This window comes from Enoplosus armatus, chromosome 15 (genome assembly GCF_043641665.1).
Source record: "Enoplosus armatus isolate fEnoArm2 chromosome 15, fEnoArm2.hap1, whole genome shotgun sequence".
Classification (NCBI taxonomy): Eukaryota; Metazoa; Chordata; class Actinopteri; order Centrarchiformes; family Enoplosidae; genus Enoplosus; species Enoplosus armatus.
In genome coordinates, this window is record NC_092194.1 from 17,482,525 (window position 1) to 17,722,662 (window position 240,138).

The window sequence follows — 240,138 nt, forward strand, 5'->3', positions numbered from 1 at the left end:
TCTGATTTGACATGATAACTCAAATCACACATGATAAACAAACAGCAGCATTATCGACGGCTTGTGTCCAGAAACTTTTGTCAAATAACAACAGTCTAATCTAGAGACAATCTGTGAAGGATGAATTAATCTTCACCCTTGGATTCAGGTTTGAGCACAAGCTGTGATGAAGCATAAATGACGCAGATTTATTTTTTTCTTCCCTCAAGGCCAGGAGAGGTTTAAGAAGGTGTCCAGAGTGTACTACAAAGGGGCGATGGGAGCAGTAGTGGTCTTTGACATTACAAACAGCTCCACCTTGGAGGCTGCCACCGAGTGGAAGCAGGACCTCGATAGCAAAGTCTGTCTGGACGGTGGACGTCTGGTCCCTGCTGTCCTGCTGGCCAACAAATGTGACATGACAGGAAGGGACAGAGACTTGGTGTCCTCTCTGGACTGCTTCTGTAAAGACAACAGCTTCATGGGTTGGTTTGAGACCTCGGCAAAGGTGTGTGTTGTATTTCAGTTATTATGGAAGAAGAAAATCTTAAGTGTGTTAAGCATGAATGGGATCGGAGGAACCACATTTTGTCATGATGACTTTCTGTATTTAAATATATACTAACTTGTGATGAATATTCCTTAATAATTTTATGTAGGGGGAGTCACTAGGAGTATAATACGTACCCTCGGTCAATTTAATACCCTCAGAAGTTTTGCCTCTCCAGTCTTACTTGGTCTGGTATGACCAGCAGCTTATGACGGCTAATGTTTGCAAACTTTAGGCAGATATTACTGTATAACTGTAAAGTTACATATTCTTGCTTTAACATGTGTAAGGAATTCATTATACAGTAGACGTGTGTCAGCTAGACTGTATTTTGTCCCTTAGTAAAAGGGCTTGGTTAAATAATATTAACTTCATACTCTCTTACTCTTTTTCTTTGGTAAAACTCAACCAGTGATTGATTGACTTATTGAGTTATTTATGTATTTATTTGCTTGTTTGGTTTTTACATTTCACAATTTTTATTTTGCATTGCTGAATCTCCATTCTGCCTGAGTAAAGCCACCAGTGGATCTTGTGGCTAACAATTAGACATGCCTGAGGTTATACTCTACTGTATGTGTGAACTTTTACTCTGCAGCTATACAGCCTGCTCATAAAACGTGTTCAAATATTAACACGCAGACACAACTTGCAGCCAAGGTTTCGAACGCTGAGCCAAACACTTAACTCAACGGACGCATGCACAATGTTCTAATTCTTATTCCCCTTGACCATTTATAGGACAATATAAATATTGATGAGGCAGGTGCCTTCCTTGTCAAACAAATGATGCTGTGCGACACCAGCCTGTTCGATGAAGAGCACCACTGGGACGGGATCAAAGTGAGCCAGGATCCCGGGGAGAGTCAGAGCCAGTCATTGTGCTGCTGGGGACCACGGGCAAAGAGCCAAACAACGGCAGCTACTGGTTAAACACTCTAACAAGACCTGTTTTTGATACAGAAATGTGAATCCACAGCTACAGCAAAGAAGCCAGTGAGCCTGTTCTACATATAGTCAGTAACTTTACATTCATATTTCTGCCTTGCCAGGTTTCTCAATAATGTGTAGAGTGTGCGGGCTGCCTCATAAACACCTCTGTGGAGACGACTGAGCTCATATCTCTGATAATCCACTGATACAGTCAAGCTAATAAAGAGATCAGCATGACACACTTCTTGCTGGGAAAAGTCTGTGACACTCCCCGTGCAACCAAGACTCGCTGGTGATTGACCTACTATGAAGAGAGGCCAGAGAGTGTGAAACGGTCACATTTTCTCAAACCACACAAACAGCAAAAAGAGAGAGGAAAATGTCTTCAAACAATTTGTATATAAAGCTGGTAAACATTGCTCATTAAATGACAACCTATTCAATCCCAGCTCTGAGTGTTACTTGTCTGTTATGCAACCCATGCATATAATTATCTGTTAATCACTTCACAGTGAGATGAGCTAAGACCCATGCATAAGCATCGCAGCCCGGCTTGATATGGCCAATAGCAGAGAAAAGCTATCAGCATGACCTGATTTTGGTGGAGGGAGGAAATATGTGAAAATGCGCCACAGTGCTTCGTACACCACCCAGAGAGGACTGTGTGTGACTGAGTGTGCTAAGCTGCAGGGAGCTTATGCTGTATCTAATCATTGATAGACAACAAAAGACACGATATTCTGACTCCTTTTTCTTTCTATAACAGGAAGTCAACCGTGACATGACTGCATTTGCAGATTGATGGATTTGCAAGTTCCAGATTTGTTGATGCAGAGAGAAACAGAGAGACATTCTCAGACTGAGCACCACACACTTGCAGCAATGACTTCTGACAGTATTATATTATTTTATATTATTGCAAAGATGTGTTAGTGGCGCATTAGTGCGCAAGCAGCATTTAAATATAGGTTTTGTGCAGTCTTAATCTGCAAAGTAACCAGGCTCTTTACAGAACTTTACTGTGGCTGCTGATAAATGCAGTGGAGTAAAAAATACAATATTTGCCTCTGAACTATGGTGAAGTAGCATCATTTAGAAATAATCAGGTATGGTGCAAGTACCTCAAGTACACTGCTTGAGTAAATGTACTAAGTCAGATATACATAATTGCCAAATCCTATTGTGGCCAGCCAAATGCTCATGTGTTTGAGGTTTATGTTTATAGGATGTCCACATATGTTTGGCAATACAGTGTGTTTTATTTTCCACAGCTCGCTGACTTGACCCTGAAGGACCCTGTGCTGTCTGTTCATTCGTCTTGTCTTTGATCATGTTGCCTTGTCAGTAAAGGCTTTTTAAGGCTTTTTAAGGCTTTTTTGTATTTTAATGAACCCTCACATTTTTAAGGGGATCAATTTCAAGGGGATTCATTTCCTTCCTTTCCGTGGAAGAGGCTTTTCATATTGAAATACATACATTACTAAAAATCCTCATTTTCTACAGTGTCAAATAAATCTTAATTCTTAAAGCAGCTGGATGCTTTTAATGCAATTCATTTACTTGTTACATTACTCAGTGGGAGAGTGAAAGCTGGTCCTTTATGTTCACTGACATGTTGTGTATTACACAGGTTATTTTTGCACACCGATCTGTCCTTTGCTGTCCTGTAGTTTTACTTTTCGGTGTCCTTGCTGTGCATCTAGGGAACTGTTCTACATCCTGCCGCCGGTTACCTATACACAGTAGCTTTTGTCCAAATTCAGGCTCTATCCAGGTATGTCATGTGCACGTTTTGTATCTAAACTTGGAATTGTCAACGTGTAAAACCACTCACTGCTTTATTATACCAGCATTTATAGACTTTGCTGATCAAGTGAGTTGCAACATAAAAGCCAGGAAAGGTAGTTTACCTCATGTGGCAATTGTGCCTGAGGGCAAGTGAGGGAAGAAGTAAAACACAACTGCTAATTATGGATACATGTCCCAGATACTAGAGACCTAAATTCAGAAGTCAAACAGGGATGCTGGCCCCGATACTTTTTCACATCGGACACAAAAGCTCAGCCTCTTAACTTGTTGTTTATAAATATGACAGTCTGAATGGGAGTCGCACTCTCTGCTACAGATCCCATTACTTGTGCATTATTGATATTGCCCTATTTTATCTGCCCTCCAGTGTGCATTTTCACTGGCAGCTTCGTTCATATATTCATGATTGCATGAAAATTTCAATTTAGTCAAACTTGTGAATATGTTGATTAAGAGTGACGCAGTGTACGTTTCCCTGCTGTGCCTCTGTCAGTCTCTTATTGTGTCTTGAGTGGCCCATTTTATGACAGCCAGTGTTAATTAAGTATTCCCTGTCTGTGGAAAGCAGACATAAATACCAGGCTCACACAGACGTTCTGCATGTTAAACTGACTCTTTGACGTGTCAGAGTCGCTCTCTCATGACAATGGCAAATTCTGAGCGTGTGCAAAAATGCCAGAATTATTAAAATCAGATCATATCCTGAATCATCAAGGCAACCAATCAAGGGCAGGGATCCATATGCTGCTGTCCATGGTGCTGAATTCTGGCCATCATAGGAGCCCTAAACCACAACAAACTGCTGTCAGATTGCAGGACGGTAGAATGTTGGTCGACTACGCCATCTAGTGGGCAAAACATGCATGTGCAAAGACTGTCAAAGTGCTTGAGGGAAGCCTTGGGGTGCAGCTGTGTGAGGAAACATGAAGCATAAGGAGTTTATAACAGGAATGACATCTTGTTTGGAAATCTGTTATATGTTATATGTTTTATCCCTGTGCACCTTAAATCCTCGATGTTGTTTGTTAGCGGGGGAAGAAGTACTCAAAAAGTAAAAGTAGCAATACCACAATGTAACTGCATTCAAAACACTTTACTTAAGCAGAAGAATTTCAACACTGGAGCTGATTGAGTTGGAACTAATTACTTTTTACACATTTGGGTGGTGTCATCTACAGCATTGTATGCTATAAATGTAAAATGTAGTGGAGGAAAAAGTACATGAGTAAGGGGCAGAAGTATAGCATAGCTGAAATGGAAACAGTGAAGTAAAGAAGTACTTAAAAGTATAGTTTTTAGTAAATGTGCATAGTACTTTCCACCACAACATAGTACTTTCCACCAAGACAATCTGAATTATTATGAAATACATATAGTCTAGATTTAGGACTTTTGGCAGCTAGGAAATGTATTCACTGGAGTTCTACTCAACTCTTACCAACATTGGTGGATTGAGCACTCAAATATTATTATATTATGATATCAAAGGGAAACCTCAACAATTCAACAACATTTGGCATTTATGATTTCTTTTTCCGAAGCATTGAAAAGAGACAAAAGAGAATTTACTTGAATCTTGATACTTATCAGGGCCACGGTCAGGATCTCCTTGCACAGGTTCCTGCGTGTAATTTCAAAGCCTTTCCCACAATGCCATGAATGTCTCTGGTCGAGAGCAGTCTGATTTAAGGATTTTGACTGATTTTGAACACCTGAACACGGCTTAAATATGACAAACTGCAGATTATAAACTCCTTCTCGTGACGTTAAAACCCTCAAATTCCCTGGAACAATACTGAGGACATGACCTTGGAGTACTACGGCCTTGGACCATAAAAGTGAATTGTTCTTTTTGTTGTGTGGATATATGAATGTTATTTGGGTTTACTTTGTCATACCTTGTACATTGTAGTTTATATTATGTGTGCTTTTGTTTGGATGGCTCAATGTAGATCTGTAGATTCAGTTTTTGCACTAGATCAGTTTATTTAGGCCTAGTATTATTAACCACATGTTAACTAAAGCAGGCTACAGTGACAATAATGTGTTAAGTTTAAAGAGTTTTGTGAGTCATTCCAAAACATTTCACAGAAATTCAGGATTTAATGAATTTAACAAAAAACAAATCCTACATTTGTTCACTTTTTTCTTAAAATCTTAAATCTATGTGGTGCACAAACTCTCACAGAGTAAATAATGTGTAATAATCTAAATGGTTTATGGTTTACTTCATTATAAAACACTATTGGGATTAGCCATGTAGCCTACTATCTCTTCCATGTGCCTGTTTCAGATGTATTATTTAAGCAGTGCCACTTCTGACAATTTTCCTTCTAAATTACAAAACAAGTAAAGACATGTCAGCCAATGAAAATATGGGCCTCCTAAATGACAGATCATGAGGGTGACCATCTAACCAGATTTTCTAGTTTTCTGATTCTCTGTGGAAGTAAAATAACCTCGTTTTTCCTCCTTGGGGAACAGGAGGAAGGAGGAAATACGGCCTATTTTCCATGCACACACAATAGATTGGATCCTGAATTGGGAACTGAACCGTTTACAAAAGGACTACCAGCCTATTGAATTTCTGTGGGAAAGATTTTAGTGAAGAGGATTATACTCAAGAAGATTTAAATGCAAAATGTTCAGAGGTTCCAAACAACATCTATGGCATGTTTGTCTCACTGCCTCTACATTATTATTTGATAGTTTTTTAAATTTTAACTTTGATAAATGTCTCAAGGGCAGCTTTTCTTTCCTTCCAAGCCCAAAGGCATTAAGACTGCACAGGACCCCTCAGCCAGCAGGGGGCCACAAAACAAACTGAAAAAGTTCCTCTTTTAAATTTCTTCCAATAATTAAAATGTTTCATAGATCGTGTTACAGTGTTCATAGATACAATACAGTATTTTGAGGGATTGTGACAAAATATTTGTGGAGTTAGGGTTGCTATAACAAAGTCAAGTGTGTGCTATACTCTACTAGTTATAATATGACATGGTTTTTATTTGCACTTTCCATAAGAATGACTAAGTTTCACTGTCACAAATGTAGTTGTTGCGAGTTATTTAGTGGTGGAATCATCCATCAAAATACACTACTGCAACTATTAAGGTGCTTAGGAATAGAGGCACTCATTTTATCAACATTTTGACAGCCACATTTGTTCCACTTGACAGAATGAACATTATCTTTGAGCATGTTTATACCAATTTGATCACTTTGCTCCCCCCAAACGAGCTGCCTCACTTGACAGAATGAGCTACTATATGCTACGCACATTTGACAGTCCATTTTGATAAATATATCCCATCTGACAGAATGAGAAACATCAATTTAAAATGCTTAATCCACTGGCAGCTCATGTTGAGAGCTCAAATTGTCAGAAGACCAGGTGACCATTTGAGGTAACAGCGATCAAAATGTGCTGCCTGTGAAGTTACACTTTTTTGTTAATACCATGGTCTAAAAATACTCCATTACATGTAAAAGTCCTGAGTTCCAAATGTTACCTAAATACAGAAGAACTTAGGGTATCAAAAGTACTCATTATCATTATTATAGAATATTATATCACTTACAAATACATGTAAGAGCATTTTAATGTTGTAGTTCGTAAATGTGGAGTTATTTGTTTGTATAATACTCGGTAGATTAGTAGAATAGTACTGCATCATATCGTAAAAACATATGCGTTTTTAATATAAAAAGTAACTCGTAACTATAAGTGTCAAATAAATGTAGTGGAGTAAAAAGTACAATACTTCTCTCTGAATTGTAGAGAAGTATATAAGTATAAAGTAGCATAGAATTGATATACTCGAGTACAAGTATGTCAAAAGAGTAAATGTACTATGTAATTACATTTCACCACTGCAAAATACAGAATACAGTTGCGGTTAAAACGTTTGTTAGCTGAAATGCGTATCGAGGTCACAGAATATGACGGGTCGCAGAAAACACTGTAACACCGGCCCAGCATCCGGGTGACCGCAGAGCGCAGACTCAATCCCCGCTGCAGTTTACTGCGTTTCCGTAGCCAGCTTGCTACCCGCTGAGCCCTGGCTGGGGAAACAGCTCACGGAAACGATTGATTCCGATCGAATAACGCCAAAGCTGGCCACATAAATGGCGGATTGACACTGAAATCGGAAAGGACTCGCTAAATCAATGTTCGTGACTCGGGTGCTTTTGGAGAGTGCGCTGGCAACACCCTCCGTAACATGTGAGATGTATACAGAAAGATATTAACTGTGCGTTATTTCGGCTAACTAGCTAGCAGCTACCCGCTCTCTATCCAATTTATGGTAGCTCGCTTGATCTGTTCTTTCAACCGTCGCGTCTGTACCGGAGGAAAATGAAGAAGTTTAACATTAGAAAGGTGTTGGACGGCTTGACAGCGGCTTCTTCTTCCTCCTCCGCAACTGCTCAGCCGGGTACTCCAAGGGAAAACGATGTTATCCAGGAGACTCTCCAGTCGGAGCATTTCCAGCTTTGCAAGGTGGGTTTCCGTTAATAGCAGCTAACATGAACGGACTGTTTTTACAGACTGACAGTCAGATGACAGCGGCGTGACCAAACACTGGCATTGTTTTCATCTCTGTCAGCTATAATGACAGGAATTAAATGAGTGTACGCATGTTGCACTTCAAGCAAAAAATGTCGTCAGGATATTCAAGTACAAGTTGTAACTGTGGAGACGTTAACAGGGAGTGAATCTTAATCATTGACTGCCTTGCTTGGCTGTGTCCCATGGCTGTATCTGGGCTGTCATAGCACCATGGCTGTTTGCATTGCACTGAATTGTCGCCTCAAGTCACTGTTTTTCACCATTGCTGTAAGTTAGCTAGCTGACCTAATCAGCTCCCTGCAGTTTGACTAAGAAGGGAAGATCATTCTGAGTTAAAAGTATAGGTTCAAGTCTATCTTAATACAGCACTCGCATGCCCCTATGTACATTGGATAACTCCTCCTGTCCCTGCTGGCCATGACAAGACCCCTACCTAACATGATTTAGAGATGGAGGACAAAATCCACAGTCCTCCTCCTGTGAATAAAATGCATTTAGTTCAGCTCAAGGTAATTTGAGTTTAGTTTTACAAGTCAAGTGGATATCTTTCAATGCTGCAGTCTTTTTAGTCTTTGTGTTTTCTTGCACAGTGGTTCCTTGCTGAGGGATGAGGGACTTTGGTACTAAAACAGTAGATACCCACTTGATTTGTCTAACTCGTTAGTTAAAGTTTTGTGTTTTTACACTGAGCAGGACTGTGGATTTGTCCCCTATCACTTACATCAAAATAGCGCATCTTTAGGGGCAGTGTAGATAGGAAAGATTACAGCGCCCAACTCCTTCAGTGAACATACGAGCAGACTTGGAAAAAATGTGAACCTATCCTTTAAATCTCAGCCTCGCTGGTCGGCACACACGATTTCCCTAAACTCCTTTTTAGTCATGCATATTAGATATAATAATCTAGCCCTTTTGGGTCTGGCTGAAAAGGTTTCGCCCGTGTGAAATATGTTGAACATCTTGGAGTGCCAGCCCACCAGCTTCTGCCCCAGCTGGGAGCAGCACAGGTCAGGTCCCCCCAGGTTACAGGGGCCATGGCTTTACCTGTTACATAATGCTGCTGTAAGCTGCACAGAGCTCATGGATGACTGGGCACGGTTTCCCACCCGAAACAATTGAGTTATAGATGCCTGGTGATGATAACATTTTGGTGGCTGGGGGACTGCAAGATCCTGGCAATGAATTGCACTCCAAGGCTGAAAACGTGAGCCTGAGGATGGATAAAATTAATTTATTACTCATGTTTTACAGGATTGAGCCTGCACACATGTCAGGCGGATATCAGAAAAATATTCCAGTCCCCCAGTTGCACTAATGTTTATGCTTTATCTAATTTATTTTGATAATAAGACTAATTTTCCACATTGATGGATTACATTTCTAGGAGATTACGATGATGTTTTTTCTCCAGTAATGCCAGCTTGACTGTGAAGCAGGTGATTGATTAGCTCACTGGAGGTCTAATATAAATTCTGCTCTCTCCTGCAGACTGTGCGTCATGGCTTCCCATATCAACCATCCTCAATGGCTTTTGACCCCGTGCAGAAAATCTTGGCCGTCGGGACTCAGACTGGAGCTTTGAGGCTGTATCCTTTTTTCTTTTCCACGGGAAAGTGAAGACAGCCACACAAGGAAAGTAAAGCTTGGATGATTCCTGTGATTTTTCAACATCCTCCACTCCCTCATGCACACACACACCCCCAAACATAACAACACACACCAGACTCATGTCTAACTTCCTGTCTGCAGACACCATGTGACCAAGTTGCCCTTCAGCATTCCACAAAGGCTAGGACTCTACAACAAAAATAAAATGTAAACTACACAGAGGGAAGAGCAGGGCTCAGAGGTAGACACCAGCTAGGATGTGTTTCTGTGCAGCCAGCAGCCTCCTTCTCCTTGAGCACCAGGCTCATTAGTGGTATCTCTGCAGTAGCATGAACAGCTCCTCTGCCATATGCCGAGGATCCAACCTCATCAACTGTGCTGCCCAGTCTGTGCCAGGATGCCACTTCATATGTGCTGTAAACATCGCTGGAGTTGCACAACACACACACACACACACACACACACACACACACACACACAACCAAGCTGCTACCGTGCTGTGTGGCCCCTCGGGAAGTTGGGAGTCAGTTTTGTATGTGTTTGTATTCAAGGTTAAAAATTTGTTTTTACAGCTAAACCAAGCAACTTCCATGAGTCACAGCAACAAAACTGCCCAGGCTATTTAACACTGCATGTGATAGTCTGGTCATACACAGGTTATGCTGTTTACAACATGTCTTCAGGTTGCATTAGTACTAATAGTGTACAAACACAGGGTTTCCCTCTGTGCTGATATTCTGCATGGGAGGCCCATCTGCTTTATGTAGATTTTCATCCTCGTCTTTATCCACTCTCCAGATTAAGAGAGCATTGTGTTTTTACAGGGCAACTCCCGGAGAACACACACTGCTTCCATGTTGTCCTAATGTGCAAGGTGGAGCTGATGGGATTACTGTCATTCAGGCAATAGGTCCATTTATCAAAAGACAGGCTGTATCGATCCACCTCATTGCCCCCGGAGTTTGGAAACGCTGCCACAGCTCAGTAGACATAAGCTCAATGAGGTGTCTACAAGCAATAAATGTCTGCTTTTACAAGATCTGTCTCTACTACAGTGTTTTAATCACTGTGTTACTGTAGACAGTCCCCTGCTAACTCCTTGTGTTTTTTTGTTGGAGCCAAAGCAAAAACAACAAATTAAAAACAGCAATTAAAAATAAATTAGAAAAAAGAAAGATATGTTTGTGGAAAATTGATTGAATATTGAATATTGAATAATAATATTGAATATTGCATTTTAGTTCAGTTTACTCTTGCTGCTGACTGGTCATGCTGGAAGTCAGGAGTTTGTTTTGCACAAATAATGTTAGCTCCTAGCCTGTAGCTTCCTCTTCTTTAGGCATTAATGACAAAATGCTGCGAAGAACATTTTCTCTCTCTTTTTTTTTCTTTTTTTTTCATTTGTCAGCTTGCATGATTAAGATAACCTCCTGTCACGATGATTATCAGTTGACTACACAAGAAGACCAGCTGATGTTGAAATGCTGTGGTGAACCACGCTGGTTTACTGAATGGGGAAGTGTTGACGTTCAAGGTTCAAGGACTTAAGTTTTGTGTCTTAAAAAAGGAACAAAGTGGCGATCTTATAAAGGTGGAGAGAGCAACATGTTAAATATCTGTTTCTGATATGATAACGTTTTTTTTTTCTTCAATATGAAGGACAGTAAATGGTGATTTAAATGGATAATTAATATTACATTTGACACATGGTAAGTAGGGCTGCAACTAACAGGAGTATTTCCCTCACAGCAAGATATTTTGTTACATGCAAAGTCACAGTAGACTGGTGTGACTCGGCTTCCTGTGCTCACGCAATCCTAGAAGCATATGTTCTACTAATGAAATGAAGTCATGATCGGAAAAAGGTTATTGTAGTCTTAGTTGACAGACTATATTGTTTGTACCTGTGGCGTACATGATCATAGTAAAGGTGTTGATCATGAAGCGTGGGAGGAAGCACCAACAGAATGCTCTGCTTGCTCACCACAGTGATAAAATCTTGTTTTGAGGTTCATCTTAGTAATTTCCTGCTAGCCTAGAAAGAAGCTTGGCTCAGCAGCGCCATTAACCTACATTGCATCAGAATCAGTTCAGACTCCAGACACCTGTACATTCAACGCACACAGGGAAACAAACAGGCAGTAACAGTACCCTGTATTAACAGTTATAAGGCTGTTGAAGTGATTCTACTTGATGTTAGCAATATGAATATACAACAGTGTTACATATTCACATTTTTGCTCTTGCTCTGTTCTTATTTATGCACCACCAGAGGCTATGAAACAGACTTAATGACTCTTCCTCCTCCATTGTGGACCTGTGGAGACATGATATCCATTAATAATTCTGACAAATGTTGTACAGAACTTGTGGGGCCAGGAGCTAAAACTGGACAGAAAGGTCACGGGTGAATGTGACTTCAGTTGCCAACAGCCTTCGACTGGCGCCGGCTGACAGTCTGAAAGTCTGTGTTTGCCTCCATCCTTCTGCAGAAGTGATGCCCACTGTTGAGCCTGTCCTGAAACAGTTTCTTGCAACCCCACCTTAGTTTGTTTAAGGCGCTGAGGGATTGTTTGGTCACAGCTTTGTTAATCCTGTTCTGACATATTATGCTGTGTCAGCTCAAAATGGACTCAGAAAGTGAACACAGCTGTCTGTCTTTGGAGCTTTAGAGTATAAGAGGCAGTGCACCTTTTTGTCTTTGTGGACAATTCTTTTGTCTCGATTCTCTCCGTGATTAGATCTCATGCTGCTTTCTTCTTCTTTTGCACTGGTGTGCATGACTGGTGCACATACTATCTGTCTGTGAAAGTGATTAAAGGCTGGTTGAAATAGACACGCTTTTCCTCATGAGGTTCCTCATTTCTGCGCTATTTGTGGAAATATTTGGAGGTTTTTGTTGGATGCGTTGCAGTCCTGGTGCCTACGTGGCGGTGCTCCATTGTGGCCACAGTCTTCGTGCCATACATGCAATCATTTTGGCTCCTCTTTTAGTTCACGCATAGTTCAAATTGAGGCCCGACATCTACTGTTGGTTGAATGGGTGGCCCGGCTGTTTTTGAATGGGCAGATTTAGCAGGTGGGAATTCTCTGACTTGAAGGTAACAGTCCAATGATGCCGTCATACCGGCTGACACGTGTAAATAAATAAGGCAGACAGGGTCCGCTGATTTTATATATAACTCACTAGTTTGATTTGTTTCTTGTTGTTGCCAGTGCCTGTTAAGGAATTCAAACTGGAAATGGCGACCTACATTCGCACTAATTCAAACACACATTGTTCAGCTGATAATCTACATGTCTCTCCTATGTTTGACAGGGTTTTCCCCCACATTTCTTAATGAACTTCATTGGCAACTGTTAAAATTTCCTTGACTGAGCCGACTTTTAGCTTTGGCCGTGCGGGTGTGGAGTGCTACTGTCAGCATGAAAGCGGTGCTGCTGTCATCCAGCTCCAGTTCCTGATCAATGAGGTTTGTACCTGTTCATTGTTTCCTTGTTTGGTTTACCTCCCCTCCTTCTCCTCACCCCTTGACTCCCAAGTCTGCCCACTGCCTCCTGCATGTGTCTATCCATTTTCTCATTAGCAGACACTGGTGCTTATTCAATGTTTATAGGCCATGAATCGGTTGTAGTTGTGTTAACTGTGCTATTAGCTAACACATTGATTAAACAGTAATGCTACTTTTGTGACCAACATGCTTCTAGTTGTACGCTCATGATACAACCATAATAAAACAGTCCCTACTAAGCCACAGTGTGTTTTCTGCGTTCTAATAACCACCCTTGTTTCTGACCCTCGCCGCAGGGGGCGCTGGTGAGTGCCTTAGCTGATGACAGCATCCACCTGTGGAACCTGAGGCAAAAAATCCCTGCAATCCTGCATTCTCTCAAGTTCAGCAGGGAGAGGTACAGTAACGTGTTCTTCTCCCTGCTTTTCTGTTTGCAGTGACGCTGCATCTGTGAATGCATCTCTGTGAAGTGTGAACAAAATTTGGAAAGCGTCCTCACAGCTGGCCACATGCTTCTCGGTGTATAATTAGCAGCGTTGTTGCCATGAGGTGTTGGGGGATGCGGGGGGGGGGGGGGGGGGAGATTAGTGTTGCTTACTTGGGTTTTCATCTTTAACCAAACAAGGAAAGTAAATTCATGAGGTCGAGGTGAAATACCACTGTCTTCTAGTCGATGAGAATATTACATTATTGGGAATTTTGTCTGTTACACTCATTTATCCACCAGCCATCATTTGTAGGCCATTTCCTTTTCTAAAATCTAATAAGTTAACATGTAAGCCCTCACACAGGCTGAATGAACAAATGACTCAATGAATCAAATGAGTGAAAGGTGTCACTTGATGAACACGCACATGATGAACCTGAGAATTATTATTAGTCTGCAGTTGCCCTCAGCTCCACAGAACTTTTTAGCTCCTTCTAGCTCATTGTTTTTGTTTTCTGTCCTGCAAATTCTGTTTTCATCAACCCTGTTTCCAGGAGCAGCAGGCAGCTGTTCTTAGCAAAGACCTGTTGATATTATAATAATAGTAATAACTTTTAAGAAAAATTTAACTCCATAAGAAAACAACGAGCAGAAAAGGCTAAATAAAACATGAGGCATAACATAGAGAAAAAATAAAGATGAAGCAAGTACATCAAACAGCATCAAAATTTGCGACTAGCTGCCCCACAAATATATATACTTTTTCAAGAGTTGGGGAGTTTGGAGCGACCAAAACAGAGCTAAAAGGACAGTGAATATTAGACTTACATTCATCAGGTGGCAGGAAAAAAATGGCTTCAAATGAATGCTTATGTTGTTCGCGTCATTCACCATAACATTAATCAGTTGATTAATGCAGCTTTAATTGCGGCATCATTTTTTTTTTTATATATATAGAAAGATGAGGCAAGAATACGTTTGTCATCCCAAGTTTGGTCCAAATGTCCATGTTCAATCAAAATCACACGAAATATCACCTGAGACCTCACATATGATGTGTGGACAGATAAACCGTCAGACACACGAAACAGTTCACATCAGCCCTGTCCATTTCACATTGTAAACGTGGTGTATGCCTGAATGATTCTTCCTACCAGTTGAGAAAAGACAGCAGTGTTTACTCTGCTATTCCTCCCTAACGCTCTATATATAGTCTGGCTTCATTAGTGTGACACAGAGCAAGGCCTTTGTAATTAAATCTTAGTCACTCGCTACTCCTTCTAGTTGGAGCAGCATGATTAGGGACAAGGGTGACTCTTTGATGGGATTGAGTCATGCGATAATGAAAAGCCTCGTTGTGATGGATCCTGATCTCCTCTTGCAGAATCACATACTGCCACCTGCCCTTCCAGAGCAAATGGCTTTACATCGGGACAGAAAGAGGAAACATCCACATTGTCAACGTGGAGTCCTTCACTCTCTCAGGCTACGTCATCATGTGGAACAAAGCCATCGAACTGTGAGTCTGTGTTTCGCAACTTTTTTTTTTTATTTCTCCTCTACTTACTGTCCATTTGCATATCTTCTTGTGCGAGTGTGTGAGTTGACACTCAACCAAGAAACTCTGAAATGCAAAGGAATGTGTTTGCAGATACTGTGTCCAGTAAGCTGAGAATACTGTAGCTCTGATCAGTGTGAGGGCGGTACGGAGGTGGTGATTGTGCCATGCCAGAACTTTCTGTTGAGACTTCTGGAGGTGTTCGCTGCCCGATTTAACGGAACATCTGTGATAGGAAGTGCCCACTTGATGACCCCGGTGACTTATCCTGTGTCACCCACTCCCCCATGTAAACACCCACTGCGAGGATCACAAAGAATTTTGCATCACATCCTGTGCATAGGTGAATGTTACACTGCGTTTCCTGGAGTCAGCAGTTAAAATTAGATTTCGGTGGATAAAATCATTGTCACCCAACACACTTACTAGTAACTTTTAAATGTCTTGGTTATAAGAGTACTGCATGGTCTGATTCTGTGCATGAAATAGCACTGAAAATGAATAGTGTGACAATTATATTCAGAAAAAACAACGTAGAAGTTGCTCTCTCCCAGGTAATTTTTCTAGTGCACCCACCAGTGAGCTAAAATATTTCTGACAGTGACTGGCAGCTAAGGTGTGTGTCTGTGTCTGTGTCTGTGTCTGTGTCTGTGTGTGAGGCTGCTGATGAAATCTGATAAATGGCTGTTTTAGATCTGGGAGTTGAAAGTGTCAGAACAACCAAAGTACGCCATCATCTCAGATAAATGTCTCAGAAACAGACAGTGGAGATGGGGAATGGTTTTGGCTGTCTGACTGTGAAAATGATTAAAGAAAAGAGCTCTTGGCTGTAGTGTGAAATTTTAAAACATAATATTCAGTTGTTTCTCAGATAGATAAGTCTTTTCACAACACAATTTCTGCTCCACAGTTTGTTGTCTCTGAAAACTCACAAAAAAAAAATCACATTCTTGGTCTCCTGCAGTGGACAGAAACAGCATATGGACTGAATGATCATATGTAGTGCTGTAGTGGAAAGTCAGCCCACTTCATGTCATTATTATTTTTGAAAATGTATGTTTACCCATCCTCTCAGTCGGTTAAAATCTATGTGGGAGAAACCGTTTTAAATTACATTAAAAAGAGTGTAAAACATGCTGTATACATACACTGATTATGATGGTTATATATTAAAACAGTCCTTTATATTCATGGTGTATCATGTGGTGATTACCGACTGGAGTTCATATTCCAGTCCATCCCTGCCTTTTATTCACCGCTACATCTCTGACTGTATCGACTCATCAGCAGCAATGAGATCATTACCCACTGGAGCCAGACCACACTCAGAGGCAGCAACACTTTCTTTAGGCCAGACCTTCACTTCCTCCATGCCCCTTGCTCTGTTGCCACGGTGATGCTGTCTCCACACACTATAATCTCTCATAGACCCTCATGTGACCCTCTCTCTCTCTCTCTCTCTCTCTCTCTCTCTCTCTCTCTCTCTCTCTCTCTCTCTCTCTCTCTCTGTGTACTTGTCTCTCTCATATGTCATGTCTCTCTCTCTGGTGCACTGATGCACATTTTCATCTTATTTTCTTTGTGCACAACCAAAGATTCTGGCTTTGATTCTTTTTTTTCCCCCCTTTTTCCCCCTAATTGCCTCCCTATCTTTCTCTCCCTCTAAACAGCTATTCTGTTTACAAAACATATAGACAGTATGTTTTAGGCAACATTTATCATCATGTCAATATGCAGAAGACAAATATTCTTGAATTTACTCTCATTCTCAGTGTGTCTTCTTGTCTCTCCACTGTCCCTAAAACTTGCACAGATCCACCAAGACACACCCAGGGCCTGTTGTGCACATCAGTGATAACCCCATGGATGAAGGAAAGGTAACTGATAGTTGACCACTACATGGCCTGTGGAACAAAGATAAATTTCTGCCCTAAAAACTGTACCATTTTATATTATCTGGGGGTATACTTTCTGTGGATAGCTGCTCCGGCGCAGGCGACACAACGTCAATACGGCTTGTGCAGCTACAATGGAGAATGATGATAGAGATCATAGTCGATGGTGAACATCAGATTTTGTCAAAATCTGAGAGAAAAGGTTTCTTTCTAGACTAACCGTTTACAGAAACCTTCTGCAATGTTACACAGAGAAAATCATGGCAAATACTGATTGTTTTTTATAGACCAGGATGCATTACACCTGTTTCTTCTAAATCAGGGATGCTGCCATGACCGTACGCATGCCCTACTGGTGTTCATAGGATACTTGGCTAATTTGACAAGTTTTTATGCCCATACACCCCTGTTTGACTGAATGCTACAGGTTAATGCTGCTTATATGAAGGTTTTTAAAAGACATTTTTCTGTTTTATTTAGTTGATGGTTTAAGAATGGGTACTGCCTCTTTACTATAGACTATTCAATAAATAATCTAAAAATAGTATGGTTTAAGAGTACTTTTAGGTTCTTGTATTGTCAATGTATTGGGTAACACTTTAATTAAACACCCATGTGTTGATGTAAATTCTTAAGAATTATGTGGAAATGATATGTAAAAATGGAAACTGTTCAATTGGTACACCACAGGCAAGCATACAATCAAAAAAAATATGGAAAATAGTGTTAATTCATGTAATTTACTTCAATGGATCTCACTTGAATCAGTTGGAGGTTTCCAGTCATTAAGATTTAAACAGTTCTTTCAAGGAAATTTCTCTGGACAACACAATTATACAACTACAATAGAATCCTCTGATATACATAGTAAGTCATTTAATCAATTAGTACTTTGTGTTATAAATCTGCCTATTTTCTCTGTAATTAGTACCAAATCACATAGTTCTTTCAAGATGAAGTCGTGGTGAGAAGTAATGAGTAAAATAAAGCGTTTGTGATGTAAAGATGGGTCATCTTTAACTCACAGACAGTCATGATACAGTTGTGTTAACTCCAGGCTGAGTTATATGTGCAGAATGTGGTTTCACAGCAATCAGCTGAGCTGTGCTTTGCTTCTCTTGTTATTGCAGCTTCTGATTGGATTTGAGTGTGGGGTAGTGGTGTTGTGGGATTTGAAGTGCAAAAAAGCTGACTACCGCTACAATTATGATGAGGTAAGGCATTATTTCCACTCCGTTCTTGTGAGGATACTAGTTAGTTTGTTCACTGTTTTATCACTGTTGTCCCTGCAACATGTTTGGTCTTGGAAGGTTTTGCATAATCTGTCACTTCCATCACACAATTGAACAATAGCTCTCAAATGTTTTCCCATGAAACCTGAAACAGCTGCCCATTGGGACCCTTCCATACTGGGCGACTTTTGTTGTCGATTGAGTATTACATAGTGAAGTTATGTTGCACTATACAGAATGGAATTAGGATGATATCCAGTGGATCAAAAAAAACTAAATTTAAAACAATTTTCTAGATTATTGTGCTAATAACGTGAAATGACACAATACAACATTTTGCTAAATTCTTCCTAAGTTCCTTTTGTGTTTCAAGAAGATGAGAAGTGCTTTCTCAAAGCATCAAAATAATAGCACCTATTAAAGGATAAGTCTGGTGATATATTTAATTGTCAACCCATGAATCAAACCCCATGAGAAGAGCCAAACCAACAGTGATCTGATCCTACAAACAAGCGTTTCCTTGGTATTCAAAGCCTGATATATCTCATTCCTCTGTGCCATAGAGCGCCATTGTTGTCCAAAAACTATTAAAAACAATGAGCCACACTGTTACGCTGGGTGTCATGTTCCCTTATTTGATTAACACACACACTGTAGTTTATTTTGAGTTGATCCCATATTTGCCGTCCTGCTGCCAAAGATACTTGTTAGTGGACCAAATGTGTATTAATGCACATCTGAAAATAGTCTCCAACAAATTTACTTTATTTACTCCTGTTTGAGTGCCCACATGTTTTAGGAGATTATTTACCCTGATTTAAAGATGAAAGTATATATTTGTGATTTTAAAGTCTTATGTCTTCTGTAGGAACGAATGGGCTTTGGGCCACAGACAGGCTGGGGAAGTCAGAAAGTTTTGAGAGACAGACTAACATACTGTTGGTTTTGGTGTCATGGGATTTGTTGACAATATTAAAAAAAAACATAGAATAATCCCGCCTTATCCTTTAAATATGTTGCAAACGGAGTTGCTGCAAATCTTCTTATCTCTTGTTGCACAGCTGTAGAATCCACATGTGCTTAATTTATCACACGCTAATGATGTGCTGCTGTGTGTCTTTCAGGCCATCCACTCAGTTGCCTGGCACCATGAGGGTAAACAGTTTGTTTGCAGCCACTCTGATGGCACTCTGACCACATGGAATGTACGCGCTCCAGCCAAGTCTGCACAGATCATCACACCACATGGTAGGAGCTGTTGTATACACACAGTTGTATTGTTTATACACACACAGGCATATTGAATAGAAGCCACCTATGTCTTTGAGCTACAATGTGTGCTTTTAAAGTCCATCCAGTCTCGGAAGTGTGACTTGTCCAAAAAATAGATGAATGGTGGCAGCGTGTCCATGTGTGTATAAGAGCATTTGTACTGTACAAATTAAAATTAAATGCATTTTTTGCCATTTGACCTCTACTAGGAAAGCAGCCTAAGGATGGAAAAAAGCCAGAACCATGCAAGCCTATCCTGAAGGTGGAGTACAAAACAACAAGGGCTGGGTAAGTGTGATGGTAGCAAGTCCCCACCCATCCTGTGTCTTAGCTGACTCTGGTTTGAATCCATATCCTGTACTGAAAGTGGCCTTTCCTGTTATTCTATCACAACAGCATATTCAGTATCTGACCGGCCAGTCCTGTTGACCGTGTCCTTCTGCAGATGGAAATTCTAATTATTTCTACGTTCTCTCTCTCAGGCTTTGTTTTGTTGTGATAATTAGATAAATGGTTTGTGATCATGACAAATGATTTGTTGTTCCATTGAGGTCACATATTATGTTGTGATCACTGTTAACACACTTATCATTATCTGAAGAGAACGAACTAGTTACGTCAAGGTCACAAAGCAAAAAGACAAAACTTTCCTATAAAAAATTAACAGTTTCACTGAAGCTGATCTAATTATCCCTCACTTTTTTTCCTCAGGTATTAGAGGACAGGGATTAATATAGTTGCCATTAAAATTAAAAACTAGGCTCCTCCCATCATACATGCTCTTGAAATGGGGGCAAAGAATCTCCAGAGAAAGCACAACAGTAAAATGTTGGTGTCCCTCTTCACCCATTTACCACTGATTGGAACTAGCAGCTTTTCACAACAAACTGAAATTTATTGAATAAGCAATTAAAATGTTTGTGTGTGTGGGTTTTTCCTGAACTCAGGGACCCATTCATGATCCTGTCTGGAGGTCTGTCTTATGACACTGTGGGGAGGAGAGCCTGTCTGACTGTAATGCATGGAAAGAGCACTGCCGTCCTGGAGATGGACTACCCCATTGTAGATTTCCTAACGCTGTGTGAAACTCCTTATCCAAATGGTGAGCTGCAACACTCCACCCTGGACAGGTTTTGTTCATGTGTCTCAGAATCTGTATTAACTCACTTAAATTACATATTATCCTTTTTAATTTTGTGCTGTTTTGTTTGTTTTTTTTGCCAGACTTTCAGGAGCCTTATGCTGTGGTGGTCCTCCTCGAGAAGGATTTAGTTGTAATAGATCTCGGACAGATTGGGTAATTATTCAGCTTTCTAAATATAGAGTGTTTTTGGTTTCAAAGAGTGTGGGTATTGTGGATCAAACACACTATATTAATACACGGTTTAGAAGAGAGAATTATTTAACTATATTGATCATTTCAGTCAGAAATGTCTGATTCCAAGTTTTCAGACTTAAATAAATGAGCAGTTGTAATAATGAATTTATAATGTATAAAGAGCTTCCACAGACACTTATGTGTGTCTACTCCTATTCTTTAAAGGTCCCATGAAAAATAAAATAACTTAAAATAATTACCAATGGGAATTGTTTTGCAGTGAAGCATTATGCTTTTTACTCTTTAATCTTAATATTTATAACTTCTTTCCCTGGGTGTATTGCACCACTGTTTACCATTTGATGCCAATTACATGGTAAACAAAAACATTTTAATTCCAAATCCCAGCCTTTTGTCTTTCTTGAAAAATATGAACATTCTTATTGTTGTTGAGTCTTGCCCTGCTGGTGGGTGTACAGTATATACGAATTCCACTTTTTAAAAATAATTTTAACCCAGCCAACATAAATGATGAAGATGCAGTACTCGATTGTATAGTGCCTCCAAATTCCTCCCAACTCACTGTGGATGTCTTGAAACTGACAGTTCGCTATCAGCTGACTATCACAATCAGCAGTAACACAGGTTGAAGTGTATATCTGGGTGCAATCCGAGTGGCTGTTGTTTGTTTGTTTTGAAGTGACGAGTCCAGACATTTTTATTAACATTCAATTTAATTTGGGAAGCATCTATATATATCAAATATATATATAATATATTAAAGCCATTTCATGGGATATTTAGACTTGTCGGTCGGTCAGTCAGAGTATTCAACAGCATTGATTGGCAGCAAGCATGTTGTCATTTGCATCAAGTTGACGGACAAGTGCAGATGTAGTTAGTTTAGTAAGTCTAACCTATGGCTCATTGTCTTGACAGGTACCCAATATTTGAGAATCCATATCCTTTGACTATCCATGAGTCACCGGTGACCTGCTGTGAGTACTTTGCTGACTGCCCTGCTGAACTTATTCCTGCACTTTACTCTGTCGGCAGCCGGCAAAAGAGACAAGGTTACAGCAAGAAGGTAAGTTACTCTTCTGTGTAATCTATTTTTAAAATGCATTGGACATTGGAATTGATTTTTGGAGACATATATATATATATATATATATATATATATATATATGCTATCAAACTGGTAACGCAACTGAAAGAAGCCTGCAAAACAAACAATTTTCCTATAAATAAATTTATAAATTTAAAATGTGTTTTATTCTTTTCACAGGAATGGCCCATTAGCGGAGGAAACTGGGGCCAAGGCACTCAGAGTTACCCAGAGATCATAATCACTGGGTTAGTGACTAATTATTAATGAATTAATGAATTTTGATTCACTGACTGTCCTTCACATGTAAACAATGCATTGTCACAGTGAACAGATTATCTCATATTCTTTTCTTTTCTTTAATAACAGACATGCTGATGGGACTATCAAATTTTGGGATGCTTCTGCATGTGAGTAGTTTTATTTGTTTTATTTAATCTATTTGCAGCAAGCTATTATAATCCTTTTTGACGCAGGTTTTTTAGAGCTAATTATTAGAAATCATATCGCAGGTTACAACACAGTAATGAAACACATATCCATATCATCAGGACAAATAAACGTGCTTATATACTTGACACACGTTTGCATAGATGAAACATTTAAAACCAGATACAGTATGCAAATCAATATGCATATATACATGATTAGATTATGTAACATTTTGGATACAAGACACAATTATAGAGAATATTGCTGTGCTGATAATTTTATCTACACTTGGAGTTAGATTTGCAGATATAATGGCCATTTATGCACCTCCATTAGTCGGTAGTTAGGAAATTAGTTCGTTGGAAAGAGGAGAGAGTTTCTATTTTGCCTTAAATTTACTAAGTTCTATTTGATATTTTTAAATAATTGTTTTTGCTTCATGAACTTTAGTCATTCTTTCCTCTTAAATATGAACGCTAGCTTTAAGTGGCACATTCACAGAGTTTTGACATTTAGGTTTAGACCTTTGTAGCAGCTCGCACTGCTGTCTAATCATGTGCATACACACCAGTGTCATCTGCATAAGTAAATCTGTCCACTCTATGACATTTAGAGAAAATAGTCCAGGTGGCACTTAATGTTACCTGGAACTACTGTATATTAAACGTACTACATCATATGTTATTCTGACCTGGTCCCCACCATGAGTGCTTAAACTGAAGGCAGTATATCACCATTTCTTTCTTACTTCTTTTTTTCTCCTTCTTCTCTAAGTAATGCTTCAAGTGCTGTACAAGCTGAAGACTGCCAAGGTGTTTGAGAGGGCTCGCGGTAAGGAGGATAAGCCAAGTACAGAAATAGTAGAGGAGGACCCGTTTGCCATCCAGACCTTGTCCTGGTGCCCTGAGAGCAGGATGCTCTGTGTGGCCGGGGTGTCTGCCCACGTTATCATCTATAGGTTCAGCAAACAAGAAATCACCACTGAAGATGTGCAGGTGGGTAAACAATCATTGTCCATGGCAGTGTATCATCAGAAAGATGCAGAATTGTAGTTTTGGACAAATTTTAATCATCAGGTTTTTTGAGAGGTGACGGTCAAACATGTGTCATATCATCTCTTGTGTTTAGCTTTTGGAGGTGCGGATGCAGAGTGAGTTTAGCGATGGGGACTCCCCAGACCCAGGGGGGGAGCAGACCCCCACCTTGCCCACTCCTGGAGCTTCCTCCAGCCCTCAGGAGAGCGAGCCTCCCACCCAGCCCTCCACAGGCAGCAACTCCACTGACGGACCCCGGGACAATATACCATGCCTGCAGTATGGACAATTACGTTTTCTTCTTTTTTTGCCTAAAGGTTGAATTTGCTCAGTTATTTAGGTCATTGTGAACAGACCAAAAACTGATGCCCAAAAGGTTGTTTAAGTAAGTGATGCAGTCATCCATTCACTCCTTCCAGTCAACTGCTCAATCACATCAGCACACCAGAGGAAAATAATCCTCTTCATAAAAAATATTAAAAATGATGAGAATGTTTTGACAGTAAAAGGGTGGAAGGGGAAATAACAATAATAAAAAATGATGATATTGTCAGTGTGGCTTACCCAAAGGATGATAAATCTTTCCAGTGTAAAGTGCAGCCAGCTGTCTCACCCTGCTGTGTGTTTGATGCAGGGTGCGGAGCTCCCCGCTGAAGCAGTCTCCGGGCTACCAGGTGGAGCTGGTGATCCAGCTGGTGTGGGTGAGCGGGGAGCCACCTCAGCCAATCACCAGCCTGGCTATCAACTCCTCCTACGGCCTGTAAGTCGATACGACCAGCACACTTGGTATTTTGACATGATAGTGGTGGCTATCTATCTAGCAGCTGTGTTTGTGCATCTTGAGATGTTAATTGCATCCTGTCACACAGAAGGCCGAAACCATTTATGTAGTGCAACTGTAAATACAGCCGGCCCACATCATAGCTTGGAGTTAAGAGCTAAAATAGCATCTGAATCCTGATTCCACTGTGTTTCAGTGTGGTGTTTGGAAACAGTAACGGTCTGGCTGTGGTGGACTACCTCCAGAAAACTCTGCTCCTCAACATGGGCACATCAGAGCTATACAGCCCATCTGACCCCTACCCGAGGCAGCCCCGCTCCCCACGCAAACCACGACAGCCCTCTGGAGGTGAGTTGCACTGCCAACATTTTTCTGTTGGTCACTCTCCATAGCTCACTGGCTGCCCTGACTTTATTGACATTATTAACCTTGAAATAAATGTTTCTTACCTCTTATTTCACTGCTAAAGCAATCTAAACAATTAGCTGACTGTAGGAGATAGGTAGAGGAAGGTTAGGGAGGCAGGGCTGACACTTGGCAGCAGCCTTGACTTCGCACCATGTGCACCGCCCCCTGCAGTAGCTCCTGTCCCTCAACAGGGGGCATCACTGACAGATTCTCCATCTGTTCAGTTGGACAGACCAAAGACAGTGGAGCATTAATGTCAGAGTGAATACTGTATCAGTGCTGCCACAGCATTTCCTTTTGATTCCTTTTTATGATAAAACAATACATCATTGATATTTATTTGCTTGCTGTTTCTGTCATGTCTTTTACTGTGTCTCCGCCTCATCCTGCCATTCATTGTTTTCAGTCTCAGTGGCCTGGTGGTAGATTCAAGACTCTTTTATTTTGGTTCTCTGCCATGGAAATTTTTAATTTATGCACGCTGCAAGAATACTATCTGATTGATGTGTTTTTACTGATTAATTTCCACTAGAAATGCAGCAGCAAGCCTCTGAGAGTCTTTCTTAGTGTCAGCTTTCTTTTCTTTTGCAATTATGATGTCCAGTCATTTTTCTGTCTCACTGTTTTTTACTGTTGGTCTCTCTCTGTGATTTGGTAAAGACATTCCAACTGTGACGTCTTGCATGTCCAGACTTTCTAACTTGTATTCTGAGTCTGTGAAAAAACTACGCTCATCTCATCTCAGTAAGTCATGTTGTGTCAGAACCCCCCCCCCCCCCCCCCCCCCACAGTATCATTTCTCTCCTCTAAGCCTTTCCTTTTTGTCATGAAGATACACTCCCTGACTTTGATATAGTGCCCCCAAATCTCCAAAGCTCACTATTGACTTTTTAAAAACATCAGCAGTGAGCTGGGAGGACATTTTGAGACTTGAGGGCACCTTAACAAAATCAAGACGTGTACCTTTAAACCCTGCCCCCTATTTTGATAAACAAGCAATACTGACACCTTGAGTCAAAAGATTTGTACTAGATTTGTGAAGTGAACTCAAGTGTGGCTTATTTACTACACTGTATGGGTAGCTGTCCCTGTCTTTGTTCAAATAGGTGACCCTGTATTATTTTCACCATATGTACCGTAGGAATTGGCAGAGCTTTAGTAAGACTTGCTGAGAGTAGTCCAAGAGTAGGACTGATTCTGCCATGTTTAATTACAACCTTTGTGGCTCCCACAGGACCCTGTGATTCTAACGATGGGTCCAATGCCTCAGAGGACCGCTGCAAGTCACCTACTTCAGGTAAACCTCACTGAAGTCTTCATGTTTCGTACAAAACAGATCCTTTTATTAGTTTGAAATACATCTTTTTCAAATGCTGCCATTTGTCACGTAGGGTCTACCTCACCGTGCAATTCTGATGATGAACGTAAACAGAGGTTCATAGAGAAGGGTACTGTATTGTTAAAAGCAGCATGTCCCCTTAAATTTAAGCATTTAAAAAAACGGCAGCAGTTATCTGATTTGTCTTTTTGAACCTTGTTTCCAGTGAAGTTCAAAAGCAGACGCTTTTCCAAGACGGTTGCCAATGACTTTGGTACTGTATCGTCCAGATGTACTCTTTCTGATTACTCACTCTTTCCCTCTGAATGACAGCGTTCTAACCACACTGTGCCTTAATCCTACGTCAGTCTGTGCATCTTGTGCCAATGAAAGAAAGAAGTGCATTCAAGAAATGTGTTTTTTACTAATCATATGGTTTGTGGGTTACATAGATGATTTATAAAATTAATTAGGACTCTTTATCAAATGCATGACAGGACATCTTTCGAATTTCAGGCCTCAGATTTTCTATGCAGATTTTTGTCAAAAAGCTGTTGGCTGTTGCTACACAACTCTGGATTCAAAATATTATGCATAATTGGCAAATGTTACTTTTTTACTAATTCAGAAGCATAGAAAATCTGCTTCAGGCCTTATTCTCTACAGTACTAATGTCTAACCGTGTCTTGTTAATGTTTAAGTGAATTATTTCTCTTTGATTGTAGACACTTGCTGTGTGTGTTTCTGATTCCAGGACTTCAGTTCAGTGTTAACTGTTTGGCTACCCACTGATTCTTCCTCCTCCTACTCTTTGCATAACTATGTTTACTGAATTGCAATTACCTTATTTCTTCTCTTGCTTTGTTTGACATTACAGGCCTTTTGGTTGTCTGTGATGTATTCTCAGGGTTTCTAAGGGTGGTTATAGACTGCAACAGGCAACTTTTGGGCTTTTATACTTAAGATTGGCAACACTCCTGGTAGCAAACAACTAAAATCATTTTTTAAATTCAGAATATTCCTCTTAAAGCAATGCAGAGTCTTGTTGTACACAGTGAAGTCCCACATATGGCATAATGTACTGTACGCATGTCCTCAACAGTTGTCCTTCAGTATGTATCACCACTCTTCAGAATGACTCAATCAAAAAAAAAATTTCAATGATTGCACACTAATTTTCACAGTAAAAACGGTGTCACAGATTACTGAAATTATAATTACGGAATCTTTGATTGTAATTTATTTAAATGATCTTTGATTTGAACATTTCCATTTTTAGCCATCATTCTTACCTCATAAAATAGGAGTATTTGTTTCTGTTACAGCCAAGATGTCACGGAAAATTAGCTCGTCTAGCGAGCAAAAGCCAGACCTGGGTAAGCCAAAACTACTGAATTTTAGCTTCTAAGAACCTTTATATCTTCCTACAGGTGTTCCTGTTGTCATTTGAATCCTCTGCTGCTTTGTGTCAAGATCACAGCTGTAAAATACTTTTTTGAGAGTCTGTGCTTATCGTCTAATGGCATGTTGGTGTAAATGTGAGACTCCTGTTGTCTTGGCATTTTATACTGTAAGTTGAGACGAACACTGTGTCTCTGTTTGCACTGTGAGCAGAGGAGAGGTTCCAACGATGGCGCTCTCTCACGTGTAAGAAGCGCTTTTGTTGTGTGAAGGAAGGCAAGGCAGCAGCCAGGATGAGCCAGAAGGGGGGCGTCTGTAGAACTCTGTCAGCCCCAAACTCCTGTGAGTGGACCAGTCATGGTCTGACTTGGGCTGAAGTGGGATAACTGGTACTAACCCCCACCACTGCTGGGGCTTTTATTCTGAATGGGTTGACATATGACACTAATCTTCTCACAATGATTGTTTCGTTCTTTTCGAGGAAGCTCGACTGACTTGACTGCACTCAGTGCCGTTTCAATCTTGCTTTTCTTGTTTACAGTTTTTCCTTGTGAAGAACACACATGGCGGTGTGTTTAGCCTTCCCCTCTGTGTCACAGATCTTTTTGTGTTTCTGTTGGGATGCCTCATTAGCTTTTTAAAGAGGGTAAAAGCTTGTGTTTCAGATGCTGTCAGCACAGTAATGAGGCATGAATAATTCTTGCTCCTTAAATACCAGTTCTTCCTTGGGAGTCCCTGTAGTGCTACAAGCATATCTTCTGCATTTTTTTCACATTGAGAATGTTGTTGTTGTCAAATTTAATTGCAAAAAAAGTACATTGTGGAATCCTTTTAAGAAAAGCCTTGGATCCTTAGATATAAACAATGCAAGAGCATCTCAATGTCAAAAAGCTTTTTGGTGTATACTAGTTGAAGGGTTTGTTGTGTTGTTTCTGTACTTCTACTCACTTCCATAAAAGACACGAGTATGATTGAGGATGTGCTCCCACTAAACAGATGTTAGCAGAACATAACTCTTAACATGTTGACTGAGTTTTGACCCAGTGGATTTTATGCCGATAACATCTCTAATTCTCCTGTTTGCATGGAGAAGCCCTGTATGAACTTCTTACCCCCTTTCATTTCACACAAATCATTTCCTCATTCTCTCGTTTTTGTGCTCACTCCTGCTGTCCAGATGCCAAGGATAACTCATTCACCCGCTCACGTAGTTCAAGTGTAACCAGCATAGACAGAGAATCTCGAGAGGCCATCTCCTCCTTTCACTTCTGTGAGAGTTTCCCCAGGAAGATGGACAACCTGGTCAGCCCCTGTCTGCTGGTGGGAACCACCCAGGGCTCTGTGATGATGGTGGCCCTCAGCCTGCCGCCCGGTGGGGACCAGAGGCTGCAGCAACCAGTTGGCATCTCCTCCTGCGGTAAGAAGCTGAACTGAACTTGAACGTGATCCACATGTGACTGGGTACACGGAAAAGTACATTAACTCATCAATGACCTCTATTGACAAGCAGTTGGCGCTGAAACAACAGTACTAGGACTCTAGAATCTCTTACTGCAGTTTACTGCAGAGTCACCACTCCATGCCTTTTAAAATCACACTTTCCTAACAGACTTGAGAAAGCTAGCTATGTGCAGCAGGGATTCAACACATATGGCGAAGATATAGAATACAGTTCTGGCCTTCACAGTTGAAATATCTTGCTGGTTTCTTGCACTGTGAGGAGTAGTTAACATTTAGGAAGTAAGTGGTGGAGGAGAGGGACAGAAGGAAATTGTGGTCACTTGAAATCTCTGCGTGTAAGGAGTTTTGTTTCCAAAAAGATCAGTTTTCAGTTTCTGAAATCTCTGTACTTTGTGAAGTTATTTTTGAGTAACTGTATATTTATTAGCAAGCCTACAGTATCAGAGTCCCACATTCAGTGTTTCAGGCTGTAGAGCAGCATATGTTACTTTTTAAGCAGAATTTAAAAGCGCAGTGCAATATTAGTGAGTGCCACATGGTCACATAGAGTCCACATGGGTCCACATTGTGGCTAATTCAGTGTAGATGTAGTGTTGATGGTATTTCAACTAAAACCATACACTCATCATTTATTCTGCCTGTTGATATTACAAAAATCATTGTTCAAAACATATTTGCAATATAACAGCACTGCATATCTACATTTATATAATAAATATTAAAGTCAGACATTTTCTAAAAACAGGGTTAAAACCAAACCAGTATTTGTATTACAAAACATTTGCAAGACCTTTTCTCTAATTGTTTTATATTAGAAAAAAGAGAGAGAGAGCACAGGACAGAAAGAAACTTTGGCGGTTGGGTGGCTATTTATTTCCCGTCACAGTTATTGTGCAGATGTTCCAGATGAAGATATACTTCATATCCAACTTGCCATGCTCTGCTGTCCTCTTGGTTGACCTTGAATTAAGGAATGTAGTGCTGAGTAATAATTTACTTGATATTCTTTGTTAATTTGAAGGCCGTCTCTCATCCAAATGAAAACAATGCCTCTGTATTACTCATTCTTCAGGCACTATGGTCAGACTCAAAGGAGGCATTTTGACTATGGCCCTGTTGGATGCCACTGGAACTCTGCTGCCCCCTTCCTACGAATTGTGGTATGACGCGAATGCCTCCGATGAGGAGAAAGAGAAGAGCCGGAAGCGCAGGCCGGCCACCCCTCCCTCATCACAAGAGGGTCAAGATTCACACTTCGCTGTGCTGTGTTCGGAGAAACAGGCCAAGGTTGTGGCCTTGCCCTCCCAGACCCGCATCTACAAACACAACATCACAGAGACCTCCTTCGTGCTGAGGGCTGATGTCGTGCAGATGACCGGAGCTAACTGCATTGCCTGTTTCTGCGCTAACGGGCATATCATGACCCTGAGGTATAATCCCTGGAAGCTTCTACTGGTATCTGGCTTCTACTTTCAAAATATCTGATGCAATCATAATAACTACATTTGTATTTGTATGTGGTCTGAAATGGTGTCTTGTCTCCATGGTATCACCACAGTTTGCCCAGTCTAAGGCCTCTGCTGGATGTGAACTACCTGCCGCTGACAGATATGCGGATAGCCAGAACATTCTGCTTCTCTAACCTTGGTCAGGCCCTGTACCTCACCTCCGCCACCGAGATCCAAAGGATCACCTATAGCCAGGAGACCTGCGATAACCTGCAGGTCAGATACTCTTAATTGGTGAATGAGTTATATTGTGGTGGTCTTAATGTTTAATATTGCACACAGTTCATTATTTTTGTCCAGCTCTTTGAACCAGCTACTGCACTTTAGACTGTAGTGTCATTTTAATACCTACAACAAGCATCCTCTGTGGGCAAGTAGAAATCTGGGATCTTATCTATTCAGATATAACATCAAATAAGCGACAGAGGAAACAGGGACACACAAGATGGAATATTGTTATGCTGTGCACTCATTTAGCCACTGAGGTCACTATTATTACAATGGTAGTTTTAAAAAAACATTTATCTACAGGGAATATAGATTGAAATAGACACATGCTGATGTTTATGCCTTCCCCAGGAGATGCTCAGTGAGTTATTTACCCCTGTGGAGACACCAGAGGCTCCTAACAGAGGTTTCTTCAAAGGCCTTTTTGGGGGAGGAGCTCAGTCTCTGGACAGGGAGGACCTCTGTGAGTACAGAATGGCCTTGTATCAACTCGTGATTTTTTTCAGCCTAATACTTTTTACGTACTTTAATTTATTAAATGCATTTCTCTTTGTCTTTGGAAGTTGGCGAAACAGCTGCTGGTAAGGCCTCCCGTAGCCTGGCCCAGCACATCCCTGGCCCAGGGAGCATGGAGGGCATGAAGGGTGCAGCATCTGGGGTTGTGGGAGACCTGGCTCGCGCCCGGATAGCTCTGGACGAGAGAGGGCAGAAACTGGGCGAGCTGGAGGAAAGAACGGCAGCCATGATGGCCAGCGCAGACTCCTTTTCCAAACATGCTCATGATGTACGCACTTGTCATTTCTTTGAGCCCCTAAAACATTGTTTATCAGGTTCGCTCCTTATTTCTGACTCTCATTTTCCCTCTTCTCTCCCTTCAGATGATGCTGAAGTACAAAGATAAGAAGTGGTACCAGCTCTGATGGCAGCGTGTGGAGCATCGGACTCTGTAATCACGAACACCAGTGTCTCTAAGGAGCTGCAGGTCCCTCTTCTTCTCTTCTCTGTTTCTCTCCATGGGGGGGGGGGATTCTGCTCGACAGACTCATGCTTTTATTCTCAGCACAATATCATACACTCTGCATTACCTCAGTCACCGGAGGACTGCCGCGGAGAAGACATTGGCTGACCCAACGTAATGAGAATGGAAAGGAATGGAAGAAGTGAAGCCCTTAGGAATCTCTCTTTCCATTTCTCCTGAGAGCGATGGTATTTATTTAACGTCAGTCTGCAGAACAGGAGAGAGAGGACCTTTCATATCCATCAGTCATGCACTCATATATATCTCATATATATATCTACACACCCTGCTGTTTTGTTCTGAAAGATGAAAGACAATTCTGCAAAACATGTACTTGTGGTGGCCTGACTGCAGTTGTTCTTTTTTTTTTTTTTTCTCTGCCCTTTACGGTGTCTGCCAAACACAGTGGACTTAAATGAGGAGAAAAGTCTGATGACCCCTTGTCCTTCAAATCTAATCAAGTCAATGTAAGTTTGTATAGGAGTAATTGAATCAATGAAGGACATGTATATTTTTGTTTTGCTGGTCTAAATTATTTTTAAGAGTATGACCTCTGTCCTTTTGTCAGTCTCTTTTTGTCATGTTTTGTCCAGAAAGGGCCTTTCAAGCACTTAGAACCGTAGAGAATAGACAGGGAGATGATGAATCTATTGCCTCTCACCGAATAAGGGCTGGTAGTACACTAGTTCATCACCGACCATTCCTTTTTACAGCATTTTCCAACCAAGTTGTTTTGGGTGAGAAAGACAAATGGCACGTTTTCTGAGAGTCACTTTGGTTTTTATTTAAAATTAGACTATTTATTGGAACCGTGTAATAGATAGGAAGTAAAAGAAGTAAATTTAAGTTTTTTTCCTTTGTCAGTTAGATGGGGAAAAAAGCGCTGAAACTGTTTACCCCCAATGAAGAGTTTACATTGATCTATCAGAAAAATGAAGAGTTGATACACTGGAAATCCCCTGAAGGTCTTATATTCTAGCTTTCAAGGGGCTGTAGCTAAATCACATATGAGAAAAGATGATGTGTTGAAGGACAAGACAAAGATTGTCCCTAGTATGATTAGCATAAATGTATATTTTGGTTACAATTTTTTTTGTGATAAAGATTCTATCTATACATGTTTATTCAGATTTCTTTTTTTGGCATTCTTTCCTAGCTGATGTTGATTTTTATCTGGTTTCTCAATGTGTAGGGAAAAAAGCATGTGTCTCTTACAGCACAATGGAAATGGTAATGCTGTCTTTGTATTCGTAGCTGCCAGTAGACATGACCAAGTGTTCCACACAGTGCCACTGGTCATCTCTCTCTCAACCATTCACTTAAAAACTGTTTCTCTTCTGCCTTTGCCTCATGACGCATATATGCTAACCTCTACCTATGTGTATGTCTGTGTGTTTGTGAACATACATATATTCAGGAATATGTGTATGGGCGCCAATATTTATAATACTACATAGATACAGTGTATTACAATAGGTCTTTTGAGGTTTTTGTTTTTGCTTGACAGTGTTTTTCAATGTGATTAACTAGAATTCTATTGTAATTAGATTTCTTTTTCATGAGGTGCAAGGATATGCTGCTATTTGTGTCAATGTAGGAGCATTACCTGTTGGTCTTTTATTTTGAAAAGAGAGACTTTGTCAGTCCAGATTGCTGCCAAATGTTGTAAATAACGGGACAGCTGGACACAAATCTGACAGTGCAGGTTCAGGCAACGTGACATACTGTACGCTTGTGGCCATGTTCTTTTTCCGACACCAAAGAGTTGCTTAATTTCACAGAGTTGTCTTGATTTTTCCCAAACGGTAAGGGTCAGTCTGGATACCTTGGACAGCACTCTTAGTCAAGAAGTCTACTGTGTGTAGGGGGGGATAGTAGATTGGCTTTAGCTTCTTCTTATGGGCATGCCACCCTCATTAGTCAAATTGCTGCACATGTGTTCAGAGGACAGGCAAAAAGAATTTGAAGGGTTTTATTCCAAAATGAGATTTCTACCAAAGAAAATCATGCAACACTGACTCATGGAAAATGGTTGCAGGCATGAAGTAAAACTGTTAGGTGTTTTGATCCATTTTCTTAGATTTTAAAGTATTTAATCCTGTATACTGAGATGGTGAGCTATCAATTACACCACAAATGGTTTATCCAAGATGGAAATACATCATTTTGGAATAAAACCCTTCACTTTTAGCTGGCTGATTTTAATCGACTCTACTGTATACTACTGAGATAAACCCATTTCAAAGAGCAGTTATGTGGGTTTTGCACTATTTTTTGTACTTAAAGTAATTTTGTTAGTATGATTTTTAGTGTGTTTATTCTTTCGTATTCCATTTTCTTCTTTTAGAAAGGACCAAAACATGACAGAACCTATGCTTATCTATGTCATTTGCCAATTATGCTGATTGCTTCACTCTCAGATTTGTTTTCAACGTCAAGTTAATGATACTATGATATATTTATATATTTGAAAACAAATATATATATACTTTTAATTTCAAGAATCTATTAAAAATGAATACCTTTAATGTAATTTTGGGATAGAATAACTCACATTAATGTCCAAACAATGGTTGTGCATAATTATCCACCATCCAGACATGAAAATAAACATTTTCTGGTTATATATTGAACATGTTCATCTCTGCTACTGCAGGAGGGTCATCTCCTCTTGGTGGGCCGCTGAGTCTTTCTACAAAGTGTGGCCTCGACTTTAAAGTGCTTCAGTTTGCAACATATATGTCCTAAATGGTCTCTTATTGCACATTGAAGGATGCATGATATTAAGTGTTTACAAACTTGAAACAACCATGTATTATCCCTCTTAGAGATTTGTCTGTTCTGGCATTTGTATTTACCACCATGTTGAACAAAACTGAAGTTCTCCTCACATATCAGATACGTGTCCCATTTTCATTTGATCATGCCAGTTGTATAAATGTGAGAGATTATATTTATTTTATTGGTACATCTGTTTATGTTACTGTTTGCTTCATGAAAACTCTTGCTTTCTTGCGCTGTAGAAATGCATAGAAAGCTAAGCTAAGCTCACAGCACCGTGCAGGAGAGCCAAGGGTTTCTCAGTCGCCATACTTCCATCCATCTGTCTGTCTTCTGGGATGAATATCTGTGGCGTTGCAGTATTTTCTCATAGTAGGCAATTTTTGTACAGTTTTACTAAAATAAATTTCACATGGATGTCTGACTTAATCTGCTGCCACAAACAATTTAGACTGTAGATACAGTATATATATATATTATTGTGCAATGGAAAATAAATGTAAAACCAATCATAACATGTTTTGTCTTGTGTTTTCTGTTCCGTGTGTTCCTGTTTGCTCATTGACTCAAAATTAATCATTTACTGATTCTTGTGTGGAAATTCTTTTTGGACATCAGTGTCCCTGATTTATACCACAAATATTTTGTGCACATTTAAACTATGCTATAATATATTAGATATCTGAACAAAGTGGCACAAATTATTTTTTGTTGTCACTTTTCACATAGTCAGACATCATCAGACAATTTTCTTGCAGACAAACTGCAAGTTGTGGAAGATATATCTTCTCTAAAAGTTACTTGAATGACTTTCTTGCATGTAGTGTCCTCATCCTGTATTATAGCTTGTAATGTGATTACAACCCTAACAACCCTAACCCTAACCCTATCTTTCTGGTGTTTTCATTTTACTTGTTTGATTTAGAGATGCACCTATATACACTGGCATACCATAAGCTGTAAAAAAAACAATGTCAGTGTCAGTCCTTTGTCATTTTAGTGTCAACATTTGGCCACTTATAGGATTTGTCTTGAAATTATTTCTCCCCGCTAATACTATGTCACTTATGTAGTTATGATGTGCAACTGCCGTTAAGGATTATTGAAACCTACAGAACTTAATGTTAAATTATAGTAGAGAGCCATCAGTTTAAAAAATCCAAATATGTCAAGCAGAATTTGGGGGAAATTATTTAAAAAATGTGCATAATATTTAGAGTATTTCCATTTCTAAGATGTGGCCTGAATAAACATCATGGCATCCTGGGTTTGAGTATCACATGTAATTTAAGCATCACGGAAGTGCCGGAAAAGCCAGATATTACATATATACACTGTTTGCTCAAATCCCCAATTATTTTCCTGTATTTTTGTAATTGGTTTTATTTTGTTTTTTTTATGTATTTATTTTTTTATTCTCGAGTCCTACATTTCCCAGAAGCCCCTGCAGGTGGCGCCGGTGCTCTCCGAACTCCCGTCATCCAGCGGGGCGAAACCTACAGCAGTGACTGGAGCAGAGGCTGAGCATCATCCTCACACCGACTGAACCGGCGGATGGAGCGGAGGGACACCAAAGTTGAATACGGTGAAAGCTAGCCACAAAGTCAGCCACAACAAGTGCACTCTGAAGAGGTATAGAGGTTTGTGTTTTTGTGTTTTTTTTTTAGTTTTTTTTTTTTACAGTAGTTAATTATATATCGCTCTGGCTTCAGCGTCAACCTTTTAATTTTGGCTCCGGATGAATGTTTGATGGACCGGAGCGTCTTGCTCTGCGACCGTTGCGATGAATGAAACAAAGAGGATGGATGCAGCCTGAGAAGACGCCAACTGTTAACCTTACGGGCTTTTCTCTCCCATCTTTGGCAGAGGGTAACTTCACAGAAATGTGGTCAACCCGGTTAAAGGCTTTTCTCACCAGCTAACGTTAACTTTACGATTCCGTCGACGACAGAAAGTAGCTAACAGTTAAATAGACTGAATTTCAAAAGTGCTTGCGTCATACGCTTCAAACTAACCGTTAACGTGAGTTTAACGGTTAAAGACGTTAAATGTGTCTGTTGGACTCTTTCGGCTTGAAAACAATCCTAGCTACTTCATGTTGAGGATTTCGCCATTCAACCAAACACGTCTCCCGGAGTTGTGGAAGGTCAGGGGCAACAAGAGAGCCTGAACCTGTCTTGCTGGCACCGACTTCGCTGTTCAAGAGAACTTCAGCAGGGCAGGTGTTTCGGCCAGGGTTGGAAAGCTTCTGACAGATAATCTTACATACAGCCACCCTGCTGTCTCCTAATATGTATTCACTGGGTTTTCTATTGCTCTGGTCACAGCTAATAGATGTGTCTAATTTGGAGAATTGAACTTGGGAGTTACATGGACCACAGTGCTGCCGGACTGCCTCTGCACAAACCCCAGCAGCAGTGTGAACAGAGATGATGATATGCCCTTAAGGTAGGCCTCCTTTTATCCTGTTTTAAGATGAGCCAAGGGCCAAACCTTGTCCTGGAGTGGCTGTCGAAGCTCCATCTGGCCCAGTATGTGGAGTCATTCATTGACAATGGGTATGATGACTTGGAAGTTTGTAAACAGATTGGGGAGCCCGACCTGGATGCCATCGGTGTCCACATTGAGTACCACAGACACAGGCTGCTCATAGCAGTGCAGAAGCTAAAAGATGAAGACAAAAGGAAAGCACCCAGCTATTATTTCACCTTAGAGCCTCTGGGTCCTTCTACTTGCAGCCACTCGCCACACTCGCACGGAGAAGATGACTTCAGGACTTTGGGGTCACGCTCGCGGACTACAGGAATACACCAGGCCTCCTGTCCTGGAAACCATAACCCCAGAGTCACAGATTGCGATGACTTTGTGACTTATCCCAAACTGAAGCTCAAGGTACTGATAAGGGATAAACTTGCAAAAGATGGAATCAACCTGGGAGAAGCACCTTACACCTATAAGGTAGGCCATTTTTACTTCCTTTTTTATAATATGTTGATACTGAATGCTGGCTCTTAAAGCATTGTCTCATGGAATTTAACACGCTTACTTTATTATGTTTGTGATGAAGAGTGTGACCAATTTATTTGATGGCGCTGACGTCCAATGATTCTTCTTTGTTGCTCCAGGGATGCTTTGGTTTCTCTGGCAAAGGCGTACTGAGATTCACTGTAGTGTTGTTAAATTTCACTTTCTCTTAATTAATCAAAACATTGTCTTGCTAGGCCCCAAGTTCATCTACTGTTTTTTTTTTTGATTTACTTAGATTAACAAGATTTATCCTCTGATCTTCACTGTACATTAAAAGGAGTTTAATTATCATAAGTTCACTGCATTTCAAGTGTTATTTACTTTACGTTTAGCAATAATGTTTTTGATTGCTAATTGCAAGATTGGTTCGATCTACATGTCGAAGTGTCCTTGACCAAGACATGAATATCAATTGCTAGACCTGTGCGTTGTGCTATATAAATGTAGTCCATTTACCGTGAAGAAATGGTAGGTAGCTCAAGTGGCAACAGTAGCCATAGTAGTGCAAAACCTAATAAGCCTTATACTTTACAGTTTACACATAACCACTAAACAAGTTAAAAATCCTCTGACCTTTGCTGGCAGATGTCAGCTGGTCAGATGGTTCACTCTGCCTTGATATTTACTCCACAGATGATAGATTTACTGACAGCATGCCATTTTATTTCTGAGGATCTTTTCTGTTCTGACAGCTGTCCAGTTTGTGTTGACTGCAGAGACTGTTAGTTAATGTAATTGCAGAGGATAGTTATTCCGCTTTGGCATCGACCAAATCTGTTACACTCAGCTTTTCATCTGGCTGGCCTCAGATCATTTGCCAATCTGACGCTATCAGTGGAAGGCGTGATTGACAGATTCTGGATTTGATTATTTCACAGAAAACAGATGTTTACTATTACACTCAACATGGTACACTTGTGATATGAATCTGTTTCAGCTGTGCTGCAACAGACGGTCAGAGTGAATCCCTGCGAAGCAGCACTGTTGCACACAGCCCCAGAATATCTTTACACTTTCTGACATAAGGCACAGTTTCTGTTCTCAGCAGTGGCACTTAGCCAGGAGAGAACTTATTCCTTAAATGTACATTTAAACTCATCTTGGTTTTGTCTTTCCTGAGCAGATACAAGCTTAAAACGCTGCCCACCAATAATGAATGAATGTGGTCTGAGAGACTGGCGAGCCAGGTGCAGCTTTCCAGTTTGATTCAGCTGATCTTTGTGTCATAACAAATCAAAGAGAATATTGAGTCTGCCTCACTAGAGTGCCTTTACACAAGCCTTCCTAGTGTGCAGTCCTATGTGCCCATATGTAAAATTGTGTAGTGTTTGGTGGATTCTCAATTATTCTACTAATAACAATCTAATTGGAAAAGTTCACCCCTCTGCGGTGCTATTAGCTTAAAATAGGTGCACTGTACCAACAGTACTGCATGTTTCTGGCCATTTTTCACAGCTACAGCATGTACTGTTCATGAAAAATTCAGAGGCTATAAACTACTAAGTGCAGAAGCACTTTGTGATTCACTTCCAACCTTTTTGTAGGTTACAGCCAATACTGGCACAGTTAGATTCACCCAGAAAAGTTTCTTTCATTCTTTAGACTTTAAAGCATCACCAGCTCTGGAGTCAGCACAGCCATACAAGGGTTTTAAGTTCATTCACAGGGCAAACCTATGAAAGATGTGACTGAAAGAGATTTTACAGTAGTGAATGGGATAGCTACGCTTATGCTTTACTAGTTAGTTGATGCAGCCTATACAAAGTACAAATGACTGCAGCTAACTAATCATTTGTGCTTAAATTTAGTTCTCCAGCCTTACACTGTGTGGTTAACATTTGGAGTATTATGTCGTCCTGCTACATTTCAGCAGGAAATAGGCCAACCTTTTTGGCTCATTAGATTTGGCCCATTTGATCCTTATCACTACCTACATTATGAGGACATGCATTATAATACTATTCATTTATGGTGTGAATATTGAGTACGAGCTTGATTTGGAGCAGCTCATCGTTTGGCAGTTCAGGTTCATCAGATTTAGCCCATTGAAGAGTTGCAGAATGCAGATATGTAGGCCAGTACGGCCCATTTTTTCACCAGGAATAGCAGACAGCAGCTTCAGGCTAAGTCTGGCTCTGCCAGCAATACGTCTTTGCTTAAATTTTGTGCGGAGCTGGGCCAAATATCAGTATGATATTAATATGATATCAATATTGTGATTTGTGATTAAATATTGTCTGGGATTTTCTTTTCAGATTTTAAAGATCTGAAACACTGTGGCACACCTTGGAAACTCTCTCTGTTACTCTATAGTGCCAGTTGTGTTTAATCTAGGTGAGATCAAACAACAGTATGGTGTGGTGTCCTTAGGCCCTGTTCTGTCCACAGTTCAGGACTTGCAGTGCTTTGGATCTATAGTCAAACAATGCCTTTGCCTCTCAGTCTGGGTTTGGTAGTGCAATCAATTCCCAAAGAGAAATGTGCTTTTCTGACAATTCTGTATGCATGACTAGTTCACACAGGCCTGCAGGACGCATTAGGGACTGTTACAGAGAGAAAAAAAGTAATGCGATAAAACCTGGTTGAGCTGTAAATGACCTAAACACTGGCACCATGACGAAAGCATATTAGAGATTTCCACAAAATAGACGTTACACAAGAGTAACATAGAAAAGCAAAATACAACCTAAAATGAAATTTCCAAGACATTGTTGAACCATGAACTTCTCTCTCCCAACGGTAGAAGCCAAAGAAAGAAACGTTTCACAGCCAGCTGAGGTTTCAGTGTAGCTGTAAAGGTCCTGTCATCACGTGTTGCAGTCTAGTGTTTTGATATAGTTTTGTGTTTTTTGTCACGCAATCCTAGACTGACTGGTCATGTTGTAGGAATAACATGAGTTTTGAATTGAAAGGTAGATTTCAAACATTACACAAAATGCATTCACATTCACATTGGCAAAGATTACTGACTTCACGAAATTGTTCTAAGCTACAGTGTGCCACTTCAAAATGTTATTGCACACATAAGTAATGTAATACTGTAAAACACTCCAGATGAGAGAGTATCTGCTCACAAAAATAACACTTCCTGTCTGTGGATAAGTGTCCATACCTGACATCAGAAGTTTCAGTTGGTGGGAATGGGATGCTCTTCTATGCTGCAGCCTCACCTCTTGGTCTCGTCTAAAACCGTCTAAAACCTAAAAATCTAAATCTTGCCTTGTGTTAATTTAAAATTTTGTTGTTAACTTCAGCAAGTTCCCATCAAGGTGATTAACAAGCTTTCTAGATGTGCATCAAATTATTAGCTTTGTCATTTGACAGCAAAACAGGCATTATATTGTCCATCACATCCAGACCCTGTTGGGAGGGATTCCTTTTAGAGCTGTCTTTACAATGACCCTCAAATCCCCAGAAGGCCTCTTTGCAGGGCCCGGCCTGAAAAACATCCTCAGAATAGGCAACAAATCTTGTTCTGAAGATTTCCCTGTGTTGCCCTGCCAGAGGATCGGAGGACAAGCAAAACCAGCAGGTCGCTTTTGACAGAAGAAAAGCCAGTCTGAATAGAGCCTGGCGAAATACAAGCTCTGCAGCAGCTGACAGCTGTCGCTGCCTTTGTCACTATAAAATGGAGACGGAATAGAACTGTTTGTTGTAGAACAAAATTGGTTTTAAAACACCAGCACCGACTTTACTATAAGAACTGGTGCAACATTATGTGGAGGAACACCTGTAAATAAATGAGAGAAGTGCTTTTGTAGTTTAATGGTTGATGATTTCTTCTGTTTACTTCAGTGCTTCACTCTTAAAACAAGGCAACTTTGAGGTCAGCTGGGACCTTTCTGTTTGGAGTTTGCATGATTTCCCTGTCCCTACATCAGTCTGTCTTTGGGTGCTCCAGTTTATTTCCACAGTATAAAGACAGGCAAGTTAGGTGAATTGGACACTATATTGCCTTTAGGTTTATTTGTGAATCGTTGTCCACCTATATGTGTCAGCTCTGAAATAGACAATATGAGCTGGGACAGGCTCCAACCGCTTATGCATAGGATAAGTGCATACAGATAATGAGATGATGGATGGATAGAATAACTTGTTACTCGCTGTGTAATCTAACTTACATGTCTGGTAAGATTCTTGTAAGGGTGGACAAGGGTGGACAAGAATAATTGACCAATTTATGTCTGACCATTAATTGACAATAAATGAAAAAAAGATGTTTTAAACTACCTCCAGTATGTCCGAATCTGTAAAACAAAAATATTGTGTTGTAAATGTGCTAAACCTTTAACTCATTATCATTATCATTATTATCATTGTTGCAGATCGGGTCTCGGCTAGATTTGACCGATCCACATTAAATATAGTTTCTTCATCAGTGTCACTATGAAATTCTGTGTTTCCACTGTCATTCATTGAGTCTGAGCAGGCCACCAACTCACTTATTATTCCTGCAGCAATCCCTGGCCTCATGTTACCCTACATAAAAAAGTCAAATGATTTCCATGCAGTGAGGTATACACATTTTAATAATGAGGGCAGATAACCTGAGTTGAGGTGCAGGAATCTTTATCAAGACAGACAGAAAAAGTCATGGTGCATCCATAATTATCACTCGTCATACTGCCTGCTTCTCTGTTTTGAATATAGCTGTTGAACAAAGGCAAGGCGAGACAGGAGAATCTACTGGATGTTTTAGCTTTGTTTTTCACATTTGGTTGTATTGTAGTGTGTGTCTATCTATTACCACAGCCTTCTTGCTTATCATGTAGTATACTGTAGGTTAGGTGTACTTAGTTGGACTTTATTCATGTTATGTCAGTATAGATTAAGTCAAACCACTGGGCCATTACAGGAATATTGCTGGATTATTGCACTGATAGTGGGGGGGGGGGGGGGGGTTGAACAGCATTGCACATGGCACTCAAAAGCTTAACATGCCATGAACATGCTTGTTGTTTATAGTTTGGAATTCAATAAAATTCCTGTTCGGCTTGTACAGATATCTGTTCCTCTACTCAACAAACAGGACTGTACAAGGACGGCTGTCCTATTCAGGCACTCCGCATTACATCACTGCAGAGTGAGATCAGAGATGCATATGTTGTTCACACAGGGAATACGATATGATATGTATAATGTAAACCCCAGTGTTAAGCAGGGCATAATCACTGACCTATATTTGTGAATTTAAGATTAGAATTGTCCAGGGTCAGTGGACATTGTTTTGTGTATGGTCTGCTATCCAGTTAATTGTCATTGCAAATGGCCCTCTATCCTCGTGTTGCCTTCAAGTAGAAATTATTCAGAAGAGCATCTGGAGGGGCTTTACCCAGAGCAACCAAGAGAAGTGCATCTTCATCACGCACTTAGTTTATGTCCAGCAACACACAATTTACATACTTACTTTGGACTTAACAATATGAAAGCTCAAGAAGGCAGGGTTTTTTCTTTTTCTTTCTTCTTTGAGTGAAAAGTATTTTGTGTAAACATTTCCCTTCAGCTCCCCTAGCTATTGAAACACTCCTCAGTCTCCAGCCTTTACGTCTCTGTTGCTTCAGCTATTGTAGAACAATGCTAAGTAGGTCTTTTAAACTGTGTGGCGCTCTCTGAATTTAAATCACTGCTCTTTTGCTTTGTGGCAGACACACGCAAGAGGCAGTTAAATTGAGAGAGGAAGTTTGATTCAAGTCTGAATCAAAGCAAGCAGTGAGCCCAGCACTGAATGCTTTGGACTGCTGTCCTTAATGACTGTTTCTGATATTTGACAATAATACATTCCGGGACACAAGAAAGTATTCAGGTGTGGTCAACTAAATATCGGATCAAATATTGTTATATATTATTAGTATTATATTGGCCTGTCATTATAATAATTACACTATATAAACTCAGTGGAATTTAAAAGTCTTTGCACCCATGATTTGTTTATTTAAGGGTTTAAGGATAGAGGGTGTCGTATGTTGTACAGATTGTAAAGCCCCTTGAGGCAAAATTGTGATGTGCGGTATTGGGCTATATAAATAAAACTGACTTAACTTAAATCAGTCCTATAGTTTTTCTTTGTTGATGCATTTGTGGAGATAATAAATAAAAATACATTCATTGCTTGACTTGATAGCTTTGCCTTTGACCTTGCATGGATGTGTTGTGTGTATAAAGATGTTGAGATGCCGAGTGTTGCATCACCACCAGGCTCTTGGAGGTCTTTGAGCCGCACTACATTGACCTTGATCACGTTCCATTACAAGGGTCTAACTATGCTCTCTGCTGGGCTATTTTTATTGCATGTGCAAGATGGGCCATTTCAGCAGGGTTAGCAAGTATTTTCAGTCAGTCAAGCAGAGGAACCTAGTTGCTAGAGGTAGAGTAGAGAGCTTCTCTTTGAAAAGAAAGGCACCGTTACTTTAACGCAGTTATGTTTCTTTTGTTATTTATTTATGCATCAGGTTTTGCATTTTGCATGATTGGATACAATTTATTGGTACATTGTAAAGGTTTTATGTAATTTATACCAGTTTAAGACCCAAGGATTTTACTTACACTACACAGTTTTATTCCACAAAAGCCAGTTAATTCATATATAGTAATTTCATCTATTCTATTTATATGTTTAATTGTAAAAAGGTTCAAATAAATAAATGTCATGATATATTTATCATGTTAGTAAATGTATATATTACCCAGAATACTTGTATCACATTAAAACCCAATATTTAGTAATTTCTTTATAGTTTAATTATTACACTATAAAGACACTGTTTACATTTGCTTCTAGTTACTAAATGTTTTGTCAAGATTCATTAAGCCAACACTGAGACCAACCAAAGCCTAAACAAAATGGTTTAGATGCCCTCAAGCTACAGTAAACCATCATGACTCATATGTCAACACATTTTTACGTGACAATAAATTGGACTTTGCTTTTTCAATCATCATTAGAGATATTGCAATCTATTAGTCCTGTATTTCTTTTGAAATATAGGTCATTTATGGATTGCAGCTTATAGTTTGTTAACATGCTCAGACTCTCTCAGTACATTAGTGCTAATTTCACATGGCACGTATTAAATAAAGTGACTCACTGTAATTCAATGCATTAAGCAAATGCATTAGAAAACAGTTGTGGTATTGGTCCATTCTGCATGATTCTTTTCATAGGAAGACAATGAATGAAATGCTTGGCAGGATTACATAGGCTAACTTGATTTTGGTCTCTGAACCTGGTTCTTTACTATTATATTGTGGTATTAAGTGTGTTTGTCTCCAGTGTAGTGCTGCCTTTTAATACAGTGTGCAGCTGTTGAGCTATTGAATTTTGAATTAACTCTACCACACCACTATACTGCCCCAGATTATCCTCAAAGAGAGCCTCACTTTTGTACAACATAGTATTGATTTGACCTAGTAATTAAGAGCTTTCCATTCAAACACTTGGCATACTTGCACAAAAAAAGGGATTTGATTAATGAGTACCATGGTGTGCTGAAATCTAGTGAATTTCTTGTCTTCATCTATATTATTATTATTATTATTATTATTATTGTTATTTTTTATAAATATTCCCTGGCACAAATGCTAGTAGTTGCCCGTTGCTCATTCAAAAGGATGAAAAGAAAGAAGAAAACCACACACAGTAGTTGACATGTCAAATCTCTGCAGATGTTTGTCAGTCAGCTTTAGAATTCACTTCAAGGTCAGTTAAGCACTTAACATCCCGTAACACCAAAATACATCTTCCCGAATGATGCTTTCAGGCAGATGTGGGCCCACTACATCTCTCAAGTTGTCTGGCACTAGTGCTTCAACTATTTCCAGGACTAAGTCACAATAGAGGTAGCTTTTAGTTTTGTTAGCTACAGTAACGTCCTGTCAGTACACTAGAGACACTAGACACTAAATGTTTTACTTGAAAAACAAAAAACATTAAAGGTTTATTTCCAAGTTAAAATTTAATCATTTCTCTGTCTAGAGGTCTCTCTGTTCTGTGTACAATCCTCTTTGAGCTTTTGTTACTTTACCATCGCCACAGTCTCTCCACAGTTTTATCTGACAAAGCTTCCAACCAGATCAAACTAAAGCCTTTTGTTTCAGGTGGGCTACAACAATAGTGAGAAGATAAACATGAAAGGAGCTCAATTTTAATGTTAAATTCTGTGGTGCAACTCTCTTAGAGGCATTCATAAATCAAACACAATGTTTTTCCCTTGTTTGGGGAAGAGTTGACCTTTTGAACTTAAAGTGTGGAAACACCCACTGAAAATGAGTCAGCCTGGCAGTTACAGTGGAGACTACACCAACCAACGAACTATGGGAAGTGGTTTATATGATGATGACAACAAGAAGCTTCATATTTTAAATTTGAGGCTCAGATCTGGTTTGTCTGATCCCTGAGTGGTTAAATGCCAACCCAATTATCAGCAAATTAATTTAGCACTGTACCCACTGACAATGCCATGTCAGGCAACAGTAGGTCTAGAAAAGATTTGGCCCTTCTTACATTTTGTTCCCTTAACCGGTTTGAATGCAGATCAAACACTACTTGGCTCTGGCATTTTTATTAACTTTATTGACTTTCATGACATTATTATCAATTATGTCCTACCTGAGTAGTCTGAGTAGTCTAAAAAGAAGAGACGACAAGCGAGAGGGTGCATGTGGGTTAGTGAGAGAGACAAACTGACATAGCTTAACTTTATATGGTGCTTTATGTAACATGCAGTAACTCAATGATAATCAGAAATTAACGTATGACAGCATTCTTGTGAATGTGGTCAAACGCTGGCTAGAATGCATATTCCGTAGACACATTAAGTTTATTTTAAAGCTTTAGTTTCTGTTGTGCAAATATTTCTGAAATGGCCAATTGGACACTTCCGTGTTTTGACTTTAGTGGCTTACAGTAAATCTCAGGCTTCCAATCCATCTGTGTGACGTTTTGGCCCATTAGTGATATGGCCCTGAAGGGCCAAGGGATTAGACTTACGCCACTGTTACAGCTTGTGCAATGTGCCATGACATGTCATCATTTATCCATCAAGTCAGGGTTGATCTTTTTCTGTTATCTGTATGTGGTTTTGTACTGTCTAAGGTATTAGATAGTATCCAGTGATAAAATAAAATAAAAAATAAAAACCAATCAAAATAAAGATAATTGGAAGTGAAGAAAAAGGCTAAAGACTGGATGTGATTAGAGCTTAGTGAGACGTTTTACAACATTTTATATTCTTGTATTTGCCTGTATTGTTTATGTAAACTTATTTTGAAATGAAGCAAAGTTTGTGTTATATATTGCGTTATTATTTTGTTCTATTTTTACATCATAAATAAACTGCTGTTGAGCAGTAGTGTATTGGCATTTTTAGAGGTGGGGGAGTGCATTGTTGCTGGCTCTCCCATTGACAACAGAGTCACAGGAGTGATATTTCAGTAAAATACTCTATTCGAACTGCATTTTGGCCTTTCTAGTGTAAATCCTACTGTGCAGAGGACAGTGGGAATACACCGTATATACAGTGTGAGTAGCAGTCACACATCAGTTCTAGTTTGCCTGTTTGTCCAGTGACAGTCTGCAGTAGCAGCTTCCCCACAGAGTCTGCTGCTGCTTCCATCCACTGGTAGTCTGCAATCTAGCGGTTGACGGCTTGGTCTTCATCCAGCTGTGTAGTATTGGTTGGATCAGGGCAAGATCTGCCCAAACAAGTGACCTTTCATACAGTAAAAACAGCATTGTACCTGACCTTTCAGGGAGGCTATAGGAAAAAGCCAAGGGTCACACTGCTGTAGTGCAGTGAATACTGCATCTTCAGATTATGACCCACTTTCCACTACTCTTCCTCTCCACAGCAGTGAAGACCCTCCTCCCTTATGAATTTCATATGACAAGTCAACTGACACTATTGCATAGATTCAACCACAACAAACTGTTAGCTGAGCTGCTTTCCTGGTGAACCATTTGCATAAAATATGGAATTTCTTGTATTCACTGCCATGTGAAATTAAGGATGCAATTCTTAAATTCATCCCCATTATCCTGCGTTTGGTTTCTTGAGAATATTTAATGTGCTTGATATCACCCTGTCAGCATACATAATGTATTCACTCCAATCCAAGTTGTATGGAGCAGCTGTAGCGCATTTCTGTTTGTTTTGCCTCAGGTTCACCCATTAGCCTCCTTTTTTCAGTCTCAGTGGATTATTATAAGCTCATGTGAACTGTTAGTTGTTTTTCCCTCCTCATGTGAAAGCTATATGGGAAATGTTGTGGCTGCTAGATAATTGTCACTCAACTCAATAAAAGGTTTTTAAAGATTAGTTTTATTGTGTTTCATTTTTTGATATAGTTTTAAATGAAAAAAAGAAAACATCTGCAACTATAATACATGTTTAAAATATTTAAATGATTCATGTTTTTGCAGCCATTATTGTATATTGATACATTTTGTCCTAAATCAGGATGCTATGTGGATTTTATTCTAAAAATGTTATAAATGTGAGTAGAGCAATTATCTTTGTACTACAAATCTTTTATCCAATCCTTCACTTTGTATAGACCAAGGTTGGAAACCTGAGCCTACAAAAACAACTGAGTTATATTCTGGAAGTAGGAAATGCAAGTGCTATCCACTGGAGTGATTGCATTAATGCATATGTAAGTCAAGTCTTACAGAAAGCATAGAAAATCATGGACTGCCTTAGTTGCACCTTTCAGGGAACATCTGATCCACTGCCTTCAGGTTGCAGGATTACGCAACTAAATCAAGCAGACCACTGAGTCCACAATTCAAACCTGTGAAACTGTATGGAGTACTTGCTGCAGGGGGGCGCCACACTTTGCATTGTTAATTGGATAAATCTAAATGTTATGGTGTATTTTTAACTTCAGCAGTGGCTGAGACCTTACCTTGGTTAAACTAAGGTAAAGAAATGTCAAATTGAAGTCAATGCTCAGATGACTGTTAAACAAAAGTGCTACTATGTGCCACACATGACAGGATCAGACTACGTTTCCAGTGTGTTTTACCTCGATTGCCCTTCATCAAAAATGCGTTCCTTTTCTGTGTTGAACATTTTAAAAAGGGTAGGAACGGGTAAAAAACAGTAGGATCCACATAAGTGCAATACACTGATGTCACGCAATTAAAAATAATTTGCTTTTTCTCAAGTTAGTACCTTCACACCAGGACTGGAAGTTAGTAAAGGTGATGACCAAGCTTTTTTGCTAGTGAGTAATAAACATTGTTAGTAGTAAATGGAAGAATATTTACTAGTCACTTGTGCATAGCACAGCTTGTCTCTGATCCAAAGACACTGTTTTATCTTTGCTGTTTGGAAGACAATTAGTAGTTTGCTGTCATATTTTTGTAGATCAGAATTTAACCAGGCAAAATAAAGGTATCAAATAATTATTGGTTGATGATTATGTTGTGCATTGAGAAAGTGATAAATATATATCTCTCATTGTTTGACCATAATGGACCTCCGTTCAAGGTTTACAGCCAGCTTTGAATTGTCTTTGTCTTGCTTCTCATCAGTCTCATCAAGTGTTTCCAAGTTGTATTTTGCAACATATTTTACATCTTGAATATATGTGGCAATTCTTTGAATAATGGATATCAATGTTTTTCTTGCCTCAGTGACAGTAAAGAAGCCTGTTCCACTAAAAAAGCTTCTGAAGAGCAGGCCGTGCCTCTTGGGAAAGTAGATGGCAGTGAGCGGAGATCTTTGGTGTAATAGTGTATGTGTACTGTACGACTACAATGTATCCCTAAGGTGAACACTGTGAAGCCGAGGGAAAGTGATAGTGCTGTAAGAGTATGTTTCTGAAACCATTAGGGTGCCTGTTGTGTTATCAACTGAAAGAATCAGAGCAAACAAAATTGTTGGCTTCGCATATCCGCATAAGAAGTAATGCCTGTTGTAAAATATTGATTGTCACTTTTTATATCTGTACAGGACACTGCTGAAGTTTGGGTCTAGAGGCTTTGGTCAGTTTTCTCTATGCTTTTGTTGAGAACCAGCAAAGTTGCTGGTGGTTACGTTTCTCCTCTGTGGTGCCTGTTTGATTGTGTAGTCGTGGTGGTGCTGGAGGGTTTCATAGTGCTACTCACTTTTGCTTACATTCTTACGTCTCACTGTTTATTGTAGAATCTTTGTTTGGAGGGCTTAGTGAAAGGGTTGTTGATGTTGGTATGCTTAGTCTTTAATCTTACAGTGGGACGCTGTACAGTGTGTTGGGGGTTACCAACTGTCAATGCTATGTAAAAGATTAAAATGTTGAAGGCTGAAAAGGTCACTTACATCGTTCAATTGACTTCATGAGATGAGCCAATTGTTAAAATGTATGATTTAAGAGTCTATATATCACACTCAGGTTCATCTGCATAATAGTTATTATATATTTTGCAACACCACTAATCTTAAATATAAATGTGAGCAGACAGCAGTGACTTTGAAATTGATTCGATTAGATTGCAATAGCAATTAGCTGTTTTATTGTTCATATAAAACTACTACAAGCACAGATCCTTGAGCCCTACAGGTATGACAGCACTGAGCTACAGATCTGCCATACACATGACCTATCAGATTGAGTATGTTTACAACTCTGAATCCTTGACATGAAACTTGAGACAGGATTGGCCCTTGAAATCTTCATACAGTTGGCATGACTGACTAAATATGAGTTTGTACATATTTGAACACATTTTTCGGGCAGTATACAGGGTTTTAGCCCAGACCACCCTAGTTGACTACCAGTTAAATGCCAGACTATGTCCAATTGTGTTGGAGTAGGTCTCAGACCAAGACAGACCAAAGCATAACACACCTCATTCTAGCCCAAGACCAAAAAAGCCAAAGCTAAACAGTATATATATCTGCATTAGCTGTATACTCCAACCTTGAACATTCAACTAATGATTGAATAACCACTCGATAATGGCAAGTCCAAGTCAAAACGCACCTAAACCGAGACCAAAATTTCACAAAAGTGGTCAAGAAAGTGAACAGAAGTGCTACAAACCTGGGAGTGTTTATCAAGCAGATAAAACTGCATAAAGCTACCATGCTTATGATAAAACAACTATGATAAAGAGCTGAATACTAAAACACAGTCTTCATTAAGTCTTTAGGCTCTAGTCATCTACATCTCTCAGTTTGGGTCATCTCCAGCTATTCACTTAGTGTGACATTGTGTGTTGATTCCCCAAATTCCACAGACGTTGTATGGAGTTGTGTTTTAATAAAGGAAGGAACAGTAGCCAGGCAGCAAGCCCAAAGACCCAGACAGGCTATAAATGTTACAAACATCCTATGGCGTTTGTGCCAACTGGCTTAGTGAAATTTTAAATGAGATGTATTATAGCAGAATTGACCCATACTGCTTAGCACTCAAGTGGACCAAACATGGTAGCTTGAGTAAATCCCTCTTCCCCCACTGCCAACGCTGTGATATTATACAGCTTATGTGTACATAACTCGTTTTTTACGCTACCAGAGGAATCAATGACTTTCAGAAGTCAAAGTTACTACTTCAGTTGATGAGGGTTGTCTTGTCTTTGGATAAATAACAATATTTACTTAAATTCTGTGAAAAATTAGGGGTCGTCACTGTAGACGGCACCTACAGAAGAGACTACAGACTCTGATTAAACTCTTCTGTCTTTATCAAGTGTTATCCATTTTGAAACTGCAGCGATGTTCAGGCAAGGGTGGAATTAATTGGCCCGATTTAATCAATTAACATTTGATTAGAGAATTCCCTCTGGCGCAGTTATATCGATCCCACTTGGTTTGTCTAATTGTAGCTCAGATTTCTGGTTATGTGCTGGATGTCTTTTTTTTTGTTGTTGCCCTTTTTAGAATCTTTTGCATAGAAAAGGCAGGACTAAAATGGGAATCTACATTTTCTCATAGAAAGTCATAGTATGTGGACCTGTTTTGTAATGACTTCCTAGATTATTATTTATTGAAATACAATTCTTTTAACAAGATGAACAGCTACTTTAATTATTCATGCTGTAATTTGTAAGGGCCAAGACATGCTCCCAGGTGTTTAGCCATCCCAGATCATTGACATTATCATTGGGAAAACAAGGGACATTTAAAACTGCATGTGACCAGCACCACAAGTCTTCTTTATATTATTGTTTTATTTTACTTTTGCACGCTCACACCCAACAAATGGACAAAACATAGGCACAGTGAACTAGCTCGGTGTCACATCAACAGTTTGATGGAGGTAAACACATTTATATAATTGTAAAGCTACATTTGGCAAGAGACCCAAATGAGACGCAGCTGTTTGATATCTGTTTTTTTTTTCTGTGACTAACCAACCAATAAAAACGCTTTGGTCAACTATGAGGGGGCAGCCCTAGAAAAAACCTTTTTGAGTATGATAACAAAACCAACACTATCAAAGCACTCCAAAATCCATCCTCACCTCTGCCTAACCCCTTATTTATGCAAAGGTACAGAGGGATTTGCAAAAATCCCTGTGAGAAGTACGTTTGAGATCATACAGCTATTTGGGTCAGTAATGCTTGATTTAGTCCATACACGTATTATGCCAAAATACACAAACATTGCAAAGAAGTCTCAATCAAGAATACTGCTTTTTTTTGTCTGAAATTCTAAACTGCATTTTATTGTTCTTCTACTACTACTACTACTACTACTACTATTACTACTACTACTACTATTCAACTAATGTATGAGCAGTGCATTTTGGGTCGTCATTAGCTCAATGACACCCTGTGGGTGAGTGTTGGTTGAGTACCTTTATGGAGTCTGATCTGGCAGACTGACAGGAGGCCCACTAGCGATTGCATTTATGTCTAACCCTGGCCTGTCTTGCTGCCCACTCTGCTGCAGACTCCCACAGCCATCCACCCAGACATGACAGCTGTGGTAGATACTGAAGCCCGGGGTCCACCTTTGCACTAGCAGGTTTCAGAAGTTGACATGTCTGCTGGCGTGAGTTTGGCTTTCACTGGGATTAGTGCAGACAAGCTAAAAAAAAATTCCATATGTCACAATGAGGCCAGCGTACCACGGCACCAGGACCTCTGGCCCCCTGGTGGGTTCTAGTCAGGATGATTCACTAGTGAGAGTGGTAATGCCTTCAGTCACGCATCTAATGAATATTAAAATAATCTATTTGGAAATGGAGAGACCTGACTCTTAATGTCTTGATTTTCGGCCTGCTGCATACCTCTTCTTGACTATTATCCAAGTAGACAGCTTATATCTTGCAGAAAGTTTCTTAAATGTCACATAGCTGTTATGTCACTGTTATGAACCATGCCAAGCTTTTGGCATTTAAATTTCAAGTTCAGAGAAAAGGTTGTGGATGGTGGCATGGTTTGGAGGTGAACATGTTGTGCTCTCCATGTTAGTAAAATGTCATTTTGATTTGGAGAACATACTGTAACATAATTCTACAATAGCTGAGTGAGGATCAAAGAGAAGAAGGGCAACATTTTATTTAACAATGTAGGTAAAAACATCAGCACAGCGCATTTGTTTTAATCTCCTTGGTGTAGCAGATGGATGGGAAGGGGTTTATCGACAGGGCAGTGAAGGGGTGGTGCCTTTGGAGGAAAGTGTCAACAGGGCTGGAGAATGTTTCATTATTTGCCTTTAGTCAAAATACATGAATGCAAATCAAACCAATTGACCAGGACAGACTTCAAATACTTTTCTGAAATGACTACCGGTGGCAGGAACTGCCAGTTATTTGACTTTGTATCTAATTTTGCATGTTGCCAACGGGTTTATTTGGAGTTAATGCTGAACGCTGTCAAGGAAGATTATTTTTTTCATCTACAATTACGTACGTTACACGTGAACAACATTCACATGCACTTCATGTAGACAAAATCTACAAAATCTAATCTTCAAAAAGACTCTAGGATGATTATTTTTGTATTCATTACACTCTCTTAAATTACACTGTTTTTAGCTGCAGCAAATGTTTATAGTCAGAATTGTGATTGTGAAACCCAGAAGAAAGACTTTACACTGAACTATTAGAGAAAAGTGTCAAGCGAAAATATTTCTGTGGTTTAAATTTTGGCATCTAAGCTTAGTATGGAGATTGATGCCTTACAGCTGTCATTGTTACATTGTTTGTGATTCCTCAAATGAGGAGTTTGAGTTTTCAGTGATTCCTAGAAGAAGTCTTGTTTGTGCCCCATGAGCCAGTGTCTGCCTGTAGGCAGGCTGCATCTATTTGTGGCTCAAATCCACTGTGTTGAATATTTATCACTCAAATGTGCTTTCATGTTTCATTCTCATGTGTCAAGTGTCTGAACATATTACTCAGCTGACTGTGGGTCTTTATCACTTGATCACATACATGTAGTTGAAGCTTGGATGACTTGAACCTTAAAATTGTAGTCTTCAAAGTCTTTCTTAATGAAATGGTGAAGAAAACAAGGGAGAGGTCAGAGCCGCTGACATTTAGCTGTCAGCTTTTTAAAGTTCCTCTCTAGAGTCATCCTTCAAGAGAAATTGATTCAGAGCGCAATACATTTTACATGGATGACATGAGGCAAAGACAGACTCAGACAGGTTCAACCATGGATGTAAATTTGTGAAGTAAAAGATAGCTTCTTGGCTTGTCTCTTTATTACTTGGCTTTTTATTGTAGCTTCCCACAGTGGGTTTTGTCATAGAAAGATTTTGTTTTTTTTAATACAAATGACAAAGAAGTTGTTGTTTTATGTGTGTTTTTATGTGTTTACTAGTAAGGGGTCTTGGGGTTTTAGAGTATTACTTTATTGGGTATTTGTGACCATGGTTTAGAGCAAATTGATATTTAAAGGCCCAGTTGTCCAAAAATAATAATTTCCTTTGAATTACACAGAAGTTCATCCCTGTTTTCCAAGTGGGAATTGATCAGTGTCTTAAGTGCGTACTGCGTACAAAATGTTCCTTACCAGCCTATTCTTAATGTCATTGTCAAGGTTATGTCCAGGTCTGAGTCATTGTATCCATTATTCACACAGTTTTCTTTGATGCCTATGAGACATTATCACATAATTGCCTCCATGGTGGCCAATAAAGACTATTTGAGAAACGTGACTGTGTTCATTTATTATCTCATTAGCACTGTAAAATGACATATTTACGGCTTGTCCCCATTTAAGTTTTACATACTGGAAACTGGATATCACGCAATGAATTTTTATTATGCTATAGTGCTTGTTTTGTTCTTTAATCTGCTTCCATTGTTCTTTGGAGAAGATAAAGTAACCTCCCTGCACTTCAAATTAAGCTCAAGTAGGATTTTCAGTATGTAGATGCTGTCTTGCAGCAGTTTACTGTAGAAAACACCATTCCATAGTGTGTCCATGGAAGGTTTAATCAAATCTGTTGTGGAAGGTGTGTGCAATGTCATACAACTATTCGGTGTTAGTGTTTTTATATTTATAGCCATCATTAACAACCATATTGAAATTATGCACATGTGAAAATCTTATGTTTGATGTAGAGTATATCCCTGAAAGACAAACATAGCTTTAGTCTTTTCTTTAGAGTTTTCTTGTCTCCTTTTTGTCCCTTTGAAAGTTGGAGCTGTCTCTTCTCTTGTTCTCTTTTCCATGTGATTACACCTGGAGGACTTTGGTAGATATGTGCTTACATCCATTTGGTAACCTGGAATGGACATGATTTGCTTTTCCTCCTAAAAATGGTCTCATGGTAAAATCTTTTGTTGAGCAGATAATACTACTGGTACCCAACGCAAATAAACTTGTTTTGAGAGCTTTTTTGGAGGGGGCGCATTATGTTGACAGAAATAACTCTTTCAAAAAAATCTACAGCTTCATGACATGTTATGGTAGATATACAGTTTATTAGGTACACCTACCAAAAAACAATGGAGTCTAATACAACAGTACTACTACGTATGAAGGTTGTAATGTTCAATTTTTCTTAAAACTGTTTTAGAGAAGATGGATATATACATTTGTTTACAGTTCTGTGTCGCTATGTTTAGGCATTTATTTTCCTTCTTACCCACTAGCATGCCTCAAAATGCCTGAGCAGAAATAATGTAGAAATATTTTCCATTTTCTGATCATCCAACCAGATCCTAATTTTGCCCCTTTTACCCAGATTTTCCCAAAGGACAGTTTTTGGACCATTGCCACTAATGAAAACTGTTCCAGTGGATGTCCTCCTACAATTTTCATACAGCTCCGTGATTGTGATTAGGTTTGACTCTTATTATGTCAATCAATATATAATTACACTCAAACTGCTGTCCTAACAATAGCAGCTTGGCCTCCATCTTAAATCAGCTCATATGCAGCACAGTGAGTCAGACTCTTGGCTCCCTTTGAGACGATCACTGTCAGTTCAACTGATAAAATCAGTTACACACTGTATAACCTTGATGTTAACATCTGAACTGCCACAAATGGTACTCACCTTCAGTGTATGAGTTAATGATGCCCAGTGGACAGCATGCTCTCTGAAACACAGAGTTATTTTCAGCTGCGCTGGCAAATCTGGCATCTGTGTCAGTGTCATACATGGTTGCCAGATTTCAAACAACGTGGAAATCCACCCTGAGCTCCATAGAAAGAAGTCGTGTTTGACTGTTTGCCATGCCTTTGATGTCTTTTTTTCAAAAAGGGAGGTGTACCGGGTTTCTCTGTTTATCCTCTCTCTCTCTATGCAGTTTATTTTAAAACAAGTGGCCGTGCTAGTTTCAAGCTCGCCTGTGTTTTCTGACTGATATATATGTTTATGTTTATGTTTGTTTCTTTTTTATATATGTAGCTATTCAAACACATCCTCTATTCCAGAAAAAAAGTTAGTCCAAGTCTAACTTTCATAACTGATTTGTGTAAAGATGAGAATACAGCCTGCCTAGAGTGACATTGTTCTGTTCAATTTAGATCTCAGAATATAATTTAAGCTTGTTTTGCTGCAGCAAAGACAATGTGCCATATAAGCAGCTGCTCACTCATACCCGTAAAAGCTCCAGTCAGTTGTGTCAGTCCTAGCTGGAGCTACTTAATTGTTTTTGCCTGTTTTCTTTTGTGGCTTCTCTCCCTGCTTTGGCTTGAGTCAAATCAATAATTAGCCAGCCTTTCCACATCAGCTGCTTAAGTTAACTGAAATAGATAAACAACTTGAAGGAAGACAAGGAAATCAGCTGGGCTCCATGTTAATAAAAAAAACAAGACTGCAGCATTGACTTTTCTAAGAGGGAAGACGTTATGGTGACATTCTGATTAGGGTGCTGGAAGTCACTTGCAACCATACGCAAATAAAGGTTTCCCCCATGTCCCTTGCTGTAGCCATAGTTAGCAGGTGACCTTCTTTTTTAGGGTTTTATTAGTTTTATGTTAACATACAGTAGTAAGACAAATAGACATGTTTCTCATTCATAAATATATTGATAATCACTCCACACTAACATTAGTTTAATATAAATATAAATATAGCCACAACAATTTTTGATGTTATTTTATGTTCTTGCTGCATTCAATCAAATTTGTTTATTAAAATGGCTATAGTATAAGACAAAATTTGAATATATGAAGAAATAAATTGCCATATGAGCTAGTTCTATGTCTGTGTGTCGAGTGTAAATAATGTCCCTTCCAGGAAGTTACCAAAAGGATGTCAGCACAGATCTACTGAAGTCCTGAAAAGAGAACAAGAGAAGATAATATGGAATATATGAGACAGCATATGCACATATGAACAGGATCATGCAGTCAGTGCAGGACAGTCAGTGCATGGCAAATTTCAGTAGTAAACAAGTGTCTGCAAGCTGATTGTAAGATTACATGCAAAATATTTCACTGGCAAAATTACGTATGACAATATTTGTACTGGCAACAAAACTTTTTTTGCCAGAAGGCTGACTGACAACTCTTCACTCTGTTATTTAGAACATTTTCATTAGTTCCAGATAATAGGTTTTAAAATTAGAGTTGCTATGTTGATAAATTACTTGTGAAGTGGTTTGAGTATATTCCTCATAGAGCTGCAACAATTAATCAATTAGTCAAGCAACAGAAAATAAATCAGAAGCTATTTTGAAAAACGATTAATCATTTCATTTTTTACATTTGCTGGTTCCAGGTTCTCAAATGTCAGGATTTTCTTTGAATATCTTTGGGTTTCTTTCATGCTACAAAATGTTGACATATTTTTAGGCAATATCAGATGAGGGAATAGCCTAATAAATGCGACAGTATTTTATTATTATAGTCTTTTGGAGAGAATTATTTTAATAACTCCAAGCACAGGTAAAAAGACCCTTAATATATTCCCTGATCTACTTCCCCTAACATCAGGTGAAGTAATGAATTCTATGAAGTTTAGAAAAAAGATAATGGTCAAGGGAGTGTGGACGAGGGCTGAGCAGCATTTTCAAGATGTATGATATAACCATGTTAAGAAATTGTAGTGTTTTTTCATTAGGATTATTATTAAGTCATATACATCTATTTTATTCTACTCCCAACTTGCCCATCTCTGCGCCACTCAGCATTTCTCCTCATTACTTTCTTGTGTCATTTCATCCTCACCTTGTCATGGCCTTTATTTCACCTCTGGAGTAGAAATGCTATTACAAAGCCACAGTATATGAATCATCTATTTTTATTATCCATGTTCAATATCCAAATGCATAGCCGTAATTCAGAAGAAGAGAGTGGGATTTATGACATACCACAGTATAATGCCTCTTTTCATGCATCATCAAGCAAATGGAGGCATCCAACTGTAGTCCATAGTAGAAGGCAGACTGAGTGAAAATACTGAAGAAATAATGGAGACATTAGGCCTAAAGGGAGAGAGATAAAGACAAATATAGGAGAGCAAAGTGGGACAAAAGAGATAAGAAAACTAAGGTTTATGAATAAGGAGAGCATAAGACAGGTAGCGAGGAGGCGGTGATTTAAGAAAGGAGTAGTGAGTAGTGAGTACTGAGAGGTAGAGATTTTCAATCAAGAAAACGATCTGTGGGCCATCAAAGCTTGACATTCCTCCAAGAGGGTGAGGGCCAGATTTGGATTAGTTTTCGACCAGAACCAGCCTGCTCCACAGTGATGTGACCTAAAAGGAAATAGATCCAACTAAATGAACAAATCCCTGCCTTTTTCATGTGTCTAAAGGTAGATTATCTGAGAAAGTTCTCATGGTGATCAGTGTTGGGTTTGTAGCACACTGTAAGGCCACCATGGAGCGTTATTTTATTAATCCTTTTAAACCTTTATTTCATTATCTCCAAGATATTGATCCTGAAATCTAAAATTGGAGTGCTTTTCATTAGTCATGGGGAAAGACTCATTCATTGTATCAATTAAACTTGAATTGCATTTGAAGCCGCAGTATGTATTGTGAATTGTGTAGCTTACTGCAGGGAGATAGTTTATAATGCATGAATGTAATTATTAAATTTTTTATTCCTGAGTGCTTATGCTTGACTGAATACGGTTTAAGCATTCTGCATTATTAAAGTTTGTATGGTATTTCTACAATATGGCCACTCAGATCTTCTAAATGCATTGCAGGAAAAAAATCTTTTACTTTTACAGAGCATTTCACAATAGTTGTATTTTATGATATGCTAATGCTTTTGTGCAGTGACAGACTAGGAGTATGCTATAAAGATTAAAAGTTGAGATACCACAATAAACATAAAGGCAGTTGTGAAAACTGAGACAGTATTTTACAAGTGAATGCTGTTTTTAATTGACATGAATCTGACAAGGCACCTTGATTGAAAAGTATGGCTGTGAGGATATTAAAACACTTTGCCAGATGTCGGCCTCAAGAAAGCGCCACATATTGAGCGAGAGATCAATTCCAATGAGCGATTATGCATATTTAATCACCATGTCAGTTTTATTGACTTTTGAAACATTGTGTCTTTAAGGAATGATCTTTTTCCCAGTGAAATTCATTTTAGAAGGAAAAATAAGTGAGAGAAATACATGAAATTGCAGCAGAATTGATTATATATCGGTATTTTAGTACTGTTAGCCAGTGTATGGAGAACAGGGAGGAATATTTGAGCCTTAAGAGAACATGGTTAAATAGCTACACTTCAATAAGCAGATCAAAACATCCGTCAAAGAAGAGATGTCAAACACTGAAATCGAGACCTCTCTTGGATGTTGAATTGAAAACAGGTTATAGATCCTCATGCAATTCTTATGATATCAGTGCACGCTTGGCAAGCTGCGGTTAGCATCCATTAATGGATGTAGTGGCTGTTAGGTGGATGTCCTTGGAATGGCAGAGGAGGAGACGGAACATCTGAGAGCATAGAGGAGGAGGAAAATTGAGTTGGACAGGTGATGTTGTCGTCAGGTCTGTTGGGATGTCTGCGGTTGTCAAAAGGACCATGTGCAGTCAGTGAGCCCGGTCTTGTGAACGTTTGAAGTACATCATCGCCGTGTTAAGATGCATTTCTCTGAGAAACGGATCTCACAGAGGCGAGTGCCAACTGGCAAGTCTGGCAGAGATGCTGGCTCTGACTAGACAACGGGGAAAAGTGTTGTCAGAAACATCTTAGTAAGATCTCAGTAATTCCCATAGCAGGATAACAGTTTTGGTGGTGCCCTCAGAAAATGTAGTTCAAATGTCTCAGAGTCTGCACTACTCTGTCTGAAGCTCAAATACTGACACCAGTAAACAGCCCACTCTGCTTGAAATCTATTCATGAGACACAATTGTTAACCGTTTTAAATTAGTCACTTCTCAGTTGTTCCTCTCTTCATCTAATTTATTGCAGTGCTCTGCGCTCTGCTGTTTTTCAAGTCAATGTCTTGTCTGCATGATTTTCCCATGGAAAGTTTCAAAAGAGAAATGTCTGGAGGGTATTTTCTTTCCTGATTGGACCAACTCACTTGTTTTTCACACCATGTAGAATGACCTCATTCTGGGGCCCCATGATCTTACACTGCATGATTGACAGCTGCCCTTGACTCCTGCGTTGTGTGTCACAGGGGGATCAGTGGATGTTGTGGTCTTGTGAGGGGTGAGCTACTGCACTGATAAAATACAGCCGGAGACGGTGCGAGCTGGCAGTCGTGTCTCAGGGGATCACCGCACAGTCACACAAGGGTAATTACCCAAGCACAGGGGTGAGGGGCAGATGAAATGATTTCAGCACCTCTGAATTAAACATGGCCGAAGGAATAAGAACAATCCACAGGCTGCTTCACTACAAACCCAGAACCATTCACAGAGCCTTTTACAACTGAGGAATACACACGGTCTTTTTAGGTGTGAATTTTAAAGTGAGGTCTCCGTGTTTGTTTTCAGCACCACTGAATTAAACATGCTCCAAGGAATGGGAACAATCTATAGGCCGCCCCTTCCACAAAAACACACTGCCATCCAGAGGGGATTTAATACACTCAGAATATCCATGCACGTAATTTAACTGAAATTTTAAGGGGATGATTCTTTATTTTATCTCTGCACTGTTGAATTAAACATGCTTCAAGAAACAGGGACAATACAGAAGCTGCTTCAAAACAAGTAGGGATCCACAGGGTGCTTTTGCAATAATAGATGGTAATAATAGATATTTCCAAATATGAATTGTGTTGCATTGTTATAGCTGAGGTTGGGGGCTTTTGGAGACTATAGTGTCCTTCATCTAAATCTGGAATATGTGTTTTCAAATAATGTTTAAAATCCCAATCAGATTTGCAAGATTTAGTGCTGTAGACAATAGGTTTGTTCTGTGCCTCCTGTCTGCCCATTTAATCTTCTTTGGAGTTTTACTCTCATTCTTTTTTAATCTGGATCCCTGGCAGGTTTCCCTTACTGTCATGAATCTTGATTTATTGCTGCATGCCAGCAGACAACAATGTAGTTTTTAATTTGCTTTTTAGAAATTCTCTGCATTTTTGTTTTGCATCTTTTACAAAAATCATGATCCACTAATCCTGGTTCAGAGTCGTGTTGATGAGTATTGTTAACCATCAGTCTACCTTCTTTCAGTGTGGAAAAACCTGTTTGCAGCCATTTCTTTTCTGTCCTCCTACCATTCAGAATGAGAGCATGAGAAATCTCCTATGCAGGGAAGCTGGTCTTTTGTCTCTGTCAGCAGTGAGAAATATTTGCTCAGTGACTGATAGGATGAAAAGTAGGAGCAGAGCTCTGTATTACAGACCTTGCTAATGCAGTTCAAACAAGACCAGGGATTCTATATGCAGTGTATGTATCTGTGATTGACAGTGTGCATGTCACAATGTGACCCTTCTCATCAAACCCTCATTTGGGACTTGTCAAAATCCACTTACCACTCAGACATGAATGGTTAAGCTCTTCCACTGATCCTCCTTTTCTCTGTAGGGGGCCCTGGGGCTGTCGATCTGGACTGGGCCCTTGGGTGCTCTGCAACTGCACTAATTCTCACACATACACATACATTAATTTCATAGATCTATTAAATATCACTGCTCATGCTGAAACTCTTGTTGATTACAGCACTTAGACTTGCATTTGTTTAGACATTTCTGTGCCACTTCAGCTTATGAAAACATTTTCGGAATCCGTTGGAGAACATCAGAAATATGTTATCAAGCTAAAAAGAAGGCTGCTTCTTTTTATTCTCTAAAACACAAGGAATACAGTGTTTTCACCCATAGTTGGCTTTCTAAATGGCATATGTGTATATTATAGACAGTTTGGTATCATTATATATTTTAAGATTTAACTTTATTGATACCCTGGAGAGAGATTTTGCAGCAGCACAGGAAACAGGCTAGAGAGGTCTGTAGGAACAGGATACAGATAAGTACAAAAAATATGTAGATTTATTTGTTATAACCGATGACAAATAAATAAAAGTTAGAGACCTATATACAGTATGTTACCCTAAACCAATATGCATACATATTTAATATCTGTGCAAAACCATTAGTACAGATAAAAGTGACATACACGTACATACCACAGTATATACAGTACATATGGAATATGTATTATATATGATAGTATTAGAATGTATAAATAATAAATATAATCAAGCATGATGTGAAAAAGAATCTAAATACAATACAATATAATATGATTAATATATGTACAGTGAATATAATATGTATGTGTTATACATGTTTAAATTACACATATATAAATTCTTACAGTGTCATCGCATTTTTCCACTTGTTCAGCAGTTTTTTTTTAATAGAGAAAATGAGTGGAGGCTGGTTTGATTCTACTATAGTTAGAAGGGCAGAGTATGTGAAAACCTTGTGATTACAGTTTCGGTGATCTAAATGTTCAAACTTCGGTTTTACCTTAGAACTGGACTTGAAGTTAAATTGTATGATACTGAGGCCATGGTGCTGATCATGTGGGCTAGTCTTCTCACAGACACACGAGTGATGTCTCTCACTCTCTTGAGCACAGAGTGATGTCCACAGGGATCAAAGCTCAGATGAGTGCTCAGGCTCTCCAGGTCGGCACAGACAAAAATCAGGAGGTTTGACGGTAATGGGAAAGGAGCTGGCTGACAGGGAGGAATGGCATCTATCTCCTGCTCCCCCTGTGCTCCGAGGTGACGAGCAGCCCGCCGCTGTGTAGCCAGGCAGAAAACTGCCCTTTCTGGCATGAGCTGCCTCGGCCCTTTGGCACCGTGCGCGGAACGAAGCCCTCCACCATCTCCACCATCCATCTGCAGCTCAGCATAATCTGCAGCCTCCTGCTGCAGATCTGATACTGCTATTGTTACCTCCTGCTGCTGCTGCTCACTGCTCTGGAGTCAGTGGGCAGTTACTAAAGATAAAGATTAGAGGTAGTAAGGTCACGATTAGACTAAGATATTGAGGGTTATCTCTCCACACTTAATCTCACGGACTAATACTACAAGTAAAAGAGGTCACCACCCTGGTAACTAATGCCATAAGGATGTGTGAAGTTGCCTTTGTTGTTATGTCGATAAATTTCAGCAGTGAGCAGAGGAGGAAAATCATAGTGCTGCTTCTTCTGGGTCTGCTTACACTTACTGCAAGGCTCAGCTGCAAGTTGACTCATTCCTTGATTTAGTAGTTTATTAGTGCACAGAGAATGTTTTGACATCACTACACTTTGTTAAGGTTGAGAGGAAATATTTAGTTTCCATCTTGTCCTATTTACTTGGCTTTTCAACTCACTACCATCACCTTTAGCTCTCTATCAATGCCACATCAGTAAGTAGCAGAAAGATGTTGATGTAGAGTTACTATTTGCTGCCACCTGCTGGTTCTGAGACTGCTAGTGTTCAAAATGTTTAGACATGTTTGGATTATGTACAATAGACGTGCTTGTTTGTTATATTATGTTCTTATGTTGATATTACCTTTATGAAAGATGGGTATGCGAACGATGGGAGTGACAACCCTGTATGTCAGTTAAAGATTTTACGTTGTTGCCAGTGTTTTAGTATTTACTTTAGCCAACTTCTACTAGGATGCTCTTTTGTATGCCCATGTTTATTTGTGTATTAAATCATGTTCGATCATCCTTTTTCTTACATTCAGTCAGTCATTCATTGATAAAGACCAAGTCATTGATAGATCAATTTGACTGACAAATGGGGAAAATCTGGGGTAAATATTTCAGAATAGTGGTGCATTGTTTTACCCCAAATTTGTTAGAAGCCTCTGAAAGTGTATTTGGGACTAAAAAAGTATATTAAAACACTAAACTAACTAATGGCTACTAAACATGATGACCCTCCATAAGTATTGGTAGGGAAACTTGTAGCATGTAGAGTTTTTAACCCGTATTAGTGCCATGGAATAGTGTTTTTACAAGTGGGTCCCTGTTTTCTTTGTGTCATGCAAGCACAAAGACACACATGCAAGGCAAGGCAATGCACATTTTTGCCACTATTTCCACTGACAGTTGTTGACAGTAACACATAAAAAAGTAGTATTGTAATGCGCCAGCTAAGGTAGTGAAGAAGACTGCAAGCTAGCAAACATGGATGTAAAAAAAAATAGAATATGTATACAATTAAATAAAATGTGCAAAGACATAAAAATCTCATTACAGATTTGCAGACTTCTATACGACTGTGGTCAGAGAGAAACCTCCATATCAGCAGAGGGAGACCTATCTGACTAATATTCAAAATGTTTTATTAAAAGCCTGACACATCACTCTTAACTCCACTGCAGACATAAACATGCAGGCACACTCTCACACACTAAGAGGTGGTGGTTTATTTGAACATGAGTCAGCCGCAGCTGGAGAGAGTAGATCGCCCCACCCAGCAGCACCAGCGTCACATGTGGTTGCAACTCCCCCAACCTCCCCTAAACCAAACTCCCTCTGATTTATGCGTGCCGGACACCCCTCCCCTTCACTTCAGGATGTATTGTCCCCCAGTCACTGAACTGAGTTAAGTTTCAAAACGGTGCCGTTCACTTAAACAGCAGTGTGGTGGAACTGAAGAGCAAGTAGTGCTGGGCAGCGACTGTTGGCAGCCAGATGCCTGTTTGTGGTGAGTGTATTTTTGTGTTTGCACTGGAATGTGGTCCTATGGTTAGCTGGTAGTTTCCTGTGGATTCATTGGGAAAAATTTCAATTTATATAGCCTTGTTTCAAAAGACACCTTAGTATGTGCATCTTCCCCTGTAGGGTTGTCGGTTGATGAAGACTTTCATTTAGTAGGAAGAGCTTAAACAAGTCAGTGCTTGTTCTCATGATCTTTTGAAACATCCCTCAATACACTATTTAAGACCTCTACAATGGTCTTTCATAGTCAGTGATGTTTCTCTGCTGAACTAAAATCTGATTTTTGAAATTAAGTTGTTGGATTGATTGACAGATGAATGACAAGGTAGTAGCAAGTACATGTGCTTGGTAACGATTTCTAGAGTTGTTTATTCAAGGTGAGATAAGGATGTTTAATGGGATATAAACATACACACTTTTCAGTGGATTTGGTTTTACTAAGCCCTGTTTGGCAAAATGCTGCTCTGCTACATCAGATAGTTGTGCTTTTTTGTGGAATATAGTCTCTGACAAACTTACTGTAGGTCAAAATGGATTTGAAGTTTGAAGTATCATAGAAGTTGACATTCATAAAAAGTATTCTTTATGATCTTATCTGAATCCCCTGGTACTCTTGTCATTGACTTCTGAAGCAAGACTGTCCTTCAACATCTCTGGCTCTATGTAGGGTATAGTGATCCAAATTATTTGCTGGTACTTTGTGACCCAGGTCTGGTTGCCTAAAAGGGTGAGACAAGACAGAGGAACTGTAAAAACACTCATTAGACACTGGGCCCTAGGGGCACGTGGATCTTTTGTCTGCCTATGAGATGCTCAGTGCCTGAGAAATGTGACACCGCACTCTTCTTTTCAAGCCTCTGTGGTTGATGTCTCATGCTGCAATTTTGGCTTAGAGACCATTAATTTGGAGACAGAGGGAAATATAAAGCACACTGGAATATTTTCCCAAAACTACCATTTTGTAAGAATTTTCAGCACGAGAATGGAACTCATTATTTATTTGATGTCTCATTCAGGTCAGTTTGTTTGTGTTTACATTTATCTGTAACAAGGATATATACATGCAACCGTGTCTAATAAGCATTCGGAGGGATGCAATATCATGTGGCTGTGTCACAATAGGCTGTTTATGTGGATCAGTGGCAGTCTGAGGCAGAAGAGTGGCTACAGCCAGGCACAGTGCAGAGCTTCTCAGTCGGCCTCAGCCTTGTTTCTTGACTGTATGAAAAGCAGCCAGATTTTCAGGCCATTTTTCACCCGAGGGCATGTCATTTACCAAATGAATGGCCCTCTTTTCTGGACAGTTGAGCCAGTCACAGTCTATCATGCCATGAGACAAGTGAGCCCACAGTATTACTTTTCACTGCAGAGGACTGTTTTTCAGTGGGAACATTTGCATACCTTCAGGGTATGACATGAGTGAAGCATAATGATAATGATAATGCGTGAAACAATTTATGGACATACTGGGTGGCTGTTACTGATGATCACACACTTTTATTCGTCTGTCTAGTCTTAACTCATGACAATAGCGTGATAAGGAAATACTCTTCTTACATGTTATATCGCCCACTATATAATCTTTTCATATTTTATTTGTCGTACTATCTTCAGTTATTTGTATAAGTCATGACTAACTCCAGCTGTCTCACTGCTCTGCACTAACTGTATGATAGAAGGTTTTATTCATTCACACAGCAGCAGAAAATGGCAATAAAATGGGCTTAATTCTAGATTGTAATTTGATATTATTTTTCAGAATTTATATAATTTTTTGCCCAATCTAATTCACCTCTAGCACACCTGGAGAAAAATGCACATATATGTTTAGATGTTAAAATTACTTGTTTATTTGAGCTTTGGACAGTTAAACATCCTCAAAAATGTTAAAATAAATACTCTACCACCTCCTTCACTGGGCCTAAAACTCAAAAGACAAATTCTAAGATCATTAAAAAGTTTGGATAAGTTACTTCTTTAAAAAGTGACTAAAACAACCACTATTTGTATGTGAAAGGGGTCGCTCATGTTGACAAACCCACAGATAACACTGGGGAACAGAATTTTTGTTGAGTTAGGTCTGACAGCTGTTTTTAACTAATTTTTGGGTGCGGAATCCAAAACTGATCTCAGTTTTTCTCTATCATGTCAAGTTTTTGAACTATAGGATCCCCGTTTTCTTAAAAAATATGAAAAATACTGTACTTAACAGATATGTGTGTAATAGTACTGACTTATTGGGAGCTGCACACACCTCTCACCGCACTGTCTCAATTGTGACTGCACAAACAAGTTGCCACGTAGCGGTAGATGAGTCCAATCGTAATCAGCTGGCAAGTCTTACTACAGCTAATCAGTGGAATTTTGCTTATCTGGAGGGTAAGCTGTGGAGAAAAAACTTGACGTGCTAGAAAAAAACTGACTGCAATTTTGGAATCAGCATGATTTAACTCAACAGAATTTTTTTTTCAAATTGTTCCCCAGTGTAATTATCACCCAACTCTGCCATTTCCCTCGACTCTAAAGAGCTTTATAGTGCCTTTCAACTCATTGTTTCGGTTGAGTCTCACTGCTCTCAGTCAGCAGACCTAAAAGGGGAGGAAATAGGCAACTGTGTACTAACATGCTAACTGTAAGAACTTTGTAAGGTGATGATATGCCAATGTGGTGTGTACAGCTTGTTTCCGCTGCCCCCAAGTTGTCAAAAAATCTGTTATTGCAGGTTAAACCTTGCTCTAATCATCATGGATATTGTAGGAATTTGATCAGCATTGAGTGGGTTGCTCCTGTCAATAAGTACTTGTATTGGTCTTTAGTGAAATAGACCAAATAATCCAATGTGTCTTTATTGACAGACAGTTGGAGTTATCTGGTTTAAGATGTCTCATTAGTCTAGAACTAGGGTTATTTCCCTAACAAGGAAACCAGCCCCATGTGCTGATTCTGGTCCCAAAGGTCTCTAGGTCATAAAACTCAGCAAAATTCTCTGAAATGATGTATGTCTTATTCGTCTTCTTCCCACACGGCAAAAGGCACATAACTTCAGGTAGCACAATTGTAGGAAACTAAAAGGGGTTACATCCAGGAGGGTTTGCTCCGTGTCAGGACAAAGACTCATCTGACTGAATGATTCTACGTCTTGTGATTTACGGTAGACTGAACCGTGGCCTCTTGAGTCGACTCCTGATGACTGTAAGAGTGCTGAGTGAGAGCCGTAGCTGCGTCACATGGTGCTTCCTCTGGCCAGGGGGTCAGGTCTGAGGAGGGCCAAGGAGGTGGAAGGGGTCACTGGGCAGGAAGACAACACACTGGTGAAGACCGAGGCAATATCACAGCTGGACGTCTCTGATTCTTTTACACTCCTGGTGCTTTATCTCAGTGTTTCCTGGCTGTTTGTTTTGCTGGTGACCATAATAAAGCTTGAAACAATGCCTTTAATCAAGACAGTGGTCAGTATTTACAGTGTTTGCCTGCTATTTGGCATCTTGCTCAACCTCTGTGGCGTGTCGTTTTCCTCTTCTGGTCTGTGGCCATATCTGTGTGTTTAAATGCCTCTTTATCTCTTTCAGGATGGCTCGGTGGGGAACCTTGATGACCTGGCTCAGGAGTACTCTCAGTATTACGGCACCTCCCCCAGTGACGTGTGTGAAAGGATGGAGGAGCTTCGGAAACGCAAAGTAGTGCAAGATGCAGAGATGGTAAACAGTCTTATCGGTCTTTTTCTTGTCAGTTAAGACCTTGGCTCATCAAAAAATCGAATATCTCAGCTTTAAATTATAGAGGTTCTTTCGGCTGCCATCTTGCTAATTTATCACACTGTTTTTTAGAGGAACAGTTAGACATTTTGGGAAATACGCTTATACACTTTCTTGCTGAGAGTAAGATGAGAAGATTGACACCAGCTAGACTGGAAACAGGAGGAAACAGCTAGCCTAGTCAAAGGTGACAAAATCCACCTATCAGCACCTCTAAAATAAAAAAAACATGTTATATCTTGGGGTTTTTTGCCAGGCTAGCTGTTTCCAGTCTCTATGCTATTCCAAGATAACCAGCTGATGGCTGTAGGTATATATTTAGCATACAGACATGGCAGTGGTGTTGATTTTCTTATCTAACTCTCAGCAAGAAAGTGAATAAGCCTAATTCCTGAAATTTTGAACTATTCCTTTAACTTGTAGGTTGTGTTTTGACTATTTGCGTTTAACCTTAGAAAACCTATAATCTGCCTCTGGAGTACCAATGAAAATATGCCCTTTTGTCATATTGCACATTTATTGCGGTTGTAAATACATGTCAAAAAAAAAAATCCTAAAACTCACATTTGAATATTTTCTCAAAATCAGTTTATGAAACATAGATATGTTCAAACACCTGTTAGTAGCACAGCAATTGCAGAGGTCATAACTGGTGATACTGGTGTTATTCCACAATGTGGGCTGGGCAATTGAGTTAGCTGAATATTATTTCTATTTCTGTGTTATGATGACACTATAATTTACTCCTCCGCTTCCCCTGCCTGTGTGTTTCAGGGAAAGGTTGACTCAGTGGCCACATCACTGCAGCTCCGCTCTCAGATCCAGGTGAGTGTCCAGCTCTGAGTATGTCATACCCCAGGAGAAGGCAACTTCCTGCCATGCACGTCAGCAGACAGGCTGATAAGAGGCTGTACAATTGGCTTATCATGATTATCTTGAGCAAAACCAAAGTAGAAGACTAAAAAGTAACTTTTGACTGACTGTGATGCAGAGAGCTGGCCTTGAGACTGTCCTCGGATGTTAGGGAATAGATCCTAAAATGTGACTAGTGGCAAATGTGGGTTTTGTTTCCACCAAATTACAAGATTTGTATTTTAAAAGTGCAACAAATTACAAATAAACAAATACCTGAAATTCCTTTTTTGTTACCCCTTAATTGCAGTTGAGTCAGTCTGCATGAACTATTTTGTTATTTTGGTATATGGCCGTAATTTTAAATGACTTGTTGCTTAAAAAAAGTATATATTGTTTTTTAAGAATGTTTGTTATCCGTGTTTGGAATAAAAGTGTAACTCAAAAATCATCTCCTTAAGGAATCGCTTGGACTCAGCAGTACTACCTCCACTCCAGAGACTGAGAGAAGGTAAAATAAAATCCCAATATCCCTTTTTTAAAGTAAGTAATTTAATGTATATTCAGGCACCAGAAAGGCCTAGCATCCTTGACTAGGGGAGGCACTGGGGTGAAGCATCAGTAAAAACAGGGACACGAATGAAGGGACATTGATAGATAATTATACAGTCAATATGGCTGTTAAATATTTTGTCCAGATGATGATGAAGTGTTGTGGCTTTACAGACTACAGTATTATCTTTTAATACAAGTCATATCACTTTTGTATGCTGAACTGCTATTACTCCTCCTGCATTATCTCTTTGTCACCCTGTGGACACGTGCCTTTCCTCTGCTTCCTGGTGCCCTGCAGTCACAATTATGAAGCATTTCTGTGTCACCTCCAAACTTCCTTCCTTCCTTCCATTGTTTCTTTTGAGGGATTTCGAAGATTAGTCATATTTGGTAAGCTGCATGTGATGAAGGGTGATGACTAATGATCAAACAACATATTGATTTTATTAAGCTTGTTAAAGAGACAGAAGACTGACAATTGGGTTTTATTATAACAACAGGCCTGTATTATTCAGACCCTGGAGAGAAATACAGGGGACAAATCTCCTTCTACAACTCCTGAATTCAAACTATCACAGGACACTTACACTGCCCCCTAGTGGGACAAGAACATAGTAATTCTGTGGGAGGCTGATGGTTACCAGTATCAGTAACAAGTTTTGCATTATTTTACACTGAAGTTTTTGAGAACTTTTATCGATATCTGATGAGTTTTAATTTGTCTTTTCTTCCTATTTTGTGTATTTTCCTCATGATCTCCCTTTAAATCACAACTTAACTTTATACACAGTGGGCACACATTTTCAATTTTTCTTTATGGGAACGTTTTCTTGTTCTTATCACAGTGCATGGGGCACTGCCCCTCGAGATTGTTACTCTGATTATGGGCTGCATAATACATTTCATTTGAAGTTATCAATTTTCCTGCCAACATATTTCAAATATTTATCGTCCCCCACATTCTTTTTACTGTAGAATTTGGAAAAGGGAAAACAGTGCTGATGTCTCACTCTATAACCCTGAATAGAGTTTGAATATCATGGTGAACTGCTTGCTTCGAGAACATTTGCTCTTTCACCTGTTTCATCGTCCTTTGTAGAAAATGAAACCAATAGTGTATTCAGTGCATCCTCTAGAAACACTGACTATGTCTTTAATTAAAATCAGACTAATGATGAATTAGGATACGATACAATTATTTAACCAAATGTGAACAAAAATGTATATTTCATTGCGAGTTGTACAGACATTTTCACAGTGGACAATATGACCACTAATATCTCACTCACAAAACAAAAAGTACAGGTCTGATCTGTTTTCAAACTCATACACTGACCCAGCACCAGCAACTATGTCAACTGAGAGAGAGAGAGAGAGAGAGAGAGAGATACACAATAAACATCCCAGAGAGATGAAGAGTGAGAGACAGACAGACAGACAGAGAGAAAGAGGGAGGGTGAAAGTGTGCAGGGAATGCAGAGGCCACGTTAGCGCTGCTGCTGCTGCAAAACCCTGACTGGACATGAAAAAGGCTCTATTGTTCCTGCGATGGCCGTAGAGCTCTGACCTCTGTTCATCAGCCAAGAGCAGCCAGTCTTTTTCATCTGTTTTGACTACTTTGATTTCCCTCATGAGGGACAGTGCACTTTTGTGATTCTTTTTTTGTTTTTTGTTTTTTATAAATCTGACACAAGTCGAGAGGATAGAAAGACATGTTAAGGGAGATGGTGGGATAGCAGGGAAAATGAAGAAAATAACTTTGGACAACAGGTATTCTTCTGTTCAGGGCTTTGGTTTCCCATTTGAGCTATTCAAATGAAGTAAATATTTTGTTTGATTTTTAGGTTTCCTGTGCACAAATCTAGCTCTGACGATGGATCAGGAGGTAAGTTGAGATCTTTTTTTTTCTTAATTACATGCATCATATAGTTAATGCTTCATACAAAGTACAATCAGATTGATGTAAGTTTTCAGTCTTTTTTCCACTAAGCTAAGCCTACAGAAAAGCTACTTCGTGTATTAGTAGTTGTAGGTGCTATTTATTCTTTGACAGTAGTAATGACTATGCAGAGTAAATATTTTTATATACTACAAATGACGTTCATGTTTGTATTGTAATTTACTACATACTTTGGTATTTGTTAATTCAGTGCAGGTGAATTATTAATTGTTTACCTAATTTTGTGATGATGCTGTTATAATGTTTTTTTCCCTGCACTAAATGAAACTTCATCGTTGTACTGTAGGAAAATGGGATGGAAAAAGAAAGAGCAAGTCTTTTTGGCAGAGTTTTCGAAAGTCACAGAAAGGAGTGGTGCGTCAGATTTCAAAAGGTATGTTAAGTCAATAGCACAAAAAAGGAAATGATATATGTGTATAAGAATTACTCATTAACATATGCACATCTTTTTGTTATTTGACAATCCGGATTTATCTTTAATAAAATGCCTATTTAAAGCAGTCGGTTGTGTTCAGTTCCGTCAGCTGACACTGTTACTTTTTACAGGTGATGACGTTGGTTTTGTGGCCAGTGAAATCACCATGAGCGACGAAGAGCGTATCCAGCTAATGATGATGGTGAAGGAGAACATGATCTCTATAGAAGAAGCCCTGGCACGGGTATGGTGTCATACATCCACTTTATTGTGAAAGTTGCAGCTGCTGTGTTTTTATCCTTTTGCTCAACTTTAAGAGTTTGTTGTGGAAAGGGGAATGTTGCCACTCATCAAATGGGTCATGTATCCAGTTGGACCAAGACTTATAGACCTGACCTTTGAACAGTAAATACAATTCTTTAAGTTGGGTTCATTAAAAAAAAACTTTTTTTTTCAGGAAATGAGGCAATTTCTCCAAAAGTCCTGTAAGCAGTTGTTTTGAATAGATGGCAAAAAGGTATCATCGAGTAGCACAATCTGTGGGCAAATCTGAATACATTAAAAAAAGTAACTATTTGTTGGCTGTCAAAGTTGTGAAAGTAATAACATTCTGGCATATGATCAAAGGTTTTATCTGCATGAAGAAAATAATGCAGTTTTAATAATTCCCTTTTTGTGTGCCAGCAGTTCAAGGATAAATAACACATCACCTGGTGGATTAATGTACTCTAGCTCTGCTTCATGCACTAACAGGGTCATCTTTTGTTGCAGCTGAAGGAGTTTGAGACACAAAACAGACAGACGTGCAGGTCCGATCCCACAGAGTGGCCCGATCCCTCCAGTCCCACCACAAATGAGTTGTTCAACTGCAACGTAAGTCTCTAAGCTCCCAGTCTGAGCGCATCTTAGCTGCTTTTTAATGCTGAATCACAACTTCAGGCAGCATGTTGTGCATGAGGGCCTCTGATCTACCAGTGCCAAGGCTGCTGAGCTGTTGACAGCGTCTCTCTCTTTCCCTCTGTCCCTGTCCCACCGATGAACCAGGGCCCCTCTAAAGCCCTGCAGCTCAGGGCCTTCTCCCAACTGCAGGGCACTGGGCGGACTTCTATTCATCGCTGTCAAAGCGCTAACCCCCTATTGTGCTGTAGTGAGCGGGTGGACTCAGCACAGGGCCCTGTTATGCAGGCCACAGCTCTTTTATGCATGGGTGGGGTGATTAGGGGGCTCAGGTTCAGGGCACATTTTTCAGATTCATCTGGATGGCCTGACCATTTCTCTTTGCTGTGTGTGTGTGTGTGTTATCCTCTCACTTTCTCTTTCTGTGTGTGATGATTGCCCCCTCCCCTGTTGTTTCTTTGTTAATTTCTATTTGCATTAAATTTCAGTTCAGCTTTCATTTTGTCTTTTGATGTGTATTCTGGGATGTACATACCGCTCATGTTTTGCTCGGCAGAGGAAACCTCAATATATGTCCGGGTTTTCAAATGTACCACTGGCTTTTTCACCATCATTTCATATAATGGTTAGGTGACTTCCAAGCAGCTAGCTTGTCATTTTCCCACGTGAAGAAAGCCTTTTCTAGTCTGTTGTGATGCAGAGCATATGGTACAGCTGTTTGCATGTGGTTTCCTACCACATATTTATATTAAGCTACAAGTAGTTTCGACAGGAGCCTCTGCAGCATGCACACAGCTTATATACCTTTTTCCTTTCACAAGTCACTAGAAGTGGGGAACAATTATTAAAACATACCTTGAAATGTATGAGCTCATGTATTACATCTGAGTATAATGACAGATAAAGTCTCAGTATCAAGAAATATCTTTTTTTCATGTCCAAAATGTTAGGCCTTACAACAGGTAACAATCTGCTGTGAACAGACCCATAGTGTTATTTTACCGTATTCCTCCTGGTCTCTTCTATCAGCCTTGCGATCTGTCAGACAATGAACAAGAGGAGTCTGTGACATTCAGGAGACTCCATAAACTGGTCAACTCAACCCGGAAAGTGAAGAAGAAGCTGATCAGAATTGACGAGTCCAAGAGGCCTGGAGCAGAGGGTACTAAACCACTATCAGACTTTATCTCAGAAAGCCCAAATGGATGTGGCAGCCATCATAGTTTTGTCAAGTCTTTGTAGAAACTGAACAAACTGAATTGTCTACATTTTCACTGTCCTATAATGTGACACTTGCTAAAAAAGTGTATTAGTTGTGTAAGTTGCAGTTTTATGCAGGTAAAATCCATGAGTATGTTGCTGCACATTCAGCCAAGATGTAAAAAAACCAGCAGGTGTTTACAGTAACATATATTGTGTATTAAGAGGAAATAGATTAGGCATTGTGCTGTCCCAGGAGGTGCACTGACGCAGAGTCCAGACAAAATATCAGTAATTATGCTGGATCTAATTACTGTTTGACTAAGCACATATACTGCAGTAACAGTATTTACCAAGTGTTTTCACTAGTTGTGTAGTCTGTGTGACTATATGTTTTGAAGAATACCTTTTCCAACTTTTTTCCAATATGTTTACGTTTGCCAAATAAACATAAAAGTAATCAGTGGTGGGCCAGTAGATTATCATTATTTGCAGGCTGAAAAAGCCTCTGAAACAGCTTGTAGACTATAAGACACTGTAACCCAACATAAAGATACAATAAAACTGGGAACAATACAATGTGCAATAAATTGGATTGGCAGCTGCATCTGTTCAATGATCTCTGAATCATTTTCACCTTTTATAGAAATAAGTCATTGCATAGAAATTGCAAACAAAGACAATTTTATTTCAGATTTTACAGAACTGATCTTCAGATACCTGGTAGTCCAACCTTATTTGTAGACACATCTAAAACTTGAGGATTTCATGACATTTTGCTTTCTTCTGTTGACATTATATTTTTACCTTCCTCCATTCCCCTCCTTTTCACCCCCCAGACAACCTAAACATAGAGGATCTTCCTTGTGGAGATGCCAGCAACTCCCTGTACTCTGGTGTGCAGAAGAAGCCTGCTGTTTGCCCCATGGACTCCCTTGCTTCAGCTCTGCGGGAACAGCTCACCTACGACAGGGACTCTGACAGCCTGACCACCTCCCCCTCCTCCAGCAGCCTGGACACCTGCAGCAGCCAGAAGATCTTCCAGGCCTTTAGCAAGTCTAGTGGGAGCCCTATTCATCAGGAGACGAGTGTAGTAGGGGAGGTGAGGGAGGCAGGGGAGGGCAGTGGCTCTTCCTTTTCTGAAACGGAGGGTTGCAATGATGAGGAACCCAAAATCGCTCGCTCAGTGACTGACGGAGAGCTCCGGCACCGGATCCTCAGCCCACTCAGCCACCATGGGGTGAGTACAGAGGAGCCTTGTTGAGAGATTATCATTTTTAAAGCTATTGTACTGAATGAATACTTTTTACCTGCAGGCAGTCGAGTGTCAGTGCCATCTTTAGACCCCCTTTGATTAGGCAACAATAACTAAGTTCAATTAGCTTTCTACTTTGAAACAGATTCTAGCTTGAGATTGACATAAACTGTAACACCATCACTCAGATACCCACAATCCATCATACTTAATATGCTCTCCTATTCTTATTTTCAAACTCATACCATCAGCATTCTGCAAGCTGCGCTACATGCACTGTTCCAGCACCTGCAATGATGCCCGTTAGATATAAACGTAGTCTAAGACTTTAAGCAAGGAAACCCCCAAATTCACCTACATCTCTGCATCTCCACTTATGAATGTCCTGTTTGTTTTGTTGTTGTTTTTCACAGAGAGCCTGTAGCTTTGGAGGATTTGACCTGACCAACCGCTCAATGCTCACAGCCATCTCTGACAGTGATAATACTGTATGTATCTGTCATTGTTCCTGAATTTCCATAGACTGAATCTAAATAAACAGTTAAACTTGTTTTTTTATTTACCTTTTTTCTGCTTCTTTGTATGTAAATAAGAATAAAGACGGAGATGGTGTGAGAGATCCCATTAAGTCCCCCACAACATCTCGTATTTCCCTGGGCAAAAAAGTCAAGTCTGTGAGAGAAACTATGAGAAAACACATATCCAAGAGATACCACTGTTCTCTCTCTGAACAGGTATGTACAGTCACTCTCGTACATTACATCTATCAGTGTTACTGCTGTAGATGTCCATATAGGTAATACTGTGACGATTGTGAAGCATACGTAATCATCTTTTAACTTCTCTGTGTCCTAGTTAAGCCCAGACCGTATATCCAGCTGCCCTCACTCGCCTCAGACAGACTCTGACTCTCTGGAGAAACTCAAACTGAAGCCAGGAGGGTCTGTGGAAAGCCTGAGGAGTTCCCTCAGCGGACAAAGTTCCATGAGTAAGTCTGTGTGTTTACAGTGTGCATGTGCCAGATCTGGGTGTACTTGCAAATAATTCTCAGTGTTTGTTTTAACTTGGCCTTGGAACACCAGATGTGTGTTGTTTTATCAGAAAAGTGTTTCAAGGACATTAAATCGCCTTTGAGATAGTCTAAACTTCCTGGTCTCACTGTATTTGTCTGGAAAACTGTGTAACATCTGGCACCAGATCAGATTAAAAGACATATTAAAAATATATTTCAAATACTAACAAACCCGTACAGTCTCGTGGTCTTGAAGTGGCTCATTTGTCTTTTTGTGGTTTGTGTAGGTGGTCAGACTGTGGGCACCACTGACTCCTCCAACAGCAACAGAGAGAGTGTGAAGTCTGAGGACGGGGAAGAAGATGAGCTTCCTTACCGCGGACCCTTCTGTGGTCGCGCTCTAGTTCACACGGACTTCACTCCCAGTCCCTACGACACTGACTCCCTCAAACTGAAGGTATGACCGCGTTATCGATCCACTAAATTACACAATACGTAGAGATGAGCTGATATCTTCTAAGAAACTCAAGCTCCACTGGTCTCGTCTTGCAGAGTGGAGACGTCATCGACATCATTAGCAAGCCTCCGATGGGTACATGGATGGGGATGCTCAACGGTAAAGTTGGCACCTTCAAGTTCATTTATGTGGATGTCCTGAATGAAGAGGAGGTGAAGCCCAAAAAGACACGCAGGAGGAGGAAGGCCCGGCAACCCAAACCTACATCTGTAGAGGAGCTCCTTGATCGCATCAACCTCAAAGTAATAAACATACTACATTACCCACACACAGGTGGAGGGATTTTCTATGGCACACACAAAGGCACAACTTTGACTTTTCTAACATGCTTATCTCTCATCTACAGGTCAAAATGCCTTTCAGCTGTTCTGACCATTTGTGCATGGTCAAAAGACTTTTACTTATCTGTTTATGCATCTTCGCCTCTCCACAGGAGCACCTTCCCACCTTCCTTTTTAATGGCTATGAGGATCTGGACACATTTAAGTTGCTAGAGGAAGAGGACCTGGATGAGCTGAACATCAGAGACTCCCAGCACAGAGCTGTGCTGCTCACCGCTGTGGAGCTGCTGCAAGAGTATGATGGTGGGTCAGGTAATCAACAGGGTGTTATATCTCACCTGAGCACTGCATAAGACTTGAAACACATAGATATTGTCAAAGACAAGTCAAACACGGAGAGACACGCTTGCCAAATTTAACCATATTTATTTTATTTGATGGATATATTCTGTACAGAGCTATCTAATAAAGGTGAAAATGGCAGGAAAATAATCTCTAAAAACTAATTTCAGTGTTAAGTGGGAAATGGATGAAGCCTCTACGTACCTCGTGTTGCTATGAAAACTGAAATTGAACTATACATGATTTTTATTTATACTTGTTAGTTATATTTTATTTTCAGTCCATATTTTTAAAGACTCTGTTAATGTGTCTACCCCTGCTATCTGCAAAAGCAATCAACACACACAACACATGCAGAGTTGCCCAGCAGTTCTCTTGAGATCATAAGATGTGACTGTCTGCCCCCTGTTGGTGGTGTTGTGTCCTGCAGGAAGCAGCGACCCAGAGCGAAGCAGTCAGTCTGGAGGCTCACAGGAGAAGTTGCTCCTGGACAGACGTGGCCTCATGGGAGACTCCCCGCGGGACTCCGGCTGCTACGAGAGTAACGAGAACCTGGAGAACGGTAATGACAGCCTGAGTCGCCTGTGAACACTGTCCTCCTCCTCTGCCCTCTTCTGCCTCATCCTTCACTAGAAAGACTCGTGTGGTCTTCAGTCCTTCTTGATGCTTGAGCATTCCAAGCCACCAAATTCAGTTTTCATGCTCTCCTGGAAAGACTCGTCACATTTACTTCTGCTGCTGTTCTTTTCCCCAAGCATCTTCTTCTTCAAGTCATACTTTCTTCTGTTTCTGCATCATTGACTCAAACTGTTTTGCAGTCACTTTTTTTTGTCTGTTCAGCGCTTTTGAGAATTGACTTGCCTTTCTTTACGAGCATTATATTCTCAATATCATATTCAAAATGGGATAACACAAGGTTCTCTGTTATTATGGGACTAGAAAGTTCACTTACATCATGTTAAACTGACCTAAAGACATTTTCACACCCTTGAGCAAACTATACGTGGAGCCGCTTGTAGGTCTACTCACAAATAGATCTGCAGTTGTGAGTTGTGTGGTGGTTTTTGCGTTTGCTGAAAATGGTGACTGTTGAACCGACGTGTGATAAGATTTAAATAGTTTTAAAAAACAACTTTCTTGGTAATTGCAGTACATATTTACTGTGAATGCTTGCTTTATTCATAGCTATATCATTCTTACTGTGGTTATTTGGTTAGGCTTAAGTCTAAAACCTGTCAAAATACAAAGAGTTGTGCTTACTATAAATGAGGGTTCATGTGAATGTCAAAAGGTCGTGTGGTTAGAGAACTATGTCAGATCAGCCACACTTGTACAGTGTATTTCTCTCAAGATTTTGCTGTTTGTGTGTATATTTTTTTAGTCCAGTAAAATATAATGTTGCACAATATTTTATCATGTGCCTGAAAACAGCGTAACGCAGAAGAATTAAAATATTTACTAAATAGTATAATTATACTTGTTAAAATATGGCATTTTTGTATAATTGTAAATGCACTAAAATGCAGACTTAGGACAACCTTTAAAATGGTTTAACAGTTAAAAGTCAAAGTTAAACTCTGACACTTCTGACAGAAGTGTGGCAGGTTGAGGGTCTGAAGTCTCAGCATTTTCTGAAGTGTGCTTCTGTCGTGGTTGAGCGTGAGGAATAAATTGCTCCATGCTTTACCAGACTTGACTGCTTGCTTCTTTTCTTTCATTCATCATTCATTTTTAGCACACATTTAGATTTTGTTTTGAACTTTCTTCTTCTCAGTCATCCTCTCACCTTCTGCTGCTGTTCTGTTTAAGTCAAATATGTGTCACAACTGACAGCACCTGCATGATCTGCACACACTTCACTTGTTTATTTCAGGAAGGGACAAAAAGACATCTTCATCCATGAGCAGGTCCTCCTCCGGTTTCGAGTCAAGCCACCTCCCGTCCCCAGAGTACCCTGTCCTCCCCCAGACCCTGACCTCCACCATCTCTAGTAAGACTTCACTCCAAAGTAATCCACCATGCCTGCCCTGTATCTATTCATCACAAAGACCCCCTAAGAACAGCTTAAGTCTCCTAAGCCCAGCAAAAGGTCATCTCCCCAGCGGAGCCATTGCTAGGAGCCGGAGCTGCATGGAGCTAAGAAGAGACCCAGCACCAGGACTGCTGAGGAGGAGCTTCTCCCTGACTGTCCTCCACAAGGGGCAGAAGAGAAAACCCGTCAACCCTAAAAACTGGAATCTGACCCCCAGCGTGAAGACCGAGGAGAGCACACAGCACTCAGTGAATCCTCCAAAACCTTGTGAGGTCCTGTCTCCGTCCTCCCTGTCTTCTACCACATCATATAATCCTGTGTGCTGCACTTTCAACATAGACACAACAAACGTGTTTTCCCCCAAACAAGCAGAAACAACACAAAGCACACACCTCCAGCTGCCCCCCACAGTCCCAGCAGAGAGGTCCAATCATCCTTTAACTATTCCTTCCTTACCAAACCCACACCCAGAGCCCATATTAACAGAGACTGCCTGCATGTATACCAACACAAACCACATCTCCTTAGAGGGTAAGAGGAGTCTCTCAGTTTCAGCCAGTTCTGAAGCTCGCCAGCTGAAAATGAAAAGAAATCAGAAGACGTCCATAAACTCAGTAAATCTGGGTTCCCTGATAGAAGAAAGACTCTAGCTGCAGGGTGTTGATCTCAATATGGAGCCACTTTCTGTACCGGCCTCAAAAGCACAGTGAACTGTCACAGATGTTAATTGCTGCTGTGGGATGATAAGCATCTTAAAACCATATTTTTTTCAGAATCATTGAAATACTTTTTTTGATATAATTTATATATTTTTTTCCAAATAACCAATTATTTCTGAATATGTAACCATGGATTTGTAGTGTGCCATGAAACTTGTTCATTTGAGGTGAAAATGCAAGCGGATTACTTAAGTTTAGATGGTGTTAGGTTAGTAATATAAATATACCTTATCTATTTACACCTTACTAAGTCTGGTTACAGTGTGGTTGATACGGAGTACCCCAGTCTCTATTTCAGATGTTTTCCATTCAGCTGGATCCAGTTGGTGGAGGAAACAGCAACAGTTATACAAGTCTTGGCAGTGAGTATCCATTTATCCCTCATCAAACAAAGCCTTTATTAATAAATTAATAATTTTGAGTGTGTTGTAATATATATTATATGCATTACCATCTTTTTGACTACAGCCGCTACAGAAGACATTTTGATATGTCACAGTAGGAAAAGCATGTGTAAATGATAAAATCAATGATGGCTGAATTCCATTTAGCTACTTCAGTTTCAGGGTCCTGGTACTGAACATGCTGGCTCACTGTCACACTGCCATGACTTACTGGGACACTTGAATAGAACAGAGCCATTGTTAATTAATCTGTGCTTTTCCTACTATGACGAGTAAAAATAAATGTGTTTATATCCGTGTAAACTGCAAGTAGTGACAGATATTAATGAAGCACTAGAAAATACAAGATACCATAATGTAGTTGTTACAGTAAACTATCAGCAGTTCTAAGGCACAGAGGCACATTTTGGAAACCCAATTATGTGTTGACAGAAAGTTAAGCAATTTAGTTGAACAACTGAATTCCACCCAGAATTGTTTATTTTTCATCGCTTCATATCAGTAAATTCTGTACATAATCTTCCAGTTCATTAATAAAGGCTTCTCTTTTATGTACACTGTACAAATGCTAACAACCCTGTTAATCACTGTTCTACCCTCTCGTCAATAAATGTTGGTGTGTTTGAATTACGTTGAATTATCTCTCTGACAACAGATCTCTGTCCTCAAAGTCAAAAACATAGTAGAAATTTTAAAAAGCAGTATTTATAATGATATTTTCACATAGCCACTCCCAGTATGTCCAAACAATTGTTCACCACCGTTAGCAGTAAAATAAATTACCATTAAATATTTTTTTAATACACCGTAAAATGTAAAACCTACCACTCTTTCTTAAAGATCTTTACTTTAAGTTTTGATTTGTTGTATATCAGTGATTTAAAGTGTTATCAAGTGTTAAGCAGGATTTAGCAGATTTAGTTCACAGCTTAGCCTGTAGTGGCATTTCATGAAGGCACTGCCTGACCAGCCCCACTGCGTCCAGGGCAGTACCCCAGGCGAGGGTGACTCCCCAGCCTCCGTGGCCATAGTTGTGGACCACAGGCACCCTGCGACCCTGCAGCTGCACCAGCTCCCTCTCCACCCTCGGGTTCCTCCTGCTGGGCCTCAGACCGACCCACTCGCTGAGAACTTTGCCTTTGTGGAGCGACGGCTCCAGCCTGCTGCAGCGCACCAGGATGTTTTTCGTGTCTTCTTCGTCCACTTGTAGTCGCCAGTCCTCCTCCTGCCTCGTGCCGCCTACTGTGACGCTGCGTATGCCAGGGTAGATGTAGGTCTTTCCATCTCCATCTCTGATGAAGTGCTGCAGCCAGGGGGCCTCCACCTTGAGGACCTGGCCTCTGACCGGGTACACCTTGTCGTCACCCACCAGAGTTTTGGAGCCCAGACCAGAGCAGTTGACAATGATATCATAGCTGTTGCTTAATTCCTGAAGACCGTTGACCTTCCTCTGCTCCACTTGGCCTCCAGCTTTTCTGAACCTTTCAGAATCAGAATCAGAAATACTTCATTGATCCCCGGGGGGGGGGGGAAACAGTGAGTTATATATTCAACAATTCACCTCCTCCTCAGTGGAACCAAAACATAAACTGAACTGTAATGACCTGTAAATGTTTTGAGTAGAGTTTAATATAGAGGACAAACCTGTTCTCGAGCCACGGCAGGTAGCTGGAACATTCACACTTAATGGTGGTGAACGCCTGGCCAAATTTGTGATCGGGAAACCTTTTCAGTTCACCGTCAGTCATGAATCGAAAGCCGATCACAGACTCTGACCAGAAGGGCTTCTTATCAGCTGGAACCTCCTTGAAAATTTGCCAGCTGGAAAAAAAGAAATCATAACAGAAATCACTGGATACAAAGAGACATCTCTTTTTAATAGTGACCTGGCTGAGTATTCCCCTGTTTTATAGCCCTATATTACAATTTCTACCCAGAGCTCAGCATTACTCCAGCCTCCGGTGAGTGTTGGGATTGAACAATGGCCAACAGGTGATCAAAGCTGTCCTTGAACCAGCGGTTTTGTCTTTCCAAAGGAATATCTGATCGACAAATACAGTAAAATCAGTCATTTTGTACGAATGTACTGCATATGAACATGTGATTACACAGTGTGATGCATTTTCTGAGAGAGGGGGGGTGAATTGTTGCATACCTGGAAACTTTGCAGCAAACAGGATCCCAGCAGCTCCATCACTGGTGGTGTCTGGACTGAACTTCTCAGCCAGCAGAGTGACGGAGCAGAAAGGGAGAGCCTCGGCAACGCAGACAGCAGTGGAGAAGCCGATCACACCTGCTCCCACCACTGCAACCCTGACACCTTTCATCCTGGACAGGCCTGCGTGGAGGTAAACAGGAGTAAAGAATTGTGTCAAATGCTGCTTGATCGCTGCAAGACAGCCTTTATCATTACTGGCTCTTAATAAGTAATCCACAACTACCTTGAACTTAACTGGCTGCACAGTCTAAGGATCAATATCACAAAGCCCTTCTTCATTGTAATAATGCATTACATAACAGACATTTTAAACTGGGCCACACAGTCATCGGAAGCAGGCTATAAGAGCTGCAAATTGTTCCAGTACTTTTCAATCTTGTGTGATTTTGATGTTTTACATATATGCAATACATATATATACATACGCAACAGAGCAATACATACATATATGTATATATATTTTCATCTTATTTTTGTACATACTCTTATTTCTAAATTTATGCTACTTTCTACTCTTGAATGGGAGCACCGGTACTGTATAATTTCCCCCGGGGATCAATAAAGTATTTAGGATCTGATCTGATCTGTTTTGAGTTGGATCATTTTTGTTAATGTTTCTATTCAGCAATTATCCACAAGCATTAAACGTTGCATTTAATTATTTTCCCTTCTTCCTTACTGTTACAATATTCACATTAATATCAGTTATCGATCAGATATGATGTAGAAGTAGCCATATTTAATTACAAGTAAAAGTCATGCATTTAAAATGTAAAAATACAAAAGTAAAAGTACTCTTTATGCAGCAGAATGGCCCTTGTGCTATTTTATATATATATACCACATACAAATACCACATTTCCCTCTGTACTTCTGCTCCATTTTAAGGTAGCAAAAAATGTAAGTTTATGTGATAAATACATAAGCTACTTGTTGATGTGCGGCTCATCTTATGGTGTGAAATTCATAATGACAATCTAAAAGATGTTCCTGTACAATGAAGCATTTCATTTCTGAACGAAGTCTCTTGACACTCGAGGTGCAGTTTCTTGCCAAGTCTGCAACCTAGACGGGTACTAGAATGCAAGTACTTGTGCATAATGTACACACGTTTCTTACAGTTAATACAGCTAAACGCAATAAAAGTAAAACTCCTACCTGTGAAGACACTGACTGTATCCTGCTCACTGCACAGAGGACTGTCGGTCTGACTTTAAAGACATGCGGGTCCTAAAGAAACTCTCCACATAAATGACGACGGTTATTTAAATGAATAAAAGCCCTCTGTCTAAAATAATGACCTGTTTGGCGGATAATTTCTTCTGACTGTTTGTTAAACGAATGTCCAAAGAAAATAGGTCGTTTACTGCTTGTTTCGTGCGGTAAACAGTACCAGCTGACCTGTATATTAGAATAGGAGGACTGTTTGCGATCTGTAGCTCAGCTGTGCGCGAGTCTCGTCAGAACCACACCTCTCGCGATAAGACGTTCGCATTCACGCCCTCCGTCCAACGATAGTAGAAGGTAAGGTCCTAAAAGCTCACTATTCTGAATTACGCCGCGGTTTGTGCGCTTAAACTGTTCGGGTCCTGCCACAAGGAGAAATGTAGTTAGTTTAACACGTTATATCAGTCGTACACTTTGCTATTTCTGCTGGTTGAGGCTTGTTTCTGGCTAGCAGCGGATGCATTGTTTGAGACGCTATAAGTTAGCTTGTTTGCTAACCTTCAAGTTGATCGCTGCACAGGGTTTATCTGTAGTTCTGAGACCTTTTAACATTAGCAGGTAAACTTTGAATGAATGTGAATGACAGTGCAAAGTACTTACACTGCTCTATGTTGGTGTGGAAGATGTAGTCATGTAAACAAAAGAAAGCACTAGTACTGAAATGATTCATTGATCGATCAATCATCGACAGTTTTGGTAATCAATTAAGCCCCTTCCCATTTATCAGGAAAAAATCCCCAAACAGTGTGTGTTTCCAGCTTTTCAGAATGTGAGGAATCCTTTTCTCTTTTCTTTCTTCCTTAATTTACATTATTTGGGCTTTGGACTGTTCAGATAACCAATTTCAAAAAAGAGATGACCTTTGGGATCATTAAGGGCATTTTTAACTATGACATTCATAGACTGCAATAGTTTAATTATCAATAACTCTGTTGATTTTTCTTTCAATTAATCAAGTAGTTATTTAGTCTATAAACTGAAAGAAAATAGTGAAAAATGTTCATCACAATTTCACAAATCACTTGTTTTGTTCAACCAACAGTCTAAAACCCAAATATATCCACTTCACAGTGATACAAAGCAGACAAGCAGATTTTGTTTTATATAAATTACTTAAAATGATAGATAGATTGTCATCATTTTCTGTTGATCGACTAACCGATAAATCGACTAATAATTGCAGCTTCAACTACATATTGATCAAATGTTCCAGCCCTAAAACAAGATGATTTGTTTCCACATCCTTTATTTTAAATGAGAATGCATTGATTAGGTAGTCGTTTAAATGTAAAAAGAATGCACTGCACCTCTGTTTCTTTCTCTGTGTTTTGATAGAGAGTTGCTTTTCATTGCATGCAGAAACAGAAGTGGTTGTTTTGAGGGGAAGATGTCTCGGAAAGCCACAACCAGGACTTCATCACTCCTGGCTCTTCATTCAGATTCACATAAGCAGAGCATCCTGAACAAATTCGACAAGCTCAGAAAAAGGGACCTCCTGTGCGACATCACTCTTGTTGTGGAAGACGTGCCCTTCAAGGCGCACAAAGCCCTGCTGGCAGCAAGCAGCGAGTACTTCTCCCTCATGTTCACGGCTGAAGATCAGATCAGTCAGTCCACCTACAGGCTGGATGGTATGGCAGCTAAGATGTTTTCAGCAGTGCTGGAGTTCATCTACAGTGCCCGGGTGTCTGTGGAGGAGAGCGCCACAGAACAGCTTCTGGCCACGGCTCGTCTTATGGAGGTCAAAGACCTTGTCACGGTGCTCACTGGACTCACACTCTCTGCTGCAGCGGTCAGTGGCGGGGAGGAAAAGCCAGATGCAGCCGAGGGGCCAGATGTGTCGAAGCGCAAAAGAGGACGGCCAAAGAAAAACGTGGCTGTGGCTGTAACAGAGCCGGGGGGCAGAAGTGCACCATGTGAGAGCTCAGAGGAGGGGCAGGCTGGAGATGTGGACTGTGACGATGTAGTAACTGAGTCACAACCCAAAGACGATGCAGATTATAACCCGGGAGCCCACCAGAGCCGGCAGAGCAAACGCAAAATCAGGCCACCGGTAAAATACAAGGGCTACAAGGTGGGCAGCGACACAGCAGGAAGCAAAGAGCCAGGGAAGAGAGGCAGGAAAAGGAAATACCCCAACACTGAGGCCCGGTGTGAGGACTGTGGCAAAGTGTTCAAAGGTCACCTCTTTTTAAAGATTCACCAAAGGACTCATACAGGTAATCTGCCTCGTGAGTTATGATCTAAGAGATGTTCTAGAGGTCAGAAGAGAAAAGGCAGTTGGTTTGAATCCCACAACCCTAAAGTATAATTACAGTTTATTACAAATCTTATTATTATTTTTCCTAAATCCTAAAAAACAACAAGACAGAGGTGCCCATAAGAAAGATGCTTCCACCTGCAAACATGTCTGTGGAGCTGCTTAGTGGCCAGCAAGAGATGGCTGCCAGCAGTGTTCAGGTGTGAAATGTGTGCAACTTGTGTGTTTTAGATTGTTGGAAAATGGCATACAGCTAAATTGGGACAGACTAGGGTTTAATTAACAAACAGGCAGCAACCATCAAAAGCAAGAAGTGTTACACTTCAGCATCTGTCTCTCAACACGGATCGAATTAACTTCATTGTTGTTACTCTGTAGGTGATGCCGTACCTACTACCTGCACATACACCTGTACACTTCACTGTATTCCATCATTCTTCCCCAGGAGAGAAGCCTTTCCGCTGCCTGGTTTGTGGAAAGGGTTTTACCCAGAAGCACACTCTGCTGGATCACCAGCGCATGCACACTGGAGAAAAGCCGTTTGTTTGTACCGTCTGCTCCAAAGCGCTCTCCACCAAACACTCCCTGCACGAGCACATGAACCTCCATGAAGGTATGAAGTATATTATTTTCTGATGATGACTTTTTCCCCCCATCTTTAATACATCTATCATAGATGTACATAAAGAAATAATTCTGGAAAGATTCTTTTGTTTTAAATTTGAATTACCGAACGTTTGTGATTTGGTCGTCTGCATTTTCAGAAGTCAAATGAGTACTGATGCGTCTATCAAATTGTCGAAATGTGTTCCCATTAATCATCAAAGTCTATAGTCTGTCAATGTCTCTACTATAAATGTTTTCTCTTTACCTGCATCTTCAGAAGAGAAATCCTTTAGCTGTGATAAATGTGGAAAGACCTTCACTCAGAAGAGACAACTTAAAAGCCATTACAGAGTCCATACAGGTAAGAATCACACCACTTCAACAGCAGCGAGTTGATTCTCATGGAGTCACTCTGAAGGCTGAATTATTATTAGTCTTCTTTGTTCTTTTTAATTAAAGGCAAATCGTTACCAGAGTGTGCTCAGTGTCATCACAAGTTTATGGACACGGCTCAGCTGAAGAAGCACCTGAGAACTCATACAGGTAAAGTCAGACAACACAGCTGTAAATCATCATTACTGTGTAACTAACATCCACAATACATGGAAGCATTTGCTGATGACGTCAATAATATCCTCACAGGTGAGAAGCCGTACACCTGTGAGATTTGCGGGAAGTGTTTTACAGCCAAGAGCACACTGCAGACTCACATCAGAATACACAGGTGAGAAATATATTTTAGACCTGAGAGTAAGGCCTAAGCTCCCAAAATTAAAAGTTTAGCATTTAACAGCTTAAATTAATTGATGAACATTCATTTGGAGTTGTGTTTCTGGCAACCTGTCCAATATTCACTCTCCTTCTTAGCTGTTTTTGGTCTCCACCAGGGGAATATCAGGCTATTTAGCTGCTAAATGCTAAGACTGCTGTTTGGTGCTGAGCAGGTAGTGTAGAGTGGACAGCTGCCTGTTCCTGTCATGACGCTGTGAGAGCCAAGAGAGTGAAACAAAACAGTAAAGCTGTGAGCTGAGAGACACTAAAGTCTCTTCAGAGCTGCAGAGTGACTCCTACAAATAGTTATGTGGTCCAATGTTAATATAAAAACATTGATTATAGCCGCTTTAAGATTCAAAACAAACTTGATTAAAATCTGAATTTCTTGTTGCAGAGGCGAGAAGCCGTATGACTGCAGCATCTGTAACAAATCCTTCTCAGACCCCAGTGCGAGACGCCGTCATGTCGCCTCCCACTCAGGGAAGAAACCCTTCACCTGCTCGTTCTGCAGCCTTTCGTTTACCCGCCTGGACAATCTGAAAACACACACCAAGTCCCACAATAAAGAAAGAGCTGCAGCAACAGAAGCCTCATCAGATGTAGCGGTAGCGGACGCCGCAGCAGCAGCAGCAGCAGCACCAGAGGAGGTGCGTAACATCCTGCAGCTGCAGCAGTACCAGCTGCCCTCCAGCTCTGAACAGGAGATCCAGCTGGTGGTGACGGGAGATGTGGACAACATAAACTTTGTGCCGGGTCAGGACCAGGAGATCAGCATCATCACCCAGTCGTCAGGGAACGTGCAGAATGTGGCTCTGGTCACTCAGGGCGGCGTGGTGGACCAGAGCCCTCAGATTCAGACTATCAGTATGCTGGAGGGCCAGATGGCGCACCAGCCCGAGCAGATGCACGTCATCACTCTGAGTAAAGAGGCGATGGAGCACCTCCAGGCCCATCACGGGCCCCCGCAGCCCCTTCAGATAGCACAGCGACCCGTCCAGCAGCTGCAGGTGATGCAGCAGCCGATCCAGCAGCTGGCCGTCACTCAGGAGGCCTCGCAGGGGCAGGGGGGCAGGGAGCAGCAGAGCCAGGCCATTCATATCGGCAGCCAGAGCAGCCAGCCCATCTCCATTAGCCAGACCAGCGAGCAGATCTCCAGCCACCACATCCAGGGTCAGACGTTTCAGATCCAGGCGGGGACCGTGTCCTACCTGTACACCACCGGGCTGCCGCAGGAGGGCTGAGCGTGGGCCGCATTACTGAAGCAGCCAAGTCCAAGCTGATAATGCTGCTACAGTACACAGTAATAATGTAATGGATCAACTAAACTCGGACATAGTTATCGAGTGAGAATATTTTTACAGTTTAACTGCAAATTCTATGTTTACATTTTCTGTCAAGCATTTTCCAAAGCAAACCATAATTAGTTAATAATTAGTCTCTCCTTCCAACCAGTACACCACTGGTTTCACTTCATGTCAGTACACAGTTTAAGTGAAAGTGCTTCTTTAAGGTAGATAATGATTAATATTTGTGAGTTGCAAAAATCAGATATGTACTGGCTAATATTCAAGTTTAACATAAACACATAACACACGCATACATTTGTCTTTGTTTAAAGAATCGTGACAAAGATACGTACTACGCAGAACATTTTACAGTTCAAAAATGAATTTCTGTACTGATAACGGTTTATCTGCAATAAGCTAATATCAGTTCTAATATGCATAATGTGAAGTTGGTCACATTTAGCATGAAAATGTTTGACAGCTCTCTTGTCTTGGATGATGGAGCAACTATATGTAGACTGGGCATGAATTGAAACCACTGGTTGAGAGAAATGCATTAATTTATTTATTGATAATTAAAGAAATTAGGCTTTAGAAAATGGTCCGCAGTAAAACAAAATATAAGTGATAATATTTCTTGGATATCAAATCATTCTTCAAATTCATGGACTGAAACAAAATACAGTGTTTTATCTGAAAGAGTGAATACAATATTTTATTTTCAGTTCATAGAAATTATTATATCATTACTCAATTGTACATGAACACAAAGTGTCTTGTGAGACTGAAATGTGCAGTATAAAGGGAAGACACACATGTACAGTATATGACTGTGGTGGATGACGTTCTAAAATATAATGGATAATAAAAAGACTTGTTGAATGAGGTTCATGTCGTAGCTTTGAAAATAACATATGATGATACCTGTTTCACACACAGCTGCAGAACACACGGTGAATATTGAGATTCAACAGTACGTAGTCAGCAGAGACATCACAGGGCGCTCTGCATGTCAAACAACAGCTAACTTGGTGTCGCTTTACTTTAACACCCCGGGCCAAGTCTCACACGTCTGGTAACAAGCTCTCAGCAGTCAGGACACGCAGGCGAGACGGATCCTGAAAGAACAACAAAGGCTTATTTGAATGTCGATTGTGTATTCGTCCAAGTGTGTGTTTATGTGCTTATTCACTTTCTGGCGGAGATTTAGATGAGAATATCAATACCACTCATGTCTGTACAGTATATATGAAGCTACAGCCAGCAGCAGGTTAGCCTAGCTTAGCATAATGACTGGAAACAGAAGGAAACAGCTAGCATGAATCCACCTAAAGCGCACTATTAAACAAATTATATCTCGTTCCTTTAATTTGTTCAAAAAACTAAATAAAAGCCGGACTATTTCTTGGCTCTGAGCAGTTGCCAGGCAACCAGTGGAGACTCCAGGAAGTGACTATGCATGCCAAGAAATAGTACAGCACATAGTCCCCCCGTAAAACTGTCAATTGTCGTTTATACACTTTTTTTTGTTTTTGCACGGATGAAACAAACGAGATATAACGTGTTAATCGAAGCGCTGAAGAGGTGCTGGTGGGCAGATTTGTTATCATTGGACAGAGCCAGGCTAGCAGTTTCCCCCTGCTTTCAGTCTTTATGCTAAGCTAAGCTAACACTAATCGGCCGCTGGCTGCAGCTTCATGTTGAACGGACAGATATGAGAGAGGTATCGACCTTCTCATCCAACGCTCCGTCAGGAAGTGAATAAGCAAATTTCCCAAAATGTAGAATTATTCCTTTAAGGAAGTAATTCAACAACAATTTAATTTGAATTAATAATTCCATGACAACTGGCCAAAATCCATCTGCTGATGACGATCTAGTAATGAGGACATGAACACCAAACACAAAGAGGCCTTCACTGGTCATTCCACTCAAGTTTAACACATTTCTGATTTCATTTGACTGTTGAAACTTGACGACCAAGAAAAACAACATTTAACATGCGTGTATCACAATATTACAATATCACAATATTACAAAATCTCAGACATTATCTCGTCTCGTCACTATAGATCTTCCAGCTCTACGTGCGAGGAGAGAATACTCTGAGCATGTGTTGCCCTCTTCAACACTACAGCACTTTGAGGAGTTTAAACTTTAGCTGAACTTGTTAAAATACACTCTGCTGTGCTTCTAGGGCTCACTCACCGCTTTAGGTCTGTCTATTCTTGTGTTTGAACGGCTCCTGGCTGTTTCTGCTCTCTGGTGTCTTGGCTCTGTAGCAAAGTCCTGAAGTGCGGCGTAGTTTGTGAGGCTGCCAAGCTGCAGGGCGGACGGCTGCTGCTGCTGACTGGCTCTGTGTCGTCCTGAGACAGAAATAGAACCGAGACTGAGCCTCGGTGCTCCAAAATACAATCTATAATGCAATTTAAAATGTCATCACACAAAGTTACGAGCGTCTGGATAACGTGATGGCTTTAGTTTTACTCCTGAACCGCATGAGCAGCCAGAAATCGACTCATAACTCACAAGATGTGATTTTTGGCAGATTATCACTTCACTGCTGTGAGATGAAGGTAAGAGGTGGGTACGGTACCTGCTGAGGGACTTCTAGTACTCAATCTGCTGACTGACAGTGTGTAATAAGTCCTGATTGGCCCTGTGGTACAACACACACACACACACACACACACACACACACACACACACACACACACACACACACACAGTGAAATGTCAAGTCGAATAATTTGAAATGGAGAAGCTCTCATGAAACACAGTTAACCGGAGAAGCTGGAGGCTCCATCGCGCTGTCTCTGTTGTTGGTGCGCACCTGTTGTTGAGGTGCATCTGGAGGCAGCTGGTTCCACGTCGTTCACCTGGTTCTGCAGTCGGTCCACCTCCTGAAAGGCTTCTTGTTTGAGGCTGCGCTCCTGCTGCAGCTGGCCCCTCACCTACATCCACACGACAGAAAGCAAGAAGGTACAAGTATCTTTTTATTATTTGACGTCTCATTAACTGTTGGATGCATTGCCTTAAGGTTTGGTACAGACACTCATGTTCTCCTCAGGATGAACTGTAATAACTTCGGTGACCCCCTGACCTTTTATCTGGCACCATCATCAGGCCAAAATTTCAAAACTTATCCTTTATTCCCATTAGTCTCAGCTGTGCTTTGGCGCCAATTAACAAATGTAGCATGCTAACACGCTAAACTAAGACGGAGAATATGGTGAACATTGTCTGCTAAACATCAGCATGTTAGCATTATCACTGTGAGCATGTTAGCATTATCCACTATAGCGTGGCTGCAGACTCTTTAAACATTAGTTCAACACAAGTTCTTTGAAAACTTTGAAATTGTTCTAATGTTCTTTTAACTATCAGTCATAAAATATTGTTGAAAGATTTTGGTCTGAGACATTTTTGTTTGGCGGTCTTGGAACACATTATCTTTTTCATGTGCTTTGATTAAAATTACTTACAAAATACATAGACCTAAACAAGAATACATGAAAGAACACACAGTTTTTCACATAAACTTTTAAGTAAACCATTAAAATGAAATTATCTGAAAGACATGTTGTCACAAAGGTCAGCTCATGAAAAGTTAAAATGCTGTAGATACAGTACATGGTTTCCACAGGACAACAATATGTAATTCTTGGTCTGACAACAGAAAGTCTGTCTAAAGACGATCGTTTCCAGACCTGTCGGATCTCTCTGCCACTGCGTTGTCTGTGTAACTGGTTCATCCTGCTGCTTCTGTCCAGGTGCTCCCTGAGCGCCCTGAGCCGCCCCTCCCGGTCCTCCACGTCGGCTCTCATTTGTTCCAGGCTCTGCACTCGATAGCTGTCCAGCTCCTGCCTGCTGCGGGCCTCCCGTGCAGACTGATGCCGGGCCACCTGGAGCTCCTCTGTCTGCGTATCAGCGGGTATTTAGTGAACACGTCCAGGCAGCTTCATAGTTTCTCAACGCGTGACATTATGAAAAGTGCTCACTTCACTGTAGAGCTTTGCATGAATGCCTGAATGAAAGTCTATAGGAGCAAAATGTGACACTTTGCCTATATTTAAGAGTTGGGAAAGATGTGAAAGGGGGCCCAAATGAAGACCCCAACCACCAGAAATCAAATAGTGTGGTAGTTGCACACAATCCTATACAAGACAGGCTGATCTGTGATCACTACACAGTACTAAAATACTAATCTATAGCACTTTCTAATGACGATTACTCGATTGACAGAATTCATAGTTTAGAGCAGCAAGCAAAAGTGGCCCTCTTCTATGACAGTAAACTGAATATCTTTGAGTTTTGGACAAGCTGGTCAGACATATGTAGACGTCACTATGGCCTTTGATTTTTTTTGATGGGCACATTTTACAGACCAAAACTTAATCGATAAATCACTAATATAATTGGTAGATTAATCAATAATGAAAAGAATCATTTGTTGCAGCCATAAGGCTGAAAACACAGCAAACTTTTCTTCATATGTGCATTTTAAAGATACCTCTTCTGATTGCTGTGGCACCCAGAAGTGCCCCCAAATGCACAAATTTCCTTTGAGCTGTTAATGTTTTAAAACATACCTGAGAAACTTTCCTCCACAATAAGCTTAAAGGATAGTGAACAAGTGATAAATGATAAATGTAAATAGTTTCAAAATGTATACTATTTTGGAAGGAACATTATATGACCAAATGTCAGATGTTTTAACCTCTAAATGTAACTGTGTGTGAGTTTTGCTCCACAGTCGATGTTGATGTTTGGGCAGCAGTGAAGTGTGGATGAGACTTCATGTTCACCTTCCTGCTGAGCAGCTTCTTGGTGCTGCTGCACTCGGCCTGACAGCCGCTCAGCACCTTCCTCACGGCCTGCAGCTCCTCCTGCAGGAAAACCACCTCGTCCTCGGACGTCATCTTCACCCTGAGAGCCTCGGAGCGACAGGCGATCTCCCTCTGGACGACATGGATCACTTAATCACTGTGATGTTACGTTTACATAAAGGTTTTTTTTTATAAATATGTGGCGGTAAAAAAAGTTCAAAAGTTCAGAAACAAATGAAGATAAAGTTTGAATATGTTTATAAATTTGTAGTGTGGAGTGACAAATATTGTAAGCTGTAAGCTATAAAGTATAATTTAATATATATATATATAATGAAATGTACTGTAAAAAAAAAACATACTTAATATATTTCCCTTCACCTCATATCAGTTAATTAAATAAATAATAAAAAGGCACACTTCTCTTATCAACATATAAGCAACATGAAATAAAAATATGTTTTGAGCATAAAATGTGAGTTACATAACTGAGTAGGACTGAGAAATAAGAAAAATGAGGAGCTGAAAATAAAAAAGATCCAGTAAAAGATAAATGAAAGAGCTAATTTAATTTACTTTCTTAACTGATAATTGTATACATGGATAAATATGCTTAGATGCTTTCAAAACTTTGACATATCAGATATTACAAAAATAAAACGGGTCAAAACTAACCAGATAAGAGCGGCACTGAAAATAAAGGACAGTGAGGAACACAGACAGCAAACACAAGCTTTTGATTCCTGGAGTTTCCTTTCACTCAACACATTGTCTGCTGTCCTGCGGGACATAAATACTGAATATTCCTGCATTTTTCTGCTGACCTGCTGAGTCTGAAGCAGCTGCCGGTGAAGCTTCTCCTGGTCGACCAGCTGCCTCCAGCGGCTCAGAGCCTTCAGTTTGCAGAGCAGAGCGGTCAGCCGGCTGTTCTCCAGGTCCAACTCATGGACGTCCTCTCTCTAACAAAACAGGCGGGACACACTGGGATGTTTAACACGGTCACGGGAGGGAATTTCAAAATAGTTTGAACATGTTTCAGGATAAAAAAAATCCTTAACAAAAGTGAAAAGCTACTGTACATTATTCATCTCTTTTCTTTTCTAAGTCCAGATTCTTGCCGTACTGTACCTTTAACTGCGTGAGTGCGAGTCCATCATTGTCTTTGGTGCAGCCGTACTTCTTCTTGAGCCTGATGATTCTGTCCACTCCTTCGCCTCTTATTCTGTTCACCATCTCACTCACATCCTGCTCCATCAGCCGGTGGTCCTCCTCCAGCTTGGCCTGAGATGAAAACACACAGGGGACAAATAAAGTCTTCAGTGGCTCAAAAAGTAAATAAGATGGGAAATCATTTGAAACTTGGAGAATTAAAGCTGCAAACGGCAATTTAATACAGAGTGCAGAGTGCATCAGTGCAGAGTGCATCGAAAATACAATGGTTTCAACATAGACCGCATTACATAGAGCTACTTTACATACACAAGATAAGATAAGATAATCCTTTATTAACCCCTCAGCAGGGATATTTGCATTGTTCCAGCAGCATACAGGATAGTGCAATGGAGACATAAGTAGACAATCAAGATATAATAAATAAAAACAATAAAGACTGTTATAAAAAAGCCACTAAAACTAAAAAAACAACTGTAGTTTACAAATGTACAAATTCACAGAAAGAAAAAAATAAAGGTAAAGGTATTATATTGATCACTTTATTTAAAAAACAGAAGATTAACTTATGAAAAAGAATTAGTTGAACTAATTTTCAGTCAGAAGTGCAAAATCTTCTAAATCTAAAGATGAAATTTGTAAAAGTGGTGAAAAAAAGTGCAAAAGATAGATATAAACTGTATGTGTTGGACCAAAGAATCAAGAAACAAATCATTTTGATACACCTGTACGCATTGTTTGGAGTCTTTTCACAAAAGAGATCAGATTTCTCACCGTTAGCTGGATGCAGGTGGAGGAGAGGTGTCGGACCAAAGGGTCGTAGCGCTCTTTGAATCTGAGGCTGAGCTGCTCTTCCAGAGAACTCTTCTCTTCCTCCAGGTGAGCGACTTGAGCCTGCAGCGCTGAGATCTCCAGCATCATCCCACCACATACAGCAGCCACCTGTCGTACAGTAAACATGGTTTATTTATTTATGTTTTGTTTGCCTTGATTTTAAAGTACAGGGGTAGGGGGGGGCTATTTCACACAGAAAAACAATATAAAAGCTACTTGTGTAAACTGGTTTTTCTAAATAAAGAAGGTAATCCATCTAAGAATTGGCGAGACACTTTGTTTTCATTTCCCTCTGAACTAACTGTCGTTCCTCGAGCTCTGCTGCTATCGAGGCTAAAATCTCTTTGAGTAAACACTTCATTTCCCAGCTGCCTCTGTTGAGGCAGAAAACCCACATGTGTGAGCGCAAAGCAGCTCAGCACAAATCCCCTGAGGGAGTACAAACCTGAGACCAGGATTTAAGTCACTTTATCTAACGTGATCTTTCCTTTTTCCTACACATGACACACAAAGGCATCTGTAATTACAGTGGTTACCTCTTTGTGAGAGTTGCTTGTCTGAGAGTCCTTAAGATTCTTTAAATCCTGAGGTTAAAAATGAAAGAAACCATCATTGAAGAACAATACAGTCGTGATTGTGTGAGCAATAAATATGCTACTAAAAGCGCTGTTGACTGGTACAGTAGATCCTTCTGAGCTAAAATCCTTAAATAAACTATACTGTATTGTGTGATGTGTACCTGTTCTCTCTGATACAGCAGCTGAGTCTCTTGCTGCAGGATTTGTTCATAAAACTGTGAGTAAAGCAGAAAGCTGCGACGCTCTCGCTCCATCAGAGAGCAGCCGAGGCGAGTGAGACACTGCTGGAGGCGATCCTGAGAGACCGTCAGCTGAAAGAGGAGACACTCGCCGGTCTTATTACTCAGCATGCAGCACAGTACAGGACAGTAATGTCCTCCTTTTACTGTCCTGGTATCTGAAGTGGTGATCGCACACGTGCATTCTGCAGTTACAATATATCAACACATTATGCCAAAGTACCAGTGAACATAAACACATTGGAAAGGGAGCAAATTTAAGTGTATAGGAATGCACAGATTGTCCTGAAAATGTGTTTTATTACAGTTTGTAGTTGCCTGTAATAAGTGATCAAAACCAAGAGATTAGCTTTCACCTGTCTCATATAATACTTTGTCTACATTCCCATATTTGAGGTGTAATTTTTATATACTTTACTGGATTTAAATGGACTTCTCACTTTCACTTATTAAGTATTTTCAGAAGTAACTTTGTTTTTTTTTTTAAAGGGTTAGTAGTAGAAAGTAACATTTACTTAAATACTGTACAATTCTGAGGTACTTTTACTTTATTTGAGTATGTCAATTTTATGCTACTTTATACTTCTTCTTCACTTCAGAGGGAAATATTGTACTTTTTACTTTTTACTTCACTACATTTATCTGACAACTGGAGTTAGTTAGTTGGATGATACTGTGGTGTAGATTAAAGTATATTAAGTGAAAATGTAAAATGAGCTCCACCAGCTGTAATAGTAAAATGCTGCTTACGTATTAAAGCATCAATAATAATACTCCAATAATATGATGTATAATAATAATAAAAAATGTGTTTCTGAAAGGGACCATTGTGCCCAATACATTTAACTTTAATACAAACATTAGTAATTACATCTTTCTGTAGTTTTACTTCAGTGAATTTTGAATGTAAGACTTTTATTTGTAACTGTTTTTACACTGTAGTATTGCTACTTTTACTTTTGTAGTACTTCTTCCACCACTGCAAATATCAGGAATCAGATTTTTTTTTCCATGTAAGAGAAAACTGTTACAGCATGTTCTTAGCAGGTATTTGCAGGAAGACATAATGTATTTATTGTATCATTTGGACTTTTCCTAGATTATGAACTAATTCATTATTATTACTAATCTAATACCTGTCCCTCAGCCTCTTCAGCTCCCTCCATCAGCTGCTGGATGAACGTCTCCACAATCTGCGGCCGCTCAGGGGACAAACTGTGCTTCAGTGGGGCTTTCTTCCACAGCTCTGAGCACACACAGAATATATTTATATATTAATGTGACTGCATAACTCTTCTGTATTAATTAATAATTAGAGGCAGATCTTGTGTTTTTTTGGGCACCTGTAGGGAGGCCCGTGTCCTGTCGAGTTCGCTCAGAAAGCACCAGGGTCAGCTCTCTGTTCGTCTTCCTCTGCACCGCTCTGATCATGTCACACTCGCTGCTCTCCAGCAGTTTGTGAAGCTAAGAGGACGACGGCGTATTTTACAAGGTACAAATACACAAGACAATATGTTATGCAGGTAATAGTTAGAAGTACTGTACCTGCCAGGCTTTCACATCGACCTCTGAAGCTCCAGGGGGGGCCAGGAGAGACTGGCTGCCAGAAATGAAGACCTCATAGTCCCGCTCCTTACCCATTTGTTGAGCCAGAGCTCTCATGCTGGGGTAAAAGATTTCAGCTCTGTGAAGCAAGAACAGCCAATTTAAAGGTGGGATTAAATAGTACTGTGTATTTATTTAACGGTTACTGTTTTAGCTCCAGGTGTCAAAAAAGAAATGCTGAACTTGAGATGCAAAAATAATTCTTGATCTTAGAAACAGCATTTAAGAAACGTTGAAAATGTTCACGTTTCCATTTTTTATTAGATCTAAATAAAATAGCTTGACAATATATTTCTACACTCACAGGCTCCTAGCTGATACTTATTTATTAACATAAGCACGCCTATATACAGTTGTCTGAATGTAATCATCCCCGCTGTCTCTGAACGTCCCACATACCTGTAGAGCTTCACAAACTGTTGATACAAACCGGGCGTCCTGAACATTTGAACGCCCAGACGTCTTCGGGTCCAGCTCTCCTTGAACACCTGAAGCTGCTTCGTCAGCAGGAGGAAACCTCTCAGCACAGACTGGACTCTGATTGGATCCTGAGGAAGAGCAGCTGAGTCTGACACGCAACTCTTCCTCTTTCCTCCTGCCTAAAACAATGACGAAACATAGCGGACATGACAGACAATAACACAACTGCTTTGTAGATGCATTAAAGGAACTTTTCACACTTTGTATTTACAGATAATCCAAGTTGTCTTGTTTGCCTTCTTAGCCATGAATTTGCCACAACAACTTATAAACAGGCTTTTACTTCATCAGGTTTTCCATCGTGCAGAAGGTCGTCATTGTTGCCGTGGAGACGGACCGGCCCTGCCTCTCTTCCACTGTTCAGGACGTCCTCCATGAGCAGCGACACGCCGAGGAGCGCTGCGTTGGCCTGCAGTCTGCCGCGATCACTCAGACCACTCAGACACAGCTGCAGACAAACACGACTTGTTTATTTATGCCTCCATGAAAAAGACATTAATGTCCTACAACTAGTACGAGGCGTTTCTCTTCTCTCTGATTCACCTTCCAATAGATGCAGCAGGAAACGCTTAGTCATTTCAAGTGAACCAAAAATATTGCAGGAAAAAAACGCCCTTTTTTATCTAATCATTATAGCATCACAAAGTACAAAAATGTGAAACACAGATCATTTTACTGTAGCCTCGGCAGCAGTGAGGTTTAAAATGTAAAGTTTGTCCTGAAGGTGACGTAAAGGAGAGAAAGGCCATTAAATAAAAAAGGGTTTAAATGTGCTCAGCAAGTTTCATCTTCATCCATCTTTCTGATAAATAATTATCTTGGCAAATGGTAAAAGTTCATCATCTAGGGAGCTTGATTGTGTTTTTATTTTGTGTGCTAGAATTTGATATTTGTTGTGTAGGAGTGATCATTTTGTCCCGATGATACTGCTTAAGGAAACATTAGATATCATCTGAGTACGAGAGTATGTCCTCATATTTCATGGCAATGTGATCTCACACCATTAACGAAGCGAAGACATATTAGATGTTGAACCTGCATGCAGTATTCGATGGGAGGGACGTCCCGAACACGCAGAGGGAACAATCCATGACAGGCCATGAAGCTCCTCCATGGAAACATCCGCTGTGCCTGCACATGAGACAAATAAAACATCATAAAATACATTTTCCCCTCATCCTGACATGTAGTTTCAACTGATATGATACGATATTTGTCCACTGACATCACGTAGCTACACACACCTGACAGCCTCGAGTCTCTAGAGGTCGAGGAACCGGCAGCGAGAGACCGAACACGTCGGTCCGGATGCTGTCACTCAGCAGGGGGAGCGCAGACGCCATGTTGTCGCTCACACTCTGGTAAGAAGCGACATCACCAGAGGAGAGGAAGGCCTCCCTGAACACAAGAGAAACACGACAGATTCAGTATCAGTATCAGTATCAACAGTATCAATTCTTATGCAATATCAACTGATCAAACACCTTACATTACTACCACTACTCAGTTACTACCAGCTCTTGTATAACAACCAATCTGGGAGTTGTAGGTTGTCTCAAGCCAGAAGACAATGAGACAATATGAAGTAACTGCTACGCCTCTTTCTTAAACCTCTTTCTCCTTTTTAGCTGACTGAAAGAAAAATGTATTTTTGTGAGAAAATCAATTAATTCTTAAAAAGGCAATCAGCAGCACAGCCAAAGGGAGACAGCAGACGTAACAGAAACAACAAAGAGAACCAGCAACAAGAAAACCACAGAAAGAAACAACAGCTGCACAAGTCAGTGTTCAATATGGCAGCAAACATTAACAGTGTTCACTCCTCAGACTCACTGACCTGATGAGGAGTCTCACTGCGGTATCAAACTGCAGGAGGAGGACCTGCCTGCGCAGCTGCAGCAGACGGCCGACTGACTCCGGGTCGCTGGGATCAGACAGACGCTCGACCTGACGCTGGATCTCATGCAGCTCTGCTCCTGTACAGCAGCCAGACATGTGATGGGATCGCTGGGATCGGCCGTCAACATACTGGTTTATATTGGTCTCTTACTAGATACTGAATATCGCCTGGTCAGTTCTGTCACGCTGAGATTCGATAGATGTAGAACACCTTTAACTCTTACACGGTTCTTACGTTTCTCTGAATTTAAACTTCTTCAGACTGTAAAATAACATCACATACAGTGTTCTCATAGTCTACGAGCCTATAACCACCATTAAGTAATATTGTTCTAGATATTTCAATCAACATTAACTCCACCTTCACCAGCTGCAACATTAATGCATCAATAATTATAATCCAATAACATAATATTAATTATTATGAGTACTTTTACTTAAATCTTGAATGCTATGGTATTACTACTTTTACTTTACATATTTACATATGGGCAGGTGTGATGCTTTGTTTTGCTCCACATACCGATGCCTTCAGTGCCCCCCCAGTCCGCTGTGAGTACGTCCTGTCCTCTCCTGCAGGACTCTGCTGTGTTTCCCAGTCTGGAGAAACTAACCAGGTAATAAACGATGTCATGAAGAGCTGAAACTATCTGCAGGGTGAGGTGCAGAGCTGTGGCACGTGCCTGTTGGAATCAGAGCAACAGAGCGGCAAATTACTGACAAATAGGCAGAGGTTTAGACCCGAAAAATGATGTGAAAAGAGAATTAAAGTCACTTCTGTAGTTTACAACTTGTCTGAATTGTTCTCTTAAATCACCAGCACACAAACACTGATCTACCAGCTCTGTGGTTCAACACTGCATTCAAAACTATTCACGGTCTTAAGAAAAGCATGAAGGTGAAAGCAGCTAAACGTATCACGCGTTGTGCTGCTGTATTAATAGTCTCAATGATGTGTTTAAGCGCCTCACCGAAACATTCAGCGTTTTGAACATGTGAAGCGCTTCAGAGAAGCTGGGGATGAACCACAAGTTGAGGAGAGTTTTTCCGTCTGCAGACAACAGCTGCTGCGGCCGACGTGGAAAGATCCTGTTAGAGAGAAGGGTTTGATTAATACGTCTGTTTTCATGTACAAGCCTTTTCTGGTGCTGCGTGTTAGTAACGCCTGCACACGGACTCTAAACCACAATGTTTGAACTCATGTCCCCTTAAATAATCTGACACCAGGAGGAGAGAATATACAAAATAAGACATTTAGATGTATTTATGGCAAAGTTTCCATATTCTTGAGTATCATACATTTATTGTTAGTGTATGTTAACAGATATATCTCATGAATATGTGTGAACATTTTCTGGTGTAGTACATTTTGGGTTATATATGTATTTTTATAGGGTGTTCATCATAGAAGCTTTCAGCCTGCTGGTATATTAATGGGTGTGGAAACCACTTTTAAACATTTTAACCAAGCAACAATCTCGCTTGTTTAAATACATTTGTGGTTTGAAGTCTGGTGTGCATGTACATGTGATGTGTCATATGACTATTCTATATTATTAATGATACATAAGATTCAAGCAGGTTGTACCTGGAGTCAGGGCGATGGTCAACTCCTGAATCCACAATGACTCTCGTGAAGTGGGACCGCCGGACGGAGGGGATGTCGTCCAAAAGGGAAGTTAGACTGCAGTAATGTGCAACAATCTGCGCTCTCACACAATACTGAGATATCTGTGTGACGAATCTGTGGAGAAATAGGCAGACGCAGTGTTCACCTCCAACATGCTGGTATCTAGAGAGAGGAACAGCTCACTGAGGTTGTTTATTGTCTCGTAACAAAAGGAATGCAGATGTTTTTCATGGACGTACTTCTTGAGAAATTCGATTATGAGCCTCCTTTTGATCTTTGCTGCTTCCTCCTGCGGTGTGAGAGAAATTCATTTTACTTCATGGGTAGCCAATCACATCTATCACCCTGCTCAGCCGCCTGAGAATCTACCACCGCGCGTAACTCACTGGGGTTTTTATGAGACCCCCCACGGCCTGTTTCTTCTTCATAAATGAATTCAGCATCTCGTCACGCAGGCCCACTTTTTCCAGCTGGATGGACACAAAGGCTTCCGTCAGCCTGGAGTAACAAACAAAGATTCTGTTTATTAAAGAGCCAGCACAGAAGGAGCCGTTAATCATCGGCACAGTAATTTGCTCTACAAGTGGGGTAAATTACCTCTCCCTGGTCGTGGAGGGAGTTCTTGCTGAGCCTTTGGAGGGTGAAGCGTTTGATTTTTCCTGCATGTTGTTGGTGTCGCTTCCAGGTTTGGAGTCAGATTTCACATCTTCGTCAGAATGAAGGGCGACTTCACTCTGAGAATAAATCGGAAAACAAACTTTAATAATAAAAGTACCAATATATTATTGTGAAAATACTACGTTTAGATTGCGGGACAGCCAGGAGCCCCAAGTCAGCCCACCTGAGGGACCTTGAGGTAGAATAAGGGGTTAGGAGATCTGCAATATAGGAGGGGGACAGCCCATCTAGGGCTTTATAGACAAACAGGAGAACCTTAAAATCAGTGCTGAACCGAACTGTCAGCCTCTGAGACCAGTATAGGGGTAATATGGTCCCTGTTCCGGGTACCTGTCAGGAGCCTGGTGTGGCGTTCTGGACGACAACTAATCCCAGAATACAGGGAGTTGCAGGATATAAAGAGGATGAGAGAAATGGCTTGATTTAGGCAAAAAAAATACAAAGCTGCATTGACCTGCTTGTCAAACAACAAGGTGGAATCAAATATCACACCAACGTGTTGGTGTGGGGGTTTAACAAGGGGGGGGGCAGGTTGCCAAGACTGTTGGTAATCACTTTGAAGGAGTCATGAGAGCCAAACAGGACACCTTCAGACTAGCTTTCATTCAGCTGTAGGAAGTTTTGTGCCATCCAACACTTTATTTCCTGGAGGTAGCTCATGAGTCTGATTAGACTGGACCGGCCGTTTGGTTTCAGGGGGAGACAAAGCTGTGTGTCATCGGCGTAACAGATGAAGGAAATGTCGTATTTTTGAATGATTGGGCCGAAGGGAAGCGTGTTCATAGAGAGCAGAATGGGACCTGGAAGTTATATGTTGAATTTTTACTCTAATCTTTGCTGTCTTTGTGAAACATTGGATCGTTTTACCTCTTTGGGCTTCGAACTGTTCTTTAAATGAAACTATGTGAGACGTTCAGAGGGGACAAGTAGACGAGAAGAGGTTACAGTTGGGAAGCATTATCTTAATCTGAAGTAACTAGTAACAGCTGTCAAATATATGTAGTGGAGTAAAAAATACATGATGACATGTAGTGACTACACACCTCAGCTGCAGACGTCCCACTCTCCGCCCAGTGACAAAGACAAACCAGTTTCACGGCACTCATCAAAGCGCTCTTCTGTGTAACCTGACAGGCCAGAGTCACCTGGAGGTTTTCTACACTCTGTTTGTTCATAAGCTGTGAAGAGATAAGTAACAGGTTGATTTACATTTTGATTTCTTCATTTCTTCACGTGCTAATAAACCCAAGCATTTGATTTCACCGCACACGAACAACGGCCTCCTCCGAGCCGAAGCTGAACCTCCCAATCTGGTTCTCGTCCAGTTCCTGGATGCTCAGAGGCAGGTGGGACGGGGTGAACCTGCGGCAGACGGCGCACTTTAATTCCCTTTCAAATGCACTTCACTGCTCTTGGAGAAAATAACAGAGCACGTGTGGAGATGGCAGAGCTGTGAGACAAATCTGTTTTATATTAGTGAAGAACGCGTTGCAGCGTCTTGATGATCAGCCTCAGTGAACCACAAATTGACTTTAATGTCTGGCTGACTTTAAGAAATGAAAGACAACATCAATTATAATGTCCGACGGAAGATTTAATCACAGAAATGGGACATGTAGTTTGGTTACTAACCTGTCCACACAGCTGTCGTCCTCCAGGATCGCTGTGATGAAAACAGGCCTCTGCTCTGCTTTGTCTTTCTGTTCAGTGACCTCGAACTGCACCGGCCGCAGGTAAAGGTGGAATTCATGGAAGCCGAGCTCTGAAGCCACGTTTCTGTACAACCTGTGAAGAATTATTGAACGTTACAGTTACAAATTACACTGGATCATTTCTGCTCGTTCAGTCACATTACCGGACCAACATGAGACGACTATTTGAAAATAATGGATTTTTTTCTGTCGTTAATTTGAGCCAGTAATTGTAATTAAATCACAGGTCGTCTGAGGTCTCTCATTTTGACCTCTGACCTCCCATAACATTCACGCTCATTTTTCAGTTTTCTGACGCAATATTGATGCTGAAAATGAAGCCTGGCCAATGAGAGCTCTTGTTACCACTCTGTTTGCTAGATCGTATTTAGTATTATTTAGTTATGTGTCTTTACATTCCTGTAAGTTGGGGACAAAATGGAAACTATACATATAAAAGAGGAGAAAAATGTGAAATGGATTCTGTTAGGAATAAATAAAATGACAAAAAGTAAAAAGTTGAAGAATCATTTAAAGATACTACTAGATAATACTAGAATAAAATTATTAACTAGCATATTTAAGGATAGTTTTAGTACTTAAGATATACATTTATTTACAGATTTCTAGTTGTTTTAAGGTGCTATTAAGGTATTTCTAGTTGAAAAGACTGTGTTAGAAATTCACGATAATACCAATAATGTAAAAACAAACGCACAGATCGCAATGCATGACCCTTTCACCCCGGTGTGAGTGTTATCTTAACTGTGCCAGATGTGCGGTCTCTGAGGCCGACTCCAGCAGACGATGGCGGATGGTGACGAGCTCCAGCAGCTTGGAGAAAGTTTCCACAGCATACGACTGTTTCTCTCTTCCCTGCATCCCGTCCTCCTCTGCAGATCTCACTAACGACAGACCCACCTTTTGGACCAAAATCGGGTCCTCAAAGAACACATCTGAGAATAGCTGCCAGTGGGGAAGTTATTAAAGTTATTTGCATCATTATTTTATCTGAATTGATTTAAACGGATTCTCTAGAGAGGAAAAACCTACGTCCTTCTGTATCTGAGAGCTGTAGGTGGCTCCGGGTGAAGCCAGGTGGCTCCAGCTCTGCAGGGCCTGCTGCAGGAGCTTCTGTCGCAGGGCGAGTTTGTCGGTGATGCTTGTGGCTCGGTGCAGCTGACAGAGCTCCGAGTGAGCCCGAACTAAACTGTGATAGACTGCAGAGGCCAGGCAAAGGGACGGGTGAACCTCCAGGAGGAATATGTCCATCAGTGCAGGGCTGCAGACACCACACAAGAAGGAAAATACAGAGATTTAAGAGCAGAAAATCATTAACTTCTGGAGGATACCAAGTCCAGGGTTAGACTTCTGATTCTATTTACTTGCCTGCTGCCTCCAAGTGACACCAGATGTTTGGGAACATAGTTTGGTGGAAGGCCATAGTCATGAACGGAGGGTTTGCGGTCGTCTCTCCAGATGCGTTGGAGGTACTGCCGCTGTTTTTCAATCTGATGAGACAAACAACACGATCCGTCACAACATGCACGTTACAGATGACTCTAAAATAACATGTAAGGCCAGACAAAACTAAATGAAGTGTGTAAGTATCCTGACGTAAACACACACATCAAGACTGGTTTAAAGAAATATACATTTTCCACAAAAAAAAACAGTTTTTATATTTCAAACTAGGGCTGCAATTAACAAAAAGGTCAAAAATGAGTGAAAAATGCCCACCACAACTTCCCAGAGCCCAAAGTGAAGTCTATAAATCACCAACAGGTGAAAACCAAAAGATATTTGATTTAATATCATATAGGACAAAGGCATTCAGCAAATCTACATATTTGAGAAGCTGGAACCAGCAAAGTGAGTGAAAGAGTGAAATGATTGATCGATTATCAAAATCTTTTGATCATCTGATCGATCAACTCACTAATTGTTGCATCTATAATTCAGCAGCATTGCAGACTTTGTGTTTTCACCTGCTTGTCCAAAATGTCTCTGATCAGCTGCTGTTGGCTTCGCAGGCAGCCTATCTCAGCTCTGTAGGCCTGAACAAAGTAATCCTGGTTCAGGTCCATGTGCGGCCTACTGTGCATGATGTCAGTAATAACTTGAGCCAACGCAAACCTCTCCTCGGCCCCTGCTGCATGCTGGTAGGCCTCGTAGTAACAGTTCAACAGCTGCAGAACAAGCAGAAACCAAAAGCTAACGGCATGAAAAGATAAACACAAACCAACACATCCATAGTCCTCATTCATATCCCTCTACCTGTACTTTGCTCTCCAAAAACTCTGTCTCGCATGTCCACAAGTCAAGAAGCAGCGCAACACGGTCGACATCTGTCCCGGCCCAGGAGTGGATGTCTGCTCTCTCTGCGTTTCCCATTTTCTTAATTCTGTTTCTGTGGATGAAGTGCGAGCCGACGAGAAGAATCTCGTTCTCCAGCTCCTCCAGGTCCTTCAGAGCAGCGTCGTACACAATGTAAAACCCCCTCTGGTCCCGAGTGTGGACAAAACGCTGCTCTGCGCTGTAGAAATCATGAAGGTTCTCCACCTCTGCAAACTCCATGAACTCTGAGCAACGGACCTGGAATAAGAAGAAGTCGTAGACTGCACTCAGATGGATATTTCTGAACATGAAGATGTTCATGTTGGTTCAGCTTTCTCTTTCTCTTCTCAGTATTTACTTACTACTCTTGTTCAAGATCAATTTTATTTGTCCACAAAAAAAACACAAATTACAGAGCTCACATCCTAATCAACCAACGCTGATTGCAAAACGTTAAAGATTAAAGATCAGAGATTTAGCGGTTGTGTCACTTCATTTGTTAAATAGTTGGGAATTGAATTTTATTTGGGACACAAAGAGCCCAAACCTTCATTCATCCTCTAAAACAGATTATTTCCATCAAAGAAAATGTTTAGAAAGTTTTGATTTACAGATCTACATCTGAAAAACACATAGTGTAATAGTACAAAATCACGGGACACATGTGCCTGGATGTACTTCAGTTGACTCCGGTTGAATCCACATCTAGAGCCCCACCAAAATATAATCACATTCTGATTTGTGTTACCTGCATTACTCCTGAAAAAGACATTTCCCAACAACACTTCCCTGTTATAAAAGCAAATACTGACTTTAAAAAAATCCTGGATCTGGATCCACACAACAACTGAACTCTTTTCACCAAATATCGTTGAAATCTCAATGAGACATTGTGCTAAATAACAAACAACAACAGAAACTAGAGTGAATGAGGTAAACAGGGCTGATTTAATGCTGCAGCCCCGCTTTAGGCCGATAAAACTGCTGTTCTTCATCATACATCACATAAAAAGTAGCATTGCTGTTCCCATAAATGCACAGCAGAGAGACATGTATACTTTGACATGTTATTACCTTATAGTCAACAGGAGTGTTGTGGCTGTACTGGAGCGAGTCGAGACCTCCCGCCTCCCCTCCTCCTCCTCTGGCTGCGTTCATCCAGCCTGTTTCCGCCGCTGTGCTGCACAGCTCTCCTTCCTCCAGCTGCAGACCGGCCAGGTCAAAGGTCAAAGTCCTCTCCACAGAGCGCAGGTAGTTCAGCATCCCAAGAGAGATGCGCTATGGACGGGTAAAGTTAAGACAAATGTTCCTAACCAGGTCCCTTTTTTTTTACTTAAAAATATCTTTATTCTGCTTCTTTTCTGCATCATTTTAGCGTCATCCAGTACACGTCTTAGCACCCTCAGGTTGTCATAAAATGCTGCCGTCTGCCTCACCTGGAGCTGTCTGAGTTTGAGATGACGCAGGTAAATCAGAGACAGGTAAGCTCCTCTGGTTATGATGGGATCTGAGGTTCCTTCCTCTGAACTATCATCCAGACTCAGGAGCTGCAGGCTGTCCTCGAAAGAGTAGCTGTGTTTTATAGCAAAGGCACAGAAAACTTCAATTTTATAGAATACGTCTGTGTTTTATGCATCCGAGGTGAGTGAAAAGTGGCTAAGTGGGTTTTCATGATTTAATCAACACACCTGGAAGACAACTAAGACAACAAAGTTGCTCATTTATCTTATCTAAATATACAATGAAATGAAACAGAAAAATGCTTAAAATCTTCACTAGACCAACAAAAACCAGCTAATATTTGGCATTTTCACTTTGTAAGTGATCAAAGCACTAAATTCATGCTCAAATTGTTTTCATTTAATTGATTTCTCTTGACCAGCCAAGTGTTTCAGTCCTTGTCGCAATATTCTCGAGTAATGCACACCTTTCATTTGCTGCACTCTTCAAACTCTTCTCGTCGTGGCCTCCTCTGACTCTAGATCTGCTGGACTCATCATGTGTTTCCTAACAAGAAAAACGTCACTTTTAACACAACGTCCTCCAACACAGGCAGCACAGGAGAGGTTGTTTTTTGTTTTTTTATCCCATGCCTGAGTGAGAGAGGCAGCGCTGTAAATACTCGTCCAGATCTCGGAGGTCTTTTGTCGTTTTGTCTTACTGCTTTGTGATTGTGAGTCGCCAACATGAGCAGCGTGTTGTTTTACAGCCGCGGCCACGTGGAGGAGATCAGGGACCTGATGAGATTCACAGAAAAGACAACGAGCTTAAACCTCATGAAAATAACGTTGATTGTATGTGTTATAAAATATACAACGGCTCCAGATGAGCAGGGGATTATTACATGTGACAGAACGCAAAAAAAACACACATCAATCTGCTGGAATTTAAAGGACTAAAAAAGACAGTTGGACCCTTTGTGATCATAATGAATGTAAACTATCTTGATAAACTGTCACCTGAAGAAACCTGCTGTGCATCTTCAGCAGCTCATCAACAGATTTCTTCTCCTTCAGCTTTGTGACGAGTTTCTGCTGCCACGGATCCCATCTGGGCTTCACCTGCAGGACAGAAACCAAACAGTCAATGTCTAACCCTCCTCCCAGTACCCCTAAAAACACACACACACACACACAAAGTAATACTTTTACAACCTGAAACACTAGAACAAGTGACTGAGAAAGTACTCAAAAATCACAGCAGTACAAGTACATCACAACAGCACCAGTGGGGGAAAGTAGCTAAGTACAAGGTACTTTCAGGTACTTGTACTTGACTTGAGTGTGTCCATTTTCTGCTACTACTCCACTACATCTCAGAGGGAAATATTCTACTTTTTACTCCACTACTTAAGTTCCTTTGCGGATTCAGATTAATAAAACAAAATGTAATCAACAAATAAATGATGATGTGTTATTACAGGTTAAGATAAAACTTTATTGATCCCTGGGGGGAAATTGACAAGCTTCCCAGCAGATAAAGTATAAAAACTAATTAAAATGAGTCCCACCTTATTTCATCCCATTATTTACACATTAATGCATCAGTAATTATAATACAACAATATAAAGAAATAGGACATTCTGCGTGATGAGTACTTTTACTTTAAATATATTTTGATAGTAATAATACTTTTGTTTTTCAACTTAAGTAAAAATGTCAATGCATGACTTTTACTTCATACTAACCGAGTATGTCTACACTGTTGTACTGCTACTTTTACTTGAGTACAAGATCTGAGTACTTCTTCCACCACTGAACAGAGCTGACTACAATATAAACTACTACTGATACTCCGTTACTCCCTGGCAAACCACAAACCAACTGAAAACCTAATATACAGTATTTGACTGTTCAGTTTATCGACTCTAACCTGGATGAAGGGGATCCAGTCGGCCTCCTTCTTCAGCGCCGTCCTCGCACTCTTCCTCCCCCACTGGCTCCGTTTGACCTCAGTGCCGTCGTACTGCGGAAACGTCTTCATCTGCTCCTGTTGTCTGAAAATCACTCTGAACTCTCTCCACACCTGGTGAGACGGATTCAGACTGACGCATTTCTGATAACCAACTTCATGTCTCGACTCAAGCCATTTAAATGCACATGTCATACATACTAAGTCCTGCATTACCACGCTGAATAACTCCATCTCGTCTGCGGCGGTCCTGAGTTTTCGAGTGTCGTAGGGCAGCTGGAAGTGACCGATCAAAGACTGCAGCTCAGGTAGAAACTCCTCCAGGTGAGCAGTGTGCAGGGGGACACCTGTAGTTGAACTGTTCAGTTATAAACTGTTGAAATCTCCTCTCAAAGCTGTGCAGTATTTACTCCTTATGTCTGAACATCCCATGTTGTCTGGCTGATCCATCAAACTACTACTAAAATCACAGTTTTGAGCTTCAAAGTTCATTGTTGACGTTGGAAAACAAACACCACCCCAAGGTCCGTTTAGTGGCTGTTCTGGGGCTTTTGATCATATCACATGATCCTCATCAGCAAATGGAGATGATATGAAATTGTAGATATTCACATTTCATAATTGTGGTGATATTATTTTAGCAATAAATCCTATTGATTTTGGTGACCCCCTGACTTTTCCTCTGGCGTCATCATCGGCCAAAAATGTCCACTTGTACATAAGAAATATCAAAATCTAATGGACAGATTTCCATAGAATTTACTGGACGCATTCAGAAGACAAACCCTGTCTATTGTAGACTCTCCATGAGCTTTTCCTCTTGTGCGCCTTTTTATTTTAATGACCTTCACCCACGAGGCAAATTTTACATTTTAAGCCCAGATACTAAAAGCAACAGCAAACTGAATAGCAAAATATTCAGTACGTTGTTAGTTTTTACTGCTGTTATAATGTTACTGTATATATCTGATGACAGCGGTGAATCTCTTATTACAGTTGCTGGTTTGACTCTCACCGTCGACATGTTGAGTCTCATGTAAAGTTTCCTCATGAACTTTTGGTTCTTTATCTTTCCTTTCACAAGCTGGTATGTAGTGCAGCACCTGTTCACTCAAACAAGGAAATCAACATTATAAAATATAACACCAGAAGCCTTAGATAACGGAAACGGATGCATTAAAAGTGTGTGTATTTGTACCCTGAGGAAGCTGTTAACGGTCTGAACAGAGTGCAGGTGGCAGATCAGCCACCGCAGGTAAACGACCACATCGTCCTGAGTGAGCAGGCTGGCAGGGTTTCCTCGGCCGGTCAGCATCTTCTCTCTGCTCGCCGACAGTCTGCGAGCTCTCTGAAGGGCGTCCTCGTACTCACTCGTCAAATACGACACCTGATCCTGAAGGAGAGCAAGAAGTCTGAGGTGAGCTGGTGAAGGTAATAAAAAGATTAGAATTTACACTGACAAGGAAGCCGTCAGCATTCCTTTCTTTTTTTGTGATTGATGTTTTTTTTCCCTCATTTTTTTGCAAGAGAAGAAAGAGGAAGAGATGAGATTATCCTGCAAACAATTCCTTTTCTTCATGTTTTTTGGTACGTTTACATATGTACGCAGAAGAGCTATGAAAGCTTTCTTTCATCTCATTGTTATTCCAGCAAAATGTCATATTCATTGAAACAAGAACACAACTGAAAAACCTCCCGTTGCTGTTTGTCAAGAGTTATAATTGGATTTTCTTCCAGTGGTCAGATTATTAAAGCCTTCCTTGAATATTCGTAGTGCCAAACATTTTCATTGCTACTGTTTTTGTATATTTGTGTGTATACTAAGTCATGCTATGCCTCTCACAGTCTCTGTGCAGAGTAAATATACTAAACAGAGTCATTTATTTCATCTATTTTGTAGAGCAGAAACAATTAATTGATTCGTATCTGTATTTTGATAATCAAATAATAATATTTCTAAGTTCCGGCTATTTGCTGCTTCTCTTTACCTACGTGGTAGTAAACTGTATATTTTGGGTCAAACAAAAAAAAGCTATTTGAAAACTGTTCTGACATTTTACAATAATAATCTGCAGGTTAATCAACAATAAAAATAATAGTTATTTGCAACTAAGAAGAATAGAAGAATCTTTTCTCCTAAATTACCACTATTGAGTAAGATTTGCTCACTTCCCTTGCCATATTTTCTCCCGTATTCCTCTGAAGTAGCAGAAAATGAACTGTAAGGAAGAAAACGAGTTATTTTTGAAGTAAGATGGCAAAATGAGACTCAGCTTGTCACCTTGTAATGAGGATAAAGCTTCTCGGTGACGCTGGTGTGGCGACAGAATCTCCTCCATCTCAGCATGAGCAGATATTTGATATGAGCCAAGTGATACGATCTGTCGGTGTAGAACTGGAGACAAAAAGGGAATTGGTTGAGATGACCTTTCTCTCGTTTTCCATTGTATTCATTCTACTGCAGATTAAGTCTTTTTTGTTGTTGTTGTTGTGATCTTTTGTTTTCTGTCCTCACCTGGTGCAGCAGCAGAGGCAGACTGTCAGGAGTGTACTCTAAACTCAAGCAGCTGTCCAGCTCTCTCTGCATGACGTCAGCCTGAGACTGAACCGGCAAAGCTTCAGACACCTGCAACCAGGAGGAGAGCGGGACCCAGGAAATGCTAATCAGTTACTAAAAAGCTCAGCTGGATTTACCCTTAAATATTGTCCAGAGGCTCTAAAGTTTTTAATAGCCTAGAAATTAATCTTCTGTAGCCTGCAGACTGTCCTTGATAAAAACTAAAAGATGAACTTTCAGTCTCACCTGAAGCCCTCTCCTCAGTGTTTGTTCCCTCTCCACACGGAAGAAGGAAATATCCTTTGGAGGTGGAACAGAACTGAAACAAAGCTAGAAATTAATTTAAAAAAAAGCTCTCTTTGTAAAGAAGAAATAATAAAATCTTCATACAAATTATCTTTGCTCAATTCAACACACTTTGATTTGGTTTTGCCACTACAGCCTTCTGTCTGGTGTGACTAGTAGCTTATGTTAGCTAATGTTAGCTAACGTTAGAAACTGACTATATGTGACATTACTGGATCAATTTCAATTATGTTTTAGCATTACCCTTATTGTATTCATTAGCAATGCTAACGGCCCGTCACAGCAGTGTTTTGAGCTAAATGCTAACAAATGTTTACCATGTTTGCCATCTTAGTTTAGCGTGTTAGCATGCTAACATTTGCTAATTAGCAGTGAACACAAAGTATAGCTGCAGGCTGATGGGAGTGGCATTCATTTTGCAGGTATTTGGTCATAAAACTAAGTGAAACGTTAAGGAATCACCAAATTACAATTCACTCTCTGGTGAATATGTGTAGCAAATTTCAAGGCAACCCATAGTTGTCCAGATATTTCAGTCAAAACTACAAATGTCAGCCTCATGGTGGTGCTAGAGGAAAAGTCAGGGATCACTAAACTTATTAGGATTCATCGTCTGGGGAACATGAATGTTGGTACTAAATGTCATGACAGATATTTCAGCCTGCACCAAAATGGTGGATCGACCGACCAACCAGCCACTAGCATGACTAAAACTGACAGTGAATGAGGATTTGCACCAATAACAACTGGCGCCTAAAACATTTAGAAAATCACGTTTTCTCTGTGAATAAATCTGCCTGACTTAAAGTTCCATCTACCTGCCAATGTAGACATTTAAGACAGACGTTAAAGGTCCCCTCCAGATATGTTCTGAGACATATTAAAATGATCTGCTTAGAATAAACATACTCGTCATACTCATCTCAAGATTTGAGGTGAGCGCAGAGAAACGTTACCCCTTCAGCAGATGAGTGTGAAAACTGTCTTTTAGTGTCAAACTCTGCACAAACATCATTCACACAGTGGACCTCAAACATCCACCTGAAGCAACAATAAGCCAAACACATTTTTGAGTGGAGGGGGACTTTAAGTCTCACCTACACCTACAAATTGTTATCCGACACAGGCTTTAATAATAATCACAACCGTCGGCCAAGCTCCCACACCTGTAACATCTGGAGGGCACTGCTCCTCTGGGAAATCCATGCTCTTCAATTTCCACCCTGAGTGCTGAGAGTTGGTGCGACAGCTCAGCCTCCATCTGCTCCACTTGAACAGAGGAGGAAACTCTGTACGGGTCACACATGGCAGACCCCCTCTTCGTTCAGGATCAACACGTTCAGAAACTGAAATGTCCAAACATTAAGATATTATATGGATGAAATATTAACAGTTTTAAAATACACCTTCTTAAGTGCTGCCAAATCTCTGCGTCCACATGCTGACTTGTTGTGGTGTATCCATGGAGACTTCCAGCTTCCTCTCCCATTTCCTGTCCTTGATCTGGACTCAGACAGTGACTGGATTTGATCTGTAGAGGGCTCCAACGTTACACTGGAGTCCTCCTTTTCCTAGAATGATATGATGCCAATACTGTTGGGCTTTTTAGATACTTACCACTTTAATTTGTAATATACAGTAAGTTGTTGACAGTTGTTGAGCAGCAATCGTGTGTTCAAAGACCCTGACTTAATCTCAGCGGGTCCATTCCTCTTGGATACAGTGTGTGATTGGTTCTCAGCTCACGATGTGATTATCCAATAGGAAATCACCTCCGCGGTGCCTGCAGAGTCAAGTCTGCAGCTGTGCAATTCCTCTAGAGACAGAAATAAAAACAGGAATATCAACCAAAAAAAACAAAAACCCTCCAGGTTTTCAGTGGTTCTTTAAGCTTTATTTACATGCACCATCTCTGATACAACCAAGATAGGAATTGGAATTACAACTGGCAATGTCAACTTGATGTCTCTTTATCTTTTTGTAGGAGCAAAAGGAAGAAATGGAGTTTGAATATTGGCAGTGACTCAAAATTAATGTAGAAAAAAAGCTTCAAGTCAGTGTTTTGTATATTTAAGATGAGATCATCCACGTGAAGCTAAAAAATATATATTTGGAAGCACACACGTGCAAGAATTTATTTTTGTAAAACCAAAGAAAAATGAAGCGAACAGGATTTAATATTTCTGTAACATTAATGTCAGTTAAATTCAACGGGGCGTAACATTTAGATTTTCTCAATAACTAATGGAGGACAATATTTCAGGCACCATTTGCCGCTCGTCGTCAGTCCTGATCAATACCCGATTGAGGTGGTCACAACGCTGAACAGACAAGTAAAACGAAAGTGCTTTTACACAGCTCTGCCACACGTCATATGAAAAAGCATCAAATATGTACAGGTGGAAAAGAAAATAAATAAAATTTCAATTTAACAACAAATTCAGTGAAAATTGACAGTTTTTCAGCTGATAAAAATGTAAAACTAAAAAAAGTTCATCCTGCTGTTCCTACAAAAACTGTGCTGATGTCGATTTCTTTTTGCCATTACAGCACTGGCTCCTAACATCTATACACTGTATATCCTCTTATTTCCACTTATTTAAATGCAGAAATATTTTGGCAATATTTAAAATACTGTGGTTGTTTCTTTCTCAAATGGCAAAAAAAAAAAAAAAAAATGGTCTAAGATACTACACGACCTCCTCTCACAGGGTTGGAAACACTATTTTACCCAGCACCTGCTATAGTGCTGATAACAAAGGGGAGGCTACTAATGCTGCTCCATCTGCAGCCACTCCCTGCTATCTCCTTATTTATAGCACCAAGAACTCCTTCAAATTAACAAACACCAAAATATTGCAGTTGAGTGCTGTGGAGTCTAAGGGTGGTTATTTTAATCCAAATAGTTGTACTAAGTGTTTGCTAATGTAAATGGTGTCAACTAGAGCTAAATCAAGTCCTTCATTCTGTCCTAAACTCTGTATACCGAGCAGTACTTCCAATATTGCAGTAAGTGGAAGAGGAGGAGGAGGAGGGGGAGGGGGGAAGATGGTGAAAAGGGATCTGCAGCAGAAACACCATATTATCAAGACTTCAGTAATGCACCTCTTCAGAAGGAACAGAATTCACAGTAATGTCACTAAAATCACAGGGTAAAATTTGCTAAATAAAAATAAAACATTACATACAAAAACCACACAATGTAGATCAGTTCACATCTTGATAACATATTAACCTCTACAGATTGATATTTGGTGCGTGACTCTGTGCATAAATGGGAACAAAAAAAAAAAAGCTTTTCATTACCATTTTTTTTTTTTATCTTTTAGTCCATTTAGGCTACTTCTCTCAAACAAACAAACAAAAAAGATAAAATAAAATGAAAAGTATGTCAAGTATCCTCCGCTGGAACGTAATAATGTAACATTCTCTGCAGCTTTTTCTGTAAACAGGCTGTCACTCACAACAGGCTGACAGCTGGTTTGGCAAAAACGTTGTTTGTTTGTTTTTTAGGTCTGAAAGGGTGTGAAGGAGGAGAGAAAAGCAGGGTGAAAACATAATTCATCTTCAGTTTCACGTATCACTTTGTGATACTGTATGAGTGATTCCCTGAGACTAACACGAGTTGATGCTTTTCATATAGTTTTAACAAAATGTCCTGTACTTCCATTCCAGTCAATACTGTTGTTCACACCACCCAGGCATTGATCTTTTTAAAGAATGTTTTTTTTTCCTCCTCTGTGAAGACACCATTGTGTGTCTCAGACACTTAGAATACAGTACCAAACTTAATGCCTCACGTTAAAAATTATGGAAAAAAATACTACATGAATACACTTTTACATACTGTCTTCCCTCTAGTTGCACAATGCAGGACAATGAACCCCAATTTACACTTTCCCCCACTTCTTTTTTTTTTTTTTTTTGAAAACCCATGCTGAGCTCTGGCAGAGCTTCTCAGCTTGGGACCCAGCTGTGAGGGGAGGTCTGTTTCGAGCTGGAGAAGCTTCCTGAATTCCTGTTGCCGTTCTGGGCGGAGGTGAGGCGAGAGTCGAAGCTGAGGTCCAGGCAATCCGCGTCCATCAGTTCATTGCGGATGATGGAGTCCATGTCGCACTCGAGACTGCCGTTGAACACATCCAGGTCCAGATCGGCGGGAAAGCGGTCCTGGCCGGGCAAACCAGAGCCGAGCTGCATAGAGACGTTCTTGCTGGGAGACTTCAGGTGCGGCTGCTTGGCGTCGGGGTGGCCGGCGTCGCTGTCAGAGGTTGACAAGCCAGCTTGCCAACCAGGCACTGAAGAGCTTTGGGCCTGACCTGCACTGGTGGGGTTCACCAACATGTGGTCTTTGCGGAGCAGCATGGCGTTTCGGCGGGAGTTCTGCAGGGCAATGGCGGTGCTGGCCTGCGACATCAGCGGGTCAGACTGGGTGAGCATGACGTTGCTGGGGCTGTGGGAGTCCAGGCTGAGGAGATCCTGCAGGGTCTGGTGATCGCTGAAGTGCGGGATGCAGGAGAATGTGGTCTGCTTGTTCTCCTGGATGGTCTGCATGGGCGACTGCCGCAGGCTTGTGATGGACGGCGGGCTAAAAAGAGGGTTAGGCCCGTAGCTGCCAGAGGGGCTACCCAGACTGCTTCCTGAGCAGCTGAAGGTAAACACTGAACTCCCCTGACCGTTGGCTCCGTCGTCTTCCTCTCCAGGAGGAGGCTGCTGGGATGCTGTCAGGCTGATATTGTCTAAAAGGTCGTCCATCAGGTTGTCAGAGAGCCCGTCGTTGAGGTTCATGGTACCTGCCAGGTCAGAGAGCCCTGTGGGCCCCGTGGACGGGGACATGCTGCTGGGGCTGGAGTACAGCATCGGGGAGAGGGGCGAGTCATCGTCAGGCACCTCATCCAGCTCCAGGTTGGCCAGGATCGGGGACAGACGACCGCTGAGTGTGCTGGCGTTGGAATTGGTCCGGGAGCGGAAGTCTGTCCAGGCGTCCAGCTCGTCGCTGCTGCGGGAGGTGGGACTTCCTGTCCATTTGGAGAGGCTGGACGAGCTCTCCGAGCTGCCGTCTTGAGCTGCCTGCAGCGAGGCTTTCTTCTTGGTGGCACGTCCTCGGGCTCCTTTGATGTACTTGCTGTTATCCATCGATACAGCCCGTCGTCGGGGAGCTTTGCCTCCTTTCCCGCCTTCTGGGTTGACCATCCACCAGGAGCTTTTCCCTGTTCCTTCATTCTGGACTTTCACAAAACGACTATGGAGGGACAGATTGTGTCGGATGGAATTCTGTAATAAAAACAAATGAAAACAATGAAATGCATGTTCAATACACGTTCATCCTGTAAAGCTAGTAAGAGCTAAGGGAGACAGGTGTCAAAGTCCTTGTATGCCTAAACATACCATTAAAGCCGACTCTGATATAATTAAAATGCACGTGTGAAAAATTAATTTGAATAGTAGTATATACCTATAAGACAGATAAAAGTCTTAACAAATAACTCTGTGAGTACGAAAGGATCAAGAAAAGTACAAAAATTAGACTTGAGGTATACTAAACCAGAATTATCCTTCAAGACATTACTGGCCTTTCTGTGGAGCTGTTATTCTTGTATGAAATGGTCAGCGTGGCGGTCGGGGGCGCCAGACATTTCTGGCACACAAACTTTTTTTTTTCTTGTGAAATACTGAATATTTAAAGTCAGAGAGGGAAAATCACTATGGCTGAACTGCAACCATCTATGCTCACAACTCATGGCCATAAGCTGTGATGAGGTGTCAGAAGTACACTCCTGTATTTTGAGGGGTCGGTAAATGAAGTCTTCTAACAGGCAACATCCAATGCTGTAGGCCTCCAACGACAGCAAATTCAAGGTTTTTGATACTAAACTATTACAACCAAGTACTGTGAACAATACTACAGTTTCTTCTGAGAGACTCGTTTTCTTTGCACCTCACACTGTGACCTATTTCTGGCTGCTCAGAAAGGTCTACAGGATTTCCCTGGAGTGCTCCCAACCACGTACAAAATTAAACAGCTGGAGCCAGCGCGACCGGTCCACACCAAGTCACTCTGCAGCAACAGGGGGAGAAAACTGGTGATCTCTGCAGCCCAGAGGCCAACTTCACTGGGAGAGGGTCCAGCATAAATCTCTTAAGCTTGAATTAACTTGAGTAAACCGAGGTCCTATTTAAATCCATCTCTTAGAAGATTAAACTAATCAAACACTAAACAAGCTCAACACATACAATCTACAGCTGCACACGGCTGTCCACGGGGTGGCCTTCACAATATGGATCCTGTAAAAAAGGCAGCTGTGGGGGAAGTCGCTCTCCAGCTTTGTGATGACTGAGAGATCGCAAACGAGCGTTTTCCTCTGAATGCGGTGAGTCAATGGAGTGACCCGCTGACATCAAACTTCCAGCAAAGCCCTCGCTTCAAGCCAATTAAAGGATTAGGCCAACTAGCAAACACTTTCATCAGTTACAACAACAAAACACATGTGACTCTCGGAGCTAAAACTTCAGGCCCCTCACTGCTCTTTTCTTTATTTCCACATTCACCATACATTAGCTGAAAAGGTTTCTAATCACTCAGAATTAAACAATGATCTCCTAATTAGTACTGACTTAAAATAATGAGTCTGGTGTGTTTCTCTGGTTTTGTTCTTGTCAACAAATCCCATGAAAAGACCAAAACAGCGTGATGCTAATCCATCTCTCCGACTTCTCTACACTGTGGCCCATTTGTTCTTACTGAAGATGTAAATCTTTAAAGAAATATGTTTGAGATTTTGTCGAGAGTTAGATGAGAAGATCGATACCACTCTCGTGTCTGTGTAGTTAATGAGAAGCTAAAGTCGGTTAGCTTATAGCACAAAGACCGGAAACAGCTAGCCTGGCTAACAAAATCCGCCTTCCAGCACCTCCAAAGCTCGCTATATAACATTATTAGATCTGGTTTCTTTAATCAGTACAAAAAACAAAGTGAAAGAATAACAAGTGGATAGAGCCAGGCTAGTTGTTTCCCCCTGTTTTTGTGCTAAGCTAACCGGCTGCTGGCGGTAGCTTCATATTTAGCATACAGACGTGGTATTGATATTCTCATCCAACCCTCTGCAAAAAAAAGTGAAGCCATTCCTAAAATGTGAAGCTATTCCTTTAAAAATGCTCAGTAATTTCCTAAAACAGCTGGGCACTGTAGTTTTTCAGCGAATGTTACTCAAACATGAGTAAACAGTGCATTTGTTGGGGGCTATTTTTAACCACGAGAGAATACACACTAGAGAGTATTTACAGCAGCAGGATGGTGTATTTGGGATAAACTTAAAGTAAACTACAATGCCCATGTTCTTCTTAACAGAGGAACATGTCACCCGGTGTAACAGTGCGGCTCATTGATGTGTTTTTAATAGTTTTTCGACAACAATGGAGCTCTATGGCGCAGAGAAATTAGATATATCAGGCTTCACAGATAATGCTTCGATCGATTCATTGTTGGTTTTGGTCTTTTCGTGAGTTTCATTTGTTGACAAAATGGGGAGAAAAAATGTACCAGACTTCAACCTGATCTTTGACTCTTTGAGCTTCACTGTGGCTTCAACCAAACCTGCCAGATCTCCTCATCAGCTGGAACGAGTCCATTTCCATTAGCTGGGTTGATAATTAAAAGTAGATAAAACTCTTGATTGTTTGATGAAGAGTGCCAAGAAGACGAAGATAAATAAAACACACGGTGGAAGCAGACTTTTAGATTTCCTACATATTTCTCTGAGACCGGACAAAACGCTGACACGATCCAGCAGACTGGACCGAACATATTGTCAGGAGGATTTGAGCAGTGACAAGTTCTAACTAATAAAAATGAAAAGGAGCACGTTTATAAGTGTTTCTCTCAAGATCTGCCCCGCATGATATCTAATATCACATTTGCCAAGTTGGCCTGAACAGCGTTGGTCTGTAAATGCTAAAACTTACAGACGTTATCTGTGAAAGCATCAGCAAAGCCTTACAACACATTACTCATCCCATGACCTACAGGGAGTGGACACAATAAAAGAAACACCTGTCCTGCTCAGTCTAATGAAATCCAACACAACAGCCCTGCAATAAATAAATAAACCTTTGTGACAGGTCTGGTTGAGGCTGTCAGACAGATTTTGATTCAACTTTGTGGTCATTTTTATGACGCTGCTGTATTGGATTGTATTATATTACAGCAGGGGGGCAAAACAGCAGTTACACTTTGCAGTATAACACAGTACAGTACAACACAACATAATCTACCACCTGAAACATGTCCAAGGAATTCAACTGACTCCTCTTTGATGCAACAAAAATATGTTATACGCCGCACAAAGGCAGTTACTTATTACAGAGCTGGTACAGGTGATGCTTTAATGCTATAATATAAACAGTAATCTTGGACTATATGCGTAAAACACAACATTTGTTTTTATATTCTGGGTGGTAAAACAGTCTGTGTGACATGTAGCAGCTAAAACCTAAAAGGCAGATCGGGGGGGGGGACATCATTGTATCTTTAAAGCTTCAGAGATGAGGTGAATCATCTGAATGCTGCACAGGTAGATACAGTAGGAGCCATATAGCGTTTAAAAGGATAAATCACAAAGAGCAACTCCTGCCTGCCCCTCCCCCACGCAGTCATAGCAGCGCTGCAGCACCCTTTGAGCAAAGCCTCGTTCTGAGCGGGGACTGGAGCAATGCCAGTTTAGCCAGAGCCAGATCCAAAGAGAAACACTGAGCTTCTCTCACACTGCTACACATTGACCTACATAATTTATAGTCAGCTGATTGATTCTTGTGCCCGGGCCACACGAAGAGACAGTGTGGCACACAGCAGGGTCGAGCCCCTGGCTGGTCATCTATTACAGGAGCTGAGGATTTTGTTTGGATTCACGGCAAAGAGGAAATGTTGACAACGTAGCCTCACGTTGGGGGCCGCACACAAAAGGTTGTCATTGAACGTGTTGAGAAGTGTGACAGGTTCAGTGCCACCCTGAACACGCCGAGGACATTTTTTTTTTGCTGGCAGCCCCTCGTGCAGATGACCAACCTCAAGCTGATTGCTGAATGTCACACAGTTACAAAGCATCTCCTAGGAAATGCTGATGTCAGCACTTCTGAAAGCCTTGCATTAACCCTTTCCTCTGCAGGCCAAAATCTGTGTGCAGCCACTCAACGCTTCCTGGTGGCAAACAAGCGTCCAAGCATGAATGAAAACTGGCCGCCACTAATCTCTAATCTTGACCGTTACTGTAATTTCTTCAAGAAGAAACTCCCTGGAATCATCCCGCATCCCACCATCCACAGTTGTGCAGGATTACTAACCTATTTCCAGAGTTTTTCTAACCCCCCCCCACCCACCCACCACCACCACCATCTAAATCCTGCAAAGCTCAAAGCTTTCATCAGACTTGATTCCATGACAGATGAATTGGTTTTCCGGGCCGAACTAATCCTTAAAATCAAACAGAAGCAGGGCCCCGCTGAAGCTTGTAAGAAACCCCTCTGCTGCAGTCTGAGCAGTTTGTCTGAAAGTGAAATCAACTTTGCATTGCCTGTCTGAGTATCGACTCTCATACCCACTGCCCTCCTTGTTTTTACTGGATTCATGTGTACTCTGATTTTCTGGTAGGCAGAACTAATTGTGTGTGTAATTTGATGCACACACTATTACAAATGTGTATTTTGACAGCAACTTATGTCATTTAACACCATGTGTTTGTCAGGCAGACAGACATTGACCAATCCCCTGCTGATTATCTACACTGACGCCCAAACATGCCTCATAATAAACCTCAAAACATAAAATCATCCTTTATATGGTGTTTCTGCACAGGACTCATCCTCCATCTGTACATATGTAACAGCTGTGTGCCTTGTGTGTCTTTACATGACCACAGTGTGGTCTTTGTTATGATGACAGCACCAGCATGTCACCGCTCACCTTCCAGCCAGCAGAGCTGTTGCTGTCGCCTTTGTCCTTGAAGTACGGCACAGACCTCACCATCCAGTCATAGATTTGGGACAAGGTCAGCCTCTTCTCGGGGGAGCTCTCGATGGCTTGGGTAATGAGGTCTGCATAGGAGTAGTTGCCCCAGGCGTTCCTGCGGGCGGAGGACTTCCTCAGCTGCTGGGAGGCAGAGCCGCCCAGAGCCGCGGCGGGGGTCTGCGCGGAGGAAGGAGAGCCGTCGGCGGCCTCCTCCTTGCAGGGGCCGCGCTGGACCTCCACAGGCTGAGAGATGGAGCTGCTGCTCGGCTCCCGGGGTTTAATAACACCACCGCTGTCTTTCTGAGCATCGCCGCTCCCCGTGCTGCCACCCTCATCATCCTCTTCCTCGGGGATTACGTCAGTGTCATTTGTCCCGGGCTTGCCCGCACCAGACTCCGGACGGGGAAGGGGCCAAGTGCAGGAGCGTGGCCGCTTCTGGGGCTCGAAATCCGGATCTATCTCAACGTTTGAGGGAGACTCGTTGCGCGGCGCCTCAGCCATGTTAATCGCAATATCTCGGTCGTTGCACAAAGGGTTATAAAATCACTCAGGTCGCATTCCATCAATGTTGTGTGCAGGCTTCAGAGACAGTTTATTTACTATGCACGTTATGCAAATGTCCAGCCTGCAGCCCAGTCCCAGCACGTGTCCGTCTTTCTATCCTCCTGCGAGGCGTCTATCCGCAGCACACGGGGCTGATCGGGCTGACCAGCATTAACAAAACATTGCCTTTTCTCGTGCACAGCCCACACCCTGGCCAACATGCATTGCAATTTCGCGAAATGTGGAGTTAAAGACAGGAAGAGTCCGCGGAGAGTCTTCGGAGGAATCCAAACGGCGTTCCTTCACAAGCGCCCGCGTCCCGCACCGCGATCCTGCGACGTGCATGCCAGAGAAAATGAAAATTACTACACCTAATGCCACCACATCAGCTTTATCACTCCGTACACAGCTGCCATCTTGACCATTTCCTTTCCCAAGTTCTTCATCATCCGTGCAGAGAGCTGCCAGCCGCCTGAGCAGTGCGCTGCTGTCCAGATACCATCAAGGCGGAGATTGCTGCCTTTCTCGAGGCCCTGCAGCTTTCTCACTAAAAAAAAAAAAAGGGGGCTACTGGAGAAATGTAGCGAGGCTCAAATCCGCCCTCTTAAGAGCTTGAAAAAAAAGATGCATTCTGGCTGTGCATCTTGAACAGGCCAGCACGGTGTCCTCCGTGTGGCCAGCAGCCTGCAAACACACTTCATTCAATCTGCTGCTGCCGCTGCTGCCGCTGCTGTGCTGGCTGGCGCAAACGCTCCGAGTCCAAGAGAAGGAAAAAAAAAACCCACGATCCTGCCCCCTGGACTGCACTGAAATTAAAGTGACAGTGTGGAGATGTCCGCAGGCCGGTGACATCACTGTGTACAGCGTTCATATGACCACAGGAGTCTCTGATGCTCCAAAACACGTCTCCAGCTGAAGGAGTCTGCAGTTATTAGACTTAAATATTCAGTTAATGAAGTAGAAGTAACAACGCCAGCAAATCCTTAAATCCTTCAATCCTTCAACAGGATTGTAGAAATACTGAGGACATTCAATCTTGATTAGACACCAAAGAATAAAATCTCTAAAACAGTATTTGTATATGACATTAGAAATAAGATTATAGTGGTGGAATATTGAATCCTATATCTATCTGCTGTCCTAACAGCAGTCACATTTAAAAATCATTTTGTCTAAATATACTTTATAGATTAGACTTCCTAATGAGGGAAAAGAGGTTTAAGGCAAATTTAAATGACAGCAAAACGAAATGCTTTGCTGCAAAAGAAAGTAGAGGACAGCGAGACTTTCTACATTCACTTATGTCCAAGTTAACAAACTGCTCATATACAAAAGGTGAAAATGGGGCTGGACTACAAGTCAATGTTATATTATACTGACTTTCAATTCAATTAAATTGATGATCATATCAGTAATTTTACAACATTATGTTGTCCAAATTAATGTTTTCAAGTAAATTGTGATTGAAAAATTAAAAACAAGATCAGGGTTTTTGTTTTACAGGAAGTTTTGTGTGATGCATTACAGGTGAATAGATTTGATTCTTTTATATATAATTTCACACACATTGTGATATAAATATCAATATTAGAAGAATATCCTTATTAATACCATATTATAATATTGTTTGAACCATATTGCCGTAAGTGAGACTATAAGCTGCTATATTGCTGTTATAATCACACCAAAGATCTGAGGACTTTTTAATGCTGTTTTTCTTTTCATGCAAGCATTAGATCTGATCAGGAATAATGCAGCTGTTCCCCCCACTGACACCGTGGACTGTTTTGTTGCTGCAAGTTAACAAACATTATTTAAATGAATGTGATTCACAGTTGAAGGCAGTTCATATCCTCCAAAACCAAAACAGCTCTAAGTTTCTGCAAAAAACAAACAAACAAAAAAGACCAACGATTCCACCGAATAAAATACCACCAACTGTCTTTTGTACCAGTCACACTATTATCTTTTATCATTTCCCTGCTTTTTTTTTTGTTTTTACAAAAATGTGTGCATTACTGAGTGTTTAAATAAAGAAAATATTAATGTAAACAGGCAAAAAGTTAAACTTCAACTGTTTGTTTCATTTATGAAGATAGATATATAAGAATATAGGTCCCAGGAAGTAATATGTAAACTGAAACTTCCTGTGATACATGTTTTGATTCCTTTTTTTTTCTTTTTATCCCCCAAATGAAATACTGATTATCATTCAGTGGACCTGTGAAAAACATTTCACAAGCACCATCCACATAAATCGTCAACACACAGCTTTAAATCCCAGAACAAATCTGCTGCCACTGTATTTAGGCGTACATTAGAATCAGGTACAACTCATTGAGATGTATTATATATTTTCATAAACATTATGTAGCTCAAAAGAGATTAAAATGTCCCTTAAATCTTCATAAAAGTCCTGTGGGAATCCATTTCCAACAGTCGCTTCTTTCTTACAGTTTCATAAAAGTACAGTTGGACCACTATGTGATTCTCAGTTAAAAGCAATATGACACCTTAAAAATGATCCGTAAAGTGCAATGTCACAATAAAGTCATAAAAGGCCTTAAGATTTCAATAAATACTCTCTGTACAACACTTGCACACATACTGTTGGGTTTGTGCTGGATTAGATGAGTAGGAGTCGTGTTCAGTCTGGGCTGTTTTTGGCAGAGAGAAGCGCACAGTTTATGGAGTACGGAGGTTGTGTAACGTGGTCGACTTTCCCAAACGTTACGCCTGTGCTTTTGTGCTTCTGTCTCCTTCCACCCAATATTCTTCTGTCTGCATCTCTGTGAGTCGAGACACTGTCCGCTGGAAGGCAAATCTTTCCTCCTCTCCGCTGAAGATGGACAGACTGCTGGCCTCATCCTGTTGAAACCACAGGGAATTAAATCAAACATTAAACCATTTAGTGAAGCTTGACAGGTCTTTATGGTGATGTCCATGTCTTTAAATTAAAAAGGCATCACTTTATATTAGTTTAAAAAAAAAACCCAGACAATTCAACAGAAAGATCACTCTGTGTCGCAGTCATTACACCAAACTTCATTCATTATCTTTACGTTTTAAAGAGATCTCATCTTAATCTTTAGTCTTTACATGTTTACACAGTTCTGTCCTTTATTGGTCTCAGGTTTTGATTCACCCATACATTTGTTTTTGTTTTGATGCCTTTTATGTTTTAGTTATATTATGTTCTGATCCTGAAGAAACAACATTTCACTTTTTAAAAAATATCTTTTGGGGCATTTTATGACTTTATTATATAGTGCTAGTAGAGAGACAACAGGAAATGAGGGTAAAGAAAGATGCAACAAAGGTCCCCAGGTGGACTTGAACTTGGATGGTCCAGGTGTTCAAAAATAAACATACATTTGGGAAACATATATCAAATGCGTAAAATAAATTTGCAATCGGGGTGAGATGACTTCACACTGCAGTCTCCCTAGATTCATAATTTGCTTCTAAAAAATAAAGTATCATGTAGTATCATAAAACAAAAGGCAATTGGTGCACTAGAATTAAGAAAATAGAGTTATATTTTTTATTCCTGTTGGTCTGTTTATTAGTTATTTATCCCCAAAAACCTATGGATCTCTAGATTTCTTAACATTGAGAGGGTATTTTCAACATTTCTCATTTTTTAAAGAAGTCTTTAAGCGCACTCACTTTAAACAATCTGAGCCATGTATCCCACGAGTGTTTATCACTATGTATCCTCTAATGCCAACCGAATCTAGATGCAGTTATTACTGATGACTTTATATTATTAAAGTAATAAATCTAAGAGGAAAGAAGTGAAGATTCAGTAATGCACTGAGACTTTTAGCCAACAGCCTCCGCCAGCTTAATGATCAACAGCTACGACTGAAAGAACACACCCAACGTGAAAAACTGGTTTAGCTGTGAAAACAGTCGGAGCTCTTTTACCCTTTTCAGGCCCAGATCGTCCATCAGAATGTGGCTCTCATCGTGACCGTGATCATCACTGTGCACGAACAAGTCCTCCAGTGAATGAGCTGCTAGAATCACCACTCGCACCTGAAATGAGATGAGATTATCATAAAACTCCCAAACAAACAGCCAAAGTTTGGTGTTTTTAAGTGTGCAGGCCAATAACAGCAGCGTACCTTGTGGTCGTAGAGGGCGTCCACGAGCGTTATGAGCCGCCTGGCTTGAGTTTTCTTGTTCAGCGTCAGCAGAGGAATGTGTCGGATAAAGATGGTGTCAAACAGCCTGGACATCTCCAGGTAGTCGCTGGCCCCTAAAGGCTGAAACGTTTACATTCAAACACTGGCCATCACATTATGTGGTTTGTATTTATTAAGCCTTGGCCGGCACACTACAAGTTTAAGTGTACCATTTCCATTTCCAGTGGTTTTAATAAAACCACACTTTGTCTGCTTGTTTATTAGAGACCTGTGGCTTTATGGCTTTGTCTCTATTTGTTCTTTTCTTTGGATAGCTTCAGGCACTCGACAACAAGCAAGAGCCCTGTTTAACTCTGCTTTAAATTCTGGTTGAGTTCCCGGCGGTTCAAAAGACACCAAAAGAGTAAGAGAGTAAACAGTATGTGACACATTTTAGACTCTGAATGATCTTATGAAAATGAATGAATCATTATCATGATTTCACTGTGAATGCACCTTATATGATTATATGTGGCAAATAAACTTTATTGACAGCCATCGCACAATAAATAAAGCATTAAAAACAAATGAAGGTCTGAGAGACTTACTCTGTCACACAGCTCCTCAAACGTACAATCTGCAATGGTCCCACATGCTTTTTCCAGACGCACTTTCCTGTTGTTAACATTCAGAACTCTTGGTCGTGTTACTGTGGAGGAAAACAGAATGGTAAACACAACACATGTTATGAAAGATTGTATTTTCTGTGGTAATACAGATGAAATTATAAGAAAGTTACATATCAGCTGTAGAATTTCAGTCCAAAAATGACTTACTGTCATTTTGCTTAAAAGCCAGCTCATCAAACATCTTGTCCAGTGTCACTTCCACATCAGGCTCACTGGTGCTGCAGTACATGAAACAGGGAAACATTAAAAACACAAAGCATGCGTACTACAGATCAAACTCTGGCTTGTAGCGACAGCTTCATTTTATAGATTTCTTACAGAAAGTAGAGTTTCCCAGCAGAGGGTCTGTTCCTTTTGCGGTAATCTATCCCAGAATCCAGGCGAAGAGTTTGGCAATATTTCTAGAAGTGAGAAACAAGCGATTAACAACAGAAGACGTTTCAATACACTTGTCTCTTCTTATATATGTCTTCTTTCTTACCTGCAACACAGCGATGAAAGGCACGAAGTTGACTCTCTGCAGCCCGTTTTTATACAAGTCTGAGGGAAAAGAGTTTTTACAATATTTATAAGTCATGTAGAGATCCTGTCTCGTCAACAATCTTTATGGAGGCACATTGTATATGTTGTACATGTACATATATCATAAAGGGTTAACTGAATCCAATCAAAGTTGTGTTGACATCCAAAGGAATCTGGATGCACACTAACTCAGTCTGAGGTACCACAGAAAAGTTCTCACAAAAGTTCTTGATTGCAGCCAGAAATCGACTTTGATTTACATGCTATAACCCACCCCATCAGTGGTGACAACGTGAAGCGGTGAGAACAGTTTCTGACCTTCAGGGGGGCGATTAGAAGTGGCCACGACAACAACACCGTTCAGAAACAGGTTCTCAAAAAGCTGCTTGAGAATCATGGCATCAGCGATATCAGTGACCTGAAACGAGAGTTAAAAATAAATTAACTTGCAGAACATTAGAACAACGTTTAGGTTAAATGATACATAAACAAAAAAAACATAGACGCTGACAGACTGCTTCAAATGTCTCTATCACAAAAAACATCCCACCACAGGTGATGTTACATGCAGAGACATTGAAAGATTATTACCTGAAACTCATCAAAGCACAGAAGACAAGCCTCCTCACTGATCTCCTCTGCAACTGGAGCGATGGGGTCATATGATTTGGCCATTTTGCCTGCTTTCCTCTTTGGCATACTCTGTTTCAGCCTATGGATTCCTAAGGCCCAGAAAAACAGCAGAAATTAGTCTTAGCCGCTCTGCAGGATAAGTACACATAAATACTAGAAACTGCTGAACTAAAGCTCAACTGGAAAACACAAAACAGCACATGTATCATCTCTTCTCTTTGGGGTGTGACTTCACAAAATACAAAGTTCGACTGAATGAGTAAACGTGGTGAAATCAATTTATAGTGAGAGCGATTTGCCATTTATTTCAGATTTTCAATTTGTAGTTATACTTAACTTTATAAAAAGACGAATCGTCAGCAGCATGCATATATAACACAACGTGTAAGCGGTGCCTTAAATATAACAAAAGTGAAATGTGGTGACTAAAACAGGAAATATAAACTCAGTTCAACAACCACGGTGCTGCGTTGTTCTACAGACTTTGAATATAGCGTCTTGTGAAGTGTTCATGTCACACCAGTATTGAAATATAAACATTATATCGAACAATAAAATGCAACACAACAAATGTCACCCCTACTGAAAACATGTTGATAAAATACTGACAGTGCATAAGACAGTATGGAGGTTTGCCTTTCTTCTTGGCAAATATAGTTTATATGTGAAGTACAAATACACAAGGCTGTTGATGAATTACAAAATCATTCTCAAAAGAGAGAAGAGAAGAGACAAGAGTGTCTCCTTTAGCAATTCTGCCTCAAAGGCAAATTGTTAAAAATTTCACCGTACAAAACTTAGACAGAAATATTACTGTGTCTCAGGCTGAGCTGCATTATTGAACCAGGATGTCAGATGGATTAAATGCTTGTTAAAGTTAAATTACGTTTTTTCAACGGTGACAAGAACAACAAAACACCATTAGAGGGCGTGAGTTGATATTTTCTCTCCTCATAAGAACAAAAGCCATCATCACTACACGCTAAGAAAGATACAAAACAAATGTTTAGATCAGATTAACTGACAATGGGAAGAAAATGTATATCCAGGAGTGATTTTCTGTTAATTTGGGGACAAGAATCTTCACATTGCAGCTGGTAGCACATCTTCTACTTTTTAGATGCAGGACACCTCATCCATCTTGAATTTTATTCATTAATTTGTGCCTTCACTCAAATATAGCTTACTTGCCCCCTAGTGGCTGTCAGGAGCAGAGAAAGTCCAAAAATGACACCAGTGAACACTATTCACACCTCCCCTCTTTTGGCTTTAGTGTGATGGTGCTTCACATCTCTGACGCCTGTGCACCCTCAGTACAAACACGAAGCGTACTCACTTTTATGCACGTCCAACATGAAGCCGTGGAAATGAACCCTCTTTTTCTTTTCAGTCTCAACATATGAATAAAACATGTCCATCACCATCGTTTTTCCAGTGCCTGAAAAACATAAAGAGCATGTCAGACACACACAAAAATGTCAGAGAAATGAAATGTATACTTGTAACTCTGTGGCAAATCTCTCTTACCAACATCACCGTAGATGTAGTAACCTCTTGGAGGCTTCGGTTTTGTGAAAAACTGAAAGACATGATCCCAAAATAAACATAAACATCGATGATCATAAATAAACGTCTACAACATAATAGAATACTTGATTATCTTAAATTAATAAAATCATACCTACAGAAGTGAGTTTAGTCAACCCACAAAGGGAACTAAGAGAACAACAGGAACCTGAGACTGAGCACAACTTCCAAAGTCCCCTTTTCCACATTCAGAGGAGGTATTTACAGTCAAAATAAAGGGAAAACCAACATAAAGCGCCTTAGTAAGGTGTCTGGAAACCATGGGCCTCCAGAACAGCTTTCTTCCAAAAGATATAATCTCATTTGGTGTTTTGTTGATGGTAAAAACAGGAAAACATGATGGTCATTAATGTTTTTTTCTCAACATTAAAGACAAGTTAATTAATAAAATGATCAGTCATTCTCTCTACCTTGGAGAAGATAGACGTCGGTGTGTTGCTGTATCCTCTGAGTGTTTTGTGGAGCTGGTCCAGAGTCTGCAGCACCGCTTTCTGATGTTCATCCTCGCGCAGTGACCCGTCTCTGATCAGCCCGCTGTAGTGATCCAGAGGGCCGCTGAACCCGGCGGCGCTTACACCGCTCTCCTCCGCCGCCTGCTGGGCTTTCACCGAGCAACCTTTTTAAATTGTAAATTAACAGATGGCAACGGCACGTTAACTCTTTTTGTACACACGTCAGACCTTCACAAAAAGGAGTTTATTGATGCGGAAAGTTACGATAATGTTGCTGCTGTGGACGGAGACCGAAGGTTAGCTAGCTTGGTGACAGCTAGTCTGACAGCTGACAGAGCGGAAATAAAACCAGTCAAAATAACAAGGTAAGTTTGCACTATTTGCAATATTTATAGTAATACCAAGTTAACTTTAAGACAGTGTAAACGACAGCAAAATGTGTTCATTTAAAGTGGAGTCAGTAGAAATTAGCTTTACACCGCCGGACAAATACTTTTAACATTATCACCATCAACACGACTCACCAAAAACCCGTCTCACCTCGACTGCAGAGCCCTGACAAAGATTTTAGCAGCATTCTGGAAGAATATTGCTCTTTGAAAAGACACCTAAAGCCCAGTGAAGCTGAGGGTGACATCTTTAAAGACAGCGGTATGCACACCGCCATCTTGGTTTCAAATTTCGTCAACGTAACTTTATTAACAAGCAAATAACAAACACTGACGCTTGTCCTGCTGTCAGCCAGCAGGGGGCGCAGTTCCCTTCAATCCTGGGTTTATTATAATATTTCTTATAATAAGAATTATCATACACATAGACAGTATTATGATAATGTTTTAATAAGCACTGGGCTGCAATTGCGTCGATAAATTCAAAGTAAGACTGTCAACAATAAAGCAATACAAAGTGCTTTACATAGAACATAAAATGCATTAAATCAAATGAGAAAAACAAGATAAACTTGAATAAAACAGATTAAACAGGAGAATAAAAATTACAGTGCAGATTGTGCATGATTGTAAACTGAATATCTTTGGGTTTTAGACTGTACTACAGTACAGTAATACTGTAGGTATTTTTTTTTACTGTTTCCTTATACTAGAAAATGAACCGAAAGAAATATAGATAATTTTATAATATATGTATGTAGATAATGTATTAATATAGATTAATAATTAATTGATAATAAAAATAATCATTAGTTGCAGTCTTAATACTAAACACACACAACACTTGATTTGGCCTAATATAGATTTATGACTGTACCCACTAGTGTAGTAACATCTACTGAAATACCCAAATGCAAGAGGAAAATTAATGTCCCATGGTGTTAATTTAGGTCTAAATTTAGAACATACACACTGGTGTCCAAGTTATGTAAAACCTAAAATGAAAACACTACAATGATCTATTGTGTTTCATGTGGCAGAGATAGGGATTGCAGAGAAACAGTACGTATGCAAATCACTGAAATGAAAATATAATCTGCTGAGCCTTCCCACTCACTAACACACGAATATTAAAAATCATGTTAAAGAGGAAATGATGAAAATAAACACATTACATTATAAACACATTAAAGGGGAAAATGTATATGTTCAGGACATATATTCATTAATAGATAATAAATGTTATTATGGTTATTATGATATATTATATATTATTATTATTATTATTGTAGTTTATAAAAATGTCAGGAAAATAGTGAAAAATGTCCATCAAAATCTTCCAAATCCCAAAGTAATGTCTTCAAATTGTCTGATTTGTTAACAGTCAAAAACTCAGAGATATTCGATGTACAATGATATGAAACAAAGAAAAGCGTCACATGTTAGAGTCTGGAACCAGAGTGTGGTTTCTGTTTACAGTTTACAGTTTTTGCCTGAAAAATGACTTAAACGTTGTTGTTGATGAATGTTTTGTCAATTAAAAATAACAAATTAATCGACTAATTGTTATCTGCTGTAAAATCGGTTAAATGCGGTTTGAATAATAACTGTCACATTTGAGAAGCTTTAAATGCAGATGTTTTGCATTTTTGCTTTAAAATTTATTGTTTTCTTATCAAAAATATTTGTCGATTATTTTTCTGTCGCTCGACTCTCTCAATACATAATTCCTTAATATAGAGCAAAAGCTACAAATTACAAACGTGAGTAAACACTACTTATAGCACACGGTTGGAAACCGAGAAAAATAGAGAAAAATAACATTCAGACTTCTCAATGAATAATTATAATTAACAGCAGAAAGTCCTCAGTCCTCAGTCTAATTATGCCTCCACAGCACCGAGTAGACCAAACATGGCAGACAACCGTCAGGGTGTTACAGGGCTTACAGGCTTGTTGCCATGACAACAGAGGAGCCTTTCTCCCCCTCTCTCTCTCTCTCTCTCTCTCTCTCTCCTCGTCTCTCTTTAATGCACACACACACACACACACACACACACACTGTCACTCTCTCTCACTGTCTGTCTCTGTTGTACACACTCACACACACACACACACACATATACAGTATTACAGTGGAATCCGCCTCGCTTTGAGATCTGTGCTCTGCTATTGGAAGCAGGAAAAATATAGGAAACACAGCGAGCAGCGTAAGGACACTCCACATCTGTTTTGGATGGTGAGTGCCTGCTTATTGTTTGTTTACATACTGTATGCTTTGACAAATCGCCTTAAAACAGGATCCATGTTGGAGGTATGAATTGCTGTTTTCTTTATTCCGGCTAGCTCTGCTGCAGTGTGGGAGATGTGCCACATGTTTCTTTTCTTGTAGCTGCTTCTTTTTTTTTTTTTTTTTTTTAAAGATTAGGGTGGAAGCTGTCATCGTAATGGTAATTCATAGCTGGGTAGCCATGGTGAAGTCAATTTCCCCCTCCCTCTGCCACTGCTGAATGCATTAGTCTAATGAGATGTCTGCAGCCTGTGTGCCGAGCAGCAGCAGCAGCAGCAGCAGCAGCAGCGGCAGCGGTAGTGTGTTAACCAAAAGGGGACGTGGAAAAAGCCACATACAGCAAGAGCAAGATGGCTTTCCCTGCATTGTTAGGGATTTAGCTTTATAGTCACCTTTAGGCTCCTGGGATTTAAGACAAAAGGGCTTGGCTCTTGGGCTTTCACAATAGAAGACAGCAGGTAATAGACACCCCCCTCCTCTCTCTCTCCCTCTCTCAGGTTTATTGGTGTGTTATCAGTGCAGGATGGAGGTGCTGTTTCCTCCACCACTCATGCATGGCTGCCTTTTGTGTTATGTGATTATTATGGTGGCTCTGCTAAATGCTGCTCCTCTCACTGCATTGCCCAGCTGAGTATTCTGCAGTCTCTCAGTGTTTGGATGTTACTGTTGTACACCTTTGCCAAGCTATTCTGCTTCTTCTGTGTCTGCTCTAAATGGATGCTAATGCTGCTCACTAATATGTAGTTGCTGAGGAGGAGGATTCATGTCAAGTAAAGTGCATGTTTCTTTGCATTTCTGTAGCTTGAGCTCAACGGTTGTTTCCTTTGTCTCCAGCTCCAAATGAGTGTACCTGCAGCAACGGCACAGAAATCAGACGGCAACAACAGTGAAATGCAATCAGCTGCAGTGGCTCCCTCCTTCATCCCCAGCCAGTCGGGGAAGATACCGGGCAGGAAGAGAGGGAGACCCCCGCTCCGCAATGTCGCCAAGATGGATTTTCCTAACCGTTACCCTGAGTCGCTCCCTCCACTCAAAGTGCCAAAGAAGAGGGGGAGAAAGCCGGGCTTCAAGGTCAGCCAGATGGGGAGAGAGGGGGAGGGGGGGGGGTTAGATGTGTTGTGTGGATGCAGCTTGTTTAAAAATGCATGTGTACACAGAAAGACACAGACACACCGGCTCCATGCCCTTCAGATTTTGTGGGACCCCAGTGTAACAGAGAGAGAGAGACTCAGCATCTGTGAGGTTTTGTTCTGCTGTAGTCAAATATTATGGCAATATTGTAATGTCAAAAGGGGGAGTCATTAATGTAAATATGACTGTTTTTTATTCATAAATACAAGCAAAATTCATCATCTGTTGCATAAAAACTTCAGCTTCATACAGATTTAGTATCCCAATTATTCCACCATCCCCCTCCCTACAGAACTTAGTAAATAAATAATATGCCTGGGATAAAAACAGGGATGCAAAAACTTCTTCTGCAGCTCAAACCCAGGATGGTGATGACGCCGTTGGCTATCTCTCCACCCAGCAGCACCCCTGAGCCCGACATGAGCTCCATTCCTCAGGATGCCGCCACCATCCCCCACTCTGCCACGCCCCAGGTGCTCACAGGTAGGACACAAAGCACTCTAAACCTCATGTAAGAAGTGGGCTTCATGGGCTTTTTCTCTTTACAATCCAGTCCAAAGTTTAGCTTTAAGACGCTTATAAATCAAGATAAAAAAGTTTTTCTCTCTTCTCCATCGCTTCTCCCCCCCTAAACTGCCTCCACCTGTATTTTCCCTTCAGTATGTATCTACATCAACAAGCAGGCCAACACAGGCCCCAACCTGGACAGGAAGAAGATCCAGCAGCTCCCTGATCACTTCGGACCCGACAGGCCCTCTGTGGTGCTGCAGCAGGCCGTCCAAGGCTGCATCGACAGCGCCTTCCAGCAGAAAACAGTGTTCACTCTCCTCACACAAGGCTACGGGGGAGAAAAAATATCAGGTGTTGTACAAAGACCATCCTCAGGTGTTGCTTCCTATTTGTTCAGTAGCTTTATTACCACTTAACCTGTCGTGGTGCAGAGTAGAAAACATGCATTAATAAAGGTTTAATGATCTTAATTTGTGAGACATTGTGTCTGAACTGTGATGTTGTTTCAAGTGTTACTGTTTTGCTCTTCCAGCCACATTTGATGGGAAGCAGCATCTTCTCAGCCTCCCCGTGGTGAACAGCATCGACTATGTGCTTCGTTTTCTGAAGAAGCTCTGCCGCAGCTTGCACTGTGAAAACCTCTTCAGTGATCAGCCCATTACGCAGCACAGTGGTGGCTCTTACCAGTCAGATGGTACTTCTAAATGTTCTAATAGAAGCTGGCATGTTGATATAATCAAATTCTTTCAGCTAACTTTGGTCTAATCTTGTCTTTAGCTGAAACATCCATGGCGGAGGACTACCAGTCAGACGGCAAACGCTACTCGGTGGACCCCGGCGATTCTGCTTTCAGCTCCATAAGCTCGTCCTACTCGCCAAAGTCCTCCTACGGGTTTCGTTCGTCGCAGCAGTTCTCCAACGGCTCGGCCTCCATGAGCATGTGCCGGCAGCCGTCCACCAGCCCAAACACGTTCCCAGAGAGCAACAGGACAGGTGGGAAGTCGTGGAAAGACAAACCCAAGATTGCTCTGATGGTTATTTCTCTCAGGTACGAAGGTAAAGCTTTCCTCTGTTCTTCCAGGAGGTTATAATGCATCTCCAGAGTCCCAGGAGTCCAAGGCTCCACCTAATAAGGACCCGTCCACCTGGTCTGTGGAAGATGTTGTGTGGTTCATCAGGGATGCAGACCCCCAGGCTCTCGGCCCCCATTCAGACGTCTTTAGGAAACATGTAAGTTTTCCATTGTGTTCTCGACAGGCAGACTTGTTTCTCTGCTGATTTAATTGGCCAGAATGAACCTTCACCTTGTCTGATTTGACAACAACAACTTCTTCTTCTTCTGCTGCTTCTCTCAGGAGATCGATGGAAACGCTTTGTTACTCCTAAAGAGCGACATGATCATGAAGTACCTCGGACTGAAGCTGGGGCCGGCCTTGAAGCTTTGCTACCACATCGACAAACTAAAGCAGACTAAGTTCTGAAAACCTTTGACGATATAAATCCCCCCTTGAATCCAACAATACATTTGAGAAGGATCACATCTGGGGACTCTGAGCCAATGGGAAGAGAGTAAGGTCCACAGGCATGAGGTGCATCACATCCTTTTCTGTTACAAAAGTATACAATAAGCTAAAGGCTAACTCCTTTTTGCTCAGAATGAGAGGCTAACAGTAACCTCTATGTAAAGCCACACAAAGAGTGAAATGTTCAAGTATTACTGGGCAGATATAACTTTATCTTCTGTCTTTTATGAAAAAATCTTTCAATAACTCATTTTTTTGGCCACTTGGGGGCAGCAGAAACAAGTTGTGAACACAGCGTTGACCTTTTAAGCTGATAAGGTGAACCTGTTAGCAAGCAGTCGTTTATTGACACATCCAGCAGTTACGAGAAATAGTAATAGTCATTTGGAGTTGTGTTTCTTTCCAACTGATGAATGTAAGTCCAATATTCACTCTCTTTGAGCTCTGTTTTTGGTCTCTACCACCTCCTGAGGGGAATATCTGGCTCTTTAGCTGCTAAATGCTTCGCTATGTTCACCAGCAAGTCGCTAACTGTCTGCTGTTTGGTGCTGAGCAGGTAGTGTGTGGTCGGTTTTTAGAGCTTTTTCAGTCAAATCTGCTTAACAGCTGCAGCCGAAAATGCACCTCATACCTGTAGCCCTCCTCTCTTCCCATTGGCTCCCAGACCTGAGGTCCCCAGACCTGAGGTCCACAGTTGAACCCTCTTGGTACATTTTGCTGAAGATTTCCAGATGTCATGTAGTGATAATCACAGATTCACCCCCCTCTTTCTCTCTCTTCTCTTACTTACTTGCTCGCTCTACGTTCGGCACAGATTTTGAACTGAAAACCGTCAGATTGTGGATTGCATCCTTCATACACAAGTCAACATAATGTAATCAGTAAAAGAAGGCCAGTGTAAGAAATTGTTTTGTCTCACAAGCCTTCATGAGCAGCACATCTGTCTGCTGCATGCAGATTTCATCATATATATATTCATCATTTGACAAGAAATGTATAACAGAAAACACTTTATACCTTAAGAAACTCTCACTTTGTCAAATCTCACTATAGGATCTTGTTTACTCGCGTTTACCAAGCTGAAAACATATCTATAACTGTACCGAAAAACGGTGCATTCAATACTACGTTGCTTTTTGATTGAGAGATTTAGAAAATCATTTTGATACTATATTTTCACATTACTGTATAACAAAAAAGTAATGTTCCCATTGGATTTGTTATTCTTTTTTATTATAATTTTAATATTGAAAAAAACAGTATAACCTAAACAAAACATAGCCTACATAGAAAGACAGTAGCTCTCTTGTTAGTATATATAAAGAAAAATGAGAGCATTGTGAACGTGATTTATTTATGTTTCGATATGCAAGATTGTTACATGCCAATTATCTCCATAGGCTCTTCATGTATACTCATACGAACATTTTTTTAAATTCATATGTTTCTATGTTTTTATCGAGCATCAGTGTTGATACAGAAGTTGTCAAAACACACTAAACACTTAAATGTTACACTGAGAAAACCTAAACGGCCATGTAAATGGGTATATAATATAGTATTGCTTTTGTATACCACTTTTGGTGTACAGTATGCATCCTTTTTTAATCAATTAACCTTTGTAAGTGAATGCTGCTGTAAAGATATTACATGTAAGCCATGCCTAGTGAGATCAAGCTACGGTGTTTTATTTTGAAAATCACTATGAATAAGAGTTTTAGAGAAAGCTGAGTGGATCAGAACTCTATGCTGGTGCTAAAGTTATCTATGTATTTAACTGTTTGCCTTTGTGTTCGTGAGATGTAAAGGAAATCTTATGTGTATACTGTACTGTATGTGAGTATTAAATTAAGAAATCAAGTAATCAGAGATTTGTGTGTGAGACTTTTTATTTCCCCATTTTAGTATCTATGTACAGTTGTGAGGGAGGGTTTCATTTAAATGTTATGTCTTGTTTCCAGATTTGGATGTGGGTCCACACATCTGATAATTACTTTGGCTGGGAGCCTCATCTGTGCTTCTACACACATGATTTAACAAAGGTGACCTATATCTGTGGCTCCCAAACTGGTGTCCTCCAGGGCTCCTTATTATCAGGGCTCTCATGGGGTCCCCCCGTAAATCAGGAACAGGTTCACTTCTTTACTGTTTTACCTGTACTGTAGATTATCACGTTTCATTCCAATCAGCTCACAATATATCATATAATTCTGGTCAAATTTACACCTAACAGCAAATGTTTGGAGGTCCATGGACCAATGCAGATCTATTGCGTATCTATTGAATATTTGCAGTTTCTGGCTTGTATCATCACCATGATTGAATCATATGAATGATGAAATATGGTCTGATTTTAGTCATGTCTGGATCAGTGCGCTTGGGAGCCACAGGGCAAAAATGAGTTGCTGGGCCCTTATTAACCCCTTGTTCCTCCCCATCTCTGTGCACTGTGCGCATTTCTCCTAGAATATTACCTGATCCCAGGTCTGCTGTGTAACATAAAACAGTTTAGGAATATGTAACATATTAAGCATAATATCAGCTGAAACAATGAAGGTGTTAAAGGAATAGTGAAATACGTTTATTTGCTTTCTTTCCGAGAGTTAGATGAGAAGATGGACAAGTGCTTCCAGCAGCAGAGTTAGCTTAGCTTAGCATAAAGAGTAGAAACAGCTAGCCTGGCCCTTTCCAAAGGCAGCATATTTACTGTACAGACATAAGAGTGGAATCGAACTTCTCATCTAACTCTGCAAAAAAAGTGTACATGAGCATATTTACCAAAATGTCTTCAAACTATTCCTTCAAAGCCCTTATCATGACGGTTGATATTGTGCTTTATCAGCCCATATTCCTACACTCCCAAACATTAATTGGTTACAATTAATCAAATGACCAGAAACCATTAGCCACACAGTCAGAGTTGTGGCAACCTCAGATCATGTCCTCAGTAATTTTCGGAGAATCACTCGTATGTGGCAAAAATAACAACAGGAACAATTGTATGACTAATACCAATATTCAATATACAAATGGGCATATCAGTATTGTTTAAAGAAAGTCCTTTAACCTACAATTACAATATTTATAGGCTGATTCCAATATTTATTTTATGCTCAATCTATTTAAATAAGAAGAAATACATAAATAAAGGATTCAGCATTTTCCCACAAGAATTGTATCTCCTGACAGCGTGAAGAAGGTCTTGAAACAGTGACCTTGAGGACACATATGAAGACAGGCGGGGGATAATTAGCCCTGGCATTTAGGATTAATCTTAAAGCTTTAGACCAGCTGGGAAACTTAAACATAACTGTACAGTTAACTGTATTGATAAACATTTGGTGAGTCCTCGAAATCTTTTAAGGGGGGGTGGGGGTGTTTCTAAAATCCTGGCTGTGGCCCTGCACACAGTGCACATTGGGCCTCTAGGGGCCCTGGTTGGTTATCCAGCCCTGAAACTCCATTATTCTCCTTAAAGGCCACGTTTAATGAGCACAGGACTGAAATATCTCACCCTAAGGTTGACTGAATCTTAATTCCTGATTAGTTACAGTGAATTATTTAATCGGGCTCGTAAGCGAATAGAGGCAGCTCACAACCTCGCGCACTGTTCACACAGACCACAGTCCAAAATGTTTTTGTTTCCCGATGATGACATTTCAGGCTGGCCATCCTCATCACGATGAAGGATCCGGTTATAACGTGACAGGATCCAGCTGAACCCAAAGCGAGCGGCGGAGCAACAGTGAACTTATGATCAGGCTGTGATGCGCACGGGTGACGCCGCGCTCCTGTAGTCGCATAACCACAGACTGGCGTGGGATCGGTCCCTGCTGCGCCTCATCTGGAATAACGTCGGGAAAACACAGAAATTTCATTAGCAGGTGTGTGTGTTTTTTTTTTTAAAGGAGGCGAGCCGTGTTGAAAATAATCCCTTTTGGGCAAACGTTTCCATCGGAAGGTGGTTTTCTGTACTTTGCAGAAGCCAGAGCAGATTTGTTCCGATAGAGAATCACCAATCATAGGCTGTAATAAGGTAAGAAGTGCCTGCAGACCTACATGTGTTATTAAATCTCCACATTACAGAAGCGGTGAATGGTTTATCTGAATGTGTCACGCATTATATTTCATGTTTTTCTTTCTGTTTGAATGAATGGGATCGAGCAGAGGGGGCTGGCACGCTGGCTCCCTTAAAATAAAGCCTCTGCGTTTTGCCTGGAAACAACCACAAAAGGCAGAAATAAGACGAGAGAGGGATCCAAAGACGAATTGGCAAAATGACATTAAGATTTGCGCAATTCATTGGCTTTTATAGGCTAATACGCCTCTGAGGTGGCTCTGAGGTGGCACCGAGGGAGCTGTCTTGTGTTTTAAAAATAGGTCTGTTTGGTTGTGACATTTTGACATGTTTTTTCGCCCCGATGCGCACGGAGAGATGTCATTAGGAGCCGGATGGTGGGATCTAATCTGAAAAAGCTCTCACTGCGTCGTTTCCATCGGAATGCAGCAGCGTCTCTCACAGGAGGCGGTTAGCTTTAATAGCATTAACTCAGATGTCATTGCCCAAAGCGTGAAATAAAACGGCATCTGCTGGCCTCTGTTTGTGCAGGACAAGTCACTCGTACCTGTGGCCTGTGTAGATACGAGGCGGATACTTCCCTCAAACGCCGCATTTACATGACATCGAGCCGTTTTCTCAAAGCTCCGTTAAAACAATTTCGTTTAGTCATCTTTCTGGAGAAAAAAAAAGTGTGTCCTCAAGGTCATTCACCGGAGCCTATTTTAGAGATTAAACCCAAGATCGCATCCTATAATTACCAATCGTCGGATGTGACAAGCAGCGGGTGCACATTAAAAGCGGCGGTTTGCACTGATTTTGGCTGCAGCGCACATTTCCGCTGTTTGTTGTGGAAGGCCCCGAGCCAATGCAGTGCTGCTGTCTGTGGTGGAGCTTGTTCAGCCTGCTGTCATGCTGCCGCTGCCGCTGCAGAGATGTGGACCATATGTTGGGCTCAAGTGGTGGAGGTTCCCACTGTGTGCCTGGTGTTGGGATATGCAAAACATCATTCTGCTGTCTCATTTTGTTAAATTATGTATTGAGAATTGTCGCATTCTTGGACACTTAATGTCAATTGCCACATCATGAGTCAATAATTAATGATTCTGGGGCTTCTGACAGGCTGCTCTGGCGTGGTCGCTCAAGTTGTCATGATTGCTGCTGAGGCCCTTCAGTGTGGATAACAAACTAATCCAAGCTGATCAGTCTGTTGGATTGCACACAACTGGCTTAAACACAATATTATATACAGACCACATGATTATGAGCTATATTCCCCACTGATCCAGATTACAGCAGGCCCACTGTGTGCATCCTGCATGCTGTCCTTACTCAGGTGTATCTGGATTTACAGCAGCGGTGCCCCTCTTACAACCGAGCACAGGCTTTGTTGTCATTGTCAGGTTGCGGGACAGTGTTTGCAGTGGAAACTTGATAGCAGCGATCGAACATTTGATGAACTGGATCTGCTCTGACAGTGATGATCCAGGTCAGTGCTACTCGGGCCACAGGCTGGCACAGGCAGGCAGAGGGGATAGAAATAGCACAAGAGCACCAGGGAAATATTTGCTACTCCCCCCCCCCACACACACATTTACTCTCCGTACTCATGTTTGAAGTGGAAATAACAAAGGCAGTTTTCTATGCTGTGCTAGAGATTTTCATACTGCCATCGCTCAAGCATATATAAATGCATTATTCACGTGTTCTTGCACCGCAGGAACCATGGGAAAGCAGAACAGCAAGCTGACTCCCGAGGTGATGGAGGATCTGGTGAAGAACACAGAGTTTAATGAACACGAGCTGAAGCAGTGGTACAAAGGCTTCCTGAAAGACTGCCCCACTGGCAGGCTGAATCTGGATGAGTTCCAGCAGCTTTATGTCAAGGTTTGTGTGAACCACTGCCTCTCTTCTTTATCATCTGCTTCTTTTAATTCATACATCATAAAACCATTGCTTTGTCTTTTTGCATTATAAATTGGTTGAATTAATGAACACACCTCTCCCACATTTGCAGTTCTTCCCTTATGGCGACGCATCGAAATTTGCACAACACGCCTTCAGAACCTTTGACAAAAACGGAGACGGCACCATCGATTTCCGAGAGTTCATCTGCGCCCTGTCCATCACATCCCGTGGCAGCTTTGAGCAGAAACTCAACTGGGCCTTCAACATGTATGACCTGGATGGTGACGGCAAAATCACCAGAGTGGAGATGCTGGAGATAATCGAGGTAAGGGATTATCCAGTCATTAAGCCCTCGCTCATCAGGGGGACTGGCTCTGTTTTTTTTGTTTGTTATCAGTCTCCTGCACACCTGCAATGCCCTGAGTGCAGAGGCAGTTTCATAACGACGAAACTGCAGTTGTATTGAATTACATTATGCCATTTCTGGAAACACAATCAGTATAGTAAATCTGATATGTCTCAGTGATATTGGAGCATACTGACAATTCCTGTAGTGATGAATGTGGTGTATACTTTATTTCAAAGCATCTACATCAGTGATTACCCTCCTTTTTTGCCTGACGTACCCCCCACAGCCCTTACATGGACTCACGCTATTAATCATATAAAAGTGGTTACTGTTATAATCATTTTTTCATATACGTTTATGTTGCTTTGGTCAAGTTTACATTCATACTAATACCACTTTGAGTGGCAAAAGCTGAACATTTCAATCATTTACCCATTATTGAACTATTTCCACTGTTATTCATTACTTTTGTTAACAGATAAAAGTATTGAATAAACAGTTGCAACTGTTTATCCATTACCTTAGCTAACAATGTCAACTGTTTTTTCATTACTTTTAGCCAACTATTTCAACCATTTATACATTACGTTTAGCTAACAATGTCAACTGTTTGTTCATTACTTATAGCTAAATGTTTCAACTGTTTATCATTACGTTTAGCTAACAATGGCAACTGTTTGTTCATTACTTATAGCTAAATGTCGCAACCTTTTATCCGTTACGTTTAGCTAACAATGTCAACTGTTTATCCATTACGTTTAGCTAACAATGTCAACTGTTTGTTCATTACTTATAGCTAAATGTTTCAACTGTTTATCCGTTACATTTAGCTAACAATGGCAACTGTTTGTTCATTACGTTTAGCTAACAATGTCAACTGTTTGTTCATTACTTATAGCTAAATGTCGCAACTGTTTATCCGTTACATTTAGCTAACAATGTCAACTGTTTGTTCATTACTTATAGCTAAATGTTTCAACTGTTTATCCGTTACGTTTAACTAACAATGTCAACTGTTTCTACATTACTTATAGCTAAATGTTTCAACTGTTTATCTGTTACGTTTAGCTAACAATGTCAACTGTTTGTTCATTACTAAATAGCTAAATGTTTCAACTGTTTATCCGTTACATTTAGCTAACAATGTCAACTGTTTGTTCATTACTTATAGCTAAATGTTTCAACTGTTTATCTGTTACGTTTAGCTAACAATGTCAACTGTTTGTTCATTACTTATAGCTAAATGTTTCAACTGTTTATCTGTTACGTTTAGCTAACAATGTCAACTGTTTGTTCATTACTTATAGCTAAATGTTTCAACTGTTTATCATTACGTTTAGCTAACAATGTCAACTGTTTGTTCATTACTTATAGCTAAATGTTTCAACTGTTTATCTGTTACGTTTAGCTAACAATGTCAACTGTTTGTTCATTACTTATAGCTAAATGTTTCAACTGTTTATCATTACGTTTAGCTAACAATGTCAACTGTTTGTTCATTACTTATAGCTAAATGTTTCAACTGTTTATCTGTTATGTTTAGCTAACAATGTCAACTGTTTTTTCATTACTTATAGCTAAATGTTTCAACTGTTTATCTGTTATGTTTAGCTAACAATGTCAAATGTTTGTTCATTACTTATAGCTAAATGTTTCAACTGTTTATCTGTTACGTTTAGCTAACAATGTCAACTGTTTGTTCATTACTTATAGCTAAATGTTTCAACTGTTTATCTGTTATGTTTAGCTAACAATGTCAAATGTTTGTTCATTACTTATAGCTAAATGTTTCAACTGTTTATCTGTTACGTTTAGCTAACAATGTCAGCTGTTTGTTCATTACTTATAGCTAAATGTTTCAACTGTTTATCTGTTAGGTTTAGCCAACAATGTCAACTGTTTTTTCATTACTTATAGCTAAATGTTTCAACTGTTTGTTCATAACTTTTAGCCAACTATTTCAACCATTTATCCATTACTCTTATCAATCTATTTCAAGCATCTATCCGTTGCTTTTAGCTCATTATTTCAACCATTCTGCTTGCTTGCTATTCTGGTTTTCATGTACTCTTAACTGACTCAGGTTAATGAGCTCACGTTATTGCTTAATTTTTTTAATTTACGATTAGCATCACACCAATTCGTAATCCTATTTTCTTTTCACAAATATGTGGACTATATCACAATATATGTATTTTTAAAAAATTCTAAATTCCTATTTTTTCAGTTTAGTTATATTAATTGTTGAGCTTTCCACATACTCCTTGGCAACTGCAATCTCTGCATCTCTAAGAACAAATGAACACATGTAGGCTTCACTGGATTACATAAGAAACAATCCTCTGCTAATTTCTCACTGCGCCTCACCCACAGGCTATCTACAAGATGGTGGGCACTGTGATCATGATGAAGATGAACGAGGACGGTTTGACACCAGAGCAGAGGGTGGACAAGATCTTCAGCAAAATGGATAAGAACAACGACGACCAGATCTCGTTGGAGGAGTTCAAAGAGGCGGCGAAGAGCGACCCGTCCATCGTGCTCCTGTTGCAGTGTGACATGCAGAAGTGAGCCCTCCCTGCTGGCTCCTCTCTCCCCGCCTGTAATCCACACACTCTGGACAGCAGCACATGTTTTAATGTCTCATTAGGTTCTCTGCCATTTCCACAGGAAAAAAAACAATGCTTGGACTATTTTTCAATGGACTCGCTTCTTGTGGTTGTATGCATGAGAATGTCAAATGCTGAATAATTTTGAATATAGCTATGATATCATACATTTCTATTTCAAAACATGCCAATGTGATTTGTGCACAGTAACCCTATACATTCTCATTCAGCCTTAGCTTGTATATCAGTGGAGCACTGCATTAAATTATGTTCCTGCAGTATTTAGGATCCCCAGTGTTCACTGCTGCAACTACCGTACGCTTTACGTAATAGTAACAAAACAATAATTCCTATGATAATTGTAACTGTCTCTACTATCCAGACTTGTTGAGCTCTTGGAGAATAGAGAGGCTCCTGTCTGTTCCAGATGTTTTCACATGATGGGACCACGAAGAGTAGGGTCTTTGCATGCATATATTATATGTCAAAAAATATAATCTCTTACCTTTTGCATCTTTAGGTGGTTATAAAAGAGAAACCCTCCGGAATTCATTTAGTATTGTTGCATGGGATGTACAGTATGTGACTCATCAGACGCTCATTAGTTCACCTCCAGTAATGTGGGAGCATGCTTCTCTCCATTTGATACACGTGTATGTGTGGCACTGGCAGTTTTTGAAAGGTATTTGGGTTGCAGTTGTGGGCTAATCTCAGAGGAAGAGCTTTCACATAAACGCTGTATTGTGTTTTGCTTCAGTGACTTCTGGGATGAGCAGAAATATAATTTATAGAGCAGCAGTCATTTATGAATTTAAGGTACTGCTGCCGCTTAATGTAGAGGAAAGGCCAAAATGACAGCTGTCATTAGGCACAGTACTCATGCATTATTCCCCACAATGATCCAAAATTGGCTTCTTTTTCAGGCTGCTTATTTGATTTAGACTTAAATAACTTAACTCAGTACATATCAACATGTTTACAGACAGGAAGGGCACTGCAAAAATGAGTACAGTCTTGGCTTTTGACCTTATTGCTGGGAGCTCACTCTCTGGGCCGGGGATCTTGTGAGAGGGGCGCCACTTCCAATGCAGCAAAAAAGGAGGGAAAAGGCCAGCTATATGTTTACTGGACACACTGCATTCCTACTTATAAAACCTTTTTGTAAAGGAGAAACTTTTTATTGAAAGGTCTCATCTTCTAATCTATTCCGTTTGCAACAATCATTAAAGATGCAGGACCCTCATGAGAGGTGCTCGACAAAGCTTTTGAAAGAGCGTTTCAGTGCGAGACGGCAACTGGATGACAATGTAGGTTAAAGTTACTGCGGAAATTCTCTTTCAACAGTTTTGCTTCCCCATTTCTAGGCTATGCAAGCATGGACTGAGTGTCTGCTTGTAGTCCACTTACAGTAGTGGAGGTTGCAGAAGCTTTTCACTGTTCTGTCTATAACATAAACTGAACCCTCACATTATTAATGTCTATATTATTTATACATTTCAGTCCAGTCACTATGTCAGATTCTTTGTCTAGTAAATGTTTATATCAAATATGAAAAATCATAACACAAGTGACTGTATTCTTTTATACATGTGGCATGTGTTGCACCCAAAAATAATTCTGTAGTGATTAAAATGAATAAACCATCACCAGGCTTTTTCAAAAGACACAGTTTAGCAGGTGTAATTAATGGAAACGAAGAGCACACTGCTGCAGACTTTAAGACCGTGTTGAAGATATGTGTTGATGTGGATGGATGGGATGCATGTCTGGATAGCCCTCTCTGTATGAAAACTATGACAGACACAAAAGTGTTTAAATTATCCAAAATTTCTTCTGAAAGTTGATTGTAACAACAGTTATGAGTGTACACAGCAGTTAGTTAACTACTGCTAGATGAGTTTTTGGGGGAGACCTGGAGAGCACTCATGTACATGTTCCTGTTACAGAGCCCAATATGACCAATTTGTTCTAAAAATATTAACACTGACAGGTTGAGTAGACTCCTGAGTTCAAAGTAGAAAGTAAAAGTCTTCCTCTCTGGTACCAGACTCCTGAGGTAAAACTACTTAAAAATTGTCTGTATCGAAACATTTTCAGTGTACAATTTCTAAAGATACTGGATTATAAACTCATTATCAACGACATCAAAATATAATTACCACATATGGTAATATGTCAGTGATTTGCAACATTACTAAAACTGAGCAGTAAAAATCTACGGGAATCCAACCACATCATCATTACTCATGACTACAATATTTTGTATGAACACATAAAAGTTAAATTGACAGTGCGGTGCCAGACATCTTACCTGCTGAGCACAAAATGTAACACTACAATCTTAATAGTTCACACGATCTTTGACACACAACACACAAACTTCTGTGTTGTTCTGAACATCTGCATTATTCACTGACGCTATTTTATTTAGCTTAGAACTCAAAATGAGTTGACTCTGTGGAGATTTGTTTTCTTTCTTAAGAGTGCTGTGGCAGGAATCAGACCTGTGACTGCCCAGGTACAGTACAACCTCTTTGACCACCGGGACACACTGCTCCAGGTTATCATGCCTGCAGAGGCTCCTGAGATAAATTCAATCTGGCTCATCACTCTGCTCATAACTGAAGAGAATCTCAGTTATTGAGCTGCCTAAAATGTTTACAATGGAAGATAAATACTAATGTTAACAATAAGATTCTAGCTAGCGGTTCCTTGATGCAGTACTGCTCTTCACACCTAAACAGACCAAAAAGGTGTCATCTGACACATACAGTAATACTGAAATATACAGTGGCTGCGCACATTAACATTCCTTGTGTTTCTGTCACTGGAGCTCAGTTCAAACATCTTCATCTACCATTTCACTCCGGACTCTTTCCGGATCCTGAAGCTGGTGGATTTTGATGAGGCTGGTTTTGGGTAGATTGCTGAAAAGACAGACAAACCATGATTAACATTTGACCAGTCATCAAACATTACTGACACAGTGAATGTGGACGTCTTTATGAGAGCAAAGAGGGACAACAGGGATTGCCAAAGTGTGCAGGAGAATATGGCAGCAGCAGCATGACACTGTAATAATTAAAACATTAGTATTTAAATGTATTTATTTATTAAATTAGTATTTAAATGATGCCACTGAATCCATCAGAAAGGGGCTGATTATTAAATTATTCAATTGTATATTTTTATATTATTATAATAATACTGAATTATATGAATTATATAGAATTTATAATAATATAAGATAGACACATTAGTAAATAACAAATGATAGAATTTAAATTTTAGCCGTTATTTCACAAATCAATTAAAAATGCATTAAAAATACCTTGTAAAATACCTTGTAATAAATTTGTAGACAGAAAATTTTATTATAAACACACTGATAATCAGTTTTGTTGCTTTTATTTTTACAGTTTTTATTTAAATAAATAATAAATACATAATCGCTTCATAACTTATTTTACAAAGGTATCAGTTGAGTATTGAATTACAATTAACTTTAAAATCTATACTGTAATTGATCTGATGGCACACTCTTGCACACTTTAGCTTCCATACAGGAAACAAAGATGTAGAAGTGAAAGTTATGTCAAGTAAATTGTATTTATACAGCCCAATATCACAAATCACAACTTGCCTCAAGGGGTTTTATGTAAAATGTGGTAAAGTTTTGTGTTATGGAAGGTAAACAGAGACAAACATTACGAAGAGCGCCACCTGGTGGAGAGGGGAGTAATGAAGACAAACTGTCGAAGGTGCTGCCGCTCTGACAGCTCCAGCAGGAGATCCAGAGAGATTCTGCGATTGTGCATATCCTACATTAAAAAAACAGGAAGGGCATTTGTTCATCAAAGTGAGTCAAAGCCAAACGTACATTAATTTTTTATACAAATTGTGTGTGTGTGAGAGCATTTCTGTGCGCTCACCATGTAGACGTCGAACTCATCGAGGCATCTGAAGGGTGATTCGGTGATCTCCCACAGGGACAGCATGAAGCAAACAGTGGAGAAGGAGCGTTCGCCACCAGACAGCGACCTCATGTCACTCACACCATCATCCTCTCCGCCCGGAGGCTTTACCTTCACGTGTGCCAGAAGAGGTTTGTGTGTCACTTGTGTTGTGTATTTTTCGTTTACATAAATAAACAAATAAGTAAATGAATGAATGAATAAAAAGATAGTGCCTTTGGCAGGTTCCAGTTTTTTTTGTTTTTCAGGATTATTTCGGGCATTTATGAGTAGAGACAGGAAATGGAGGGCAGAGGAGTTGTGACATGTAGACTTGAACTGAGGATGTTTCAATTACATGGTCAGCAACTTAAACCACTTGGTCACCAGGATCTTACTTTAAAATTAAAGTGTGTTTAGATCATTAACTTTAAGTGTTTTCACTAGTCTTTTGCGATAAACACTGTGTTTTTCTTCAATATGATGTGATTAAATATAATATAGATAATTGCTGTAAAACAAACTTTATTAAGTATTATATACAAAACTAACAAACAAACGGATAAATAGACGTACCGAGATTGAAAGCGTCTCGTTGTTGTGATCAAAAATCATCGAGCCACAGCAGTTCATCTTTATCAGGAAGTTATTGAAGTATAACTTGCATCTGACAGAGAGGGACCTTTAGGATGAAGACGAAAGAATCACAGAAAAGCAGGACTTTCCACGGCCAGTTAAACACTATATTTATGTATTTCTGAATTGCTTTTCAGACTTGGAGACAGCATTATTTACCTACGCATCACTTTGTATCTGTTCTGCCTGTCTGACATGATGTTATCGAGTCGATCGATGAACCTCCGCAGATCTCTCACTTGGTTGGTTTTCTGTCTGTAGAGAGCGAGGGCCTCAGCGTACTCCCTAATGAGGGCAGAAAATGGCATAGCCTAAATTTTTCTTATTCCAGAATAAGGCCAGAAGATTTAGAGATGGCCAACGGGCAGATTGGATTGAAGTAAATCAGTGGCAGAAGAAATCTCATTGGCTGGGTTGAACCTCAGTGGACAGAGACACATTTCTGTCTGACTTGATACCTAAAGCTGAAACCCAGTGATATGATAAGACAGAAGGAAGCTAGAAGGCTCCTCTAACTCTAAAAAGAAAAAAGTTAGCTAGTTAGCTTAGCTGGCCTGAGAAGGCCATGAGTGGAGAAATCATTTTTCAGATTATTTGCTTTTTAAATATTATAGCAATTCCACACTGTAAAAATACTGCATTACAAATACTGATGATAGGCTGATGATATATGTGTACTTGAGTTACAATTATAAGTACACATGTATCATCAGCAAAATGTACTTTAAGTATAAAAAGTACCCAATGAGGAAAAATGGCCCATTTGAGTGCAATATTACTATTGCTGGTTTTACTGCTGTAGTTGGCTGTAAAAATGCATCACAATTTGAATTTGAACTCTATAATGTGTAAAATCTTAATTTGTAAATGTCTCACAAAATGCAGTACGGTAAAAAGTATTTTCTTATATAAGAAACATTGTACTTTATGTCATATTATCTGGAAGGTGGTGGAGTAGAAGTATAAAATATAAAGTCAAATAGAGTATCTGAGTAAATGTACATTCCACCGCTGATGTACATGTACTTTACGTATGCACTGATGTTGATTTTCATTCACAGTCTCATGGAAAAACTGTGGCACTGAGGTTCAACCATCAAAACTAGGCTCCAGAGCAGCTCTGTCTCTGGGAAATGTTTAGCACTAAAACTAAAATTATCCAGCGCTCACTGCGAAGCCCCAGATGCTTTTAGAAAGGCTGTGATTTCTCACCTGACCACCTGCTCCTGCTCGCCGTGGCTGCTCTCCAACACCTTGATTTTCTTCTTCAGCCGAGTGATTTCTGCGTCGATGCTCTTTGTGCTGCTGGCCACCTGCTGCCGCTCAGGACTGATCTCTGTGGCTTTGGCCACATACTCCTGTCATCACATGTGATGTCTGCTGACAGTCTGACAACTCTGAATTTTGCTGGAGACAGCTACAGCACTCCGGAGGCATTAAAACCATCTCTTTGGTAGAGTTTACTAACTGATAGCTGATCTGTATAGCTTAGTGCAACAGCTGTTCTTAATCTATAGTACGTACTGTAGCTAGAAAAGCCTCCAGTATATGCATGAGGTAAATGAAATAGCTAAATGTAATCTGATGAACAAATCAAGTGCAGCTCTTGTTACCTGTAATTCTTCTTCTCTTTGGGCAAGGTCACTTTTCATAGCTTGGATGCAGTCTTCATGAGCCTTCAGTTTGTTTTCTAAAATCTTAAGGTTTCGTTCGTGTTTCGTGCACTCAGCCTCCAGCTTCAGCTGCTCATCCTTTGGGTCAACAAACAGTAATTATCAATTTCACTCCTTCTTGAGGACAGTTTAAAAGCTGTCCTTCACAAAAGTAAAAGTGTTATCAAATATAAAGCCTTTTACATTCAATCAATCCATAGTTCAAAGACATTTGAAAGCAGAGATAACGTCAAAACTACAGAGATGTGCCTGCAACAGCAACTATTTTTAGCCTCTAAACAAAGTGATACAACAATGCTCTGCTGCACCTTTAACGGCTCCATGTCCTCGGGAAGCTGAACAATCCGTTCTCTAACAGAAGAGTACTTGGACTCTATGTCCTCGGCTATTTTCCGGTGCTTGTCGAGCGCTTTCTTTTCTTCATGAACAGTTTGCTTTTCTGCCTCGATTTTCTGTCGGTTTTCTTGAGCGACGTCTTCCTGCAAGAAGGATTTGAAGACGTTAGCCGTACATAAGTTGTGTTCATGTCTGTCATGTGCAAATAAAAACTAAATGATCACCAAGGAGTTGATGTCATCGATTTGCTCTTCACCAGCCGTCTCCAGCTCAGTTATCCTTGCCTTGACTTGATTCACAGACGCCTGCAGTGAAAACATCAAAAAGAAATAATTTATTAATAATAATAATAATAATAATTTAACCTTGAAAAATCTAGATGAATCACTCACTTTTCAGCAGTGACATATAATTAATCTTTCGCCCACAAAGAACATAAAGGGAAGCAGAGAGGAAGAACAGGAGGGATACAAATGAAAATGAGTGAAGGATGAAATGTAAACCAGCACAGCATTACTGTTCAGTTAAACCAGGTTCTGGCGCACATCCTGCAAGAGTACAGTTCACTGACCAGAGTCTTCTTCAGGGTCATGATGGTACTGTTCAGCTTGCTCTCCATGCTCACGATGTCCTCGGTCACAGAGGTCACATGGAGCTGAAACCTGGACAGCTGAGCCTGATGATTCTCCAGGTCTGACTCCAACATACTGGGACACGCAGAGTAAGTAAAGGGTCACATTACACCTCTTAAATCCTCCAAACTCATGCTGGGCAGTAATATGTTGATAGTATCTCGCAGTTTTTCTTAATCTAAGGGAATAGTTCATTGTTTTGGAAAGTAGGCTTATTTGAGAGTTAGATGAGAAGATCGATGCCGCTCTACATCTGTAGGCTAAACATGAAGCTCAATCCGGCGTCAGGTTAGCTTATTTTAGCGTAAAGACTGGGTCAGATTAAAGAAGCGAGACATGACTTTGTTACGGGATGCTGTCTGTCGCTTCATATTTACTGTACAGATATCCGAGTGGTGTCTTCTTACTTTCAGGTCATTAGTTTAAAATCCAACCTGATTTTCATTCAAAATCAACCCGCAGATATTCTTTTGTCAGTTTGTAATATTCACTGAGTTCAAGGTGGTTTATTTGGGATTAAGTGTTTCATTTTTTTTTATGTATTTACTTTCCTTTCATGATAACCTACTCATCCTGACAGGATGAAGCACAGTCTGTTTGACAGAATCTGCTATGAAGATGCTGGTTTTTCCTTCCCTCAGATTATCATTAAATATGTATTTGGGTATTTTTCTCTTCTCCTTTTTACCATATTGTTTTTTCATTTTTTTGCACATCAACTCACATAAAAATAGCTTGGTTACCTTATTTCAGTCTCGAGATCCCCGCCAAGATATTTGGCAATGCTGAAGTCGGAGGTGTAATATCGGTTTGGGTGCACCTGATCTCCCTCGGCAGTGAAGGCTTCACGGCAGTTTTTAGGTGGCCGGCCTTGCTGCATGACCCTCCTCGCTTTGTCTTTTTCCTTTGATAAAACACAGATCAGATGACGATGACACAAAAACGAACTACTACATCAATCCTAAAACTACTCTACATGCAATGTTCAGCATCAACATGCATTAGCGACATACTAACTTTGATTATCAGAATTGATTCTATCCCCCGCATATCAATCAGGCAGTTGATGATGACCGGGCTCGACGCTGTGATTATGTCCATCACAGATGGGTAATCTGGATGAAATGCTTTCCTGCAAAACAGCAAAGAAGGAAAACAAGATGTACCTTCAAAACGTGTCAGAAAAACTGCCTTAAAAGAAAAGTCAATAAATGTGAAATACTGCTGCTGCTGCTGCTGACCGTCCGTGAATGTTGTAAACTTTTTCAGAGAAAGGACTGACGATGATCTGCGGCCTGTTGCCCTTCGGATAATAGCGAGACATCAGCTCCTGAAGGACGGCCTCGTCCGTGTAGTTGTCACAGCAGAAAGCCTTCATGAAGCTCCGCAGACAGCACTCCACGGCTACAGCCAACGTGGGATCCTTCAAACTGATACAGACACCTGAGAGTAAACACAGTCTGTCAACTTCAATATGTACAACTCAACTGAATTTACTGCAAATGTATGAACTGAAATTTGTTTTTTTAATATTTGAAAAGAAATGGCTGCATGAAAGTGAACCAAATGATGAAATGAATGAGTTTTTAAATGATTGCAGGTCACTTAATTCCTCTGGTTAAATTTTACAGATTAAATAGGAAACTATTAAATTTAAAGTTCAGCATTTTGGGAAATACATTTATAAGCTTTCTTGAAATCAATTTCAATATGAAGCAGGAGCCAGCAGCCGCTTAGCGTAGCTTAGCAGACAGGGAGGTACCTGCCAAGAAATAGTCCGCACCATAATCCCCTGTGAAACCACAACGTGTCGCTTTTATACACACAAACAAGATATGACGTGTTAATTAGGGAGCTTTAGAGGTGCTAGTCAAATCCAGGCTAGCTGTTTCCCCCTGTTTCCAGTTTTTATGCTAAGCTAAGCTAACTGTCTCCTGGCTCCAGCTTCATGTTTAACGGACAGATAGTGCTACCTAATATCTTCTATAATGCAGAAAGGAAGTCAAGTCACCAACACAGGGAACATGAAAGTCACCTATTGGACCAACAGGTCTCTTGAGAAAGCGTCCTGTGGCATAGGCCTCAGTAATCGCACCCAGCAGGTCGGGTACATGATCTCCAAACCGCTTCAGTTTGTTCGATCGACTCTCTAGGAGTTGATTCTTCCTCTTCAGTTTGGACATGTACAAAACCTGGATGTTTCTTTCCTCCAATCTATTCAATGTGGACAGAGCTGGATCAGGACACTTCACTGGACTGCAGATAAACTGGGCTCAAATTACACTCTCACCACACACCTCCTTGGCAGCACATTCACGTGACAGCAAACATCATTTCTTGTACCTCAGCTTGTCTCGTTCTTCCCTTCCTTTGAAAAGTGCCTGATGTTTGTTCTTGAGCTCTTCATTCAGCTGTGAGCACGTTTTCTCGAGCTCCGCAAGCTGCTCTTTCAGACTGGATATTTTCTTCTGCTGTTTTGTATATTCTGTCTCTCCATCATCCTTCAGGCTTACACTAAAATACAGTGAAAAGACAAATCATTCTTTCTAATGAACGCATGCATTTGTATGAAGGCAAAGACGTCATTTAGCCGCTCCCCTACCTTGTTTTTGCCTTGTTAATTTTCTCCTGAAGAAGGTTTTGCTCCTGCTCTGACTGTTTGAGTTTGTTCAGAGCTCGAAAATAAACAAGCTATGGGAAGAGATGCTGCCACTTTAACCAATATAAATGATGTACAATTGCTATATTGATATATATTATCACATTTCCCAATCAGTACCTCCTGTTCCTTGTAAACTTTGCTATTGGCCTTCACTTGCTCTTTCAACTTGAGATTGTCCTCTGATAGAGACTCCTCTTCCTCTCTCAGACTGTCAACTCTGCTTTTGATGCACTGAAGCTTCTTTTCTACTTGCATGACCTTAGTCTGCGTGAAAGATAAGAAATTCATGAGGTGCTGAAGGTTTGAAGGGCTCCAACATTTATGAATAGACTTATATTTAACAGAAAACAAAAACACATGACTCGCCTGACAGAGCTGAAGGTTGTCATGATGTTTGTAATTATTCTCTTCGTTTTCAATGTCCTCCTTCAACTGCTGTATGAACTGCTCCTTCTCTCTGACCTGAGCGATAAGAAAACATTACCATGATTCAACAAATAGGTCACGTATTCTTTTACTTTTCTTTGCTTTTGTTTTCTTCTTTCTATTCATACTTCCTAAACACTTTTCAGAATGTATAATGAAATGTAAAAAAAAATCATATAAACTCTACTAAATTTAATGTTTTTTTTGGTCTGTTTTATATAATGATGAGAGATAAACGCTTACCAAACACCATGCCATCGCTTTCTTCAGATTCTCCAAAACCACCTTCATCTCAGTGAAGGATGACAAATGTTCGTACCTCTCTTTCTTCTGTAGAAACTCTTGCTTCAGCTCCTTGATACACTGAACACAAACGTTAGATTCTCTTTCAGCAAAGTTATATACACGTACATGCAAGGAAGCAAGCAAACTTCACCTATACAGCTCTTTTCAAAACAGACGTTACAAAGTGCTTAATGGGAGGAAGAACAAGACATTTTATAAAACAAGAAGGACTGAATGTACAACCCATAAAACCAAGAGAAAGCTGTGGTGGAATGTAACAGTACAAATTTACTAAAGTACTGTACTTCAAAATTCAAGGTACTCGTACTACCTATTTCCATTTTATGCAACTCTCCTCCACTGCATCTCAGGAGGAAGATTTAAGTTCCTCTATGGGTTCAGAAAATTCTCCTTCTTCTTAAGATAAATAAACTCGTTTTATTTAAACCCCCCCCCCTTGGATTAGCTGGAAAATGCATCGCGGCATGGTGGCGCAGTGGTTAGCACTGTCGCACGGGAGGTGAAGCTGGTTAGAGCAGGTTGGGGGTTCGATCCCCGGCTGCCCCCGTCATGTCGAAGTGTCCTTGAGCAAGACACTGAACCCTAAGTTGCTCCCGATGGAGACCAGCACCTTGCATGGCAGCTCGGTCGCCATTGGTGTGTGAATGTGTGAGTGAATGGGTGAATGAGACTTAGCTGTACAGCGCTTTGGGAACCGTGAAGGTTGAAAAGCGCTATATAAGTGAGATCATTTATCATTTATTTATTTATTTTATCGCCACACAGCTAAAAACAGGGATGTTTTTCTGAGCTGATGAAAACCTTTTAGAGATACGTGATTCTCACAGGACAACGATGCTACAAACATATGATGCATCGCTGTAGATTAAACTACCCAGCAGCATATAAAGTTGTTAAAATTAACACAACCATAAACATCTACAGCAGTAAAATGCAACATACACATTAATGCAGCAGTAATAATCCAAAAACATCATATATAACAGTAAAACACTGACAGGGAACATTTTACTGCAGATTGAATACTTTTACCTTTGATACTAATAATACTTACATACTTTTACTTCAGTAAGGTTTTGAATGCAGGACTTTTACTTGTAGGTATTAGTGTGGTATTAGTACTTGAATAAAGGATCTGAATACATAGCATCCGGAGGACAGCACGTGAAGCATTTAAACTTAAACCTCCACTTTAAGCTAATGATCACTTCCACTGTGTTTAACTAAAAATAAACACCATATATTAAGTAAATATTACACCTGGTTGACAACATAAAGTGTTACATCTGTAAAATACTGAACTGCTGTTGAAAGTGTGACCTGTGATAAATCGATGGTGGGAGGTTTGTGTGTTGATCACAGTACCTCCTCTTGTCTCTCCACCTGCTGCCGGGTGACTGTTTTAGTGTGCTTGATGTGGATGTAATCCCTCTTCATCTGTTCCAGCAGAGTTGCTTTCATGAAAAACTGCAAACGACAAAAGCAGAAAAGAGGGCAGAAAAACATTCATTTAAACAAGCATGAATAAAAATAGTATATTAGCTTCTCTCAACACAAATGTAATCTGTAAAATTCAAAGCTCATAAATAACGAGGCAGTGTTGTACCTTATATTTGTCCGATTCATTTTTGGAGTGCAGGAACTGTTTACTCATTTCTTGGTTGAGAATGGACACTGGGTTATCCAACTGGAAAGCACAAAACAAATGTGCCGCTGAGGCTTTCAGGTATAGTTATGTTGCAGTAAGGAGGATGTGTTCGCAACAGCCCAAAATAACATTAATTAATTTCAAACGGTCAGAAAATAAAATTAGTGCATTCTCTGGAAGTTATAAAGTTCCAGCTTGACAGTAAGTACCTGGATGTTGAAGTGGTCCAAAATGGCCGTCAACTCCTCCTTCTTGTTTGAGATAAGTTGTCCTAAAATACAAGAGAGAAGACAACTAATGTGGTTCAAAGCTCTGTTGTCTTGAAGGAGATGAGAATATGTTGCATGACACTCATTAACACTTTACTATAGCAGCAACGATTGGTCGATTAATCGATCAACAGAAATCTGCAACTATTTTGATTATTGTTCAATCATTTTTCAATTAGAATTATTCTCTGGTTCCAGCTTCTCAAATGTGAGGATTGAATGTGTTTCTTAGTCATTTATGAGTCTGAAGCTTTTTGGGTTTTAGATGATTTTTTTTTTCTTTAGCTTGTTGCGTAAAACAAGCTATTTGAATACATCACCTTGAGCTGTGGGAAACGGGCATTTTCACTGTTTTCGGAAATTTTAAAGACAAACCGATGAATCAAGAAAAGTGTGTGAGCTCAATCAGTAACTGGCATACTGGCAAGTGCAGTTCAACTTCCTTTTATTTTCAAGATAACTCAGTGACATTTACAACTTATGAAAAACATCAGTCCACGTGTGAATGTAAACATGTCTTACATTTACATTCACACTTGGACAGATTGTACAAAACAGTGAAACAGTGCCATAAAATGCACGCATGCAAGTTCATAGAGGAACAGCTTGCAGGGATTAAGGTCTGATTGAATTTGTCTTCACTCCCGAGCGTGTTTGGTCTATCGGACATTTAGGACAGGTTTAATAAGACTTGGACTCAGGAAAGTCACCTGATTTGCTCTTCAGTCTGCAGGTCCGGCATCCATCACAAGAGATCCGATGCTCAATGGAGATGCAGTCGCCGTAGACGTCCCTTTTATAAGCATCTGGTCCTCTGTTCCTCAGCTTTACAGTGATATCTGCAGTACTAGAGAGCAGACTGTACTGTAATGGCCCTGTAGGACCAGTGCCCCACTGGTAAACAAACAACATAATAAGGATACTCGTCAATTTGTCATTGAGGAATGTTTCCCACGGGGTATAACATTATGAACTCTGACTTACTTTTCACCACTCTTCACAAAATCCTTCAGCGACACTCCTCTGTTTGTGACAGTGGCCTTTCCACCGAGGCCTACAATCAAAGCAGTCAGGATGGCACTTTTTCCACCTGAGAATTAAATTGGAAACAATAAAAAGACAAGGGATTAAATCACTGCGTGGAGAGGATACCACAGATGTTCCTGGCTTGCAGGCTGAGTTTAAGATTGCATGCAAATAAATACAAATCACTGAGCTGCAGAAACTCATCAGGAGGGTCGTCTTTGAATAAATCAATTCTTAGTCAGCTGGGAGTTAAAGGATTTCTTTCCCTAAAAGCTGCTTTAATTGATTTTTTAGTGTTATTTTCCTTCCACAGAACTAATGCAGCAGCATCTTTAAATATCCAATGTCTATTAAAAAACAAAGCATATCTGTGATGCAGCTAACATGACAAAAACAACAAATTCACTGATCTACTAAAAGGGGACACCCCTAATTGGGTGGGATTAGAGCTGAAAAATAATAATCTGCAACTATTTTGATAATCGGTTAATCAAGAAAAAGCCCAAACATTCCCCAATTTCAGCTTTTCACTTGTGGAGATTTATGCAGAATTAACTGAATATATATTTAGGTTTTGGACGGTTATTTAAAAACATTTATGTCTTGGGGCATTTCTATACCTTTATGATAGTAGTAGTGATGGTAGAGAGATGACAGGAAATTAGGTAAAAGGGTTATGACATTTTACAGACCAAACAATTAATCGAGACAATACTCTGCAGATTATTTGATAATGAAAATAGTCATTAGTTGCATAGTTAATACACTCTGTATGAAGTAATAATTTATAAAGGTATATAGTAAGTATAAAGTATCTATCTATCGCTTTATTGCAACACCATCACCAACAACCACCAACCTTTGTTTTACCTACAAACATGGATTAAAATGGATAATCAAGTCGCCTTCCTGTAAAGGGAGTGCATACTGTGCATACCTGACTGGGCGGGGATGTGTTAAACGCAAGCCAAAGCAAGCAGCAGATCACATGACATTTAGAAATCTGGCTCTTACTTCCGTTGTTGCCAACGATGAAGTTCACATTGGGCCCAAACTGGAACGGACCGAGCAAATGGTGACACATGAAATTCTTCAGTGTGACGCTTTCGATGAGGCCAATATCTCCCTGGAAAGACATGCAGAAAACAATATTCACCCATTCGTTCGCTGGTGCTAAGACGAAGAATTAGCGCTACATGGGGAAGTTACTCACTGTGGCGGAGTGAGAGACACTGCTGGAAGATGGTCTCTGGTGGTTTCTATCATCTGGCCCATCTTCGGTACCCACAGCTGTCACTCTGCGGATCTTGACAGCTGTCACATCACTGATCACTTTGCCTTTCCTCTTACTCATTTTGAAACAAGTCACTGGAAATAGAATTAACAGGAAGACTCAGAACACTAATGTCAGTACTAGTGAGATGTAATTTCTGTTCAGTTTGTGGGGCTTGGCGGTTGTTTGATTTTTTGTGTTAAACAGGAAAATGATAACAAAAACTTCACTCTGAGGTTTTCATATCTGGAAATGGACATCCTGGAGAGGATGCAAGCCTTCAAATACCCACATGATCTTCTTTTATTTTTGAATTAAGACAAATGTGCTGTTATCAGCCATTAGTCGTATCTATCCCTCAATGCTCTAAACAAGTTCTTCAAGTTCCTCCTTTTTAGAAACTGAGTTGTGCTATTTTGAGAGGTGCGACATCAGACCTACTGCAGGGTTATATTTGAAGGTGCTGAATAGCTATAAACAATGCAATTACAAAAACTGGTTTCAAAGGGTGAGCATGTAAGCCTTTTGTCTTTGAGCCAGGAAGCCACAGCCTGAAACCAGCAGTAACACAGCAGCAACAGTAACAGCAGTGACAGGTGTTCTTGTGTAACACATCTCTACAGATGAACATTTACTCCAGATTCAGTATTTCCAGATGTTTTCTAACCAATTCACACTGAGATTAAGATGTATTAGGCCTTAATAAACCCATTTCAAAAGGGTACGATATAGATCTGAAAACCTATTCTCAGTCAGTCATGCTATGTCATATCTACAAAGTATTCAGAGTCAGATTAACATGCTGTGTTTTCCCCACCACTCAGCAGCATTTAAGAGAGTATTTTCAACTACACACCAAAGCACAATATTGCTCTTTGACTTACAGCCACTGGACAGCAACAGAAGCATTCAAAAACACTTCACAGTGTCTGGGAAACTTTTAGCTTTTTTGGGGGATCACAAACAAATATGACAAGCTTGTTATAAACGTCGCCTACCATAGTGCGCTTGCCGGTGTGTGCAGCCTGCAAAAATAACATGGTCACGGGGAGACACCGTTTTGAGACTTCCTGGTCAGAGTGAAGCAAACTGCAGTGACAGTTGTTGTGAGTGTCGTCTCACTTCCAAACACGGAACCGAGAGCGTGCTGCGTGATTGGCTCACCGCCTACCTGTGCGCGCGTCCACAACTAAACTAAAGTGAAATGTAAATGTTGTGTAAGCGTCGACGCGCAGTAAACCGCGCAGCATGTGGACTCCAGCCCACATAAACACATTTAAATTATTTAAAACAGTCTGCTTGATATCTCGCATGTATTATTAATGGCCCAGAGGAAAGTGCGGTCCAATCAAATACTTTAAGACCCCATGCGAGTGCCCGCCCCCACCCCCCCGGCCACTGACTGCCAGCGATGAGGAGTCGACTGCAGCAAACATGGTGAGAAACGACGAAAGACTTATGTTTAATGATCCAACAGTCTGCAAGGTGGTAGCTGTTTATCAGAGTTTAGTGCTTAAGATGAAGCTGTGCACCTGTGTCACACGGGCGTTGGATACTGGTGGGATGTGGCGTTTCATTCATTACCAGCGACTTTGCGTGAGGAGCTCTGAATGCTGAGAGCTAAGAAGGATCACAGAAACGTCCTCTTATTTTAGCACAACTCTGGTGTAAAATAACTTTATTGGCGGAGACTGATTCGTAAGATTACAACGCATTTTAAACATGTGTTCCTATTTAGTTATAGTTCTTTTTATGAAGGCTCAATTGGTTCGACGTTCACGACGGTTTGATTGGGCAAAACGCTTAATTCAAAGAGCCAAACCGGCTAAAATCTCACATTTAAACACAAAAGGTTTTACTTCTATTCAAAGTGCAAAAACTTGCTCAGTCATCAGTATGCGGCCACTTCATATTAACTAAGCGCACAGATCTGGGTCAGCCGGCATTTCTCATTATTGTATCATCATAACCCTGGTGACCCTAACCCTGGTCCATGAACATAACCGCTAATTACTTCACCAAAGTGTGGAAAGAAGAAATAAAAAATACATTTTTCCCCCTTTTACTGTCAAAATATTGCAATGTAGTGTCTGTTACAATAGTGTAAAGTGCAGTTTAATGTTAATGTTACAGTATTACTGTAGCTCACTCTATATTAGATGGTTACCTAAACCTACAATTGATTGAGGTTTTCGTGTTTTTAATTGCAAATACAGTAATTCCTCGTTGGTGAACATGAAGCTTACAATTCTTAGTGATGACAATGTGAAAACTAACCTTTTGAATTTGTGATGCTGTACACCAGGTGACTGTCTCTTGGAGATACTTTGATGCTGAGATTGTTCACCCTTCACCCCAAGTTTCATGAGACATCTTGGACCTAAATTAAGTAAAGATTCCACTTCATGTTAAGCAGATGGACAGTGGATGGCACCAATTGCTAATGTCAAGCCGTAGCTTGTAGTGTTTAGTGTGTCTTTCTCCACCAGTGTTGGTGAGGGTCTACTTGAGTCCTGTGTCTTTGCGGATGCAGGTTTCCTGTGTTTGACATGTCTTCACGTGATTCATGAGATGTTACCTTCAAGTATAGAATGCATTAGCAGTTTGTAACTGGTTGCACACCAATCTCACAGTGACTATCAGGCTTCTTTGTACAGTTAAAGTGACTCAAATTAAGTTGAATGCTAATTATCAATGGCAATGGTGGAAGAAGTACTTGGATCATAAGTGCATAGATGGTAACTGAACTGTCCTGGAAATTCCTAAAATTGATGGCATTACCTTTAAGTGCTTTACACTTCAACATCAATAAATGTATGTTTTCTGTTTTGCAGGTATATTTGACCTCTGAGCTTCACAATGTGTTCAATTCCCGGGCTTCCAACGCCAGGATCAGAAGTACCTGTTCTCATCACGAGGGTAAACCTAAATCCCAATTGTGGACTTGTGGAATTATGGGTTAATATGGATGATGGAAGGAAGCATATTTATGAGCGGATGAGAGAGGACATTCAGAATCCTAAAAGGAAGTTTTATGGATCAGAAGGAAAACCAGGGCACCTCTGTCTGGTTTGCATCAATGACAGCTGGCACAGAGCTCGGATTGTATCCATTCAAAGTGAAACTTACCATGTTTTTCTAATTGACCAGGGACAGCTCCATATCGGTACAAGTGAAGCTTTAGCGTGGGGGAGGAGCGACAGTTTTCTCCTTCCTCCTGAAATTGAATCATGCATGCTCGCAAATGTCCTCTCCCTTGAGAATAACTGGCCTGAAAGAGCCACAACGTTTTTGAAGTCTCTGCCTGGCAAGAAGTTTAAGGGACTTGTTCAACATGTGCTGATGCCGGACAGGACCATTCTCCTTGACATACCAGTTGTTTCCAAGAACATGTGCAAGTTTGGAGTTGCGAAGAAGATACCAGTAGACGAGTTCAAATGCCTTGTACTGAAATGTCTTAATGTATCCAAAGGAGAGGCATCTGAGGCATACTGCACAACACAAGAACTGAATCTGAATGTTAGTTGCCAACGTGACCAATACTTTTATCCAGAACTGTTAACCAACACTTTTGAAACTGTTAACGTGACGGAGGTAACTAATCCGCAGAACATTTTTTGCAAACTCCACATTTTTTCCAAGGCAGTAAAGATATTATCAGAGCAGATCCACCAGCACTATGAGGAAAGCTCAGATTTAGGAGAGGCTCAACCACAGACCTGCGGGGATCCGTGTGCTGCTAGAGGGATAACCGGCAGATGGCATCGTTCGGTACTAAAGCAAAACATGACTAGCGATGGTGCTGTAGAAGTCTTGCATGTGGACGAAGGAAAAACTGAATTTGTCCCAATTGGAGACATCAAACCACTGCATGGAAAATTCCTGAGAATGCCAGTTGTCACATATTCCTGTTCTCTTGATGGTGTAAAAGAAAACAGCACAAGATGGACTACAGAGCAGATTGATCACTTGAAATCACTGCTCCTACACCAGACAGTCATGGCAAGATTTGACCACCACAATATACCTCAAGATGTCTATAATGTCACTCTCTATGCAGCTAATGCAGCATGCATAAACAATTGTTTTATAGAGAAGGCCGGACTTCTTCCACACTCTAAGACTGAACAAGATTCAAATGTCCAGAATGAACCCAGTCCCTCATCATTTCTCAGTTCACTTGGAGACGAACAATGCGTGGTTTTACAGAACACAGTCAACGTTAATGTTGATAGTTTACAAGAGGAAGCTTTGCCAAGCACCAATAACCAAGCAGTCAATCTTTCAACAGGTTTCCCCTCTGTGGTGCAAAATACTCATGATGACAATGTGTTTACTGTAGGAAGAAGTGTCAATGTAAAAGTATCTTGCATTGAAAGTCTACAGAAGTTCTGGTGTCAAAATACGGAAAATGGTGACTCTCTTAAACTCCTGATGCAAGACCTGCAAAACCACTATGCATCCTCCCACCCCCAGCCACTTGTTGAGTCCACCTGTGTCGCCCGTAATCCAGACGATGACATGTGGTACAGAGCAAGGATCATTGCAAGTCACCACTCCCCTGTTGTCAATGTGAGATTTATAGACTATGGTCGAACTCGAAATGTCCCTCTGTGTAATGTGCGCCCCATTGATCCGGCGTTCTTACGGCTGAATGCACAGGCCTTTCAGTGTTGCCTATTCAATCTGAAGAATCCCACTAATCCCACTGCCATCGCTTGGACTGATGCTGCAGTAGCAGAGTTTCAGAAGTTTGTGGATTTAGATGCCTCATCAAACATTGGATTGAAATGCATTGTAAAAGCTATAACATCTGATGACGAAGGTCTGCTGCTTAATGTGGTAGATATTGAAACGCCACATGACAGTGCATGCAAGCTTCTAGCTCAGCGTGCACAGGCTGCAGCTCACGTGCAAATTCCTCCACAGGTCCCATCAGATGCATACAGATACTCCACACACAGTATTGAGGTGGGTGGAAAAGAAAACGTGTGTGTGACCTTTTCAGAGAACGTCAATCACTTCTACTGCCAACTGGACAGGAATCGTCATTTACTTAAGAAAGTGATGGAAAATGTTCAACAACTCATTGACCAGCCACAGTGCACACATCGCCCACTTGGGCTTAATAGCATTTGCTTTGCTAGGTACCATGATAATAAGTGGTACAGAGGTCAAGTAGTAGAAATGTCTCCAAAACTTACAGTGAACTTCGTGGACTATGGTGAGACCGTTGCAATGAATGAATCTGATATTTGCCCCTTTCACACTGAAGCAAGTATCGCCAGGTCTGTTCCTGTGCTGGCTGTTCCACTTGGACTGTTTGATGTCCCTGCAGAAGTGCCAAAGGAAGTCAACTCGTGGTTTGCAGATCATGCTACTGGCCATAGTTGCACAATTTCAGTGGTAGCAAAAGGGGCTAAAGGAAAGTTAATTGTCGAACTGTTTGATGGATCTCTGAATGTAAATGTGAAAGTTAGAGAGAAGATATCAAAGATGACGCAACAAAAGATGACTGGTCTTGTTCAGCAGACTGACCAGCAGATCTCTAACAGCTCAAAACACGCTAGTGTGCCAAATGAGGACTGTTTAACACAAGAGCTCATGAACGTATCAGTATTAACGAAGATGACAGAAGAAAATGAAGTCCACAGCAGCAGTGGAATGTGTGCTAGAGATGAGCTAAAGATGAGTTCACAATCCAAAAGGAGTGTCTCTGCAGCAGATATTGAACATGGAAAGGCACTGGATGAAGGAAGAAAACCAACTTTGGATGTCATTCCTGAGGACAAAGAAACTGTGTTGCCAGAGACTTCCATACAAGATGGCCACAGTGACTCAGAAATTACACAACTTTCCCTACCTTCTTGCCCTGAGGGAAATGTGAACATCTGCATGTACAAGAGGCCAAATGTTTCTCTAAACAAGACAGAGGAGGTATATGCCTCCTGCATTGTTGGACCACATTACTTCTGGTGTCAGTACACCAACACTGAAGATCTAGACCTAGTGTCAAGGCTTGCTCAGGAGGTAAAACATCAACAACAGGACATGATGTTGAAGAATTTTGATCCTGGTAGTTTATGCCTTGCTCTTTTTTCCAGTGACAATCGGTGGTATCGAGCTCAGGTTATTCAGAGAACTGACGATACACTCAATGTTCTGTTTATTGACTATGGAAATGAGTCTGTTGTTGACATCAAGAATGTGAGATCTCTGCCTCAGAGTCTGCTAGATGAGGCTCCACAGGCCTTTTTGTGCTCTTTGAATGGATTTGATGAGTCCAAGGGCTCCTGGGATGACCAAGTTTACGATGACTTCTACAATCTTTTGGTTGATAAACCACTCAGAGTAACAATGTTCAATATGGAAGACCATTCAGAGGTTGTGGTTCCTCAGTATGCAGTGCAAATAGAGTGTGAAAATATGGTTGTAAATGATGCAATGCAGAAATACTGGAAACCAGTTGCCACAGAACGTGTTATGACAGAAAACCCTCAAACAGAAAACATACTCCAAGGTGGGCAAACTGAGTCCGACATGACCGACCTTAATGTTTCCAAAGGAAATGCGAACACTTGCATGTACAAAAACCCAAACATTTCTAAACACAAAACAGAGGAGGTATATGCTTCTTGTATTGTGGAACCCAATTTCTTCTGGTGTCAGTACGCCAACACAGAGGATCTTACCAAAGTGTCAAGGCTTGCTCAGGAAGCAGGACAGGCACAGCAGGACATAGTGTTCCCCAAGACTCTTGGTCCTGGCCACCCATGCCTTGCTCTGTTTTCCAGTGATAAACAGTGGTATCGAGCTCAAGTAATTCACAGAGTTGCCGATGTATTCCATGTTCTGTTTATTGACTACGGAAATGAGTCTGATGTTGACATCGAAAATGTGAAACCACTGCCTCAGAGTCTGCTGGATGAGGCTCCACAGGCCTTTTTGTGCTCTTTGAATGGATTTGATGAGTCCAAGGGCTCTTGGGATGACAAAGTTTACGAGGACTTCTACAGTCTTCTGGTTGATAAACCACTCAAAGTGACAGTGTTCAACATGGAAGACCATTCAGAGAGTGCAGTTCCTCAGTATGCAGTGGAAATTGAGTGCGAGGGAGTGGTTGCAAATGCAATGATGCAGAAACACTGGAAACCAGTTGCGAAAGAATGTGTTTCAATAGAAAGCCCTCGAAAAGAAAACTTACTCCAAGATGGTCAAACTGAGTCCAACATGACACACGTTAGTGTTTCCAGAGGAAATGTGAATACTTGCATGTACAAGGAGCCAAACATTTCCAAAAACAAGACAGAGATGGTATATGCCTCTTGTATTGTAGGACCCCATTTCTTCTGGTGTCAGTATGCCAACACAGAGGAGCTCAACAAAGTATCAAGGCTTGCTCAGGAAGCAGCTCAGGCACAACAGGACATAAAGTTCCCAGAGACTCTTGGTCTTGGCAGTCCATGCCTTGCTCTATTTTCCACTGATAAACAGTGGTATCGAGCTCAAGTAATTCACAGAGTTGACAACACAATCAATGTTCTGTTTATTGACTATGGAAATGAATCTGATGTTGACATCAAGAATGTGAAACCACTGCCTCAGAGTCTGCTGGATGAGGCTCCTCAGGCCTTTTTGTGCTCTTTGAATGGATTTGATGAGTCCAAGGGCTCCTGGGATGATGAAGTTTATGAAGACTTCTACAATCTTCTGGTTGATAAACCACTCAAACTTACAGTGTTCAACATGGACGACCACTCAGAGTCTGCAGTTCCTCAGTATGCAGTGGAGATTGAGTGTGAAGGAGCGGTTGTGAATACACAGATGGTGAAATACTGGAAAGGACTGGACACAGACCATGTCTTGGCTGAAAATTTGAGATCAGGTTAGTAGACTATACTTGGTGTCACTTTTTGAAATCTTAGGAAAGTCCTGTTGCTAATTTAGGTTTATCAGATCTTCAATGAATGTCATGCTCACTAGTTTAGGTAATGCCATTTGATCTCTCATCTTTAGTGGATGATGAGGAAAGTTGGGATTTAAAGTAATCAAAAAGCCGTCTGTAATGGAATTAATGGACTTAACTTGTGTTACTCATCCAATATGTCTTCTACAAGGACAATGGGAAAATTGAATACATGTCATGAGGATTCTCCTGATTAAAACTGCAGTAATACATTTTTGTTAACAATAGTCACTGCCTAGAAAAAAACACTTTTAAATGTAATGTTTTCAAAATGTGATCTAATCTTTGTGTGTTTGTTTCAGCTCTGGACTCAGATGTAAATGCCCATGTGGACACCCCGTTGTGACAGCGCAGTCTCGACCTTTGTGAACAGACAATGCCTGTTGTCTTGTTAGAAATGTTTACAACTCCAATATTATTACTAGATGAAATTAGGCTTGTCGTGGTTAATCTGTGTCAATAAATTTACAATACTTTCATGGATGAACAAGACTGTGCATTTTTAAAATGGATTCTACACATTTTGCAGGCTTAGCTATGCTAATCCTTTCAAAAGACCAAGAATAACGGAGTTCTTGCTCTTCAGCATTAACTATGTTAAGTTTTACAGTCACTTGAGTTTATTTATGTTGAGAACAAGGTGATCAAATTTGGGTATCCGTTATAATACTGGAGCTTAATTCTGAGTTGCAGTTCTGGAGTTTTCATCAAGAAATCCCCACAGAAATGAGCGTCCCAAGGTTCAATCAAAGACAAACTTTCAGACCCATCTCCAACCCAACCCACAGACGTTTTTAAAGTTGGACAATGATTAAATTTTTTAAAACGTATCCACCATTGATATAGGCTGCCAAAGCTTTGAATAAATGTTTAATGATATCCAATTCTAAGACTGTGGGTGATCTTTTAAAGGGGAGCAGCTATTCATTTTTGAGAACCATCTGAGAGAGTTGATCTTTCATGTTATTGCTAAACACTTACTGGCAAAAGAGACTATTTTGAGATTATTTAAGACACGCATCAATCTTTTTTAAATTCCCCAATAAACAACAGGTCCAATAAGAGATCGATTCACATGTTTTGTCAGTGTGTTACAGATATCTTTCCAGGAAGTGTGCACTTTAATGCACAACCAGGTACAGGTACATGGTAACCCTCCTCAATTCCACATTTTAAACACATCTCTGATAATTCAGCTTTGGATTCATGTAGCTTCTGTGGTGTGGTGTGAGGTAGAGTTGACTAAGGACGTTTTATTATTCCTTGACACAAGTCTGACCCAAATATTTATGTTTGATTTTTATCTCTCATGAGATTTATGCATGTCTATCGTTGGACTCCCCCTCAACAATAAAGAGTACATTCTTGCAATGAATGTGAAGCAAGTTACCTCAATCACTGACAACAGGTCTATTCATTTCTAAGTAAGAATCTTACCTGCGCATAGTCTCCAAGTCTGTAAAATTGTACAATTCAGAGTCGTATGTATGAGTTGATCTCATTCCAAATGTTGTTTTGGTGATCATCCAAAAGGGGTTTCTACTAAGATTTTACAAAAATGCTATAATCAGATTAGATTAGATTAGATTAAACTATAATGTCATTGCGAAGTACAAGTAGCAGTTCAGTGCAAAGCAATGTACACATATATAGAGGTAATATACATAACAGACTGTATTGGGTTTTATATATAAAATGTTATATTAAAAATGTAGGCTGGGAGTATTGATATTAACTTTTTACTTTAAATAGATTAAGTTATGGGTGTTATGAATCCACAGTCTGTTTTTCCCCCATGTTGTTCTGCTAATGTTAGCCTAACTCGCTTAGTTATCTTAACTTCACACGCAACGTAATTCTTTCTCTCCGCGACTTTAAATGATCTTTTATAAGCATACATGCTTATAAATTAAGTCTAATCTCGCCAGTGTGCCGAGTCCTTAAAACAGACACACCCTGGTGTCACCCACATGTACAGCAGGTGGCAGCATTACCGTTCACAGGTGCAGGTTAGCGCTGGGCTCCATCTTGTGTTGATCAGCTGTTGCTAGGCAACGTTTGTAACGAAAATGACAGACTTGCACCAGGCAGCAGCGGCGGGGGACTACGATCAAGTTGAGGAGATTTTGGGGCAAAATAGATGCAATCCCAATCAGAGAGACATCGACTGGAGCTACAAGACACCTCTTCACTGGGCAGCAGCTAAAGGTAGTCAGTGGATCAGTGGAAATGTACCGTAGCCGGTCCTTTTTCCTGATACACCTGCAGGTATTCAGGTAGTAGTTTTACACCTGTCACCATGTAAATACTGCTTTGTTGACTATAACGGTCACGGGAATGGGTGTCCAAAATGCTTTTCCTCCCTTGGGGACTTTATCTTACATTTACTGTAGTTGCTTGGTCAAACACTTTCTTTGTGGTGTAGAGGTTGGCTCGACAAATTTCAGGTTACGTCCACGTATGTATGTTATGTTATTTAATTTTTTGTGCTTCTCATAAGATCAGAATAGTTTTTTGCTCCTGTGGTTTTGAGGTTTAAACAAAAGTTTTTGTTACAGCATCAGAAAACAATAACTTGGATGTAGCAGTCGTTCATTATTCTGTTCATTAAAAGACCTGTCAATCAATTTGGGATTGATTTGTGTAGCATTTATAAATATTAGGGCTTTAACCATTAACAATTATTTTTATCATCAATTATTCAATGGGTTGGGTTTTTTTTTTTTCCAATTAATCGTTTATAAAATGTCAGAAAATCTTGAAATATGTTCATCACAAGATCTCAGAGCCCAACATGTCATCTTCAAATGCAATGACATGATAAAGCAGCAACTGGTCACCTTGGAGAAGCTGGAAACATGAAATGTTTGGTGTTTTTGCTTGATAAATGACTTAACAATTAATCAGTTATCAAATTTGTAGCCAAGAAATTAAATTGATTCATTATTTCACATCTAATACCCTTTTGTTTTGTTTGGGAAATGGATTGCGTCTGTAATGTGCAGCACCCTTTTTGTGGCATTACTGAATTTATTGGTGTTTTCGTTGCTTCCTCCACACTTCCTTTTATTTCTTCCATCTTCTTTTCCTTTACTACAGTAAATAAGAACAGACTAGATTAATAAAAATCACCAGGTTCTTAAATGCATGCATCAGATCACACTGTGATGCCTTTTCCACAGGACATACAGATACGGTCAGGATCCTCATTGAGCATGGAGCCAGGCCGTGTCTGAGGACGGAGCATGGATGGACCCCTGCACACTTTGCTGCAGAGTCCGGCAGGCTGGCCGTGCTGCGGCTGCTGCACTCCCTCCATGCCCCTATAGACAAGGAGGACTGCTGTGGAGACAAACCAGTGCGGATAGCTGAAATATATGGACACCTGGATTGCGTTCGATTCCTTAAAAAGTATGAAATGAAGCCCAGTTTTCCAATCCTTCCACAACTGGTTTTATTTCATTCTGTGAATCATACCTCCTTGATTTTCACACGTGTCACATTTGAAATGTTCTTTTAAATACAAAGCCCAATAACCTTATACAGTTACTTTATACTTGATACTTTATGCCCTTTTTTACTATGTTGCAGAGCAGAAATTGAGTGTCAGGCCTACCGCAAGATGGCAGCCCAAAAAGGGATTTCAATGGACGACACAGATGAGGAGTGGGCAGAACAGGGCAAAGAAAATGAAGAAAACGGGATCTCTAAAAGCAACGTCCAGACGTAGGCCTAACTCCCCTTTACACAACAAAGTGTGTGACATCCTTGTAAGCTTTCAGTTGACATTGTATTTGCACTTCAGCACTTTAGTACTAATGAAAAACATATATACAGTATTGCTTAAACCACACTGAATATAAAGAATCCAGCTTGGACATTTTTCCTGTGAGAAACACTAAACAAACATTACATTGTACAGTGGACATGTATCAACGGTAATAAGCCAAAATAAACAACAAAAAAAGTAGAGAAATCAGAGAGTAAATGTGACTTATTATGCTATTATCTGTGGTTTTATGTGTAAAATGTAGTTTGTTTTGATTTAAAAGTGCACACATTTGAGACCATTTTCACTTCAAAGTTGAGTCCAATTTTGTGGAGCTGTCAGTCGATGATGGAGCCTGAAGAACAGAGGAGATGGATGTGTGAAATGAATCAATCAGGCATTGTGGTATTTCACAAGAGTAAACACAGTTCAGTGCACTTACTTTGCTTTTGAGACGTTTCAGCAGTGCTTCACGGGTCTGTCAAAATTGGATTAAAACATATTTAATGATGCTATACTAAATGGTTGTGGTTTATAACATTTCTAATTACACAATTAACTTCTTAAAATAGTCTAACTTGTGACAGCGTGTTCTAATTTGGATTTGGACACTGCAGTAGATCCCCAATAGTGAGCCCAAAACCTACATTTTCTAATATTTGTGGATGTTTTAAAACTCACCACAATGTAAGTTTTTGTTTCTTCCCCAATATTCCTCAGCTAGCCTCATATATATCTCCTTAGGTTGCTGAAAATGTGCCTGCATTGAATTCTGGTCTATTGAAGCTACTTAAGTTTGGTTGATATGTTTGAGAACGGTGATTCAAGAAAAACGGCCGTTCTTCATTTACTCTTGATGCTTTGAATATTCAAAATATTTTCTGCTAGTCCTCTACCAAAGCAACACAGTTCCAAGCAACATAATTCGTGATCCAGACATGCAAGATACGTTATGATTAAGGTTGGCATTTTCTCTTAAGAAGTACAACTACCTTACCGGTTTGTCCCCCAGGCATGTGGTTAACAAAATGAACAAACCCTGCAAATGACATGACAGAGGTTACTAAGCAAGAAATACTTTTACTGGTCCAGATGTTTAGTGGAAGATCATATTGACCATACCTGGAATGCATTCAGCAAGGTGAAGGCATAATTGACTGCGTAGACCATGTCTCCAGATGTGAGGTCAAGAACCATTACAGCAAACCCAAAAATCCAAGTCACACCGAAGATTGGAGTCAGAAGAACAACTGACCTCATGACAGTTATGGCAGCCTTTTTTTCTTTTTCATAAGTGTTTTCTTTACTCTTAGGGTTACCCAAAAGCTTCATGATTACCACCAGCATAGAGAACACGTTGATGAAAACAATTATACCGATTGGTATGATAAATGTATGGATGGACCCTTTCAGAAGTCCAGAATAAACCAACCAACAGGTCTCACTGGAGAAGTATGAGCCTTCAGCACCACTATTGGTAAGAAACGTGATAGCCACAATTAGCAAAGGGCACACATAGCCCAGGACTAATGCGAACCTCAGGTAGCTTTTCCTGCTCACATTATGGAACAGGAAAACTGCTTGGTGAAGAAGCGTGCTGCTCAGACACAACATCCAAAAGAACATGGACAGGTAACAGAAATGCTTCAACACCACAAAGGTCTGACACCAGATCTGTGAAATATCACTTGGTTTAGAAGATGCTAAAAAACAGCAATCTGCAACTATCAGACATATAGAAATGTTTATATGGGCAGTATGGCGTAAATATAAAGTATTTGTCTTAACTACATCGCTCCAGACAATCAGTTCTATCACGAGGCTAATAATGAGTGACACGACTGATATAGACACTCCGACGTAAGTGATCTCAGTTAACCCACTGATGTGCAAGGGATACTTTGACATTAGAATGGCAAATGAGGACAAATGGCTGCAAACGCAGTGTCCCTCATTAGAAGGACCACTCGGCCCCTCCCACTTGCATCCATCTGGTGACCACGTTCTGGTGTTGTTGTCCCACGAGACACACTTTATCTCAACGTTGCGACGCCTTGGTTCGAACAACGGGAACTTAATTTTAACTTTAACTGAATGCGATTGGTTCTTTTCAATAGTTGTTGACACTATGTAGCTGTTGGGCTTGTACTCATCATTTTTGAAGGGCAAATACTTCTCCAGTTCTTTAAACCCAGCTGTTTTTACAGTGCCAGGGTCTTGACTATTAAGAACAACGCTGACATTGAACACCGTGTTGGTACATTTTGACTCCTCTGTGCAATTTCGTGCGGCTACCTCTATATTCGTTTTTTTAGGGACACCTGTTATGTTCGCCACCTTAATTAAATCCTCAACAGAACTCAGATATATCTCAGCCAATGACAAATTGCCTTCATCAGCCTTTGATACCCATGCTTTTGTTAGAGACTTTTCCAGCAAATTGCTGGATGACTCCAGAAAGTCCTGAAAAGAAAAACACTTGTTTTAATTGCAGTTGATTCAAGTACAACATGTCTGCTCATGTTAGAAAAAGCCTTTCGCCTGGTTGTATAATTCTGAAAAATAATAATAGGGTTACATGGATACGTAAAAAGTACATCTATTTGACAGTATTTCCAGCAAACACTCATTGAGCAGCTACTTTTTCACATGTACAACATGAAACTGTTCTCAAGTTGTTTTAATAAAGAAGTCAGTCACCCCCACCCACCCACAGGATCTGATTTCATGCTGCACATTAAAGTTTTCCACACAACAGCAGAGCACACTAAAGTTGGTTACCTCTCTGAGAAGTTAAAATCACAGTGAAACGACAGGTAGAGCATCTTGAGCTTCAGTAATGTTACGTATTACGGAGGTATTTTAGTCAAATCCTTGAAATTTTATTGGATTGGAAAAATTATAATCGCGTGACTTAAAACTGTAAGTAATTCCCTTTTCGTCTCCATATCGATTGAAACATGTTAATAACATACAATTAAGAAAATCAAAGATTCTGTAATACTTACGTTTGCTGTTGACTCATTTGGTTTTAGGTTCTTTTGACTCGAAATGAAAAGTATGTGAACGGTTGCATTTAAATTGGAGAGAGTGTTGATCGTCTGGGTGTTATTAGTGACAATCTCAAGGCGGGAAAATACTTCTGCAGCATTTTCATTTAGCGAGCCAAGTCCAATGTCAACCATCTGTAACCACAGTGATGATTTATGGGTGATGATTAATTGTGTCAAAATGTAAACCGTCAGCTATCGCTAAGGATTTCATCTCCAAAGAGCTGAGTCTGACTATTTAAAGCATAAAAGCTAGATAATCCTTTCTGTAAAAATATCATTTTGTAATATGTATTTCTGCCCAAAGTAGATTATAGTTTTTGAATAGCTGGATACTTTAAATTATTGCTTTACATTCTTTTCTATCAAATGATGGAGATCTCATTTTATAAGCTCCACTTATGAAAGTCAGGCTTACCAATGCTCTTTGCAGCACATCGTTCACACCCCGGTTCACACACCCTGAAACCTCCGATTCCCATGTCACCTTGTCAGAGCTGAAACAGCATGAAATTAGTTGATTCATTGATTAGTCAATTAACAGAAAATTACATACATTTAATCGTTTCAGTCAAGTTAAGTCAATTTTATTTATATAGCCCAATATCACAAATTTGCCTCTGGGGGCTTTACAACACGTACAGCATACGACTCCCTCTGCCCTTAGACCATCGATTCAGATGAGGAACCCCCCCCCCAAAAAAAAACCCTTTAATAGGAAAAAATGGAAGAAATAGTTTTTCTAAAGCAAGAATTCCTAAAAGTTTTCTTAGTCTTCTGTGATAGTAAAATAAATATCTTAGGCCAATATACCAAACAATTAATAGATTAATCAGATAGGCCAATAAAAATCATTACTCTTGTTTGCATTTCCTTTGCCTGTATCCAGCTTCATTCTTGCATTTTAACACCGCAGTGAAACCAGCTTTGGTGTCTCCCCAGTCACCTTCAGCTGGACAGAATGGATCATTTGCTGTTTTGAAGAAGAAAAGTTAAGGGTTGATTTATCATTTATTATATATGTTAACTAAAATGACTAATATCTGCACTGAGGTCACTTCAGGAGAACAAGAAGTTGATTTTAAATGTTGTTGGTGCATGTGAAAATCACTGAGGCATAAAATGTTTCACATATCGTACTAATAAAAAATCACTCCCGCTTTCAATATTCCCTACTTCAGTGGTTCCCAACCTGGGGGTCGGGACACCCTAAAAGGGCCACAGGTTCAGTTCATTCTTGACCTTGAAAACCATATCTGTGAAAAAATATTCTAAACTCAAGTTCACTTACTAATGTTTAACTATGGGAGTAGTTTAAGAAGTAGTAACATATCTAACACTGTTTTACACTGTGTTATATTACTTATATCACTACATAATAATACTGTATTACTACTATATTGATATTATTGTATTTTTGTATTATTATATTATGTTATATATCGTGGTATTCTCTTCTTCAATTATGCATATTTCATAGCATTGTATTGTCACTATATAGTGTGTCTATATACTGCACGTATATTATATATAACATTATATACTTTACTATATTATTATGTATAATGTACTTATACATACCTATACATATATACTATATGTAGTTCACCCATCATGGCTGCATTAGTCTAAGGTAAGGTATTGTATATAGATATTATATACATTATATACAGGCGGCATGGTGGCGCAGTGGTTAGCACTGTCGCATGGGAGGTAGAGCTGGTTAGAGCAGAAGTGTCCTTGAGCAAGACACTGAACCCCAAGCTGCTCCTGATGGAGACCAGCACCTTGCGTGGCAGCTCGGTCACCATAGGTGTCTGAATGTCTGAGTGAATGAGACGTCTGTAGCTGTAAAGTGATCTGGGAACTGGGAACAATTTTTTTAAATATATGTTTTATTTATTTAATTCAAACTGATTTTCTAATCAAGTCTTATCTTTTTCCAGGACTTTTGGCCCAATCCCCCAGCCTCCTTCAGTGACCACATATACAATATGACCCCCTTCTTATCACTATATGTCTATATTTAGGGGAAAAAATGGGCAAGTTCAATTAAGACAGCTTTTGGATACAGTTGAAAGCTCTGCAAAAGGCTGGAAAGTGAAACCTTGATTTTAGAATATTTTACCACAGAGCACTCTTTTGGTGGAACTCACAACTCAGACATTTGCGACCCAGGGAACCACTGCTCTACAAAATAAAACAGTTTACTTTAAAGTGGGCAGTAAATTGAGATTTCAGACACATCTATCTATCAAAGACGAAGCATTGTTGTGGGATTGTCTGCTAAAGGTCACTCAAATAAAATGGCAGAAATTGAATATATTGCTAGAAAATAGGGATGTGATGTTGGACAAAGCCATAGTTTTCTGACAATATTTTAACGAATACTAAAACATACCATGTATGATATTGACATTGACATCAACTGAAGCACTTCTCTCTTGATTGCACCTGTTCTTAAAAGTGCATTTTATCAGTTGTGTCGTTGGTGAGTCGCAGTGAACAAGTGCTTGAGCTACATAAATATCTGGTTCTTCAGAAGAATCTGCAAAGATCACACATGCAAGTAATATATTTTCATAACAAGTTTGCACAAGGATTGATTTAAATGAAGGGGGAAAGAAGACAAACACAAGAAAATGTACTTACTAGGAAGTGGTTTTGTTTTTTTTTGGCTTTCCCACGTCACAGTATAATTTTCACTGCTACTCTGTATCTCACATATTGCTTTTACATTCAGGATCGTTGAAGTACTTGTGCAGTGTGGAAATCCTGGATCCATGGTGATGTAAATGTTTGGCAGGAGGCATACGTCCATTACAGCGCTGGCTTTGTGAGTTATGCTGTAAAAGTCGGACTCTTGACGGTAAACACATGTGTACTCTCCTAAGAAAAAAAAATAGGGATAAGAGTTAAAGCCACTATGTGTAGAACTTTTATGCGATTATCATTGGTGGAAGTAAGTACATTTACTCAAGTGCTGTACTTCAATACAATTTTGAGGTACTTGAGTGTTTCCATTTTATGCTACGTTATACTTCTACTCCACCACATTACGTAGGCAAATATTCTCCACTACATTTATTTGACAGATTTAGTCACTAATTATTTGCAGATTTAGACTGTTAATACAAAATATAAATGAACAAATAAATTATGATATATATATATATTATAGGTTAAGCTACCCAGCAGCAGTGATTAACATTAGCCCCACCTTTACCAGCAGCAACATTAAAGTCATGTACACATTAATGCATCACTAGTTAAGTAATAATCCAGTAATATAGTATATATCATTCTGAAATGGGCCATTCTGCATTATGAGGACTGGTACTATAAGTATATATAATAATAATAATAATAATAATGTAATACTTCCTCCAACGCTTTTGTGTGTTAGAAAAATAGAAAGTCCCACTGAATATTCTATTAAATTATTTTACACAGATTTTCCATCAGATACAAACCAGTCCCACCACCTCACCTAGCGAGCCACTATTCCTCCTGCATCTGTAATTTAAACCTAAAATAACTGATCAAGTACTCCACACCTCCAGATTTGTTTTCATTTTCAAACGTGTAGTCTTCAGCCACAGCCGACCCTGACATCAAGTGACATCACTTGAGGCGATTGATCAGATTTCACTCAGCTCCCTCTGGAGCCACAAAGGCTTTATACATATTTTCTCTCTTGCAGATGTGAAACTGTCAATAAATCTGTCAAATAAATGCAATGAAGTAAAAACTTTCAACATTTCCTTCCAAAATGAAGTGGAGTTTTTAAAGCACAAGTACCTCAAAGTTGTACTTGAGTACAATAATCAAGTAAATGTGCTTAGCAATTTTCCACCTCTGATTACTCATTTACACACTTACTGTAAGCCAACTGGCTAAATATGTCAAATGTAAATACAGAGGCTGAAACAAATCTACCTGCCCAGAGTCCTGATATGTTTTTAAGTACAACTTTAGTCTCCCCTGTTGCTGATGTCACCTCTGACTCTGTGCCATTAGTTATGTCGAATACTGCGTCAGCTGTTTTCAGCTGCCACGCTGGTACGGTGTTCAGGACCTGCGTTATTGTGCAACTGAGGGTGTGGTTGGAGGCGTAAAACACAGGGTTAGATGGCCTTGTTAAATGGACAACACCTGTGAAAAATAAGAGTTGAATCAGTATAGAAACCACAGATAAGTTACATCCAGAGGGTATGGTGTGTGGCTGTCTGTGAGTGAGTGTACTTTTTGAGTTTTTAGACTCTAACTACTATATTACTACTAACTATAGCATTGATTAATTAATTCATGGTGGAGTCATAATTTAGTATCTCAACTTCCACTTGTACTTAACCCTTCATTCATTGATTTAGTTGCCAATTTAGCAACTTAATTAAATTAATTAAAGAAGACAAACCATAATTCAATCCAGGTTTAAAATTGAGACATAATTACCTGTAGTCGCCAAATCAAATAATACTGACAGATTTTGGTTAAGGATTGTTGCTCTATTAATCAGATCTTTTGGCCGGACTTCGTTGGCAACGGTCATTTCAAAATCTGCAATGATGCTTCCAATCCTTCAGAGGAGAAAAATTAGAGATTTCAATTTCAGAAAACAGAAATAACGGAAATGCTTTCGTTTGGTAAACAAAGCAAGTACCTGTATTTGCTAATTGTTAAGATGTCAAATCCCTTCAAAGTGCTGTACACTTCTTTCATCTGAAAGGCAACAACTCATTCACTCAACATTACATTATTCCTGATCTGATGAGGGTAATTAAGTAATGTGCTCTTTATTTATAAATATTTTTACCTTGTGTAACACTTTGTTATTGCAAGAGTTTGTGCCTTGCAGACAATCTAAATGCTCCGATCGAGTCAAAGTAATGGATCCTTTGATAGTAACTGTGAAGAAAAAAGTTGCGTGCATGATTTGCAGAAATACGCACATATATCCAAATGCAAAATCAGTAAAAAATGATCAAATACCTGAGGCATTTGAAACACACATGTAAGCCGACTTTTGGGGGAAGGTGCAAGTCATGTTGCCACAACATTTCAGATTAGATTCACAGAGTTTATCACTCCATCTGTAGTTTGGCTTGCAGGTACACTCTGTGCTGGCCGAGACATTCTGACAGGCTGGTTAGAAAAAAATAATAGTTTTATTTGGGAATCAGTTCTTTTTTTTTTTTTCAATTCAAATCAATCAGAATATGCAGTCTTTGAAATAAAAGAAAAACATTTACTTGTTGTTATTGCAAAGTTGTCAACTTTCAGGTTGGTGTCATTCACGACATTTTCCAGTATCGCTGTTATGTTTGCGATTGCACTTTCCTCTATTATCAGTTTGACATAGTACATTTGTGTTGAATTATCTGAAACATGCAAAACAGACTGACATCAAAATGTCACATACACTAAATCAGTTTAAGAACAACGATGATACTCAGAATGATTTTACCTTGTCCAGTAGCCTGTAAAAGTCAAAAGAAAATCAGTCAATTTAATGCTGCAATTTTGAATTTTAAGATCCAGTGTGTAATCTCATGATATTTATGTACCTGACAGATGTTTAATCCCAGGATGTAAAGAAACATAAAGGTCCACATCCTGTTCCTGCAAATAATAATAAACAACATAACAGAAGAAGTATTTTATTTGGCCTCTGGAAACAAATGTCAATAAGTAGTAGGCTTATATACATTTTGGAACAGTTTAAAATTTCAACCCACACATCTCTCCTTTCACATAAAGACCTAGCAATGATCATTTTGAATCTCTATCCTCTGTTCTGTTGCTTTGGTGCCTTTGAGCAAAGCATCATGATGTGTGTAGCTTTGAGCTAGCACAAAATCACAAATCCCTAATTTGCCTTAAAGGGCTTTAGGATCTGTACAGCACACAACACCCTCTATCCTTAGACCCTTGATTTGAATGAAGAAAAACTCCCCCAAATCCCATCCAAGCATAGGTTCACATTTTTTCAAGTCTATCTTAAAATAACAATCACATGCATTGAAAAAGTTTCATAGCTTTAACTGTTTCTCCTGTCTGTCCATAACAGCCACACAGAAATCCCTTCCTAAAGCGATACCAATGTAAGTGATGAGGGACAAAATCTTCAGTCTTTATTCTGTGTAAAAACGACTTTTCAAGTTCAGCTGTGGGGAATACGACGCTCCCGCAAAAAAATGTGAACCTGTCCTTAAAATATCTTATATTTGAGATGTTTGTAAATGATCATTTTTTCAATCAGGCTTATTCTAACTGTTCCACTGATTATACTGCAGTTTTAATGCATAAAATGCTACTTAAATAAAGTCAGACAAGACATTGTCTGTTTGGTAACACTTTATTGTAAGTCCCCCTATTTAGCATGTGTAGGCAATATATAAAACATTTAATAAATGTTTATAACACACTACAATGTAGTTGTAAGCAGATATAAGGACATTCATTAATTAGTATTTGTCAGCAACTTTTCCTATGACGACATTTTCTATTACTTTTTTTTACTGTGTATGTATGACCTGTTTGTACACTGGCCTCCTCTTACGGGTTCCCACAGGAGTTAGTTATTGACAAATACATTAATAATGTTAATTAATAATGTTAGCACGTTTTTTGCAAATTTGTGCACCTTGAAAATATTGTCGTGCACAAATACCCCTGGTTACTGTATTTTTCAATTTCCTAATTAACAACTGAAGTTCAGTTGAACAAGTTGAATTCCTGAGATGAAAACAACAAAAAAGGAAGATGACATTCAGAGTAAATTACAAGCACAAACCAAAAACATTTTTGTGTTTCGACAGTGAAAAACTAGGAGCAGTGCAGTGCTGCATGTTTCAATGTAACGGCTAGTACGACACATAATACATGTGTTTTGTAGGAAAATACGACATGTATATCAATAAAAGATAATGAATATAGTAAGATCAGCCAACCTGTTTTCATCACAGCAGCGTCTCATGTCAGAAGAATCCGTCTGTGACAACAAATGACAGCAGCACACTGGTGCAGCTGTCACTGCAGCAGCTTTCCAGGTAATGAAAAGTTTGCATTTGACTACAGTATATCATCGGTAGCTGGTCGAGGTTACTGCAGGTAGCTATGCAAAGTAAAAAAGGCCCTTATGTGGATCTAATTTGACTTTCAAAAATATAAACAGAGACTCCATGGTGGGTGGTTTGTGTGAAAACGCACATATGAAACAGTGCTGTTAACTTTACAGGAACGTAATTATCCACTGAAAGAAATCTGAAAGTGAGTTATGGCAGCAGCAGGATAATACGCCTGCACTCTGACACTTACTTTAAAAGGAAACAGTGTGTGAAAATCAGCCCTGTCACATTTCATGACGTCAGATGAGAGAAAAAATCTAAAGACAAATGCAATTTCACTTTGACCTTCACACCGATGAATTTGGGATTGTACTTGCTGCATATTAAGAGACAAAGTAGACACTCAGGCTGGTGTTCAAACTGTAGACTTACCTGAAATACAGCAGGAACTGTTTGGTGGGATTTCTTTTAGGTGTCTTTGGTTAATCAGGGAAGAGAGACAGATGGGGAGAAAAGAGAGTGATGACTTAGCGTGGGTTGAGAGTTTGTATGAAAATTTAGTGAGGAATAGATTTCTGGTTATTCTTGCAATCAGCGCTTAATATTAATAATAATATTGGTCAGTCGGACTTTGGTGATGCCCTGACTTTACCTCTGACGTTTGTTTTGCTTTAAATTTCTCAAGAACTATTATTACTACTATTGGAGGGATTGTGATGAAATTTGGTACAAACATTCCTGGTTCCCAGAGGATGTATCCTAATGACTATGACTATTTCTGAGTATGTGTGTAGATGTTTGTATAGGTGTATTAGTTTCAAATAAAATGTAAATATTAAGATAATTTATAAGGAACACATATCATTTTAGTCAATATGCGGCGTACAATGTCCCAGTCGTGTTGCTCAACTTCCATCTGATGGAGGTTCCTCACTCATCACAGCTTTAGGGAAACTGACTGTACAACCCAAGATCTTTTTTTTTAAATTAGAAAACATCTAATGACATGATATGTTATTGTGCTACATGTAAATGTTGAACATTAGTTTACATGACTTTGTACTACATTGCAAAAATCTATTTCTATGATTTAAATCATTTTTCAGTCGCGGAAACTAAAAATAGGGAGGACAAAAGGATATCTACAAAATCTTTAATCCTTTTTAGAAAAAGGGATTTTCTGTGTTACAGCTGCAATACAGACAAAATTAACTCATTCATAGCTGTAGTAGTGCCAGTAGTAGTAGCTAAACAAGTCAAGTATACATTTACATCCAATAATTCTAATAAGACATCATAGTGCAGATTTTTTTTTTTCATGCATCTGTAAAACTGTAACAGGCTCTGCTGCACTCAAGTCTTTTCTTGAGAACGTCAGAAGATTAAAAAAAAAAAAAAACAAACGAAACAAAAAACCTCTATTGTTGACTGAACATTGTTTGGCTTTGACCTCGCCGCAGCATTTGACAGTGCACATTTAAATTACGTCCTTCGCCACAACGCAAAGGCAATAAAATTATTATTATTATTTATTTATTTATTTTTAGTTCGAGTGCTTTGTGTGTAGACCGTTTTTCCAGCTGGACATGAAACTGTGATATCACACAGTTGTTTCATGCTCCACAAAAGGTGTGAGAGCCTGGGGAAGAAAACTGTCCGTCTCTTCCTGTGATGGCTCGTCGTCTTGTGGGAAGATCAGCCCATTGCTTTCTTTGTGTTGTGGAGGCTGCCTTTGTTGTGCTGAGAGCTATAAGGACAATCAAACGGTAAATATAGAAGATTAAGTAACTGATGTCATCAACTATTCACAACTAGGACTTTAACACTACAGGTTTACATGGTCTTAAAACAGTAGAAGAAAGCATGCGATGACTACAACAGGCTGTAAGGATGCTAATACAGCCATGCTAGCAGGTCTATGAGGCTGTATAGTGGTGCTTAGAACTAAATGCTAACATGAGCATGCTAACATGCTCAGAATGACAATGCTGACATGCTAATGTTTACCAAGTATAATGTTTACCATGTTCACTATGCTGGCATTTGCTAATTAGCACTAAACAGGAAGTACAGCTGAGGCTGATGGGAATGTCAAAGTATTCAGTTGTGACCTGGTGAGGGAGATTGAGGAAAAGTTGGGGGATCACCAAATTTATTACAAATGATCCTTTAGGGATTAATGATTAGTTAATAAAGATAATTTACTCAACCTCATGGTGGTAGTATGTTACCAGCTACAGTCTTATATTTTACTTTCCAATGTGCTGCAACTAACTTCTGAATTTTGTGCTAAAATGATGAGGAACAAATCTCAACATTACTAACATAAGTCCATATTGAGCAGGAATCATTATATCTGAGAAGGTTTCAAATGTGTTTCTTTACCGTCTGTCCCAGAGGAGTCGCACAGCAAAGCTTATTTTTGAGGTGATCAGGTAGTAAACAAAGCAGTTTGTCGAACAAGGGATAGATTGTGCCTGGTGTCACGTCTTCTTCTTTCATAGGGCCTAAATAGAAAACATACATGTTTAAACATCTTAAAATTGATTGTAAAGAAAAGATCTGGATTATAGAAAGCATGTGTGCATGTACGAACTCGACCTACCTGTGAGAAAGCTGACGATCAGGCCTATTAGAATGACTGTGCAGCAGTTGAATGCGCTGTACCACATGTAGGACAATGAATAAAATCTCTTCAGTCCAGAGGGTCGGCTGACGAGCAAAGAGAGATGGTCAACTTGTGAAATGACCACAGTAAAAACAAAAACACACTGTGCTGTCTGCGTACCTCAGAGTGACGTTGCTGAGTGCAATGTGAATGGCGGTAGTCGTCTTGTCTGACAGCAGGATGCCTCTGCAGTCGGGTGGCAGCAGCCTCGAGCTGGAGCTACGAGTGAAGATGTTCCCGATGCCGACCCAGAAAGCCAAAGCCAGACCCGCCCCCAGACCAGCCAATGCTCCCTGGTAACAATAAAACACTTAACTCACATACAGGTGTGATGATAACTGATTTTAATTATCTAACTAAATTAAGTTGTAAGAGGTTTACAGTGTCACAATAACTTGTCTTAATCACAATATCCTGCTATGAGGATTAATGTAAATACTAGGAGTTGACTGCATAAAGATAAACAGACAACATCATTTTAGATGAGAAGGTTTTATGCTAACTAACCAACTTTTTATCTCAACCCACACATCTCTGGGACAGCCCCAACGCAGGCACAGGACTGCAGGACAGTTAGACTCATTGTTGTATTATACAGTTTCCATTACCAATTTTGCAAAGTAAATATATTGCAAACCTGAGAGCTATTCGGCACATCAGTGGCAATGCCAGAAAATATGAATCTGAGCTGCGTATGTAAATTATGAGCTCAATGACTAACATGCCCAACAGCTACAGACTGAAGCAGTAAGAGAGCATTTTCTACATTTGATTCCACGTGTGAACAAGTTGTTAATAATAACTAACACTTGAACAGACATCAGCGTGATAGGAACTACCTAAAATGACAGAAACCATCTTTGGGAAAAATGAATTTGACATATACTTTTAATTTTTTGTTTCATGTCCCATCTGCTAACATGGAAGGGAAGGGGGGGGGGGGGGGGGCTTCACTTTTGGGGAGCGCTTATATCGTCCATCTTTACCGTCCATACAGTCTATGGCCTATGCCCATAACCTGTGATGAGGCCACAAGCGTTGTCATTTTGTTACAAGCCATAATATTGGAAACCACTGCTGTGAAGAGTATTGGGAATTTTAAGTCCATTTTATGATTAAATTTATGAGAATATAAAAAAAAATTGTATCATGATTATTTTGACCAAAATGAGCACAGCAGTAATACAGCAAGATTTCATACTGCATACTGCCTCATGACTAACTACACAACAGATCTCACAGATGAGGTTCAACTTACAATGGAGTTGGCCCACGGGAAGAACATCCCGAGACAAAACAGACCAAGAATAGGACCACCAACCATCCCGAAGATCTTCAAAGCCACCTGGAGTTCAAACATAATGATAGTCGGTGCAAATTTAGCAAGAAATGTTGGTTATTATTTGATCATACAACATTAGAGCTTACCTGTAGAACTGAATTGCCCATTAGGTGAGTGAGATAGGCCATGGCCAGACACAGCAGCCCATACGACATAGCTTATTGAGGAGACACAAGTTGACACTTTAGAACAAATGCGTCATTATCATGCAGCTCTGTATCATGCGTTGCTGAATTTTAAGCTGCAGACAGCTAACCTAAGGCTTTGGACAACAGGGTCGCTCTTGCCTCCGTCATGGCGGGAAAATGTGGTTTGATGAGGTCTTCCATTGTCACAGTGGCCAAAGAGTTAAAAGCAGAAGAGATGGTGCTGCACAGGAAGAGCAAAAGATACACATAGCTTTCATATTTGCACATTGCAGAACAAAAAGTAGTGAAACGTGAGGTTTTTGGTGTGACTGACAGAGACAACAAAAAAGTGCAACAACAAACTTTTACACAACTTTTACTCAAGTCAAACCATGTCACTGACGTCTATGACTTAAACACCTGAAATGTGAAAAGCTAACGGTGTAGTTGCCTGTGTTATTGACCTCTTTACAGCCTCTTCGCCGGTTATGGTGAAAGGGACACAACCTAACTTTGATGCTCACATGTTGCTTGGATGACCATAACAACACGCGCAAGACGGGGGTTACTACCAAGTGTGATAAGTGATTTCACTCCGAAGGGTCAGAGCTAGTGATATTTTGACCGATGCGTACCTGAGAGCTGCACTGAATAAGCATGCAACAAACAGTCCAGGCAGTCCAGGCACACCTTGCAGCATATCCATCACAAAGTATATCACCATCTGCATAAGAAACACATTGTAAACAGAGGGACTTATTGTAAAATGTGCAAATACTCCTGCTTTAGTATTGTTAAGTCTATGAAGCCCTGAAGTTTTTTGAAGAACTCTGCATGAACCTGACTTTCATCCTTCATTTGACTCTTTTGAGATCAAGGAAGCAGAAAAAGCAAGAAAGGAAAAATCATATCCCTGTTTCCCAAAACATTAAGCAGGTGATTCAGTGGACACTAAAAAGGGGAAATGATACACTGAAACTCACCGCATCGCTTGAGGAGATGCCCAGCTTGTCAGAGTAATCCTCTCCACAGTAACGTGCAAACATGACCAGTCCCATCACACAGCTTAGAGCCAGAGCCAGCTGCAGGGAGGGAAACACCATGTAGCAAGACCTGCAGAGAGGAGGGAACGTAATAAAAGTCGTCATTTCTGAGGGCATCTTTTTTTTTTTTTTTTTTTTTTAACTTCACAGAGATCGCTTGCCAATTAATATTTTGAGATTTTAAAAGAAAATTATTTATTGGTCAATATAGTTTTTTTTAAATGAACGCAAACATTTTGATGAGGGCCCCTTGAATTAGTTTTTTAAAGAATTGTGACCAAAATATATAGGGGGGAAAAAAACAAAGTACAGCTGAAGCTGATGGGAATGTCAGTTTTACAAATATTTAATCATAAACCAAAGTATTGATCAACACCAAAGTCAGTAGGATTCATCCTTTGGGAACCATGAATGTCTGGACAGAATTTCATGGCAATGCATCCAATCGTTGTTGAGATATTTCAGTCTGGACCAAAGTGGTGGACAGACCGACCAACTGACTGTCAGTCTATGTTCTCTGGTGGAAACAATAATGGTGACACTGTTCCTAACCTGAAACATATCTTTGGCAATATCTGGTTACTTATTGACAGGTAATTTTAGAGTGAATTCTTATTTATAATGCAAACACACACAAAGAATTTACATGTAGTACCTGTTGTACTCAGTCCACACAGAGCAATCAGCAAAAAATATGTAACATACAGGGACATTTTTATTCTAATATTCTATTATATTCTATTCTGAAAGATTATAGAAGTTTTAAGGGACTAATTTATTTCCTTTCACAGTTAAATGCATTTTCAGTTCAAGTTCAAGTTCAATGTGAAAAACGCTTTGCTTTGGCATCAAAGTGAAAGCGAAACCATGACAATCTACAGTCTGGGTACCTGACAGCCTCTTTCTCTGTGCGCGAGCTGAGATATCTTTGCACCTGAGCCTGGTTCACTCCGTACAGGGACACCATGAGGAAGACCCCGCCAACCCCCAGAGTCCAGAAGGTGTGTCTCTCTGTGGGATCTGGGTTTAGGCTGAACACAAGAGAGAAGATACAGTATGGAGACAATACTTGAATACTTCAGGACAATCCTTCATTCACTAACAGTAGAAGACAGTAGTGACATGTCGTCAGTGACAAGAGTTGATCCTGAGGTGTTTATGAAGTGTTTTGGTGGCATTAGTGCATTTTGGATGTGAGATTAACTGATGTGCTGCGCTGTATGTTGATAAAAACAAAGTGTAGCATAAAGGATAGTCATATTATTTATGTTACATGCTTGCCTGGAAATGTTGGGACATAACCATGTTACTTAGCAATTTTAGGTGCTGACAGGATTTTTATTGTTATGTTTTTATTTGCTCACTTAAAGCATTATCTTTCATGCTTTTCTTATCATTATATTTAAGTCAGTACACTAAATTGCTAACGACGACTGCTCAAGAGGGAGTTGTAATGTGCTGAATTTTAATACTTTCTGTCCTCTGCAATACATTGAGGTGTAGAAAATAAGCAGAGGTTTCCATACACCACCTAAAGGACTATAATCTAAATGCATACAAAAGAAAATCAGCTTTTCTGTGAATTAGATCTGGGATTGATATGGAATAAATGAATCAGGATGCATTTCGTGTACGGCTTTCCCCATCCATTCCTGATGCTGGTCATTCTCCCACAAGCTACAGCATGGACTCACTCCAGAGAAGAGATGCGGTTTCCTTCGCAGATTTTCCTCCAGACTTCAGACACTCCTCCAGTCTGCTGCACTCCCACCACGATGACAGCCAGCTGCCCTGCAAACATCACAACAGTCTGAAAGACGTCTGTCCAGATGACAGCCTTCAAACCACCCTGTTAGGAACAGACAACACACACAGGAATTAATCTGATACATGTAAATATGCTCTTTATTCAAGTACTAGATATCTGTCTCAGTAAACAGTCATATCCTTTATTTTTACCCTTTATATTAATGCATGGTATCTCTAAAATATAGACTTTTCTACAAGTTTCTAGCAGCAAAGTGTATTTCAATAGAATTCAGTCATTCAGTTTTTTGTAGAGAAATACTCCTGAGCTGTCAAGAGAGACACCTCACACAAGGCCTGTTAAGAGAAAAAAAAAAGAGGAGCTGGAAATCCAAAGGACATTCAAATTTTAAGTTAAGATGCATGAAAATGACCTTTAATAACTTACTATTGTTGTGTACAATGTGCACACAAGTCCAGTGGCCAGCACTGCTCCCCATAATTCAAATCCAGTAACTGAAAGAAAACACAGTAACACATTGAACTACAGACCTATCCGATCTATCCAAATTCACTGAGTCAAATATGAGTACAATAAAACTTTTCGTACCTGCATTTAGTGCAAAGGCAGGAGTATATACACAAAGTCCCATATAGATAACCTGTAGTCCAGAAAAAGACAAATAAGAGACTATCTACTCCATGAAGGCGTACAAAACAAAGATCTTGAAGGCAATAAATAGATGCATCTCTTGTATTTTTCAGGCTTTTTTTAGTTTTAGTTTATTATGTGAAGTGTTGCACCCACCGTCTGAAAGATGAAGGTCAAAGTTCCACAGATACGCACTGGTTTGCTGAAGCGCAGTTCAAGATACTGTGAAAAAAAACAACATGAGAACTGTAGGTCAAACAGGGATACACACTATAAATATGAACTCATCTGAATCCAATTCAACCGAAAAAATAAAACTCTGTCGCACCTGGTAAGCGCTGGAGAGCCGCAGTCTGTACAACACTGGAATGAAAACATGGGCAGGAATGAGGAGGCCCAGAACGTAGGCACATCCGATGAACCAGTACTGAGTACCGTGAGTGTAGATTTCCCCCGGTACACCAATAATCGCCACAGCGGACTGGAATGTTGCGATGAGCGACAGTGAAACAGGAAGACAGTGCATGTTCCTGTCTGCCATCAGGAATTCCTGTGTAGTGCGCTGACGCCCCCCGGAAAGCGCATGGTACAGCCCGATGCCCACAGAGGCAGCGAGCAGGACCGCAAATATCACGTAGTCTGTAACAGTGAAATGCTTCTGGTCGGAAGGGTCCATCTTGATTGTCTTTAAGCCTCGGCCGCAGTTGGAGAAGGTTTGGTTCTCCTGCAGACGCTCATTCAGACGGAGGGGAAGCGTGTTTGGCCACACCCATCAGTCAGGAGGCTCCAGCAGCCTTGAAGAAAGTGCAGCAAATTGAAAACACTGATTAAATATATATCTGTGTGTGTGAGAGAGTACACTTTACTGACGTTAAGCCACAATCATCCAAAGTTGTATAACTCTATCCAACCCTGTCTATCATAAAGAAATCTCTTTGCTTGAAAGCCAAAGAAATAAACCTACACACCCCACATAGTTTCCTCAGGCCCTTGTTCCCCCTGAGCTGTTTTTACAGATTTCTGTTCCTTCCCAAGAGAATATGAAATCACTGCTGACTCTGCTGTCACCTGAACTGAACTGTTTGCAGCAGAAGACAACCTCCAGTCTGTATAATGAGACTCAGTGTAGAAAAACCGAGGTCACACAACCTCTGAGTCAACTTTCCCCTGCTTATGTTGATCCAAAAATACTGACGAGTGGTTAGAAATGGGAGGTTCAAAGGGGAGGTGCCCTGCTACTCTGCCATGTCCTGCCTTTATGTGTATTACACCACAAAGTCAACCAGCAGGAAGTGACCTCTGAGGGGTTTGAAGGTCAAAAGCAACAAGTGGAACCAGATTTCAAAAGGAGACAGGAAAAATGATTTTGAACACAAATAATTAGAGCTAAAACAAGTCATTGATTAATCAATTGACAAACATGCACAAGCAACTTTTTTCATGAAAGTTTTTAATCATTTTTTAAGCAAAAAAAGCCAAATATTTGCTTCTCTAATGTGATGATTTGCTGCTTATCTTTGTCTTCTGTGATAATGTTAGTTAGACAAAACAAGGTATTTAATGACGTCACTTTCGACTCAAGGAAATTGTGATCAGCAGTTTTAGCTATTTTCTGTCATTTTAAATATTGATCGATAATGGAAAATAATCCTTAGTCCCTAATCCCTATTATAACATTTTTCATCACTAACATTTATTTTCACTGTCTATTACTATGACGATTGCTTTCTCAATTAATCCATCAATAGTGGTCTTTTAAACATCATAAAATAGTCAAAAATGCCCCTCGCAACTTCCTAGGGCCCAATTTGACATTTTGAAATGTCTTGTTTTGTCTGATCAACAGAACCAAACCAGTGATAAAAACAAACAAACAGAGAAAACCAGAAAATCCTCATATTTGAAAAGCCATGAGAATGATAGGCATTTCTACTTGAACAACAACTCAAACAGGAACATTATGTAATATTAAAATGACTTTTACTTCACTTGAAGACACTGCAGCTGTAACTTTAGCTACATTAGGTATAAATAACCAGTGGTGCTTTTCCTCTACTGATTCAAGTATGGGCTACGTAGGAAATGAAGCCGCTGCATTCAGTGACCCTCAAATATTTGAACAAACTAAACAGCTGCTTAACTGGACTGAATATGAGAAAACGACATTAATAACATGCCTGACATATATTATAGTATCATCGCATGTCTGAAATGTAGTGTAGTGAGAAAGAAATGAACACAGGAAATGAACATGGGACAGACTCACCTTTACACGCCTACGCTCCATGTTGTCCGGGTGAGGCTCACTGTCAATGGCACCATGCTGTTTATTGAGACATTCAAGAGCGCTACGTTACTTTAAAACAACTTGTTTGAATATCATTATGGCTAAAAACAAGAACTGCAGACAATGTAATGGGTGCATTCTCAAGACGATGAACCCTTTATCTCTGCTGTGTTCAGAAAGTGTTAAATTGACCTACCACCAGTATAATCGCTCGGTCCACATGGCGCCATGAGATCACAAATTGTTTTGAATTTTCTTCCGGGGTTGAAACTGTGGGCGGCGCTACAAACAATGACGCAGCAGCCGCCAAAATCAAAAATCCGCAACCTGCAGTGGATATATTCATCTGTGTAGCGACATTATTTAACACAAAATAAAGAAAAATACTTGCGAAACATGGAGGGAGCGTCTACTAGAGGTAACTCCGAGCGTTGGCAGCTAGCTTACCGGAACTGCTAGCTAGCTAGCTAGCTTGTAAAGTAGTTTGTTGTGATGCTCCGTTAGCTTCTGCTAGCTGAAGCAAACACAGTCAAGGCAGTTAATGAGCCGAATATTCACAACTTTAATCTCTGTCGTTTGACAGTTAATAGGATGTTCTGTCACCCGCAGGTGTTTTGAGTCACCTGAATCTGCTGGAAGTTCAGGCAAGAAGCCGTAAAACTAAACCCCAGCAGCAGCAGCAGCAGCAGAGTCGTGCGAAGGAGCTGGAGGCTAAAGTTGAAGCGCTGAAGATCCAGAGGGACCAGCTGAAGGCAGAGATAGACACACACAAGGTGGAAGAACTTGATCTAGTGTGCGGAGTTTATACCGTTTACATGACATACACTCAGCTGTCAGTATATTAGGTACACCTAAATAAAACTAATGCAACTAACACAACAGCTCTACCTTCATCTTCACCAGTGGTGGAATGAAACTAAGTACATTTACTCAAGTACAAATTTGAGGTACTTTTATTTGTAATTTTTCTGATAAACAGAAGGATTATGTGTTACTTATTCCTCCTTATGGTAAATAAACTATAAACTAGTTTATACCCCCTTGGATTAGCTGGAAAATGCATCATCACAAAGCTGAAAACAGGCTGTTTCTCTGAGCTCATGAAAAGTTGACTTTTTAGAGATTCTCACAGAACAGCAATAAAGTCACCCTGTGTATTACTAACTTTTTTTAAAATGCACTTCCTGTTTTTTCTTGTTGGCTAATTTTTTGGTGCTGGTTATATCGTGCTGCCACAGAATCTCCAAAAACTGAGGGCATCTATGGACAAACAGTGTACACACGAAGAAGAGGAGGAAATGGATGAAGTCTCTGAGAAATCACAACTTCTGTGGCTGATGGCCAGACATACACAACTAAAAGACCTCCTGCATGCTCACCACATCATTGGTACTCACTACAAGTTGTTTTATTTACTTATATTTATATTTATTATATATTTGACAGGGAGAAGTTCATTAATAATGGCATCTAATTTTATATATGTGTATATATATATATATATATATATATGTGCCTCTTGTATATCTCAGGATTTATCAATACGTTCTAATCCTCCTTCTCGCACTCTCTGTTTTGTTCACCGTCATCAGGTGGTTATAACGCCATAAAGACTCGTCAAGGTAAAGGAGTGTGCGTGTCTCTGGCGACGGCCTACCAGGGTGTCTACTTAGAAACCTACAACCTGGAGATGGACCTGAAGCCAACGCTGAGGATCAGTCGTCATAACATTCCCCCGTTCATTCCCTTGAACAGCCTGGCTAAACAGAGCGACATGCACACAGACGTGAGGACGTTTCTGGACACCCTCAGCCAGCATCTCAACGCCTTTGTCGGTCGCAAGCAGCAGTTGAAGCTTGTGAAGGTGCCAGACTTTGCTTTTGTTTCGTGTGTGTGTGTGTGTGTGTTAAATAATATCTCACAAAAAGTCTAAGTGAGTTTGTCAGTAGTTGTGAAAGTGGCTGCTGTGACGTCACCTTCGGATGTAAAACGGTTAAACTGAGTGAGTTTCTGCACAGGCCTAAATTGACAACAATATTATAACTACAATAACAAAAGGGGCCTAACCCATCGTGGATTTTGGTGCTGATACCATTGTCAATAAAAAACCATCACATATTAATATGTCAGCACATATGCAAATATTGTTACAATCATTGTTGGCTAAGATCCCTCAGATTTGTTTATTACAAAGTTGTGACAAAGATAATATACAGAGGCAGGACATACAATAATTAACTGTTGAACAGTACACTTTATTAAGTTACGAGTAAATATAACAGTGCATTAGAGGTCAGTTAGTCCACAGAATTCATTGTCAACCATTTTAATAATCGACTTATCATTTCTTAAGCACAAACAACACTGGTTCTATCTGTTGATATTTGATGGTTTTGTCATCTATGATAGTGAACTGATTATCAACACAAGTCATTTAGATATGGCAACTTGGGAAATTGTGATGAGCATTTTGTACCGTCGTCCGACATTTTATAGATCAAAAGATGAACTGAGAAAATAATCAACAGATCAATCAAAAATAAATATAATAGTTGCTGCCATACAGTACACTGAAACAGCACAATTCAAAATCAATTAATAAAATAACTTGAAATGTTATTAACTATAAATATAGGAAGTCTAAACAAATTTACTAAGATTTATATACATGAAAAGCCGCCTACAAAACATTTGCTGCAATTTCTTTTTGCAACTCTGACAACAAACAAGTTTATGACACATATATATCTGTGAAACACCAATATCTCAAACCAATCAAACCCTCTCAGATAATATACTTTTGTGAAATCGTTCTTTACATCATATTCAAGGCTTTGATTATCTTTCATAAGAAGAGGAACTATAATGAGAGCAGGAGGAGGAGAGCGTGCATGTCATAGGATAACACACTGATCTTGTGTTTGTGTACAGGAGCTCCATAAATCTGTGGAAGTGATGGAGAGCAATGTTTTGTGTTCAATACTGGTGATGGTGTTCACTGTGCCGAGAGACAAGACTGCAGTTCTCTGCACGCTGGACTACACTGACCACACCAGATCTCTTCCCACACGAGTCCACTTCGAATGTGAAGGTATGAAAGTTTCCCAACTCTTAACAGATACCTGTACCACGTGTCTGTTCCAATATAATCCAGAATGCCGCAAAAGCTTTGACCTGTAGACACGATGATGGAGGGTAGAACAAAACATTCTCTAATCTAAACAGTGTCTTCATGTAAGCTTCTGTGTGTCTCAGTAGCACCTAATATTAGTCAATTGACAGAAAATTAAGCAGCAACAATTTTCATAATTTATTAGAGTTTTCTGCTTATTATATATATATATATATATATATATATATATATATATATATATATATAAAAATGAAAGAAGCCAAAACTTCCCACACACTGTTGATCACTTTGTTTGTAGTAAAATGAGTTCACGGAAGGTCTGAGGTGTGAAACGTCATTAATAAAGTTCAAGGGATCAACAGCGTGCGGGACTGTTATCACGCATAGGAAAATAATTACTGCAGCCCTAAATTACACATCAGCATTTGGGATGAAAGAGGAACAGTTTTTCCAATAATAAATCAGACAGGGATGTTGTCAACGTCTGTACAGGAAATATTGATGTTTACATATTCAAATGTAGAGTTGCTTCCTTCTAACAAATATGGAAATATGAATCGGTAATATGAACTTAAATTTCCATGTAATGTTTGCTTTTTTGCAGACACGGAGCTTTGTGATTCTCCAGAGTGGAAGAAAAACTGCAGCCTACTCACAGAAACTCCTGTGCACAAAGCTTTGCTAACCATGAGGAAGATGGGGAATATTGTGTAACTTATTCAGAAATAATGAAACATGTACATTCTTATTGTTTATAATAACTTTTTTTCTTGATGTTGCAGTAAAGTAAAGAGAGTAAACCTTTGAGTTCCTCTATGGGGGTTCCACAAGTATTTGCATGTTGCTTTTGTCCTTGAGCTTTTCTATAAATGCCGCCACCCTCTTGTGTAAAGTTTCCCTCTGAAACTGTCTCAGCCGCTCCATTTCCTCTCTGGCTTTCTGCTGTTGCCTGGCCAGCTCTCTTTCTGATATCGAGTCAATAGTTGCGATGTTTTTCATTTCCATGAGAGACATCCTGGACTGGATGTTGCCTCTGCGTCTGACTGAACTGGTGGGTTTGACCGACGGTGGTGGTGCTGATATCGACCGACTCTGCTCCACCAGTTCAGATCCTTTGTCATGATGCTGGGATTTGCTTGAACACAATCTCCTGCCATCAGAGGTTTGAATATCTCTGAGGTGCGTCTCTGTGTTATTGTGTTCTCCGATTTCTTTCATGGCGATGTTGACTGTAGCTTTAGGCTCGCAGACTTTAACCATCACAACTCTTCTCTCTTCATTTATCAGTGAGTCTCTTCTTTGTTGAAGCATTTTGCGAGTGTACCTGTACTGTTTGTCCAACATGTTTAGTTTATGCTGGAGATCCCTGTCCTCCTTTTGGTTCAACACTCTCAGATCCCTCTGCAGCAAACCAGCTCTTCTGAAACTTTGATCCATTATATAGAAAGGCTAGAGGGAGAGATACGTGACCTTGAGTCAATTTCGTTCCCTAATTTAGTCACTTTTAAATTAAAGCTAAGGATGTCATTTTCCTACCTGATTTGTGTGCAACGTCCCCCAGAGCGCTGTGTTAAACAGGTGTGTTTGCTGCTATGGCTGTCTCAGCATATGTAATATAATATCCTATTATATTTGAAGTACAGTGGATGGGATTGTTGCTAACTCCAAGTGTGCTGTTGGTCATTGTGTACTGTCACATTCCTCAGAGATTAAATTTCAAGATGCCTTAGGACGGCAGTCAGGGCCTCTTGCAGGTTATACAATCAATAAATAACAATGACTCACTTTGTGCAAAGTACTTTGAGCATGTGTTTTTACTACTTTCTCACATGATGTATCACTGTTTGGAATCTAAGTTATATTTTAGGTTGTGCTGATAGTGCTGGAATATTTTTAATATATTTTATTATTATTTGTAATACATCAATCATTTTCTACAGCAGGGGTGGTCATGTCTTTACTAGAGTTATCAAATAAATGTAGTGGAGTAAAAAGTACTATAGTATAAAGTAGCAAAAAATGGAAATATTAAACTTAAGTACAATTTTGAGGTACTTGTACTTGAGTAAATGTTACTTTCCATTGCTGCTAATGACCATTTTGTACTATTTGCTGATGTTAATGTTTATTATCGTTAGTTGCAAGATAAATCCCTTAATTTTACTTTTTCTTGTCAGAAAAGTCACATTTAAGGATATTATTGGCCCTAAACAACATCAACATCAAGCTTTAAAGTAAGGACAAAAATATGATTTATTGAAATGTTAAAGGCTACTGTGCAGTATCCCTTTAATGTGCCATGTCATATGATAGAAAGCCTGCCCCTCTGGTGTTTTGATCCCTCCCGCGCCAAACTGAAGTCCAGTCTGGATGATGGCACAACTAAACTTCCCAAAAACTCATACGGTCATCTCAGAGTTGATAAACTGTTGACATCTTTGGCTGGTAAGTATTTATTTAATGCTTGAACACAATTTAGAGATGAACAGATCGATTCACTATCAAATTAGCAGCTATCCTACACTTTAATGTGTATTTTCGTCTTCTAATCCAACCTGTAATACAGTTTAATTAATTTGTTGTATTTTACTATTTTTTTTAACGTACTTAAACTAAACCCTGTGAACCTTTTACGGCGCAGGCGCTTTGCGTAACGGGTCATTACTGTATAACGTAACCGTGGAACTTCACTGACCCTCTGTTATATCAGCACTGAACTACTTTACCATTTCAACAGCTTCATCTTCTCTATTTTACTTTGCCCTCTGCTGTCTTCTTCCTTTTTTTCTTCTGCTTCTTCTCCTAAATAGTTTTGTTATTCCTCACAACCGTGTTCTCCACACAGCCTAGCTAGCTAGCTACATGTTTTTAGCTCTGCTCCATAAGGCTACAGAAGGCCAAACGGCCCGTTAACTCGTCCCCATTTACATGTTTCTGCCGGGCTGATTATGGGCTGAAATGGGACCAGGTGAGTAGGTGGGTGAGGCATTCAGGTGATGGGGAAAAGAAGTCTGAGGGCATCTGGTGGATGGATGGAAAATGGCAATGAGGGGGCCTCAGGAATAAGAAATGTGTCTGGAGAGGAGGGACAGAGACACAGCCGGTGACACATACTGTATATGAAAAAACAGCCTTTTCTGCTCAACATTAGTTTGCATGTGTCTGCTTGGATTTCACAGTTTGCTTCAGCTGAACTCTGGCCCCTCGCTAACTGTAGCGACATAGGCAAGACTCTGAGGTCTGTTTCATATGATGACACCAGTTTGACGCCAAACATTTTTTTGTAATTTTTTTTGTTCTTCTTGTTGAGACAAATAAAAAGACTCTAAAGTCATGTTTTCATTTTTTGTAATGTTTATGTGGTCTATAAACAGATGTAGAAACTTAGAAATGATCATATTTACAGTAGATATTATTGATGGAGAATAAACACTGTATGAAGATCACAAACAGATGAATTTTGGACCATTTTTCAATCCATCCCTCCATTTCCTGGTGATCACTTAGTTTATTATTATGCTATATTGTTATAAATGATGATAATTGATTTATTCAAGAACCAGCGCTCTCTATCTATTCAAGTATGGCTGATGTTGCTGTTGATACAGTAATTCCTACCAAGTTTTTCTTTTTTTTCCCCATCAAATCACAGTTGCCACTGCTGGGACTGTCAAATGCATCACATCCCGTTCGCTGGAAGGTTTTTACTGGGAAACACCCACCACACAGTGAGTGTTTATAACAGCAAAAGTAAAAGCTTGAAAAAGTGGCTGTAGGTTAAATTGTTGTTATGTTTCCTGATTTAGTTGACAACCAGCTTTAGGCTACCAAGACAGACATTTGTTTTAAATCTTTAAACATATTTTTCTTCCTCTTATGGGCCTGGAACAAGCGTTGCTCTAACTTTGCCAAGATGATGCGGGCAGTGTGTGTTGACGTACCAGGAGGACCAGAGAATTTGCTGCTGCGAACTGTCCCAAGACCTCAGCCTAAAGATGGGGAAGTCCTAATTAAAGTTCATGCAACTGCTCTCAACAGGGCGGACTTACTGCAGGTCTAATACAATATACGTTCTTTCTAAGTACACTACAATCTCCTTGCTATACTTATCTTCTATTGTCCTGCTAAATGTGTTTATTTTTCACTTAATGTGACCTGTCAACATTATTGTGCTTAGATAATTAAGTAAAGAGGTCCAATCTCAGTTTATATACTGCAATCCTTGTGTACTTATTTTTCTATTTTCCATAGAGGCGAGGACGGTACCCACCTCCCCCAGGTGAGAGTGACATCATAGGCCTGGAGGTGGCGGGTACTGTGGATACTCTGGGCTCAGGGATGAAAAGAGGCTGGAAGCCAGGTGACAGGGTCATGGCTTTGCTCTGTGGAGGAGGATATGCAGAATATGTGGCTGTACCTGAGGAGCTTCTTATGCCCATTCCCCCTAATCTCTCACTTGGCCAGGCTGCTGCGATCCCGGAGGCCTGGCTCACTGCTTTTCAGCTGCTGGTTTTCATAGGTACAATAACCATGTTTGTTATTTATAATATATATAATATTCATCTTCCTGCACGGGAATATCATTGAGAGGGAAACAGAACATTTCATTTAAATTAGCTGGCCCCGTGACAAAACGTTTCATCTCATCATTATAATCTAAATACTTTTTTGTCTTGGTGGCAGCATCTCTGTTTGTGCTTTTCTTTTTCTATTCTTTTTATCTTATTGGTGTTGCATGAAGTACTTTATATTTTTGTTTTGATAATGGGTATAAAAATAAAAGAGATAATAGCAATAATAATATATCTTATTAAACCCCTTACAATTACATTATTAAACGTTTAATACTTAAGTCGACATTCCTGGAAAAATACGGAAACTGTAGTGCTATAAACAAGTTAAAACTAATGCAAAAAATATTTCAAATAGTTTATCCAGTCAAATAAACGTGAAGATGGTTAAGTATTATTTTCTATTACTTTCCTCTTCATTTTATACAACCCTATAATTAACAAGAGGGCCCATGTATAATTCTGCACTTGTCTTGTTGCCATCTGTCTTCTCTGCCACAGCTCAGGTGAAGGAGGGTGAGGTGGTGCTGGCTCATGCTGGAGCCAGCGGAGTTGGAACAGCTGCTGTTCAGCTGGTTCGTCTGTTTGGTGCCGTGCCCGTCGTTACTGCAGGGAGCCCAGAAAAACTGAAGATGGCGGAGAATCTGGGAGCAGCAGCTGGGTTTAACTACAAAGAGGAGAGCTTCGCGCAGGGAGTTCATGACTTTACAGGAGGTGAATTATGTAGCTGTGTAGACAGTTCACTGTGCCGCAGGGGACGGGGCTAATAAGTAATTGCTGTAATTTTTTTGCATTGTTCTAATTGCAGTGATCTATCAAACAATATGTTCGTGTTATATAAAGACTTTTCATTGAATTTTCTTCTTCTGTGCAGCCGTAGTAGCAACCAATGCTCATCACTGCGTAGTTCCTCTATTTGTTCCAAACCTTTGTTAATGTAAAACACTAGAGCTTTAAATCACCCAGTGCAACAGTGTGGCTCATTGACGTATTTTTAATAGTTTTTGGACAACAGAGCTCTAAATACTTAAATGTATACAGAAATCTTGATTGTGTTTTAAATAAAGAATGTAGCATATGGATATATCACTGATGCAAATTAAAGTAAAGACGACCAAAGAAAGTGTGACCTGCTCAGACGAACTGCAGATTAAATATCTGAGTCTTGCACAATTTTATTGTATGACTAATAACTGTAATTTCACAGGCAAGGGAGCAAACATCATCCTTGACTGCATCGGAGGGCATAACTGGGAGCAAAATGTGAGCTCCTTAGCCACCGACGGCAGGTGGGTGCTGTACGGCACCATGGGAGGCAGTGCAGTGGAGGGAGATCTGCTGGGCAAACTGCTCTCCAAGCGAGGTCACCTGCTCAGCAGCCTGCTCCGCTCTCGCAGCCTTCAGGTGAGACTTCAAACCAAACTGTGTTTCTTCATCTCTGCATGTGAACGTGCTGACTCATGTCAACAACAGTGCCGCCTTACTCTGTTCACTCTGTTTTCCACAATGAGACAATTTGCATGTTAGTCTACACATCTCTTGTTTTTTTATTGTCTGTAACTGAACCTGTATTTGCTTTGCATTTTCCCTTCACAGTACAAAGCAGACCTGGTGAAAACTTTCTCACTCAGAGTGTTGCCGTATTTCTCAGACCGGCCAGCCTCCCTGAGGCCAGTGATTGACAGCACATTCAACCTGGAGGACATTGCAGAAGCTCATAGGCACATGGAGGCCAGCAAGAACATGGGGAAGATTATCATTAATGTTATTCCACAGTATCAGGAAACTCAGTGATGAACAGCTGCAGTAATATTAACAGAAATGTAATCGCTCTGAAGTACATTTGATTTATATCAATCTTACAACAGTGTTATTTGAAAACTGTTTGTCATAAACAAATGATCATGATTTCAATTTTTTATTCTTTATCCACCAAAAGCCTGAAGATGATTTTTGTACAATGCCATTTCTTCTGATACTGATACACTTTAGCATTTTAAAACTTATATTACACACATTTATCTTTGAATTTTTCTTCATAGCCAATGTGTTTTTCCAATTCTTGTTTTTAAGCTTGTTCTGATTGTTTCTACTATGACAGTGTCAACAAAATCATTATAGGCATCATGGAAGTAGAGTTTATAGCAGAAACATTGTATTGGATTGCATTAGATTATGTTCCTAATGAAGTGACCACAGCGTGTAAACGCCACCATGAAAGGGGCCATTTGGCACAACAAGTACTTTTATTTTTGATACTTTAAGTACATTTAACTGGTAATACTTCTGTACTTTTACTTTGAATGTATGTTTACTGTAATGGAGCATGTTTACACTGCAGTGTTACTACTTTTACTTAAGTAGACCATTTTAATACTTCTTCCACCCTTTATTGGTATTATTATTACATTATTAGTATTAGCAATAAGTAATTACTTAAATATATAACATCCGGTACACATAAACCTCCTCCTTTATATAAGTATTTACACACAACTATGCATCCTGCGTATTTGAAACGCAGCTGTGCGCGCAAACCGACCAATGACGTAATAGGGCTCCTTCCGGTTTCTAACTTCCTGCGTCAGTGCTGCGGCTTCCCTTAAGTTTTTCTCCGGCTCATGAGGAGAGAAGTCTAAACAGAGGAAACCAGCGTCTCTTCATGGAACAGACTTTAAGACAATCGACGGACACACTTGGGACTCTATGATTCGACCAAAAACGACGATATTTATTTATCCAGTACGTAAGATTTAACGTACAACTTCCCCCTCTAGCTGCACTGCTAAAGTTAGCTAAGTCCGTTAGCAGTTTGTCGTGACTTTAACCCGCAGGATTTAACGTGAACACAAATATTTGTGTTAAACAAAAGTCCTTGTGTGTGTTTTCTTTTTATGCGATTAGTAATACGGACTGTCTGGACTTTAAGCGTGATTTGCTTCTCGTTTGTTGTGGTTTATTTACATCCTCACCGATCTTACGAGCCTTTAAAGTTACTCATGTGTTTGTCCTCTGTCAGGAAGTGATAGGAAGTGTTTGTGGTTTTTATGTCACAGCCGCCAAATCCTGAAACATGGAGGACCCAAACAGACCTCAGCGTAAGATGTCAACAGCAGGGGACAGCTTGTACAAAGTCCTAGGCCTGGAGAAAGGAGCGTCTCCAGAGGAAATAAAAAAGGCATACAGGTGTGTTCAGGAAAAACAATTTATTACAGGTACACGTTTGGTTGCTTGAGGCCATACACAAGAAACGAACATCTGGGTTACATAAGGCTGCAGTTGCTTTACAGTTCATGCAGTATTATACTGATATAATATTGGAGCATGTTTACTGATTGTAGCTATATACATTATTGTTAGTTTTTGTACTTAAAAATTGAACTGAATTCCGGATGTAAAACTCTTTGGTAAGTTGGTAAGATCTTTAGTTGTGGAGGACAGCAGTCCTTTAACACCCAGTGGAATATTTTCCAAGACAACTGCATATTCCAAACTATCTCTCACGTGTTTGCAGGAAACTGGCGTTGAGGCATCACCCAGATAAGAACCCAGACAACCCAGAAGCTGCTGAGAAATTCAAGGTGATCAACAACGCCAACTCCATCCTCAGTGACGAGAACAAACGGAAGATCTACAACGAGTATGGATCTATGGGGCTCTACGTGTCCGACCAGTTTGGGGACGAGAGCGTCAAATACTACGTCCTCATGTCCAAGTGCTGGTTCAAGGTGAGAGGGGATGGGAAAAGTCAGAATCAGTTTTTTTGCCAAGTTTTCACATACAAGGAAATTTACTTGGTATTTTGGTGCAAGACAATAAACGGTAGTAAGAGAAAGGGGCAAATAAAAGAAAGACCGATGTATAATGTGTGCTGATATCCATTCCCTTTCCTTTGTGTTCAGACCCTTGTGGTGTGCTGCAGTATTTTCACCTGCTGCTGCTGTTTCTGCTGCTGCTGTTTCTGCTGTGGGAAGTGCAAATCAGCAGAACACGAGGAAGATTTTGCCTATATGGACCCTGAGGACCTAGAAGAAGAGATCAGAGAACAGGATGCAGGTGAGGGACTTTGCATTCACTTCAGCTTGTACAGAAAAAAGGATATCTTCCTGCTGCTCACATAAAAAAAAACAAAAAAACAACTGGAATCTCACATTTTCTAGCTGACGTCTGTTGCATCAGATTTAGCTTTTTTTTTTCTCCCAGTTGGTTTAATATATACATAATTCAGAACAATCTGATTCAAAACTAAAACAACATCGCAATGACATGATCATTCATTAAAAATATTCTTCTAATAGTGTTTATTGTGAATACTGTGAAGCTTCAGAAGACAGCATTCAGCATTGTTGGACCCAAATAACTGGAAAAAACAGTTGGGATAAAAAGGAAAATGGGATAGAAGCGTCATCAGTTTGTGTTGTACTAAAACATTTTGATCTGTTCTTTCTGTGGAAAGATGAGTTGTCACATGACAGGAAAATTTCATTATTGTAAATTGGATGCATCCAGTGTCTAAATTAGGAAGTGCTTTTTGGGGCAGTAAAATATGGACGCAAGTTCTTTTGTAGTGCCGTTTTGACTGAATCAAATGTCTAGTGTGATTAGTGATGGAAATAACACTTTGCTGGAAAGTGAATGAAGATGGACATGCAACAGTGACACTTTAGGGACAAATTTTAAGTTGCTACATTTCTGAATGAAAACTTATTTTCAGGGTTGGTGTTTGGTCAGAGAGCTTTATAGTGAACAATTAAGTCTGATGGAGATTAAAGGAATCGTTCAACATTTTGGGAAATACCCTTATTTGATTTTTTGCTGAAGAGTTAGATTAGGTGTACGCTAAATATAAAGTTAGCTTAGCATAAAGACTGGAACTGGGGGAAAAAAACTGGCCTGGCTCTGTCAAAAGATAACAGTTGCCAAGCAACCAGCTGAGACTTCAGAAAGTCACTGCTCCTGGTCAGTAAATAGTCCGGCACATAGCCCCTCATGAAACCACAAATTGTTGTTTTTACATTTCATTTTTGAGATTAATTAGTGAACTATAGAGGTGCTGGTTGGTGGATCTTGTTACCTTCGAACACAGCCAGGATAGCTGTTTCCCCCTGTTTCTAGTCTTTATGCTAAGCTAAGCTAACCATCCACTGGCTTCATCTTCGTGATTAGTGTATGTTTTAATATTTCCCAAAATGTTGAGAATGGTGTTGATCTTCTTCTCTAATTCTCAGAAAGAAAGTGAACAAGCATATTTCCCAAAATGTCGAACTATTCCTTATTCTGAGGAAGAAGCGTGGGTTTGCTCAGTGTTACATTTTGTTTCACAGCAGGAGACCATGTAATAATTATTCAGCCGAGCCCTAGTGCTGCCACTGACACGCCAGGTAAAGTTGTCGCCTCTTCAGGTAAAGTTCACCTGTTGTCAGCTGACTGCTGCTTTGTGCTGCTTGACTTAACTTGAAGTGGTGTTTCACCACGGAGGAGTTTGTGTCTTGGCAGCTTCTAACACCGCTGGCCCCGGGCGAGGACTTTGTGTCTGCCACATCATGTACTAACATATTACTTAATTGTATTTATACCTTCCTACAAGTGCTGCAGGATGTGAAAATCAACAATCTGGGAGATAATTTCAGAGGAGTGAATGACACAGAATTTATCCAGATAAGGAAAAAATAAACCCGCCTTTTAATCCTGTTAAAGGTTCACATCGAGAAGTTTGAGAACCACTAATCTTGAGTTGCTGCACTTTGTGGAAGCTACTAAAAACAAAAAAGTTGTAACTGATATTGATTTAAGGCTTTTTGTGCTGCTTATTCCGTCTCAAGCTGTTGTTGTGTTTTAGCATTTACTCCATTCCCCTGCCCCTCAGTGCTGTATAATCTATAAACTAATGTGCTGCATTTGAGGAATATTTCTATGAACTTGTCCCAGTATGACCTGGTTCTTAACACCACTTTACAAAGATCTTCTCCATTGAGATTAAAGCTGGAGTGCTGGACTTTTACATATAAATGAACGTCTGTCATTATAATGTGTAAATATAATACATCTGTGGTAAATACAGAGCGACATTTCTGGTTATTAGCTAGAGAATGGAGTTGATGCAGCTCTCTCTCTACATGGCTCTGGAGACTAAAGTTCAGCACTCCAGCTTTAAAATACAGATTTTCTTCTCTTTTCTCCATTTAAAACAAACAGCTGTTTTGCTGAGACATAAGTAAAAGTCTAAAAACTGTATCTGTCATTAAAAACCTGTTTTTTCGTGCCTCCAGGTGAGAATGCACCGATTGTGATTCAGCCTCATGTGACCAACGGCACCTCGGGGCCCTGATCCACCCAGCCGGACAGTCAGCTGTCAAATGAGTGAGTGGAGTCCTTCAGAGTCTGGACTGTGTGATACAACCACGTCTTCATCAGCGGCTGTGTTGATCATTGATCAAGTGGCTGATGATGAGTGTAAATAATGAGTTTGAATGTGGTCGTTTTCTCCGAGACAGAAAACGTTTTCATCTCAGAGGCTTTTTTGTTTAAATGAATCAAGCAGCGATTTGATTGTGCCATAGTTTCTTTTTTTTTTTTTAACTGCCAACAGGTTTGTCTTTGATCCAATCTCATATTTATTTTTTCAACTTTTTTGTTTTGAATTTTAGTTAGCATCTGGACTGCAGTGACAAATGACAAAGCCACGCAGATCAAAGCTCTGGAACAATTTTTTTCACGTGCACTTTAATATCTCAAGTTCACGTTTAAAATCCTGAAGCTGGTCTGAGAACGTTTTGGCTATTGGGTCAGAAATGTTTTCTTTTTTTTTCTTTTTTTTAATGCAACATAAAGATTAATAGATGCCAAGAGACTTATGAGGTGTTCAGTCATGCTGCACATAGATACTTATTGTAGAAACAAAATAAAGGCCTTAATGAAGTGATGTAGATTTCCGTTCATATTCCACAAATGTAAAGTATATTGTGACTAAACCAACTAAACTCTATTTTTAATGTTTGGGTGTCAACTGTGTCTGCTGTATTTGGCTGACAGCCTGTAAATAGCCCAAAAAGAATGAATAGTAATGATGGCATAACAGGAATAATTCAACATTTTAGGAGAAACTCTTTTTCCACTTTGTTTCTGAAAATTAGATGAGATTATCACGTTGACCACATTCGACTTTTGACTCTTAATTGTATGATTGCAGAGGTGGCTGTGTTAGAAATACTGTGGCTTTACAATACAGCAACATATTCATAAAGTTGAGTTTAATCACCTTGAACAGAAGACTTTGGCGACATGACGGGTCCATACTTTTTAGATGTTCTGTTATTAGGCACCAAATTGGATATGAATCCGGAGTTTTGTCATTTTGACTTGTTTTGACTTTGACGGTATGTACAAGTTGGAAACTGGTGGTTACAAATAACTCCGATGTGACATGACGGGTATGGAGCTGGACCCGGGAGGTGATTAGCCTAGCTTAGCATAAAGACTGGAAGCAGCCTGGTTCAAAAATTGTCCTCTAATGCTAACTTTCTGGACTCTTGTCGTCACGTTGGAGATGTGGTGCACGGATGGTTATATCTCGTTTGTTTAATCCATACAAAAACAGAAGTGTAAAACCAACTATTTGCTGTTTTACGGTTACCATTTCCAGTCTTTATGCTAAGCTAAGCTGGCTCCAGCTCCATGTTAACATAACACACAGACATGGGAGGGGCATCAATTTTCTCATTTAACTCTCATAAAGAAAGCGAATAAGTGTTTTTACCAATATATGGAACTATTTCTTTAAGAGACTCGTGGTACTGTTCGCTGTACCTGCACATAAGGTGACCTCAAGAAAAAACACAAGGGGGGGGGGGGTGCGTCATTTATTAGGTACTTATAAAGCTCTCACAAATCGTCTGATATTTTATTAAATGCCTTCAACCTGATACTAAAATCAACGGGACAACTTATTTGCCAAATGTTCCAGTTTCCCTGTTTGATCTGGTAATGCGAGCCAGATGATCCAGATGTGTCAAGGCCCTCTTTTAAAGACAGTGATCCCTCTGTGGTGTGTGAGATGATGATATGTTGCATGTATGTATCGCAGTATTATGCTCAATACAGGAATCATGTTTTTATGTAAATTCAGAGATATATTTTTGATTGGAGGTTTTATGACAAATTGAGTGTATATTAAGATAACGCCTTTTTAAATTATGTCATCTTTCATTGTGTTTACATAATATTTTTTTTATTTCTGGCTGGTGGAGGAATGTTGGGTTTGTGCTTTTGTACAAATCTAACCGTATATGTGCATCATTTTTAGCATTTGATCTGTTTTTCTTGGGTGACCTTCACAGACAGTCCGACAGTGTATTTATGTAAAGTTTAAACAATCCCAGAAATGTATTTGCTTCACAAAAGTGCCTAAATACATTTTTAGTGGGTTCTTCTTTTTCTTCTTCTTCAGGTTTGAATTGTTTAATCAAAGATCAAAAAGAAAACTTGTATATTTTGTTTTATCATGTCAACATTCCCGGGTATTTTTCCATTCTTTCAACTTTTACATGTTTCCAAAATGTTTGTTTCTGTAACTTTTAATTTGTTTGTCTGATCAAATAAACTTTGGTGATCCTGTAAATGTCATAAAGTTGTCTGGTCATTTTTACAGTTTGCTGTTAGTGACCAGCACCTCTGAGCTCAGTAACCTGCCATTGGCTCCTGTTGTGCTCCACCCCTGTCAGATAACACGTAATAGAGCAGGTGGCGAGATTCACTTTAACACTAGTTAAACTCAAAGGCAGTCCCTGAAGCGAGCTCAGGATATGGAGTTATCAACGGATTCAGAGAAACAACACCTGAATGAGACTCATTTGGAGCCTCTGAGATGGTATTTTTTAAATTATTGTTATCCTCTCATTATACCCTCAATGTCGGCACAGATGGGTTTTAATTCACTGGTACACATATTTGACCACCTCCTCTCTCAGGGCGAGTTCTCCAGAGGAACATTACTCCGACTCTGCATCAGAGTTCAGTGAAGATGCCTCCAGTGTGGACGGCCTGTGGCAGCCTGAGCGGCTCTGCCAGGAGACGGACGCGACGTCTGCGGCTGAAAGTGACGCCAGACGTTCGGCCAGAAGGAAGCTTTTCATCGCCGGCGCTGTCAGCCTCGTCTTCATGAGCGGAGAGGTCATCGGTGAGATGACGGAGCTGAATTATCCTTAATTTTGTCTGTCAGTTAGTACAGCTAGCACAGATAGTAAAGCCCCCTGAGGCAAGTTGTGATTGATGATATTGGGCTATATAAATAAAATTGACTTGACATATGATCAACTTATAAGATATGATCCCTTCTATAGATGCGACTACCAAAAAATAGATCTGACCACATATATCGCGATGATGGATCATTAATAGTAATCCAATAAAATAAAAACACTGCTTTAACTTTTCATTCTTAAAGTAACTTTTGCATTTTGAATGCAGGACTTTAACTTGTAACAGTATTTTCATACTGTGCTAAAAGACTTGTTTACTTCTTCCACCGCTGACAGTCAGCTGCAGGTGGGTTTTAATTTTCAAATGAAATTACAGAATCAACCACAATTAGTGAGAAAAATGTGTTTTATCTTTTTATTGGATCTTTAATTAATCAGGAAAGCCTCATGAAGATTAGAAATCTCCTTTTTTTCATAAGTATCCTCGCAGCAATAGGCAGATAAGATACAATATGCCCCCAAAATCAGAATCAATCGCAGTTAAATCATTGATTAAAGATTGCATCCTAGAAACAACCTGAGTGGCATCTTGAAGCAACCTAAAAGCCTTGTCTTAAAAACCACAAAAAGACCAATCTAAAGAACAACTAAACGACATTAAAATATCCCAAAACATTGGCAGCCAGCAACATAAACTGACTGTTAGTGATAAATCTTTGTGATAGGATCCAAAAGCATAAATGTACAGCACATACACAGTGCGCCTTCTTATATACCGCTGAAAGTAAAGCTTAAATGAAATAGATTAATATCTAGAGTTAAAATGTTGACACTTTATCATTGTTTGAATACAGACTTGCCTTGAGGTCACAGGATTATTAAAAGTAACTTGTCTGAGAGTTTTTCAGGACTTTCCAGTCCTGTCACACACTCGTACCCTTTTCCTCTCCGTAGGTGGATACGCTGCTGGCAGTCTGGCCATCATGACCGACGCAGCGCATCTTCTGACGGACTTTGGCAGCATCGTGATCAGCATCTTCTCTCTGTGGATCTCGTCCAGGCCTCCGACACACACCATGACCTTTGGGTGGCATCGAGCAGGTGAGGTCAAAATGACTCTGCTGCTTCCTTTGGACTCATGATCTCTGGCTACCGTCCCCGAGTATGGAGCCAGAGCAAGGGGGCGATTAGCGTAGCATAAAGCTAGCTTTACTAATTAACATGTTATATCTTGTTTGTTTAAAGTCTACAATTTGTGGGTTTCGGGGGTGGGGAGCGGGGGGGGGGGTTATGTGCTCAAACTATTTGTTAGTGAAAAAACAGGCGGATGCAGTGACTTCATGGCGGGCAGATAAAGAAATGGCTGCACCACAAATTGCAGTTTTTACATTTCTGTTCCTGTATGGATTAAACAAAGGAGATACAACATGTTAATTGGGGAGCTCTAAAGGTTCTCGTAGGTGTGTTTTTGAACTATAGACAGAACCAGACTAGCTGTTCCCAGTCTTTATGCGAAGTTAAGCTAATCACCTGGTTCTGGCTACATGTTTACAAACACGAGTGGTAGAAAATCTCTACATGTAACAGAAACTGAAAGATCTATCTTCAGTCCAAGTCAGGAGCACTTAGTGCCATCTCAAAAACTGCTTCCTAAAACTTATATATTACTATAAATATATAATGTGTGTTAATTGAGTTGTTGTACTTACATTTTATACACTTATTATGAATGTGTGTATTTGTATGTGATTATTTTGCCCTGGTTTTCTTTCCAATCAACAAGACGACAAAGTCTGCTTTTAGACAGTTGTATTATGAATAGAGTTCATCAGTATTTGTAGTATTACCTTATATAAATGACTTAAATAATGTGTAAATGTTGTGTGTCTCTTGTATGACTGTTGTTGTGTTAAACAGAGATTCTGGGCATGTTGCTGTCAGTTGTGTCCATCTGGGCGGTGACGGCCGTGTTGGTCATATCAGCCGTTCAGAGGATCTCTGATGGAGACTACGACATCGACAGTCAGATCATGCTCATCACCTCGGGTGGTGCTGTGGGGGTCAACGTCCTGTGAGTGTGATGAGCTCACCGTCAGGATTATTTTTCAGCAGTGATCAGACGCTCTTCTAAAGATAGTTTTGACTTTGTTATATTTAGGATGGTGCTGATCCTCCATCAGTCTGGTGCCTCACACGGCCACAGTCACGGCCTTCCCGCCGGCCGGCTGCAGAGGGACGAACGGCGTCAGGGGCACGGCCACCATCACGGCCACGGCAACGCCAGCGTGAAGGCGGCTTTCATCCACGTGGTGGGAGACCTGGTGCAAAGTGTTGGAGTCCTGCTGGCTGCCACCATCATCCACTTCTGGGTTAGTGTCAAAACGCTAAAGGGGTCAAAAACTCAGCTAAGCAACTGAACCAAAAACAATTTGACCAAAAAACAACAGAGTCTATACCCATGTTAGCAGTGCTTTTAGCTGAATGCTAACATGCTCATGTTTAGCAAGTATAATGTCTGTTTAGGGTGTTAGCATGCTGCAAAGTGCAGCTGAAGCTGATGGGAATGTCATTAGTTTTGCGGGTCACAAGTGAAAGTATTGGACAAAAGGACATTTTGACCTGATGGTGGCGCTAGAGGAAAAGTCAGTAAGTTTCTTCCTCTGGGCACCACAAATGTCTGTCCAACATTTCATCTAATAAATACTTCACGCAGGTCAAATGGCCGACAATGCCATCCCTGGAGCCAGCGGTTAATGAAAACTGAACTCAAGGCTCACTTAGCCAACTTTTTCCAGAGCTTTCAACTGCATCTTACATCTCTTTTTTTGTCATACTGTTTCCAAGGTCAAGAATTAACTAATATATTGAATAAAAGGTTTTGATTCACAGCTGAAAAACACACCATTGTTACCCAAAAACTATTAAAAACACATCACCAATCAACTGTGAACACCAAATGTGTATTAATCCGCAGCTGAAAATAGTCCCCAACAAATGGGGTATTTACTACTGTTTGATTGACGTTTGCTAGAAACTATATATAAGTGAGCTGTTTTTAAATATTTACATCTTCAGTAGGAACCAATGGGCTTACAGAAGTCAGAAAGTACAGTATTGAGAGACGGACTAACACGATGGCCGTTTTGGTCTATTAATGGCATTTGTTGAAGAATGCCATGAAAGAAGAAAAAATATAGAAGAACACGTAGTTATAAGAAGACAATTTGGGAAGAAAAAGATATTAAATATTCTGTAAAGGCCTCTAATGTCCTGAAACTGGGAATATAAGTGAGTCACAAACGTACACTATCAGCGTACAGTATCAGTAAGAGGAGTCAGTGCAGACTCCAGTAAACCTTGAGACTCTTTTCTGTGGTTTAATATTTGTTTTGAATCATATTTCTGTTTTCCTCACAGCCTGAATACAAAGCAGCAGATCCGATTTGCACGTTCCTGTTCTCGGTTCTTGTTCTTGGAACAACTCTTCCAGTCACAAAGGATGTTTTCAGAATACTGATGGAGGGTGAGCACACTGTCCTGTGCATCGTTTTAATGACTACAGTTTGTGTGTTACTGGCACTGAGCTGGTCGCCTCTGTCTTCTGCAGGGACTCCTCAGGACGTGAACTTCGATGCTGTGAGAGAGCTGCTGCTGTCTGTGAGAGGAGTTGTGGCTGTTCACAGTTTGCACATGTGGAGACTCAACATGACTCAGTATTTACTTTCTGTCCATGTTGCCGCAGGTAGCAGCAAAATCAATACTGCTAATCTACCACACGCAGCCTGGGGGTGGAGGATGTGGTGCTCAGCAGCATCTAATAGACAAATTCATATGCTGCTGAGCACCACATCCACCTCATTTATCACTAGAAATGTCTGCTAACATACAGACAGAGATGGGGGGGATGTTCTGCATAAGGTATTTAAACTGATAAATGTCTTTTCCCCTCCAGGAGCCCCAGCAGTTACTCTCTGACTGTAGCCTTATTTAAGCATTGTTAACTGTTTTTAGTATTGTTATATCCGTTCTTTTATCTGCGACTTGACCTCTTGCAAAAGAGGTTTCCAGAGGTCCAACCTCAATGGGACTTGCCTGGTTAAATAAACGTTAAATAAACAAAATGTACTCATTTCATCTGTGTTGTATTGAACACAGCCCTTGTTTAATTGAAATCAGATCCAATTAAACACAAATCAGGATCATATTCAAGTAAAAACAGAGACCAGAGTCCTGTTGAAGACCAATATAGATTCTAAACAGTGAAAATAATAATGTACCAATCATTGCATGGAAGTTTCACAGGTTTCTGCAAGTAACATCACACACTGTTGCTCGTGCTGAGGATAAAATAAAGAAAGCCAAAATAAAAATCAGCTTTTTTTTTATATCAAGAAAAGTCAAAGTCGCCATCCAGCTGTGGCTAAAAATAATACAAGTCTGCATTGAGTAAATGTAGCGAGAGGATGGTGTTGAAGCTGCAGTACTGATGCTACATGTCTAAGATTACTGTAAACCAGATTAATAATAATAATATTGCCTGTATTTGTGTCCCCAGAAGAAGACGCAGACACACAGATCGTCCTCATGAAGGCAACAAAGCTCCTGCGCTCTGAGTTTGGTTTCTCCAGCATCACAATCCAAGTGGAGCGTTAAAAAGGACGACGGCACCAGGACTGTAAGAGGCTCCTGCTGGCCCCGTCTGACCAGCTAATGGGACAACTGAACCTTATTTAAATTTCAGGAGTTTGTGTTTACGTCAATGTCTGCAACTGCCAGCTTGCTTCTATACACCGCTTAGTAATCCTCACTCAGGTGTTGTACATGCGTCCAGCCTCTCTGCATTTTATCTACAGGTGACTGAGAGGACAGCTTCTGTATATATTCAAAATCGGATAAAATATTTATTCATGCTGTTACAGTGGTCTTGTTTAAGCTTTTGTTTATTAATTTGGTAAAAATGACCAGAACTAACAAAGAAGTTAGCTAATGTTCCATCAGGCTGGTTTCTCAGAAATTTGGGGGAAACCAAACTGGCCAAAGATTTAATTTTTATTTCTGAAGCAGCAGATTTTTATCCGTAGAAGCCCAGATACCATATTTATGTGACAGATCTAACTGTGTAATGATCAGTTATGTCTTGACCTATGTTTTCATTTACACATTCGTGAAACAGTTTGATCATATTCTTGTATTATATTGTTGCTTGTTTCTCAACATATTTGAAGCTTTCAAAGAGCTGTTTTTCCCTCTAACATAAAACATATTTCCAGCCTTTCAGTATTTGAGGCTTTAAAATAACAATCTGCATCATCAGAAATGTACAAATCTTTGATGCTGGTTTGTTTTTTGCAACATCAGTGTCAATTTATTTCAACTGATAATCCTGTCAGTCAGATGAAATACAGTTCCTCAAACCATACAGGCACATAATTAATAGTTGTACAATACGCACCAACAAATTCATTCAAACAATACTTACAAATAATCCTCACACATTACTTTGTTCACGTTAGTCAGGATGGGAGTCCTGGTCAAACTGAGCGATGGAATAAGAAGCACACGGGTATGAAATTGTTCTCAGTAGGCGTATTCAGATGTTTTTTATGTACTCATCAGTTTACTTGATGAGTCCGTAGAGCAGACCACAGTAAAAGAAACACAAAACTACGTAACATCCGGACATTATCTGGCCCAGGCTGCACGGAAATATCTAAGAATGTATGAATTAAATTATTCAACATACCACAAACAAGGCTAGAGAGTCCTGGTGTTAACATGCCTTTTTGGGAAACCGGCTTCAGCGTGTCCCCTCGGGGCGCCCATCTCTCCAGTAGTTGTTGTAGGCGTCCTGGAACATGTTGTTGCAGGATATTTTAGCTTTGAGTTTGGAGCAGATGAGGAAGGAGCCGCCCATCTTGCGGTGGAGGGAGTACGTCTCCTCGGGGGGCGGCGTGAGTCGCTCCCTCAGCATCACGGGGATGAGGCTGTGGATGCGCTCGGTGGTGCTCTGAGCTCCAAAGTCAAAGGGCTCCTCAGAGGAGAAGGCCTCCCCGAGGATCATCACTGCGTCCACGTGGGCGTTCTCCATCGCCTTGTTACAGGACACAGCAGTGAGTCAACAGGCTTTAAAGCTAACCTTCTACATTTAGTGGTGGAGAGATGAGAAGGTTGATATCACTCTCATGTCTGAACAACCGGTTAGCTTAGCACAAAGGCCGGAAACATTTCTATTGTATTTCTTTACGGACTCTTTGTGGATGATAATTCAGGGTGGACAGCAAGAGAGGGAATATAACAAGTTTGTCACTGTTGCAGTTCCTCCTGGTCACCAGTAGAGGTCACCAGAAGACTTAATGCCACTTGAATAACTGTTACAAAATGTTGATTCACGTCTTTAAAAACTTTGTTGGTTAATTTTAGGTTCAGAGTACTAAAATCAACCGTTTGTCTGAATATAAAACCTGCAGACTCTCACAAAGCACATTAGACAGCGATGGAAGGTAACTAAGTACATTTAGTACTTCAACATTGTACTTAAGTATATCCAATTTATGCTACTTCTACTTCACTACATTTCAGAGGGAAATATTGTACTTTTTACTCCACTACATCTGTTTAATTGCTACTTTGATTTGACATATTTTTACCTTTGATACTTTAAGTACATTTTTCTGGTAATACTTGTCTACGCCTCTTTAACTAAATCTCACTGATGACACACTGTTGCGGTTCATAGTGAAGATGTTTATTACCTTTGACTCGTATCCTGTGAGGAACTTCATGTCTCTGGATCTCTGCAGGACGCCTTCTCTGTTCTGATTTGCAGCTGCATTAATAACCTGATGAGAGAAATGATCGGTCGGTCCACATGTGGAAAAAAAAAAGATTAAAATCAGTCCCAATCTAATGAAATGTTGTCTGCATGAAAGTAAAGCACGTTATGGGTCTCTAATAAGGATTTGAGTCATTTGAAGCCATTGACGTGCACTACAGTTTCATTTTATTGCTACAAGCATGACAAAAACATATATGTTCAGTTTCTTTTCATAACGTTGTAACGAGACCCCTCATGTTGTAACAAAATATTTTTCATGTTATTGGGACATATTTTCTAACTAATCATCCTGTCTATATAAGAAACTTGTCTTGTAATAACAACGTTATATGTTGGCTGGCTGATACTTTCATTGTGTCTCATCCCAAACATGAAATAGTAAATGGCGCTCTTCAACTTTAACGATTCCCAAAGCGCTTCACAGATCAGATCTCATTCACCCATTCACACACACATTCACACACCGATGGCGACCGAGCTGCCATGCAAGGCGCTGGCCTCCATAGGGAGCAACTTAAGGTTCAGTGTCTCGCTCAAGGACACTTCGACATGACGGGGGGAGCCGGGGATCGAACCCAGGATCAGTTTTTCCTCGTTGGTTGATTTTGTGTGATAACGGGAACATTTTGTGATATAACAACATAAAATGATATGTTAGTATTACAAGAAAAGTTTACAAATACTGTACATTTCTACAGCTTCTCACCTCAATGTAGGTGTCAGTGAAACTCTTATCAAACCCCCGCGTAGCTCCAAAATCCAACAGTGCAACCTGGAGACATGAAACAGACATACAAACCTCAGTGGAAAAAAATCTACAAAATAATGTACAAACAGTGTGCGGATGAAGTGATTGAGACAAACTGACCTTGTGAGCTTGTGGGTCAAAGAAGAAGTTGGACCAGTTTGGATCAGTCTGCATGTATCTGAACTCAAAGAGCTCCCTCAAGCATAATCTCAAGATCTGCTCACAAATCTGGCAAAAAGAACAAAAGGATTGTCGGAAACAAAATGGTGAAAAATATAACTAACCCTAAAATATTGACAAGGGAAACATGATGAGCAGAAGTAAGCTCAGCGATGTGCTGACAGACTCTCTCTGTCTTGGCAGTGCACAGGTGTAAACTGTACTGTAAGCGGTGCCGAGTTCACGGCAGTCGCACCTCATTCCTGAGGTCCTGAGAGAGGTCGGTGGCCTGGTCCAGAGGGAAACCGGGCACCAGCGTTGTGGTGAGGACATGCTGGCTGCTCAGCTCGTCAATCACATCAGGAACATAGAAGAACGGGTGATCCTTCAGCAGCTCTCTGCCACACAAACGACAACAACAAAGTTAAAAGACACCTGAACCCGACCCCCCCCCCCAAAACTGTGAAAAACATGTCAACAGCAAAGGAGTATTCTGGTACACAGGAGAAGATAACCGTCACTAACTTCACAGCTAAAAGATAAACTTTGTTCTTTAAGAAATAGTTCAACATTTTGGCTTTTTTTCCGAGAGTTACATAAGAAGATCGATACTACTCTGACGTCTGTAGCATAGATATTAAGTTAATGACAGCAGCTGGTTAGCTTAGCTTAGCATAAAGACTGGAAACAGGGGGAAACAGCTAGCCTGGCTCTGTTTAAAGGTAACAAAGTCCACCTACCAGCACCTCGAAAGCTCACTAATTAACACGTCATATTTCATTTGTAAATCCCAGTAAGAACATTTGTTGTCCAAGAAAAACTCCTCAGGCACAAAAGAAGTAGTAACTTTGTATGTTTTGGAAAAACAGCAGATTGCTTGAATTACATACAGAATAACACTGAAGGAAAACGTAGCAGTAAGCATGAGCATCGGCAGCCACCGTGACTGAACTGACAACAAAAACAGTGGCACAAACACAAACTCATCCAGAGAAAATACAAGAACAAACAAAACAAACATGTAACAGCACTGGACACACAGTTTGATTCACAAGTGAATTCTGGGAAGAGTAGTACAAAAACTACACAAAAGGATCTGGCGGATTACTAACAGTGACAGTCACCACAGTTATACAGCATTGGTTCCCAAACTGGGGGTTGGGGCCCCTACAAAAATCTCATGTACAAAATTATGTTCATTTTTCTGACTTTCCGCTAATCCTTTTCGTGAAATACTTTTATCCTTTTAAACCTGAACTTCTCACAACTTATAGACGTGCAACCAATGCCAAGGAGGAGAGTATTGCTTCATATTAACGGGTTAAAGAGCCACTGATATACAGTGAGCATCAATGCTGTGCAAGTTCTAACTAACACACTCAAAGTCAGTCTGCGTAGTAAGAATTGAACGACTCACTGGAACTTTTTGGCACATTTGGCCTCTCTTATGTAATCACACTCCAGCGCCAGCTCACGGCTCATGACCTCAATGAGGTGCTCAGGAAACAGACCTGTGAAAGGAGGGCAAATGTTAAAAAGCTGGAAATCACGACATTCAAGCTGCCTGTGTAGGTAAGTATATTGACAATAGCAGAGGTTACAGACATCAGACAATGGCAGCTGTTATCATGAAAATGATAACAGTGTTACCTTCAGGCAGCGCGTTGCTCAAACTCAGAGCAGTCATGATATTATTCACGTCACTGTCGATGCTCTTGGCCACTCCGGGGTACTGAGAGAACAGATTGGATTGTGTGATTTTTGGATTTTGTCATAATTTGCTTCAGTGTTTTTATCTCCGTGCAAAGGCTCACCTGAATCTTCATGGCGACCTCTCGGCCGTCCTTCAGTCTGGCTAAATGCACCTGACCGATAGACGCCGCCGCAAACGGCTTCTCCTCAAAGTACTCCAGCTTGTCCCTCCAGTTCGGGCCGAGGTCACTGCTGATGGCTTTCTGCAGAGAGAAGAGAAACTGTCTGATCTGTGAACTTTAGTTTACGGAGGTTGTGTTGTTTACCGCAGCTCTTTACACTGTACCATCATCTGTTTAGGGGGCATGAAGTCGGCACTTTGTCGAACACGCTCGAAGATTTTGGCCAGCTGAGGGTTAATGAAGACGTCATCTGAGAGGAGAGGAAAACAATAGACGAACAGAGTGAAAATACTCGCTGGTAAACTAACTGCTATTGTTTAAAACAGGAAGAAGAAGGAAGATCTTAGCCCCAGTTTGTGCCACATTGTTACTGTAGCTGGAGGTGACATCTCTCCCTGCTCATTTTGTACAAATATAAAAACATTATTGTGTATAAAATACACAATACTGGAAAATCTCACCTCAAGGTCAAGTTGGTTGCTGTTCTGAAGCTTTGCATTATGTCACATAGTCCTGACTATGAACAATATTAATATTAACATGGACCCTGAAGTGCTCAGAAAAAAATTTATTTGAACATCTAGTGCTGCAAGTAACGGTTTATTTTGACTTTTTTGTCCAATTCCCAAACATATTCATTTTACTAGATTCAATGTTTAATACTTCATTGCCTCTCCAACATAGCTGTTAGGAGTTCGACCATAAAATGACCATAGTCAACATGCTCGCGATACTATAATGATATAACAGGGTTGTGCATTATGATCAAAAGCTCCAGAACAGCTACTAAATGGAGACGTTCAATTTGATCAAGAACATGCAGTTTGTCACATCCGGCCGCCGTCTTTGAAACACGGAGAAGTTAAAAATCAATGAGCGTCCTGGAAACACCTTCAGAACAGCAGCAAGTGTTGTTGAGCGACCTTGTGGAAAGATCTCCGGGTTTTTATCTTACAGAAAAACAAATGCTCAACTCTGTGACTCGACTGTAACGATAATTCATGAGGCACAAACTGAGACTGTGGACATTTAAGAGCATAACAACATCGTACTGTAAGTGTTTAAAGTCAACACAGATGGTCAGTTTGGCCTCGGCTGCCTACAATAGCTCGACTGGAATGGCACTTATTGTGTTCAGCTGGCCCGAGGTTTATTTTAGGTGATGACATTTCGCTGCTGGTGAAGGGGTCTCGTTTGTTTGCCAGCGAGTCTGAATCAGAAACATGATGGGGGTCTTTTTGGGAAGCTGGAGCACCGGTTTGCGGTCTGAGTTTGGTCTCTGATGAAAGCTGAACCTTCATTGGCACACAGATACGTGTGTGTGTGTGTGTGTGTGTGTGTGAGCAGCTCGTGTCCTTGTATTGTGGAATGTCAGTTTCTACATTTTTTGACGATACCTCACCTTGAATGCTGAGCATCTGTCCAAGTTTCAGAGCGGCACCTCGGACTTTGCAAAGCGTGCGGACAATTCTTTCAGCGTTGGCTTCAGAGAGGAAGGCACTCGAATCCAGTATGGATTTCTTATCACCTAAAAAAACACACATCATTCAGTACAGGCGATATCGTCTTTCAGCTATGGATAAGATGGTTATATTTTATATATATTCATCTACTAAAAACACTTCAAAGCCACCAATAAAACCTAAACCTTCCCGTCATCACCTTGCTGTTGGGGTTTCAAACTCTTCTTGGCCACTTCAGCGATCGCCCCGATGCCGAGTCCAACCGCCAGACCTGCAGAGAGAAATCAATATAAACAGTGGTGGACTCGGTACATTTACTCAAGTACTGTACTTCAGACTGAACTCTAACCCTACCTGGGTAATTCCATTTTATGCTACTTTATACTTCCACTATACTACATTTATTTGTCATCTTTAGTTACTTTGCAGATTCAGATTATTAATACAACATGTAAATCAGCTAATAAATTATAATATATTGTTATGGATTAATCTACCCAGCAGTGTATATGAAGTAGCTGAAATTAGCTCCAACATTTAGCAGCCACAACATTAGTGAAGCTGACATGTGGACGCATCACGAATTATAATGACATCCAGTAATATAATAAATATTACATTAGATTCAACTTTATTGCCATTGCACAGAGTGCAAGTATGGAGACAACAAGATGCAGTATGTATGATTCTGAAATGAGCCATTTTGCATAATTGGTACAAAGTTCTGCATTTAAAACCCTACTTGAGTAAAAGTACCAGAGTATTTCTACACTGTGGTACTGCGACTTCTATTTAAGTAAATGATCTGAATACTTCTTCCACCACGGCATATAAAAACAATACACAAAGCTTCTTTGAATAGACAGGAACTGTTTGAAAAGTGAAGTTAACATTATCAATCTGGCCACAACGTTTACATTACCAATGCCCCACTCTGCGTTTGATAACAGCAGCAGGACGTGATAACAGCAATCAGTAACCAGAGGCAGGTCTCATTTCTCAGGGCGACTCTCGGAGAGTTCAGGGGTAAATTAAGGCCAAGAAAGGAGGAGAAGAAACAACTGATACTACTGTGTGTAAAGCGTGCTGCCCTTTGGTGAGAAGAAGGCTGACAGTTGACAACATGTTTTATATTAGCTGGATTCTCAGGCAGGACTCTGGCAAGTCCCCGAAACATTTTCTCAGCTATTGATACTCCGCAATTCCAGTTCTGCGAAGGAGCACGTCAACACTTCCCACAGTCTGACCTCAGCTCTGCAAAACTGGTGACCGAGGTCATCAATGCAAAACCTCTCAACTGCATCCAAAATTAAACTTTGATGTTCAACCACTTTATTAGGAAGAAATGAAAATAAACAATAACTGTATTTGCAAAACTAGCTGGCTTTTTGTAGCATGAACTTTATACCAAATTACAGAAACTCTGCTGTGTTGACATCCTGCAGAGTGACTTGTTAGTCTCCCATGGAGGAAGAACTAGCACCACCAATGTCATCTGCACAACTCCACTCACAAAAATAGTTGGAAGTTAGCGAAGGAAATGCCAGAGTCCATTTAAGATTATTAAAGTTATCTTGCTCCAAATTCAGATTCTGGGTCATTCCATTTGTATAGTTAATAAATAAAACTAGATTTAGATAGATAAAACAGTGAAAAAGTGAGCTCAACATTAATGGTTCAGAAACACACACCAACTAATGATTATTACTATTATTGATTAATCTGCTGCCTATTTTCTACAATTAATCGTTTAGTCAGAAAAACAGAAATAATCACATTTGAGAAGTTAAAACCAATCAATTTTTGGCATTTTTGCTGAATTTTGACTGAATTTTTCATGAAAAATTGAAAAATGACATTCAACACACAGAATATCTATTCTGAACATTTTTCATTATTCTTTTATTCCAAAAACAGAAACCTAAAAGGTACCCTGAGGAGTTTCTGACTTCTTCTTTCTGGTTTCTGGTTTGAAGATTGTAACTGAAACCTTTATGGTCACGAGGACTATGGTAATATTAATGTCACTTTTACAGCTGTAACATGACCGATATACCAGTAAACACACCTACTTCCAAAATTCACCAGTCTTCCTATCCGTGTGACGGGCACCTTCCTCTCTCTGGCTCTTTCACTGAGCTGCAACACAAGAAAAGAGCTCAACTTGTTGGACAAAAGACGAATAACAAGCTCCCGTGGAATGAAAGCAATAACCACACTGATAAAAAAAAAAAGTGTTAGAGTGGATACCACTTGTTTATGTTGCTTGTTGTCTGTTTTCTTGGCGTTTCTTGCTTTTTCAACGTCCTCTGTTGTCAGCCGCCCCACTGTGGAGTTGTCCTGGTTAAATAACCTTGTATGTCCAGAGAACAGTTGGCGGGACCAGTCCCTGTGGTACTTCAGGCGTTTAGTGCTGGTTCTTCCACTGCAGGTCCCCTGTCCGCCATTTACACCTCCAATGAAACAGGTACTGAAACAGGCTCCCATAGTGGAGTATCTGTGAAACTGTGCTGCCGCTGTGGCTCTGTGGACGCAGATGTCTGGCTGTTTGTTGAACGTCTCCTGGGTGACAAAACATGATTCATTTGATGGTGTTAGAGGATTAGTTCAACATTTTGGGAAATATGTTTATTTGCTTTCTTGAGGAGTTAGATGAGAAGACTGATACCACTGTCATGTCTGTCTGTCAAATATGAAGGGTTAGGGTTACAAGTAGACACTGCTTCATTTTAAGGGGTCACAAGCGAGAAAAGGTGGAGAAGCACTGGTCCAAATGTTGTTTTGGAAGCTTTACTTTCCAGAAAAGTACAAAATTGTGTTAGAAACACTGCACATGTTTTGCCATAAGACCACTATCACACTTCCTTATTAGTTAAATGAATTAGTTCTTCTATTCCAGCATCATCTGCCTCACCACCCTGGTCACTATTGTTGTGGCGTTGATGAGGTGATGGTGGCAGAAACAGAAGAAGAGAAGGTATCTGGGTTGCATGTCTCTGAAACTCTACCCCGCTCTGCAGCTGGTCAAATCACGGCTGACTTGCTCACCCTTGCTGATCCAGTGGCGTGATGGAAGTTTACCAGCCTCTGGTTCCCGGTGCCGCGCAGGCCACCTGGTGGGGCTCTGCCGGCCGCCTGCTTCATCCAGGTCAGACCCCTCCAGACCACCGTGTCACCTGTCATGGTGGTGTTGTTGCTCAGACCTGCAGAGCCAGGAATAACAGGGTGACGGTCTCTGCAACAGGTTGCTTTGAGGGGTGATGGAATAAAGAGCTCATCAGTTTATGTTCCCATGCTTATGGGATAAACCAAGACTGCACATCCATAGCATGCTTGGGAAACACAACCTAAACAAATACTGATAAAAGTGCAATATTAACTTGGCTGTCTGAGTGATAAGAGAGCAGACAGGAAGAAACATGCACATTGAAAAGTTTTAAAACAAACATGAAATACTGACAACTCAATGATCTTGTCAACAGTGAGTTCAATGATTTTAAGGCCGATTTGACTCACAATGAAGGATGAATAAAAGTGACAAATAAGGAAATTAAACTTCTACTCACCAACGTTACAACTGAAGTCCTTTCAGCTCCGTGAGAGTGCAGTGAGCATCGTGCAACTGCAGCACAAGCCGCAGTTCACCTTGATTTAACTTGACACAATTCCTTGTAAACACCTCAGCTCCAGCAAGGCAACGAGGCGCGCGACACGCTGAAGGACATGCAAATTTCCCCCGAGGCGACCCCGGGGGGAAGTTTAACAAACACGGGCCAATGAGGCAAAGTTCAGCCGCGAGCTCCGGGTATCAACAAAGCTCCGCACTGGTTGGACAAACTGTCAGTCGCTCCTCAGCGAGCTTGTGACGGCTGATGTGTCCGCTCAGGGCGGTCCCTGAACGGCACACGTGCTGCGTTCACGACCAGAAAAAGCAGGGATTTTTCAGTGAACACACATCAGTTCACTTTAGTAATTCGTACTAAAGTAAAAAATAAAAAAGGTGTTTGTAGGGCAGTGACCTTAGTAAAAGTGAAAGTCATTTGTTACAATAATACTTGATCCCTAATAATGATCAGGTAAGGTTTTAATTCAATTACAAAAGTAAACGTAAGCTGTACTTAATGAAAGACAAGACTTTAATTCAGAAGTGTATCTCTCAGATTAAACGTAAAACTAAACTATAAAAGTTTTCTATAAATGTAAGATAAAAGTCACATGGAGACATTAATTACTTAGAAAGCAGACTAAACTGTTTTATTGTATAACCGTTAATTATATTTTTATATTATATGATAGATATATTTAAGACCGTACTTGCCAATAGCTGATTCATGGGGCTGTGTCAATGTCTTTGATGGTGGGAATTGTCTTTGTCAAATAGAAAAAGCCCCTAAATCAGAATTTAGATCATTTTATGACAATAAACCTTTTCATTAAAACAAATATAAGTGTTTACAGAGTGTTCGCAGCAGCCACACACATCTAAAGTACTCAACAGTAGTGTGAAACTGCAACTCTAAAACCTCAGAGCTCAAAAGTAGGAACTTATGAGGAGCACTTGAAGGTAGCAATACCCCATACAGCTGTGAACTGTGGCTGACCCAGGGCCAGTTTGGCTATAGCAGTTGTTGTTAAGTGAACGATGAATCACCTTTTAATTATAGAGAAAGAGCAGCAACATTGCAATAAATAGTACGTGAGCAGGGAAATGACTAACTTAATGATATCACTGCTCTGCTCAGATCTGCTGTGGCACGTCACGATTATTCACTTTACAATGACATGCATGTTTAAATGATGTCAGCTGTTGTTTTTGTTACATGACAAGGTGTTTATGAAATATTGGATGTTTCAGATGTATCACCCACATGTAAAAGATACAACTTATGTGTGAAATTGTGATCGCATCTTCCTTTACTTAAGAATAAATTGCGATAAATAAATGGCTTTCAGCACTCATACAGTTATATTGTCCATATACAGGTGTTTTAGCTTTTAATATGTGGCTCTGATATTAATTTACACCTCATCCGACCATCTGATTTTTATTTATTTACACTTCACTGCATCTTTTTCAGTCTCACTTCAACATTATGTTACTTAAAAAGATCATAATGGTAACAGAACGTTGTGTACATATGATTCAATATATTCTGGACTGATGAAATACACTTTTAAGGCTTTGTCAGGGCCTGACGGCAGACTTTAGCTTTGGGAAGAGTCGGAGAGCGTTCTGCATTGTCACCTCCATCACCGTCTGCAGCGACACTCCTTTGATCTTACTGATGTACTCAGCAGAGATACAGATGTTTCTGGGCTCATTTCTCACCTGCATTCGGGACACAGGACAAGAAGGATATAACATGAGGGGGTGATGAAGCTTTAATGATGAATGCATTTAAACATTGTAACAGATTTTTGTTGTGTATGTCACAAATATGCATGTAAAAGAAAAGCAGAGGAGTTTTAACAATATCCTCCTAAAAATATAAAAACATGCAGGTCACAACTTAAATTACTGCTTCAAATCAAAAAGGATTAAAGGGTTATCACAGCTATAAACTGCATGGACTGCCAGCAAATATCCTGGGTTTGGATTTCTGAGGGAAAAAATACTTTACCTGCTTTTCTGGGCCGAGAGCAGGCGAATCAGTTTCGAGACAGATGTTCTCTAATGGCAGCTGTTTCACAAGTTTCTGCTTCTTGGTGGAAAATACAGAAAGAAACATTCATCATCAATCATTAATTCAATGTGATAAAAAAACAACAACAAGTAAACATGTCAGTGCTGTCTGATGAGACCATGTTAGTAGTTTAATTGTGTAAACTGTAGATGCTCAGATACACAGACAAAGATATTCAAACAATTTGGAACTATATCTATAAAATATGTTTTTTGTCTATTTACACACATAATTAGTGTTGCTAAGGGGAAACAATTGGGGTTATGATACAGTGAAAATGTAACTTGATCGGGTGCTGTACCTGTTCACTCCGTATTATGGACGGTGGGATAGAAAAGAAATATCCAGCTTTCACTCCCTCCATGGCAACAGACGGTTTCCCATCAAAAGCATGAAGCAGGGCTTTTTCGACACCTAGTGAAATTTCAGAGAAAGTGCAGTTTACTTTTCAAATTGCTCAAGTAAAATCCACAGGCAAACGGAGAACCCAAACTTGGTTGTTTACCTTGCTCCTTCAGGAGGTGGATGGTGGGTCTTCCTGCAGACCGTGAATGAACATTTCTAGAAGTAAAACCCACACACAACAATATTATGGTCTATAAGTCTGTTGGCTATGAGTCACATTATGTCTTTCATGTTAATGCACATGCTGAGATTCTTTTACAAACACAATAATGCAATTATGATACACATCTCGCATAACATATGAATTTACTTTCTACTTGATGTGTCGAGCACAAATGCTACAGTCCAACTTGATTTGTAGGATGCTGCACTCCCTGAGAATCATTTCGTGAAGAGGCTCTTAAAAGAATCTCCTTTCATGAAAAACTGCTCCCAAACATGTCACCACATTCAGGGATAGGCCTCCAATAGCTGTTTGTTCATAAGTATTAAATGTTTTCTCGAACCACCTTGCGAAGCTTCAATTCAAATTTTACCAGTTGAGAGAATATCGTCTACAGTACTACAGTGTGACTCACAGAGGGAGGTCCAGTTCCTTGGCTATCTGTGCCTGACGAATGAGGACCTGCCTTTGGCTCTCTTTATCAGTGTCATTGCTGACATATCTGGGTGTAAAATCCAAACCAACCTAAAAGAACAGATGTGAAAAAGAGTTAACTGTTAACATACATACAAAAGAAAACCAGAACAGCAAATTGCTAATCAATGAAGTCTCATCAGAATTATTACCTCCCCAATGGCCACAAGGTGATCTTTGTATTTCTCTATTATGGGTAGAGCAGCCTCTAGATCCTGCGTAAAAAACAGAAAAAAAATATTTTTTTCTTCACTATAATATGACAACTGTAGAAATTCACTTACACCTGGTGGAATTGTCCAGGCTGAGAAATCTGGCAATAATCTGGCCAACAAACACAAACTACCTGGCTGGCTAGACACCACTACAGGTAAGTGAGAAAATATGATTTTTGTAATTTGGGTGAACCGACTCTTCATCTCGACCCTACCTGGAGAGAAGCCCCCCTCTGCTGCTCTGGGGAAACTTCTTGAACAGGGTGGACTCCTAGGCAGGGAAAAATAAAACCTGGAAACCTAGGACAAAGTTACTAGTCAGTATAAAGAGACAAACAACATGTTACATTCATATAATATCTCTCTAATAGTTCTAGTTACCTCTGGGACAACTCAATGATCTTTTCAAATTCCCCAGCATGCTCGGCCACGGCTAATAGCGCCAACAAGCCAGCCTTGGAATTAATAAAGCAAATAAATTAGTTAAACACACTGTAATAATTATTCTGTACAATGCATCTTAGCTGAGACGCCTCACCTTTTTTGAATTCTCAACCACCTCCTCTATGTCCTAACAACAGAAAGAGACAGACTTAAAGCCTAATGAGATATTTCAGATGTATAATATTCACTTAAATATCCTTAAAGCCCGACCATACCTTGTCAAAATCCTCCGCAGAGATATGACAGTGGCAGTCAACGTAGCCATGCATGTGGACAGCGTTGCGTGCAAAATCAAAACATTAGCTTCTTCCTGAAAGAGAGGCGGGCCGCGCATGCGTAGACTCGTTGGAGCGCGAGCTGCAGAATGCAGCGTTGCCCGGGAGAGCGGCGTTCCATTAAATCTGATTGGTTAAACTCCACCGGCGCATCGACGGACAACAGATTGAACACTCCCAGTGTTTTCAAGAAACGACCTCTTGTTTAAACTGCATTAACATGATCTTAATAAGAGTTTTTCTTCCTTGTCTCCTTCCTGTCTTGTGTTCTCACTTTCGCTTCATCATGTGATCTTCTACCGTCAACTTTACGCTTTGTGTGATAGCAACTCCGTCGTCCTCCGGATCGTTTTTATCACACAAGGTGATTTTGACCTGAAATGGGAGGTTTAACGATTTCTTTGCTTTTATCGATGCTGTCGGTCGGCACCAGCAGAGCAAAATACGAACCAAACTGGGAATCCATCGACTCCAGACCGCTGCCAGAGTGGTACGACCAGGCCAAGTTTGGCATCTTCATACACTGGGGGGTCTTCTCTGTTCCGAGCTTCGGCAGCGAGTGGTTCTGGTGAGCTTTGTTCTCCATGTCAAGCAATTAGTTCACATATTATTACGACATGATTTCAACTTTTACAATTGGGTGTTCTTGGGAAAGTTGGGACATTGAGCGAGATAAGCCCTGCTGGTGGTATCCAGGCAACCACAGGCATACATAGAATTTATATTATTAATTAATTTCCTTAATTCTGTAATGAAGTCACAAGTAGTCTGAGGAGAGCATTTGGAGGAGGAACCACCATAAACGTAAGGTCCATTTTATAGATTTTCTGGAGCTTTCGGTCATGTCTCATGATCTTCTTCAGCAGATGGAGTCTCCCCAGTTGTCTTGTTATTATAGATACACTAAGGGTTTCTTAAAGGCTATAGAAAAACATTTGTTGTAGGGTGTAATATTGTCAACCCTGAATACAAATTGAAATGATTCACCTCACCTTCATTAATTGGCTCGTCTTGCTTCAGCCTGTCTTGCACTCGTTTTCTTTTCCAGGTGGTACTGGCAGAAGCAAAAACTAAAGCCATATGTCGACTTCATGCAGAGGAATTATCCTCCAGACTTCAAGTATCAAGACTTTGCACAGCAGTTCACTGCTGAGTTCTTTGATGCCAAAGAATGGACGGACATCTTTGCCTCATCAGGAGCAAAGTACATCGTCCTGACCACAAAACACCATGAAGGTACAGGACATCTCTCTTGTTTAAGGACAAGTACATGATCCACATATTTGGAGTATTAGTGCCACGCTGCATCCCTTCAGCCATGCAGGAGATGTATTGTTTTAACTATGTATTTTTCAGGTTTCACACTATGGGGCTCAAAGAACTCCTGGAACTGGAACTCAGTGGATGTTGGACCTAAAAGAGACCTGGTAGATGAAGTGGCGAGTGCCCTCCGTGCTAACAGTGACCTGCGTTTAGGGTTGTATCACTCTCTCTTTGAGTGGTTTAATCCGCTCTTTGAACAGGATGCTGCCAATGTCTTCACTACAAACTACTTTCCTACCAGTAAAACTCTGCCTGAGCTTTATGAGCTCATTGTCAAGTTCAAACCAGAGGTGCTGTGGTCTGATGGAGACGGAGACGCACCTGACAAGTACTGGAACAGCACAGGCTTCTTAGCCTGGCTCTATAATGACAGGTAATAAAGTTAAATTAATTTATGCACTAAGTGTGTTTTTATTAGATGTATCACTTACATAGCCAGTGGGATATTAACCTGTATTCCTTCACAGTCCTGTACGAGACACAGTGGTGACGAATGATCGCTGGGGCTCTGGCTCCATCTGCACCCACGGAGGATATTTTACTTGCGCTGATCGCTACCAGCCAGGACACCTGCTCAAACACAAATGGGAAAACTGCATGACCATCGACACAAAGTCCTGGGGTTACAGACGCAACGCTCGTCTCAGTGACTACCTCACCATCGAGCAGCTGGTAGCGGTGAGAGTTGAATATGTTGTTTACCTGTAAAGTGTTTCATTAGGTAACCAATCTGCTGACTGCTCCATCTAAATCATGAAATTAAATGGCTTATATACAGTAAACTAGCTTAAAACTATACGTATGTCGAATATATCTTTTCTTTGAAGATTGTGAAAATATTTCGACCATCTAGAGGCTAGTGTGTGCCAAAAAAGTTTGTAAAAGCTCTGCAAGAGATTTTACAAACTTTCTTTGACACATCACAGACTGTTGTGACAGACTATAGTTTAAATAACAAAATTCACAAAAGGGTTTCTGAAAAATAAAGACCACATTTCCCATAAATCCTATACTGTTCATCTCCTCTTTAAATTTAAATTTCATTTTATTTTCTCTGTTAATCGATTGGTTGGTAATGAAATAATTGAAATCATAATTTTCCAAAGCTCAAGTTGACACATTTAAATTGCTTGTTTTGTGAGAACAGTCCAAAGATATTCATTTTAATATTATAGACGATAAAATAAACCAGCAAATATTCACATTTAAGAAGCTGGAATCTGTACATTTTTGGCATTTGTGGTTAAAAAAAAGAATCTTCTGTTAGTGGACTAATTAATTAATCAGCTAATAGTTAATAGCTCTACTCTACAAGTTTTAGTCCTATTTGCTCTGAAGGAACAGCGCCCTCCAGCTGTAAAGACATCTTTGTGCAGTTAAGCAAAAAGTCTTAAGTGTCACTTAACATGCAGGGCAGTATAGACTAGGGTCCCATAGATGGTCCCAGTCTTCACTGTGACGGTTTGTTAGTTTACACTAATTATGCTCATGTGTCAAAATGAAGCTGTGATGATGTTCAGCAGCCATATACAGTATCTTTAACTCTTAACGTGTGTGTGTGTGTGTTTCAGACGCTGGTGGAGACTGTGTCCTGTGGGGGAAACCTGCTGATGAACATCGGCCCGACACACGATGGAAGGATCGCCCCCATCTTTGAGGAGCGTCTGAGGCAGATGGGTCAGTGGCTGAATGTCAACGGGGAGGCCATCTACAACACAACAGCATGGCGGGCTCAGAATGACACCGTCACTCCCAACATCTGGTGGGTTCTCGCCTGTATTTGTATAATATGTTTGGTTTGCAGTGACGAACACTTTCAATCAGCCTGGAGATCCCTTTTTAAGGACATTTATAGTACAAATTACATTTGTCTTCTTTTTGTTCTTGATATTTAGATGTAAAAATCCCCAAATCCTTGTACAGAAAGTGAAGGACGAATTGTTATGTGTGTCAGCTCATCGCTGTGGGTTTCTTGTACAACTTCAGTGGGCACAATTTATTTAGCTTAGTAAAATCATGCATTACATAACTAGCATGTCATTTTACCCATGATGAGAAGTGATTTTATTGATGATGATGATGATGATGATGATACAGGTATTTATTGTGTTGCTTTGTTGGTGGTACTAGTGCTGGTAGTCCTTGCTAATTTTACATTAAGGAGCACATTAGAAATAAGTTTTGGACTTACATTGTGTCATGTTTGACATGTTCTCCCTCATAATTTCAAACAAACTAAAGTGTAATGAGATCAGATATTGCTAATTATGTATTTTTAAGCTCATATTGATAATAATTATATATATATCTTGAAAGTTATGTAATGGGTCTAATCATCAACAGGTACACTTTCAGACCACAGGAAAAGAGCATCTTTGCTGTTCTACTGGAATGGTCCAATACTGGATCTGTGATTCTGAATGAACCTGTGGTTACACAGGGACAGACTCAGGTAAGACTTCGACTGCTTAGTAACAAGAAATTGCAGTACAGAGGTCATCTAGAAACAGTGTCTCCGTTACATAGTTTGTCCACCAATAAGTTTGTTTTTCCAGTACTGGTCGGGCTCTCTGTAAGACATCACATCACATCAGTGAGGATCCTCCATCACATTAGCAGAGAGAGAAATGATTGGCCAGTATTTAATTAAAAGCTCAATATATCTGCAAACTGGTCTAACCCTGCTAGAATGTCCAATAACCGCACTGCATCATGGGAAATGAGGTTAACTCGTTCACAGAGCAGCTCTCTCTGTTTTTTCCTCCCAACATGTCAACCTCGTTCACGTGTTGCTTTTGTTTCTAAAAAAGGTGGCGCTTCTCGGTCACGGGTCTCTGCAGTGGGAGCCTGTAAATCCCAGCGGACTGCGGGTTCTCCTGCCCCCGCTGTCCTTCAGCCAGATGCCATGCCAGTGGGCCTGGACACTGAGGCTGACAGGTGCCACTTAAAGAGAAACCACATCACTTGAAGAGGGGCAGACAGAGCTGCAGGCCCGAGAGAAAGACCCAGCGTTTAATATGTTTAAATCACTGCACACAACCCATAAAATGTGCTGTGCTGTCTGCGACTTGCACTGTTACAATATGGTAAAAGGATGTTTTTGAAGTACGTACGCAGGAAGTCAAGAATAAGCACTAACACATGATCGTTGTTTCTGTATTGAGTAACTTTTATGATTAAAGTAGTAGCTCAGAGTTTCTTAACTTATGCACATAAAGGTCATTTTTTTGTGATTTTCTGACATTGTGAAATATGACATGTTTTTTCTGCACTTAATTATTGTATTATTTATTTGTATGTGATTTCCATGCAGTCTGCAGCACCGATCAATATGGTGGTGTTTGTTTTATATGTGGAGGAATGTTTGAATAAAATAAATGAACCCTTCAAGCACCATCTTTTTTATAATCTAATATTTGCATGTGAAAAAAAAAAACACGTTTTCTTATAATTCTTTGATTGTAACTATAAATTGTACCAACTTGATTTTTGCACCCCTGAATTGTCTCAGTTCTTGCGTCCTGGTAGCGCCCCCTGCTGCTCACATCTTTAATAACACCCCAGCCGTGCGGGACATTTTAAAGCACGCTGACGGCGCAAAACTGATCTCTACACCCCTGCTGTGTACGGACGACCGGGGAAAAGCAGATTCCCTGTCATGCATCAGAAACATGTCGGGGAAATGAAGTTATCTGCGTGTTGCACGGTGACTGGTAAGCCTCTGTTCCCCGCTGCTTCACACCGAGGTCATGCTGTGTTTTTAAGCCGTAATTTTGTGCTTCTTCCTCCGCCGACCCACAATAGCAAGAGGTGTATTTGTCACCTAAGATGGTGAGTCCGGTGCAGGGCAGATCTCTCTGTTGTGTCTGCTCTCTGTTGCACGCCTTTAAGGTGGGAGGTCCCTGTTCTGCAAATGTTCCATGACGTGCAGATGGGGGGTTCGCAAGGGGTTCTCACGTCCGTGCATTTCCCCCCTTCAGCAGGCTATCCCCAGCCTGGGACCCGCACATGACAGCTGATCCCCTGAACAACAACAACAACAACAATAACAACAACAACAGAAAGATGTGAGGATGCAATTCACGTGTGGACACATGTACAATGGATTGGACTGACAGCAGAGCTGCATGTCGCTCATGTTTAACATTTAGCTGACATGTTTAGTCAGTGTTAGTGAGCAGACAACTAAAGCTTAAAGCTGGGATTTAATTAACATGTCAAATATGGAGCTTTGACACATGAAGGTAGGGCTGAATACAATGTGATAGACTGACTTTGAGTTGTATTATGAGGATTTGATCATAATATTTTATAGTTCTGTTGTCCAAATGAATACTTTCAAGGACATTGTAATGAAAGACAATCATATTTGAATATTTTTTATAATTATATATATTTTATTTTTTAATCGTGCACCATAAAATGTCAAGAAATAGTAGAAAGTGCACAATTTGACAATTTCAAATTGCTTGTTTTGTGTGACCAAGAGTCCTAAACTAAAAAATATTTAGTTTAATATCATAGAACACTAATCTATTAATCTGCATTTCACTTTCTTGTATAAAGAAGATTCATTGTTAGGATTAATCCTCTATCAAATGGCAGAAAAATAGTGGAAAAGTCTCATCACAACATCCCAGAGCCAAGAGTTTTGTCTGACCATTCATCCAAACCCCCCAAAATATTGAGTTTACTATTATAGAAGGCTATGAAAACCAGCCGACTGACTAGCGATTTTTCGACTAATCCTTTCAGCTGTGGTCTGATGTAATGCGTACTGTAGGAGTTAAACAGAGTGCATTGCATCGAACATCAATTTCACATTTGATTTTGCATACATCTGTCATATTGTGATACATGCATATGAGGAAATATAACCAAATTGACTAGTCCTAAATGAAGGCAGCATTTTATATGATAGACCAAGAGAATATTTGCCTTTTCTTTATGTATGATTTTATGGTCATTTACACTGTAAGTAAGTAGCTCCATTTTAATGTCTATCACAAGAAGTATAACCTGTAACACTGTATGATATATATTGTGCGGCTGATGCCCATTTTTCTCCACTCATTTCTGCAGTCTTGGTGCTGTAGTCTGTGGTGGTAATTATATATGTAGACAGGAACTGGGAAACTGCTACAGACGTTGGCATGGTTGCCATGGAAACACACAATCATGTCAGATTATTTTCAGGTACTGCTGTGATAATAGCGATAAGTACGCCTGGTTTGAGAGGCTGACTTAAAGAGGCGGATAAATGAAACGATGGTTGATTGATCGGAAAGTTTCGTTTTTAATGAATTAATGGTGCATCAAGTGAGAAGTCAGGACTTGCAGGGGTGTGTGTGTGTGTGTGTGTGTGTGTGTGTGTGGGGGGGGGTAGGTTTTATACAGCGTTTATTGGTGTTTGTATCAGCTGTTTGTTCAACCTGCACTGTTCAGTGTCCCCTGTAAGTGATATCTCAGTCAGCCATATGACAGCCACTACAGCCAGCAGGGAGGAAAACCTCATTCCTTCCATTCATAAACATTCCCTCTCTCCCTCTCTCTCTCTCTCTGTTGTCCCCCCTGTCTCTCTCCCCTCCCATCTGTTTTAGCACTAATATCATTAGAGGCCTGCTAGTAGTCGGGTGCATGTGTGGCATTCAATCACATGCAAATTTGTGGCAGATTTGAGCCGGTCAGCGGAGCCGCGGTGTAGCTTTAGATAGTGGAAATGCCAAGCAGTGTGGAACATCCTGGGGGACAGACCATTATATTTATAGAGATGGGCGACTTGACCTTCACTGCACATTGAGTATCAGCCATTTTAGCGCCGCTCCTCTAGATACTGAATACAGCATAATGGATCTCAGCTGCAGTGCAGTTAGTTAGCTTCAACTTCATCTTCAGCTTGTTAGAGGCTATATCTAATAATAGCTCTCTGCAATTCCATACTGTGGAGGCACTCTGTCAATACACAGTCTCTGCATTCACTGCTTTTTTGGCTCACAGCGAGTTGAAGTTTTCTAAAGGAAATGCACTGTGAAATTACAGTTTTGCTGCGCAGGAAATAAAGGCTTGCCACTAGGGTAGGATTCTGAACTCAGAGGTGAAGTTCAACCATAAGTCGTTGCACAAGTTTAAAGCCTTTGTTCTGCTGTGTAAGCTTTATGTTAAGAGTAAGACCTCTGTTGAATATGCCTGAGCCATAGCCCAAAGCCAAGGACTCCTATTCATAGAGGCACCCAGTTGTTCTCACCCAATGGCACCGAGTGAAACTGAGGAGGATGGTCAAAGCGGGTGAAGTATTTATAGTTGTGTAAATTATATTGTGTTGAAAGGCCAAAGTTTCACACAAATGACTGAGGTGGAGTGGTCATGAATCCATTACAATCAGGGACCCCGTTTGTTGTATTAAGGGGCAAAACATTTTCCAAACAAATCATGATGAGAAATGGATTGTGGCAGGAAAGACGGTTTCTCAGCTGTTTTGGCATGTGTCCAACCATCACTTCAAATTAAACTTCAAGTCGATAGCAGACTATTTAACGTGGATAGTTTAATCTATAGCAGTCTATAGTCGCTTAATCTGAGCTCACATATGTTTTGCATGTAAAATCTTTATCGGCAAAGTAACTGCTCCAATCAAATACATGTGGTGGAGTAAAAACTACAATAGATAAAGCTACAAAATGCAAAAGGACTCAGCATAATTCCCCCCCGTGGATCAATAAAGTATTTCTGATTCTGATTCTGTATCACAGGTTTTACAGATACAACCTCACTTGGTCTGGTATGACCATGGACCAATGATCAATGGAGACTTATGGTAGAAATGATAGCTAATGTTAGGTAATGTAGATAAACATTGCTGTATAACTGCATTACTGAGTCAGTTTGCTGACTCTTTTCTACTCTACAACTGTTGTAATACACTTAAGCATTTACCATTATCCAATAATTATAGCTTGTGGCTACAGTGACTGATGTTCATTGTCTTGCTTTAATATGTAAGCAGCAATTTAAAGTTGTAGACTTTATACAGTATACTGTTGGTTCAGAGTTCAATCTCTAACAATGTATTATATTTTGTAAGCTAATTATACACTTTATAATATATGTAAAATATTTGAAAAGTAACCAACTTCCGCTGTCAAATAAATGGAGTAAAAACAAAACAAATTCTCTCTAAAAAGTACCATAACATGAAAAGACTCAATGAAAGGCTAAGTATTTGAATAAATGTACTTCCAAATCTGTTACCTGTCCAAGCATCATAGGCTTACTACTGTAGAGTAAAAAAAGGAATAAAATAAACTATAATAGAAAACAAACTAAATGATTTCACTTCAATGTGACAAGCTGCTACATATAGTAAGTAAATAAGTAAAAGTAAATAGTTAAAATTGAGACTACTCGATGTAATTATGGAATCAGTCTCAATTTCAAATCTAATATAACTGAGGTTTCAGTTGTAAATAAAAATGTTACTTTACAGTACAGAACAATACAGTCTGTGGCTTTGGGCTTATAAAAATAGTATCATCACCGCATTTAATCTTTGGTAAAATCATGTAACGAGGAAGTACTTATTGAGAAGGTTTTAAAAAGTTGTTGCGAAAAATGTAGAAGCTGTAATAGCACCATGTCACACTGAACTCATACATCTGATTCACAGGATGAGGTTTGCAGCTGCACATAATCTGCAGTATTGTCCCAGTTTTTGCCGTGTTAATGACACCCTCATCACGACTCTCTCCATTCACAAAGCAAATCCTGTCGTGATGGGAAGAACTGGCTCTGAACAGGCTGTGGGTGTCTCAGAATTCGGAGAACATGTCTAATTTTTGCAGCACCCTCACAGCCAGCCACATGCTGTCTTTTCATTGAGCTCCTCTCAGTATACAAACTGAATAGACTCACGCTGTAGGAAATGTATATTCAGAGCTGCTGCACTATGTGATTAGTGTCTTTCAAAGCGCTCGTCACTTTTGCATTTCTCCTCTACTCTACTTATATTCACATGCTCTGTCCAACTGATGTATATAGATCATAATAATGAATGTGTGTACCTGAATGAATTCATCCACAATCACACAATTTTCAGGCTAAAATAAATGATTGAATCTGGGGATGAATGAACTCCGGCTATCTAGAAAGGTGATGTTTAGCTCTTGGCATCATGATATCTGACTCCCCACTTTGCATGTAGCGTGAGGCAGCTGCTGCTGTGCTTTGAAACACAGCGAGAGAGAGGAAAAGCGTCCTTAAACGTGGGCTGTTGTGTAATCCCTCCCAGGGCCCCTTTGCTATTTTTGTGCCTGGGTCCGCACGTCACGGTTGGGTATTTTCTCTGGTGACTAGCTCGCATCAATAGATCTTCTAATGTACACCCAGTCAGCCAGCAGCTTCATGACTGATGGGACTTTACCTTGCTAATTTATTTCATTATTGTTGCCTAGACATGAGGAGAATGGAGAAACGGACTATGCAGTACGAGGAATGTCACATGTGACTGTCGATATGGGACAGGGGACTATTCAAATGTCAGGTTTGTATGAGGATTATATTTGATATCTGAATGTCAGCTGCTGCATGAGCCGAGGCTTTCTTCCCATCAGACCGTGTGCTTTATGTCATTCTGATCACAGTGAGAGCTGTTGATTGATTCTGCATGCTATGTGCTATGTTGCTGTTAGAGTACCACAGAGGGTTTTACCATCCAGCTTCTCTGAAGCCGGTCATCTCCTTATGATATTTATGGATTTGTTGTCAGCGTGAGGCTTCATGCCTGTTCCCTTTAATGGCCAACTTAGCCTCTAATGATGTAATGCAGCGGCATAATGATGCTCTCCATAGCCAGCATTTGTTTGCTCATTGTCCTCTCTCGTGTGTGTAAAGCAGTAAGGGATGTGCCCCACGAATGTCTGCTGTTCAAATAAATCTCTTCATTAAGTCATTTCTCCATCCATGCGGACATACTGTACCACAGTCAGCCCACAATCGTCCTGAAACACACCTACTGCCACCCACCTGCCTCCTGTTGTTGCACGTCATTGCTGCTGTGTCATATATTTTCGTAAAGGTTAGTGCTTGTTGCCGGGAGCGAGAGAAATTTGCAGTGAAAGGTCTGCTGGTACAGTCTCTGCACAAAAAAAGTCTGAATCTGTTGAGAGACTTGTCAGTGGGACTCTGAATATGTCGGCTCTGTTCCCTCTCTATCGGTCTTAGTTCAAAGGTATGCATTGTTTCTAGAGGGTCTTATCTCGCTGTCACTCTGCACCCATATTCCCCTTCCCTCTTCTCGTAGCTCACAGAGGATGGAAACTAAGCAATGAGGTCAGATCGACCTTGAAAGGGAGCTCCCTACCAGGCCTCTGAATTTTGTTACCCCCAGGCACCCCACTTAGTTTACCTCCCCGTTGAAACGTGAATCGTTCCGATCTGAGGCAGCTCTCGCCATCCTTCGTATGCCTTCATTATTTTTTCTCTACCCTGCTCTGGAAGAAGCCCTCAAATCTGTCCGAAAGCAGAGCCACTGAACCATAAACAGCCAAACTAGGCAATGGGCATTTGCAAAAAAAAATACAAATGGGAAATTATCACCCTTACAGCTGCTTTCAAGCATCTCTTGGCATCTCGAGAGTCACCTTGGATTCGTATCCCCTGGTTTATGCCTGAGGAGTGTGTGGTGTGCTAACAAAGAAAGAGAGGGAGTGAGAGAAAGAGAGTGAGAGTCGGAGGATGTCCTAATTAAGGGGAACTCAGAGGGTTTGAACCAGATAATCTTACATAACCTCGTTAGGGAGGACACAGCATTTGATACTGAGAAG

The 240,138-nt window shown here is 40.2% G+C and overlaps 22 protein-coding genes across 34 annotated transcripts in view; 13 read left to right on the forward strand and 9 right to left on the reverse strand.

Moving 5' to 3' along the window:
- Window positions 1–1,462, forward strand: part of rab32b (RAB32b, member RAS oncogene family) — a 2,765-nt gene extending 1,303 nt beyond the window's left edge. Inside the window, exons 2-3 of the mRNA XM_070920751.1 lie at window positions 210–487; window positions 1,271–1,462. Of these exons, the coding sequence (XP_070776852.1) occupies window positions 210–487; window positions 1,271–1,462 (470 nt within the window). The remainder of the gene's footprint in view (window positions 1–209; window positions 488–1,270) is intronic.
- A 5,873-nt stretch (window positions 1,463–7,335) lies between these two features.
- On the forward strand, window positions 7,336–31,325 carry stxbp5b (syntaxin binding protein 5b (tomosyn)). 6 transcript variants are annotated; one of them, XM_070919919.1, is made up of 30 exons: window positions 7,336–7,772; window positions 9,330–9,427; window positions 12,841–12,922; window positions 13,258–13,358; window positions 14,773–14,907; window positions 16,760–16,823; window positions 17,972–18,055; window positions 19,198–19,321; window positions 19,555–19,633; window positions 20,293–20,447; window positions 20,570–20,642; window positions 21,603–21,750; window positions 21,952–22,019; window positions 22,141–22,181; window positions 22,978–23,198; window positions 23,332–23,516; window positions 23,872–23,997; window positions 24,215–24,366; window positions 25,087–25,170; window positions 25,661–25,723; window positions 25,818–25,874; window positions 25,971–26,018; window positions 27,070–27,120; window positions 27,359–27,487; window positions 28,323–28,562; window positions 29,679–30,036; window positions 30,165–30,330; window positions 30,694–30,805; window positions 30,906–31,126; window positions 31,221–31,325. In XM_070919919.1, the coding sequence occupies exons 1-30, from the start codon at window positions 7,629–7,631 to the stop codon at window positions 31,260–31,262; spliced, it is 3,651 nt and encodes a 1,216-aa protein (XP_070776020.1). In that variant the 5' UTR covers window positions 7,336–7,628; the 3' UTR covers window positions 31,263–31,325. The 6 variants fall into 6 exon arrangements, with proteins under 6 accessions (XP_070776020.1, XP_070776022.1, XP_070776021.1 ...); XM_070919921.1 differs by lacking the exon at window positions 25,087–25,170 and having other exon boundaries at window positions 27,356–27,487; XM_070919920.1 differs by lacking the exon at window positions 25,087–25,170.
- Window positions 31,326–36,616: 5,291 nt separating this feature from the next.
- On the forward strand, window positions 36,617–80,388 carry sash1b (SAM and SH3 domain containing 1b). The gene is made up of 18 exons (XM_070920752.1): window positions 36,617–37,099; window positions 68,235–68,363; window positions 69,195–69,245; window positions 69,734–69,783; window positions 71,672–71,712; window positions 72,074–72,160; window positions 72,334–72,446; window positions 72,974–73,075; window positions 74,129–74,261; window positions 75,139–75,539; window positions 75,968–76,042; window positions 76,148–76,288; window positions 76,410–76,542; window positions 76,854–77,023; window positions 77,119–77,325; window positions 77,517–77,667; window positions 78,137–78,268; window positions 79,580–80,388. The coding sequence occupies exons 1-18, from the start codon at window positions 36,617–36,619 to the stop codon at window positions 80,386–80,388; spliced, it is 3,408 nt and encodes a 1,135-aa protein (XP_070776853.1).
- Window positions 80,389–81,305: 917 nt separating this feature from the next.
- On the reverse strand, window positions 81,306–84,475 carry ddo (D-aspartate oxidase). Its single transcript, XM_070920345.1, has 5 exons — window positions 84,238–84,475; window positions 83,017–83,199; window positions 82,795–82,903; window positions 82,506–82,682; window positions 81,306–82,342 (listed from the first exon to the last, which is right to left on the reverse strand). The coding sequence occupies exons 2-5, from the start codon at window positions 83,186–83,188 to the stop codon at window positions 81,784–81,786; spliced, it is 1,017 nt and encodes a 338-aa protein (XP_070776446.1). The 5' UTR covers window positions 83,189–83,199; window positions 84,238–84,475; the 3' UTR covers window positions 81,306–81,783.
- Window positions 84,476–85,693: 1,218 nt separating this feature from the next.
- On the forward strand, window positions 85,694–89,187 carry zbtb24 (zinc finger and BTB domain containing 24). Its single transcript, XM_070920753.1, has 6 exons — window positions 85,694–86,525; window positions 87,012–87,179; window positions 87,450–87,533; window positions 87,632–87,715; window positions 87,815–87,896; window positions 88,341–89,187. Exons 1-6 carry the CDS (start codon window positions 85,694–85,696, stop codon window positions 89,185–89,187), a joined length of 2,097 nt encoding a protein of 698 aa, XP_070776854.1.
- Window positions 89,188–90,296: 1,109 nt separating this feature from the next.
- Window positions 90,297–114,783, reverse strand: LOC139297941 (uncharacterized). Its single transcript, XM_070920754.1, is given in 46 exon segments — window positions 90,297–90,350; window positions 91,441–91,598; window positions 92,066–92,186; window positions 92,943–93,152; window positions 94,041–94,193; window positions 94,886–95,020; window positions 95,190–95,342; window positions 96,006–96,173; window positions 96,602–96,649; window positions 96,805–96,954; window positions 98,019–98,128; window positions 98,226–98,346; window positions 98,428–98,566; window positions 98,887–99,086; window positions 99,233–99,415; window positions 100,003–100,098; window positions 100,212–100,365; window positions 100,805–100,943; window positions 101,390–101,549; window positions 101,838–101,955; window positions 102,455–102,610; window positions 102,736–102,785; window positions 102,883–102,994; window positions 103,094–103,230; window positions 103,338–103,374; window positions 103,505–103,539; window positions 104,263–104,352; window positions 104,443–104,536; window positions 104,807–104,959; window positions 105,632–105,831; window positions 105,919–106,147; window positions 106,255–106,376; window positions 106,854–107,054; window positions 107,143–107,460; window positions 108,277–108,480; window positions 108,639–108,774; window positions 109,130–109,209; window positions 109,662–109,763; window positions 110,576–110,728; window positions 110,816–110,932; window positions 111,813–112,007; window positions 112,896–113,009; window positions 113,130–113,240; window positions 113,418–113,471; window positions 114,434–114,518; window positions 114,644–114,783. Coding segments are annotated over 46 exon segments (6,195 nt in total).
- A 2,651-nt stretch (window positions 114,784–117,434) lies between these two features.
- On the reverse strand, window positions 117,435–123,975 carry foxo3a (forkhead box O3A). The gene is made up of 2 exons (XM_070920399.1): window positions 123,430–123,975; window positions 117,435–118,748 (listed from the first exon to the last, which is right to left on the reverse strand). Exons 1-2 carry the CDS (start codon window positions 123,973–123,975, stop codon window positions 117,435–117,437), a joined length of 1,860 nt encoding a protein of 619 aa, XP_070776500.1.
- Window positions 123,976–125,719: 1,744 nt separating this feature from the next.
- afg1la (AFG1 like ATPase a) lies at window positions 125,720–132,703 on the reverse strand. Its single transcript, XM_070920437.1, has 13 exons — window positions 132,571–132,703; window positions 131,989–132,194; window positions 131,519–131,570; window positions 131,328–131,429; window positions 129,950–130,080; window positions 129,677–129,776; window positions 129,318–129,376; window positions 129,155–129,237; window positions 128,984–129,054; window positions 128,756–128,856; window positions 128,148–128,288; window positions 127,948–128,058; window positions 125,720–126,885 (listed from the first exon to the last, which is right to left on the reverse strand). Exons 1-13 carry the CDS (start codon window positions 132,695–132,697, stop codon window positions 126,748–126,750), a joined length of 1,422 nt encoding a protein of 473 aa, XP_070776538.1. The 5' UTR covers window positions 132,698–132,703; the 3' UTR covers window positions 125,720–126,747.
- A 2,846-nt stretch (window positions 132,704–135,549) lies between these two features.
- LOC139298055 (sex comb on midleg-like protein 4) lies at window positions 135,550–137,831 on the forward strand. The gene is made up of 7 exons (XM_070920883.1): window positions 135,550–135,780; window positions 136,194–136,323; window positions 136,501–136,701; window positions 136,883–137,044; window positions 137,128–137,343; window positions 137,435–137,580; window positions 137,706–137,831. The coding sequence occupies exons 1-7, from the start codon at window positions 135,550–135,552 to the stop codon at window positions 137,829–137,831; spliced, it is 1,212 nt and encodes a 403-aa protein (XP_070776984.1).
- Window positions 137,832–143,655: 5,824 nt separating this feature from the next.
- Window positions 143,656–146,758, forward strand: LOC139297419 (visinin-like protein 1). 2 transcript variants are annotated; one of them, XM_070920073.1, is made up of 3 exons: window positions 143,656–143,817; window positions 143,948–144,163; window positions 146,561–146,758. In XM_070920073.1, the coding sequence occupies exons 1-3, from the start codon at window positions 143,656–143,658 to the stop codon at window positions 146,756–146,758; spliced, it is 576 nt and encodes a 191-aa protein (XP_070776174.1). The 2 variants fall into 2 exon arrangements, with proteins under 2 accessions (XP_070776174.1, XP_070776175.1); XM_070920074.1 differs by lacking the exon at window positions 143,948–144,163.
- Window positions 146,759–148,364: 1,606 nt separating this feature from the next.
- Window positions 148,365–162,678, reverse strand: smc6 (structural maintenance of chromosomes 6). Its single transcript, XM_070920125.1, has 27 exons — window positions 162,635–162,678; window positions 161,577–161,731; window positions 161,378–161,489; window positions 160,322–160,427; window positions 160,048–160,184; window positions 159,278–159,339; window positions 159,027–159,107; window positions 158,786–158,887; window positions 157,358–157,477; window positions 157,055–157,150; window positions 156,806–156,952; window positions 156,629–156,717; window positions 156,370–156,540; window positions 156,062–156,240; window positions 155,268–155,469; window positions 155,044–155,158; window positions 154,770–154,930; window positions 153,966–154,101; window positions 153,619–153,699; window positions 153,367–153,537; window positions 152,999–153,136; window positions 152,598–152,743; window positions 151,545–151,670; window positions 151,326–151,431; window positions 150,729–150,881; window positions 150,520–150,617; window positions 148,365–149,723 (listed from the first exon to the last, which is right to left on the reverse strand). Exons 2-27 carry the CDS (start codon window positions 161,715–161,717, stop codon window positions 149,636–149,638), a joined length of 3,264 nt encoding a protein of 1,087 aa, XP_070776226.1. The 5' UTR covers window positions 161,718–161,731; window positions 162,635–162,678; the 3' UTR covers window positions 148,365–149,635.
- Window positions 162,679–164,495: 1,817 nt separating this feature from the next.
- Window positions 164,496–169,956, forward strand: tdrd6b (tudor domain containing 6b). The gene is made up of 2 exons (XM_070919726.1): window positions 164,496–169,521; window positions 169,905–169,956. The coding sequence occupies exons 1-2, from the start codon at window positions 164,496–164,498 to the stop codon at window positions 169,946–169,948; spliced, it is 5,070 nt and encodes a 1,689-aa protein (XP_070775827.1). The 3' UTR covers window positions 169,949–169,956.
- A 1,715-nt stretch (window positions 169,957–171,671) lies between these two features.
- LOC139297787 (ankyrin repeat domain-containing protein 66) lies at window positions 171,672–173,655 on the forward strand. Its single transcript, XM_070920580.1, has 3 exons — window positions 171,672–171,810; window positions 172,785–173,013; window positions 173,194–173,655. Exons 1-3 carry the CDS (start codon window positions 171,672–171,674, stop codon window positions 173,330–173,332), a joined length of 507 nt encoding a protein of 168 aa, XP_070776681.1. The 3' UTR covers window positions 173,333–173,655.
- Window positions 173,032–182,036, reverse strand: adgrf3a (adhesion G protein-coupled receptor F3a). The gene is made up of 17 exons (XM_070920579.1): window positions 181,989–182,036; window positions 181,889–181,901; window positions 181,674–181,802; window positions 181,414–181,566; window positions 181,238–181,329; window positions 181,085–181,143; window positions 180,877–181,001; window positions 180,361–180,576; window positions 179,056–179,310; window positions 178,823–178,969; window positions 177,280–177,394; window positions 176,840–176,918; window positions 176,380–176,556; window positions 174,494–175,834; window positions 174,369–174,410; window positions 173,814–173,849; window positions 173,032–173,726 (listed from the first exon to the last, which is right to left on the reverse strand). Exons 1-17 carry the CDS (start codon window positions 182,034–182,036, stop codon window positions 173,676–173,678), a joined length of 3,078 nt encoding a protein of 1,025 aa, XP_070776680.1. The 3' UTR covers window positions 173,032–173,675.
- Window positions 182,037–184,630: 2,594 nt separating this feature from the next.
- On the reverse strand, window positions 184,631–193,578 carry slc5a6b (solute carrier family 5 member 6). Its single transcript, XM_070920009.1, has 17 exons — window positions 193,554–193,578; window positions 193,337–193,393; window positions 191,399–191,864; window positions 191,227–191,292; window positions 191,029–191,080; window positions 190,867–190,934; window positions 190,367–190,521; window positions 189,563–189,703; window positions 188,613–188,742; window positions 188,265–188,353; window positions 187,758–187,870; window positions 187,588–187,658; window positions 187,418–187,504; window positions 186,280–186,452; window positions 186,097–186,203; window positions 185,877–185,998; window positions 184,631–185,238 (listed from the first exon to the last, which is right to left on the reverse strand). The coding sequence occupies exons 3-17, from the start codon at window positions 191,744–191,746 to the stop codon at window positions 185,092–185,094; spliced, it is 1,869 nt and encodes a 622-aa protein (XP_070776110.1). The 5' UTR covers window positions 191,747–191,864; window positions 193,337–193,393; window positions 193,554–193,578; the 3' UTR covers window positions 184,631–185,091.
- Window positions 193,579–193,753: 175 nt separating this feature from the next.
- cenpo (centromere protein O) lies at window positions 193,754–197,239 on the forward strand. The gene is made up of 6 exons (XM_070921004.1): window positions 193,754–193,775; window positions 193,967–194,130; window positions 194,596–194,746; window positions 194,950–195,221; window positions 196,289–196,448; window positions 197,095–197,239. The coding sequence occupies exons 1-6, from the start codon at window positions 193,754–193,756 to the stop codon at window positions 197,202–197,204; spliced, it is 879 nt and encodes a 292-aa protein (XP_070777105.1). The 3' UTR covers window positions 197,205–197,239.
- Window positions 197,240–200,391: 3,152 nt separating this feature from the next.
- tp53i3 (tumor protein p53 inducible protein 3) lies at window positions 200,392–202,900 on the forward strand. The gene is made up of 5 exons (XM_070920739.1): window positions 200,392–200,544; window positions 200,742–201,009; window positions 201,563–201,775; window positions 202,269–202,465; window positions 202,658–202,900. Exons 1-5 carry the CDS (start codon window positions 200,404–200,406, stop codon window positions 202,853–202,855), a joined length of 1,017 nt encoding a protein of 338 aa, XP_070776840.1. The 5' UTR covers window positions 200,392–200,403; the 3' UTR covers window positions 202,856–202,900.
- A 762-nt stretch (window positions 202,901–203,662) lies between these two features.
- On the forward strand, window positions 203,663–209,643 carry dnajc5gb (DnaJ (Hsp40) homolog, subfamily C, member 5 gamma b). Of its 3 annotated transcripts, none has more exons than XM_070921039.1 (6): window positions 203,663–203,803; window positions 204,118–204,247; window positions 204,576–204,789; window positions 204,964–205,117; window positions 206,386–206,463; window positions 207,331–209,643. In XM_070921039.1, the coding sequence occupies exons 2-6, from the start codon at window positions 204,135–204,137 to the stop codon at window positions 207,387–207,389; spliced, it is 618 nt and encodes a 205-aa protein (XP_070777140.1). In that variant the 5' UTR covers window positions 203,663–203,803; window positions 204,118–204,134; the 3' UTR covers window positions 207,390–209,643. The 3 variants fall into 3 exon arrangements, with proteins under 3 accessions (XP_070777140.1, XP_070777143.1, XP_070777142.1); XM_070921042.1 differs by having other exon boundaries at window positions 206,386–206,442; XM_070921041.1 differs by having other exon boundaries at window positions 206,389–206,463.
- A 219-nt stretch (window positions 209,644–209,862) lies between these two features.
- Window positions 209,863–215,104, forward strand: LOC139298152 (proton-coupled zinc antiporter SLC30A2-like). The gene is made up of 8 exons (XM_070921034.1): window positions 209,863–209,927; window positions 210,028–210,236; window positions 211,213–211,359; window positions 212,176–212,329; window positions 212,417–212,627; window positions 213,676–213,781; window positions 213,866–214,000; window positions 214,814–215,104. Exons 1-8 carry the CDS (start codon window positions 209,863–209,865, stop codon window positions 214,909–214,911), a joined length of 1,125 nt encoding a protein of 374 aa, XP_070777135.1. The 3' UTR covers window positions 214,912–215,104.
- A 415-nt stretch (window positions 215,105–215,519) lies between these two features.
- Window positions 215,520–224,520, reverse strand: coq8ab (coenzyme Q8A, genome duplicate b). 2 transcript variants are annotated; one of them, XM_070921033.1, is made up of 14 exons: window positions 224,419–224,520; window positions 223,588–223,896; window positions 223,410–223,476; window positions 221,537–221,608; window positions 221,277–221,402; window positions 220,039–220,124; window positions 219,815–219,955; window positions 219,651–219,732; window positions 219,418–219,511; window positions 218,257–218,398; window positions 217,962–218,069; window positions 217,800–217,865; window positions 217,011–217,097; window positions 215,520–216,349 (listed from the first exon to the last, which is right to left on the reverse strand). In XM_070921033.1, exons 1-14 carry the CDS (start codon window positions 224,518–224,520, stop codon window positions 216,056–216,058), a joined length of 1,776 nt encoding a protein of 591 aa, XP_070777134.1. In that variant the 3' UTR covers window positions 215,520–216,055. The 2 variants fall into 2 exon arrangements, with proteins under 2 accessions (XP_070777134.1, XP_070777133.1); XM_070921032.1 differs by having other exon boundaries at window positions 223,588–223,899; window positions 224,386–224,520.
- Window positions 224,521–226,301: 1,781 nt separating this feature from the next.
- LOC139298153 (putative deoxyribonuclease TATDN3) lies at window positions 226,302–229,026 on the reverse strand. Of its 4 annotated transcripts, none has more exons than XM_070921038.1 (10): window positions 228,938–229,026; window positions 228,817–228,849; window positions 228,660–228,733; window positions 228,494–228,578; window positions 228,216–228,278; window positions 228,005–228,114; window positions 227,527–227,582; window positions 227,323–227,435; window positions 226,959–227,039; window positions 226,302–226,666 (listed from the first exon to the last, which is right to left on the reverse strand). In XM_070921038.1, exons 1-10 carry the CDS (start codon window positions 228,989–228,991, stop codon window positions 226,523–226,525), a joined length of 813 nt encoding a protein of 270 aa, XP_070777139.1. In that variant the 5' UTR covers window positions 228,992–229,026; the 3' UTR covers window positions 226,302–226,522. The 4 variants fall into 4 exon arrangements, with proteins under 4 accessions (XP_070777139.1, XP_070777136.1, XP_070777137.1 ...); XM_070921035.1 differs by having other exon boundaries at window positions 226,959–227,068; window positions 227,328–227,435; window positions 228,938–228,996; XM_070921036.1 differs by having other exon boundaries at window positions 226,959–227,036; window positions 228,938–228,996.
- A 351-nt stretch (window positions 229,027–229,377) lies between these two features.
- fuca2 (alpha-L-fucosidase 2) lies at window positions 229,378–233,693 on the forward strand. The gene is made up of 7 exons (XM_070920588.1): window positions 229,378–229,565; window positions 230,046–230,233; window positions 230,354–230,693; window positions 230,788–230,998; window positions 231,892–232,082; window positions 232,664–232,772; window positions 233,131–233,693. Exons 1-7 carry the CDS (start codon window positions 229,378–229,380, stop codon window positions 233,266–233,268), a joined length of 1,365 nt encoding a protein of 454 aa, XP_070776689.1. The 3' UTR covers window positions 233,269–233,693.
- Window positions 233,694–240,138: the final 6,445 nt, after the last annotated feature.

What these genes read in the sequence shown, in the direction of transcription:
- cenpo (XM_070921004.1), top strand. Translation starts at nt 193,754, where the DNA reads ATGGAGGGAGCGTCTACTAGAG. An exon ending in GCATGCTCACCACATCATTG is followed by an intron (nt 194,747 to 194,949) that starts GTACTCACTACA and finishes CACCGTCATCAG; the next exon opens with GTGGTTATAACGCCATAAAG. An exon ending in AGTCCACTTCGAATGTGAAG is followed by an intron (nt 196,449 to 197,094) that starts GTATGAAAGTTT and finishes GCTTTTTTGCAG; the next exon opens with ACACGGAGCTTTGTGATTCT.
- fuca2 (XM_070920588.1), top strand. Translation starts at nt 229,378, where the DNA reads ATGGGAGGTTTAACGATTTCTTTGCTTTTATCGATGCTGTCGGTCGGC. An exon ending in GACCACAAAACACCATGAAG is followed by an intron (nt 230,234 to 230,353) that starts GTACAGGACATC and finishes TGTATTTTTCAG; the next exon opens with GTTTCACACTATGGGGCTCA. An exon ending in TTACACAGGGACAGACTCAG is followed by an intron (nt 232,773 to 233,130) that starts GTAAGACTTCGA and finishes TTTCTAAAAAAG; the next exon opens with GTGGCGCTTCTCGGTCACGG.
- coq8ab (XM_070921032.1), bottom strand. Translation starts at nt 224,520, where the DNA reads ATGACAGGTGACACGGTGGTCTGGAGGGGTCTGACCTGGATGAAGCAG. An exon ending in ACAAGCAACATAAACAAGTG is followed by an intron (nt 223,477 to 223,587) that starts GTATCCACTCTA and finishes CTTGTGTTGCAG; the next exon opens with CTCAGTGAAAGAGCCAGAGA. An exon ending in AGGTCGCCATGAAGATTCAG is followed by an intron (nt 219,733 to 219,814) that starts GTGAGCCTTTGC and finishes CTGTTCTCTCAG; the next exon opens with TACCCCGGAGTGGCCAAGAG.
- smc6 (XM_070920125.1), bottom strand. Translation starts at nt 161,717, where the DNA reads ATGAGTAAGAGGAAAGGCAAAGTGATCAGTGATGTGACAGCTGTCAAG. An exon ending in CAGACTGAAGAGCAAATCAG is followed by an intron (nt 159,340 to 160,047) that starts GTGACTTTCCTG and finishes CTTGTATTTTAG; the next exon opens with GACAACTTATCTCAAACAAG. An exon ending in TCGATGACATCAACTCCTTG is followed by an intron (nt 153,538 to 153,618) that starts GTGATCATTTAG and finishes TCCTTCTTGCAG; the next exon opens with GAAGACGTCGCTCAAGAAAA.
- LOC139298055 (XM_070920883.1), top strand. Translation starts at nt 135,550, where the DNA reads ATGAGTGTACCTGCAGCAACGGCACAGAAATCAGACGGCAACAACAGT. An exon ending in TGGCTCTTACCAGTCAGATG is followed by an intron (nt 137,045 to 137,127) that starts GTACTTCTAAAT and finishes TCTTGTCTTTAG; the next exon opens with CTGAAACATCCATGGCGGAG. An exon ending in CCCAGAGAGCAACAGGACAG is followed by an intron (nt 137,344 to 137,434) that starts GTGGGAAGTCGT and finishes TTCTTCCAGGAG; the next exon opens with GTTATAATGCATCTCCAGAG.
- adgrf3a (XM_070920579.1), bottom strand. Translation starts at nt 182,036, where the DNA reads ATGTGGACCTTTATGTTTCTTTACATCCTGGGATTAAACATCTGTCAG. An exon ending in TTAACAATTAGCAAATACAG is followed by an intron (nt 181,002 to 181,084) that starts GTACTTGCTTTG and finishes TCTCCTCTGAAG; the next exon opens with GATTGGAAGCATCATTGCAG. An exon ending in CAAAGGAAATGCAAACAAGA is followed by an intron (nt 176,919 to 177,279) that starts GTAATGATTTTT and finishes ATGCTGTTTCAG; the next exon opens with CTCTGACAAGGTGACATGGG.
- dnajc5gb (XM_070921039.1), top strand. Translation starts at nt 204,135, where the DNA reads ATGGAGGACCCAAACAGACCTCAGCGTAAGATGTCAACAGCAGGGGAC. An exon ending in GAAATAAAAAAGGCATACAG is followed by an intron (nt 204,248 to 204,575) that starts GTGTGTTCAGGA and finishes ACGTGTTTGCAG; the next exon opens with GAAACTGGCGTTGAGGCATC. An exon ending in TGTCCAAGTGCTGGTTCAAG is followed by an intron (nt 204,790 to 204,963) that starts GTGAGAGGGGAT and finishes CTTTGTGTTCAG; the next exon opens with ACCCTTGTGGTGTGCTGCAG.
- LOC139298153 (XM_070921035.1), bottom strand. Translation starts at nt 228,991, where the DNA reads ATGCATGGCTACGTTGACTGCCACTGTCATATCTCTGCGGAGGATTTT. An exon ending in ACCTTGTGGCCATTGGGGAG is followed by an intron (nt 228,115 to 228,215) that starts GTAATAATTCTG and finishes CTGTTCTTTTAG; the next exon opens with GTTGGTTTGGATTTTACACC. An exon ending in CTCTCGGCCCAGAAAAGCAG is followed by an intron (nt 226,667 to 226,958) that starts GTAAAGTATTTT and finishes TCCCGAATGCAG; the next exon opens with GTGAGAAATGAGCCCAGAAA.
- tp53i3 (XM_070920739.1), top strand. Translation starts at nt 200,404, where the DNA reads ATGATGCGGGCAGTGTGTGTTGACGTACCAGGAGGACCAGAGAATTTG. An exon ending in ACAGGGCGGACTTACTGCAG is followed by an intron (nt 200,545 to 200,741) that starts GTCTAATACAAT and finishes TATTTTCCATAG; the next exon opens with AGGCGAGGACGGTACCCACC. An exon ending in AGTTCATGACTTTACAGGAG is followed by an intron (nt 201,776 to 202,268) that starts GTGAATTATGTA and finishes GTAATTTCACAG; the next exon opens with GCAAGGGAGCAAACATCATC.
- foxo3a (XM_070920399.1), bottom strand. Translation starts at nt 123,975, where the DNA reads ATGGCTGAGGCGCCGCGCAACGAGTCTCCCTCAAACGTTGAGATAGAT. An exon ending in ACAGCTCTGCTGGCTGGAAG is followed by an intron (nt 118,749 to 123,429) that starts GTGAGCGGTGAC and finishes TTTTTATTACAG; the next exon opens with AATTCCATCCGACACAATCT.
- LOC139297787 (XM_070920580.1), top strand. Translation starts at nt 171,672, where the DNA reads ATGACAGACTTGCACCAGGCAGCAGCGGCGGGGGACTACGATCAAGTT. An exon ending in TCACTGGGCAGCAGCTAAAG is followed by an intron (nt 171,811 to 172,784) that starts GTAGTCAGTGGA and finishes CCTTTTCCACAG; the next exon opens with GACATACAGATACGGTCAGG. An exon ending in TGCGTTCGATTCCTTAAAAA is followed by an intron (nt 173,014 to 173,193) that starts GTATGAAATGAA and finishes ACTATGTTGCAG; the next exon opens with AGCAGAAATTGAGTGTCAGG.
- LOC139298152 (XM_070921034.1), top strand. Translation starts at nt 209,863, where the DNA reads ATGGAGTTATCAACGGATTCAGAGAAACAACACCTGAATGAGACTCAT. An exon ending in CCACCATCATCCACTTCTGG is followed by an intron (nt 212,628 to 213,675) that starts GTTAGTGTCAAA and finishes TTTTCCTCACAG; the next exon opens with CCTGAATACAAAGCAGCAGA. An exon ending in TTTCAGAATACTGATGGAGG is followed by an intron (nt 213,782 to 213,865) that starts GTGAGCACACTG and finishes TGTCTTCTGCAG; the next exon opens with GGACTCCTCAGGACGTGAAC.
- LOC139297419 (XM_070920073.1), top strand. Translation starts at nt 143,656, where the DNA reads ATGGGAAAGCAGAACAGCAAGCTGACTCCCGAGGTGATGGAGGATCTG. An exon ending in TCCAGCAGCTTTATGTCAAG is followed by an intron (nt 143,818 to 143,947) that starts GTTTGTGTGAAC and finishes CCACATTTGCAG; the next exon opens with TTCTTCCCTTATGGCGACGC. An exon ending in AGATGCTGGAGATAATCGAG is followed by an intron (nt 144,164 to 146,560) that starts GTAAGGGATTAT and finishes CCTCACCCACAG; the next exon opens with GCTATCTACAAGATGGTGGG.
- afg1la (XM_070920437.1), bottom strand. Translation starts at nt 132,697, where the DNA reads ATGGCGGTGTGCATACCGCTGTCTTTAAAGATGTCACCCTCAGCTTCA. An exon ending in TTGAGGAGCTGTGTGACAGA is followed by an intron (nt 128,289 to 128,755) that starts GTAAGTCTCTCA and finishes TAAACGTTTCAG; the next exon opens with CCTTTAGGGGCCAGCGACTA. An exon ending in ACGATCTGGGCCTGAAAAGG is followed by an intron (nt 126,886 to 127,947) that starts GTAAAAGAGCTC and finishes TGGTTTCAACAG; the next exon opens with GATGAGGCCAGCAGTCTGTC.
- zbtb24 (XM_070920753.1), top strand. Translation starts at nt 85,694, where the DNA reads ATGTCTCGGAAAGCCACAACCAGGACTTCATCACTCCTGGCTCTTCAT. An exon ending in CCATTACAGAGTCCATACAG is followed by an intron (nt 87,534 to 87,631) that starts GTAAGAATCACA and finishes TTTTAATTAAAG; the next exon opens with GCAAATCGTTACCAGAGTGT. An exon ending in ACTCACATCAGAATACACAG is followed by an intron (nt 87,897 to 88,340) that starts GTGAGAAATATA and finishes TTCTTGTTGCAG; the next exon opens with AGGCGAGAAGCCGTATGACT.
- slc5a6b (XM_070920009.1), bottom strand. Translation starts at nt 191,746, where the DNA reads ATGGACCCTTCCGACCAGAAGCATTTCACTGTTACAGACTACGTGATA. An exon ending in ACAGAGAAAGAGGCTGTCAG is followed by an intron (nt 188,743 to 189,562) that starts GTACCCAGACTG and finishes TCCTCTCTGCAG; the next exon opens with GTCTTGCTACATGGTGTTTC. An exon ending in TCCCGTGGGCCAACTCCATT is followed by an intron (nt 186,453 to 187,417) that starts GTAAGTTGAACC and finishes TATTGTTACCAG; the next exon opens with GGAGCATTGGCTGGTCTGGG.
- sash1b (XM_070920752.1), top strand. Translation starts at nt 36,617, where the DNA reads ATGAGCCAAGGGCCAAACCTTGTCCTGGAGTGGCTGTCGAAGCTCCAT. An exon ending in TCTCTGACAGTGATAATACT is followed by an intron (nt 76,043 to 76,147) that starts GTATGTATCTGT and finishes TATGTAAATAAG; the next exon opens with AATAAAGACGGAGATGGTGT. An exon ending in GCTGCTGCAAGAGTATGATG is followed by an intron (nt 77,668 to 78,136) that starts GTGGGTCAGGTA and finishes TGTGTCCTGCAG; the next exon opens with GAAGCAGCGACCCAGAGCGA.
- stxbp5b (XM_070919919.1), top strand. Translation starts at nt 7,629, where the DNA reads ATGAAGAAGTTTAACATTAGAAAGGTGTTGGACGGCTTGACAGCGGCT. An exon ending in ACAGATCATCACACCACATG is followed by an intron (nt 19,322 to 19,554) that starts GTAGGAGCTGTT and finishes GACCTCTACTAG; the next exon opens with GAAAGCAGCCTAAGGATGGA. An exon ending in TCACCACTGAAGATGTGCAG is followed by an intron (nt 23,199 to 23,331) that starts GTGGGTAAACAA and finishes TCTTGTGTTTAG; the next exon opens with CTTTTGGAGGTGCGGATGCA.
- ddo (XM_070920345.1), bottom strand. Translation starts at nt 83,188, where the DNA reads ATGAAAGGTGTCAGGGTTGCAGTGGTGGGAGCAGGTGTGATCGGCTTC. An exon ending in GGAGTAATGCTGAGCTCTGG is followed by an intron (nt 82,683 to 82,794) that starts GTAGAAATTGTA and finishes CTTTTTTTCCAG; the next exon opens with CTGGCAAATTTTCAAGGAGG. An exon ending in CTGCCGTGGCTCGAGAACAG is followed by an intron (nt 82,343 to 82,505) that starts GTTTGTCCTCTA and finishes TGATTCTGAAAG; the next exon opens with GTTCAGAAAAGCTGGAGGCC.
- tdrd6b (XM_070919726.1), top strand. Translation starts at nt 164,496, where the DNA reads ATGTGTTCAATTCCCGGGCTTCCAACGCCAGGATCAGAAGTACCTGTT. An exon ending in GGCTGAAAATTTGAGATCAG is followed by an intron (nt 169,522 to 169,904) that starts GTTAGTAGACTA and finishes TGTTTGTTTCAG; the next exon opens with CTCTGGACTCAGATGTAAAT.